The sequence below is a fragment of the Scyliorhinus canicula genome, chromosome 1 (genome assembly GCF_902713615.1).
Source record: "Scyliorhinus canicula chromosome 1, sScyCan1.1, whole genome shotgun sequence".
In the NCBI taxonomy this organism is placed as follows: Eukaryota; Metazoa; Chordata; class Chondrichthyes; order Carcharhiniformes; family Scyliorhinidae; genus Scyliorhinus; species Scyliorhinus canicula.
The window spans coordinates 193,354,788-193,643,145 of record NC_052146.1 but is presented as its reverse complement, the minus strand read 5'-3'; the positions used below and the strand labels follow the sequence as shown (position 1 = coordinate 193,643,145).

General features: G+C 47.1%; 3 protein-coding genes across 11 annotated transcripts in view; 1 reads left to right on the top strand and 2 right to left on the bottom strand.

Moving 5' to 3' along the window:
- ccdc170 (coiled-coil domain containing 170) overlaps nucleotides 1–97,389 on the bottom strand; it is a 141,489-nt gene extending 44,100 nt beyond the window's left edge. The window contains exons 1-12 of the mRNA XM_038819012.1: nucleotides 97,182–97,389; nucleotides 90,079–90,155; nucleotides 71,852–71,879; nucleotides 68,160–68,288; nucleotides 64,774–65,030; nucleotides 60,061–60,205; nucleotides 56,636–56,821; nucleotides 42,715–43,032; nucleotides 10,457–10,657; nucleotides 9,188–9,361; nucleotides 6,187–6,429; nucleotides 4,185–4,421 (exon numbers count right to left, since the gene is read on the bottom strand). Coding sequence (XP_038674940.1) covers nucleotides 4,185–4,421; nucleotides 6,187–6,429; nucleotides 9,188–9,361; nucleotides 10,457–10,657; nucleotides 42,715–43,032; nucleotides 56,636–56,821; nucleotides 60,061–60,205; nucleotides 64,774–65,030; nucleotides 68,160–68,288; nucleotides 71,852–71,879; nucleotides 90,079–90,155; nucleotides 97,182–97,307 — 2,121 coding nt within the window. The 5' untranslated portion in view covers nucleotides 97,308–97,389. The remainder of the gene's footprint in view (nucleotides 1–4,184; nucleotides 4,422–6,186; nucleotides 6,430–9,187; nucleotides 9,362–10,456; nucleotides 10,658–42,714; nucleotides 43,033–56,635; nucleotides 56,822–60,060; nucleotides 60,206–64,773; nucleotides 65,031–68,159; nucleotides 68,289–71,851; nucleotides 71,880–90,078; nucleotides 90,156–97,181) is intronic.
- A 43,104-nt stretch (nucleotides 97,390–140,493) lies between these two features.
- Nucleotides 140,494–186,457, bottom strand: armt1 (acidic residue methyltransferase 1). Of its 4 annotated transcripts, none has more exons than XM_038805425.1 (5): nucleotides 186,284–186,457; nucleotides 148,353–148,458; nucleotides 147,035–147,273; nucleotides 146,409–146,574; nucleotides 140,494–141,717 (listed from the first exon to the last, which is right to left on the bottom strand). In XM_038805425.1, the coding sequence occupies exons 1-5, from the start codon at nucleotides 186,352–186,354 to the stop codon at nucleotides 140,941–140,943; spliced, it is 1,359 nt and encodes a 452-aa protein (XP_038661353.1). In that variant the 5' UTR covers nucleotides 186,355–186,457; the 3' UTR covers nucleotides 140,494–140,940. The 4 variants fall into 4 exon arrangements, with proteins under 4 accessions (XP_038661353.1, XP_038661373.1, XP_038661362.1 ...); XM_038805445.1 differs by having other exon boundaries at nucleotides 186,316–186,359; XM_038805434.1 differs by lacking the exon at nucleotides 186,284–186,457 and adding an exon at nucleotides 186,223–186,245.
- On the top strand, nucleotides 186,336–274,808 carry rmnd1 (required for meiotic nuclear division 1 homolog). 6 transcript variants are annotated; one of them, XM_038805469.1, is made up of 13 exons: nucleotides 186,336–186,536; nucleotides 190,966–191,069; nucleotides 197,382–197,809; nucleotides 218,273–218,381; nucleotides 225,979–226,054; nucleotides 229,753–229,792; nucleotides 230,890–230,990; nucleotides 239,379–239,485; nucleotides 240,666–240,730; nucleotides 242,303–242,379; nucleotides 244,496–244,616; nucleotides 269,905–270,021; nucleotides 273,604–274,808. In XM_038805469.1, the coding sequence occupies exons 3-13, from the start codon at nucleotides 197,399–197,401 to the stop codon at nucleotides 273,634–273,636; spliced, it is 1,257 nt and encodes a 418-aa protein (XP_038661397.1). In that variant the 5' UTR covers nucleotides 186,336–186,536; nucleotides 190,966–191,069; nucleotides 197,382–197,398; the 3' UTR covers nucleotides 273,637–274,808. The 6 variants fall into 6 exon arrangements, with proteins under 6 accessions (XP_038661397.1, XP_038661434.1, XP_038661444.1 ...); XM_038805506.1 differs by having other exon boundaries at nucleotides 269,905–270,069; XM_038805478.1 differs by lacking the exon at nucleotides 186,336–186,536 and adding an exon at nucleotides 186,653–186,785.
- Nucleotides 274,809–288,358: the final 13,550 nt, after the last annotated feature.

Below are 288,358 nucleotides of genomic sequence, written 5' to 3'. Positions count from 1 at the left end.
GCCAGAAGCCGAGTGGGTGTGTGCGGAGGAGGCCTCCTGCATGGGGACCTCCATCCGGGCCCTCGCCATGGCAGCACTCCCATCCCCACCCAAAAAACACTCCACCAGCCCAGTGGTGACAGCCACCCTCCAATCCTGGAACCAACTGCGGCAGCAATTTGGTCTGATCAAAATGTCGGACAAGGCTCCCATCTGCAACAACCATAGGTTCACACCAGCACTGACTGACACCACCTTCAAAAGGTGGAGACAGGACGGGGGGACACTGACAATCAGGGACCTATACACGGACGACAGGATCGCAACACTGGATGAACTGACAGAGAAATTTCGGCTAGCTGGGGGGAACGAGCTGCGGTACCTCCAGCTCAAAAACTTCCTACGAAAGGAGACAAGGACGTACCCACAACTGCCACGACAGACACTACTGGAAGACCTACTGGACGCAAGTATCCTAGAGAAAGGGAACTGTAGTGACATGTATGACCGACTGGTAGACAGGGACGACACCGTACTAGACGCAACAAGAAGGAAATGGGAGGACGACCTGGGGATGGAGATAGGGTGGGGACTCTGGAGCGAAGCACTACATAGGGTCAACTCCACCTCCACGTGCGCAAGGCTCAGCCTGACGCAACTAAAAGTGGTACATAGAGCCCACTTAACAAGAAACCGTATGAGTAGGTTCTTCCCGGAGGTGGAGGACAGATGCGAACGGTGCCAAAGAGGCCCGGCCAACCATGCCCACATGTTCTGGTCTTGCCCCAGGCTTGTGGAGTACTGGACAGCCTTCTTCGAGGCTATGTCCAAAGTGGTGGGGGTGAGGGTGGAGCCATGCCCGATAGTGGCGGTCTTCAGGGTTTCAGACCAGCCAGATCTATTCCTGGGGAGGAGGGCGGACGCCCTTGCCTTTGCCTCCCTGATCGCCCACCGTAGAATCCTGTTTGGCTGGCGGTCAGCAGCACCGCCCAGAGCTGCAGACTGGCTGTCCGACATCTCGGAATCTCTCCAAATGGAGAAAATCAAATTCGCCATCCGAGGGTCGGACGACGGCTTCCACAGAATGTGGGAGCCATTCATGCAATTGTTCCGGGACCTGTTGTGGCCAACGAACAAGAGGAAGAATAGTCGGGTGGCCAAGAATCAGGGGAAAATTGACGGGAATCGGGGGAAGGTAGCCGGGGGGAGGGGGGGGGGGGGCTACAGGGGTTTGATGGCAAGCTAAGGCCCAAAACCAAACTGTAAATAAATGCCAATAAACATGTGCCTCGGCCATATTGGGGAATGTAAAATATGTATGCCGGCTAAAGGGGGGAGGCCACAGTTATTATTACGAAGATGCTTACCTGTAAATATATATGTTAATTTTTGCGTGTTCTTTTTTCTCTCTCTCTAACAATTTGTAATTTGTTCAATATAAAACATGAAAACTGAATTAAAAACATTTATAAAAAAGAGAAATGGCTATCGTCGAGTACTCAGCATCCTCCACCCTCGCAATCAGCGCCCTACTCAAAACGAAAAAATCAATCCGGGAATAGGCCTTATGCACATGGGAGAAGTATGAAAATTCCCTGGCCCTCGGCCTCGCAAACCTCCATGGATCCACCCCTCCCATCTGGTCCATAAACCCCCTCAACACCTTAGCTGCCGCTGGCCTCCTGCCTGTCCTGGATCTGGATCGATCTAGTGTCGGATCCAGCACCGTGTTAAAATCCCCCCCCCATTATCAGGCCCCCTGCCTCCAAATCTGGAATGCGGCCCAACATGCGCCGCATGAAACCCGCATCATCCCAATTCGGGGCGTATACATTGACCAGCACCACCCGCTCCCCCTTGCAGCTTGCCGCTTACCATCACATACCTCCCGCCGCTGTCTGCCACAAGATTCGACGCCTCAAACGACACCCTCTTTCCCACCAGGATCGCCATCCCCTGATTTTTTGCATCCAGCCCCGAACGAAACACCTGGCCTACCCATCCCTTCCTCAATCTAACCTAATCCGCCACCTTCAGGTGCGTCTCCTGAAGCATAGCCACATCCGCCTTCAGCCCCTTCAGGTGCGTAAACACGCGGGCCCGTTTGACCGGCCCATTCAGTCCCCTCATATTCCAGGTTATCAGCTGGATTTCTGCATTTTATTGTTGGCCTATCCTCCCACTTGGCCCGGTCCTGGCAACACCTCCTGGAGAGGCTGATGCAAAAATGCCATTTGAGCCGTGTGAATGTGGTTCTCCCTGTCACACATTACCTTCTGCATACTTAATTCTTCCATGTGAACTTAACTGTGGCCAACCCCACCGTCCCCCCGTGCTCTGTGTCTAATCTGTACAAAAGAAAGAAGATGCACCTATAAATTTCCTTTAACAGCTTCAGGACATCCCAAAGCAATTTACAGCCAATGTAGTATTTGTAAATTCTAGTCACTGTTGTAATGTAAGAAGTGTGGCCAATGTTTGCATAACAGGAGCCCACAAACAGCAATGGAACGTTGACCGAATAATCTGTTGTTTGGGGGATATTGTAGCCATCTAAGATGGCCACCAGCAAAGGACCATGGGAAATATGTCCAACCCAAGACTCAGACAGATACAGAGCCTATATGTATCTGAAACACAGGTAACCAGACCTGATCGAAATCCCCGCTCGTTTGCATTTAATGGCCCATTTTCCCAGGACAATAGAACTCCAATCAAGCAACCGGTACAGTCACAGACTGATCGGCACCACTCCCCTGACTCAGAAAACACATCTGCCAAGATCAATGACCGCTAAGGACCCGCCCAGCCACCAAAGCACCCGCCCCTTTATTGGCTGAAAGCGAAGACAGTGATCAGAGCCCTGCCGAACTATTGGGTCCAAGGTTAAGGACCGCCCCAAAGAGTGCGAAATCTCAGAGTAATAAAAGAGAGCACAGCCATGTGTTCTGTCTCTTTTGGATCCGGCCTGTGCCACCCAATTGTAGCAGGAACAGCCGGCTAAGTTCAAGACCAACGATCACTACCTGACAGATGAGCTCAGCAGAGACAGAGTCGCTTTCTTCGAACCAGCCAAGTGAAATACAGATAAAGGCCTTATCCATTTGCACAGCACCGGTTGCCCTGAAGTTAAGTATACGTTATTGTAGCTGACAGGTGTAGTTTAACTCGTAGTAGATATTGTGTTTGCATGTCGAGATAACTCTTGTGTATGTAAATAAACCATCTTTTGGACTAACCAACTGGTTGTGTGGTCATTTGATCGATATAAGGGAAGGCTTGTGGTTCACCAGCATTATTAATAGAGCAACAATATATGTTGGCCATGACTTCAGAACTCTCCTGCTCTCTTCTTCAAATAGTGCCATAGTATCCTTTCACCCTGAGAGGGCAGATGAAGCATCAGTTCAGCATCTCTTCCAATAGACAACATTGCCACCAATATAGCCCTTCCTCAATACTACACTGTTGGATGCTCAAGTTCATTAGTGTCATTCAGGGAAGGAAATCTGCCGTCCTTGCCTCATCTGGCCTACTTTTGACTCCAGATCACAGCAAGGTGGTTGATTCTTACATGCCCTCTCAAATGATCTAGCAAGCCACCATCACAGACAACTAGAACATAGAACATAGAACATAGAACAGTACAGCACAGAACAGGCCCTTCGGCCCTCAATGTTGTGCCGAGCCATGATCACCCTACTCAAACCCACGTATCCACCCTATACCCGTAACCCAACAACCCCCCCTTAACCTTACTTTTATTAGGACACTATGGGCAATTTAGCATGGCCAATCCACCTAACCTGCACATCTTTGGACTGTGGGAGGAAACCGGAGCACCCGGAGGAAACCCACGCACACAGGGGGAGGACGTGCAGACTCCACACAGACAGTGACCCAGCCGGGAATCGAACCTGGGACCCTGGAGCTGTGAAGCATTTATGCTAACCACCATGCTACCCTGCTGCCCCCAACTAGGAATGGGCAATAAATGCTGGCCCAGCCAGAGAGGCCCAAGTCCCGTAAACTAATTTTTAAAACGTCCCTTAATGGGAGTTCAACCAACAGCCTTCGCATTCAGAGGCAAGAGTGGTACCACTGGCCAACATGCACACCTGCTAATCTTGGAATGGAACATCTCAGTGCTGTCGCAAATGGACGTCGCTCTTCACCTTGAGGAGTTTAATGATGAATACCCCTACCTGTCTCTCCCGTTTGCCCACTTCCTCCAGGGTATGTTTGAGTGTCTTCAGCTCACTGCCCACAGCTTCCAGTATGTTCCGAGCTCGATCTTTCTCCTCCTTTGCCTCGAATTCGGTGAAGTCCAGATCGGACTTTGTGGAGTTTAGCTTTTCTATAGCCGTCTCCTTCAACCTCTCCAGCTTCTTCATGGATTTATTAAGCTCCTCTATCATTTTACTTTGCTCCAGTGTTTTAATCTACAGACATATTGGAGGAGAAGACAGTTCTATCAATTGGAATTGTGCACACCTTATAGAGAATGAACCAACAATAAAGCTTTCAATTAAACAAAGGAAAGTATGTAAGTGTTGGTCTGAAGTCTCAATGTAGAGGGTGATTTGCATCTCAGCATCAACTAACCAACCAACCAAGGTTAACGACATAGTGGTAATGTCCCTGAACCCCAGTAATTCAGAGACGGTTGCTAACATTTTTCAGCCATTCCACCGGCGGCATCTTCCAGACGCGTCATCGGGCGGTCCTCCACAGTGGGTTCCCTGACAGTGAAAGGTGCGAACAACGGGAAAACCCGTTGACGGCAGCGAGACCGGAAGATGATGCTGGTGGTCAATGGCAGGCCACCTCCACTGCAACAAAACATGCTGGGGAGGAGGGCCAAATGATCCCGCCAGTGAGTTCAAATCCCACCATGGCAGCTTGAAAATATAAAACAAGAAGCAGAAAAGTGGCCACGTTGTAAAAATTCAATGAACCGATTCATGAATGTCCTTTAGGACAGGAAACCTGTCATTCTTATCCAGTCTTCCTTTCTGGGACTCCAACATGGTTCGTACAGTTTTTTTAATGTAATTTTTTACAAACATTTAAAAATACAAAAACGTAAATACTCTGGGGAACAGTCTCTCCAACTCACAATTTTACAGTCTGTATCTGTACAAGTTATTCTTTTTTCCCCTTTTCAACTCCACCCCCCCAACGGCGAACAATTCCTCAAACATGGTCACGAACAATCCCCAACATGGTTAGCTCTTAGCTACCTTCTGAAATGGCCAAGCAAGCATGCAGGTGTATCATCACTTTCCCAGGAAAACGAGAGATGGTCAATGAATGTCAGCCTTGCCAATATAGTGCCCATGGCCCGAGATTGAAAAATAAAAAAATACAATTGCTCTCCTTTAAACACCAAAATCGGTCTTGTGGGGCAGTGGGTAGCGTCCCTGTCACTGGGCCAGAAGGTCTGGCTCGAATCCCACCCCAGGACTTGTTGGCCAAGGAAGTTGCGCTCATAACAGGTTGAATGTCAACCTGTAAGTTCTTCCAAACACGCCAATGAATGCCAGTAAGAGCGGGAAAGACTCCTGGCCATCCATGCTTGATGTGGAATGGCGCCCCTCAAACTATAAGCCTCTGGCGACAGACAATCAACCTGTTCCAGGAATTAGTAGCTATGAAAATGGACAAAAGTCTGCCTTAGTGCACCACTAGGTGCGGGAAGACAATTGGAAACACCAAAATCAGGGATACTTTTTGAATTTCTAGTTACCTCTGCCTACTTGATTGATACAATATATGCAAGCAAAATAGGCAATTCGCTAATCCAACACTTCCAGTATGGGTCTGACACAAATGGGTCAATGTAAGGAGTATACGGTGCAGCAATGCTTGCGTAACTTTCTTTCTCACTGGAAGGGAAGATCATGTTCATGTAATGATTGATAACCTCACTTGGTCCTCTCTTCACTGTGAAGAGGAACTTGGCAACTAGTACAGAACCAGGCAGCATCTACCATCCATAATGGAGGGTCAAATACCAGCTTTCAAGATCAGCCAGTCAAACCTAACATTGTTGAATAGCTGGCACCCCTATTCCACTGAACCTCTCTTTTTGCAGGAGCCCTTAAAGCTAAAGGTTGTGAGATAGTAACCTTACATGCAGAATATTAGGACAGAGGGCCAATAGCACATTGGTCAATGGTAAGAGGCTGGGAGTTTTGGAAGTACCTTAAGCTCATGAGTGTCAGAAAGCTTCGCTTTCAGATCTATGCTGGAGGTTTGTGCTTTATGGAGTTCCTTCTCAAGACGTTCCACTTTTTTCTGCAGCTTCCGCACAGTTAAGTGGGCCTCGTCCCTTTCCACCGCCAACGCAGTTTGGGTCTGTTTCTCAACATCCAGTTGGGTGATTTTTTTCCTCAGCAGGTCCATGTGCAGCTCCTTGCTGACCAACTTCTCTTTCTGGGCTTTAAGCTGGGAGAGTTTAAAGAAAAAAGAATTAGTCTCTTTTGTTCTCTCAGATTGAAAGCGATTTGTTCTTTAAAACGCCAGCCCTAGCTCAGTGGCTGCACCCTGGGCCTGGAGTCAAAAGGTTGTGTGTTCAAATCCAGCTCCAGAGACTTAAACACATAATCCAGGCCAATACATTATAATATGGGCAATACGGTAGCACAGTGGTTAGCACTGTTGCTTCACAGCGCCAGGGTCTCAGGTTCGATTCCCGCTGGCGTCACTGTCTTTGTGGAGTATGCACGCTCTCCCCGTGTCTGCGTGGCCTCTGGGTGCTCCGGTTTCCTCCAACATGTCCCGAAAGATTTGCTGTTAGGTGAATTGGCCATTCTGAATTTTCCCTCCTTGTACATGAACATGCGCCGGAATGTGGCGACTAGGGGATTTTCACAGTAACTTCGTTGCAGTGATAATGTAAGCCTACTTGTGACAATAATAAATATTATTATTATTAGTATTACATGGGTGGGAGTGCTGCACTGCCGAAGATGTCATCTCATTTGAATGAGGTGTTAAATCCTCACAGGTGGCTGTAGTACATCCCGTGGCAGTCAGAAAAGGAGAGCAGGTGTTCTACCCAGGGTTCTGGCTAATAATTGTCGCTCGGTCAACATCACCAAAACGGATGATCTGTTCCCGACCCTCTTCCCTGCTTGCGGTGCACCAATTGGTTGCTGGGTTCCCTGCATTACAACAATGTCTGCATTTCAGAAGTACTTCATTGGCTGTAAAGCACTTTGGGATGTGCTGAGGCTTTTTTCTTTAGGCCCGAGTAGAGGGAGCTTTACTTTCCATCGGTCTGTCTCTGTTCCTGACATGGGACTGTTTGGTACTAAAATGGTCTGAACTCCATTCTTTAGCATCAGTATCACTTACCTTGATCAGCACAAACATTTTAGAAAAGGAGAAAAAAAACTCTGAATTAAGTAATTCTGAAAAGTCTGTGAGAAAAAATAAATTTACAAGTCTTACTGAAGCCCGGTGTAAATAAATGTCCATCCAGGGAGCCTCTTGATTACTATTTTTCCCCAAACACAGTTGTCGTGGAGAGATATTGCTTCAGGTTTAGGTGTTAACTCCAAATCAGTTGGACGTAACAGTAACCTGCAATTTCCTGTCCTTGTTAGTGCTGAGATAGACACATACGAGGTGACTTGATGACTGGGAATTGAAACGACTGGATAGCATTTTCAATTTAAAATGTAAGCAGTAACGAGTGTGAAATTATGCCCAGGAAGATCCGTTAGATGAAGATTCTGGGATGGTTGCATGAAGTATTGGCTCCAGTTCATACACAAAGATTAAATGCTCTCCCCACTGGCATGAATGGGGATGGTAGCGTGTTGAAAATGTACTCTCCCCCCTACCACAGGCTCCACCAGCTCATTCAATCTCCTTCTCAAACCCATGCACACACTATCTTGAACTCTACCCAGTCAAATGTTTAGATACTGGATTTACAGTTGTCATTATTGATGGTGGCACAGTGATGAGCACCGCTGCCTCACAGTGCCAGGGACTCGGGTTCGATCCCGGCCTTGGGTGACTGCCTGTATGGAGTTTGCACTTCTCCCAGTGTCTGAGTGGGTTTTCTCTCACAGTCCAAAGATGTGCAGGTTGGGTGGAATGGCCATGCTAAATTGCCCCTTCGTGTCAAAAAGGTTAGGTGGGGTTACGGGGTTGCTGGCCGAGGTGGGGTGCCCTCTCAGAAGGTCGCACAGATTCGATGGGCGAATGGCCTCCTTCTGCACTGTCGGGATTCTATGATTTTTTTAAAACATTTTCAATAAATTTAGAGCATCCAATTATTTTTGTCCAATTAAGGGGCAATTTAGCATGGCCAATCCACCTAGCCTGCACATCTTTTGGGTTGTCGGGGCAAAACCCACGCAAACACGGGGAGAATGTGCAAACTTCACACGGACAGTGACCCAGAGCCGGGATCGAACCTGGGACCTTGGCGCCGTGAGGCAGCAATGCTAACCACTGTGCCACCGTGCTGCACTGTAGGGATTCTATGATGTGAAAGGGTAATGGGCACAGATTGTTATCTTCACTGCCTGGACAGTAATCTCCTGGGATGGATCGTCCAAACTCTCAATAGGAATCAATAAAATAAAAATTATGGGATTCTATGAAGGTGTGTGCATACAGCCTCCAAGATTACTGCCCTAAGGTGAAAATCTATACCATAAACAGCTAGAAAGACTGGTGGATTATTAAAAAATTCATTTACGGGATGTGAGTGTCGACGGCTCAGCCAGCATTTATTGCCCCTCCCTACTTGCCTTTGGGAAGGTGGTGGTGAGCTGCCTTCCTGAACCCCTACAGACCCAGAGGTGTAGGTACACTCACAGTGCTGTTACGGAGGGAGTTCCAGGATTTCAACCCAGCGACAGTGAAGGAACAGTGATATATTTGCCAAGTCAGGATTGTAAGTGACTTGGAGGGGAACCTCCAGGTGGCGGTGATAGGTAGGATCAAGACAGGCAAGCTGGATAGAGCAAGAAAGTTCACGATAAAGTAGATTGCACTTGGGCGATAGACAGGGATTGAATGGTGGGTAAGAGTTGATGAGGGGCGGGAATGTGGATGGGTCATGGCTGCTGAGTTGATTGGCTGTTTCTTGCTCATAGCATACTGGCTTCACTCCACCTTGTACTAGAAAATCAATCAAATTAAATTGACAACGTCAAGAGTTGGATATCGGAGATTATTCTACCTTTCTCTTCAGATTGTATGTAAGAGTCTTGTTCTCAATTATGGCCTCATTCTCCATTTTAAGTAGCTGGTCAGTTCGAGCAAGAATAGCCTCCAGCTGCATATCAAAGCCAATCTCTGCTGTCATTCTCTCCAGCTTCATCTTCTCTGCTACATCCTCCAGGAATTTGAGATACTTCACAGGAAATGAACATTTTAATTACTAAGGTGCATGCATTTGTGTTTGCAAACACAATTTTAACCTTCCAACGAAGATGCAGAAATATTCAGATAAATTGTCCCACATTTAGATCTCACATTGACATCAATTCACATCGCAAATATAAAGTATCTAAAACTTAAACCCAAACATACATCCTCCAATCCAGCTTCAGGTCTGAGCCACTTCACCAAAAGCAATGAGTTCAAGGAACGGACTCTATGAGAGGATGTGGCCTGTTTCATTCCCATATGTTATGGCAGTCCAGGGAAGATGGCGCCCTTAGGAGTGCCAGCCATACCATGAGAGATCCGTCCTTTGACTAGTAATCCGGGGGCTGAATCTCACTTACAAGTATACATGTGAATAATCTACCCAATTCCAATGCATTTACCTGAATTAAAAACGCAATCATTCCAAACAGAGAGGAAACCAAGGACTGTCGGAGATCAGAGAGCATTAGCATCATACTTGGGCCTCAATTTTAATCCTGGCACTGGCGTTCAAATATGCCCAGCCTCAGTGGGTACATTTCTCAAGAGACCTTGACTGAAGCAGGAGTGTTTTAAAATCAGAAAATGCTGGAAAAATCAGCAGGTCTGGCAGCTTCGCTGGAGAGGGAAACAGCACTAATGCGGTGAGTCTGAATAATCCTTCTACAGAACTGTAATTAACTGTGTTTCCTTCTCCACAGATGCTGTCAGACCCGAGTTTATCTAACATTTCCTGCTTTTATTTCAGATTTCCAGCATCTGCAGGATTTTGCTTTCATTTGGGGGAAGTGTTTTATTGTGCTGGGGCTCATGAGCTGGGGCAACGAGCAAGGTGCCTGCAAAGCTGGAGAACTCTGTCGCCTCCAATGTCCTGCTCCTTGGGTTTAAGGAGGAGACAGGGGAACTTTGAAGGATGAGAATGTGTAGCGTGGAAGAAAACCAAAATAAATAATATAGCCCCATTCTGTTCCCTCCCAGTTGATGGGTTAAGTGCCGATAACTTCTCATTCACTGTTATAAAAGCAAGTTTGGTGTTGAAATAATCAGAAAATAAACTTGGTCCAAATGGTCCCCATACTTTCAGTTTGTCCAGGCTCAAACTATCGCAAAGCACGTCTCCAGACAGCAGATTTCCCTCCAAGTGCCGGACTTTCTCCTGGAGCTCGGATAGCCTCTGCTCTGCCTTTGTGGAGCGCTGCAGGGCAGCTTGGTGCAGATCCACCTGCTTCTCCAGTTGCTCCGCCAGTTTGATCACCTTCTCTTCCAGCTGCGACACTGTCTGACAGAGACGTTAGAAACACACAATTAATGACTGCGACCACTTTCTGGTCCCGATGGTCGCAATTGGAACTGATCTTTGCTGTACCGTCATCCATGGTGAGAAATGTGCCAGCGCCAACACTTTACACCTACAGCGAGCTTTCATATGGGTGTGTAAATTAACAAATACAATGGGATTCTCAGGGAGGCGGGGGGGGGGGGGGGGGGGGGGGGGGGGGGGTTAAACTAAACTTACAAAACTCAAGATACAACTGCTGGCCTATTCTAACTGTACACTTTCTCAGCTGTTTTGTATCCCATTTTACCCAATCTTAAAACCATAAGAAATAGGAGTAGACCATTCAGCCCTTAGAGCCTGCTTCTCCATTTAATAAGATCATGGCTGATTTAACACTCAAAAAGTCCACTGTCCTGCCTTCTCTCAGTAACCCTGAATTCCCCGACTGATTAAAAACCTATCGATCTCAGCCTTAAAAGATTTGGTTCCCTATCCTTTGACATCCTCACCCAACAAAATAAATCTATCAACCTCACAGCATGAGTCACTCTGACTCCATTCCTAATGGGCCTTGCTTTAATTTTAATGGGTTCCCCTTGCAATGAATTCCCACACCCTCTTGGCACCCGTCGTATCGAATGCTTTTGTACCACTTTACCTGAATTTGATCACCCCTGAACCCTCTTAGCTGAAGGGGATACATGCCAAGTGGATGCAACCTTTTGTCACAATTTAACCCTTTGAGTCCTGGTATCACATTGGTGAATCTGTACTCCACCCTCTTCCCACACCACCCATGGTCACTGTATCTACTCTGTGTTGCACTGCTTGATGTGATGGCATAGGCAAATATCCATAAAGAGAAAAGGCAGGTTAATGCTTCAGGATTGTCTCCTTCATCAGAACTGAAGGTTGAAAGAAAAACGGCCAAAAGTAGTTCGGCTTGAAAAGCCGAGGAAAGGTGCAAAGTGGAAAACATTTAACTCCCTCCGTGATTGGTGAATTTGTGGATTTTCTCTCCGCCCTCTGCACTATTCCCCCATTTTCCCAGCCTGACTAAAATGCCTTCTTATTGTTCGAACTTCAGTTTCGATGTGGGGTACAGATCCAAAGCATCGACTTGCCGTCCTCCCCTTGCCCAGTGACCTGATGTGCAATGTCCTGGATTTTCTGTTTTAGCTTCGGGTTTGCAGATTCGGCGTTATTTCCTTTTATTTTAATTCTGCTGTGGAATATTTTAGTGGCATTTACGAGCACTTAAGCGCCGTCTGGCTGAAGAGGGGGCCGCGTCCGGCTAACAGCCTGCATCTGGGGCACTCCCACTTCCAAAGCACTGAACAAATAATTCAGCCCTCTCTAAACATTGCATCATTTTCAGAAAATAGTGCTGAGCATGTTTTTATTTCAGCGAGCGTCCCTCACCCTATGCTCCCGCCGCCTCAGTGCCGATCATTGTTACCAGACAATCAATAAAGATTTTTAAGCTAATAAAATATCCAGCACAGGCAAAGACGGTCAAAGGTATAAAAACGTTGACTCAATTCTTTGGTAATCTTTGCGGTTGTGGGCAACATTGGGTTGATTTTAAGAGCCCCACCTATCGAAAGGTTTTATGGATGGGAGATTCAGGATGAGTGTGGGCCTGGATTCTCGACATCCAACCCAGAGGACAACGGGCTGAGTTTGCAGTGTCACTTTGTCAGATCTACAGGGAGACTTGTGCTGTTCAAATGGGTGGATGACAGAAAAGTTGGCCTCTCAAAGGCTGATCATAGCCTGCACACTCATTGCGCATTTGTAAAACATGGCGCATCATGAAGCAAACTGTAACAAGATTTCCCCTTTCATAGATAAACATTGAGCTCCACAGATTGGCACCAGAGATTAGTAATCTCAACGCCTACCCAGAAAAATTAAGACAGTACAATAATACTACTATTCATCAAGGCCTGTAATCAAGGTATCAGTCTTGTGGTTTCTGTCAAATACTGAACTTGTGCAATTCGGTAACGTCCGGCCTATTTACAAGCTCTCTGCTTCATTCGCACCTGTAGACAAGGCAAAGGTGAAGGAAGTTATGTCAACATGCAGCCTTTAAAGAGCAGCAGCATTAGGAATTTAGCTACTTGTAAAGTTAAACAGCCACATCAGGAAACAAAATCATTTTCAAAAAGCAGACTTTGAATACGTGTCAGTATTTCCAAATCCTCCATCCGGGGAAGAAATAGCTGGCAAAAATAGACATAGATGGGCAAGCAGTGAAGAAAAAAGCAATAGTGAGCACTGGTGAGCATTTGAGCCCTTGTTTGTTTATTTGATAATGCCATTTGGTCATTTCAGTTTGGTTACAGTTTCAGCTCTAAGTTGCAGCCAGAATTTATGGCCTGCTGTTGAATGGGGCCGTATAGTGGTAAACGATCAAAGAGTTGTACTGCAGTATAGAGAATGTGAGAGGGGGGGCGGAGCGGTGGCATAGTGGTTAGCACGGCTGCCTACGGAGCTGAGGACCCAGGTTCGATCCTGGCCCCGGGTCACTGTCCGTGTGGAGTTTGTACATTCTCCCCATGTCTGCGTGGATTTCACTCCCACAACCCAAAGATGGGCAGAGTAGGTGGATTGGCCATGCTAAATTGCCCCTTAATTGGAAAAAAAATAATACTCTAAATTTATAGGGAAAAAAAGAATGTGAGCAATTACAATGCCACTTTTCTACTTTCCCCATTCAAAACAATGCAGGAAAACTGTCCATGAGTACAAGGTATGTTTGCGCACTGCCCCTCAGTATAAGGTCTACTGGGCATAGTCATCAGGTGTAATGTAAATTGGGAACCCTCCCCTCCAACACATGGGCAGGAATTAATGAGCCCAATGGGGGTCTCGCCGACTGGTTGGAGAAACACTAGGAAACCCCTACCATTTCCTTGGGGATGTCCTGACAGTTAACATGGGCCTTTCCCGGGATTGAGGCCTGTCAGGGGCAGAAATACTGCCCGCAGAGAGCTCCCTGCTGATTAGAGACCGGCGGGTCCTCAGCTGCATCAGGAGCGATGGCAGCTGCTGGTGGTCCACCCACTAGCAGCCCACGATCAAGAAAGTAGCCCAGGCCAAAGGCGAGTCTGGCACAAAAGTAAAGCGGGAAAGGTGGCCAATCCATAGCTTACAAGGGAAATTAAGAAAGAAGCACACAAATTGGCCAAGAAAAACAACAGGTCTGAGGATTGGGTGCAGTTTAGAATTCAGCAAAGGAGGACCAAGGGATTAATTAAGAAGGGGAAATAGAGTACGAGAGTAAGCTTGCAGGGAACATGAAAACTGACTGTAAAAGCTTCTATATGTACATGAAGAGAAAAAGATCGGTGAAGACAAATGTAGGTCCCTTATTGTCAGAAACAGGGGTATTTATAATGGGGGACAAAGAAATGGCTGAGCAATTAATTACATACTTTGTTTCTGTCTTCACAAATGAGGACACAAATAAGATACCAGAAATGTTAGGGAGGCTGGGTTTGGTGAGAGGGAGGAACTGAAGGAGATCAATATTAGGATAGAAATGGTCGAAAGGAACTTGATGGGATTGAAGGTTGATAAATTCCCTGGGCCTAATAATCTACATCACAGAGTACTTAAAAAAGTAGCTCTAGAAATAGTGGATGCATTGGTGGTCTATAGACTCTCTATGGACTCTCAAACAGTTCCTACTGGTTGGAGGGTAGCTAATGTAACTCCACTATTTAAAGAGGGAGGTAGAGGGAAAACAGGGAATTATAGACCAGAAAACTTGACATCGGTAGTGGGAAAATTGTAGAATCCATTATCAAAGATTTTATAGCAGAGTGGCAGGATCAGACATGGATTTATGAAGGGGAAATCATGCTTGACCAATCTACTGCAATTCTTCAAGGATGTACTAGTAGAGATGGTGAGGGGGAATCAGTGGATGTGGTTTATTTGGACTTTCAGAAGGCTTTTGACAAAATCCCACATAAAAGATTAGCGTGTAAAATTAAAGTGCATGGGATTAGGGATAGTGCATTGAAACGGACAGAAAATTGGTTGACAGATAGGAAACAAAGAGTAGGAATTAACGGTCTTTTTCCAAATGGCAGGCAGTGACTAGTGGGATTCTGCAGGGATTGGTGCTGGGACCCCAGCTAGTCACAATATAAATTGTGGCATGGTAGCACAGTGGTTATCACAGCTCCAGGGTCCCAGGCAGGGCCGGCTCAAGGTACCGGCAACTCGGGCAGTCGCCCGGGGCGCCATGTGCTGGGGGCGCCATCAAGGACTGCGTGACTGGCGTCAGAGACCCGGCGCATGCGCAGTTGGGCCGGTGCCAACCAGCGCATGCGCGGTGGCCGCCCCGCACAAACATGGCGGATGGATCCAGGCTCGCCGGTGGAAGAAAGGAGACCTGCCGACAGAGAGACCGGCCCGCCGATCGGTCGGTCCCGATCATGTACCAGGTCACTCCGGCGCCCCCCCCCCCCCCGGTGAACGGTGCCCCCCCCCCAGTGAACGGAGCCCCCCCCCCCCGAAGGGCGCCGAAGTTCAGCTTGCCCGGGGCGCCAGCAACCCTAGGGCCGTTTCTGGTCCCAGGTTCCATTCTCGACTTGGTTACTGTCTGTGCGGAGTCTGCACGTTCTCCCCGTGCCTGCATGGGTTTCCTCCAGGTGCTCTGGTTTTCTCCCACAGTCCAAAGATGTGCGGGTTTGGTGGATTGGCCGTGCAAAAATTGCTCTTAGGTTAGATAGGGTTGCCTGGTTGCTGGAAAGGGTGGAAGTGCGGGCTTAAGTAGGGTGTTCTTTCCAAGAGCTGGTGCAGACTCGATGGGGCAAATGGCCTCCTTCTGCACTGTAAAATCTATGATTCTATGATATTAATGATTTAGATGAGGGAACAAAATGTAGCATCTCCACATTTGTAGATGACATCAAATTGAGTGGGAAGGTGAGCTGTGAGGAGGACGCAGAGATCCTTCAGTGTGATTTGGACAAGTTGAGTGAGCGGGAAAATGAATGGCAAATGTAGTATGATTTGGATAAACGTGAGGTTATCCACTTTGACAACACAAACATTAAGGCAAACTATTATCTGAATGGCCATAAATTATGAAAGGGGAATGTGTAACGAGATCTGGGTGTCCTCGTACACCAATCGCTGAAAGTAAGCATGCAGGTGCAGCAAGCTGTACCATGTGGTTCATTAATGTCCATTAGGGAAAGACAATCTGCCATCCTTACCTGGTCTGGTCTCCATGTGACTCCAGACCCAGAGCAAAGTGGTTGATTCTTAACTGCCCTCTGAAATGGCTGAGGAAGCGAGTCAGTTCAAGGGCAATTGCGGATGGGCAACAATTATTGGAGTCGGGCATCGGGGTAGGGTGAATGCGTGTCCAGTGTCGGGTCGAGCTTGGTTTGGGGGTGGTGGTGGGGGGGTGGTGCTGGGTGGTTATATGCGGGCGGGCTGTCCCATGAGGGTCTCATTCTGGGTGTTTACAATAGTTACTCTGAAGTTAGAAGTATTTCTTTTCCCTTCTAACTCTTTCAGATTAACTATCAGGGTTAAACTAGCAGAACCATCCGAAGTTAGCAATTTAACTTGCTCCTGTCGGCTGGTTCCCAGCCCAGCGTAATTGTCCCGAGGAAGTTAGTCCTTCTGGACAATTGCCAGGTAAACTCTAGAGTGGGAACTCCCAAGAGGATTCCCCAGTGCATCTTTGGGGTATCTCCCAAATGCGACACTGGGGAACCAGGAAGTTATGGGAATATGTGTTCAACTCCTGGGTTTTGAATCCACCCAGGAGGAGGCTGAGGCAAGCGAAGACCAGGTGGCATTCATGCTAATCATCTGTTTGCTTCAACAAATCCTCTCCCTTCAACCTCCGCTTAATTTTCCTGTTTGCATTTACTCTCAATGATAGTTATTCTCAGATATTCTTACTTCAGTCTCCACCAATCCTTTAATTGTGTAGCTACACCCTTATTGCTCTGCGTGTGTATGCCTTCCATTTGGCCCTGTTCTCCTTCATTTTCAAATGAATCATGCTCCCTCTTTACCCCTCTGGAAAGCTGTCTATTTCCAGTGTCTGTGCATATTCCAGTGCTTGCTATTGTTACTGGTCTCTCTGACTGCTTTATAGCAACACCATGTGGCAACAAAATGATTGGCAGCAAAGACATTGCTTACTGCAAGTGGTAAGACACAGCCAAACATAATTTCTTCACGCCAAAACTGAAAATGGAAAGTCAGCTTCAACTATATTCCCTTGAAGACTGAAAGTTGTGGAGTGATGTCATTGAGCTGTCTAAAATGATATTAGGATAGGTGGAATGAAAGTAGTCCCTTCAATAGGGAAATCCAGAACAAGAGGACCTAAGCTTAACATTCAATTCATTTGGGAGTGATATCAGGAAACATTTCTTCACCCTGTAGCCACCTGGGGTGGCCACTGCCCAACACAAAATGGAAGATTGCAAGGAATGCAGGGAAAATGGACATGTTGTAAAGCAAGCAGCTTGCAAAGCGATTGTATATTGGGACGACTGCAGAAACCAGTTTTGACTTGCAGAAACCAGACAGCACTGTGAAAAGAAACCAGTTAACATACTAATGAGGTGATACCGGGCGATCCCCAGATACAATGGAAACAAGTTAAACACAGATCGATACATTCTATGGAAGGCCAGGCCCTTTGGCGCCAGAGGAGCCCAAAACAATAAGTCCCAAGAACCCCCCCAGTGACCGAGGAACTGCCCCATGATTGGGGGGTTCAAATATAATCGATTGGGAAGAGACCCAATCGATTCCAAGCAGGCAAGGGAGTCCGCCCAAAGGGGCGCGGATCCCCTGGGACCTATAAAAGAAAGGTCCCACACATGGTTCAGTCTCCTGTCTTCTGCTCCAGCCTTCGGACAGCAGCCACCAACAAGTAAGTGCCTCCCAACGACCGCTACCAGAGATAGGCACGCCTGACCCCCTTTTTAATTGATACCAACCTGAAGTCTGCAGACCAGACCAGAGCAAGAGGCCTTGTTCCCTGACCCAGCAGTTCCTTCGAGATAAGTATTAGTTATTTAGCGGTAGGAGTAAGTTTAATCCTTTTAGCGTGTGCATGGGTAGTTATTATAATTGTATTATAATAAACTCAGTTGTTTGAACTTACTAATTGGTGTACGGTTTTATTGCTTTGAACTTCACCTTGAAGCTTGTGGCGGTGTCTTAACGACACCTGACGACTCCAGAGCTTAGAACAGAAACTTAGAGCTTAGAGCCAAACTCCAGAGCTTAGAGCCAAATTCAGCACACTCACCACAGAACGAGCAACAACCCAATGAGTAGGGACAATCTGGAACTCTTTCCCTCACAGGGTGCAGGGTCCCTTTAAATTTCCTTGCCTGGACTGTACTCTATATTTGTACATGGTTACAAGTAGTTAATAAAGACTCACTGTTAACATACAGAAGAGTATAAAAACATAATTAACAGGCACTCAATAACTAACACCATCCTAAAAAGTGCCATAGGATTTTTTGCATCCACCTGAGAGGTCAGACAGGACTTAATATCTCACACAAAACAATGCAGCATTCCTTCAGTACTGCACATCAGACAATGCAGCACTCCCTCAGTACTGCACATCAGAAAATGTAGCTCTCCCTCAGTCCTGCACATCAGAGAATGCAGCACTCCCTCGGCACTGCACATCAAAGAATGCAGCACTCCCTCAGCACTGCACATCAGAGAATGCAGCACCCCCTCAGTACTGCACATCAGAGAATGCAGCACTCCCTCAGTCCTGGACCTCAGAGAATGCAGCAATACCTCAGTACTGCACATCAGAGAATGCAGCACTCCCTCAGTCCTGGACCTCAGAGAATGCAGCAATACCTCAGTACTGCACATCAGAGAATGCAGCACGCCCTCAGTACTGCACATCCGAGAATGCAGCACTCCCTCAGTTCTGCCCATCAGATAATGCAGCACTCCCTCAGTCCTGGACCTCAGAGAATGCAGCACTCCCTCAGTACTGCACATCAGAGAATGCAGCACTCCCTCAGTCCTGGACCTCAGAGAATGCAGCACTCCCTCAGTACTGCACATCAGAGAATGCAGCTCTCCCTCAGTCCTGCACATCAGACAATGCAGTACTCCCGCAGCACTGCACATCAGAGAATGCAGCACTGCACAGTACTGCACATCAGAAAATGCAGCACTGCCTCAGACCTGCACATCAGAGAATGCAGCAATACCTCAGTTCTGCCCATCAGATAATGCAGCACTCCCTCAGTCCTGCACATCAGAGAATGCAGCACTCCCTCAGTCCTGCACATTAGAGAATGCAGCACTCCCTCAGTACTGCACATCAGAGAATGCAGCACTCCCTCAGTACTGCACATCAGAGAATGCAGCACTCCCTCAGTCCTGGACCTCAGAGAATGCAGCACTCCCTCAGTACTGCACATCAGAGAATGCAGCACTCCCTCAGTACTGCACATCAGAGAATGCAGCACTCCCTCAGCACTGCCTATCAGACAATGCAGCACTCCCTCAGTCCTGCACATCAGAGAATGCAGCACTCCCTCAGTCCTGGACCTCAGAGAATGCAGCACTCCCTCAGCACTGCACATCAGAGAATGCAGCTCTCCCTCAGTCCTGCACATCGGAGAATGAAGCACTCCCTCAGCACTGCACATCAGAGAATGCAGCACTGCACAGTACTGCACATCAGACAATGCAGCACTGCCTCAGACCTGCACATCAGAGAATGCAGTAATCCCTCAGTACTGCACATCGGAGAATGCAGCACTCCCTCAGCACTGCACATCAGAGAATGCAGCACTCCCTCAGCACTGCACATCAGAGAATGCAGCACTCCCTCAATTCTGCACATAAGATAATGCAGCACTCCCTCAGTCCTGCACTTCAGAGAATGCAGCACTCCCTCAGTACTGCACATCAGAGAATGCAGCACTCCCTCAGCACTGCCTATCAGACAATGCAGCACTCCCTCAGTACTACACATCAGAGAATGCAGCACTCCCTCAGCACTGCCTATCAGACAATGCAGCACTCCCTCAGTACTGCACATCAGAGAATGCAGCACTCCCTCAGCACTGCACATCGGAGAATGCAGAACACCCTCAGCACTGCACATTAGAGAATACAGCACTCCCTCAGCACTGCCTATCAGACAATGCAGCACTCCCTCAGCACTGCACATCAGACAATGCAGCACTGCCTCAGTCCTGCACATCAGAGAATGCAGCACTCCCTCAGTCCTGGACCTCAGAGAATGCAGCACTCCCTCAGTACTGCACATCAGAGAATGCAGCACTCCCTCAGCACTGCCTATCAGACAATGCAGCACTGCCTCAGTCCTGCACATCAGAGAATGCAGCACTGCCTCAGTCCTGCACATCAGAGAATGCAGCACTCGCTCAGTCCTGGACCTCAGAGAATGCAGCACTCCCTCAGTACTGCACATCGGAGAATGCAGCACTCCCTCAGCACTGCACATCAGAGAATGCAGCACTGCACAGTACTGCACATCAGACAATGCAGCACTGCCTCAGACCTGCACATCAGAGAATGCAGCACTCCCTCAGCACTGCACATCAGAGAATGCAGTAATCCCTCGGCACTGCACATCAGAGAATGCAGCACTGCCTCAGTCCTGCACATCAGAGGATGCAGCACTCCCTCAGTACTGCACATCAGAGAATGTAGCACTCCCTCAGCACTGCCTGTCAGACAATGCAGCACTCCCTCAGCACTGCACATCAGAGAAAGGCAGCACGGTAGCATTGTGGTTAGCATAAATGCTTCACAGCTCCAGGGTCCCAGGTTTGATTCCCGGCTGGGTCACTGTCTGTGTGGAGTCTGCACGTCCTCCCCGTGTGTGCGTGGGTTTCCTCCGGGTGCTCCGGTTTCCTCCCACAGTCCAAATATGTGCGGGTCAGGTGGATTGGCCATGCTAAATTGCCCGTAGTGTCCTAAAAAGTAAGGTTGGGGGGGGGGGGTTTGGGTTACGGGTATAGGTTGGATACGTGGGTTTGAATAGGTTGATCATTGCTCGGCACAACATCGAGGGCCGAAGGGCCTGTGCTGTGCTGTACTGTTCTATGTTAATTCAGCACTCCCTCAGCACTGCACATCAGACATTCCGGCACTCCCTCAGCACTGCACATCAGAGAATGCAGCACTCCCTCAGCACTGCATATCAGAGAATGCAGCACTCCCTCAGCACTGCACATCAGAGAATGCAGCACTCCCTCAGCACTGCACATCAGAGAATGCAGCACTCCCTCAGCACTGCACATCAGAGAATGCAGCACTCGCTCAGTTCTGCCCAACAGAGAATGCAGCACTCCCTCAGCACTGCATATCAGAGAATGCAGCACTCCCTCAGCACTGCACATCAGAGAATGCAGCACTCCCTCAGCACTGCAGATCAGAGAATGCAGTATTCCCTCGGCACTGCAGATCAGAGAATGCAGCACACCCTCAGCACTGCACATCAGAGAATGCAGCACTCCCTCATGCACTGCACATCAGATAATGCAGCACTCCCTCAGCACTGCACATCAGATAATGCAGCATTCCCTCAGCACTGCACACCAGAGAATGCAGCACTCCCTCAGCACTGCACATCAGAGAATGCAGCACTCCCGCAGCACTGCACATCAGAGAATGCAGCACTCCCTCAGCACTGCACATCAGAGAATGCAGCACTCCCTCAGCACTGCACATCAGAGAATGGAGCACACCCTCAGCACTGCAGATCAAAGAATACAGCACTCCCTCGGCACTGCACATCAGATAATGCAGCATTCCCTCAGCACTGCATACCAGAGAATGCAGCACTCCCTCAGCACTGCAGATCAGAGAATGCAGCACTCCCTCAGCACTGCACATCAGAGAATGCAACACTCCCTCAGCACTGCACATCAGATAATGCAGCACTCCCTCAGCACTGCAGATCAGAGAATGCAGCACACCCTCAGCACTGCAGATCAGAGAATGCAGCACTCCCTCAGCACTGCACATCAGAGAATGCAGCACTCCCTCAGCACTGCAGATCAGAGAATGCAGCACTCCCTCAACACTGCAGATCAGAGAATGCAGCACTCCCTCAGCACTGCACATCAGAGAATGCAGCACTCCCTCAGCACTGCACATCAGATAATGCAGCACTCCCTCAGCACTGCAGATCAGAGAATGCAGCACTCCGTCAACACTGCAGATCAGAGAATGCAGCACTCCCTCAGCACTGCACATCAGATAATGCAGCATTCCCTCAGCACTGCACACCAGAGAATGCAGCACTCCCTCAGCACTGCAGATCAGAGAATGCAGCACACCCTCAGCACTGCAGATCAGAGAATGCAGCACTCCCTCAGCACTGCACATCAGAGAATGCAGCACTCCCTCAGCACTGCACATCAGATAATGCAGCACTCCCTCAGCACTGCAGATCAGAGAATGCAGCACTCCCTCAACACTGCAGATCAGAGAATGCAGCACTCCCTCAGCACTGCACATCAGATAATGCAGCATTCCCTCAGCACTGCACACCGGAGAATGCAGCACTCCCTCAGCACTGCACATCAGAGAATGCAGCACTCCCTCAGCACTGCACATCAGAGAATGCAGCACTCCCTAAGCCCTGCACATCAGAGAATGCAGCACTCCCTCAGCACTGCACATCAGAGAATGGAGCACACCCTCAGCACTGCATATCAAAGAATACAGCACTCCCTCGGCACTGCACATCAGATAATGCAGCATTCCCTCAGCACTGCACATCAGATAATGGAGCACTCCCTCAGCACTGCAGATCAGAGAATGCAGCACTCCCTCAACACTGCAGATCAGAGAATGCAGCACTCCCTCAGCACTGCACATCAGATAATGCAGCATTCCCTCAGCACTGCAGATCAGATAATGCAGCATTCCCTCAGCACTGCACACCAGAGAATGCAGCACTCCCTCAGCACTGCACATCAGAGAGTGCAGCACTCCCTCAGCACTGCAGATCAGAGAATGCAGCACTCCCTCAACACTGCAGATCAGAGAATGCAACACTCCCTCAGCACTGCACATCAGAGAATGCAGCACTCCCTCAGCACTGCACATCAGATAATGCAGCACTCCCTCAGCACTGCAGATCAGAGAATGCAGCACTCCCTCAACACTGCAGATCAGAGAATGCAGCACTCCCTCAGCACTGCACATCAGATAATGCAGCATTCCCTCAGCACTGCACACCAGAGAATGCAGCACTCCCTCAGCACTGCAGATCAGAGAATGCAGCACTCCCTCGGCACTGCAGTTCAGAGAATGCAGCACTCCCTCAGCACTGCACATCAGAGAATGCAGCACTCCCTCAGCACTGCACATCAGATAATGCCGCACTCCCTCAGCACTGCAGATCAGAGAATGCAGCACACCCTCAGCACTGCAGATCAGAGAATGCAGCACTCCCTCAGCACTGCACATCAGAGAATGCAGCACTCCCTCAGCACTGCCTATCAGATAATGCAGCATTCCCTCAGCACTGCACATCAGAGAATGCAGCACTCCCTCAGCACTGCACATCAGAGAATGCAGCACTCCCTCAGCACTGCACATCAGAGAATGCAGCACTCCCTCAACACTGCAGATCAGAGAATGCAGCACTCCCTCAGCACTGCACATCAGAGAATGCAGCACACCCTCAGCACTGCAGATCAAAGAATACAGCACTCCCTCAGCACTGCAGATCAGAGAATGCAGCACTCCCTCAGCACTGCACATCAGAGAATGCAGCACTCCCTCAGCACTGCACGCCAGAGAATGCAGCACTCCCTCAGCACTGCACATCAGAGAATGCAGCACTCCCTCAGCACTGCACATCAGAGAATGCAGCACTCCCTCAGCACTGCACATCAGAGAATGCAGCACTCGCTCAGTTCTGCCCAACAGAGAATGCAGCACTCCCTCAGCACTGCATATCAGAGAATGCAGCACTCCCTCAGCACTGCACATCAGAGAATGCAGCACTCCCTCAGCACTGCAGATCAGAGAATGCAGTATTCCCTCGGCACTGCAGATCAGAGAATGCAGCACACCCTCAGCACTGCACATCAGAGAATGCAGCACTCCCTCTGCACTGCACATCAGATAATGCAGCACTCCCTCAGCACTGCACATCAGATAATGCAGCATTCCCTCAGCACTGCACACCAGAGAATGCAGCACTCCCTCAGCACTGCACATCAGAGAATGCAGCACTCCCGCAGCACTGCACATCAGAGAATGCAGCACTCCCTCAGCACTGCACATCAGAGAATGCAGCACTCCCTCAGCACTGCACATCAGAGAATGGAGCACACCCTCAGCACTGCAGATCAAAGAATACAGCACTCCCTCGGCACTGCACATCAGATAATGCAGCATTCCCTCAGCACTGCATACCAGAGAATGCAGCACTCCCTCAGCACTGCAGATCAGAGAATGCAGCACTCCCTCAGCACTGCACATCAGAGAATGCAACACTCCCTCAGCACTGCACATCAGATAATGCAGCACTCCCTCAGCACTGCAGATCAGAGAATGCAGCACACCCTCAGCACTGCAGATCAGAGAATGCAGCACTCCCTCAGCACTGCACATCAGAGAATGCAGCACTCCCTCAGCACTGCAGATCAGAGAATGCAGCACTCCCTCAACACTGCAGATCAGAGAATGCAGCACTCCCTCAGCACTGCACATCAGAGAATGCAGCACTCCCTCAGCACTGCACATCAGATAATGCAGCACTCCCTCAGCACTGCAGATCAGAGAATGCAGCACTCCGTCAACACTGCAGATCAGAGAATGCAGCACTCCCTCAGCACTGCACATCAGATAATGCAGCATTCCCTCAGCACTGCACACCAGAGAATGCAGCACTCCCTCAGCACTGCAGATCAGAGAATGCAGCACACCCTCAGCACTGCAGATCAGAGAATGCAGCACTCCCTCAGCACTGCACATCAGAGAATGCAGCACTCCCTCAGCACTGCACATCAGATAATGCAGCACTCCCTCAGCACTGCAGATCAGAGAATGCAGCACTCCCTCAACACTGCAGATCAGAGAATGCAGCACTCCCTCAGCACTGCACATCAGATAATGCAGCATTCCCTCAGCACTGCACACCGGAGAATGCAGCACTCCCTCAGCACTGCACATCAGAGAATGCAGCACTCCCTCAGCACTGCACATCAGAGAATGCAGCACTCCCTAAGCCCTGCACATCAGAGAATGCAGCACTCCCTCAGCACTGCACATCAGAGAATGGAGCACACCCTCAGCACTGCATATCAAAGAATACAGCACTCCCTCGGCACTGCACATCAGATAATGCAGCATTCCCTCAGCACTGCACATCAGATAATGGAGCACTCCCTCAGCACTGCAGATCAGAGAATGCAGCACTCCCTCAACACTGCAGATCAGAGAATGCAGCACTCCCTCAGCACTGCACATCAGATAATGCAGCATTCCCTCAGCACTGCAGATCAGATAATGCAGCATTCCCTCAGCACTGCACACCAGAGAATGCAGCACTCCCTCAGCACTGCACATCAGAGAGTGCAGCACTCCCTCAGCACTGCAGATCAGAGAATGCAGCACTCCCTCAACACTGCAGATCAGAGAATGCAACACTCCCTCAGCACTGCACATCAGAGAATGCAGCACTCCCTCAGCACTGCACATCAGATAATGCAGCACTCCCTCAGCACTGCAGATCAGAGAATGCAGCACTCCCTCAGCACTGCAGATCAGAGAATGCAGCACTCCCTCAGCACTGCACATCAGATAATGCAGCATTCCCTCAGCACTGCACACCAGAGAATGCAGCACTCCCTCAGCACTGCAGATCAGAGAATGCAGCACTCCCTCAGCACTGCAGATCAGAGAATGCAGCACTCCCTCAGCACTGCACATCAGAGAATGCAGCACTCCCTCAGCACTGCACATCAGATAATGCCGCACTCCCTCAGCACTGCAGATCAGAGAATGCAGCACACCCTCAGCACTGCAGATCAGAGAATGCAGCACTCCCTCAGCACTGCACATCAGAGAATGCAGCACTCCCTCAGCACTGCCCATCAGATAATGCAGCATTCCCTCAGCACTGCACATCAGAGAATGCAGCACTCCCTCAGCACTGCACATCAGAGAATGCAGCACTCCCTCAGCACTGCACATCAGAGAATGCAGCACTCCCTCAACACTGCAGATCAGAGAATGCAGCACTCCCTCAGCACTGCACATCAGAGAATGCAGCACACCCTCAGCACTGCAGATCAAAGAATACAGCACTCCCTCAGCACTGCAGATCAGAGAATGCAGCACTCCCTCAGCACTGCACATCAGAGAATGCAGCACTCCCTCAGCACTGCACGCCAGAGAATGCAGCACTCCCTCAGCACTGCACATCAGAGAATGCAGCACTCCCTCAGCACTGCACATCAGAGAATGCAGCACTCCCTCAGCACTGCACATCGGAGAATGAAGCACACCCTCAGCACTGCACACCAGAGAATGCAGCACTCCCTCAGCACTGCAGATCAGATAATGCAGCACACCCTCAGCACTGCAGATCAAAGAATACAGCACTCCCTCGGCACTGCACATCAGATAATGCAGCATTCCCTCAGCACTGCACACCAGAGAATGCAGCACTCCCTCAGCACTGCATATCAGAGAATGCAGCACTCCCTCAGCACTGCAGATCAGAGAATGCAGCACTCCCTCAGCACTGCAGATCAGAGAATGCAGCACTCCCTCGGCACTGCAGTTCAGAGAATGCAGCACTCCCTCAGCACTGCACATCAGAGAATGCAGCACTCCCTCAGCACTGCACATCAGATAATGCAGCACTCCCTCAGCACTGCAGATCAGAGAATGCAGCACTCCCTCAGCACTGCACATCAGAGAATGCAGCACTCCCTCAGCACTGCCTATCAGACAAATCAGCACTCCCTCAGCACTGCACATCAGAGAATGCAGCACTCCCTCAGCACTGCCTATCAGACAATGCAGCACTCCCTCAGCACTGCACATCAGAGAATGCAGCACTCCCTCAGCACTGCACATCAGATAATGCAGCACTCCCTCAGCACTGCAGATCAGAGAATGCAGCACTCCCTCAACACTGCAGATCAGAGAATGCAGCACTCCCTCAGCACTGCACATCAGATAATGCAGCATTCCCTCAGCACTGCACACCGGAGAATGCAGCACTCCCTCAGCACTGCAGATCAGAGAATGCAGCACTCCCTCAGCACTGCACATCAGAGAATGCAGCACTCCCTCAGCCCTGCACATCAGATAATGCAGCATTCCCTCAGCACTGCAGATCAGATAATGCAGCATTCCCTCAGCACTGCACACCAGAGAATGCAGCACTCCCTCAGCACTGCACATCAGAGAGTGCAGCACTCCCTCAGCACTGCAGATCAGAGAATGCAGCACTCCCTCAACACTGCAGATCAGAGAATGCAGCACTCCCTCAGCACTGCACATCAGAGAATGCAGCACTCCCTCAGCACTGCACATCAGATAATGCAGCACTCCCTCAGCACTGCAGATCAGAGAATGCAGCACTCCCTCAACACTGCAGATCAGAGAATGCAGCACTCCCTCAGCACTGCACATCAGATAATGCAGCATTCCCTCAGCACTGCACACCAGAGAATGCAGCACTCCCTCAGCACTGCAGATCAGAGAATGCAGCACTCCCTCGGCACTGCAGTTCAGAGAATGCAGCACTCCCTCCGCACTGCACATCAGAGAATGCAGCACTCCCTCAGCACTGCACATCAGATAATGCCGCACTCCCTCAGCACTGCAGATCAGAGAATGCAGCACACCCTCAGCACTGCAGATCAGAGAATGCAGCACTCCCTCAGCACTGCACATCAGAGAATGCAGCACTCCCTCAGCACTGCCTATCAGATAATGCAGCATTCCCTCAGCACTGCACATCAGAGAATGCAGCACTCCCTCAGCACTGCACATCAGAGAATGCAGCACTCCCTCAGCACTGCACATCAGAGAATGCAGCACTCCCTCAACACTGCAGATCAGAGAATGCAGTACTCCCTCAGCACTGCACATCAGAGAATGCAGCACACCCTCAGCACTGCAGATCAAAGAATACAGCACTCCCTCAGCACTGCAGATCAGAGAATGCAGCACTCCCTCAGCACTGCACATCAGAGAATGCAGCACTCCCTCAGCACTGCACATCAGAGAATGCAGCACTCCCTCAGCACTGCACATCAGAGAATGCAGCACTCCCTCAGCACTGCACATCAGAGAATGCAGCACTCCCTCAGCACTGCACATCGGAGAATGAAGCACACCCTCAGCACTGCACACCAGAGAATGCAGCACTCCCTCAGCACTGCAGATCAGATAATGCAGCACACCCTCAGCACTGCAGATCAAAGAATACAGCATCCCTCGGCACTGCACATCAGATAATGCAGCATTCCCTCAGCACTGCACACCAGAGAATGCAGCACTCCCTCAGCACTGCATATCAGAGAATGCAGCACTCCCTCAGCACTGCAGATCAGAGAATGCAGCACTCCCTCAGCACTGCAGATCAGAGAATGCAGCACTCCCTCGGCACTGCAGTTCAGAGAATGCAGCACTCCCTCAGCACTGCACATCAGAGAATGCAGCACTCCCTCAGCACTGCACATCAGATAATGCAGCACTCCCTCAGCACTGCAGATCAGAGAATGCAGCACTCCCTCAGCACTGCACATCAGAGAATGCAGCACTCCCTCAGCACTGCCTATCAGACAAATCAGCACTCCCTCAGCACTGCACATCAGAGAATGCAGCACTCCCTCAGCACTGCCTATCAGACAATGCAGCACTCCCTCAGCACTGCACATCAGAGAATGCAGCACTCCCTCAACACTGCAGATCAGAGAATGCAGCACTCCCTCAGCACTGCACATCAGAGAATGCAGCACTCCCTCAGCACTGCACATCAGAGAATGGAGCACACCCTCAGCACTGCAGATCAAAGAATACAGCACTCTCTCGGCACTGCACATCAGATAATGCAGCATTCCCTCAGCACTGCACATCAGATAATGCAGCATTCCCTCAGCACTGCACACCAGAGAATGCAGCACTCCCTCAGCACTGCACACCAGAGTATGCAGCACTACCTCAGTACTGCCCTGTGGAGAGTAACTTGTCTCCAGGCTGCTCAAAGCCTGTCCACCATCTACAAGTCACAAGATGAGCATGTGATGGAATACTCACCACTTGTCTGGATGAATGCATTTCCTGCAACGCCCAATAGACTCAACACCATCGAGGACAAAGCACCTCAACCACCATCATGAACATTCACTCTCTTCACTGGTGATGCATAGTGGCAGCAGTGTGCAGCACCTACAAGATGCACTGCAGCAACTCACCAAGGTTGCTCTGACAGCACTTTGCAAACCCGCAACCTCTGCCATTTAGAAGGACAAGGGCAGTAGATATGCATGGAAATGCCATGACCTGGAAGTTCTCTTCCAAGTCACTCATCATCCTGACTTGGAAATATATCGCACTGCCGTCAGTGCCGCTGGGTCAAAATCCTGGAACTCCCTTCCTAACAGCACATGTTGGTGGCAGCAGTTCAAGAATGGGGTCATCATCAACCTCTCAAGGCAATTAATGATGGGCAATAAATGCTGGCCTAGCCAGCAATGCCCACATCCCACAGTTTATTTTTTAAAAGCTAAATTATAATCTTAGATTTTGTGCTCAGATCCCTGGGATGAGGCTTAATCCCACAACATTCTGACTCAGAGGGCCTAGGGGCCCCAATTGGGCTGGTAGAAGTGGTGGAGGGGCTGCAGGCGATGCAGTTGGGCAAGGCCCTGGGTCTGGACGGGTACCCAGTGGAGTTTTATAAAAGGTTTTCAGGGTGCTGGGGCCTTTGTTGGCAAGGGCGTTTAATGAGGCAAGGGAGCGGGGGGTGCTCCTCCCAATGGTGTCGCAGGCTTAGATCTCATTCTGAAGCGGGAAAAGGATCCGGAACATTGTGGGTCGTACAGGCCGACCTCCCTGTTAAATGTGGCTGCCACGTTATTGGCCAAGGTCATGGCCTTGAGAATAGAGGATTGTGTGCCAGGGGTGATTTGGGATGACCCTAGATGGGGTTCGTTAAGGGGAGGCATATGGTGGTGAATATCAGGAGGTTGCTAAATGTCCTTAATGATGCCCTCCGAGGGACGAGAGGTTGAGGTGGTGGTCGCCGTGGACGCAGAGAAGGCCTTCGATCGGGTGGAGTGGGACTATTTGTGGGACATCCTGGGGAACTTTGGGTTTGGGCAGAGTTTTGTGGACTGGGTCCGTTGCTGTTTCAGGCACTGGGGCGAGTGTGCAGAAAGACAGGATGAGCTTGGATTATTTTAGGCTGCAGCGGGGGACGAGGCAGGGATGTCCATTCTCCCCATTTGCCTTGTCTATAGAGCCGTTGGCGATGGCACTGAGAGCGTCAAAGGATGACAGGGGATAGTACGTTGGTAGAGCGCAGGGTCTCGCTATACGTGGACGACCTGCTTTTGTACATATCGGACCCGCCGGGAAGGATTGGAGGGATCAAGGGGATCCTAGAGGAATTCGGCTGGTTTTTGGGGTATAAATTGATTATGGGTAAAAGCGAGGTCTTTCCGATCCAGGCAAGGGAGCAGGAGAAGCGATTGGGTGAGATGCTGTACAAGGTGGTGGGGGGGAGCATTTGGTATTTGGGTATCCAGGTGGCGCGGGAGTGGGAGCAGCTGCACAAGCTGAATCTGGCTCGGTTGGTGGAGCAGATGAAGGGGGACTTTAGAAGGTGGGATATGTTCCTGTTGTCACTAGTGGGAAGGGTGCAGACGGTGAAGTTGGCGGTACTCCCGAGGTACTTGTTTGTCTTCCAGAGCTTTCCAATTTTTATTCCCAAGGCGTTCTTCAAGAAGGTGAATGCGGTGATTTGAAAAATGAAATGAAAATCGCTTATTGTCACAAGTAGGCTTCAAATGAAGTTACTGTGAAAAGCCCCTAGCCGCCACATTCCAGCGCCTGTTCGGGGAGGCTGGTACGGGAATTGAACCGTGCAGCTGGCCTGCCTTGGTCTGCTTTAAAAGCCAGTGATTTAGCCCAGTGCTAAATCAGCCCCTGATTTCAGGGTTTGTGTGGGTGGGTAAAACCCCGCGGGTGACGAAGGTACTGCTGGAGCGGGCCTCGAAGGGGGTGCGGGGCTGGCCCTTCCTAACTTTATAAATTATTATTGGGCAGCAAATATAGCGATGGTCAGGAAGTGGGTAGTGGGGGAGGGGTTGGTTTGGGAGCGGATGGAGGTGGCCTCATGTAAGGACATGAGTTTGGGGGCACTGTTAACAACGTCTCTGCCGTTTCCGCCGGCTCGGTCCTCCACAAGCGGTAGTAGTGGCAGGGTGTGAGGACAGTGGCAGCAGCACATGGAGCTGGAGGGAGGGTCAGTGTAGACACCAATATGTGGCACCCACTGGTTTGCTTGGGGGGGGGGGGGGGGGGGAGTGCAGTGCTGGACATGGTGTCCCGGGGGAAGCAGCGGGCGGGGATCGAGCAGTTTGGGGATTTGTTTATAGATGGAGGCTTTTCGTTTGTGGAAGAATTGGAGGAGGAGTTTGAACTGCCCGATGGGAATGGGTTTCGTTACCGACTGGTGAAGAACTTTGTGCGAAAGCAGGTTTTGACTTTCCCGCATCGGTGTCAAAAATGGGAGTGGGGGAGGGGAAAGTATCGGAGATTTATAAGGAGCTTATGGAGTGGGAGGTGAAGCGAAGGTGGGGGGAAGAGCTGGGTGGAGAGCTGGATACTGGGTTGAAGCAGGACATCCTGAGGCGAGTCAATGCATCCTCGTCGTGTGCCAGGCTTAGCCTTATATAATACTGTATAAGGTAGTCCACAGGGCACATATGACTGTGGCCTGGATGAGCAGGTTCTCTGAAGGGGTGGAATATAGGTGTGGGCATTGTGCGAGGGGGGTCCTACGAATTATGTCCATATGTTTTGAGCATGTCCAAGGCTTAGGGGATTCTGGCAGGGGTTTGCTAACGTCATATCAGAAGTACTGAAGATAAGGGTGGTTCTGAGGCCAGAGGTGGCGATCTGTGGAGTGTCAGAAGATCCGGGAGTCTAGGGGATGACAGAGGCCGATATTGTGGCCTTTGCCTCCCTGGTAGCCCGGAGACAGATTTTATTGGCGTGGCAGGACTCGGAGCCCCCGAAGTCAGGGGTGTGGGTCAGTGACATGGCTGGATTTCTCGGGCTCGAGAAGATTAAGTTTGCCCTGAGGGGTCGATGCTGTGATTTGCCCAGAGGTGGCAGCCGTTTATTGACTTCTTAGGGAAAAAGGATTGGGGATGTTTAGGTAAGCCATGTTGGATGGGTTTTGTTGTTGGTTGGGTGTGTGTTGTTCATCCTGCTCTTTCGATATCTTGTTAAAATTATAAGTGCTTTAATAAAAATACTTTAAAAAGAAACATTCTGACTCAGAGGCTAGTATGCCATCATCAACCGTTCCTACTACTCCCAATTGCAGTTTGCTATTACAATTTTTTTGGCAGTTTATCAATGGCACAGATTTGAGCCTGTGCTCATCAGACATGGGTTCAGCTGGAACCCAAAGTGGCTTATCTGGCAGAAACATAAAGGGGGGAAAGGCTGAAGAGGTGGTCAGATCCACTGTGTCAACCAGCATCCCCCACCACCATCCTCCACCTCACCCCTGATCTGAATTTAGTCCCCACCTTGAAAGCATGGGGGATGGGGGAGGTGGGGGAGACAAGGGTGGGTAGGGCGAGAGGGGGAGGGGAATGGGACACTCACTGGCCTGGTATTGTACTGCTAAACTGCAGATTCCATTGGAGGTACTCGTTCAAGCGTGACGTACCAAGCTTTCCCTTCAGTAAGATCAAGTTTCCCCGTCAAACAAAGTCTCCTGATAATAACACCATTGTTTGCAGTTTTAATGCAATCACTTCATCTCAGCCCAAACAGGAACCAATTCCTTCAGTCAAATTTGCAATGTTCCAGACATTGTAAGAATTGGTGTTTCTTTTGTCATTCTATCGGCATAAACAAAGAGTGAATTGGTCACAGTAACCTTTGAAACAATTGAGTTAGCATGAAGAGAAGGGTTCATACTTAAAGACATACAAAAATATTTTAGAGATTCTTTTATCATTAAAGTCAGCGCTTAGAGAAAACGGTCTACTGCTCCAGTCTTCATATCTCGAATAGAATATCACTGGAGAGGGGGCAAAAATAATTTCACAGAATCCCTACAATGCAGAAAAAGACCTGAGTCTGCACCGATGCTCTGAAAGAGAAGCCTAGCCAGACCCCCACCCTATCCCCGTAACCCCACCTAACCTGCACATCTTTGGACTGTGGGAGGAAACCGGAGCACTCGGAGGAAACCCACACAGACACGGGGAGAACGTGCAGATTCCACAGTCAGTGAGCCACGGTCGGAATTGAACCCAGGTCCCTGGCGCTGTGATACACCAGTGCTAACCATTGTGCCGCCATGCTGCCTCATAATTTAAAAGGATAATATCAGAATTGAGAGGTTATATCTCGCAGAAAAGAGCGCTTTTCTCTGGGAAAAAGCAGGTTTAGAGGTGGTCTGAAAGTGACCTTTAGAATTATGAAGAGGTATGATACAGTAAATATAATGATGCTTACTATTACAATCCCAGACCAGACACCAACGGTGGCGAGGATACAGGTCTAAAACACCAATAATTTAGTTTATTTGTAAGATTTGGGACTGTGTAGAAAGAATGATTCAATTCAGGAGTGATTGGAAGAAGAAATAGGGCTTGGTTATTTTTAAAACAAAACTTTATTATGAAGACAATATTAAACTTTTTAAGTTCACACAGCCTACAATTTACAACTTAAACACTACTACTCAGAAACAGGAAGGGGGCTGTCACTATGATGGGGATGTACTACAGGCTTCCCAACAGCCCACGGGAAGTTGAAGAACAGGGGCTGGATTCTCCGTTCCGGAGACTAAGTGTTGACGCCGTCGTGAAAATTGTGGAGTTTCACAACAGCAAAAACGGCGGCACTGGTCCACACCTAGCTCCAAAGGGATTAGGACGGGCGTCATGGGAAATGCCACCCTCTGGAAGCGGAACGGCAGCGGATTCGCCGGTTCCGTGATTGCCGCACAGCTGCAGCCGCACTTAAGGGATTCTCCACCTCCCACACACAAGCGTCGCAGCCAACGTGGCTGGAAAGAGAGCAGCGTCGCGCTTCCGCGATGCAGAACTGGAGACCCTCCTTGACTCCGTGGAGGAGCAGCGGCTGGTGCTGTACCCTGGCCCGGGAGGGAGGTTCTCAGGCGCCAGCGTTTGCTGTGCCTGGGCAGAGATGGGAGCCGCCGTCAGCACCGTCAGCAAAGACGCCTGGTCTGGCACCCAGTGCAAAAACAAACTGACCCCTCAGGATGGCCAGGGTGAGTAGTCAGCGCTATGCCCCTGCACTAAACCCCCTACCCCACACACACGTGACCCGGATCCCCCCCACCCCGTAAGGCCAGAAAGTTAGACACCAGTTAAGTTGGTTCAGGAGCAGGGCACAGTTGAGTTATAGGGGTTAGGGCACAGACTGTATATATTTCTCCACAATAAACACCTATTAACACCGTTGAAACCTGCCTCGGTGCTCTGTCGGGTGGGTGTGGGGGTGGGTGGGTGTGGGGGTGGGTGGGGCCCAATGGGTGGACCGAGTAACCCCCCCCTCACCCGACCGTCCCCAGCATCCACTCCCCAGCTATTCGACAGGGCCATGTGATGGACTGGCCAGCTCACATGCAGTGATCGCACAGGTGAAGGTGCTACTGCGGGCATGAGTCAGTCATTGTCTAACGACGTGGAGCATGGAGCTCATCGCAGCGCAGGTTGTCATCATCCTCCATCCCGTGGACCAGACCCGCTGTCACTGCCCACCCAGTGTCTCTAGCTCGTACGGCCGCAGGTATATATAACGGAGGGGTGTGCATACGGTTAGTTTGGTGGTGTGGGAGGCGAGGGTGTTAGGTGGTGTGGGAGATGAGGGGGTGTGGTATGATGGTGTCCGTGCCCCTGGCCAGTCACCCCCCTCCCCCCTAGTCTGTGAAAGATGTCTGGATTAATGTGTCCTGTGCGCGCTGGCCCTGGTGGTTCCATTGTGCGGCCTCCCGTGCCTATCCAGCCCTCATGTCCCATTCATTGTCCCCCTCCCCCTCATTCAACTCGTCTGATGAGGCCTGCCCTTCCTCCTCATCCTTCTCCAGCACACCGCCCCTCTGTTGCGCAATGTTGTGGAGGATGAAGCAGGCCACCAGGATGCGGGCAACCCTCTTGGCCTCGTACTGGAGGGCCCTACCCGGACCGGTCCAGGCACCTGAAACGCATCTTCAGCACCCCGAAGCACTTCTCTATCACACCCCTGGTCGTACAATGGGCATCATTGTATCGGGTCTCCACGTCGGTCTGTGGCCTCCATAAAGGCGTTATCAGCCACGACCACAACGGGTAAGCCCTGTTGCCCAGTAACCAGCCCCGCAGTCTGGCGGGGTGTCCCTCAAACGTGTTGTGGATCACCGATTGCGCCAAGGTGAAAGTGTCGGGTACACTGCCCAGGAATCGGGTGCAGACGTGCAGGATTCACATCTGATGGCCACAGACCTGAATGTTCATCAAGTGGTACCCCTTTCGGTTGGTGAACAGCGGCCTGTTATCCGCCAGTCTTCGCTGGGCGACGTGCGCCCCATCGATGACCCCCTGGACCCAGGGCATCCCGGTGATGGCAGCGAAGCCAGCAGCCCAGGCATCCTGGTTGGTGCCATACCACAGGGTACCGATCCGCTAGGGCATACAGGGCATCGGTAACTGCATGGATGCACTTACTCGCCGATGCCTGTGAGATGCCGGACAAGTCTCCACTGGCGAATGGAACGGCCCCGTCGCGTAAAGGTTCAGCGCCACCATCACCTTGACGCCACCGGGAATGGGTGTCCTCCCCAGTCCCCTGCGGTGCCAGGTGTGCCATCATCTGGCAGATGTGTCGCACTGTCTCCCTGCTCATCCGCAGTCTCCGTCTGCATGCCCGGTCCGGAAGGTCCTCAAAGGACATGCAGTCGCGGTATACGCGTGGCCCCATCTGGTGCCTCCTTGGCACCTCCTCCTCATCCTGTCGGGCGGCGGCCCCTCCAGCCTGAACGGCTGCCACCTGCCCGTCTGCAGCCCGCTCCTCTGCTGCAGCCTCCGCCTCCTCTCTGAGCCGCCCCTGCTCACGCTGCCACACGGCTGTAGGCAGGGCAGCGGCCATGGCCACGGCAGCCAACATGTAATCATGGCGCATGCACCTGTGCCCAACCAGGTGCCATGGGCTACACGGTGGCGGCAGTTGTTACCGCACGCCCCAAGCACGCCATTTTGGGGGGCCAGAGAATGGCAAATCAGCATGAAACAAGCATCAGGCTTGATTTCAGCATCGGAGCTGATTCGCTGGCCGATCGTGTTTCATGATTTTGGCGTCGCCTAACAGAGAATCCAGCCCCAGATATGTAAGCAGATTCTGGATAGATGTAGAAATGATAGGGTTGTTGTAGTGGGAGACTTTAATTTTACTCACATTGACTGAAAACCGCTTAGGGCAAAGGGACTGGATGGTGAGGAATTTTTTACGTGTGTCCAAGGTGGGCAGCACAGTGGCTAGCATTGCTGCCTCACGGCGCCAAGGTCCCGGCTCTGGGTCACTGTCCATGTGGAGTTTGCACATTCTCCCCATGTCTGCGTGGGTTTTGCCCCCACAACCCAAAGATGTGCAGAGTAGGTGGACCCTGCTAAATTACCCCTTAATTGGAAAAAATGAATTGGGTACTCTAAATTAAAGAAAGAAAAAGTGTCCAAGAAGGTTTTTTGGAACAATATGTGGATAGTCCAACTAGAGAGGGGGCCTATATTGGATCTCGTACTGGGGAACGAGCCCAGCCAGCTTTCAGAAACTCATGGAAAAGGACGAGTGTTGTCCCAGATAAGGTGCTAAATTGGGAGAAGGCTAACTACAACCAGATTAGGCAGGATTTGGAGGCTGTTGTTTGGGAGAGGCTGTTTGAGGATAAATCCACATTTGGCATGTGGGAGTCTTATAAGGAGCAGTTGATGGGAGTGCAGGACAGGCATGTGCCGGTAAAAAGGAAGGACAGGAAAGGCAGGATTCGGGAACCATGGATGACAGCTGAAAGAGTCCCCCCCCCGGCGATTCTCTGTGGTCGACCGGCCGAGTTTCTGCCGAGTTCCACCACCGTGGTTCCAACCTGGTTCCACCCGGCGTGAGTTTGGACCCACGGCCGAGGTGGCCATCCTGGTGGGGGGGGATCTGACTCCCGGGGGGGGGGGGGGGGGGGGGGGGCTTCCATGGCGTCCAGGCCCGCAATCGGGGGCTTCCGATCGGCGGACGCCCGCGAACTGGAGGGGGCTACCTTCTTCCGCGCAGGTCTCCTGTAGGTCTCCACCATGTTGCTCGACGCCGGCGAGGAGACGGCTACCACGCGCACGCGCACCGCGGAGATAGCCACCACGCACATGGACAGACCCGCGCCAGCCGTGCACGGCCGCCTTTTGCCGCCGGAGTAGAGAACACTCCGGCGCCGTGCTGGCCCCCTGAGGACCGCTGAATCGCTAGGCCAGGAGGCCCGTTGAGGCCGGCATACACCACTCCAGTGTTTATGCCGGTGTCAACACTTGGCTGAGATTTTGGAGAATCCCGGCCAAGGTCTATGCACATTCAAAAGTGAATGGTCTTATTAGCGACAGGCAGCATAAATTTGTACGAGGGAGGTCATGTCTCACTAATTTAATCAAATTTTTTGAGGAGGTTACAAAAATGATTGATGAGGGAAGGGCTGTGGATGTTGTCTACATCAACTTTAGTAAATCAATTGATAAGGTCCCTCATGGCAGGTTGGGTGCAAAAGATTAGATCACATGGGGTCTGGGGTGAACTCGCTGGATGGATCCAGAACTGGCTTGGCCATAGAAGACAGAGGGTGGCAGTGGAAAGGTGTTTTTCCGAATGGAGGTCTGTAACTAGTGTGTTCAGCAGGGAGCAGTACTGGGACCTCTGCTCTTTGTAATATATATAAATGACTTAGAAGAAAATGTAGCGGGTCTGATTAGTAAGTTTGCGGGTGATACTAAGAATGCAGGAGTTGCGGATAGTGGTCAAGATTGTCAGAGAATACAGCAGGATATAGGTAGGCTGCACAATTGGGCAGAGAAATGGCAGATGGAATTTAACCCGGACAAATGCAAGGTGATGAATTTTGGTAGAAGTTTGGAAAGCTGTGGGTCGTATAGGCCAATCTTCCTGCTAAATGTGGATGAAAAATTGCTGGCAAAGGTCTTGGCCACACGGATAGAGGACTGTGTTCTGGGGGTAATAGGGGAGGACCAGACAGGATTTGTTAAGGGACGACACGTTGCATCCAACATTAGGTGGCTCCTTAACGCAATAATGTTGCCTGCGGAAAGGCGCAAGGCCGAGGTGGTGGTGGCCATGGAAGTATCTGTGGGATGTCCTGGGGTGGTTTGGGTTCGGACAGGGATTTGGGGATTGGGTCCTGTTGCTCTATCAGGCACTGGTGGCAAATGTAAGGACGAATCAGGTGGAACACAGGGCCTCGCTCTATGCGGATGATATAAGAGTTGCTAAACAATCTAATAACAAATTCAGGAGAAACTTCTTCATTCCTAGCTCAGTTCTGGGCACCCCTGCAAACACTGACTCAACCCCCCCTTCCAAAATAATAGGGGGTAAGTTATCCAAATGCAAACAGAGCTATATTGGCAGGAATACTTTCACTGGTATAGAGCTGACAATACCAAAAGAAATAGAGAAACCTGATAATTGAGGGTCAGAAATCAAACAATTGAAACAGTACAATCAGCTTGAAGATTTACGCCTCGCATTTAAGTTACAAAAGTTCCAGTGAAAAGAGGTTCAGGTGGATTATGAGGAAATTATAAGTCCAGAATTATTGATGACTTCTGTTCACCCAACACTCGATTTCTTCAAACCTTCCAACTAATTCACGAAAGACAGGCAATCATTATTCAGTGCTGAACCACCACGATGCACTTAACAAGAAAGGGGGGGGGGGGGGGGGGTGTTATATATAGTGTAGAGCAGGTGATACCCTGACTGAACAGCAATGAAAGAACACTGCTACCTAGTGGCAGAGTGTTTCAGTTGCCTTAAATATTGAATCAGTACTTTGTTCATAGATCTATTTCCCCATTGTGTGAATTGAGGAAAATTCCCACAAGATGGAAACAAGAAAGAAAGAAAAAACTGCATTTAGAAAGTACCTTTCACAAGCTCTGGAGATCTCAAAGTGCTTCACAACCATTATTATTGTGGTGTCTGAACCATGACAGCTCCCCACAAACAGCAAAGAGATAATAACGAAAACTTTTTTTAGTGACATTGATTGAGGGATGCACATTGTCCAAGGCAGGATGAAGTCCCCATCCCTTTGATACAGAACCTTTTCGGTCAACCTGAGAGGGGAGAAAGGGCTTCGGTTTCATGCCTTGTCTGAAAGACGGTACCCACGGCATGCAGCACTCCCTCAGTACTGATCTGGATCGTCGGGATGGATTGTGTGTCTTTGGAAAGAGACTTGAACCCACAGTCTTTTGACCCAGAGTGAGTTAAACCACTCAGCCATAATCCCTCACATGTCCCTGTTCGAGGGAAAGAAGAAAATAACTGCGCTTTTGTAGCAGCTTTTGCAATCTCAGGGCACCCTGTTCCACAGTGTAGCCGCCTGGGGTGGCCACTTCCTGATTCCAAAATGGAGGCCCGCAAAGAATGCAGGGAAAACTGGTCAGGGACAGGGAAACAAGCAGGTGCAAGGTTTCCTGTGTATTAAGACTTGCAAAAACCCAGACAGAACCGAAACCAATAGCCATCTACATATTAATGAGCAATCCCCAGGAACAATTAGAAACATTGAAGCGATCAGGACCAAACCAGACTTCCCGGCGCCAGCAGGAGCCAGGACAAAGGAAGGCCAACGGACACATAGGAACCGCCCAGCGATCAGGGAACAGCTCCAGTATTGGAGAAATTGATTAAAACGATTGGGACTTGGTCCAATTAATTGGGGCCAGGTCCGGGTCCGCCCAAAGGGGCGTGAAACCCCTGGGGGCTATAAAACAGAGCCTCCAAGTTCAATTCGTCCTTCTTGGCAGGTCTTCTTGGCAGGGTCTCTCAGCAGCTCGAAACAACTCTTGACCGTGACTCTCACCAACGAGAGACCAGCCCAGCGGCTGCACCAAACAAGTAAGTCAACGTACGCTACGAGATAGGCGCTCCTAGCTACTAGTCCATACCAGCTTGAAACCTGCAGCCTCAGAACCGAACAAAAGGCCATTGTTCCCTGACCTGGTTGGCCATTTCCAAAGCTAAGTATAGGCCTTTTAGTGTTAGAGATAGTCTAGTAAGTAGAGTTTTATGCATGAGTAGTGATTGACTGTGTGTATAATAAACGTGTTTGATTTGAAACTTACTAACTGGTGTATTGAGTTATTGATCAGCACTTGGCTTTGAACCTCGTGGTGGTATCATAAAGATACCTGGCGACTCTAGAGCAAAGGTGATTAAACAGAGCAAATTAAGTAAAAGCACAATTAGCAACAACACCCAGTGAAGTACTTTTGGAATGTGGTTGCTGTTGTTATATTGGAAATGCAGCAGCCAATATGTGAACAGCAAGATCCAACAAGCAACGTATAAATGACGAGATAATCTGTATTTTAGTCATCTTGATTGAGGGATAAATATTGGCCAGGACATTGGGGAGATGTCCAAGGTGAAATAGTGCTGGGGATCTTCAATGTCCACTGGACTGGAACTGAATGAATGACGGTGTGGAACAGGTACAATCAGCTCGTACCTTTGCTGCTACTCTCAGGTGTCAACTGTCGCTCAGTGACCAGGATGTTCCAGCCCTGCCGTGAGCCAACCAACAGTCCAATGCTTTCGGCAGGACCGGAAGATCCCAGTGAGGAGTGGGGCCGGATAATCCCACCCACTGTGTCAGAAGGCTCTGGATTTAATCCTCAATCTAGATTACAAATTTCAGATTGATGCTTCAATGCAGTACTGAGGGACTGTTGCAACGTTGGAGGTGCCATCTTTCATATGAGATGAAGACGCACATTCCTTCTCAGGTACATGTGGAAAGGTCCCAAAACACAATTCAATGAGTTTCAAGGGAGTTGCCTAATGTGTCCTTCCTTGCATTTATCCCTCAACCATCAATACTAAAACCATTTATTTATAGTCAAGTCATTGATCTGCTCATTGGGCTTTGCTATGTGCAAATTGGCTGCCACACTTGTATTGCAACAGTATCTACACTCCAAGAAGTACTTCCATTGAGTGTCAAGTCCTTCTGGGACATTACGAGGTTGTGAAAGGTGCTGTTTATGTCATATCTTCTTTCCTTACGCGGAGTGTGGAGTTCGACTTTAAAACGGGATGCCAAAATGCTGAGTGTGACCAACTTCAGCTCTCACCCCAGTTTTTTGTTTGGTAGCATTTTATTAACATTAGTAAAATGAGCAATTGTGGATTAAGGACATGGTTAATAGTCACCTGAAGCCACCTGTCTTTTGCCTCAGATACACTAATTATGTTCTACAGTCCCTTCAGGGTTCAGTTGGAGTTACAGGAAACAGGTACTTGATCAACAAGGAACTCGAGAGTTATGGGCGACGGGCAGGAAAATTGAGTTAAGGCCACAATCAGATCAGTTACATCCGGACAAATCTCCATTTTCTTAGAATGCTAAACATTGGCAAAAGGGGCAGAGTTACCTCAGGCATTCACTTAAAGGAACAGAACGTCCCCAGTGGCTGTTTTGGAAGAATCATTGCCATGCAGACATAAATTGCCTGGTTAATTTCATGGTTATCATCCGGCTTGTAATTCCAGACTTTTATTGAATTCAATTTTCACCATCTGTCGATGCGAAATTCAAACCCAAGGAGGTCTCTGGATTGTCGGTCCAGTGGCAACACCACTGAGCCACCACCCCCCACTGGTTATGGTGGAGGCTGACTCTACACCCCACATTTCTTCCACCCAATCTCCAACTGTTTTGGGGGGGGGGGGGGGGGGGTGGCGTTGTGGGAGGGAAGAGGAAAGAGGGAGTCCACCTTTTCCAGTTACCCCTCAAGTCCTGTAAATGATCCAGCAGAAATATGAAGCTCCCCCCCCCCCCCCCCAAATCCATTTGCTCTTTCTGGGTTCATTGTATTCATGGGGAAGTTAAAGCACTTGGTGTTATTGGTCTCTCCACCCGCTTCCTGTGCTTTGTACCCAGGGTTTTGTGCTTCACAGCTATGGTGTACATTCAATTAATGTAAGAAAAAGGAACATTAGGAACAGGAATAGGCCATTTCACCCTTCGTACCTGTTTCATCATTAAGTTGAATTGTAATAATGGCATTGTCACTGGACTAGTAATCCAGTGACCCAGGGTACTGCTCTGAGGACCCAAGTTGAAATCCCACCACAGCAGAAATTTTTTTATTGAAATTTGAATTCAATAAAAATCTGAAATAAAAAATATAATGATGGGCAGAAAGCCATTGCCAATTGTTGTAAAAACCCAGCTGGTTTACTAATGTCCTTTAAGAAAGATATTCTGCCGTCCTTACCTGGTCTGGCCTACATGTGACTCCAGACCCACAGCAATGTGGTCGATTCTCAAAAGGCCGAGCAAGCCACTCAGATCAAGGGCAACAAATGTTAGCCTCGCCAGTGACACCCACAGGAAAGAATAAAGAAAAAAACCCTACCCTATTTCCCAGCGACACAATTTCCTGGCTACGAGGCAAGTTCTACCTCTTCACCTTTCACAATATTTTTCTGACCCCCGTTAACAGGTAGAGATGGCTTACCCTTTTGCTGCTTTCCTCACTAGTGCAAATTTCACAGATCCTTCCTTTGATGGCTTCTTCAATGGGCTGAACTATCACATCTGCTTTGCTGAGCAGAGATGCCAGTTGATGCTTGAATGCCTCCAACTGACCATGAACCGCTTTGGCTTCACACACACTGGTCAGTAAACTCCCATCCAGCTCTCTGGAGCGCTGCTCCCAGCTTCCGGTCTCTAACTTCGAGGCTTCCCAAGCTCTTTGCGTGGAATCCAGCCTGTCATGTAGCATTCTGGTCTCTCTTTCCATGTGGTGTTTAGCATTCAGTGCGTTGTCTAATTCCTGCGAGGTTGTTCAAAAGAAAAAACACTGAAACAAATACACACAAGAAACTTACTAACATTGGCAATCTGACTGGGAAACAGAAACAATCATTGGGAAAGCTTTGAGGATATTTAAGTTATAGGAAGGAGCAGCACCAATATGATGGGCTGCACTTATTGGAGTGCGACCAATGTCCTAGCGAAGAGGATACATGGGGAGGTGACAAAGGCTTTGCTAGTAAGATGGAGGTGGGGATCTACAAGAAATGAAACAAGGCTAAGTATAATTAATACAGGAAAGGAGAGCATTAAACAGACTAAACTAAGAGAGGACATAAACTGCCAAGGGATAAATAGGGTTAGAGAATAGAAGTGTAAAAATATGGGCCGAGATTCTCTGAAAATGGGGCCGGAAAACGGACATGAATCACTCCAGGCTTTTTTCAAAAAGTCATGAGTGATTCTCCGACTTCAAGAGGGATAGCAGGGCCCCGGCGTGCGCCACGCAGCTTCTGCTGCTGATACGGGGCCCTGAACTTCCAGCTGCCAATCCGTGCATGTGCGCGGCGGCCGTTTTCGCTCCAGCCCCCACGCAACATGGTGGAGCCACACAGCGGGCTGGCGCAGAAGATAGCCCCCCCACCGAATTGTGCGCGCCCCCGCCGATCGGTAGCCCCTGATCGCAGGCCTGGCCGTCGTGGAAGCCCCCCCCCCCCACCCCCCACCAGGACGGCCACGAGTCTGAGCTCCCGCCAGGTGAAATCATACGGGAACCATGTCGGCAGAACTCGGTGGGAACTCGGCCCGGTCGACCGTGGAGAATCGCCGAGGGGGCCTCTTTCAACGGCCCCCGACTGTCGCCCCGGCGACCGGAGAATCGCGTCCCGGCGTCAGAGCCGATCGTGGGTCTGAGACCCCATTCTCCGCCCCTGCACCGAGCACGATTTCGGCTCGGAGGCTCAGAGAATACCGGCCATGGTTAATAATAAAGTGAGAGGTGACTTCTGGCAACAGCATGCGAGTGCAAGTTGGGCGAAAGGTGGCTCCCGTCAGGGTCTTTGCTCTTTTTATCCCTTTTTACCCATTTGGGGGGATTTCTGTGTCCAAAACTAGTGGGCTGATCTTGGGAACATTTGCTTGAAGGAATTATGCTGATAGGTTTGACGAAAAAGCCCGTTGGGAAGAAACCAGGTTGGTAGTCTGTCGAAGGAAGAAGGAATCTGAAGGGGGGAAGATAGCTCAGGAGTCATGCCCATTACATTGGACACGCTAGTGGTGGTGATGTCGCAGGAGCTGGAAAAATTTGGGAAGCAGGCGGATAGGGAGATTGAGGGGCAGGTAAAGAAATGAAGAAACCCTTTAGAGCCACTATCGAGGAGGCATTGGGCCCAATCCGAGAGCAGCTGGGTAAGGCCTTGAAGGCAGTGAAAGAGCAAGGCGAGATGTTGAAGGGTGTGGAAGAGGCCTTGTTGCAGCATGTGGGGCGTTCTCCTCGGTGGAAGTGGAGTTGCTGCTTGTGATGGAGAATAACAAGGGCCTGAGGGTAAAACTGGAGGATTTGGAGAACAGATCGAGGCGTTTGAACCTCAGGACGGTAGGACAGCTGGAGGGAGTGGAGGGTTCAAAGCCAACCGAGTACTTCTCAGAGATGTTCTCCCAGCTGGTGGTGGGGGGGGGGGGGGGGGGGGGGGGGTGTTGAGGTGTCCGTCCTTCGACTTGGGCAGTGCAGCAGAAGCCATGGCCAAACGAGCCAACGCGGGCGGTGATTATCCGCTTACATACTTTCCAGAGGAATGAGTGGGTGCTGGTATGGGAAAGCAAGAGCCACAACATTGACTGGGACGGGCATACGATGGGTAGATACCAGGACATTGGGGCCAAGCTGGCATACAGACATGCGGTGTTCAACAAGGTGAAGGTGGTGTTTTACAGCAAAGGAGTGCAGTTCAGGGTGGTGTACCCGGCACGATTGAAAGCAAAAATGGATTGAAAGATTCATTTCTTTGATAGGCTGGAGCTGGCAGAGGCCTTCAACAGAGAGAAGGGACTGGTCTGAGGAGGGCTGATGTGGACTTTGTGAGAGATGGGACTGGGTTGATGATGTTTTATTACAATGTGTTAATGTTTCTTCTTATTATTTTTCTCTTGATGTGGAGATGCCGGCGTTGGGCTGGGTTGGGCACAGTAAGAAGTCTTACAACACCAAGTTAAAGTCCAACAGGTTTGTTTTGAATCACTAGCTTTCGGAGCACAGCTCCTTCTCAGATGAATGCCTGAGGAAGGAGCTGCGCACCGAAAGTTAGTGATGCAAAACAAACCTGTTGGACTTTAATCTGGTGTTGTAAGACTTCTTACTGTTTTTTTCTTGGATGTTGAGGTTGTAAATGGGGTGCTTGACAAGCTATCGGTAAGGGAAGAGGAAGCTAGATAGGATGCCAGGGCTTGGGCACTTGGGCGGGTAAGGCAGGCTATGAGGAATTAGGCTGGTATTTTTGATTGGCTTTGTGGAGGGGGATCCTGGGTGGGGGTCATCCCACCAACAAGCAGGAGTCGCTAGTGAATGGGAGTGAAGTGGGGGGAGTGGCTGCGACTTGATGTGTCAGTAATGGTGAGGCATGATGTGTCAAGTTGTTTGTTTGTTTGGTGAGGGATGTGGGTGGCTGAGGTGGCAGACAGTATGTAAGCCTGGGGAGGGAGGGAGGAGGTACTGGGTGGGGAGTGTATGTGTGTGTGTAGCCCGAGGGGGGGGGGGGGGGGGGGGGGGGGACCAGGGGATTTTCTTTTGGGTGGGGCTGGTGGTCATCTTAAGTGGGGCTGGGGCCCAGGAATTTATATGGAGGAGATGATGTATCACGATGGAAATGGCTGACTTGAGGGTGAGGGGGGCTGAGAGACCCCCAACAAGGTTAGTGACATGAAACATGCGGGGCCGGGGGGGGGGGTGGGGGGGGGGGGGTCAAAAGGGCAAGAGCTTTCTCCCATTTAAAAGGTTTGGGGCTGACGTGGTGTTCTTACAGGAGACTCACATGTGGGTGCGGGACTAGACCAGGATGTAGGAGGCCTAGGCAAGCCAGGTCTTTCATGCAGGCTTTGATAGCAAGGCCCACGTGGTAGCGATATTAATCAACAAAAGGGTCCGTTTCCAGGCAGGGTAGATCTTCGCTGTTGGTTGAAGGCCCATTGGAGGGGAAGGCAGTGGTGTTTGTGAATGTATATGCTCCGAATTGGGACAACGTTAAGTTTATAAGATGGTTGTGGCCAGGCTGCAATACAGGATTTAGATTTTTTTAAATTCATTTACGGGATGTGGGCGTCGCTGGTCAAGCCAGCATTTATTGCCCATCACTAGTTGCCCTTCAGAAGGTGGTGGTGAGTTGCCTTCTTGAACCGTTACAGTCCTTTAGGTGTAGGTACACCCACTGTACTGTGGGGGAGGGAGTTCCAGGATTTTGTCCCAGTGACTGAGAAAGAATGATGATATATTTCCAAGTCAGCTTGGTGAGTGACTTGCAGGGAAACCTCCAGGTGATGGGGTTCCAGGTATCTGCTACTCTTATCCTTCTAGATGGTTGTGGTCCTGGGTTTCAAAGGTGTTGACTAAGAAACCTTACTGAGTTATTGCAGTCTTGTAGATGGTACACACGGCTGCCACTGTTTGGCGGTGGTGGAGGGTTTGAATGTTTGTGGAAGGAGGAGTGTTATGGGCCAGGGTTTAGAGAACCCCAAAGTGTATCATGGAGATCACCTCACCCACGATTTTAAATAGATTGTGGTATGGGGAGCACACAGCCCACTCTACAGGTGTGGTACAGCAGAAATCTAAAAGTATCTTATAAAGCAAAACAATGTTTATTCTATGAACGAAGTCAACCTTTTTAAAACATAAAGTGAACATCTTAGCAACCATCAATTCAAATACAACCCCCAAAGAATACAACACTCCAAGTAATCTTTAAACTTTTGTCATGTGAGAGTACCTTTAAGAAATGGGTGTTTTTTATAGAATAACTGTAGTGGATGTACCTTTAAGAAATGGGTGTTTATTACTGCAGTGATGTCAAGAGTGTGGGTGGAGCTGGGCTGTCTGTCAGCTTTCAGTTTCACTTTGAGAAAAGCTTGGGTGCGTCTGTGTTTTTTTGGTTTCGTTTTAGTGTTGGAGCTGCAGCCAGCCACAGAATGTGTAATGTTGTTCTCTCTGCCATGTAAAGACGATCTCTTGATCATTTGGTGAATTCAGAGTTATAACTGTTCTCAGTAGTGAATTTAAAGCTGATGTGCTTCTGTAAAGGGTTTTAAAAAAAAAGTCTTATGGATGTTAAAACGAAAGTAAGGATTACTTAGTGTTGTATTTTTTGGGGGTTGTATTTGAATTGATGGTTGCTAAGATGTTCCCTGTATGTTTTAAAAAGGTTAACTTGAGTTCATAGAATAAACATTGTTTTGCTTTAAAAAATACTTTTTGATTTCTGCTGTACCACGCTTGTAGAGGCGGCTATGTGCTCCCCATACCACAATCTATTGAAAGTTGTGGGTCAGATCATAGAATTTACAGTGCAGAAGGAGCCCATCGAGTCTGCACCGGCTCCTGGAAAGAGCACCCTACCCAAGCCCACACTTCCACCCTATCCCCATAACCCAGTAACCCCACCCAACACTAAGGGCAATTTTGGACACTAAGGGCAACTTATCATGGCCAATCCACCTACCCTGCACATCTTGGACAGTGGGAGGAAACCGGATCACCCGGAGGAAACCCACGCACACACGGGGAGAACGTGCAGACTCCGCACAGACAGTGACCCAAGATGGGAATCGAACCTGGTACCCTGGAGCTGTGAAGCAATTGTGCTAACCACAATGCTACCGTGCTGTCAGGTGAACTCCACGATACACTTTGGGGTCCTCTAAACGCTGGCCCATAACACTTTCCTTTTAACATCCATAAGACAAAAACCTTTTTTACAGAAGCACGTGCAAGGGTACGTGATGTCTCGGAGCGTGTTTTCCGGGTCCTTAAGGGGGAGGGGAGCAGCCCCAAGTCGCAGTCCACATTGGCACTAACGACATAGGTAGGAAAAAGGACAAGGGTGTCAGGCAGGCCTTTAGGGAGCTAGGATGGAAGCTCAGAGCGAGAACAAACAGAGTTGTTATCTCTGGGTTGTTGCCCGTGCCACGTGATAGTGAGATGAGGAATAGGGAGAGAGAGCAATTAAACACGTGGCTACAGGGATGGTGCAGGCGGGAGGGATTCAGATTTCTGGATAACTGGGGCTCTTTCTGGGGAAGGTGGGACCTCTATAGACAGGATGGTCTACATCTGAACCTGAGGGGCACCAATATCCTGGGGAGGAGATTTGTTAGTGCTCTTTGGGGGGGTTTAAACTAATTCAGCAGGGGCATGGGAACCTGGATTGTAGTTTTGGGGTACGGGAGATTGAGAATATAGAGGTCAGGAGCACAGATTTGACTTCGCAGGAGGGTGCCAGTGTTCAGGTAGGTGGTTTGAAGTGTGTCTACTTGAATGCCAGGAGTATACGAAATAAGGTAGGGGAACTGGTAGCATGGGTTGGTACCTGGGACTTAGATGTTGTGGCCATTTCAGAGACATGGATAGAGCAGGGGCAGTAATGGTTGTTGCAGGTTCCGGGGTTTAGGTGTTTTAGTAAGCTCAGAGAAGGGGGCAAAAGAGGGGGAGGTGTGGCGCTGCTAGTCAAGGACAGTATTACGGCGGCGGAAAGGATGCTAGATGGGGACTCTTCTTCTGAGGTAGTATGGTCTGAGGTTAGAAACAGGAAAGGAGAGGTCACCCTGTTGGGAGTTTTCTACAGGCCACCTAATAGTTCTAGGGATGTAGAGGAAAGGATGGCGAAGATGATTCTGGAAAAGAGCGAAAGTAACAGGGTAGTTGTTATGGGAGACTTTAACTTTCCAAATATTGACTGGAAAAGATATAGTTCGAGTACATTAGATGGGTCGTTCTTTGTACAATGTGTGCAGGAGGGTTTCCTGACACAATATGTTGACAGGCCAACAAGAGGCGAGGCCACATTGGATTTGGTTTTGGGTAATGAACCAGGCCAGGTGTTAGATCTGGAGGTAGGTGAGCACTTTGGAAACAGTGACCACAATTCGGTGACCTTTACATTAGTGATGGAAAGGGATAAGTATACCCTGCAGGGCAAGAGTTATAGCTGGGGGAAGGGCAATTATGATGCCATTAGACATGACTTAGGATGTGTAGGTTGGAGAAGTAGGCTGCAAGGGTTGGGCACACTAGATATGTGGAGCTTGTTCAAGGAACAGCTATTGCATGTTCTTGATAAGTACGTACCAGTCAGGCAGGGAGGAAGGGGTCGAGCGAGGGAACCGTGGTTTACCAAAGAAGTGGAATCTCTTGTTAAGAGGAAGAAGGAGGCCTATGTGAAGATAAGGCGTGAAGTTTCAGTTGGGGCGCTTGATAGTTACAAGGAAGCGAGGAAGGATCTAAAGAGAGAGCTAAGACGAGCAAGGAGGGGACATGAGAAGTCTTTGGAAGGTAGGATCAAGGAAAACCCAAAAGCTTTCTATAGATATGTCAGGAATAAAAGAATGACTAGGGTAAGAGTAGGGCCAGTCAAGGACAGTGGTAGGAAGTTGTGTGTGGAGGCTGAGGAGATAAGCGAGATACTAAATGAATACTTTTCGTCATTATTCACTCAGGAAAAAGATAATATTGTGGAGGAGAATGCTGAGACCCAGGCTATTAGAATAGATGGCATTGAGGTGCGTAGGGAAGAAATGTTGGCAATTCTGGACAAGGTGAAAATAGATAAGTCCCCGGGGCCTGATGGGATTTATCCTAGGATTCTCTGGGAAGCCAGGGAAGAGATTGCTGAGCCTTTGGCTTTGATTTTTATGTCATCATTGGCTACAGGAATAGTGCCAGAGGACTGGAGGATAGCAAATGTGGTCCCTTTGTTCAAGAAGGGGAGTAGAGATAACCCCGGTAACTATAGGCCGGTGAGCCTCACGTCTGTTGTGGGTAAAGTCTTGGAGAGGATTATAAGAGATACGATTTATAATCATCTAGATAGGAATAATATGATTAGGGATAGTCAGCATGGTTTTGTGAAGGGTAGGTCATGCCTCACAAACCTTATCAAGTTCTTTGAGAAGGTGACTGAACAGGTAGACGAGGGTAGAGCAGTTGATGTGGTGTATATGGATTTCAGTAAAGCGTTTGATAAGGTTCCCCACGGTCGTCTATTGCAGAAAATACGGAGGCTGGGGATTGAGGGTGATTTAGAGATGTGGATCAGAAATTGGCTAGTTGAAAGAAGACAGAGGGTGGTGGTTGATGGCAAATGTTCAGAATGGAGTTCAGTTACGAGTGGTGTACCACAAGGATCTGTTCTGGGGCCGTTGCTGTTTGTCATTTTTATAAATGACCTAGAGGAGGGCACAGAAGGTTGGGTGAGTAAATTTGCAGACAACACTAAAGTTGGTGGAGTTGTAGACAGTGTGGAAGGATGTTGCAGGTTACAGAGGGACATAGATAAGCTGCACAGCTGGGCTGAGAGGTGGCAAATGGAGTTTAATGTAGAGAAGTGTGAGGTGATTCATTTTGGAAAGAATAACAGGAATATGGAATATTTGGCTAATGGTAAAATTCTTAGTAGTGTGGATGAGCAGAGGGATCTCGGTGTCCATGTACATAGATCCCTGAAAGTTGCCACCCAGGTTGATAGGGTTGTGAAGAAGGCCTATGGTGTGTTGGCCTTTATTGGTAGAGGGATTGAGTTCCGGAGCCATGAGGTCATGTTGCAGCTGTACAAAACTCTGGTACGGCCGCATTTGGAGTATTGCGTACAGTTCTGGTCGCCTCATTATAGGAAGGACGTGGAAGCTTTGGAACGGGTGCAGAGGAGATTTACCAGGATGTTGCCTGGTATGGAGGGAAAATCTTATGAGGAAAGGCTGATGGACTTGAGGTTGTTTTCGTTAGAGAGAAGAAGGTTAAGAGGTGACTTAATAGAGGCATACAAAATGATCAGAGGGTTAGATAGGGTGGACAGTGAGAGCCTTCTCCACGGATGGAGGTGGCTAGCATGAGGGGACATAGCCTTAAATTGAGGGGTAATAGATATAGGACAGACGTCAGAGGTAGGTTTTTTACGCAAAGAGTGGTGAGGCCGTGGAATGCCCTACCTGCAACAGTAGTGAACTCGCCAACATTGAGGGCATTTAAAAGTTTATTGGATAAGCATATGGATGATAATGGCATAGTGTAGGTTAGATGGCCTTTCGTTTTTGACTTCCCATGTCGGTGCAACATCGTGGGCCGAAGGGCCTGTACTGCGCTGTATCGTTCTATGTTCACGTCAGGTTTAAATTCTCTACTGAGAGCAGTTATCGCTCTGGATTCACCAAATGATCAAGAGATAGTCTTTAGATGGCAGAGAGATCACAATTACACCTTATTTGGCTGGCTTCAGCTCCAACACTAAAACAAAGCGAAAGAACACAGACACACCCAAGCGTTTCCTCAAAGCGAAACTAAAAAGAGCCAGAGCTCAGCTTCGCTCACACTCTGACATCACTGCAGCCACTTGAGCAGACAAACATTTCTTAAAGTGACAATCCCATGACAGGAGCATCAAGCGGGCTGCTTTGTTCTGGATGGTGTCAAGCTTATTGAGTGTTGTTGGAGCTGCACTAATCCAGGCAAGTGGAGATTATTCCATTACACTCCTGGCTTGTGCCATGTAGATGGTGGACAGGCTTTGGGGTCAGGAGGGGAGTTACTCGGCGTAGGATTCCTAGCCTTTGACCTGCCCTGGTAGCTACAGCATTTATGTGACTAGTTCAGTTTCTGATCAATGGCAACTCCCAGGATGTGATTGTGGGGGATTCAGCAATGGCAATGCCATTGAATGTCAAGAGGCAATGGTTAGATCCTCTCTTGTAGGAGATGGCCATTGCCTGGCACTTGTAGGACGCTACTGTAACTTGCCACTTGTCAGCCAAGCCTGGACATCGTCCAGGTCTTGCTGCATTTGAATATGGACTGCTTCATTATCTGAGGAGTCACGAATGGCGCAGAACATTGTGCAGTCATCCGCAAACATCCCCACTTCTGACCTTATGATGGACAGGAGGTCATTGATAAAGCAGCTGAAGATGGTTGGGCCGAGGACACTACCCTGAGGAGCTCCTGCAGTGATGCCTTGGAGCTGAGATGATTAACCTCCAACCACCACAACCATCTTCCTTTGTTTCAGGTGTAATTCCAACCAGCGGAGAGTTTTCCCCTGATTCCCATTGACTTCAGTTTATCTAGGGCTCCTTGATGCCGTACTCGGTCAAATGCTGCCTTGATGTCACTCTCACCTCACCTCTGGCATTCAGCTCGTTTGTCCACGTTTGAACCACGGCTGTAATGAGGTCAGGAGCTGAGTGACCCTGGCGGAATCCAAACTGAGCATCCATGAGCAGGATACTGCTGAGTAAGTGCCGCTTGATACCACTGTTGATACTCCTTCCAGCACTTTGCTGATGATGGAGAGTGGACTGATAGGGCAGTAATTGGCTGGGTTGGATTTGTCCTGTTTCTTGTGTACAGGACACGCCTGGGCAATTTTCCACATTGTCGGGTGATGTTAGTGTTGTAGCTGTACTGTAACTGCTTGGCTAGGGATGTGGCAAGTTCTAGAGCACAAGTCTTCAATACTATTGCTGGAACATTATCAGGATTTGCAGTATCCAGTGCCTTCAGCCGTTTCTTGATATCACGTGTAGTGAATCGTATTGGCTGAAGACCAACCTCTGGAGGACACCAAGATGGATCACCCACTCGGCACTTCTGGCTGAAGATTGTTGTGAATGCCTCAGCCTTGTCTTGTGCACAGATTGCTGGGCTCCTCCATCATTGAGGAACATGAGAATCGCGGGAGCGGCGCTGGGCCCGATCCTCGGGTAAACGCCGATTCCCCGCCCCCGCGCCAAACGTAATTTCGGCGCGGGGCTGCAGAGAATTCAGCCCCATAACTTCACATTTTTCTACATTATATTGCATCTGCCAAGGCTTTGCCCACTCCCCTAATCTGTCTATATCCCTTTGTATCATTCTCACCACTTGCCTTCTACCTATTTTTGTGTCATCCGCAAACTTGGCAATAGTGCATTAATTTCCCTCGTCCAAGTCATTAATATATATTGTCAATAATTGTGACCCCAGCACTGATTCCTGTAGCACGCCACTAATGGCCCTTCCTGTTGATTTCCCATTCATTTTACTTTGTGGTTATCATTTTGATCCATGGATATTTAATGGACATATAACTTTAAGTCGAGCAGAGGAAGCGATGACCTCAAAAGTTGCAGAGTAGTGCACTGTGCTATCAGAGATATCACTGCTGAACAGCACAACGCAGACTTTTTGGCACCCGAGAGATGAGAGGGATTTGGTTCGATTGGCCGTATTTTGCCCGGTGACAAGCAGTTATTGGGTCCTACCCAAGTGGGATGGTTTTCAGAGAAGCAGGAAGTGGCAGTCGGATCCTGGGTGCTCAGAGAAGCTGTGAGTGTCTCTCGCTCTCTTTTTCCAGAAATGTTGCCTACTGCTGATTTCTGAATCTGCAGAAAGGTTCTTGAAACCTGGATGAATCTATGGTGAAAACCATTACAGATTGAAAGCAAAAACCTTGAACTGAAAGCCTAGACTGAAGAAAGGTGTACTGGAAGACAATCATTGAGACAAAGACTCTGACCTTTTTTACTTTCATCATTATTTTTTTACCCCTCTTTTCCCCTTTGTGTTTGTTTGACTGTTGGCTGTGTGTGTATGTGTGTATAGGGTGGAGGTAAGTTAAAGAAGAGTGGGGATTAGGAATTAGATAATAGTTAACCACTTGTATTTGCTGAACATTTAATTATAGTGTGGAGATGCCAGCGTTGGACTGAGGTGGGCACAGTAAAAAGTCTTACAAAACCAGATTAAAGTCCAACAGTTTCTGCTTGGCGATTCTGCGTTGTTGTGCATCCTGAAGGCTGCCTTGGAGAACACTTACCCGAAGATCAGAGGCTGAATGCCCTTGACTGCTGATGTGTTCCCCGACTGGAACACTTCAGGACGCACAATGTCATATCCCAAGCAGAAACTGATAGCCACGTTCCGCATACGTGAGTACGTCCTCAACCAGGACCTTGGATTCATGTCTCATTACATTCACCCCCCACCATCTGGCCTGGGCTTGCAAAATCCTTCCAACTGTCCTGGCTTGAGACAATTCACACCTCTTTAACCTGTGATTATCCCTCTCTCCAGTTGCTCCATCTGGACCTGTAAAGAATTAATTACCTGCAAATACTTGCATTCAAAGTATTGTCTTGCATTCTTGACTTTGTCTATAAATATGGTTGTGGAACCCACCTCTTCACACACCTGATGAAGGAGCTGTGCTCTGGAAGCTAGTGGTTCAAAACAAGCCTGTTGGACATTAACCTGGTGTTGTAAGACCTCTTACTATTTAATTATAGTTATCGTTATTAATAAAAATTAATTGTGTTTAAATTTACAAACCTGGTGACTCAGGTTATTCAGCAACCAAAGACCAGAGACGTTGGGTATTTTCTAAGAATTATTTGTTAGTTTCTATTGTGTTGCGACTCTGGGTCAAGTGGAGCTGGAATTGACCGTGCACTAGCCCAGCGGGTGCTAACACCATCTTCCCCTCTTATCCCTACCTGCTTTCTATTATTTAACCAATCCTCTATCCATGCTAATATACTACCCCGACACCATGGGCTCCTATCTTATTAAGTAGCCTTTTGTGTGGTACGTTATCAAATTTTTTTTTGAAATCCAAGAATATTACATCTACCAATTTCCCTTTATCTATTCTGCCCATTACCACCTCAACGAATTTTAAGAAATTTGTCAGGCATGATTTCTCCTTCATATAGCCATGCTGATTCTGCTTGATTATATTGGGCGGGCGCAATTTAATGAAAAGAAAAAAAGAGTCCCGTTCTGGGAGGGTTTAGTGGGATATTTCCCAGTGCTTGTAGCAACGAGAACGACTCCGGTCGTTCTCCCCGTGTCTGCGAGGGTTTCCTCCGGGTGCTCCGGTTTCCTCCCACAAGTCCCAAAAGACGCGCTGTTAGGTGAATTGGACATTCTGAATTCTCCCACAATGTACCCGAACAGGCGTTGGAGTGGGGCAACCAGGTGATTTTCGCAGTAACTCTATTGCAGTGTTAATGTAAGCCTACTTCTCGGTGGAGAAAGACCCACGAGGCTGCACTTGCCTTCATTTCCTGCACTGAGGAGCTCAATTCAAGGAAGAAATCAAAAGTTGCAACATGGTAAATGGTTTTTCGAACATGATAACTCAGACTTCTCAGCCAATTAATTGGTCAAAAGGCTGTATTTTGCCCAGGAACAGGTGGTGATTGGGTCCTACTCGAGTGGAATGATTTTCAGAGGACCAAGGAGCTTAGTTTGAAAACTGGACATTCAAGGGAAAGGACTTCTCTCTCTTCAATGAAACCACTACAGGATGCAAACAGAGACCTGGAACTGAAAGCTTACTTTGAAGGAAGGGCTGCTTAAAGACAGCCATTTGAATCAAAGACTCCTTTTCTTTTACTTATGATTTTCACCCCTCTTTTCCACTTTGTGTTTGTCTGTCATGTGTGCGTGTGTGTAGCGGGTGGGGAGGGGGGAAGTTAAAGTGGGGATTTAGGAATTAGATAACAGTCAACTAGTTGTATTTATTGCATATTTCATTATTGTACTTGTTATAAATAAAAAGTAATTGTGTTTAAATGTACAAACTTGGTGACTGTAATTATTGGGCAGCCAAGGGCCAAAGACTTTGGGTATTTATCTGAGAATTATTAGTTAATTCAATTGTGTTGCGACTCTGGGTTAAGTGGGGCTGGAATTGACCGCGCACTAGCCCAAGGGGTCTTAACAGAGACAACAATTCTGCATCTTCCTGTAATAAATTAATAAGATCAGAAATCCTCTCCACTGGACACCCCAATCATCCCCATCACTTCTTTTGTTTCATTCGTCAACATCATTTTCTAATTATGATTTTAAAAATCACTGATTTTATGCAGTGGGCTAAACAGCTGGCTTGTAATGCAGAACAAGGCCAGCAGCGCGGGTTTAATTCCTGTACCGGTCTCCCCCAACAGACGCCAGAATGTGGCGACTAGGGGCTTTTCACAGTAACTTCATTGAAGCCTACTCGTGACAATAAGCGATTATTATTATTATTATTATTAATGACTACGTCATTGTCATCTTCTGGGTGTCACGGTAGCATAGTGGTTAGTACTGTTGCATCACAGCATCAGGGTCTCAGGTTCAATTCCTGGCTTGGGTCACTGCCTGTGCGGAGTCTCCACGTTCTCCCAGTGTCTGCGTCGGTTTCCTCCGGGTGCTCCGGTTTCCTCCCACAAGTCCCAAAAGACGCGCTGTTAGGTCAATTGGACATTCTGAATTCTCCCTCAATGTACCCGAACAGGCGTCGGAGTGTGGCAACCAGGTGATTTTCGCAGTAACTCTATTGCAGTGTTAATGTAAGCCTACTTGCGACAATAATAAAGATCATTATTATTATTATTCATACCTTACGGATAGTATCCAATTCCTGCACATAGGATGCAACAGCTTTCTGTTCCCTTCCCAACTCAGAAACAAGTCTCATGATAGTTTCCCGGCTAGCCTTCGATTCCATGTCATGGGTGCTGATGGTCTCCTCCAGGCTTCTAATCTGGAAAGTTTTCCTGTTGTTCTCCTTGTACACCTCTCCCACCTAAGAAAGAAAATGCATCAAGCAGCAGAACCAGGCTTCATGGCAGACGTGAAATCTCACTAAAGTCAGTGATAGTTTTAAGGAACAGAAGGTGCGAGCAGGAAGTTAACTGCAGTGCCTGGGAGCTGCTGAATGGCCTTGCTGGTCCTAACAGTACAGAACTCCATAACCCATGATAGCTTCTCACTGCGTCACACATTGCAATTGTAGGCTTTTGCAGTGATGCCCCCACCCTCAGACTGACTCTGGCCCCGAAATATACCACAAAGTGGTGAGGGAGCAGGGGAGTGCAACTGCGGAGAGAGAAGATCAGAACCACTTAATTCCTACACAGGAACCACCTTAATCAACACCCAAAATACCTTATGCAAATCATCCCGTTGTAAACTAAATCTGAAATTATATCGATAAATTCAAACAAAACCCCACCCTGGTCTTATATATAAATGCCTAAAAATGTTACATTGTGGTGGTTGGGGTTGCGCACAGGACAATGTTAGACTTCAGCACAGTGTTCTTGTCCACACAAACCTAACTTATTAGTGCACGGGTGGGTCAGCCACTTTGGAGGATCTGGGGTGTGTCTCGTGTTGAGAGCAAAAGCGTTTAGCTGGAATCTCCAGGCCAAGGAGAGTCTTGTAGTTGCTGAGTGTTTGTAACTATGCTGTGGTGCATAGACCTACCCCCCCCCCCCCCCCATTTGTTTTTCTTTTATTCATGGGATGTGGGTGTCACTGGTGTTGCCCATCTCTAATTGCCCTTGAACTGAGTGGCTTGCTAGGTCATTTCAGAGAGCTATTCAGAGTCAGAGTCAATCACATTGCTGTGGGTCTGGAGCCACATGGAGGCCAGACCAGATAAGGCTGGCAGATTTCTCTAATGTAAAGGACTTAAGTGAATGAGATGGGTTTTTACACATAAGCTTATTGATAATACCATGACTAAGACTAGCTTTATATTCCAGATTTATGAATTGAATTTAAATTCCACCAGCTGCCGTGGTGGGATTTGAACCCACAGATTACTGGCCCAGTGACATTATCACAACACCACCATCTCTCCCTGTTTCACAGTGAGACCTTTCTTGATGACAAAGTTGTGGCTCATTTGAGTTATTCCCTATTCATCATTATTGCTGTGTAATTTTGTTCAACCGATATAACCTAATAGGACTTGTATAAAGTTAGACCGGTTGTATAAAATAGACCGGTCCTTGTCTATCCAAAGCGGAGAAAAAATGCCCAGAGCCTAAGGTCGGGTCCCCATCTAGAGTACGTCATTCAATTTTAAGCACCGTACATTAGTTTAGAGAAGCTGTAGTGCAGATTCGCTAATAATAATCCTTATTGTCACAAGCAGGCTTACATTAACACTGCAATGAAGTTACTGTGAAAAGCCCCTAGATGCCACATTCCGGCGCCTGTTTGGGCACACAGAGGGAGAATTCAGTATGTCTAATTCACCTAACAGCACGTCTTTTGGGACCCTGGTGCTGTGAAGCAACAGTGCTAACCACTGTGCTACCGTGCCTCCCTCGGTCTTTAAGTCTTAAATTTATGGACAGGTTGCATAACCTTGGATTGTATCCCCTTGAGTTTAGAAGGTTGAAGGGCAATCAAGGTCATTTATCTTCTGCCAAATATATCAAAGCCCTCAATATCTCCTATCTCACGGTTTATCCCATCCAATATTTCATATTCCTCTTCCTTAACCACAATGTCTGCATCCTTTTCCCTCTTTTTTGAAGACAGAAACTAAGTATTCATTCAGAACCATGCCCGTTTTCCACCTCAACACGAATATTAACTTTGTGGTCTTGAATAGAACCCGCCCTTTTCTTAGATATTCTCTTGCATTTTATGTTTTGATAAAACATCTTCACGTTCCAGCCCCAGTCCTGGGCTTGAGCACAACACGCAAGGCTGATGCTCCAGTGCAGTGCTGAGGGAGTGCTGCACTGCAGGAGACACCATTTTGTGGTAAGACATTAAACAGAGGCTGCGCCCACTTGCTCAGGTGGATGTTAAAGATCCCGGGCTTCATTTCGAAGAATAAGAAGGACGTTAACCATGATGATCCAGCCAGTATTATCCTTCAATCAGTATCACCAAATCACATTGGGCGCGATCAAGTGATCACACTGCGTCAAAAAAGTAGTACGCCGCAGCGCAGCGTGGCCGATAGAAGCCGGGAGACTCCGCTCCCAGAAACTACCCGGCTCACAGCGCACTATGCGAGATCTAACGTGATCTCGCAGATGTCGCAATGTAAATCCCACCCTGTGGGCAGAATCACTCTTAGGCAAATCTGCATAATAAAGCAAGAGAGCTAGACACAATTTAATATGCAGTTTCCTGAGATACCCTTCGCATTGGAGACCTTGGCAAGCGCCGTTCTAGTCTCAGGGACCGGACGGAATAGAACATAAAACATTACAGCGCAGTACAGGCCCTTCGGCCTGTACAGGACAATGTTGCGCCGTCCTGTGAAACCCCTCTAAAATCTCTCTACACTATTCCCTTATCGTCCATATGCCTATCCAATGACCATCAGTTGCACGCCCTTTGGGCAGGGCAGTTTGCTGGTGCTTCCCAAGCACCCTGGCACTGCCAAGGTTCCCAGATGGCAGTGTCAGCTGGAAGGGGCACTGTCAGGGTACCAGGTTGGCATTTTTGCACTGTGGCGATCGGGCTGAAGGTGCCCCCTGCGGGTGTTGGGTGGGTGTGTGTGGGGGGGAGCTGTAGTGCGTTACAGCTTGGGGAGGTTCGGGGTCGGGTCGGGGGCTCCAGAGATCAGGATGCCATTCCGCTACACTGAGGAGTTCCGGCAAGTGGAGCTCCTCAGTGCAGATAATGGGATATGTGTGCCCTTGCATTAAGCGTTATCTAGATACATAGAACATAGAACAGTACAGCACAGAACAGGCCCTTCGGCCCTCGATGTTGTGCCGAGCAATGATCACCCTACTCAAACCCACGTGTCCACCCTATACCCGTAACCCAACAACCCCCCACCCTTAACCTTACTTTTAGGACACTACGGGCAATTTAGCATGGCCAATCCACCTAACCCGCACATCTTTGGACTGTGGGAGGAAACCGGAGCACCCGGAGGAAACCCACGCACACACGGGGAGGACGTGCAGACTCCGCACAGACAGTGACCCAGCCGGGAACTGAACCTGGGACCCTGGAGCTGTGAAGCATTTATGCTAACCACCATGCTACCGTGCTGCCTACCTGTGACACCAGCAAATCCAGACGAAGCTCTGCTCCTCTCGAATCTACATTCATGGCATGCGTGAGCTTCTCCAAAAACTCATCATGTTCTTTCATTCTTCTCATGTCTTCCTGCTTGGTCTCATCCCACTCTGTTAGATATTTTCTGTCAAGTAAACATTACACAGGACTTTTGGCATGTTTAGGTTTTTAAATCAAGACTTTGGTGATTTAAATATGTCTAAATACATAGCGCTAATGTTATTTTTAAAAATTAATTTAGAGAACCCAATTCTTTTTTTCCTTCAAATTAAGCCAATTAAGGGGCAATTTAGCGTGATCAATTCACCTATCCTGCACATCTTTGGGTCGTGGGGGTGAAACCCACGCAAACATTTTTCATTTCATTCATTTCATTGTTCAACACGGGGAGAATGTGCAAAATCCACACGGACAGTGACCCGAGGCTGGGATCGAATCCGGGTCCTCAGTGCCATAAGGCAGCAGAGCTAACCACTGTGCCACCATTCCGTCCTACATAAAGCAAATGTTAACTGATAATTTGACTGAATGTGACAAAATGATTACACATCATCTAAACCTCATATATACACATCTTTTTTTCTCTATACATAATAGGTATCTGTGATATATTTTGTTCTAATGGTTCTTATAGAACATAGAAATGGTTAGAGAATCATCACACATCTTACTATCTGTTATTCTCGCCTTGGTTTTCCACTCTTTGTGGCTCAGTCTTTCTCCTTTTGTTTCTATCCCCTCAACTCTTCGCTGGTTTTCATTCTGTCATTTTCTGATTCCCTCTTCAATTTCAGGTCGAAAGTAGTGGATGACGTGGCACGGAAAGGCTGCATTTTCCGGTTGTGAATTATGGGGCTAATCTGGCCCTGGGTCACTCCATTGTCATCTTCGTGCCATCACAGGTTTGCATCACTATCGTTCTTACCGTTCCCCCAGTTCCACTGATTGCCGATTCATTCACATTACTTTCTCTACTTCTTGCCCTTTCAGCTACCTCCTCAAACCCAGTATCCTCCCAACCTATTGCTGCACAGACACTCATCTCACACTTATCTATCTATGCTCCCTCCTTATTTCCACTCATTCCCCCAAAAAGTCGACGGGTCACTTTTACCCCATTCCCAAATCCACTTATCACGGTTTCCATAAAATTTTATCTACTTCCTTAAAAATAAATCACATTAGGATGAGGAAAGATGTTTGGTGTCTGTCTCTTCCACTATCTCACGGGTGTATGTTGTTAACGTTTACATGCCCCATGTGTTGGCAAAGCACAGCCGATATATTCAGAGGCTTTCAGTTTTCTTCCAAATTTGTGTTGTGCCTAATATAAAAACTGAACTAAAATTAGGGTGAGGAAAGACACTGGGCGGAATTCTCCGTTTCAGCGACTAAGTGCCGGCGCCAGTGGAGAATCTGCTGGTGGATCACAGCAGGAAAAATCACTGCGAACCCTTGACAATTCCTGTAGCGATTAGGGGATCGCGCAGAAAATGGCCAGAGCATCGCTGGATCCCGGGCCATGCATGCGTAGGGCTGTCGGCCTGCACTGGTCGTGCCGGAAAACATGGCGCCGGCTGTGCTTGAACTTTCATGGAATGTGGGAATCGCTGGCAAGACCAGCATTTGCAGCCCATCTATAACTGCCTTTAAACGGAGTGACTTGTGAGGCTATTTCAGAGGGCAGTTAAGAGTCAAGAACATTGTTGTGGATCTGGAGTCGCATGTCGGCACGCCCAGGTAAGAATGGCAGGTTTCCTTCCTGAAAGGACATTAATTAACCAATTGTGTTTTTACAACAATTGATGATAGTCACCATCACCGAGACCAGCTTTCTAACCAGATTTATTAACTAAATTCCACCAGCTGCCATGGTGGGATTGGAACCCCTGACCCTGGGGCATTAGCTGGGATGATGGCTCCAGTGACATTACCACTTCGCCAGCATCTCTCTATTGTTCACTACCACATTCTCTCAGGCAACAAGCGACAAGTAAATGTTGTCCACTTGCCATGAATGACTGAAGTAACACCATTCCCCGGAGATTTTAGCAAATTAAAGAACTCTAGAAGGGACCAACACCTGTACAATTGTGGCAATAGACAGGAGGAATCAATCAGCAACTAATCTAGAAGTGTTTGATGATCCCTTTAAATCACACCGATGGGAAGGGGATTTTTTGTGTATTTAGCCATGTGTAGGAGAGAGCTGGACAGCTAAGGTCCAAAACAGCATCAAATCAGTGCGCCACACTGATACGTCATGCTATGCCTCCTCTGCATACTGCCAGTGTACACACATGCTCACACCCTCACTTAAATGGTGTCCTTCACGATTCATAACACAGGTATGCTCGTGTCGCAGACGTCATTTTAGACCTCTCAAAGCACCTTCAAAATGGTCAGTGCGGATTGGAATTTTGTGCCAAAAGTTTTTTCTAAAATATAAAGAACCAGACAACAAAAGATAAAAACAGTATTTTATATTTCTGCCCATTTAATTTTAAGAAGCCCAAAGCAAAATTCTCTGTTCTAAGCTACCATCAGGCAAGATGCCACACCGTCAACAGGGGCTCTGAAAATTTGTAATTTCATTGGACATCGAAGCGATGACAGTTGTGGTGTTAGTCTGAAATCCAGAATATGCCAGGATACCAATGGGTGACTTTATTATTTGTAGTTCTAACACAGGCCCTGGCACAGAGATTGGGGGATGCAAGTTCTGGGACAGCTATGGGTGCCGTGAAGCTCAGGCTGAATGCTAACAGTTTGGGTCACACAAAATCTGAAGCACTCAATTGGGGTCACAACGTTTGGGAAGCACTTTACTAATAGAAGGACTCAGAAGATAAACGTTGAATGAATGTTTCTATAGGTATGTCAGGAATAAAAGAATGACTAGGGTAAGAGTAGGGCCAGTCAAGGACAGTGGTGGGAAGTTGTGTGTGGAGGCTGAGGAGATAAGCGAGGTACTAAATGAATACTTTTCGTCAGTATTCACTCAGGAAAAAGATAATATTGTGGAGGAGAATGCTGAGACCCAGGCTATTAGAATAGATGGCATTGAGGTGCGTAGGGAAGAAGTGTTGGCAATTCTGGACAAGGTGAAAATAGATAAGTCCCCGGGGCCGGATGGGATTTATCCTAGGATTCTCTGGGAAGCCAGGGAAGAGATTGCTGAGCCTTTGGCTTTGATTTTTAGGTCATCGTTGGCTACAGGAATAGTGCCAGAGGACTGGAGGATAGCAAATGTGGTCCCTTTGTTCAAGAAGGGGAGTAGAGATAACCCCGGTAATTATAGGCCGGTGAGCCTAACGTCTGTGGTGGGTAAAGTCTTGGAGAGGATTATAAAAGATACGATTTATAATCACCTCGATAGGAATAATATGATTAGGGACAGTCAGCATGGTTTTGTGAAGGGTAGGTCATGCCTCACAAACCTTATCGAGTTCTTTGAGAAGGTGACTGAACAGGTTGACGAGGGTAGAGCAGTTGATGTGGTGTATATGGATTTCAGTAAAGCGTTTGATAAGGTTCCCCACGGTCGGCTATTGCAGAAAATACGGAGGCTGGGGATTGAGGGTGATTTAGAGATGTGGATCAGAAATTGGCTAGTTGAAAGAAGACAGAGAGTGGTAGTTGATGGGAAATGTTCAGAATGGAGTTCAGTTACGAGTGGCGTACCACAAGGATCTGTTCTGGGGCCGTTGCTGTTTGTCATTTTTATAAATGACCTAGAGGAGGGCGCGGAAGGATGGGTGAGTAAATTTGCTGATGACACTAAAGTCGGTGGAGTTGTAGACAGTGCGGAAGGATGTTGCAGGTTACAGAGGGACATAGATAAGCTGCAGAGCTGGGCTGAGAGGTGGCAAATGGAGTTTAATGTGGAGAAGTGTGAGGTGATTCACTTTGGAAAGAATAACAGGAATGCGGAATATTTGGCTAATGGTGAAATTCTTGGTAGTGTGGATGAGCAGAGGGATCTCGGTGTCCATGTACATAGATCCCTGAAAGTTGCCACCCAGGTTGATAGGGTTGTGAAGAAGGCCTATGGTGTGTTGGCCTTTATTGGTAGAGGGATTGAGTTCCGGAGCCATGAGGTCATGTTGCAGTTGTACAAAACTCTAGTACGGCCGCATTTGGAGTATTGCGTACAGTTCTGGTCGCCTCATTATAGGAAGGACGTGGAAGCTTTGGAACGGGTGCAGAGGAGATTTACCAGGATGTTGCCTGGTATGGAGGGAAAATCTTATGAGGAAAGGCTGATGGACTTGAGGTTGTTTTCGTTAGAGAGAAGAAGGTTAAGAGGTGACTTAATAGAGGCATACAAAATGATCAGAGGGTTAGATAGGGTGGACAGCGAGAGACTTCTCCCGCGGATGGAGGTGGCTAGCACGAGGGGACATAGCCTTAAATTGAGGGGTAATAGATATAGGACAGAGGTCAGAGGTGGGTTTTTTACGCAAAGAGTGGTGAGGCCGTGGAATGCCCTACCTGCAACAGTAGTGAACTCGCCAACATTGGGGGCATTTAAAAGTTTATTGGATAAGCATATGGATGATAAGGGCATAGTGTAGGTTAGATGGCCTTTAGATTTTTTCCATGTCGGTGCAACATCGAGGGCCGAAGGGCCTGTACTGCGCTGTATCGTTCTATGTTCTATGTTCTATGTTCTATGAGGAAGAGGCCTACCTGAGTTTTCTCTCTAATTCTGTATTCCTCTGTTCGAGTTCCCTGTTCTCATTTTGCAAAACCTGCAGAGTTACTTCTGCCTCAGTCTTTGACGTAAGCAGAGTTCCAGACTTCTCCTCAGATTCCAGAATCCTTTCTCGCAAGCAGCCGATGAAAGATTGCTGCCTTGTGTTGTCCACCTTGTAGCTTTCAACTTCCACCTTTAGCTCCTGGAGATAGCCCTCTTGGGAGGCAAGTCTCATACAAACATCTGTAAGCTGTCAGGAAGATTTGTCAGCAATCTGACACATTTGTACAGTAAGTAATGACCTTATCTGTTGATAATGGGCTGGATTCTCCGGTCTCCCAGCCGACTGTCGGCGGCGCGGGTGCGCTGGCAGCGGGATTCTAAACTCCCGCTTTGTCAATGGGATTACCCATTGAAGCCACCCCACATTGCCAGGAAACCTGCAGGTGGGGGTGTGCTGCCAGCGGGAAAAGAGAATGCCAACAGCCGGAGAATTCCAGCAAATCCAACCAATGTCAAGTAATGAATACCATATTACTACAGCCAAGACCAAGTTCAAATCAGTTTGTTCTCTCAATCCATTAACGTACAGTTAGAAAATCATGTCAAATTAATTTTGGCAGTCGTACCTTCCAGATTATTACTCACTAGTACAGCAGCATTGCTTTGCACAGCTTAAGGAATGAACTTGCATTTACATAGAATCTTTCACAACCACAGAACTTTCCAAAGCGGTTTACAGCCAAGGAAGTATTTTTGAAGTGTAGTAACTGTTGTCATGTAAGAGTGCGTCAGCTAATTTTCACACAGCAAACCCCACAAACAACAATGTGATAATGACCAAATCATATTCCTTAATAAAAGCAAATTACTGCGGATGCTGGAATATGAAACAAAATAGAAAACGCTGGAAAATCCCAGCAGGTCTGGCAGCATCTGTAGGGAAAGAAAAGAGCTATCGTTTCGAGTCCAGTGACTCTTTGTCAAAGCGAACAGAGAAAGTGGGAATTATTTATACTGTGGAGTGAGAATGAAAGATGAGTACCTCTGCACAGCAGCATGCTTTAATATTTTATCATTTAAATAATAATCCCGTTTGCTGTTATTCCTACCAAAATGGATAACCTCACATTTGTCAACATTGTATTCCATCTGCCAAACCCTAGCCCATTCACTTAAACTATCCAAATCCCTCTGCAGACTTCCAGTATCCTCTGCACTTTTCGCTTTACCACTCATCTGAGTGTCATCTGCAAACTTGGACACATTGCCCTTGGTCCCCAACTCCAAATCATCTATGTGAATTGTGAACAATTGTGGGCCCAACACGGATCCCTGAGGGACACCACTAGCTACTGATTGCCAACCAGAGAAACACCCATTAATCCCTACTCTTTGCTTTCTATTAATTAACCAATCCTCTATCCATGCTACTACTTTACCCTTAACGCCATGCATCTTTATCTTATGCAGCAACATTTTGTGTGGCATCTTGTCCAAAGCTTTCTGGAAATCCAGATATACCACATCCATCGGCTCCCCGTTATCTACTGCACTGGTAATGTCCTCAAAAAATTCCACTAAATTAGTTAGGCATGACCTGCCCTTTATGAATCCATGCGGCGTCTGTCCAATGGGACAATTTCCATCCAGATGCCTCGCTATTTCTTTTTTGATGATAGATTCCAGCATCTTCCCTACTACTGAAGTTAAGCTCACTGGCCTATAATTACCCACTTTCTGCCGACCTCCTTTTTTTTGACAAGTTGAACCTAGTGCTGCCCCTCTATCCTGCTCCACACCGCCTCTCCCCCATTAGTTTAAATCTCATCCTATCTTCAGTTCTCTCTAAGTTTGACAAAGTCATCCAAACTCGAAACGTTCACTCCATTCTCACTCCACAGATGTTGTCAGATCTGCTGAGATTGTCCAGCATTTTCTGATTTTGCTGCAAAACATTTAATTGGCCGTGAAGCAATTTAGAATGTCCAGACCTTGTGAAAGACACTATATCAATGCAAGTTCATTTACATTACATTCGTGAGACTGCACCTTGAATGGTGCAATCATCAGCAAGACTCATGAAAATAGCGTAGCCCATAAGTAACGTGGAAAAGTTTGATAAGGCTGACCCCTGGTGCCATGAGGAAAGGTTTAAAATACTTGCAGCCTTGAGCACAAGTGCAGGAGGGCTCCAGAGGGACAGTTACAATATTAAGTGGAAGCAAAATGGTTAAACCATGACTACAGGACCAGGGAGACACAGGTCTACACTGGAAAAAGGGTAGTCCAGGGCTGATATGTCAGGAAACACTTCTGCGCACAGGGAGAGAGGAAAAACTCCTGCAAGGGTCATGAGTCGGGGAGTGAGGGCACAAAATGCAGGTCACATACAAAAGATAGTGAGATGCTGTGATGAGGAACTACAGGGGTGGGATTCTCCGAACCTCCGAGCCAAAATCGCGATTGGCGCGGGGGCGAAGACTGGGCGTCAAGCCCGGAATCCGATCCGACACCGCTCCCACGATTCTCCGCCCCAAATCGGGCACATGCGGGATACACGCCACAACCCGTGGATACGCACCACGGTTTGGGGGCCATTGACAGAGGCCTCCAAGGTGATTTGCCAACGTAACCTGTCCGAGTTCCCGACGGCGTGGTTCTATCTGCCCTGGTGGGGGGCGCGGGGGGGATCCTTCACCGGCGGGGGGGGGGGGGGCTTCACAGACAGCCAGGCTATCAGTCGGGGGCCACCGATCCGCGGGCGCACGCATGCGCCCTTGGGGGGGCCTATCTTTTCGGTGCCGGTCCGCGGTGTGGGTCTGCCACATCGTGCAGGGTGGCCGTGCGCATGTGCAGACCCCCGACCGGAAGTGCAGGGCCCTGTATCGGCAGCCGGAGCTGTGAGGACTACTCCGCGGCCCTGCTAGCCCCCTCCAGGTAGGAAAATCACTCTGGACTTTCTTCAAGAAACTTCCGCATTTTGCCGTTGGAGAGGGACATAGCCCCATTATTGGAGAATCCCACCCACGGTTTCTGTTGAGTGCTGATGGAATGGGTCCAATAACCTCCACCTAATGTAGTTCTAAAGTCCTCCCAAAAATACCTGAACAAAATTAAATTCAGAAGAAACCATCCTCAGGCAATTGACCATAATTTATTCACCATTTCTTTCTCCATTTACATATTCCATTAATGCTGACAGAGGATAAAGAAGAACCTGCATGCAGTTGTGTAACTGAATAAACAAAATGGATCTAAGCAGGTGAAGGCCTGCGATTTAATCAGTAAACTTTACACCTTTCTGAGCGTTAAAACAATCTCGCCCTTCCTGCCATCTGAAAGCAGGCCTCTTCCTGCCTCAGGATTTTCAGATTACCTCAGCCTGACTGCTTTTGTATTTGACCTGCAGTGCAGCCAGTTCACTGCGAGCCGACTCAGATGCAACCCGATGATGATTCAGTTGTTCACGCAGGACCGGAATTTCCACCATTGGTTCAAAGGTTCCCTGGAGGATCAAAAACAACTGCGTGAGCTTCCCTTGCTCCACACAATATGCACTAACAGATGAATACCCAATGTCACTGAACAGTTCAGTCACTAATTACGGTGAATTGGATGTAATTCCAAAATTCTGTTTGCCATTTTAAACCCAATCACCCTCCACTTCCCAGCCTCCTTGCAGGCCACGCTTTTAAGCCAAAAATCAAACCATGCCTCACACCGTTTCCTGATGGCTTCTGTTTTGGGTGACCAGGCCTCCCAGTTTTGCCAAGACAATCCTGGTTTTTCGCTAGGCCTCCCAGTGTCCCGACAGTTTTCTTTCAATTTGCTCAAATATTTCAATCCCCCGCCCTCCCCCCCCCACCCTTCAAATGCCCCGCTCCTTTAACCGGCCCCTCGGGCTCCCTCTGCTGTCGTTAAAACCCCCCTCCCCAAAAAGCAATCTCGTGCTGCACCTTAGGAATCGGAATGCCAACCTTTAAGCGGCTGTGCCAGGACACACTCCCGCAGGTGCGGAATCTTTCTCACCGGCACCCAGACCTGGGAAGGAATCAGCCCTCTGGGTGACAAAGGAAGACTGACGGCCGTGTCTGCCAACCACAACCCCACACTTGGTGAGGTAGCCGCACTTCGTCCATCAGTAAACCACCAACCAATGCTGAGGAAGGTGGCAGGCTGGTGAGTTCAGTTGGGCCCTGCCATGTCCAAGTGAGCATCTTGGCGAAACACCATTTGTGGGTTCTGGGTGCAAACAAATTCTCCTACACTCGAGGTGCATCCTAGAGTTTAAAATGAACATTGCTGGAACCCAGAGCTTTTAAATGCACATCGGTCTTAACATTGTGCGTTATACTGTAAAGTCAGATTGGGATAGAGGATTCCGACTGGAAACAGTTGTGACAAACAAAAGCTCGATTCAGTTTTTTTTTTAAACAAAAAGAGGCAGAAATGTATAATTGAAGCAAAATTCAGTGGTTTGTTCCTGCTGTCTTTACTTATTGGATGTCTTAATGGGGTTGCCAACTCGAGTTGGACATATTCCAGTAAATGCCGCCACATGGCCACCTACCTTCAACTGCCCCAACCCCAACACTCCTGTCATCGGCTGCCCAGCCTGTCAATCATTACAGAGCCCACCGTGTCAAGACTTTTCAATCTGTCCCAGTTTTGACTTTTCAAAATCTGGCCACCCTATCTCTTCCAGGGTGGGAAAATGGCTCCCAGACTCCTTTTGGGCACCATTCCTCGGGCCAGAATACAATACCCTACTTTGGACCCCAACTGTACAGGATGGATCCCAGAGGCCTCAAGAGCTGGAAGATGTTCTCACCAACATCCTGAACGGCACCATGTAGATACATGGCCTACTGCTGAAGTGAGCACCCAGAGGTGGAGCGCCCCACCTTTGTTTTTCTTTTTGTTTTTAAATAAAGATTTAGAGTATCCAATTCATTTTTTCCAATTAAAAGGCAATTTAGCGTGGCCAATCCACCTATCCTGCACATCTTTGGGTTGTGGGGGCAAAACCCACGCAGACACAGGGAGAACGTGCAAACTCCACACGGACAGTGACCCAGATGCGGGATCGAACCTGGGACCTCGGCGCCATGAGGCAGCAGTGCTAACCACTGCACCACAATTCAGTCCATGTAGCACCCCACATGATAAGCACATACAGCTCAACACTAAGTGGTGAATAAGTCACAAACTGCTGAACAGTCAGTAAATATTATTCAAAAAATATTTAGGCTGGGCAATTTGCAGTTTTGGTGCTGCTGACAGAGCTTTGCATAGCATAACTATCTGAAAATTTAGCACAGTCTGATCTTAGAGACAAAAGAAAGGATTTGTTTTTTAGCTTTTATTCATCTAACTGTGTCTCTGGGGAAATTACTAATGGAGGGTTTGTTCTCCAAGGCAGAACAAGCACTCAGATCTACTACAGGTAATAGGAACATTGTAACATAGGTTGGTGACGGTGCGGCAGAAATGGGAAGAGGATTTGGGAAGCGCGGTGCGGGGCTGGATTTGGGAGGAATCGATGCATATGGTTAATGCATCCTCGTCATGTGCTAGGCTCAGTCTTGTACAGCTTAAGGCTGTTCATAGAGCACATAAGACACCGGTTGGGCTGAGCCGTTTCTTCCCGGAAGTGGCTGATCAATGTACGCGATGTGCTGGTTCCCCTGCGAACCACGTTCACATGTTCTGGTCCTGTCCAAAATGAGTGGTATTTTGGAAGGATGTTACGGATGTATTGCCTCGGGTGGTGAAGGTAATGGTCGAGCCTTCCCCATGGGTGTCTGAGGATCCTGGTGTCATGGTGCGAAAGGGAGCCGATGTCGTGGCTTTTGCAGTGACCTGGGATTGGGTTCGAACCCGGGTTCTCAGTGCTGTGAGGCAGCAGTGCTAACCACTGCGCCGCAGTGCCGCACTGATATTACCAGATTGTTTAACGAATGTTATGACCCCTGTTGATGTTACCACTGGTCAAATCAGATTATTATTATAAAGTTAAAAGACAACGCTGCAGGAAGCAGATGTAAAGCAATGTAGCTTATAAGAAGCGAGAGATCCTCGGAGATAGCCGAAAGTCAGTAACTCCTTAATGCAGGCCTATGAAGCAATGGTGTTCTCTTCATATAGTTGAATACTGGGAAAGAGTGCATGGAAGGCGAAGCTTGAATGCATGTGACGATTGAGGGAGAGGAGCATCGAAAGGAAAGGTTGAAACCCTGGAGGTTGATCCTTGATGAAGACATCTGAGAGAAGGTGTCGTTTGGGAAGAGATTCCAAGGTGGGTTCTTCGAAAGCAGAGATTGGACACCCTCGTGTGGAAGATAGAATTCCAGTGAGGCCAGTTGGTTCACAGTGTGCCAAAAGTCTGGGGGGATTGATGAGAAACCCATCAAAGTTCTTTGGGAGGCATAATGCCACTTGGTTTCAGAGCATGGAGTGTCTTACCACAGGTCACCTATTGGTTTATATGGGCTGTATACCTACTGAGAACATTAGAGTATGAGAGAGATTTTGTAACTTGTACAAACCTGTACATATCTGTATAGTGGGGGGTGAAGGAGTAGTGTATTACAGTTCATCTTTTCTCATTTAATAAATATTTTATTCTTTTGTTAAAAGTAGATCAAGAGAGTACATCTCTGCGACTCTTCAGTAGCCACCTTCTCTGTTTCTAAACTAAAAATGAAAGTTGGGGTCCATCCTGGGATCTGATTTGACCAGTGGTAACATCAGCAGGGATCATAACATTCGTTAAACAATCTGCTAATATCGGTGCGGCACGGCGGCGCAGTGGTTAGCACTGCTGCCTCACGGCGCTGAGAACCCGGGTTCAAACCCAGTCCCAGGTCACTGTCCATGTGGAATTTGCACATCCTCCCTGTGTCTGCCTGAGTTTCACCCCCCACAACCCAAAGATGTGCAGGTTAAGTGGATTAGCGACACTAAATTGCCCCTTAATTGGAAAAAAGAATAATTGGGTACTCTAAATTTATTTCAAAAAACAATCGGCTAATATCATCAATTGCAATTTTCAACCAAAATACTCACCTTTTGAGCTTCCAATCTGCTCCAACTCCTGCAGTGAGAGAAGGAAAAATGCATACATGAATACACAATAACTATTGGGTACAGTGCCTGATTATTGGACTGACATTAACATTGCAGATTAAAATGAACACTGCTCACTACAAAACTATTTCTTTTCAAAAAGACTTCATAAATGAATGCATAGAAATATATCAGTTGGAAATGTTACAAAATCTTGAAGATACTAGGCACAAATGAACGGCCACGCTGTACCCGAGAAGCAGTGCGCCACAGCGCAGCGTGTCCCATAGAAGCATGCCGACCTCGTGCCCGGGATCTGCCTGGTTCACAATGCCTCGCGAGATCGATCGTGATCTTGTGAGGTGTTGCGATGTAAATCCCGTCTTTTGTGGGCAAGATCACTTTTAAGCAAATCCGCATATTACAGCAAGACAGCTAGTCTCACTTTAATATGCAGTTTGCTGAAGTACGCGAGGCATTCAGATCTATCCTCTTCGCCTCGGGTGAGCGCCATTTTGTACTGGCCTCCAAAATGGGGACCAAATGGAACGACAGTTGTGGGGGTCTCCCAGGAGATTGATGGTACACAGGTACATGCCCTTTGGGCAGGGTGGTATCCTGGCACTGCTGGTGTCACCTGCCACCCTGGCAGTGCCATCTGGATGTCAGCCTGGCACTGCCACGGTGCCCAGGTGGCACTGCCAGCTGGCAAGGTCACTGCCAGGGTGCCAAGCTGGCATTTTTTGAACGGTGGTGATCAGGTTGTGGGTGCATGAGGGCCAGCGACCCTCACATAGTGCTTGGGAGGGGGATCGGGGATCACTTTGGGGGCTCCAGAGGTCAGGGCGCCATTTAAAAATGTCAGCCCGATCTCTCATTACACTAAGGAGTTCCGGCAAGCGGAGCTCCTCGATGCACCAAACTGAGCTAGGTGCGGCCTCAGCCACACGTTCCCCGCTAAGGCCCCCTATCTAACCAGTGTGCCGTTTTATAGCATTGTGTTTCTCAGCGCTGCGAGCGCCAGAAAACACACAGCTAAACATGCTTGCTATGGGATTTTGTTCCAATTTAGTTAAATCCCACCCACTACCTAAAACAAAAATGGAACATACCAAACATATGAAAATGCATACAAAATAGAAGCAGAAGTAGGCCTCTTGAGCCTACTCCGCCATTTATCAAGATCACGACTGATCTGTTTGTATTTCGAGTTCCACATTCCCATCTTCCCACAATAACCCTTGATTTCCTTGCCCAACAAGAATCTATCTGCCTCTGCCTTAAAAATATTCAGTGATCCCGTCTCCACCACCTTCCAAGGCTCTATCATGGACTCGCATCAGTTGATTATGGGGGGAGCGGGGGGTTTATTTCCTGAGGGAGTGTGGGGTGGAGGGGAGGGGAGTCATGGGGGGGGTTGGCGGTTGGGAAGCCTTCGGAGGGGTTGCCATGCTAGCTGGGAGGGGGGGGGGGGGGGCTAGTTAACATGAGCGCAGTGGGGGGTGGTCAAGTCCACCCTTGCCTTCAGCCCCTTTGGGTCTACTGCATCAGCCCCATCTCAGCCACCGAGGCCAGCTGCTCCTTGTGCTCCCCCACCACCTCCTCCACTTTCTGAATCGCCTGGTCCTGGGACTTCAGCCTCTGCCCCACATGATTAGTCCCTGCTTTGAGCGGTTCTACCTCCTTGACTAGGTTCTCCCTTCTCTGCTGGCTGAACTTCACATTTAAGAAGTCCACCAGCTGCTCTGTAGACCACTGGACGGGAAGAACAGGCCCTTTGCCCTCCGCCATCTTGTCCTGTGGCGCACAAAGATTCTCTTGCTCCACAAGCTCCCTTCTACTCAACCCACTCCTAGTCCGTGGATCCATCCGCCAGCCGCAACCGGGGAGTCACACTTTCTCCTGGCAATCCACCTTCAGCGGGAGCTACCAAATGTGCGACCGCTCACTCCATGGCAGCCACTGGAAGACCAGATTGGTACCACTGGCTGTGCCAAGATGATGTAGGTAACAAGTGGTGCTTCTCACTTATCATATCATTTTGGGACACTGAGTTCAGTTTAGAGATAGTCCGGAATATCAGAATTTATTTATTGAGTTCAGTAAGTTCTGTAAGTATTAGGAAACAGGTTCACTGAAAATTCTTTGCTATTTAGTCATGTTTTGCATATAAAATTAACAAATTTGTTTTTATTCATTCTAGGGACAAGGGCATCACTCGTGCCATCCACCATTTATTGTCCATCCCCAGCTGCCCCCGAGAAAGATGAGTGGTGGTGAACCGCCTTCTGGAACTGCTGCAGTCCACATGGTGAAGATAATCCCACATTTGGAGTCCCATGATCTTGAACGAGCAACTGTGAAGGGACAATACATATCCAAGTCAGGATGCGGTAAGGCATGAAAGGAAGCTTTGAGGTGTTGGTGTTCTCATGCACATGCTGCTCTTGTTGTTTTAGGTGTTGGAGGTTGCGGATTTGTGCATCCCCCCCAACCTCCACGTCCCACACCCAACATCATCAACTGGCCTTGTCTCACTAGATTGCCAAACAGACCACCTTCAAGAGAAATACACATGCAGGACATGTTATGGAGATCCTGTGGCGCAGTGGGTAGCGTCCCTATCTCTGAGCCAGAAGCTCCAGGTTTGAGTCCCACCCCAGGACTTGATGACCAAGGAAGGTGTGTTCATAACCCGCCCAAAACAGGTTTTGCAGCAACCTGCACAATCCTTCCAAACCTGCTCATGGTTGGTGGTAAGAACATGAGAAACTCCTGGTCGTAGAATCAAAGAATCCTTACAGTGCAGAAGGAGGCCATTCGCCCATTGTGTCTGCACTGGCCCCCTGAAAGATCAGTCCACCCAAGCCCACTTGCCTACCCCATCCTAATCACCCCCTAACCTAACCCACACTAAGGGCCAATTTAGCATGGCCAGTCCAGCTAACCTGCACATTTTTGGACTGTGGGAGGAAACCGGAGCACCCGGAAGAAACCCACGCAGACACGGGGAGAATGTACAAACTCCTCACAGAGAGTCACCTGAGGCCGGAATTGAGCCCGGGTCCCTGGCACTGTGAGGCAGCAGTGCTAACCACTGTACCGTTGTGCTGCCCACGCTTGATGTTGAGTGGTGTCCCTCAAGCGATAGCCCCTGGTAACAGACTAGAAACCTGTTCCAGGAATTACTAGCTATGGAAACAGCCAAACGTCTGCCTTAGTGCACCACTTGGTGTGGGAAGAGAAGGAAGAAAAACATGTTATAGACCTCAGGTCACACTATCACAAGAGTAGCTATTCAGCAGTCAAGGTAAACCCCTGTTCATAGGAAATTTGAGGAACACCTACAAAAATGATCCGTGATGTTGAATTCAATGGTGCAGACCTGACGTTTGTAGCCATTCCAGTGTGATTTATTTTTGTTATCTGCTGTAGTTTTTATTCCTTTAAACCAAATATTAATATGGATATTCATTCCCATGGATGTAGAATGTTACTCAATTGATCCCAGTTACTGGTCCAACATATCACTACCAAGATTGACTACAGCTTTGGAAGGTAGGGTATCACGCTGGGCCCCCCGACCTAAAAATATTTACTTTAATATACCATAGAGAAAAAAACCCAAATATTTAATCAGACGCTCGAAAGCCAATGTAACAAGCAAATAAAAGCTGCACATCACACGCAGCTCCCATAAGTATTCAGCTTGTAACACGCACATGATCAATTACATTGCATTTAGTGTCAGATTGGATCATTCCTGCCTGTAAGACAAGGATTTAGTTCGAGCTCTGCTCCAGACGTAAGCACGCTTCAGTATAATGCTGTGGGAGTGCTGTATTTCAGATTGAATGTTAAACTGAGATCCAATCTGCAAAAGATCCAGTGATGTGATCTGAATAAGAGGAGGGAGGTTGGCCTCGGTTTCGGCCACCAAAAGCGGATTAACTGGCCATTCATTACAGGCGCTGTTTGTGGGACTTCGCTTTGTGCAGTTGGTTGCTGTTTATTTACATAGCAACAGGGGGAGCTTTTCAAAAGTAACTGGAACAACAACAACCTGCTTTTCTACAGCTCCACATTCCAATCTATGAAACGTTTTGAGATATGGTGCTATAAAAATGCAGAACCTTTCTCCACGTTTCATGTAGATTGGAGATAAAGTAATCTTTGAAATACGCTCGCTGTTCTATTGTGACGTTATGAATGTCCAACGTGATATCCTTGCTCCAATTTATGGGTCATGGAATCCTTACAGTGCAGAAGGAAGCCATTTGGCCCATTGCGACTACACCAACCCCCCCAAAAGAGCACTCTATCTAGGTCCACTCCCCCGCCCACCCCACACTACTCCCGTAACCTAAACTGCACATCCCTCGTCACTGAGGGATAATTTAGCGTGGCCAATCCACCTAACCTGCACATCTTTGGGTCATACACCTAATAAAATGGTTCCTGCAAGATATATTTCTGAATTCGTTTTTGATCTGCAGAAAGAGTTTTCAGCCACCGGAAAGAAGGTCAGCCAGCAGTGAACACGCATAATGAAGTCCAGCCTGCAACCATAACACACTGGGGGTGGGCTAAACTAGCTGAGAGTGGGACCTCTACCCCTCAGTGGGAGGAGATCCTGCCCTCTGGAGCTGCCGGCCAGTCTGATCAGTCGGCAGCTCCAGTAGTCCTGACAGTGCTCAGTAACGGGCACTTCCGGGACTGCAGATGGGCACCGGGTGCTTTTTCAATGAGGCTTCCTTCCTGCATTTTTCCATCGAGGTCACAAAAAAAAATCGGCCTGCCCACTCCTGCCAGGCAGTGGATTATCCCAGTCAATAGGTTTGCTAACAAGCCTAATTGACCATTAATTATTCATTTAGATGTCCAAAGGTGTGCAGGTTAGGTGGATGGGCCATGATAAATTGTTCTTGGTGTCCAAAGGTTGGGCGGGGGATTGGGCCTAGGTAGGGTGCTCTTTTGGAGTGTTGGTGCAGACTTGATGGGCTGAATGGCTTCCTTCTGCACTGTCGGGACTCTCTATGATTTAAATATGGTGGGTGGAGGTCGCCGATTGCAGCACCCTGCCACCTCGTGTGTTTGTTGTGTCAGCTCTAGTCTGGGCAGGAAGGCAGTGGGACAGCCACTCAATATATATATTACGTGCCCCTCCCCCCGCAACACTCCTCAAAACATGCCCAGCGAGGGGCAGGGAGTAAAATACAGCCCAAGGAATGGCCAAGCCAACTATGACTGCCAATCCTGTGTTAATGTTCAAACCATTCTGCATTAGTCAAAAGTGCAAAACCTTAACAGACAAAAATGTCCCAATGCAATTCTTAGATGTATAATTAGACAAATATGGATGACAAGCCAAATAAGCAGGTATTAAGAGGGGGGAAACCAAGTCCAAGAGGTGGGTTTTAAGTAATGTATACCATGGTTTTATGACATAAGTTCCTTCTTGGTATTACGGGTCAGGGGTTAGAGAACCCCAAAGTGTATCATGGAGTTCACCTGACTGTTAACTTTTAAATAGATTTTGGTTATGGGGAGCACAAGGGCCCACTTTACAGGTGTGATGCAACAGAGAACTAAGAGTACTTTTAAACAAAAAAAAATGTTTATTATATGAATCCAGTTAACAATTTTAAACACACACAGTAAACATCTTTGCGACTATCAACTCAAATACTCCCCCAAAGAATACAATACTCTATAAGTAACCCTTAATCTTTCCTTGCAACATCCATAAGACAAATACCCTCTTTAACACAGACATCAGGTTTAAATTCTCTGCTGAGAGCAGTTATCACTTTTAAATTAGCAAGTGATTTGAAGACATTCCTTTCATGCAGAAAGAAATCAGAATTACACCTGGTTTTGCTGGATGCAGCTCCCAATCTGCAAAACTAAACTAAACACATCCTGTAGCTGACAGCCCAAAGTGAAAGTAAAGCAGACAGACAGCCCAGCTCCACCCACACTCTGACATCACTGCAGCTATTTGATAAACATCCATTTCTTAAAGGTACATCCACTACAGCTATTTGATAAACACCCATTTCTTAAAGGTACTCTTACGTGACATTGGTCAAAATGTCTTAACAAATGTAAACAACCCCCGAGCCAAACTACTGAGAATTCCTCGGATGCGGAGCTCCTGTTTACCAACATGGAGTACACATAGTCATTAATACACTTGCTTGACTCTGGCAGCACTGGGCTGAGAATGGCAACAGCAAAAGATTAGGAAACCCCAGCTGGAATATAGCCAGGTAAATCCACACAGGCAGTCAACACGGGGGACAATGACATGAGGATTGGACGACCAACAAGATAAGCCAAGACCCTGCCTGCCCTCTCAGGTGGATATATAAGATACCATGTCATGGGCTGGGCTGTTTAGCACACTGGGCTAAATCGCTGGCTTTTAAAGCAGACCAAGGCAGGCCAGCAGCACGGTTTGATTCCCGTACCAGCCTCCCCGGACAGACGCTGGAATGTGGCGACTAGGGGCTTTTCACAGTAACTTCATTGAAGCCTACTCGTGACAATAAGCGATTTTCAATTTTTCAATTATTCGGAAAGGAGTAGGGGAGTTATGCACAGCTCCCTGGTCAATAGTTATCCCTCAAGTTATCTGGTCATTATCAGATTGCCCTTTGTGGGATTTAGCTTTGCACAATTTGGCTGTATTTAATACTTTAAGGCAGTGACTACACTGCAAAAGTACTTCTTTTTTAATGTATTTCATTCCAAACATACTCAAAAACATAAATAATCTGGGAAACACTACCCATCTCACAATTTTACAGTCTGTACAGGTTTTTCCTCTTTTTCACCCCATTCCCCCCACCCCCCTACGACAAACAACTCCTCGAATATGGCCACGAACAATCTCCATCGTGCGTCAAAGCCCTCGCTGAACCCCTCAATTCAAACTTAATCTTCTCCAACTGGAGGAAATCGTACAGGTTCCCTAGCCAGGCCACGTGCCCCGGCGTTGTTATCGACCGCCATTCCAGCACAATTCTTCGCCGGGCAACCAGAGAGGCAAAGGCCACAATGTCGGCCTTCCTCCCCTCCATCAGCTCCAGCATTTTCGATATCCTAAAAATCGCCACCATCGGGTCCAGCCTGACCTCCTCCCCCACAATCTCTGATAACATCCCATACATTCCCGCCCAGTATTGCTCTAACTTCTCACAGCCCCAGAACATATGCTCGTGATTTGCAGGTCCTCGCCCACACTTCTCACACTCGTCTGCCACCTCCTGGAAGAAACCACTCATCCTCACCCGAGTCATGTGGACCCTGTGTACCACCTTAAACTGTATCAAACTCATCCTCACATACGAGGAGGTTGAATTCACCCTGCGTAGTGCCTAACTCCACAACCTATCTGCCCTCCCCAACTCCTCCTCACATTTCTCCTTGATCCTCACCATCTGTGCTCCCCCCTGCTCCCTCAGCCACCTTTATATGTCCCCAATCCTACCCTGCCCTTCCACGTCTGGAAACAGCAGCCATTCCAATAGAGGATATTCCGGCAGCCGGGAAAACCTTTCCACACACTCCGTGCAAAGTCCCTTCCTTGTAAATACCTAAAATCACTTCCCTTCGGGGGCTCTACCTTCTCCCACAGCTCTTCCAGACTTGCAAACCTCTTCTCCAAATATAAATCCCTTGCCCTCAGCAGCCCCACTTCTCTCCACCTCTTGTACATACCATCAGTCTCCCTCTGTTTGAACACGTGGGTCTCCTACAGCGGTGTTAACACCGACATCCCCTCCATCCTAAAGTGTCTCCTCAGCTGGTTCCACACCCTAATTGTGGACTGTGAAATTGGGATCTCCGTATATCTCCTCAGTGCCGGCCGGAGCGTCGCCGTCACCACGGCCGTCAGGCTGGACCCCCTGCAAAACCCTTCCTCCATCCTAACCCATTCCAACACCTCGCCTTCCCATCATCGTCTCACTTTCTCCACATTCGCTGCCCAATTGTAGTGCAGCAGGTTCGGTTACGCCAAACCCCCCCCCCCCCCCCCCCCCCCCCCCCCAACTTCTGCCTCTGCAGCAGGGCCCTCTTCCCCCTTCGCATCTTCCCCTCCCTTCACAAAATAACTGCTTCTGAAAAAAGGCCTTCGGAATAAAAATTAGGAGCGTCTGGAATATAAATAGGGACCATGGCAGGACATTCATTTTCACCACTTGGACCCTCCCCGCCAGGTTCAAGTGCAGTGTATCCCACCTCCTAAAGTCCCTTTTTTCTTAATTTAGCGTACCTAATTCATTTTTTCCAATTAAGGGTCAATTTTAGTGTGGCCAATTCACCTAACCTGCACATCTTTGGGTTGTGGGGGCGAAACCCACACAAACACGGGGAGAATGTGCAAACTCCACACAGTGACCCAGGGCCGGGATCGAACCTGGGAACTCAGTGCCGTGAGGCAGCAGTGCTAACCACTGCGCCACTGTGCTGCCCCCTAAAGTCCTCCTTTATCTCTTCCACCAAATTTGTTAAGTTCCATTTATACAATGTCGCCCACTCTCCCATCACCTGGATCCCCAGATACCTAAACCTATCCCTGGCTACCCTAAATGGCAACCTCCCCTAAATTTGCCCCCCGACCCGACTTATTGACCGGGAACACCTCCTTTTCCCCACATTCAACTTATAGCCCGAGAAAGCCCCAAACCTCTCTAATAGGCTCATAATCCTCCACATACTCACCAGTGGGTCCGACACATATAACAGCAGGTCGTCCGCATACAGCGATGCCCGGTGCTCCCTACTCCCCCTCCTAATCCCCAGCCACTCTGCTGACCCCCTCAGGGCCATTGCCAAGGGCTCTATCGTCAGCACAAACAGCAGCAGCAGCATACACCCCTGCCTCATTCCCCTATGCAACCTGAATCTCCATGAGCTCATCTCATTGGTCCGTATACTCGCCACCAGGGCCACGTATAGCAGACGCAACAATGCCACAAACATTGACCCAAACCTTCCCAGGACCTCGAACAGGTACCGCCACTCCACCCGATCAAAAGCCTTCTCCGTGCCCACAGACACCACCACCTCCGATGCCCATCTTCTCGACGGGAGTCATGATTACATTCAAAAATCCCCCTACATTATTCGAGAGTTTCTTGCCCTTCATGAAGCCTGTTTGATCTTCTGCAACCAGTCCCAGAGTACATCCTTCCATCCTTCCCACCACTAATTTAGCCAACACTTTCACATCCGTATTCAGCAGTGATATGGGCCTGCACAACCCACGTTCTAACAGGTCCTTCCCTTTGTTTGGTATTAGTGTAATCAATGCCTGACTGCAAAAGTACTTCAATGGTTGTAAAGCGATTTGGCACATCCTGGGGTTGTGAGAGACCCGATATAAATACAAATCTTTCTTTTTCTGCTGAAACTGTTTGGATGATCTTCTTTCCTCCAGTGGAAACTGACCTCTTAAACCCCTCTCTGAGGTCTCCTTCACCCCTACCTGCACAACAAATGCAGAGAGCTCATGGATTTCATTGTAATTAAAATTGACACCATCCATTTACCTGCCTCTACCGCACCAAACTTCCTCCAAGGCTCCCTCATACCCTATCCCTGAATTTGCATTGTTCTCTAATTTCCATTCAATGACCCTCATGCTTTCACCGAGCTCACCTTGTCCATGATACCCAACTCCTGCACCTTCAACCCTATTCCCACTGGCCACCCAATATCCCTTCCTGGTCCCCATGATAGCCCATACTGGTAACTTGCTTCGGGTGACCTCTTGCCCTCCTTCAAATCTGCGATCTTCATCCCTCTCCTCAAAAGACCAACACTAAACTCTCTGTCCTTGAAAACTACCATGCCATTCCCAACCTCTCTTTCTTCTCCTAAGTTTCTGCTCATCCTATTTCCTCCAAAATCTGTGTCCATCCTTCCTGGAACTCCAATGTTTGATTCTCTCAAATCAGGTTACTGGCCCTGGCAAAGCACTGAAACGGCCCTCGTGAAATGTGACAGCGACAAAGATAAACCACCCTGTGACACAGTTGGCCACACCATCCTGCTTCAATGCCTCTCCATTGGGACTGCATTAACCTACATCAATTCTTAACTATCCAACAGTAGCCAAAGAATCATCACCTGTAATAGCTTCTCTCTCTGTTCCTGCACTATCACCTCTGCTTTCCCCCCAGAGATCAATCGTCGGCCCCTTCCTATTTCACATCTACACACTGCCCCTCAGTGACATCATCTGAAAGCACAGCGTTGATTTGGACATGCGAGCTAATAACACCCAGCTCCAACTCACCACCACCATCTCTCGACCACTCCGCTGTCTGTAAATTGTCAGACTGCACATCTGACATCCTGGATTAGATGAGCAGAAATGTCCTCAACTAGATATTAGGAAACAGGGCAGGGAAGTTGGTGGTGGTTCCGGATCTGATTAATTCTATGAGAGATTGTACAGGTCAGATCCACCTGGGGGAGACTGGGAGATGCAGGAATTTCTAGATAGGCTGGAGTACCCGAGGTGAGGGGACGAGGACAGGGATACATTAGAAGGGGCAATAATGGAGCAGGAGATAAAGGATGCGATTGGGAGGATGCAGTCGGGGAAGGTGGCAGGGCCGAATGGGTTTCCGATGGAATATTATAAAAAATTCAAGGATAAGCTGGTACCCCTGATGGTGGGGATGTTTGAGGAGGTGATAGGGAAGTGGGGTGTCACCATAAACTTTGGGGCAGGCATCGATTTCCCTGTTGCTAAAAAAAGATAAGGATCTGAAGGAGTGTAGGTCGTATAGTCCCATATCACTTTTAAACATGGACGCAAGGGCATTGGTGAAGGTACTGGTGGGTAGGCTGGAGGAGTGCCTCCCGAAGATGATAGGTGAAGATCAGACGTGGTTTATGACAGGGAGGCAGCTCTTTTGAACATTAGGAGGGTATTGAACGTGGTTATGGCACCGGCGGAGGGGAAGATAAACAGAGGTGGTTGTGGCATTGGACACTGAAAAAGCGTTTGACCGAGTACAATGGGGGTACTTGATGGCAGTTCTGGAGCGGTTTGGGATTGGACCAAGATTTGTGGATTGGGTAAGTACAAGGAGCCGAGGGCGAGTGTCCGCACAAATAGCATCAGCTCGGGAGACTTTTCTCTCCACCGTGAGACTAGGCAGGGATGTCCTATGCCCCCCCCCCCCCCCCCCCCCCCACTCGCGATTGAGCTATTGGCCATCGATTTATGGTATGGAATGGAATAGTGCGGCGGGGGGGGGATAGAGCATAGGGTGTCCTTATATGCCGATGACTTGCTGTTATACGTGTTGGAACCGAGTGTGTCGATAGGGGGAATATTGGAGCTACTTCGAGTGTTTGGGTCTTTCTCGGGTACAAATTAAATCTGGACAACAGTGAGTATTTTGTGGTGTCTCGGCCGGGGGTGGGGGCAGGGGTGGGGGCTGCCATTCCGTAAGGCAGGGATTCACTTTAGGTACCTGGGGGTGCAGGTTGCTTGAGATTGGGGGGCCTCCGCAGGTACAACATTTCTAGTTTGGTGGGGCGAGTGAAAGCTGATCTGGCAAGATGGGATGGTCTCCTTCGGTCACTGGCGGGTCGGGTACAGGCGGCTAAAATGAACCTGTTGCCGTGATTTCTGTTTATTTTCCAACGTCTGCTGATTTTCCTGCCAAAGGCTTTTTTTAGAGAGATTGAAGGAATTATTATCTCGTTCATATGGGGAGGGAAGGTGGCCAGAGTGAGGAAGGTGCTGCTACAGAGGGGAAGGCAGACAGGGGGTTTGGGTCTCCCGAACCTGATGTATTGTTACTGGGCGGCGAATGTGGAGAAGGTGCGGAGCTGGGTCAGAGAGGTTGATCCCCAGTGGGTCAGAATGGAGGAGAATTTGTGCAGGGGGTCGGGATTGAAAGCACGAGCAACAGCGCCGCTCCCGATGGCCCCGGGAAAATACTCGGAGTCCGGTAATAATAGCTTCATTGAGAATTTGGAGGCAGTTTCGCCAACACTTTGGGTTGGGGGCAGGGCCAAGGGAAATGCCGATTCGGGGGAACCACAGATTTGAGCCAGGGAAGTGGGATGGAAATGTTCAGAAATGGGAAGAGAAAGGGATTAAGACACTAAAAGATTTGTTTCTTAGGGGTCAGTTTGCAGGATTGAAGGAGCTGAAAGCGAAGTATGGGCTGGAGCAGAGAGAAATGTTTAGATACATGCAGGTTCGGGACTTTGCCAGGAAGGAGATACAGAGCTTCCCGGTGGAGCCGGCCTCCACATTGCTGGAGGAGGTGCTGACAACAGGGGGACTGGAGAAGAGGGTAGTGTCAGCGGTTTACGGAATATTTTGGGAGAGTAGAAGGCACCATTGGAAGGGATCAAAGCAAATTGGGAGGAAGGGTTGGGAGAGGGTATGGATGAGGGGTTCTGGTGTGAGGTGCTCTGGAGAGTGAATGCCTCCACCTCGTGCGCGAGGTTGGGGCTGATACAGCTGAAGGTGGTATATAGAGCAAACCTCACAAGGGCGAGGATGAACCGGCTCGTTGAGGGGGTAGAAGATGTGTGTGAACATTGCAGGGGGGCCCCGCAAACCAAGTTCATATGCTTTGGTCCAGTCCAAAGCTGGAGGATTACTGGAAGGAATGTTTTAGGGTAATCTCTAAAGTGGTGCACGTGAAACTGGACCCGGGCCCTCGGGAGGCCATATTCGGGGCTGTTGGACCAGCCAGAGATGGAAATGGGTGCGGAGGCAGATGTTGTAGCCTTCGCCTCATTGATTGCCTGAAGGCGGATTCTGTTGGGATGGAACACGCCCTGTGCCCTGGCATGGCGGGGGGACCTGTTGGAATTCTTCACTCTTGAAAAGGTTAAGTTTGAACTGAGGGGAAGGATGGAGGGGTTCCACAATTCATGGGCGTTATTCATTATGCATTTTTGAGAATTAGATTACATCGAACATTAAGGGGGAGGGGGACTGTATGTGTTAATGGTGACTATGGGTGATTCCTGCTTCCTTTTTGTTATTTGTTTATGTTAACATGCGGGCAGTTGTTTGGGGGTTGGTGGGAGGATGGGATTGTTGTTGTTGACATGGGGATTGACATTATATTCGTTACTGCTTATTGTTTATTGTTGGTGGGTGTAAATTTGGGAGAAAATGTGAAAAAGGAGCAGAATAAAAATATTTTTAAAAAACTAGATATTAGGAAAACTGAAGCCAATTGTTCCCGCTGTTTCTGAGCCATTGAATCCAACCCTCGCTCTTGGAGGCTGAACCAGACTCTCTGGAACCTTTGTGTTGTATCCGATTTTGAGATAGGCTTCCAATCACATATCCACACCATCACCAAGACCACCTCTTTCCATCTCTGTAACATCACCCGACTCTGCTCCTGCTTTAACTCATCTGTACTGAAACCCTCATTCATGTCTTTGGCACTTCTAGACTTTTGTTAAATTTAGAGTATCCAATTCATTTTTTCCAATTAAGCGGCAATTTAGCGTGGCCCATCCACCGACCCTGCACAACTTTGGATTGTGGGGGCGAAACCCACACCAACACGGGGGGAATGTGCAAACTCCACACGGACAGTGACCCAGAGCCGGGATCGCACCTGGGACCTCAGCGCCATGAGGAAGCAGTGCTAACCACTGCGCCACCGTGCTGCCCCTAAATCGACCGCGGCAGGACTCAAATCTACAATCTTCTGATGTCGTCACTAGAATCACCAAAGTTAGACGCATTATCAATGAGGCCATGCGGCCACGGTCACTTCTAGACTTGACTATTACTTTGCAATCCTGGCTGGCCTCCCATATTCTACAATCTGTAAATCTGATACTATCTAAAACTCTGCTACCCATGTCCTAACTCACAGCAAGTCCCCATTCATCTTTGCTCCTGTGTTCACTGGCCTACAATAGTTCCTAGTTAAGAAATGCCTTTAATTCTGTGCATTTTACAAAAAGGTTGTACAGCTCGGAACCTCCGGAGGACTATTCGGACCTGGTTAATTTTTTGAAGGGGTTGGAGTGTCCAGGGATGGATGAGGAGGACCAGGAGGGATTGGAGAAACCTCTGGAGGCAGAGGAAGTCAAGAAGGCAATTGGGAACATGCAGACCCAGAAGGCACTGGGGCTGGATGGGTTTTATAAAAGGATCGGAGACAGGCTAGTCCCGCTGCTGGTGAAGTGTTTGAGGATGTGATGGCTCGGCGAGTGCTCCCAGAAACGATGTGTCAGGCCTCCATTTCACTCCTTCTGAAGAACGATAGGGACCCGGTGAAATGTGGGTCGTACTGACCAATCCCGTTGTTGAACGTGGGCGCAAAGATTTTAGCGAAAGTGTTGCCGCTCAGGTTGGAGGGATGTCTTCCACAGGTCATCGGGGAAGGTCAGACGGGATTTGTGACGGGTAGGTGATTATCTTCCAATGTGCAGTGCCTGTTAAACATGGTGTTGTCTCAGTCAGAGGGGGATGGGCAGGAAGTGACTGTGGTGCTGGATGCAGAGAAGGCCTTTGTTCGGGTGGAATGGAGGTATTTGTTCCCGGCGCTGGAGCGATTTGGGATAGGGCTGAAGTTTGTGTTGTGGGTTAAGTTGTTGTACCAGGAGCCAAAGGCTGGTGTCCGGACAAATAATGTAAGCTTTGGCTACTTCCGACTGCAAAGGAGAACGAGGCAGCGGTGCCCTATGACCCCTCTCCTATTCGCATTGGCAACTGAGTCTTTGGCCATTGCCTTGAGGGGCTCGTATACGTGGAGGGGGATAATGAGGGTGGGGAGGAGCATAGGGTGTCTCTGTCTGCTGCAACCTGTTGCAGTGCATCATGGATTGGGTCCCAATGATGGGGGACAATATGGGGATACTAAAGCAGTCCGGAGATTTTCCCGGGTATCAACTGAATTGGGACAAAAATGAATGTTTTGCGGTCCCCCCCGCCGGGGAGGGGAACTCATTTGGGGGGTGCTGCTGTTCAAGCTGACAAACTCACATTTCAGGTACTCAGGTGAACAGGTGGCAAGGGATTGGGTGCAGCTTCGGAGGCTAAATTTTACAAGCTTAGTGAGCAGGGTGAAGGCAGACCTACAGAGACGGGATACCCACTGCCGTTAGCTGGGTGAGTGAAATCGGTGGAAGATGAATATCTTACCACAGTTCTTGTTCCTGTTTCAATTCCTGCCGGTGTTTCTACCAAAGGTGTTCTTTGTAGGGGTGGAAAGCATGATTTTGTTGTAAAGCAAGGAGAGGGTCGAGGATGATACCGATCAGGGACAACCATCTGTTTGACCTGGCTATGAATGGACACCAGGTTTAGGGGATGGGAGGATAAGGGGGTGGCAGTAATGGGAATGTGTTCCTCGAGGGGCGGTTTGCGAGTTTGGGGAGATAGTACAGCAGTACGGGCATGTGCAGTCAGGAGCATTCAGGTACTTGCAAGCCCAGAATTTTGCGAGGAAGGTTTTTTCGGGTCCCCCCCCCCCCCCACCACCCCACCCCACCACCCCCCACCCCACCACCCCCCCCCCCCACCCCACCACCCCACCACCCCACCCCACCCCACCCCCCCCACCCCCCCACCCCACCACCCCACCCCCCACCCCCCCCCCACCCCGCGTCATTAGTGGAAAAGGTACTGTCACTGACCGGGTTGGAGGAGGGTAAAACTTCGGGTACCTATGGGAAGCTGCTGGGGGAGGTCGGGGCCTCGCTGGAGGGGATTAAGGTGAAATATGAGGAGGAGCTAGGGGGTGAAGTGGAGGAGGGGGTGTGATGTGAGGCCTTTAGCAGGGCAAATGCCACGTCAGTGTGCGAGGCTCGGGCTCAGACAACTGAAGGTGGCGCATTGGGCATACGTAATGAGGGCAAGGATGAGTCAGGTGTTTGAGGGGATAGAAGATAAGTGCGAGAAGTGAAATGAAATGAAAATCGCTTATTGTCACAAGCAGGCTTCACATTAAGTTACTGTGAAAAGCCCCTAGTCGCCACATTCCGGCGCCTGTTCAGGGAGGCTGTTACGGAAAGTGTGGGAGGGGCCCAGCGAACCATGTACATATGTTCTGGGCACGACCTCAACTGGCAAAACCTTTGGGGCTCTTTCTTCAACATCATGTCGCTGATCTTAGGCAGCGAGTTGGAACCGGGTCCCCTATATTTGTATATAAAGTTTTAAATGTTCAATAAAAATATTTACAAAAATTTTTCTTTTAGAATTCTATGCCCATTTTAAAATCCCTCCATGGCCTTGTCCTTTCCCACCTGTGCAATAATTTCGGGCTCCGAACCCTCAGAGGTATCTTTCTTCCTCCAAGCCTAACTTCTTTAGGATCACCGATTTTAATTGCTCCACCATTGGCAGAACTTTTTAAAAATTCTTTCATAGACCTTGGGCATCACTGGCTGTGCCAGCATTTTTATTGCCCATCCCCAATTGCCCTTGCGAAGGTGCTGGTGAGCTGCCTTCTTGAACCTCTGCAGTCCATGTAGTATAGGTACACCCACAGTGTTGTTAAGGAGGGAATTCCAGGGTTTTGACACAGCAACAATGGAACGAAGGATGATGAGTGGCTCGGAGGGGAACTTGCAGGTGGTGATGTTCCCAGGTATCTGTGGCCCTAGTCCTTCTAGATTGTGGGGTCATGGATTTGGAGGGTACCTTCAGCTGACTAGATGCTGAGGTCCGGAATTCCATCCCTGAACCCCTCTGTCTCTCTCTCTACCTGTTTCGTCCTTTAGGATGCTCCTTAAATAGGGGCGGCACGTGGCGCAGTGGTTAGCATTGCTGCCTCACGGCGCTGAGGACCTGGGTTCGAATCCCAGCCCTGGGTCACTGTTCGTGTGGAGTTTGCACATTCTCCCCGTGTCTGCGTGGGTTTCACCTCCACGACCCAAAGATGTGCAGTTTAGGTGGATTGGCCACACAAAATTTTCCCCTTAATTGGGAAAAAAATAATTGGGTCTCTAAATTTATTTTTAAAAAGATGCCCCTTAAAACCTCTTTAACCTCTTTTAGTCACCTGCCGTAATTTTTCCTTATGCACTCAGTGTCAAATTTTATTTGATAAGCTCCTCTTTACTAGTTAACGGTATTGTATAAATACAACCGATTGCTAGTGTAGAATAGGCGGTCAATTAGGCGGGTCCTGGTGGTGTAGCCATTCCAAAATGGACACTTGCAGAGAATGAAGGGAAAAATGGACAATGCTGAGAAAGCAAGCAGGTGCAAGGTTTGTCTGTTGTTTGGAGTTTGAAGCTCCCAGACAAGACCGATACTGCAAAACCATTACCATACTAATGAGCTATCTCTGGGGACAAAAGAGAAACATTTAGGTAAACGATACTAAAGCAGACACCCCGGCACCAGAAGAGACTAGAACAAAGCAGGCCAACGGCCACCTAGGACCCGCCCAGCAATCAGGGCAGTCACCCCTTTATTGGAGGAAATCGATACCAATGATCAGGATACGGTCCAATTAATTGGGACCAAGGTCAAGAACCGCCCAAATGTGCGCGAAGCCCTCTTTGGGTATAAGAGGAAGCCCCCAAGGGAGAATCGTTCTTCTTGGCCTTGGCTCTCAGCGACGAGAGACCTGCCTAGCAGCTGCACCAGAACAAGTAAGTCCAAAGTCAACGCACGCTACGAGATAGACGCTCCTAGCTACTATTCGCAACCCCAGCAGCCTCAGAACCGGACAACGGCCATTGTTCCTCTGACTGAGTGGGCGCTCGAAGCTAAGTATAGGCTTTAGTAGTAGTGATAGTTTAGTTGGTAGAGTTTGTGCATGAGTATAATTGACTGTGTGTGTAAATAAATGAGCATTGATTTTGAACTTACTAACTGGTGTATCGAGTCTTTGATCAGTATTCGGTTTTGAACCTCGTGGCGGTATCGAAAGATACCTGGCGACTCTTGAGCAAATGTAATTAGAATTAAGGAAGGCGACCGTATTAACCGCCATAAACATAGCCAATTAAGGAGAGAACACAACGAGCAACATTAGTATGGGAATCGGTGATTGCACTATGTTTCTTGTTCTTTGTACATTGTTTTTATACTGTTGTTGTTTGTAATGCCTAAAATACCTCATTAAAATTGTTTATTAAAAAAAAATACAAATGATTGCTGCTACTTCTTTTTCTTCAACGATACGTTGCCTCAGTACATACAAGCACTCACATAGACTCTTAATGTGCTCTCAGTACTATGCTCTTACCTTCCAGTAGTCAGGGTGGCAATTAATTCTTCCTTCTCGGCCAGTTGACGCTTCATTGTATTGAGTTGTTCTTGAAGCTGGAAGATTAATCTGGTATTAATAAAGGTAGGCAAGGGCCCCTTTCACATTTCAGTAACCAATTCCTCCATCATGACCAGAAGATTCAGAGCTGTGACTTGAGGTCAAATCTGTTGAGATGCTTTGATCTCAATAACTGTGATTGTACATGCGAACTAAATTTGACTTATGAGCAATAGTAACTGTTCTGCTAATCACAATGTGAGGAATGGTCACACTGCACTTGAAAGAAACCGAGACATGAGCAATCCTGCTTCAGCTGCAATAGCACCAGAATATCTCTTGTTCATATTGAAATGAAATAAAAAGCTGGTAATGACATACTAGTTTGGGGGCCGAGATTAAAGTGCAATTATTCTAAATATTTAATTCCCTCTAAATTGTGTTCGGATACATCTTGCATCTTTTAAGTTTATTTTGCCCAGGAACATTATTCCTCTCACCAATTCAGTGATGAGAATCCTCCTTCTAAATCGAGCAGACTATTCAAATAGAATGTCACTCAACTGCATATATTGAGAGAAAAGTGTTGAGGATTAAATCTGCTCAGTCAGGAGAACTAATTAATGTTCCAGAGCCAACAACACATACTGAAAATTAATCAAGCAAGATTAAGCATCAACATTCATTCTAACAGCAAGCCAAAACATGTTCTCCTTAAAATTATACTCCATATTTCCTGGGGAAATCACTCTACCCTTTAGAATAGAACAGTACAGCACAGAACAGGCCCTTCGGCCCTCGATGTTGTGCCGAGCAATGATCACCCTACTCAAACCCACATATCCACCCTATACCCGTAACCCAACAACCCCCCCCCCCCCCCCTTAACCTTACTTTTTAGGACACTACGGGCAATTTAGCATGGCCAATCCACCTAACCTTTCTTTAACTATTATTTAATGTAGTTATAAAATACTGTTTCACTTTATCTTTCTTCATGTCTCCCTTTAGCCTTCTCACACCAATGGCAGGTGATAAGAGCGAGAGAGATTCCTGGCCAGCCATGACATGGAAAGAACGTTGGAGCCTCTACCATCGCTATCCATAGCTTCAGACTACAACATGTATGTAAAATGTGTATGTTTCCACAGCAACCTGGACCTCCTGAGTGAGCAGTAACCTACCATCACCTTACTCTTTGTTCGCTGCCTACTATCCAAGTCAATAGGTTGCCTGCAGTTGAACACACTCTCATTTTTGTTCAGTTTTTTAGTTGTAATAATGTTGAATGCCTTCGGAAAGTCCATATGACATTTCTAGGCACACTGGTATCTATTATGTTTGCTACTTCTTCAGAATATGTAGCAAGGTTTGTTAAACATGACTTAACCATCACAAATGGCTCTTACTGATAAGCTCATATTTGTCCAAATGTTCAGTCCATTCCCAAGAACAGTAACTTCTCCACAATTGACAAATTTTCTAGTTTATCTTTTCTGCCCTTCTTAAATAATAGATTAACGTTGATAGCTCTCCAATCCAAGCAAAAGATCCTCAATTGAGAGAATTTTGGAAGATCATGATGACTGCATCAGCAATTGGCTCCCATTCTTCTTTTAATGCCCTAGGGTGGGAGGGATGTAAAACAAGCAAATTCACCATCATTTGTTTTACACTAGCGCACAAATTCAAGATCTATTCTATAATATCTCAACATTCCCCTTTGAATTGAACAATTAAATCCCTTTTTTTTAACATTCTTTTTCAATCATATGTAACATAGTTATGAACTTTTCATCAAATTTATCTATAAATCTCTTCCTCTATCTCATGCCCACAATGTTAATTGGCACTATAACCCCAATAGGAGTGGTGGCATAGTGGTATTGTCACTGGACTAATAATCCAGGGCAAGATCGAGGTGCCAGGCAAATGGTGAAATTTAAATTCAGTAAGAGTCATAAATGCCCATCTAGTTCACCAATGCCCTTTAACAAAAGGCATCACGTGTGGGCATCACGGTAGCATGGTGGTTAGCATAAATGCTTCACAGCTCCAGGGTCCCAGGTTCGATTCCCGGCTGGGTCACTGTCTGTGCGGAGTCTGCACATCCTCCCCGTGTCTGCGTGGGTTTCCTCCGGGTGCTCCGGTTTCCTCCCACAGTCCAAAGATGTGCGGGTTAGGTGGATTGGCCAGGCTAAATTGCCCTTAGTATCCTAAAAAATAAGGTTAATGGGGGTTGTTGGGTTACTGGGATAGGTATACGTGGGCTTGAGTAGGGTGATCATTGCTCGGCACAACATCGAGGGCCGAAGGGCCTGTTCTGTGCTGTACTGTTCTAATTCTAAAAAAAAATCTGAGCGGCACAGTGGCGCAGTGGTTAGCACTGCTGCTTCACGGCGCCGAGGTCCCAGGTTCGATCCCGACCCTGGGTCACTGTCCGTGTGGAGTTTGCACATTCTCCCCGTGTTTGTGTGGGTTTCGCCCCCACAACCGAAAGATGTGCAGTTTAGGTGGATTGGTCACGCTAAATCGCCCCTTAATTGGGCAAAAATAATTGGGTACTCTAAATTTCAAAAAAAAAGGAAATCTGCCATCCTCACCTGCTCTGACCTCCATGGCTGGAATTCTCCAGCTGTTCATTGGAGAGGCATTCTCTGGTCTTGCCGGCAGCACATCCCACCTGCAGGTTTCCTGACCATGTGGAGTGGTTTCAGAAGGATTTCCCATTGACAGCGGTGGGAGCAGAGAATCCCACTGCCAGCAAATGGCCTGCCACCTTCCACCACTGAGAAACACGTGGCTGGGAGGCCGGAGAATCCTACTCATGGGGCTTGTTTAGCACAGTGGGCTAAATAGCTGACTTGTAAGGCAACAGCGCGGGTTCAATTCCCGTACTGGCCTCCCCGAACAGGCGCTGGAATGGGGCAACTAGGGGCTTTTCACAGTAACTTAATTGAAGTGACAATAAGCGATTATTATTATTATGTGACTCCAGATCCACAGAAATGTGGTTAACTCTTAAATAGAGGGAAATTAAGAGTAGGCAATAAATGCTGGCCCAGGCAGTCACACCCACATCCTCTGAATGATTTTTTTTAAATGTTCCCTTTTGTTTCTTAATACAGATCCAAACAGATCCAGCATCTCTGGTGAAAGGCCACAGACCGGAACTCTGTTTCTCTCTTCACAGATGCTGTCAGACCTGCTGTTTTAGCTTAAATTTCCAGCAATATTTTGCGTTTGCAAAGAAATTCAGCATTTTGCATAATTCCCTGACATGTTCTGGATTTGCAGTGGAGGCTCCGATTAACAATGTCAGCCCTTTTGCTCTCTTTTGTCCAATAAATCTGAACAACTACCCTTCTTACATCACCTTTCCAGTATCCAACCCCACTCCAATCCAGTACAGGTCTCCGCTAACCTAAAACTGCTCCCAATATCCCAGGTATCTCAATCCTCTCCACCTACAGGGCAACTCCCCAGCCACACATGTAATAACTCCACGGAGGCAGCAGTCCCTTCATCAGAATCCCTTTTATTAACAAAACCAACAGCAGTACAACCAGGTGCATTCAGCTTGCTGTCTACACTGGGAGTGCAGAGGATCAGACACTCCCTGTTATATACAAAGAAGAGGTTCCCTGATTGGGCCACTAATCAGGGAACTGGTATTCCAATTGGCCAATCTCAAAGGCCTGGTTTAAGTCATTACACACAGTTAACATCCTGGGCGGAATTCTCCGAAATATAGGCAGAGTTTCAGTGCCGTCGTGAACGTCGTCGCGTTTCACGACGGCGCGAAACGGGCGCGGGCACTACCAATTCTGGCCCCCACAGGGGCCCAGAATGGCGCTGGAGTGGTTCACGCCGCTCCAGCCTCCCTTCCCGGTGCCAATTGGGCACCGCGCCAACCTGCGCTTGCGCAGTGGCGCTGCACCATCTCGCGCATGCATGGGGGACTTCCTCAACTCACCAGCCCCGACGCAACATGGCCCCCCCCCGGTGAAGGAGCCCCCCCCCCCCCCCACCAACATGCCTCCCCCCGACCCTGCGCAGAGTTCCCACCGGATGTGAGCAGATGTGGACGCCGCCGGCGGGACTCTGCCATTTCCACGCGGCCGCTCGGCCCATCAAGGCCGGAGAATCGCGACCCGGTCGCAGAGAGCGGCCCGCGACGGGCGCCGTGCCAAACGCACCGGCGCAAATGGCGCCGATTCTCCGCTCCTCGGAGAATCATGTGCTGGCGTCGGGGCGGTGTGGCGCGGCGATTCTCCAGCCCGGGGCTTGGAGAATCCCGCCCCTATATTCCCAACCTTACACTGGCCTATACACGGGACCAATCCCTTGGCTTCTATCATTCAATCCTGCCCTTTTTCTCTATTTCCTCATTGCTAAAATGTCTCCAGTTCTATTCTTTCCTTATGCCAATGGTTCCAACATGAACCATGTGAGGCTTCGAGTCTGTTACATCATATTGACTGATTACCATTTAACTGCTGGATTTCTTTGCATTGAAGAAATCCAAGGTCCCTTGTGCTCCTTTTCTCCTTCTTGGATGTGGATACCACTGCCAAGGTCAGCATATATTACCCATCCCTGAAAATGTGATGGTGGACCTTCTCAAGCTGTTTGGAACAACAAGATGGCTTGGTTAAAGAGGACAGTTTACAATCAGCCCCGCTTGTGTGGCACTGAGGTCAGATATAGGTCAGACCAGGCAAGGACAGCAGAATGCCTTAGCTACACCCAAAAAAGTATTCAATATACAAAACACTTTTGGCAAAGAGTGTCCTCGACCCAGTGTTGAAAACTGGCATTCCCGAGGTTCAGGACTACTTGCTGATGGATGAACTAAAACTTGGGGCAACTGCAGCAGGGGTGCAAAGGGGACAGGTTTCTGTCTGAGGCCTTTCAGCCACAGCACACCAAGGGGCTAGAAAATTCATAGAGCCCTTGAGCTTTATCCCTGAGCATTGAATGTATTTTGTGAATGACAACAATATTGAGATTGCGTTGAGGCACCCGAGAGGGGAGCATGTGGCATGAAGGAAATGTGCCTGACATGAAATGTATAGGGTAAATAATTAGGAGAGATTGGACACGATCATTTTGGACTTTGTATGAGTGGGGAAGGGGCCAAGGGTCGGGAGGACCCTGCCATAGACACAGGGGGGGGGGGGGGGGGGGGGGGGGTGGCGTTGCCGAACCTGCTTCAGCATTACTGGGCGGCGAATGTGGATAAGGTGCGGCGATGATGGGAAGGAGAAGGGGTAGAGTGGGTTAGGATGGATCTTGTAAGGGGTCTAGTTTGAGGTTGTACAGACTGTATAGTTGATTGCTGTGAAGTATGTTTCCTGGGGTGTTTATTTGCTGTAACCTGTTTTGATACATGTTTGTAATAAAATATATATTTTTTTAAAGTAAATAATTAGGAGAATTACAACTGTACAGAGGCACATAGGAGTAGAATATACTGTATGGAGGCACACCGGATTTTATGGCACTTCCTGTAATATTCAAGTTGAAATGTTTTGCAATGTACTTTTACAGATTTTGTGAACATTAAGTACATTTTTGAGGGAAAAGACACTTTTGGGCATCCTGAGGCTGTAAAAGGTGCTAAATCAATATCAGTTGTCTCTCTGCCTGCTCAAGTGGATGTGGCACCAATTTGAACAGTGGAGTTAGAGTCAGAATTTCACAGCACAGCAAGAGATCCTTTGGCCCATCGTGTCTGTGCTGGCCATCAAGCTCCTATCTACCCTAATCCCATTTCCAAGCACTTGGTCTATAGGCCTGTATACTGTGACATTTAAAATGCTCATCTAAATACTTCTTAAATGTTATGAGGGTCTCCGTCTCTACCATCCTTTCAGGCAGCAAGTTCCAGATTCTCACCACCCTCTAGGTGAAAAGGTTTTTCCTCAAATCCCCTCAAAATCTCCTGCACTTACCTTAAAGTAAGGGGCAAAGAACCCTCCTATCCACCCCATCTATGCCCTTCGTAATTGTATACACTTCAATCAAATCCTCCCTCATCCTTGTCTGCTCTAAGGAAACTGACCCCAGCCTATCCAGCCTCTCTTCATAGCCCAGGCAACATCCTGGTGAATCTCCTCTGCACCCTCTCTAGTGCAGTCACTTCCTTCCTATATTGTGGTGATCAGATCTGCACACACTACTCAGATGTGGCTTAATGAGCGTTTTATACAGCTGCCATCATAACATCCCTGCCTTCATATCCTATACCTCAGCTAATAAAGGCATGAATCCCATATGCCAAGTATCCCAATTGCCCCCAAGTTATCCCTCAATCAACATCACAAATAGTATTATCACTGTGCTGTTGTGGGAGTTTGCAGTGTGCAAATTGGCTGCCAGTTTTTCCTACATTACAACAGTCTATCCACTTCAGAAGCACTTCATCGTCTGCAAAGGTTTAGTCAGGAAATGTGCACAAGTCTTTATTTCTCAAGGATATTAGTCAACATAGTTACAGGATAATTGGACAGCTTCATGGTCATTCATGGTGGGACCTGAACTCAAGTTCACGACGGCTCAGTGGTTAGCAATGCACAGCTCCAGGGACTAAGGTTCAATTCCGGCCTCGGATGAATGTCTATGTGGAGTTTACACTTTCTCCCGTGTCTGCGTGGGTTTCCTCCCACAGTCCAAAGATGTGCAGGTTTGGTGGATTGGCCATGCTAAATTGTCCCTCAGTGTCCAAAAGATTAAGTGGGGATTCTGGGTTACGGGGAAGGGGCGTGGGCTTGAGTAGGGTGCTCTTTCCAGGGGTTGGTGCAGGCTCGATGGGCTGAGTGGCCTCCTTTTGCACTGTAAATTCCATGATAAATTCTATGAAGTTCTCTGGATTGGTTGTCCATAAAAAGTTCCACGGGGCCTAATTGCCACACCAGTTTCTTCTCCCCCAGTCATTAAGAAGTGGGTTGGTGTCCCAGACATAAAGTCACTATCCTCATTTCCCAAGCGGAATGCCCCTCCCCTCCCCGCCTCACCCTGAAGTCCTAGGCTGTAGCCCCAGGGAAGGAGATTGAATGAAGGTCGCTTGGCTCACTCACCTCGGGCACTCGGTGGGCGGCTGCAGGGGAGCTCACCCGTCCCAGCGAGCGCAGCGCCCGGTTACTGTTGACATCGATCAGCTCCGGGACTGGGGATCCCGAGTCCATCCCCCTGCAGCTGGACATTGGGTGGGATACGCCAACAACAACTCCCTCCCCACAGCGGCAACTCGGTAACTGCGGGGCTGAAAGCTGCCTCCACTCTCAATCCCGCCCAGCTCCACTGTTACCAGGGGTTCCCGGGGCAACGGTTTGCAACAGCAACTGGGGGCGGTGCAATGGCACGATGGACATGCAGAGTGACCAGTCCCACAGATTGGATTGGGAGGGACTCGCTGGCGACCTGAAGTCAGTGGAGAGAATGCTGCAGAATATACAGGAGACCATTTGGCCTGTCGGATACATGCTAGCCCTTTTAAAGCAATATAGAGACAATCGGTCGATATCTGTAAAAGTCCTTGTTCAAATTTGGAGGGTTACCAACGATATGTTTGGGAGCTTGCTGTGCGCAAATTGGCTGGTGCATCACAATGATTATGCTTCAAAGGTACTTCTTGAAAAAGTGCATTGGTTTGTCATGAGGTTGTGAATTGAAATGCTTACATATTTAAACACGTCTTTCTGCCAACCACTGTAGTTGCACACTTGTTTATTCAATGTTGCTGATGCTCTAAATGTCATCTGAATCCTAGCATACCATCAGCAGATCTTTAGATTGGGCACTAAAATCGCAGCGGGAACCCATTTGACGCCAAATCGCAATTCTCCGTCACCTCAACAGTGGCGTCAATGTGTACCAGAACACACGTACAGTAAACACCATTTGCATGTCATTAGCGGGCCCGACCCGGTATTCTCCAGAGCTCCAGGGTTTTCCACCTACGATGGGCCGAGTGCCCGACGGCGCGGTTCACTTGTGCTTTAAAAAAACCGTGAAACCGGAGTGGTGGCTGATGAAGGAGAGAGAGGAGGTAGGACACAGAGAGGAGCGACTGGGCTGCCAGGCCGGACACTGGCAGGGCTGGCTGGAGTGGTGTGTGTGTGGTGGTGGTGGTGTGTGGGGGGAGGGGTGGAAGGCCAAGTGGCCCAGGTGACCCCCCATGGGACTGGAGCGCCATTACCGCGGCCATCTTGCTGTGCACCCACTGACCACCCACTTTGGCCCCTGGTTGTGCACAGTAACACTGGCCTTATGGGCGCCCCCCCTCTCCAATGCCACGCCCCCCCCCCCACCCTGCCACCACCCACCGGCAGCCTACCCAGGTCAACACCTATAGTAGCCCCTACAGGGCTGTGGTGCACACGCCTGGCAAGGGCAATGCCAGCTGATGGTACCCCTGGCATCAGGGATGGACGCCAGAGCCAGAGGCCCCCATGGTGCTGACCACTGTAAATGAAGGCATGGTGGCCCCAGTTGGCACTATGGGCTCTGGCCCGCATGTACCCCCCCCCCCCCCCCCTGCAGTGCTAATTGGAGCCACCATGTAGTACGGTAGTATGGTGGACCTGGTTGGGCACGGGGGTACAGATTATGCTAACACCTCGGCCTTTCACCCCCTGCAGAAATGGATATTGAAATTCAACCAGCAATGGTGGTCTTCCTGCTGGTTGCTGCAGCCCTGAGGGATGCCCTACGGCTGTACGAGCTGGCGCTGCTCGAGGAGGAGGAGGAAGCTGCAGCAGCAGAGCTACCGCAGTGGGGCGTACAGAAGAGGGGCAGACAGCAGCAGAGTGTAACACAGAGGAACAGGTGACAGACACCCCGTTTGGATAGCTGGCTGCCCAACAGTCTGAGGAGGAGGAGGTGCCAAGGAGGCACCACCTGAGGCCTCGTGTGAACAGACATCGCATGTCATTTGAGGACCTGCCATACTGGGCATGCCATCGAAGACTCCAGCTGAACAGCGAGATAGTGCAACATATCTGCCAGATGATGGCACACCTGGCACTGCGGGGGTATGGGGAGGACACCTGCTCCCGGTGGCCGTTAAGGTGACGGTCGGATTGAACCGTTACGCAATGGGGTCCTACCAGACGCCGAGTGGGGACCTGTCTGGAATTTCACAGACCTCGGTGCACAGGTGCATCTGCGTCATCACGGAGGCCCTATATGCCCAGGCAGCTCAATAAACTCACTTCAATGTGGACCGAGCCCACCAGGATGCCTGGGCAGCGGGGTTCGCCACCATCGTCAGATGCCCCTGGTCTAGGGGGTTATCGATGGGATGCAAGTCCCTCTACGAGCCCCTGCAGATGACAGGCCACTTTACACAAACCAAAAGGGGTTCCACTCGATGAACAAACAGCTGATATGTGGCCATCAGCTGCGTATCATTCACGGCTGCGCCCGATACCTGGGCAGTGTGCACAATATCTTCATCCTGACATACTCGATGATCCCTGACATGTTCAAGACCCCCCCCCCCCCCCCCCACCCCAGCTGGAGGGGGTTGGGTCTTGGGCGACAGGGGTTATCCACTGCGGTCGTGGCTGATGATAGCTATCCGCAGGCCACAGACCAACGGCGAGACCCGCTACAATGACGCCCATGCAGTGACCAGGGGCGTGATCGAGCGGTGCTTTGGCCTCCTGAAGATGCAGTTCAGGTTCTCGAGGGGTCTCCAGGATGATGTTGAGAGGGTCGCCCGCATCATCCTACACAATATCGCGCAGCAGAGGAGCAATGTGCTGGAGGAGAAGGATGAGGGGGAAGGACAGGCCTCGTCCAACAAGGAGGATGCAGGGGAGGGAGAGGATGGGAAGGACTTGGGACCCAGGCAGGCACGGGAGGCCGCAGAACGAATGCACCAGGGACAACGCGCATTCGACACTCTGAACGCCTCCAGATTCACCGACCGCGGGGGGGGAGCGGGGGACGACATGTTGAGGGAGCGGACTGGCCAGGGGCATGGACACTTTATCCCACCCCCACAGGCCCTCACTCCCACCACCTGCAACCTCCTCCATGATACATACCTGTCACTCTATGGGGTGAAGACCCTGGGTTGGCAGTAACAGCAGGTCTAGTCCTTGGGATGGAAGATTGATTGATATTTATTGTCACATGTACCGAAGTACAATGAAAAGTATTTTTATGCGGCCATGGGAACATACACAGTAGATAATTAGTAGACAAAAGAATAATCAACAGAGTACATTGACAAATGGTACTGTGGTGATATGCATCACTGCAAATACACAAGGGGTTAATGTAAATACACTAAGACTAAGTAAACACTAGAGGGAGCACCAGAGACGTCATGACATGCAGACATACAGCTAATGAACACATAGAATAGGACACGACCAATGGGCAGTCAAGGCACCCAGAGGTGACACTACCACAAGGGGTCAACCCATATAAAGGGACAGGACACACATGCTCTTCCTCTTTCCACAGGTGACACAGGGGCAGATCAGAAGCATCACACCCACCACGTGGCTTAGAGCAGACTGGTTAGTTAGACTGAGTTACTATAGCAAGATTAGCAGGAGAGTCGAACTCAAGTAGAAGAATTGTTAACTGTTCAATAAATGTGTTAAATCTATCTCCAAGTCTGAACCTTCGTTTGTCAGAGCATACATCAAGGAAGCAGCTTATGCTACATGAAGATGCATAACACAACATGGTACCAGTAGTGCCTGTTGAATCTATATAGTTCAACTCAAGATCTGTGACTACCAACAACAGCACCCAGGCAAGATGTTTGAGATTCCGGTTCCTCAGCAGCTCAAGTACCACGGCAATCTCAGTGCCAACTGGTGTGAATTCAAACAGAGATTTGAGATTTACATGGTGGCATCCGACCTAGATGGCGTGGCGGATGCAGAGAAAATAAAGCTTCTGCTCACCATTGCGGGTGCAAGTGCAGCAGAAATCTTCAAGACATTCAAATAGTCAAAAGGGCAAGACAAGAGTGACTTCCAGACAGTCCTGGACAAGTTTGAAGAATACTGCGAGGAAAACACAAGAGAGAACGGTAAAAGAGGCGCCAATACTCACCACGAGGCGAAGGTAGGTCTGCAAATGCAGAAAACGGCAGTTTTGATTGGCAGCCATCTTGAGGAAGGAGCCGTACATGCGCAGTTCCCCAGAAGACGAGAACGAGAAGCCGCGCATGTGCAGTTGCGCAAAGAGCGCACAGTAAAGGAAAAGCGATCTGCGCATGCGCAATCCATTCCTATGCTCTACGTCACCAGCGCCATGATGTAAGAGGCCGTGGACCATGCCCACTTAAAGGGGAAATGTCCCAAAATAGTGGAAAAAATTTAAAGCCGGAAAACACAATTCTTTCAACTGGAACGACAGCACAATGCCTGAACTTCGACCAATAGCTTAAAGTGACCTCCACAGAACCCTGCAATAAGCAGTTGGCACCGCCCAAAGAAATGATTTGGTCCTTGAAGACGACGACTCAGACGTTGATTTCTTCTTTGGACATCGCGAGCACAATGACAGCTCCGACACAGAAAGTGATGATATGGTCCTTGAAGACTACGACTCAGACGATGATTTCATCATTGGACGTGGCAACCTCAGTACCAAATCCGAAACGCAGCGAGATGTGTTGTACAGTGAAGACCCCGACACAGACATGGACGAGTTCTTCAGACGTGAGGATCCTCAGCTCGGCACTGACAACATCCTAACCCAGAAGTACAGGATTCTGCTGCGGCCTGACACCAAGAGACAGAGAGCGGTACAGGGCCCACAGAGAGCGGCCTGACACCAAGAGACAGAGAGCGGTACAGGGCCCACAGAGAGCGGCCTGACACCAAGAGACAGAGAGCGGTACAGGGCCCACAGAGAGCGGCCTGACACCAAGAGACAGAGAGCGGTACAAGCCTACAGAGAGCAGCCTGACGCCAAGAGACAGAGAGAGGTACAGGGCCCACAGAGAGCGGCCTGACACCAAGAGACAGAGAGAGGCCCAAGCCCACAGAGAGCGGCCTGACACCAAGAGACATAGAGAGGTCCAAGGCCACAGAGAGCGGCCTGACACCAAGAGACAGAGAGCGGTACAGGGCCCACAGAGAGCGGCCTGACACCAAGAGACAGAGAGCGGTACAGGGCCCACAGAGAGCGGCCTGACACCAAGAGACAGAGAGCGGTACAAGCCTACAGAGAGCAGCCTGACGCCAAGAGACAGAGAGAGGTACAGGGCCCACAGAGAGTGGCCTGACACCAAGAGACATAGAGAGGTCCAAGGCCACAGAGAGCGGCCTGACACCAAGAGACAGAGAGCGGTACAGGGCCCACAGAGAGCGGCCTGACACCAAGAGACAGAGAGCGGTACAGGGCCCACAGAGAGCGGCCTGACACCAAGAGACAGAGAGCGGTACAGGGCCCACAGAGAGCGGCCTGACACCAAGAGACAGAGAGCGGTACAGGGCCCACAGAGAGCGGCCTGACACCAAGAGACAGAGAGCGGTACAGGGCCCACAGAGAGCGGCCTGACACCAAGAGACAGAGAGCGGTACAGGGCCCACAGAGAGCGGCCTGACACCAAGAGACAGAGAGCGGTACAAGCCTACAGAGAGCAGCCTGACGCCAAGAGACAGAGAGAGGTACAGGGCCCACAGAGAGTGGCCTGACACCAAGAGACATAGAGAGGTACAGGGCCCACATAGAGCGGCCTGACGCCAAGAGACAGAGAGCGGTACAGGGCCCACAGAGAGCGGCCTGACACCAAGAGACAGAGAGCGGTACAAGACCACAGAGAGCGGCCTGACGCCAAGAGACAGAGAGCGGTACAAGACCACAGAGAGCGGCCTGACGCCAAGAGACAGAGAGAGGTACAAGCCCACATAGAGCGGCCTGACGCCAAGAGACAGAGAGAGGTACAAGCCTACAGAGAGCGGCCTGATGCCAAGAGACAGAGAGAGATACAAGACCACAGAGAGCGGCCTGACGCCAAGAGACAGAGAGCGGTACAGGGCCCACAGAGAGCGGCCTGACACCAAGAGACAGAGAGCGGTACAAGACCACAGAGAGCGGCCTGACGCCAAGAGACAGAGAGCGGTACAAGACCACAGAGAGCGGCCTGACGCCAAGAGACAGAGAGAGGTACAAGCCCACATAGAGCGGCCTGACGCCAAGAGACAGAGAGAGGTACAAGCCTACAGAGAGCGGCCTGATGCCAAGAGACAGAGAGAGATACAAGACCACAGAGAGCGGCCTGACGCCAAGAGACAGAGAGAGGTACAAGCGCACAGAGAGCGGCCTGACGCCAAGAGACAGAGAGCGGCCTGACACCAAGAGACATAGAGAGGTCCAAGACCACAGAGAGCGGCCTGACGCCACACCACTGGTCCACGCACCACAAAGAGTCCCTGACTCCACACAGAGAGTGGTCCACGCACCACGAAGACTCCACACAGAAAGCGAAGACAGACTCCACAGCGAGACCACTGCATGTCTCCACACAGAGAACACGGAAAGAGTCCACAGCGAGACCAGTGCACGCCTCCATTGATAGCGCACAGATCGACTCCACAGCGAGACCACTGCACTACTTCACACAGGGAATGATGCCAGACTCCACAGAGAGAGCGGTACAAGCCTCTACAGTGAGCTCGTTGACAGACTCCATGATGGAAGCAACGCAAGACCCCAGAGCGCAGTCCTTGCATGAACAAGACCATGAAGGTCTAGCAACCTTATCTGAGCAACCAGCAGCAGACGATGCAAGTCTGCCACGCTCAAGTGCGCAGCAAGACGACTATGACAGTCTACCACGCTCACGTGAACGACAAAAAGACTATGACAGTCTACTCAGATTATTTGAGCCACCAGAAGAAGACTGACAGTCTACCCAGCTCATCTAACCGACAAGAAGATACTGAAGGTCTACCCACTGTATGTGCGACAAGTGACATAGGCTTCACAATTCCCATATACGATGTGCGACTGTGAGACTGACAGACCTCAGCTAGTATGTACAGAGGCACTCGACGATCAAATTGATCATTATTAGCGACTCCAGTGACACCACGTTAATTCAAACTTGAGCCTCTCCACAAGAAAATGCATTCCTGAACGTTTTGACTCTGGACGGGAGCATCAAGACACCTCAGATGATTCAAGTGACACCTCAGATGATTCAAGTGAACCTGCAATGACTCCGGATGGGGAATGTCAAGAAACCAAAGCTGATTCAGGTGAACCAAAAAGGGTTCCAGACAGGGAGCATCGACAAGCCAAGGATGATTCAAGTGAACCGGACATGACTCCAGATGGGGAGCACCGAGGAATTAGAGACGGCACGCTCAATGAAACAGCAGGTGCCACAAAGGACACTGGCACAAGTAACTTTGTGAAGGACTCACATTATCCACTCAGTGTGGTCATTGATGCAACAAAGCAACAACAAAACCTACAAACATAACAACATAGACAACAACAAGAAGCGTACCAAAGGCACCAATGTCAACAACCAGCATGACAAAAACAACAACACTGGAACAACGACTGGTACAACATGCTACAACTCTGCAAATGCAGGACAATGTAACAGCACAGCTCCTATCACTGGCAAGAGTACAGCCATACCATGCCATGACAGCAAATCTCACCGATCCAAGTTTGCTCCCCTGCAAACCAGCAAACCAGCTTTCAAGGCAGATCAGTTTGCTCCACTACGAACAAGCAAACCGACTTTCAAGGCAGATGACATACTGCATCAATATCGCAATCGCAAAAAACAATCCAGGCCGGACAACACAGATGACATACTGCATCGCTACCACAAGCATAGATAAAAAGAGTCCACATCAGACAACAAAGTGATTTGACCATTTGCACTCCTGATGACTTCTTGGTTCCTTAAGCACAGGGACACTGCCGGCGCTCACAAGGAAATGACAACATCAACATTTCAATAACTAAACAAGAAAGCCACTCAACCATATTAATTCATGAACTTTGGACTTGTACATATTATTTGGTATTGTATAATCATCACTGTCATCAAAACCTGTACATGTCATCACTTATCTCTACCTATTTTGTTCAATTTTCTTTAACACTGTACAGAAAATATGTAACACGAAAAAGGGGGGATGTGGTGATGTGCATCACTGTAAATATACAAGGGGTTAATGTAAATACACTAAGACTAAATAAACACTAAAGGGAACACCAGAGACATCATGACCTGCAGACATACAACTAATGAACACATAGAATAGGACACGACCAATGGGCAGTCAAGACACCCAGAGGTGACACTACCACAAGGGGGCATAACACATCCCATATAAAAGGACAGGACACACATGCTCTTCCTCTTTCCACAGGCGACACAGGGGCAGATCAGAAGCATCACACCCACCGCATGGATTAGAACAGACTGGTTAGTTAGACTGAGTTACTATAGCAAGATTAGCAGGAGAGTCGAACTCAAGTAGGAGAATTGTTAACTGTTCAATAAATGTGTTAAACCTATCTCCAAGTCTGAACCTTCCTTTGTCAGAGCATACATCAAGGAAGCAACTTCTGCTACATGAAGAAGCATAACACAACAGGTACATCAACAAATAGTGATTTGTTACAGTGCGGAACAAGGGCGAAACAAAGCAAATACATGAGCAAGAGCAGCATAGGGCATCGTGAATAGTGTTCTTACAGGGAACAGATCAATCCAAGAGAGTCATTGAGGAGTATTGTAGCTGTGGGAAAGAAGCTGTTCCCATGTCTGGATGTGCGAGTCTTCAGACTTCTGTACCTTCTGCCTGGTGGAAGGGTCTGGCAGAAGGCAAAGCCTGGGTGGGAGGGATCTCTGATAAGGGTTGATTTAGCTCACAGGGGCTGGTTTAGCTCAGGGGCTGGTTTAGCTCACAAGGCTAAATCGCTGGCTTTTAAAGCAGACCAAGAAGGCCAGCAGCACGGTTCGATTCCCATACCAGCCTCCCCGGACAGGCGCCGGAATGTGGCGACTAGGGGCTTTTCACGGTAACTTCATTGAAGCCTACTCGTGACAATAAGCGATTTTCATTTTCATTTTAATGCTGTCTGCCTTCCTGAGGCAGCAGGAGGTGTAGACAGAATCAATGGGAGGGTGACAAGCTTGTGTGATGCGTTGGGCTGAGCTCACCACAGTCTGCAGTTTCCTGCGATCTTGGACTGAGCAGTTGCCATACCAGGCTGTGATGCAGCCGGTTAGGATGCTCTCTATCCCACATCTGTAGAGGTTTGAGAGAGTCGATGCAGACATGCCAAATTTCTTTAGCTTCTGTAGGAAGTAAAGACGTGGTTGGACTTTTGTAACTGTTGCATCAACGTGAGTGGACCAGACGGACTGTTGGTGATGGTGACCCCCCAGGAACTTAAAGCTGTCGACCATCTCCACTTCGGAGCCATTGATGCAGATGGGGGAAGGATCATTCTAGGCTTCCTGAAATCAATGATCAGTTCCTTGGTCTTTCCGACTTTTAGAGAGACATTGCTTTCGGTACATCATGCAACCAAGTGATTTATCTCCCTCCTGTAGTCTGATTCATCGTTGCTTGCGATACATCCCACCACAGTCATATCATCCGCAAACTTATAGATTGAATTGGAGATGAATCTTGCCACACAGTCGTGTGTGTGTATAGGAAGTACATTACATGACTGGCCACACAGCCTTGCAGGGCTACAGTGTTGAGGACTATTATGGACTATTATGGCTGTTGCCTATCCTGACAGATTGCGGTCTGTTGGTGAGGAAGTCGAGGATCCAGCTGCACAGGGAGAGGTCAAGTCCAAGGTTGTAGAGTTTGGTTATTAGATTTGTTGGGATAATGGTGTTGAAGGCGGAGCTGTAATCTATGAACAGCAGTTTTACATCAGTGTCCTTGTTGTTGAGGTGTTCGAGTGTTGATTGTAGGACCAGAGAAATAGCATCTGCTGTGCGATAGGCGAACTGCAGTGGATCAAGACCGTCTGGGAGGCTGGCGTAGATCCGTCTCATGACGAGCCGCCCGCAGCATTTTATGATAACAGATGTCAGGGCCACCGGTCGGTAGTCGTTGAGGCAGGCTACCTTGTTCTTTTTTGGTAGTGTTATTATGATGGTCTTCTTGAAGCAGGTGGGGACCTCAGAGCGGAGGAGTCAGGTGTTGAAGATATCTGCGAATACACTGGCCAGCTGGTCTGCGCAGGCTCTGAGTGCTCGCCCAGGGACTCTGCCGGGGCCCATTGCTTTTCGTGGATGATGATGACAACTCTGCAATGAGCTTTGGTGGTCCACGTCAGTTAACAACGTCTGACTCTTGCCCACAGTGGCACTTTCCACCATCCACCTGGGTATTCCCGGAATCGCTTATTGTCACGAGTAGGCTTGAATGAAGTTACTGTGAAAAGCCCCTAGTCGCCACATTCCGGCGCCTGTCCGGGGAGGCTGGTACAGGAAGCGAGCTGGCCATTCCATCACACGGACGCACAGGCCATCCAAAGGGTCCGCCAATTCCCCTCCAATGTCCGCCCACTTCCCCTCCCCCTCCTCCCGGCCAGCCCAGACCAGCCCACCCCTCAGACCCATCAGACAGAGCACTGAGGCAGGTTGTGATGGAGGCAACAGGTGTTTACTGTGAACGAATATTTACAGATTTGTGCCATAGCCCCAATAAATAAACAGTGCCGTGCTCCCATACCAACCTAACGAGTGTCTAATTTCCTGCCTTTATGGGCCCAAATGCTACGCCTAGGTGGTTGCCCAGACGGTCCAGCAGGAGTGGAGTCGACCTGCTGTGATTCCCGTCCTGTACTTGGGTCCACGTTGGCAGGCGTTCTCTGGGGTGACCGGGCCTGGATGGGCCCGGCTGCTGCTTGGGTGGCATGGTACTGCCCTGTTCTACCCACTGCCCGCCAGATGGGCCAGGGACAAGAGGAGTGGAGTGGGGGTGGCGAGGAGTCCGGGGGGAGTCCAAGGTGGTGCGGTGTTCTGGCACCTCCCCTTTGGGAGTAACTGGCACGAGCCCCACCACCTCTGCCTCCCTTGGGATGCCCAATGGCCCCCGGGCTACTTCATAGGACGGAGGTGCGAGCGGAGCTATCCCCTGAGGCTCCCTGCCACCTGCCAGTCCTGGAGGCCTGCTCTGGGTCTGCCAGCTCGTGGCTATGGAGCACAGGGAGTGGACCATCTCCGTCTGGGACTGTGCCACCACCTTCTGGGTTTGTGTCACATCTGCCGGTGACTGCGCCACAGTGTCCTTCTGGGACTAGGTCACCTCCCTCTGTATCTGCGTCACATCAGCCAGTGCCTGGGCAATGTCACCGACGTTCCTAGCCGTGTCCTGCAGTGACTGGGCCATGCTCAGCAGCGCTGCTGCAATTTCCAGGTTGCCCTTGGACACGGTCACCTGTGAGGTGGCAACCCTGTCCCGAGCCTCGGCCAGCCCCTGCACAGACTGCCCCAGGCCTTGGACACGTTGATCCATAGCCAAAACCGTCGCCCCCAATGCCTCCACCACAGATGCCACCCACGCGTTGTGGCCTGGGTGGCACGCATTGTTGGCACCACCTCCTGTTGCTGCAAGTGGTTGGACTCTCTGTGTCTGCGTGGGTTTCCTCCGGGTGCTCCGGTTTACTCCCACCATCCAAAGATATGCAGGTTAGGTGGATTGGCCATGATAAATCGCCCTTAGTGTCCAAAAAAGGTTGGGTGGGTCTACTGAGTTACAGGGTTATGGGGATAGGATGGAGGCATGGGCTTAAGGAGGGTGCTCTTTTCAAGAGCCGGTGCAGACTCGATGGGCCAATTGACCTCCTTCTGCACTGTAAATTCTATGATTCTATGACTCCTCCAACTGCGCCTGCAGATACTGGATGCTCACCGACAACCCCTCATGCAGTCCCTGGCTCTGCGACTACACCTCCACAATCGATGGGACTCTCTGTTCCAGAAACCTGTGATCCAGCAGGTCGGCAGCTAGTTCTTTGGGTTGGCCTGCCCTCCGACCCCTCGGGTGTTCCTACCCTTGCCTGCTGTACCGGATCAGCTGTGTGCTGAGCACCAGAGAGTGTCCCAGGACCCTCTTCACTATCCAAAGATGTGCAGGTTAGGTGGATTGGCCATGATAAATTGCCCCTAGTGTCCAAAATTGCCCTCAGTGTTGGGTGGGGTTACTGGGTTATTGGGATAGGGTGGAGGTGTTGACCTTGGGTAGGGTGCTCTTTCCAAGAGCAGGTGCAGACTCGATGGGCCGAATGGCCTCCTTCTGCACTGTAAATTCTATGATCATGCCCAACTGAGGTGAGTGTGTCTGGGATGTGGAGGGTGTTGGAGAAGCTGTGACAGGAAGTCAGTGTCATCCTCCCACTCGAGCCCCAGGGTGTGCTGTGTTTCGGGCGGACGGCAGCCATCCGAGCTGCGTTGGTGCCTGGCTCACAGGGGGGCTTCAGCTGTGGTATTGGCTGGGGGTGGGGGACGCCTCATGGACCCCAGCAGGTCCTGTAAGACGCAAGACAAATTGGATGATTAGACCGCGAGGTTGGGGCAGGGGGGGGGGATGGCGGGGGGGGGAGGGTGATGTTGGGGGGGGCGGTGATGTGGGGGGTGAGGGTGGTGTGGGGGTGGTGTGGAGGTGAGGGTGGTGGTGGGGGGGGTGGTTTGGCACACGTGTCATGTGCAACCGCCACTCAGCAGGGTCTCACTTCCTCGCCTGTAGCCCAACTCCACCTCGGTGACCTACCGTTCCTCTGGGCCGGGTGTGTGGGGAGTGAAGTGTGAATCGATAGTTCTACTTGGCGCCGGTGTTAGCCCCTTAATAGTAGCAGAATCAGCCCAGTTGCGGCACCAGATTTGCTGTCATGAAATTCCACAAATTCTGCATTGGTGTCAACATTTAGTCTCAGAAACGGAGAATCCAGCCCAGGAGCTTTATGATGCAGTAGAGATTTGGAGGAGAGTGGGAACAGAACCCAAGGTGAAAGAACAATTCCAAAGTACTTGTTAGTTTAAACACTCTGGGTTGTCCAGAAGTTGGAGAAGCTACTATATAAATTCAAATACATTCTTATCAGATAGCCCAAACTCTACATGGTAGATTCCTGAATGGTTCATTTAATTCTCTGTTCAAATTGCATAAAATTAGTGTGTATATTGATTGAGGAAGATTAGGAGGGATTAATAATCTTTCCTCAGCTCTATTGGAAGGTTGATCAGGCCTGTTTTCCCATGTACCAGCAGAATAGAGTCGGTAATCTACCCCAAATGTTTTGTGTTCACCAAGGTAATTTTACCGGCCAGGGCTGGTCGACAGAATTAGTCCTTCTCGATAAATTTAATACTATGAACATAGTTTAGTTGTGTACATGATACTCAATGTGAAATTTTATACATGATACAAATAGCACTCAAGAAATCGTAAACGTGTCATGACTCAATTTGGAAAATGAGTAACAAAGAGAACCATGGGTGCGATCTGACAAGTGGAGTTCCTCAATACAGGATGAGATCGGTGTGGTGAATGTATTCACCATAATGTATACATGGGCAGCACGGTAGCATGGTGGTTAGCATAAATGCTTCACAGCTCCAGGGTCCCAGGTTCGATTCCCGACTGGGTCACTGTCTGTGCGGAGTCTGCACGTCCTCCCCGTGTGTGCGTGGGTTTCCTCCGGGTGCTCCGGTTTCCTCCCAGAGTCCAAAGATGTGCGGGTTAGGTGGATTGGCCAGGCTAAATTGCCCGTAGTGTCCTAAAAAGTAAGGTTAAGGGTGGGGGGTTGTTGAGTTACGGGTATAGGGTGGATACGTGGGTTTGAGTAGGGTGATCATTGCTCGGCACAACATCGAGGGCCGAAGGGCCTGTTCTGTGCTGTACTGTTCTATGTTCTATGATACTGTACCCTGTGACCTATGGCCTGGAAGTAGTGATATGAACTCCTTCTAGGTAATGGACTGTAACCCCGGTATGGCTCCGCTTCTGGCTCCACCCTCACCGGGACTATATATAGACCGGCCACCTGTGGGCGGCATTCATTGTACAACTGACTCTGGCTAGGCAAGTTCATAACTAATAAAGCCTACTGTTCACTCGCTCTCTCTGCCTCTCAGTGAATTGAAGGTATATCAATTTATTAGTCATAGACAGCACTATGGAAGCTGCTCTAAAGCCAGACAGGCTCAAACTCAACGCCTGCGCATCCGAAGCCAAGGAAATATTCGAACATTGGCTCCGATGCTTCGAGGCCTACCTCGACTCCTCCTCAATGCCTCCCACAGAGACTCTCAAGCTGCGACTACTCCACGCCCGGGTGAGACACCGAATCTCAGTAATGATCGAGAAAGCGGCCACGTACGAAGCAGCAGTCACAACTCTCAAGGCACACTTCATGAAGCCCGTAAATGAGGTGTTTGCCAGATACCTCCTCGCTACTCGCTGTCAACACGCTGGAGAATTGCTGGACGAGTATCTGGAAACCCTGGCCCTACTCGCGAGGAACTGCAGCTATCGAGATGTGATGGTGGAGGAACACATGAACTCACAGATCCAGGACACCTACGTGGCGGGGATCCGCTCGAACTATATCAGACAGCGTCTGCTGGAAAAAGGGACCTCCGACCTGCGAGAGGTGGCCTACCAGAACCTCAGTGCGTTCCCCGCGGTCCTGGCAAACCCCTCGTGGACACCCTCGTCGCGTCCCCCGTCGGACCTGACTACATCACAGGCCTGTGCCGCGCGTCTGCCAGCCCAGCCTGGGGAATCGCAGTGCTACTTCTGTGGCCAGGGTCAACACCCCCGGCAGCGCTGCCCAGCCCGCACAGCAACATGTAGTGATTGTGGGAAATAGGGGCAGTTCGCTAGAGTCTGTCTGGGCCATTTTAAGGCCCAGAAATCGAAAACGCACCAGGCCCGTCCCATGGACTCGCAGTCCCACAGACCCCGCAATGCGGATGCATACCTGCCCGGAACGCCCCCGTCAGATACGTCATCGGCATCGTGCAACTCGTGGAGGCCGCCACCTTGGTCGCCGGCCCCAACACTGACCGACACGTGCGGCTCATGAGGGCTGCCACCTTGGTTTCCGGCCCCGGCACCGACCAACACGTGCGACAGATGAGGGTGGCCATCTTGGTCGCCATCTTCACCCCAGCCCGACACGTGCGACTCATGGGGGCCGCCATTTTGTGACTCCACCGACCACACAGACTACCCGCAGCTGGGCGCAGTCACCCTCGACCAGTCGCAGCCCAAACAGCTGAAGAACTCCATGATGGTCATCAGGGTCAACGGGCACGAGACCCCATGTCTTTCCGACTCTGGGAGCACGGAGAGCTTTGTCCACCCTGTCACGGTAAGGCGCTGCTCCCTCCACACCTACCCAGCCTCCCAAACAATCTCCCTTGCCTCCAGGTCCCATTCGGTTCAGATCCGGGGGGAACTGTATCGCCAATCTCGCGATGCAGGGCACAGAATACGCTCCTTTTAAGCTCTACGTGCCCCCCCTCCCCGGCTCGGATTGGACTTTCAATGTAACCACCGAAGCCTGACCCTACAGTTCGGCGGAGCCTTGCCCAACCCCCCCTTCACGGTGTGCAGCCTTGCGACCCTCAAGGTCTCCCCCCTTCACTCTTTGCGAAGGTCACCCCTAACTAAGCGGAGATGGTCAACCAGATTGTGTGTTCTCAACGGTCGATCTGAAGTCGGCCTACCACCAGCTCCCAATCCGCCCGGAAGAGCAGCCACTACACTGCTTTTGAAGCAGCCGGCCGGCTCTTCCACTTCCTCAGAGTCCCCTTCGGCGTCACTAACGGAGTCTCGGTCTTTCAGAGAACGATGGACCGAATGGTGGACCAGTACAGTTTGCGGGTTACATACCCGTACTTGGACAATGTGACCATCTGTGGCCATGACCAGCAGGACCATGACGCCAACCTCCAGAGGTTCTTCCAGGCCGTCCAATCCCTCAATCTCACATACAACAAAGAAAAATGTGTCTTCCGTACTACCCGACTAGCCATTCTCGGCTATGTCGTAGAGAACGGAGTCCTATGGCCCGACCCCGACCGTATGCGCACCCTCATGGAACTTCCCCCTCCCCACAGCCTCAAGGCCCTAAAACGATGCCTGGGGCTGTTCTCCTACTACGCCCAGTGGGTCCGTCCCCAACTACGCGGACAAAGCTCGCCCACTTATTCAAACAACCATTTTTCCCTGACGGATGAGGCCTGCGCAGCCTTCAGCCACATCAAGGCCGATATCACCAAGGCCGCAATGCACACGGTGGGTGAGTCCATCCCTTTTCAGGTAGAGAGCAATGCGTCAGACGTCGCACTGGCCGCCACACTCAACCAGGCAGGCAGGCCAGTGGCATTCTTCTCTAGGACCCTCCACGCCTCCAAACTCGACACCCCTCGGTCGAGAAGGAAGCAGAAGCCATAGTGGAAGCCGTGCGGCACTGGAGGCACTACCTAGCCGGTAGGAGGTTCACCCTCGTCACCGACAAACGATCGGTCGCCTTCATATTTGACAACGCACAACGGGACAAAATAAAAAATGACAAAATCTTGAGGTGGGGATCGAACTCTCCACCTACAATTACGATATCAAGTATCATCCTGGGAAGCTCAACGAGCCCCCAGATGCCCTGTCCCGCGGCACATGCGCCAGCGCGCAAGATGACCAACTCCCGGCGATCCACAATGACCTCTGCCACCCGGGGGTCACCCGGCTTACCCACTTCATTAAGACCCGCAATCTGCCCTTCTCCACCGAGGAGGTCAAAGCAATGACCGGGGATTGCCAAGTCTGCGTGGAGTGCAAACCGCACTTCTACCGGCCAGACAAGGCTAACCTGGTTTGAGCGCCTAAGCTTTGACTTCAAAGGTCCCCTCCCCTCCACCAACCGGAATATATACTTCCTCACCGTCTTCGATGAGTACTCCCGCGTCCCCTTCGCTGTCCCCTGCCCCGACATGACCTCAGCCACCGTAATAAAGATGCTGCACATCATCTGCACACTGTTCGGTTTCCCTGCCTACGTCCGCAGCGACCGGGGCACATCGTTCATGAGCGATGAGCTACGTCAGAACCTGCTCAACAAAGGCATCGCCTCGAGCAGGACTACAAGCTATAACCCGCAGGGAAATGGGCAGGTGGAGAGGGAGAACGCGACGGTATGGAAGGCCGTCCTTCTGGCCCTCAGGTCTAGAAGTCTCCCGATCCCCTGCTGGCAGGAGGTCCTCCCCAACGTCCTCCACTCCATCAGATCGCTCCTCTGCACGGCCACGAACGAGACCCTTCACGATCGTTTGTTTATCTTCCCCAGGAAGTCCATCTCCGGGGTCTCGCTTCCATCTTGGCTGAAAACTCCGGGACCAGTCCTTCTCCGGGAGCCAGGAGACCGACCCCCTGGTCGAGAGAGTCCAGCTGCTACATGCCAACCCCCATACGTTTACATCGTGCACCAGGATGGACGGCAAGATACGGTATCCCGACGGGTCCTGGCGCCAGCTGGTTCCCCTGCCAACGTGTCCCCCCTGCCTATTTGCCCCCCTCCCCGCTGCCTGCCACCACCCACAGCACCCCGTACGCTCCCCTGGGTCTTCTGTATTGCCCCGCGCCGACACTGCCGCCACCCATCACCCCCCTGCCTACCCCCGCACCCCAACCGTCCCCGACAACCTGACTGAGGCTCAATCTCCAGACGCCCCTGGGGGTCACCACCTGTGACAACTGTGCCTGTCGCACCGCCAGAGCTGCGGAGGTCAAAGAGAACAATCCAGCCTCCAGATAGACTAAATATGTAATGACCCCACGTCACCCCCGCTGGACTTGATTTTTTTAACAGGGGTTGAATGTGGTGAATGTATTCACCATAATGCATGCATGATACTGTAACCTGTGATCTATGACCTGGAAGTGGTGATATGAACTGCTTCCAGGTACTGTACTGCAACCCCGGTATGGCTCCGCCTCTGGCTCTGCCCTCACCGGGGCCATATACAGACCTGTCGCCAATGGGTGGCATTCATCTGTATAACTGACTCTGGCGAGGCAAGTTCATGACTAATAAAGCCTGCTGTTCACTCGCTCTCTCTGCCTCTCAGTGAATTGAAGGTATATCAATCGGGGTGCTATTTTTAAATGGTGCCCCAATCCCGGACTCCTCCCCCAAAATCCCAACTACTCTCACCGGGGGCTGCTTGAGCCCCCCGCACCCCACCTCATAGGGGCAGGGTACCCCCAGGCCCGATCCCCAGCATGAACAAAATGCCACTTGGGCACCTTGGCACTGGCACCCTGGCAGTGCCCTTGCCAGCCTGATCGTGCCACCTGGACATCCTTGCAGTGCTGGACTGGCTCCTGGCTGGCACTGTGAGGGTGCCCAGGTGGCACTGCCAGGGTGACAGCCTGCCAGTGGCATGGCTGGATGGCATCAGCAGTGCCAGGACAGCACCCTGCCCAGAGGCCAACCACCCAGGGCCCTACAATCTCATGGGAGACCACGCCAAGTGCCGTTCTGCCTGGTCCCTGTTTGTCGTGATCTGGGGTCCCCTCAGCGAGGCCAGGAGATCTACGGGGCCGGTTAGATCTGGCGCCAGCAGAGTTGAGCGAGCTGTCTCACTTAGCTCTGCAGATCTGGGTCCCGCCCATTGTGTGCAGGATCAAGATTGCTAAGTCTCGTGAGATCTTGTTAGATCTCGCGAGGCATAATGATCATCGGCAATCCCGGGATCCGCGGGATCTACCGGCAGCATCCCGTCCCAATTCTGGCGAGACACGGCTGGTAAATAGCTCCGCATAAATAAACTAACAAACAAAAATTAATGGAAATTTAACACATTAAATTAATATGCGCCAATCAGTGAAGCACTCCAATACCCCCCTGTGGAAGGCCACGGAAGATCTACCTTTTTAATCTCAGATTCCGCCCACTTTTCCATGTAGTAATTCTACAGCCACCTTTCCTATTAGCTTGAAGATAGGTCTTGCAGTCTGACGATGTTGAGTTGTATGTAGTTTCACAGATACATTCATCACATTTAAACTAACCAAATCAGTATTAATTTCACTCATCTATTGAGTTTTTCTTTAGTTTAAGGTTATTTGAGAAAATGCTAAAGGACGAATGTCAAAAGCTATATTTATTCTTCAAAAACAAAGATGCTGCATGCCTGTGTAGGTTAGAAAGATGATAAACATGTGATGGACTATACAAATTACGTATATAGATTAAATTCGAGAATTGTGACGAATGTATGAAATTGTTATATATTATATCTTGTGGCAGTAATGTTATTAAAAACCCTGGTTTAAATATGTATAGGCAGTGCGTTTACTAAAGCTGTAATTAAGGTGTTGTAACAGGTGAGGTAACCATAGTTTCTAACCATTTACTTGTTTACATATAAATGGCTAATGGGATAATGTTTTGATTGCTGGAGATTCCCTGGGGTGTAGATACTTTGAGGGAGTATCATTTAGTCCTAGCTAAGCAGGTCATGTGACATCTTAGTGGGATGCAGAGGATGTAGTTAATGGGAGAAGTCAGGTCTGTCTGTAGTTTTTCAGTCTGCTAGAAGATTTTAAGTTGAAAGCAGGCTGCCATAGGATTTGAGTCTGACAAGAAAGAAGGATTTTCAGGTTGTTTCTGAAAGTATCTCTCTCCAATGGTCTACATAGATAAGCAAGTAACCCTGATTGTTAACTGTATTTAAAACGCACTTTTAAAAGTGAGATTTGAACTGAAGGTGGGTTGCTTAATTGTATTTTAGTAGCAGGTGTAAATAGTAAGTTCAAGATTTTCCTTTTATTTAAGAACTGTTTAACTGTCAATTGTAAAGCTATTTCTTTGATGTTAATCACAGAATTTACAGCCCATCGAATCTGCACCGGCCCTTGGAAAGAGCACCCCACCTAAGCCCATACCTCCACCCTATCCCCACACCTCCACCCTATCCCTGTAACCCCGCCTAACCTTTTCGTTTTGGACACTAAGGGCAATTTAGCATAGCCAATCCCAATCCACCTAACCTGCACATCTTTGGATTCTGGGAGGAAACCGGAGCACCCGGAGGAAACCCACGCAGACACGGGGAGAACATGCAGATTCTACACAGACAGTGACCCAAGCCGGGAATCAAACCAGGGACCGTGAAGCAACTGTGCTAACCACTGTGCTACCATGCTGCCCAAACGTGGTCAATTCTGTGCTTAAATTATGTCAAAATTAACATAAAAGATACCTATTGGTCAGTCATCATTCCTGGGCTGAAGTATTCTTTCTTCAATATAACAAATTGAAATTTGTTTGGGATTTCTTGACCGGTATCCCAACAAAGGTTAGGGTCTCATCCGGGGTCCGAACAGAATATATAAAATAACAGCTTGGAAGAGGTTGGAATGCTGAGAAACTACTGAGAGCTTATGAAGCAAACCAAACCTTTATGAGCGATCCTCAGAAATTACTGATAAAAATGTAAATGTGAATCAATCAAATCGTGTCCATTAGTCACTGAAATTTATGTGTCCAACTTGAATTTTTCAAAATAAAAACAAAGAATGATTAAATTTAGTCATCAAATGGTCTTTCTGTCTTTCGCATATATCACCACGCTCCACACTTTTTTACCTGAAGATCCCAGTTTCTTCAAAAAACTTGGGCACAGACGTCATGGGATAAATCTTTTTCTCAAGTGGAAGTTGAGCAGTAAAGGCTTCAACTTAACTTCAATGTTGTGTTGTTCTCTGCTTTGCTTTCCTGGATGGCTTGGATGTGTAGTGTTGAACAAAGAACAACAAGCGTTGTAAACAAACAAAACTAATTTATTAACACTACTAAATAAGATTAGTATGCATTCCTAAAGTATAAGGTTACTATATTAAACAATGCTATCTCTAATTACAGACCTCTCAAATGCACAACAGATGTCTCCTGTGGCTAACCATCTTCTACTCTACTCTCCTGGACTCTCCCAGAAATCTAAGAGTCAGTGCAATTTATAGTACTGTCCCTTTGCTCCCTCTAGTGGATAGTTTTAACATAACATTAACTCTTCACATGCTGTACATTTGTATAATGTCACAAATGTCAGGGTCGTTCAGATTTTTAAAGAAATTCCATCTCTATGGGCAGTCCAACTTTACAAGATGGTGGGTGAGTGGAGGAGGACAATCACTGCGGTCGGCCTTGGGCACCAGCTGCAGTGATAGCAACCATCTGCCTCCAGGACAACTGGAAAGAAGCTCACCATTTTAAAAAAAAATCACAATGCTGAGAGTGCAATCGATTACCCCACAATCACTTGCAATCCCTTGGAAAACTTTAAAATTTGAAGCAGCACCCATCCCATAACGATGCTGGACCCTCGGCACTCCCAACGACCACAGTACCCAGTGCTGCTATGGCCCACTGATGGGAAATTAGTCTTTCCTGTCCTGACCCTTAGGCGAGCAGTTTCAGTCTGAGCTAATCTACAAGTTATTGCATTGAAAGCGTAACAGCAAACATTTTATTATGGGCAAGTAAGTATGTGTGCACTATAGACACATCCACAATGCAGCATCAGGCCAATTAGTTTATGCTAAATATGTCAAATTTATTTTATGTTACACAGTATTTGGAGTATTTAACAGGTACCTTTGGGAACAAATTTCACTGCTCTGTCCATTTATTTAACAGTTTTTATATGGTAGAACATCCCAAGGTGCTTCATGGAAGCATTATCAGTCAACTTTGACACCAAGCCACTTAAAAAAATATTAGTACAGGTTAGCAAAAACTTGGTGAGAAAGGTAAGTTTTAATGAATGTCTTAAAGGAGGAGAGAGAAAGTTGAGAGGTTTAGGGGAGAAATTCTCTTGAAGGAAAAGCCAGCAAAGGAAGGGCAATGGGAATTGGAAATGGCCAAGAGGTCAGAATATTCAGAACATCGAGCTCTTTTTTTCTCATCCACGATTCAAATCCGGGTCCTCAGCGCTGCAGTCCCAGTGCTAACCACTGCATCATATGCCGCCCTCTAATCCCCTTATTAATCAAGAACATATCTGTAATAATCCACAGGAGACAGGAGTCCCGTCACCACACCAATATTTATTGCCAATAACTATATACAAGAGCAGCTCCAACAGTGCTGCTAGCATTCCAGTCAATTTAAGACTGGCTCACAAAGCCTACACAGGTGCTTATATGGGCCCCCTCAATGAGCTATCATTGAGGGAGCTCATACTCCAATTGGCCAACCAATAATGCTAATTGGAGGTCATTACACTATCTCTCCGTCTTAAAGACACTCAGTGATTTGTCCTCCACAGCCTTCTGCAGCAAAGAAGTCCACAGATTCACCACCCTCTAGCTGAAGAAATTCCTCCTCATCTCTGTTTTAAATAATAATAATAATGGCTTATTGTCACAAGTAGGCTTCAATTAAGTTACTGTGAAAAGCCCCTAGTCGCCACATTCCGGTGCCTGTTCGGGGAGGCTGGTACGGGAATTGAATCCGTGCTGCTGGCATTGTTCTGCATTGCAAGCCAGCTATTTAGCCCACTGTGCTAAACCAGCCCTAGTAAAGGATGTCCCTTCAGTCTGAGGCTGTGTCCTCTGGTTCTAGTTTTTTCTACTAGCGGAAACATCCTCTCTACGTCCACCCTATCCAGGCCTCACAGTATCCTGTAAGTTTCAGTAAGATCCCCCCTCTAACTTTCTAAACTTCAATGAGTATGTGATGAATGTATATTGCTTAATTCACACTGTACAGCATTGTGTCCTTGTGGGCTCTGTCTGTGAGCCGTTGCGCGGCTCTGCCCACAGGGGGAGATGAGGAGCTTGTACAGGGCTCCACCCTTGACTCCACTCTTAGCTCTGCCCATGGCCCCTCCCACTACCGGAAGTATAAAGTGCTGCGATCTTGTGAGTCTGCCCTCAGTACTTCTGGTCGCAGGCAGGCTCAGTTGTAAGTCTATTAAAGCCACAGTTTACTTCCTCTCGTGTCTCGAGTGAATTGCTGGTCACATCAGAGTACAGACCCAGATCCTCAACCGCTCTTCACATGACATGCTCTTCATTCCAGGGATCATTCTTCTGAACCTCCTCTTTACCCTTTCCAAGGCCAGTGTCGAAGTAATGCAAGGCTGACACAGGAGCTCTTTGATCGAGTTTTATTGACATGTGCACATGGAGGGCAAAGCCAGTGGGATGCACTGGTATTACTTTAAATAAATCTAGTAAGCAGAAACATTTATAGCTTGATTAACCAATAGAATTTGTAGTTGCATTCTAATCCTTCATTTGCATGCCACATACACCAATAATATCACAGTTAAGCTTTCATAGAATTTACAGTGCAGAAGGAGGCCATTCAGCCCATCGAGTCTGCACCAGCTCTTGGAAAGAGCACCCTACCCAAGCCCATACCTCCACCCTATCCGCATAACCCCAGTAACCCCACCGAACACACTAAGGGCAATTTGGACACTAAGGGCTATTTAGCAATGGCCAATCCACCTAACCTGCACATCTTTGGACTGTGGGAGGAAACCGGAGCACCGGAGGAAACCCACGCACACACGGGGAGAACGTGCAAACTCCACACAGACAGTGACTCAAGCCGTGAATCGAACCTGGGACCCTGGAGCTGTGAAGCATTTGTGCTAAACACTATGCTACCGTGCTGCCCTTTCATTTTAGACCAATGAAAGGACAGTAACTAGCCAGTAGAAAACAGGGCAAATGGACCAATAGAAACACTAGCACTTTTAATCCTTCTTTTACATAGTTATCTTCCCTCCCTGACTTGGAGGTTAGGTAGTTTACAGAAAAGCGCACCCTCGTTACGGCTACTTCCATCATTCTGTCTCCACAGACTTACGTCATTCATTAAGAACCAGTTTGTTATGGATGCCATTCTAACTTATGTCCTTCATTTCTCCAGGATATTATGAATTTCATACTAACTCATGACCCTTGCTCAGAAACGGTGTATCATGAATTCCACACTTTCCCCCTTTTGTCCTTCAAGGGGATAACTTAGGATCTTACTCAAGCTCTATCGTCCCTAGCTGTCGGGCTTCCTTGTCCGTAAGGTTGTGATCATTGAGGAGGAGAGGGAGCTGGGCTGCTGGGCCGTTAGCTGGGGCTTTAAGTGTCCTTAATCGGCAGCCAGAGCGAACGCAACAAAGGAGGATCCGTATGATTATGCAGAGAAGGATGAGAAGGGCAAGGCCTATCCCGAGATACCTGAGTAGGGTCTTGAGAAATCCCCCAAACCACCCACCAATATCAGGGAGCCATTCCCACCAATCAAAAGGCTTTTCTTGAGCCACAGAATGGAGAAGGCAAACTTGCTCCTGTATGTCGCTCACATCTGTCTCGATTCTTTGGTCCTCATTGACATAAAAGCAGCAGGATTTGTTACTGGCTGCACAGACGCCCCCCTTGTGCTGCCAATAGGAAATCAAGAGTATCACCTGAGAGAGGGACTGAATTTCTGACTGCAATCCCTGGATGGCATCCATGGTTCTGTTCTCAATGATTTCCATAGTGGGAGAGATGTTAATGATAGCCCTTTCTAATTCCGAGACTCCCAGATTTGGGATAAGGGCCCGTACAAAGTGGTGAAACCCGGTATTACGGGTAACCAGTGGATTCAAGATTGATCTTTTAGGATGCCCCGGAGGTCCAAAGTGGGGTTATGGAGGGAGTGAATGGCAAGGTGTTTGACCCCAAAGGCCTCGGGAATAATATTGCCAATGGTGCAGGTCGCTGTCTAATCAATGGGAAGTGTCTTGTGGGTACTATTCCCACAAAGTCAGTAGGAACCATTGCGAACAAGGGTCGGGTACCAAAAGGTATGGTTCTGGCGGTGTTTCTATGTTTACAGGTCCCAAACCTACCCCTGACATAACCATTAGAGGCGCAGATATTGTGAAGTTGCCCAGGGTCAGATTATATGCCCGCTGACAGTCACACCCATTCTGGTTAGTATATGTGAGATTGACCTCAGAGAAAAGGGCCTGGGGAAGGCATGTCGACTCATTCCTTTTGCATTCCCAAAAGGATGTCATTGGACCTGGCTGGTTGTAGAAGCGGAATTGAGCTTCCCGGTAATCAAAATGAGCAAGATAGACACAGGAACCTAATGATAAATTACCCACCCCAGGACTACCGTGGGTAGAATTCCTTCTAATGCGTAGCTAGGCTGACCCTTTAACAACCACAGAAGTGGGCTGCCGCCTGCAAGTGGGCACACGATGGATAAGTGCCTCTGTAACATCTTGGGACCATGCAGAATCCAAGGGGATGGCCAAAAATCTCATCTCCAAGGAGGAAGGGTTAGTGGGAAAATGAGTACAAATCCAACAATTGGTTCGGTTGCTCTGTGAGGAAATGGCCTGCATCTTTTGGGCCTCAGAATTATCAATCCATGCCCCCACAAGGGCCACGCAGAAGAAAGTCAGTATTAGAGTCCACATCTCGATGGTCCAGTCAAGGTTCAGGTTCAGGCACTTTCATCGTGGTAGGTGCTTGCTTGGCGTGTGTGGCATGGATCCATAAAGGTCGTCCCTCAACTTTCACGGCAGTGTGGGTGGTCAGCAGCACCTGATGAAGGCCTTCCCAATGAGGTTCCAGGCAGTGTTTCCTCCGGAAGACCTTCACGAGGACGAAATATCTTGGTAGGTACTGGTGGTACCCTTCAGCTCCTCAGCAACCTGAGAATGCAAACTTTAAAGATAAGTAGTCAATGCTATGCAGTAACCCAGCATTCCCTCACCATGGAGTGGATGTCCATCTGTTTAACAGTGAAGGGTGGGAAAACAGGGAGGCGCATGGGACGTCCCATCACTATTTCATATGGTGAAAGGGAAGTGGTACGGTTGGGATGGGAGTGCATGGACATGAGGGCTAAAGGCATGGCCTCAGGCCACTTGAGACCTGTTTGTTCACACAACTTTACAACTTGCTCTTTAGTATCCCATTCTGCCTCTCCACTCACCCGTAGACTGGGGGTGGTAAGGACAGGAAAGGTGGTGTTTACATTGTAATGCTTTCAGCAATTCTCTTACCACCTTTCCCGTAAAATGGGGACCATTGTCACTGGATATGATTTCAGGGATCGCAAACCTAGGTACATAGTCACGTAACAGTAGCTTGGCTACAGTTACAGTATCATTCTTTCTAGTTCGGTATGCTTCTACCCATCGTGAAAATAAGCACACAACAACAAGCACATAGCTATATCCCATACACTTGGGCATTTGTGAAAAGTCCATTTGTAAATACACAAAAGGGCCTCACGGCTGTGGACCCGCCACTACAGTCACTGGGGGTGTCTTTCCAGGGTTATGGCATTGGCAGAGCAGGCACTGGGCAGCAACCTTTCCTGCTATGGTAGAGAATCCTGGCACAAACCATACCTGCTGTGCCATCCTTATCATCTCCCCTTTGCCCTCATGAGTGCTTGTACCACGTATCCTGTTCAGAATGCGATGCAGTGGACTGTAAATGAATAACATGAAATAAATCAACAGTAGAATTAACAGACGGAGCAGGGGTGGCAGCCTGTTAGAGGGAAAGCAAAATGGAGCTGACCATCCTGCTAATAAATAGCCAATACCCCTTCCCTCCATTCAAACTTAATTTTGAGTTCTCCTGTTGGAGGCGAGAAACCATAGGGCCAAGAACCTTGGCCTGTGAACCACGAGTCACAGAAAGGGTGACATGTGGGGCTACATATGGCGGTGCTTGAAAAGGATGCAGCAGAGGGCGGGTAGGGTAACAGAGGCGGCAAAGCACTCAGGGCCAACACAAAGGGAGGTGATGGCAAGAACGTAACCTCACCCAAGTGGGCAGATACCTCTTGGTCATACTGAAGATAGGAGCCATCTGCCGAGTAATGGGCTGTGCAGTGGAGATGGTCATGCCAGTTTTCGAGGGAGTGACAGCAGTCGCCTAGGGTCTCTTGAACCACTCATCAGCCAGTAGATGAAGGAATATATTTTGCAGGCAGGACAAAAGGTTGACTTTTCCAAAGTTTCACCATCACACATAGGGTTGAAAGAAGTGTTCAATGATCTGTAGTAAAGAGCAGACTATTGGACAAGTTGACTTGGGAACTTTGAGGTGGACACCTTCGGTGGAATAAACGAGTATTACACCCTAGTCTGCAGAGGAGGTCACGTCCTAGGAGATTGTTAGTAACATCAGAGCTGAGGAGGAATTGGTGTTCACCAGATTGTCCTGTGAGGGAGAATGGAACCTTTTGATGTTTGTGCAACCAGGATACTGGATTTTAGCTGCTTTTTTGGTTGTCCTCTGCTCGCTTTAAAGTTTTCCCAATCCTCTGGCTTTCTTCTAATCCTCGTCACTTTGTACTCTTTTTCTTTTGCTTTTATGCTGTCCTTGACTTTCCTCATCAACCATGGATGCCTTGTCCTCCCCTTAGCATGTTTCCTCCTCCTTGGGATGAATTTCTGTTGTGCCTCCCGAATAACCCCAAAAACTCCTGCCATTGCTGTTCCACTATCTTCCCTGCTCGGCTCCCTTTCCAATCAACCCTGGCCAGCTCCTCCCCCATGTCTTTGTAGTTACCCTTATTTAATTGTGATACCGTTACATCTGATTCCAGCTTCTCCCTCTCAAACTGCAGGGTAAATTCTATCATATTATGGCCACTTCACCTTAAGATCCCTAATCAAGTCTGCCTCATTACACATCACAAAATCAGAATTGCCTGTTCCCTAGTAGGTTCTGTCACAAGCTGCTCCAAAAATCTATCTCTTAGACATTCCACAAATTCCTTTCCTTGGGATCCACTATCAACCTGATTTTCCCAGTCCACCTGCATATTGAAGTCCCCTATGATTATTGTAATATTGCCTTTCTTTAATGCCGTTTCTATCTCCTGATTTATTTTCTGCCCCACATCCTGACCGTGCGCCGGCATGGAGACAACTGGCGTGTGCACGCACCAGCGCAGAGATGGCCATCGCGCGCATGTGTGGACTCGCGCCGGCCATGCAGGACCGCCTTTCGACGCTGGAGCAGTGCACAGCACTCCTGTGCTGTCCTGGCCCCCTGAGGACCACTGAATTGCTGGGCCAGGAGGCCCGTTGACGCCGATGTACACCACTCCGGTGTTTATGCTGGCGTCGACACTTGGTTGGGATGTCGGAGAATCCCGGCCTATTTTCCTGGATGATCCACGTATCTCTTGATGAAAATGTAGAAATCTATTTATCACAGTCTTGAGCGTACACAACAACTGAACCACCACAAACCTCTGAGGCAGTGAATTCCAAAGATTCATCACCTTCTGACTCCTCATCTCAGTCCGAAATGGCCTTCTCCTTATTCTAAGACTGTGTATTTAGGTTCCACACATGCACAGCCAAGGGAAACATCCTTCCTGCACCCACCCTATCATGCCCTGTAAGAATTTTGTATGTTTGAATGAGATCACCTCTCCTTTTTCTAACCTCCAGTGAATAAAGGCCCAGTCCATTTAATCGCTCCATAGAACAATTCCTCCATCTCAGGAATTAATTTAATAGACCTTTGTTGTACTCCCTCTATGGCGGGTATATCTATCCTCAAGTAAGGAGACTAAACTGCACATAGTACACCTGGCAGGGTCTTGCCAAGGCTCTATATGTTTGCAGTAGTGCAACTTTACTCCCATACTCAACCCTCTAGTAATAAAGGCCATCATATCATTTGCCTTCTTAATTGCTTGCTGTACCTGCATGTTAGCTTTCAGTGACTCACGGACAAAGACACACAAGCCCCTTTGAAGTTCAATGCTTCCCAGTCTTTCGCCATTGAATAAATACTCTGTATTTGTTTTTCCGACCAAAATGGATAATCTCACGTTTCTCCACATTGTATTCCATGTCACGTGCCACATTTTTGCCCACTCGATTAGCCTCCCCAAATTCTCTTGAAATGTTTTTGTGTCCCCCTCACAACTCACACTTCCACCTAGTTTTACGCCATCAGCAAATTTGAAAATATTACATTTAATCTGCGCATCCAATTGTCTGATGTAGATTGCGGGTAGCTGGCACCCAAGTACTGATCCATGCCGCACCCCACTAGACATAGCCTGTCAACCTGAAATGACCCATTTATTCCTACTCTATTTACTGTTCATTAACCAGTTCGCAATCCATGCAAGTAAGTTACCCCCAATCCCATGTGATCTTCTTTTGTTTGCTAACCTCTTTGGAAATGACATCGGCATAAAGTTGGCTTGCTCCTCGCTGACAACCCTTTAATGAGGGCCAAGGTGGTCTTCCGCCCTCATTGGGGCAGAGGTGCTGCCCTCTGGTGCATCCACACTGTTCGATTGGCCAGCAGATCCATCAGTCCCGGTATCTGCCAGGACTGCAGCTGAAGACAGGAGCCGAAGGCCAAGGACCCCTGAGCAGGTAAACCATGGTCTTGGGCTGGGTGGGTTTGAATGGATTAGGGACTGGCACAGTGGGGGTGGGGGGAGAGGATAGGTTTAAGAGAGGGAGTGGGTAGGAAGAGGGGGGTTCAGTCTTAGAGGGGCTGAACTGTGCTCAGCAAAGGGCAGCCCCCGAAGATTGACCCCCCCTTCCTTCCCGCCGCTTAACAATTTGAGGTTAAAAATTAGGCCTGCTCTTGCCCAGCAGCCCATGTCAAACATATTATAGCATGGACCTTGCATTATTAGGATCGACAGGCTTTATAACAAGCATAATTGACCATTAAATAAGGGTAGCACAGTGGCACAGTGGTTAGCACAGCTGCCGGACGACGCCAAGGTCCCAGGTTTGATCCCGACTCTGGGTCACTGTCCGTGTGTAGTTTGCACATTCTCCCCATGTTTGTGTGGGTTTCATCCACACAACCCAAAAGATGTGTACGGTAGGTGGATTGGCCACGCTAAATAGCTCCATAGTTGGAAAAAATGAATCGTGTACTCAAAATTTTTTTTTTTTAAATTGTGCATAAAATGGTAATTTAAATATGGCAGGCGGGCTGTTGATTTCAACACCAGGCTACCCTTCTGTATTAGAACAAAGAACAATGAACAATACAGCACATGAACAGGCTCTTCAGCCCTCCAAGCTTATACCGGTCATGATACGAACCTTTGCCAAAACCCTCAGTACTTCCTTGTGCCGTATCCCTCTATATCCAGCCTATCCAAGTGTTTGTCAAGGTGCCTTTTGAATGCTGTTAATGTATCTGCTTCCACAACCTCCCCAGGCAACGCGTTCCAGGCACTCACCACCTTCTGTGTCAAAGACCTGCCTCGCACATCCCCTCTAAACTTTTCCCCACAGACCTTAAACCTATGCCCCCTGATGACTGACCCCTCCACCCCGGGAAAGAGTTCCTGCCCATCCACTCTATCCATGCCCATCACAATCTTGTAGACCTCTATCAGGTCACCCCTCAACCTCTGTCTTTCTAATGTTATGGGCCAGGGCTTAGAAACTCCAAAGTATATTATGAAGTCCACCTGACCTACGACCTTTATGTTGGATGTGACTAGAATGAGCACAAAAACCTCCCCTTCAGGTGTGATTCAACAGTCTACCTTGACACATTAATGAAAAGAAGCTTTATATAAAGAACTTAGTTAACGTTTATATAAACATACAGCAATAATCTTTTATCAATTATAAACATAAAGACACCCCACGGTTACAGTAATGTATGTATAACATTTAATGAATCCCCCCTTAACTGTTCCAATTCAAAAACAAAACCCCATAAACCAAAAATCCCTTTCAAGAGCGTGGCCCAGCTCTCTGCATTCTCACTTGATTGAGACTGGCTTTTCCTGAGATTCTGACCCCGTCTCACCGGCAGATTTAAATCCTTCCATAAAGCAAACTATATCTTTTAAGTTACCAAAGCAGCCGGTAGCTATAATCAATGTTTATTTCTGGAACAACTCTTTAAAATTAAAATAGAGAGAGACAGTCCAAAATACTTATTTTCTCTGTCTGTTATCCACAGCAGTCAAAACTGAATGCCAAAGTAAAACAAACCTCACAGCCACAGCTCAGCTCCACCCACAAAATGACATCACTGAAGCCATGTGATAAGACAAAAACCTTTCTTAAAGGGACACTCCCTAGGCACTAATGAAAACAGCCCGAGTCTATTCAGCCTCTCCACATAGCTAACACCCTCCAGACCAGACAACATCCTGGTAAACCTCCTCTGCACCCTCTCCAGAGACTCTACATCCTTCTGGTAGTTTGGCGACCAGAATTGTGCGCAATATTCCAAGTCCGGCCAAGGTTCTATACAACTGTACCATGACTTGCCAGTTTTTATACTCGATGCCCCGTCCAATGAAGGCAAGTATTCTGTATGCTTTCTTGACTATCATGTCCACTTGTGTTGCCACCTTCAAAGATCTGTGAACCTGCACGCCCAGATCTCTCTGACTTTCTATATTCCAAGACTTTTGCCATTTACGGTATATTTCCCCTCTATGTTAGACCTACCAAAATGCATTACCTCATATTTGTCTGGATTAAACTCCATTTGCCACTTCTCTGCCCAAGTCTCCAACCTATGACCTGCTGTATCCTCTGACAATCCTCAACACTAGCTGCCGCTCCAACAACCTTGGTGTCATCTGCGAACTTACTAATCAGACTGGCTACATTTTCCTCCAAATTGTTTATGTACACTACAAATAGAGGCCCCAGCACAGATCCCTGTGGAACACTAGTCACACCTTCCATTCAGAAAAACACCCTTCTTCTGCTACCCTTTGCCTTCTGTGACTGAGCCAGTTCTATATCCATTTTACCACCTCACCTCTGATCCCGTGTGACTTCACCTTTTGTACCAGTCTGCCATTAGGAACCTTGTCAAAGGCTTTACTAAAGTCCATGAAAACAACGTCCACTGCCCTTCTCTCGTCAATCATCTTTGTTACCTCCTCAAAAATCTCGATCAAGTTAGTGAGGCAATACCCCTCCTTCACAAAACCATGCTGTCTGTTGCTAATGAGTCCATTTGTTTCCAAATGGGTATAAATCCTGTCCTTGATAATTCTCTCTAATAAGTTACCTACTACTGACATGAAGCTCACCGGCCTGGTTTCCTGGATTACCCCTACTACCTTTCTCAACAGCGATACCGCATTAGGTAGCATGGCAGCACAATAGGCAGCATGGTAGCACAGTGGGTAGCACTGTGGCTTCACAGCATCAGGGTCCAAGGTTCGATTCCCTGTTGGGTCACTGTCTGTGCGGAGTCTGCACGTTCTCCCTGTGTCTGTGTGGGTTTCCTCCAGGTGCTCCGGTTTCCTCCCACAGTCCATAGACTTGCAGGTTAGGTGGATTGGGTTACGGGGATAGGGTGGAAGTGAGGGCTTAAGAGCGCCTGTGCAGACTCGATGGGCCGAATGGCCTTCTTCTGCACTGTATGTTCTATTAGCTATTCTCCAGTCCTCTGGGATTTCACATGTAGCCAATGAGGATACAAAGATGTCAGTCAAGGTCCCAGCAATTTCCTCCCTTGCTTCCCTCAGTATTCTGGGGTAAATCCCATGCAGCCCAGGAGATTTGTCTACCTTGATGTCTTTTAAAACACCCAATACTTCCTCCTTTTCAATGTCAACATGACCCAGACTGTCCACACACCCTACCCAAGAATCATCTTCCACAAAGTCCTTTTTTTGGTGACATTATTGCAAAGTACTCATTTAGTACCTCGCCCATTTTCTCTGGCTCAACACATAGATTCCACCCACTTTCGGTTTGTGGAGAGCGGCCTGTCATCTGCAGGTGCTCCTAGGTGGCCATGCATCATGTTGATCACCCCGTGGACCCGGAGCATCCCGTCGAAGCCAGTGAATACCACCGCGCGGGCATCCTGTGGGCTGGGTTCACATTGAAATTCATATATTGAGCAACCTGGACATGTAGGCCTCCGTGGCGGCGTGAATGCATTTATGCAGAGGTCTGTGAGATTCCAGACGGGACCCCACTCGGTGCCTGGAAGGACCCCGTGGCGTAGACGTTTAGGATGACCGTCACCTTGACAGCCACCGGGAGCGGGTGTCCTCTCCCATTTCCCATCAATGCTAGGTGCGCCATGATCTGGCAAATATGTCACTCTGTCCCCCTGCTCAGTTGGAGCCGTCGATGGCATGCCCGGTCTGGCAGGTCCTCGAATGATAGGCACTGCCAGTACACACAATGTCTCATCAAGCACCTCCTTTGCAACTCCTCCTCCTCGGCCTGTTGCGCGGCCGGCTCTCCAGCCTGGCAGCTGCCTCCTGTTCCATTGAGGCATGCTCCACTGCTGCATTCCTCCTCCTTGAGCAGCTCCAGCTTGTACAGCCACAGGGCATCTCCCAGGGCTATGGCGACTAGCAGAAAGGCCACCATTGCTGGTTGAATTCCAATATCCATTGACTGCAGTGCTGAGTGGCCAACATGTTAGCATGGTGCTTGCCCCCGTGCCCAACCAGGTACAAAGGGCAACATGATGGTCCCAGTTTGCACTGCGGGCTCTGCCCCAACATGTTCTCCCCCCAACCTCTGCAGCCCTGGCCCTTTTGGTGGCCAGTATATGGGGGCCTCTGGCCCTGGTGCCCATCCCTGCTGCCAGGGGTTCCGTTGGCTGGCGCTGCCTTTCTCAAAGTGAAATATAACATGCTTCCAGGAGTGGAAAGCTTTAAATTCTAATGTACCACGTAATAACATGGTACCAGGTATGTCTACTGTCGCCAACTAATTTAGTTTAGTGAGGATCTAGTAAAAAACTAAGATGCAATTCGAATTTTGAAAAACAGACCTGTTACTGTGAGACATCGACGAATCCAGGACTAATGGACAAAGCTCACGCTCCACGATGATTCCAGGTGAATGGTAATCGTAATGCTAACTGCCGAATGTTTAAACAAGAGTTTCAACTCTATCTCTCATCCTCTAATATAGAAACTACCAAAGATGAGCGTAAAAATTGCCTTATTATTACTAATGGCTGGGCAACATGCCACAGATGTATGTAACATGTTCCATTTTGAGAATGATGCTGAAAAAACAAACTTTGAACTGGTAGTTAACAAATGTGATCATTATTGTGGAAGTGATGAAGAGTTCATAAAAAGACCTCAAAAGCAACAAAAAATGCTGTCTCAAGATTCGATTAAAATGTGCAATGCAAGGAAACAATTTAAAATTGATGTGCGGAAACGTTAAATCGTCAAAGTGAAAATGTTTTTCCTTCCGTTAAAGCTATGGCGCAGTTGAAAATTAATCACGCTCAAAAAGAGGAATGAGCACACCCAGAAAAAATGCGTGATTCCAATTCTGACTGTTCTGCACATGTGCGGGACAAGTACGCACATGCACACTTCTAAAAAAGACGCAAACTGGCAGAATACCGCTCTGCGCACGCGCAAGAAGCCGCGCATGCGCAGTTGAAAAAAGCGTATGCGGTGGGAAGAACGACTTGCGCATGCGCAATTGAAGATTACGCATGACAGAGCATTTTGGACATGCCCACTTAAAGGGAAACTGCCAGAAAATTTAAAAAGACAGTTTTAAAGGCACAAAACACAAGTTTTTTTTAACCTTGTAAGGCAGAACAATGACTGAATTTCAACAAACAGGTGAAGAAAACATTTATAGCACCATTAAACAAAATGTTGGCAGCATGCAACACAAAAATAAAATCAACAAATCCAAAACTAAAGAAGCCGAATGCTACATTTAAAGTATATTACTCAGACATGGCTGAGATATTCGGATATGATGATCACAGTATTAGCAACATGGTTGAAAAGCTAAATACCACTCTACTAATGGTAGATGAATCAGCAGATAGTGATACATTGGATGACAGTAACCTGTCAAATGAACAAGAAGAGAAAAACGCCACAGAGAGAGCACTGAAAGACTCCAGGGAGAGAGCAATGAAAGACTCCACAGAGAGAGCACTGAAGGACTCCACAGAGAGAGCACTGAAAGACTCCACAGAGAGATCACTGTAAGACTCCACAGAGAGAGCACTGTCTGACTCCAGAATGGAAGTAATGAAAGACCCAGAGAGAAACCAATGCAAGAAGAAGACTATGAAGGTCTCACTAGCTTATTTGATCAACAAGAAGAAGACTATGAATGTCTACCCATTGTATTTGCGAATAGTGACAAAGTAATCACAAGTAGCATACAATATGTGCAGCACCACAGCAAAACTTGGGCAGCACGGTAGCCTTGTGGATAGCACAACTGCTTTACAGCTCCAGGGTCCCAGGTTCGATTCCAGCTTGGGTCACTGTCTGTGTGGAGTCTGTACATCCTCCCCGTGTGTGCGTGGGTTTCCTCCGGGTGCTCCGGTTTCCTCCCACAGTCCAAAGATGTGCAGGTTAGGTGGATTGGCCATGATAAATTGCCCTTAGTATCCAAAATTGGACTTAGTGTTGGGTGGGGTTACTGGGTTATGGGGATAAGGTGGAGGTGTTGACCTTGGGTAGGGTGCTCTTTCCAAGAGCTGGTGCAGACTCGATGGGCCGAATGTACACAATGGTACAACTGTGAAACTGAAGGACAACTTAACAGCACAGTCCAAAACAATGCCAGAAACATGGATATTGTTCAGAATAAACAAATGTCATGCCAACGAATTTCATGAATTCGTATTAGCTCCAAGACAAAAAAGCAAACCAGTTTTTAAGGCAAATGACATACAAAATCAACACCACAAGCACAGAAAGAAGACCTGGTCAGACAACAAAAGTGGTTCAACCAGTCGAAAACCTGATGATGACTTGTTGGTACTTCAACACACCACGAGTGAAGACTAAGGACAGTCTCAATTTGTGAATCGACCTGTTGAACTTTCTCATTATTGATTTTTCACTAAATGTTAAAGTCATCTTCATATCATGTATTTTACAAATATTATCCATTCTTTTTTCTTTGTAAACAGAAAAGAAATGTCTAAAAAAAGGCAATGTAATGATATGAAAACGGACAAGCCAGTGAAGAGTTAATTATTACATCTCAGTGTAATTCAAACACGAGAGGGCACCACTAGTTCCCAGAATAAATATCATACCTCGGGGAATGCTGGGTAGTTAGCAAAGGAGAGACTGATCACAGCACAAGGAGTATTTTAGATTAGAGACACCTATCCTCTACTCCTTCAACAAACCTCATCCTGGCCACAGTCATATGTGCCACCTCGAACTGAATAAGGCAAAGCCTAGCATACAAGAGGACCCTCTTCAGAGCCTCCTCCAACACACAAGCCCCCCACCCAACCGCCAACTCTTCCTCCCACTTACGCTTCACTACCCCTATCTGGGATCCCTCCCAATCCATCAACTCCTTATACATTTCTGGCACTTTACCCCAGGCATTTTCAAAGTGGGGTTTGTGACTCGCGGGCTGCCAGTTTCACCCATTCTTTCTCTTTTTAGGCTGTCCCTTGGGTTTGATGATGCTCTTTTGGAGGGTCAATGCAGACTCAGTGGGTCAAGTAGCCTCCTTTTACACTGTAGGGATTCTATTAATCTAATGCTGATGAGTCCAATGCGCGATCTGCAGACACTGCCACATGTGGGCAGATGGTGCTTGAAGGGTGTTTGAAAGTTTGTATGCTCCTTCCAATGCCTCAACTTCACCTCTGTGTGCCAGATGAAGTCTCTTGATGTCTTTGATGCCTTCCTGAGCAACGCTTCTCCATTTTGTTCAGTCACAAACCAGGGACTCCTGTGAATCAGCAACGATGTTTAGATCTTTTCAGGGATGCTTTGAGGATATCCCTAAAGGAATATTCTCCTGGGAGTCTCCTGTCATGACTGATTTCTGAGTAGAACAGATGTCTCAGGAGTCTAGTCAGACATACGAATGACACATGGAGCCCAAAGGAGCTGGAACTCTTGAGGTTGATGATATTACAGTTGCATGGATAAAGGGCATGAAACAGATTTGGAATAAATGGGTTGTTTAAAATTGGCAGGCTGGTCCAATCGAGTGCCGCAAGGATTAGTGCAACAGTTTTAACTATTTGTAATTTAATACATTTATACAAATGACTTTAAGTGAATCATAAAAGCCATAAAAGCACTACAATGCAGGAGGCCATTTAGCACCAACCATCTGAAAGAGCACCCTACCTAGGCCCACGACCACACCCTACCTAGGCCCACGACCACACCCTACCTAGGCCCACGACCACACCCTACCTAGGCCCACGACCACACCCTACCTAGGCCCACGACCACACCCTACCTAGGCCCACGACCACATCCTACCTAGGCCCACGACCACACCCTACCTCGGCCCATGACCACACCCTACCTAGGCCCACGACCACACTCTACCTAGGCCCATGACCACACCCTACCTAGGCCCACGACCACACCCTATCTAGGCCCACGACCACACCCTACCCTTGTAACTGCATCTGACCGTTGGATACTAAGGAGCAATTCAGCATGGCGAATCCACCTAACCCGAACATCTTTGAACTGTGGGAGGAAATCGGTGCACCCGGAGGAAACCCACGCAGACACAGGGAGAATGTGCAAACTCCACAGTCACCCAAGGTCAGAATCACAGAAAAATACAGTACAGAAAAGGCCCTTTGAGTCTGCACCGCCACATGAAAGGCACCTAATCTGCCAATCCTAATCCCATTTGTCAACACCTGGCCCATAGCCTTGAATGTTAAGACGTGCCAGCTGCTCATCCAAGTACTTTTTAAAGGATGTGAGGCAACCTGCCTCTACCACCCTCCCAGGCAGCACGTTCTAGGCTGTCACCACCCTCTGGGTAAAAATGTTTTTCCTCAAATACCCCCCTGAACCTCCCGCCCCTCACCTTGAACTTGTGACCCCTCCTAAATGGCCCTTCAACTCCACCCTGTCTATGCCTCTCATAATCTTGTACACCTCAATCAGGTCGATCCTCAGTCTTCTTTGCTCCAGGGAAAACAATTTAAATGTTCCAACATCATGATGAAAAGCCTCTGCACCGACTCCAGTGCAATCACACCCTTCCTATAATATGGCGATCAGAACTGCACACAGTAATCCAGCTGTGGCCTCACCAACATTCTATATAACTCCAACATGACTTCCTTGTTTTGCAATCTATGCCATGATTGATAAAGGCAAGTGTACCATATGCCAATCGAACCCGGGTGCCTGGCAGTACTAACCACTGTATCACCCATGTAAAGAGATCAAGTATAATGCATCAAAGTTGACCGATGGCACACACTCGAGCATCCCACACACACTCATGCACCCCATGCACATACTACACAGTCACACACCCCATACTCATGCACCCCATACACTTAGGTATACCACACACACACCCACCCCGCACACACTCATGTACCTCACAGTCATGTACGCCACACGTACACACACACACACATTCATTGTGCACTCATCCCACACACACACCATACTCACAAATCCCCCACACACTTCCCATCTCACACATTCACTTACGTACATCATGCACATCCCACACACACCCCACATACTTGAGCAACCCAAACTCACCTCACACACTCACGAACCCTATACACTCATGCACCGCACACTCACACATCACATGCACCATATACAGGCTGACGCGCCTCCCACGCACATACACATGCACCCCGCACACACATACAAAATGCACTCCACACACACAAACACCCCTTACACATTCACCCCACAGACAACACATATACACATACTCTTGACCCCACACACACAGCACATGTACTCACAACACCCCCCCCCCACACGCTCCACATACACGCACCACACATTCAAGCACACCATACATTTATACACCATATGCACCCCACTCAGAAACCCCACACTCGTGCACCTCAAATGCATCTCATACCTCACAAACCCCACACTCATGCTCCCCATAAACATGCACCCCATACACCCATCCCACATTTCAAACATGCACTCCACACACACTCACCCAACCCACACTCCACACAAATACGCATCACACACACACAACCCACACACGCACACACCCCAGACACACACTCATCCTCCCACACATACTCACGCACCCCATACATGCACACTCACACATACTCAGGCGCCCACACAGGCACCCCACACTCACGCAAGCCGCACACACCCTCCTCATACTCGCGCACCTCATCTACACACACTCACCCCCCCACACCCACTAGCCTCACACACAAACCCCACATACTTGGTTCACACCGACACACACACTCTCAATCACCCACCTTCACGGCAGCACGGTGGCGCAATGGGTTAGCCCTGCGGTCTCACGCCGTTGAGGTCCCAGGTTCGATCCCGGCTCTGGGTCACTGTCCGTGTGGAGTTTGCACATTCTCCCCGTGTTTGCGTGGGTTTCGCCTCCACAACCCAAAGATGTGCAGGGTAGATGGATTGGCCATGCTAAATTGCCCCTTAATTGGAAAAAATGAATTGGGTACTCTAAATTTATATTTTTAAAAAATCACCTTCACTCAATCAGCTGGGACGTGGGAAGAGTGGAAGATGGGTCTGGATTGAGGCCTGAGGATTAGTGGGAACCAGGAGCTAGCGAAAAGCAGCCTGAACCAGGGGAAGGAGTGATGATACTCAGTTGCCGTTGTTCATTGTTGCTCCATTCAGAGTCAGCTCCTTTGCCATGTTTGTTGCTGATAGGCTCACAATTGAGCCTATCAATGACAGGAGAGAAACAATTCTGATTGGAGCCGTCCCCTGCAGAAATCTTCAAACTCACTGACATTTCAACCATCGTTCTGCAGGCCGCAATGAGGAGTCTCACGGGCCGCAATGAGGGGCTTCACGGGCTGCAATGAGGGCCGTAACGAGGGCTCCACGGGCCGCAATAAGGAGCGCCGTGGGCTGCAATGAGGGGCTCCACAGGCCACAATAAGGAGCTCCGCAGGCCGCAACGAGGGGCTCCGTGAGCCGCAGTGAGGGGCTCCGTGGGCTGCAATATAGTGCTTCTCGGGCCACAATGAGGACCCCCAGGTGCCGCAGTGAGGGGCTCCGTGAGCCGCAGTGAGGAGCTCCGCAGGCCGCAATGAGGGGCTCTACGAGCCACAATGAGGAGTTCTGCGGGCCGCAATGAGGGGCTCGATGAGCCGCAATGAGGGGCTCTGTGAGCCGCAATGAGGACCCCCCCAGGGCCCTAATGAGGGACTCCACGGGCCACAGTGAGGGGCTCCACAGGTCACAATGAGGGGCTCCACGGCCGCAATAAGAAGCGCCGTGGGCCGCAATGAGGGGCTCCACAGGCCAAGAAGGAGCTCTGCGGGCCGCAATGAAGGGCTCTGTGGGCCGCAATGAGGGGCTCTGCCTTCCGCAGTGAGTGGCTCCGTGGGCCGCAATAAGGGGCTTCACAGGCCGCAAGGTAGACCCCCAGGTGCCGCAATGAGGGGCTTCGTGGGCCGCAATGAGGGGCTCTGTGTACTGCAATGAGGGCTTCACAGACCCCAGTGATGGGCTTCACGGACTGCAATGAGGGGCTTCACGGGCCACAATGAGGACCCCCAGGTGCCGCAATGAGGGGCTCCGTGGACCAGAATGAGGGGCTCCGCGGAAGCAATGAGGAGCTCAACAGGCCACAATGACGGGCTCCGTGAGCCATAATGAAGACCCCCCAGGGGCCCTAATGTGGGGCTCCACGAGCTACAATGAGGGGCTCCGTGAGCCGCAATGAGGATTTCCACTGGCCAGTGAGGGGCTCTGTGGGCCGCAATAAGGTGTGCCGCGGGCTGCAATGAGGGGCTTCACGGGCCACAATGAGGATCCCCAGGTGCCGCAATGAGGGGTTCCGTGGGCCGCAATGAGGGGCTCCAATGAGGGGTGCCATGAGCCCCAATGAGGGGCTCCGCGGGCCGCAATGAGGGGCTCCACGGGCCGCAATGAGGGGCTCCACGGGCCGCAATGAGGGGATCCACGGGCCGCAATGAGGGGATCCACGGGCTGCAATGAGGGGCTCCACGGGCCGCAATGAGGGGCTCCACGGGCCGCAATGAGGGGCTCCAATGAGAGGCGCCATGAGCCCCAATGAGGGGCTCCGCAGGCCGCAATGAGGGGCTCCACGGGCCACAATGAGGGGCTCCATGGGCCGCAATGAGGGGCTCCACGGGCCACAATGAGGGGATCCACGGGCCGCAATGAGGGGATCCACAGGCCGCAATAAGGAGCGCCGTGGGCCCAATGAGTGCTTTGCGTGGCGCAGTGAGGGGCTACGTGGCCCACAATGCAGACAAGACTGATGTGGAGTATTGGTTTCCATATCCAAGGAAGATTATATTTCCTTTCGGGAAGTACAAATAAGCTTAATTAGATAAAGGCGGAGCAGGCTTGATGGACCATTTGACCTACACCTACTGCTGTTTCTTGTTCTTAGATTCTAATATCACAGAATGGGCAGGTGGAAAAATGGGTAAAAAAAGAGGGAGAATGACAGAGAGTGAACAAAGAGGAAACATGGATTTTAGGAGGGAAGGGTTTCACCAGGCATTGCACCAAGATTCAAATGAACATCAGGGAAGCTGAAATCCATGCCAGAGATGGCTAGATCCTTGCAGACAGTTTTCCATAGACTCCCCACAGTGCAGGGGCCATTCAGCCCATCGAGTCTGCATCAACCCTACGAAAGAGCACTCTGCCTAGGCCCACTCCCCCCACCCTATCCCGCAACCATGCGCTTTGAGCATGACCAAATCAACTAGCCTGCACATCTTTGGACTGTGGGAGGAAACCGGAGCACCTGGAGGAAACCCACCCACACAGAGAGAATGTACAAACTCACACAGACAGAATCGAACCTGGGTCTCTGGCGTTGAGGCAGAAGTGCTAACCACTGTGCCACCACGCTGCTTTCTTTCAGGTCCATGGCAAGTGCTGTCACTGCTGCTGTCCAATAATTCAGTCCAATAATCTGACTGTTCAGTGAACAGGGTAGACTAAGGGATTTATATTAAGAATCAAGTTTAGCCTCAATGTCCTAGCACTTGACAGCAGTGAGCAAAAAAACTGGTAGTAACAGAAGACTGTTAGAAAACTATGGACATGTATAATTTATATATTAAAATATGAACACTTGAAAATTATAATTCAGGGGAAGTGGCACAAAACAAATAAAAAGGAAAGCTTTCCTTTGTAAAGAGCATTAATGTATTGATTACATTAAGCCTCAGATGATGTCAGAGTCTGTTTTTAGAATCAAGTCTGCCATATTTTACACAGCAGCTATACAGGCTGGGTTGGCCAGGTCACACAGCATGAAGGAACAATCAGGCTGGCAGCATCAGTTTTCAACAATGGCACTGGAATGATATTGAAGACTGTCCACGTAAAGCAGTCAATCCTTTTAACGGTGAAGTCTGAAAGTTATTCAGAACTGGATTTTTTTGTGTGTATTATGTAATAGATTTATTTTTTGGGGTGGCTGGGAAACTAACAAGTCTGCCACAGTTCTTTTGTTTAAATCAGCAATTTCTATCTGACAGCATTGCTGAGGAGGGAAGACCAAGATTAATTCCATTTCAAACTAGTTTTGTAAATTAGTCAGCAAATAGTTTTACAAGTGTTAGATCTGTGACATCACACATCTTGCAGTATCTTTAAGACATCAGTTCACCTTGTGTCATTGTGTAGTTGATTGCTTCAGTGAATTTGCTGTGTTATTGTGATGGGTGAACCACTATCTTGTTTACATAGATATGTGGATAAACACACAACCCATGAACAAAATGATTCTCAGACCTTCCACTTCCCATAAGCAGTGTCACAGAGAGTAAGTTACCATAACCCATCTGGTAGGTAACTTACATGATTAAATCGGGCATCCATTTTAAACACTGCCTGACATTACCTTCCATTGAACTTAGTGAAAAGCAAAATTAAAGAATGTAAAATGAATAGCTGATCAGATCATACTAGTTTCCCACAGGTTAACCCTACTCTATCGTCCGGTACAACACTACTTGTTATGTATTCTTCATTGTTAAACGTCCTCTGTTAAAATAGGCATAATATGGTGATACATCTTTTGCAGTCATTTAACAGTTCACATAGGGAAAAAGCCAATTTACTTTTCACTCAATTCTATTTAAATAATTGCTTGTTGGTTACCACCGGATCTGTTAAATGTTCACAATTTTTTTTAAATCGAAGGCATTATGCTGCCCATGGCGGAAGCAGATACGAAAGCGGTGCTTAAGAGGCATCTTGATGAATACATGACTAGGATGGGAAGAGAGGGATAAGGACCCTGGAGGTGCAGACGGTTTTAGTTTAGACAGGCATCATGATTGGCACAAGCACGGAGGGCATCATCCTGATGCAAATTAACTTAATCATCGGAATTTGTAGTTTTTAGAAAATAAGACATGTAACAGTGGAAATCATTGCTTTTAGTTTGTTTACTGTATTAAATTTACGTGTAACTAACGAAGAGCCTGTTCCTGTGCTGTACTGTTTTTTGTTCTCTATGCCATGTCAATTCCAGCAACCATTTTAATTTTGAATGAACACATACTTCACAAGAAACTGGTAATTGACATCAATGTGTTCTGTTGTTAATCTTACATTGACAACGTTAGGGTAGCATTTCAGTTTTATATAAAGACATTTTGTTTTCTGCAGATTGTCCAGGTAGATCCTGCTATTTTCAACAAACATTCCTGCAACCCCCCACCTCAAAAAATGTAATTATAAAAATCTTAGGCTCTAATTTTCTTAAGATCAGTATGTATTCTGTAAACAATAAAGAAGCATGCTAACTGTTACCAAGCAGCTCCATGATCAGCCAGACAGATTTGCTGATATACCATGCAGGTAGATTTGTAAACATTATGTTTGGTAGGAGTTACTGAACTGAATAATAGCAAAACGTCCACTAATCATCCATTCAGCATCAGAGGCTGCCAGTTGCTCGCCTTGTTCAGGCTTTAAGCCAACTTGAATATCAGCTTTCAGTGTTCTCAAGCTACAAAGTGGCGCAGGTTGAAACCCGCGTAGAGCAGTGTCAAAGGAAACTGTATAGCTCCATTTTCTGTCTCCTGTTAGTTTCCTATAATTCAGGTCTCCCTTAAAAAAGATCAAATTTGCCTTCTGCAATTCGGCATACAGATCATGTGCTACCAGAGGCATGTCACAAAACTCGTGAGGGAGGGTCCAGAAAAGATGATCGTGATAAATCCAAACACCTTGCTTCATATTCTTTTCCCACATTACACCACATCTGGACATCTGCACGTGATTGGCTGCCTGCATCTGCTTTAGTGTCCAATCAAAATCTTTCTTGGTTGTATCAGAAACAAACCAAGGTATGCTTTTGCCATGAAAGTGAATCACATCAGCTAGTCCAGAGGCAAGGAGAAAATCTGCTAGTATCAAGTCTGTCACCAGCTCAAATCCAGAATTGTCAAGGACAATATCTATTCGGGTGCATGTTGTTTCTGAAGTTTTGTTTTTCTTTCTATTAATGAGGACCTCCCAAACAGATTCAGAATCATCCACCAGTATGAAATGCTTCAAAGATTCCAGAGAAATTAATGGATTAAGCTTCTGAGAGTTTTCCTGGCCACCAGAAATGGAAAGGTCACATCTGTTTCCCCACAATGCAACCTAGGTTTAAAAAAAAAATCATAAGTTATCAACATTATCTTCTCACAGCACAGGAAATTAAAATGTTGACAAAAGTGTCCAAAATAACTCCAGGAACCTTACTTCTTCCTGCACAAGATTATGAGAACAAACAGAAATGAAAGTGAAATACATTAGCTTTGAAGTGCCCCTTGATTTCATATTGGGTAACAGCAAAAGCAGTTGACAACGTATGACATAAAATCTGCATCCATTTCTTAAAAAACTTGAATACTGCAGTGAGAAAATGTTAAGAAAAATCCATTTTTAACAGTGCACATCATGGTACCTCAGAAATATGGAAACAGTGACCTGTAAATCACTGCATCACAAATGGACATTCCACTCAGCCCAAACCTTTTGAAAAAAAAAATATTGATATTATAATTGAACTTTGGACACCATAAAAGGTTGCAAGTTGAAACTTTGGCCTCTCCCCTAACATTCCTAAGTGACACAAGAACCACAGAAAGATGTTCAAACCGTATTTGATGGGTTACATATGGTTAAAAGCTCCTTGAAACTCAAGTACATTATTAGTCATTTGTGTCTGGAGTTTTTTTATTCACTTGTATGTCTATTTGAATATTCTGGCCTGGGAATTTGCAAAGTGATGCGTTCAATATTGTTCAATAAATCCCAATTCAGAACACCAAAAATCTGTTTGCAACAGCAACTTACAATAAACATAAATAAATGGGACATTGAGTTAAATATCAAGGCTCCATTCAATACATTGATGCAGGCCATGAAGGTAAACTGTCTCAGAGTATTACATTATTTTGATAACTACCTGTACAACTTTGAATTATGTTTGCAATAATATCTTATTCATGCAGTCTCTTTTAAGAAAATACATCTTTATTGCAAATGTGTGATGAACAATGTATATTTTTAAAGCTGTATTTATATATATATATGGTGGCTTCAGTTTCATGGAGATGGTTTATGAGCTTTGGTACCTAGAAGTCTAGATGGACCTGTGGCTGAAAGGTCAGTCTTTCCATTTTAATGTTGTTTTACAATTCCATAAGTTAAAGAGGTGGGTAAAAAAAAGTTAGTAGTTTTGTGATTTTGGGAAAAACATGAGTAGAAAAAACTAGGCTGTTCCCTATTGACATTGGTCAAGTGACACGGAAAAAGGCAAGGATGAATTTAGTGTGAGGGAGGGAAGACAGGTGTTACAGCTCTCTGTTAAGAAATATCATAAGGCCATTGAGAGACTGAATTTAGGGAACTCATGTGTTTGCTTTGCAGATGAAGCCACAGTGAGATTAGAATGTAGTTTTGGGTGTCTCAGGGAGAGATACAAGTTGGGTGAAAAGCATCAAGTTAACGCATAAGAATTCACCAGAAGAAAACCATTGGCAACTGTGCCAGTCTCCAGCGAGAAGCCTGTTGATGAGGATTGTGGTAATTCTTCACTGGTTTATGTGTCTGTAACGGAACAATATGATTTGATTCATTTTCTTGTGTTGGTTGTGAGATCTTTCCAAGCATTTTGTTTGGAGTAACATACTTAATTTTTTTATGTTTCATTTTAAAAATTCTTTATGTTAGAAATTTATCAGCATATTCCTGTGAGTTAGTTCAGTATATGCCACCACAGTTTCTGAAAAAAAATAAAGTTAGGATCTATCAAGCCAGGTTTCACTCTAGGATCTGGCTTGTCCAGTGTTAACATCAGTTGGTATTGTAACACATGGAAGTTAAAGAGTAAAGCATCTGCGCTGATTTTCCAAGTGGTTTCCGAAATTACAAAAGGTGATACATTTCAGTGGTGAGGATAAATAATCTATCCACTGTTAACTGTTTTAAACAATTGGCATTTAGCATTTTTGCGGTAATTTTGAGTTATCTAACAATTTGAAATTCAGCTAGAGACATCAGCGATGGAAAGAATTGGTTGAAGGTCAATCTGCACTCATTTTATGAGTGACTGCAGTGATGAATGTAAGAATTTCAGGTAAATTGTATTATACGTATTTGGTGCAGTAAAGTTTAAAGCCTGGGTTAGTGTGTGTATGACTGCTCCGGTCATGTTTTTAAAAGAATCCAGGTTTGAAAGGTTGGGAGCCATGGGTGCAATTATGCAATTGAGGCTTTGTAAAAAAACTTGGGCTGATGCAGTTTTGTTTGGATGGGGGGGGGGGGGGGGGGGGGGGGTGTGTGTGTGTGTGTGTGTGTGTTCCCGGTGGAGTTAATTAGATTTAAGCTTAGTATGATGATGTAAGTTACTGGGTGGAGCTATGATATCAGGCATTTTACAGGAAAGCAGAGTTTCATTTGAGGTTTAAATGGAGCTGTGAGCAGAATTCAGTTAAAGATATGTCAGTAGCTAGATGAACAGATTCTTTCCAAGCAGTTCAGAAGTGTGTGTGACCGGAAACAAGCTGGAGTAATGTCTGGAGGTTTTTCTTTTAAGCAGTGTTAAAAGATCTCTCTTCCACAAAGAACATCTCTGTAAAGCAGGTATTCCTGAGTGCTAACTGTACCATGGGCGGCACGGTAGCATAGTGGTTAGCACTGTGACTTCACAGCACCAGGTACCTGGGTTCAATTCCTGGCGGAGTCTGCACGTTCTTTTAGTGTCTACGTGGCTTTCCTCCGGGTGCTCCGATTTCCTCCCACAAGACCTGAAAGACGTGCTGGTTAGATAATTTGGACATTCTGAATTCTCCCTCAGTGCACCCGAATAGGCGCTGGAATGTGGCGAACAGGGGATTTTCACAGTAACTTCATTGCAGTGTTAATGTAAGTCTATTTGTGACACTAAGATCGTTATTATTATTTAACAGTGTATTGAGAGGTGGCATTTTTTTTTGTTACTTGAGTGTGAATAAAGATAGAAGTTAAGGGTTACCGTACCACTGCATTGATTAGCATTGTTTGAGGGGTAATTGTAAGTTATTTTCTTCTGTGATGTTAAAGATATTTTGTGTTAGTAATAAGGTTTGTTTCAATATACCATATCTCTAATTTTCGTGAAATCACTCCTCCAACGAGGTATCCTTTCCTCACAGTCTGACAAAATTAAAATAAAATGTTGGGGTTTCTGTCCTGTATCCTGGCCACTGTTGGGGTCTGGTTAGGGATCATAATATTGCAACTGTCTCATGCAATACAATACAGATTGTTTTAATCTCAAATCCAAACTAAAAAGGCACCAGATCCTTTGGTGTAAAGCATTTTTCTTGTTGAAACCTAGTGTATCCTATCTATTTTCACTCTACTGATTTATTTTTTTGATCTGCGTGTAGCACACCAAGCAGATAACTTGAGCATGGAGATAGGGGAAGTCTGACTAATCCCTCCTAACTAAGTGATCAATGATAGCTTATTAATCATAAGATTATCACACACCATGAAAATGGCTGTAAATGCTTGAGGGCGGCACGGTGGTGCAGTGGTTAGTACTGCTGCCTACAGCGCTGAGGACCCAGGCCACTGTCTGTGTGGAGTTGCACATTCTCCCCCATGTCTGCATGGGTTTCACAGCCACAGCACAAAGATGTGCAGGCTAGTTGGATTGGCCACATTAAATTGTTCTTTACTTGGAAAAAAATAATTGGGTATTCTAAATTTATTTTGTAAATGACTGCAAATAGATGTACACAGATACATACAATCTTTTTAAGCAGTAATATAAATATGCATCTACAATGGTTCCCTTCACCTCAAGAAAACTACAGGAATGACTCCAAGTGTACAAAGATGAGAGATTCTGTGGTTACTGTCATGCATCTGCAACAACATTAATCATAATTCTACACTCATGGGGTAGCACATGGCACAGTGGTTAGCACTGCTGCCTACGGCACTGAGGACCCGGGTTTGAATCTCGGCCCTGGATCACTGTCCGTGTGGAGTTTGCACATTCACCCGTGTCTGCTAGGTTTCACCCCCACAACTCAAAAGATGTGCAGGTTAGGTGGATTGACCATGCTAAATTGCTCCTTAATTTGAAAACAATAATTGAGACTTAAAATTTAAAGAAAGAAAGAAAAAATGAAGAAGAAAAAAATAATTTTACACTCATATCATGGATTCCCCAAACAGCTATTTCTGAGGGCACAATTGTGTTTTAGGACGTATTTTGTGACGTTTTCCTTGGTGTTAGTGAGGCTTTGTTTATGTGAACTGTGTATTAAAATGAAACCCAGAAGTTGATACCAACAAGCTAACTACTGGATACTGAATGAAAATAAGAAAATACTCACTTACCTTTCTTTTAGAGTACCCAATTATTTTTCCCAACTAAGGGGTAATTTGGCGTGGCCAATCCACCTATCTTGCACTTTTTTGGGGTTGTGGGGGTGAAACCCACGCAGACATGGGGAGAATGTGCAAACACACGGACAGTGACTCGGGGCCGGGATCGAACCCGGGTCCTCAGCGGCTTGAGGCAGCAGTGCTAACCACTGCCCCACCATGTCACCCTAGTACCATTTGTATTGCTTAAAATGCTTTCCCTTTAAAAGAAAATGTTTTAAACTTCTAAACAGTTTTTGTGTGGCACCAAACAACAATGTACGGGGCAGGAGCTCCAAGTTAACGATGGGTCAATTATTGTACTGTGAAATCTGATATTAGCACTTTATCACAGCTACATGCAACCTTAATAGTAACTACACAAATATAAGCGAGTATGCACTTATTCATTTAAGGCCTACCTGTGTCAGCAGCAGAAACTCAGCTTTGAGTTGAGTATCCTTAAAATATTTTATTTTATTTTTCATTTCTAGAAAATAGGTGCAGATAGTAACGATAGCCTGCTGTGACGTGAAGAAACTTTGGGTCTTTGCTTCATTGAATACATCAAAATCACACATGGGAGGACTGCAACACAGTGAACAGAAAACTAAATTAAGTTACAAAATTAAAATCCTAAATTTCAGTGTTAACATCATCGATTCTAGCTGTTATCTTGCAAGATTGTTCAGACAAAAATAAAAGCTTACATTTATTTACATACACCATTGATAAAGGAAACCCTCCCAAGGTGCTTCACAATTGGACAAAGGTTTGGCACCTTATACATCCTCAGGATAACCCAAAGATTTTCACAACTAAGGAAACACAGGGATACATACCAGAACTTGCAAATGCCACAAAACTGTTGTATTGTTTAAGAGAATGAGACAGCTTCAGAAGGATATAAGCATATCGGTAGCTTGGGTAGATTGATGGACAAAATTTAATGAATAGAAAAGTGATACGTTTACAGAAGAAGAGTATGTAAAAAGTTATACACATTTTTTTAAGTGTTCATTTTTTTTTTACTAATTGCTTCACTCACTTGAGCTCCAGTGATTCCTGAATCCGACGGTACATATAACACTCCATGTACAGCCAGGGGGATTTAAACCAGCTGGGTTCTTCAGTATCCGGTCCAGCCTGTAGGTGTTCCAGGTATTCATTCCATTGGCAAGCATCCGGTAATCCATCTGTAAGAGGCAGTACCGGCTTGTCAGTTTGCAGCTCATTTCGTAACTTAGACAAGAGGGAGATGGCTCTTTTTTCTGCCTCAACACCTTCCTAGAAAAACACGCAAAATCATCACAAATTAACATGTTATCTTTGTGAAATACATTACAAAATAAAAGTCTAACATTTTTATGTGGTAATTTTAAAACTTTGGAACAATTTATAATCTTTTTAATTATTTCTTGCAAAACCTGATCACTCTACCCAAATAAGCTGATAAATTATTGCAGTGTATGGATCCCACTGCTTTAGGTAATATATTACAAATTAATCACACAATACAATACGAAAGCGGCATTTGATCCATCAGGTCTGTACTGGTTGTTTTTGCTCAATGAACATCTTACTGTCCTATTGGCTTCCGACAATCTTAATGTAAAGCGAGTGTTTAGGAATTTATTGCAAGGGGACTAGAGTATAAAAGTAGGGAAATATTGCTACAACCATACAGAGCCTTAGTGAGATCACATCTGGAGTACTGTGTACAGTTTAAATTCATAGCACTGGTCTCCTTACTGAAGGAAGAATAAAATTGCATTAGAAGCAGTTCAGAGAGGTTTTACTCATCTGATTCCTGGGATAAAGGGGTAATTTTATGAAGAAATGTTGAGCAAGTTAGGTCTATAACTACTGGAATGTAAAAGAATGAGAAGTGATCCTACTGGAACTTATAAGATCCCGTCCAGGGGTACTTGACAGAATGGCTGCTCAGAGGATGTTTCCCCTTCAGGGGAAGTCTAGAATTAGGGGACACAGCTTAAAAATGAGGGGTCTCCCATTTAAGACTGAGATGAGGAGAATATTTCTCCCTCAAGAGGGTGCTTAGTCTGTGGGATTTGCTTCCCCAGAGAGCAGTGGAGTCTGGGTCATTGAATATGTTCAAGGCTGAGTTAGACAGATTTTTGATCAATAATGGAGTCAAGAGTTATGGGGTGGGGGAACACAAAAAAATGGGGTTGAGGCCAGAATCAGATCAGCCATGATCTTATTAAATGGAGGAGCAAGCAGGATGAGCCGAATGGCCTACTACAGCTCTTAATTATTGTGTATTCATTCTGGAAAATTTGCACTGTACCCCTTCCAACGCCATTTTATGTCAAACCTTTTCGTAAAATTATATTTCAACTCACCTGTCCATATTTCTCAAGAAATATCTCCATATTCCGATGCAGTGCATCCACAGCCTTAGTCAGTATCTGTGGCAGTCTGTCTTTAACAGTAAAGTACGCAAAAGACCTACAAAGAAAAATGGACATCAGACAAGATACACAGCTCCAGAATGCAAGAGGCTAGTACAGGTTTTTCATATTGTACAATGTTGGGATTACAGAGATATTTCCTGCAATTTAAAAAAAATAAATTTAAGAGTACTCAATTAATTTTTTCCAATTAAGGGGCAATTTTGCGTGGCCAATCCACCTAGCTTGCACATCTTTGTGGGGCCGAAACCCACACAAACAAGAGAGAATGTGCAAACTCCACACGGACAGTGATGCAGAGCCAGGATCGAACCTGGGACCTCAGTGCCGTGAGGCAGCACTGCTAACCATTATGTCACCGTGCTGCCCTTTTTCCTGCAATTTTAACATAACTGGCAGATCTCTCAAATAACTGATATGTTGTTTTACTGGCAAATGCAGTGGACCTTGGAAAGGCCTGTGATGGGAAAGTGCAGACAAGGAACAGAATCAAGTGCAGACACGGAATAAAGTCAATACTATATTCCACACCATTGTGCCAACTGATCCATGCTGCTGTTCAACATGATGTTCAAGCTAAGGGTGGCTTGTGATTGTAAAAACAAAAGCATTGAACAAATTTTGATTTTGCAAATTTCTACTATATATGTGGACCTGTGTTACAGTTCAACCCTGAATGAAGTGGTGAAGCTTTTCTCTGTCTGCTGGTTATGCCTGATTGCCTGATTAAACACAGGGAACCCATCAGAGATGCCACAGGATAACTGATGTGAAAAATAATGAAGTAGACATGTGATGTAGAGCTGCCTAGATGGAACATTCAACTCAGGCACCCTCAGTTGGAAGCAAAAGATCCCTCAACAATCCTCAAAGAGCAGTGGAGACCTGATCAACATGACTAAAACAGATTATCTGGTCATTATCACAAAGTTGTTTGTGGGACCTTGCTGAGAACATATTAGCTGCTTTTCCTACAAAGTAACTCCACTTCAAAAAGTCCAACATTGGCTAGAAAGTGCTGAGGAGTTATATAAATTTAAGTATTTTACATGTATTCAAGTACTCCTTTCAGCATTATTGTTCCTCGTGATCGGACGTTCATTTGAATTCCAGGGCAACAGCCTGAGTACATTGCAGAAATGTTTCAGACCAGTGAAAGAGCTGAGTGAAATGGTCGATGAAACCTGCTCATATTGGAATGCCAGCTTCTCTCAGATGGTGTTATTCATGCCTCAGATTTAGAAGCTTGCCCCACTGCAGAATTTATGCATAGGCTAAGTTTTTTTTTAATAAACATTTTATTGAGGTATTTTTGGTATTACAACAACAACAAAATAAACAATGTACATGAATCTATAAACATAGTGCAAAAGCCATCTCCCTCCCTTACAGGTCCCACCTTTATTAACCCCCTACTCTAAGCTAAACTAACCCCCCCCCCGCTGAATATTAATTTTCCGCAAAGAAGTCGACGAACGGTTGCCACTTCCGGGCGAACTCTAACAATGACCCTCTCATGGCGAACTTGATTTTCTCCAAACAGAGAAAGCTAGCCATGTCCGATAGCCAGGTCTCCAACTTCGGGAGCTTTGAATCTCTACAAACTAATAGTATCTGTCCCCGGGCTACCAGGGAAGCAAAGGGCAGAACGTCTGCCTCTTTCTCCTCCTGAATTCCCGGATCTTCCGACACCCCGAAAAATGCCACCTCTGGACTCGGTGTCACCCTTGTTTTTAACACCGTGGGCATGACATCTGCAAACCCCTGCCAAAATCCCCTAAGCTTCGGACATGTCCAGAACATGTGGACATGGCTCGCTGGGCCTCCCACACATTTTGGACACCTGTCTTCCAACCCAAAAATCTGCTCATCCGGGCCGCCTGTCACGTGAGCCCGATGAACGACCTGCCACATATTGTGGACGCGTTGACTCTATTCAATGCATCCGCCCATAGACCATCCTCTATCTCTCCTCCCAGCTCCTCCTCCCACTTGCGTTTCAGCTCCTCGGTCTGAGTCTCCTCTGACCCCATAAGTTCCTTGTAAATGTCAGAAACGCTCCCCTCTCCTACCCACCCTCTGGAAACTACCCTGTCCTGAATCCCCCTTGGTGGTAGGAGGGGGAAGGTTGACACCTGTCTACGTAGGAAGTCCCGCATCTGCAGGTACCTGAATTTGTTTCCCCTCGCCAACCCAAACTTCTCCTCCATACTCGAAAAGCTCCCCTCTATAAGGATATCCCCCATCCTCTCAATCCCTGCTCTCTGCCATTTCCGAAACCCCCCATCCATACTTCCCGGGGCAAACCGGTGATTATTACAGATTGGGGACCAGAGCGATGCTCCATCTGCTCCCACATGCCTTCTCCATTGCCTCCAGACTCTCACGGCTGCCCCCACCGCGGGTCTGGTGGAGTACCGTGCCGGCGGGAATGGCAGAGGCGCAGTTACCAACGCCCCAGACGGGTGCCATTGCATGAAGCCGCCTCCAAACGCTCCCATGCCGACCCTCCCCCCACCACCCACTTCCTGATCATGGCTATATTTGCCGCCCACTAATAGTTACTACAATTTGGCAGTGCCAGCTGCCCTCTCCCTGACTCCGCTCAAGCATTACCTTCCTTACTCGCAGGTGCTTGCCCTCCAAACAAAGCCAGTGATCACTTCGTTGATCTGTTTAAAAAAGGACCACGGAATAAAAATGGGGAGACACTGAAATACAAACAGGAATCGCGGGAGGACCGTCATCTTCACCATCTGCACCCTCCCAGCCAGTGACAATGGAAGCACGTCCCATCTCCAAAAATAGTCCTTAATTTGGTCTACTGGTTGGACCTTTGGGGAAAACTCGAAGTGCTGACTTATAATTTCTTCGACAAATTGGTGCAGTCGTGCAGTTTCCCTAATTTAATGGGAAGTGAATCCCGAAACAAATCTCTAAACAGGACTCTCTCAGCTGAAAGAGAGAGATCCATAGCGCGACCCCTGCTGAAAGGGGGGGGGGGGGGGGTCTGCGGCTCGGCAGCGTTAATTACTGGCCAGTGACTCATGCTTGGAGAGATAGCTTAATTAATAAATTAATGATAGCTGCATGAGGAGAACAAAGGTGCCTTTGAGACCAAAAAATAAATAAACAATCAACAGGCTTCGGGATTAGTAGCGCCCTGCAGTATTTGTAAATGATTTCCGCGGTCGTTGGTATTGTTATATATATGTTCTAAAGTATTTTGCAGAAGGAACGATGAGCAATGAACTCGACACCCCCTCACAGGTCGTCCCGAAGCCTCGGTAAAGACATCCGGAGCAAGAAAGAAGCTGAACTCCTTAAAGAGGACAGATAAGGGAGTCAAAATGAGGGAGCCAAAATGAGTAAGAAAATGAAAACAAACAATCATAAAGCAACGGAATGAGGTAGGAAAACCTATGTGTCCCCTATAGGAATCGAATGAAGCGGACCACCTTTCGGAAAAAAAAACAGGGGAGTAAAAATAAATAGAAGATTAAGGTAAAAGCGTAACAGGTGGGTTCCTGTCAAAAAGGGAATTCAGATTTTCTGTAGCCGTGAGATTTTCTGGACCCTACCAAGTGCTGCTAACAACCCAAACAGCCATTAAAGTAAAGGAAAATCCAGATTGGAGCCACGCAACTCGGTGTAAACGACATCATACGGAACTTTTAAGAGTACCAGCAAAACGCTGACCTGAAGAGAATGACGGCGTCGATGTTTTTATATATTATCATATTAATCCAACATCGTGCCGAGGGTAAACTGAACACTAACACCTTGATATACATGTCTCACTCATACGCAGAGAGGGTAAATAAATTCAGTTGTTGGGTTTGTACACAAATTCCCAGATGCTCGGGGGAGGGCATCCCTGTGCGACCTATCCCATTCACCAGTAAAGAGATAGCAGAATGGGCCTAAGAAGAAATAGTACAGGACATGGTGAAGATACACAGAATATATTAGATGGGAGATTAGCTGGATACGATATGAATAAGTCTGAGGAATGGTGGGGACCTAGGTTTAATGTAACACGTCAACCGCCCAATTATACTGGAGTCCCAAAAGGAAGTATATGCTTTAAGAATCATAAAACATATGGGACCTACCCAGTAGGCACGAGTTAGTGCGACCAGACCTTGGATTGGCAACCACCAGAATATTGGGAAGGCTCCTGCTATTTGGGATACGTAGTCCCTTATGTGCATCATGTTCAGCAATTGCAGGACCATCCTCATCACAGGACGACACAAAGTATTATGATATGGGCACAAATGCTTGGAATAATGATACCACCATTAGGAATAGCCACTAATGCATACGAACTACGAGACATCCTTGAGCAGGTAGCTAATGGCACTGCAGAAGCTGTTAACCAGATAGAAACTGAGATAGTTGCTATAAGAACAGTTGCCCTGCAGAATAGGATGGCCCTTGATCTCTTGTTAGCTGAAAAGGGAGATACTTGTGCCCGATTGGCTGCTGCATATACATCCCTGATAACTCAGAGAAAATTGATAACCTGGTGGCTCACATTCGCAGAGAGGTAGCACGATTGCTTGCGGATGGGGGATGGGACTTTGGCTTTGGGTGGTTGGGAACATTAGGACAGAGGATTGTGATTTGGATTATAATCATCGTTGTAATCCTGATTGTCGTATGGTTACTATTTAAATGTTGCTTGGGATGTTGTCAGGGCATGGGGCGAGTATGTTAGCTTTGCCTCTGTGGTCCCCGCAACTTAACAATCAGGTGCCTATCATACGTCCATTCCATTTACATTATAGCCCACACTTTGCTGCTGAGGACACTGTAATGTACTAACAATGTGTTGTTCATAAGATCAACAAGGAGGGAATTGTAGAAGGGACTTTAGTTGGTGGATTAGTTGCCTCAATACTCTATATTCATTTTAACCAGCTTCATGGAAATAGGCACTTGGCAAAGCATGATGGATATTTAGCCTTATTTCAGTCAAGAGTTCTGTATGAAATAGTCAGAAGGTCATACAATGTAAACAAACAGCTGCACATTGTTTTGCTGACAGCATACAATTATTATTTTTCTTTGTCAAGGAACCCAAGGCCTGTTATTAAAATCTAACTCCATCCTGCTTGGTTTTCTGTCTCTTGCTAATCTAAAGAATGCTTTCTGTCCTAGATATTGCTTACTGTATCATATAAATTGCCTGCCTTTACCTCTGTAAAGCAGGGACAATTGGAATGACTGGTCTCTCCAACCCCCCCCAACGAACTTCGTGTTTAATTAAAGGACCTTTGGCGAAAACCCGAAGTGCTGACTTATAATATCTTCGACATAGGGCCAGATTTCATTTATGCAGCCGGTCCCATTCCCGCAACACTTGGATGCCTAGATACTTAAAGCTTCCCCCTACTAATCTAAACGGCAGCTCCCCCAATCGCCTCTCCTGTCCCCTCATCTGAACCACAAACATCTCACTTTTCCCCATATTTAGCTTATACCCCGAAAGCCGGCCAAATTCCCCTAGAATCCTCATGATTTATTTCATTCCCTCCAATGGGTCCGATACAGAAGCAGGTCATCTGCGTAAAGCGAGACTCTGTGTTCCACTCCCCCCGGACCAGCCCTTTCCAGCCCCTTGAAGCTCTCAGAGCAATTGACAGCGGCTCTATAGTTAGCGCGAACAGTGGGGAGAGGGGGCATCCCTGTCTCGTCCCCCGGTACAGTCTAAAATAGTCCTATGTTGTCCTATTTGTCCGTACGCTTGCCACAGGAGCCTGATACAGCAACCTGACCCAGTCAATAAAGCCGCCCCCAAATCCGAACCGTCCCAGTACCTCCCACAGATATTCCCATTCTACCCAATCAAAAAACTTCTCTGCGTCCATTGCGACCACTACCTCCACCTCCCTACCTTCCGGGGGCATCATGATCACGTTTAATAGCTTTCTTATAATGGACACCAACTGCCTACCCTTAACAAACCCTGTCTGGTCCTCCCCAATAACGTCCAGAACATAATCCTCAATCCTGGAGGACAAAATTTTGGCCAGCAGTTTGGCGTCCACATTCAACAATGATGTCAGCCTGTAGGACCCAGCTCTGGGTTCTTGTCCCGCTTCACGATCATCGAAATCGTGGCCTGTGACATCGTCGAGGGCGGCACCCCTCTCTCCCTTGCCTCATTGAACATCCTCATCAACAACGGCCCCAATATCCCAGAGAACATTTTATAGAACTCCACTGGGTACCCGTCTGGCCCCGGGGCTTTACCCGACTGCATGGCCTTCAGAACCTCCACTATCTCTTCCAACCCGATCGGGGGCCCCCAGCCCTTCTACCAGCTCCCCGTCCAAGTTTGGGAAATTCAGTCCCCCTCCTAAGAAGTGCCTCATCCCCTCCGACCCAGGTGGGGGTTCCGACCCATACGGCCTACTGTAAAAATCCCTAAATGCCTTATTCACCCCTGTTGAATCTCCAACCAGGTTCCCATCTCCATCATTTACCTTCCCTAACTCCCTGGATGCCTCCCTCTCTCTAAGCTGCTGTGCAAGCATTTACTGGCCTTCTCTCCATGCTCATGAATCGCCCCCCTCACCTTTCTCAGCTGCTCCACCACCCTCCCAGTGGTTAACAAGCCGAAGTCCGCCCTGCCTCTGGGGTATCCACATACCTCCTGTCGATCCGTAGTATTTCCTTTACCAGTCGGTCCGTCTCTGCCCTGTCCACCTTCTCCCTATGGGCTCGTATTGAGATCAGCTCCCCTCTAACCACCGCCTTCAGTGTTTCCCAGACCACCACTGCTGAAATTTCCCACATGTCATTGATCTGCAGGTAGTTCTGAATGCATTTCCTCAGCCGCTCGCAAACCCCTTCGTCAGCTAAAAGTCCCACATCTAGCCTACAGTGCGGGCGCTGGTTACTGTCTTTACTAACCTGCAGGTCAACCCAGTGCGGGGCATGGTCTGAGATTGTGATCGCTGTGTACCCAGTGTCCACCACCCCCGTCAGTAAAGCCCTGATCAGAATAAAGAAACTGATCCGGGAGTACACTTTATGCATGTGTGAGTAGAAGGAGAACTCCTTCATCCTCGGCTGCCCAAATCTCCATGGGTCCACCACCCCCACATCTGTTCCATGAACCCTTTTAGTTCCCTTGCCATTGCTGGCACCCTGCCCGTCTTTGAGCTTGACTGGTCTAAGCCAGGGTCAATAACTGTGTTAAAGTCCCCTCCCATGACCAACTTGTGCGAGTCTAGGTCCGGTATCTTCCCCAGCATCCTCTTTATAAACTCCACATCATCCCAATTTGGCGCATACACATGTACTAATACCACCTGCACCCCCTCCAGTTTCCCACTGACCATAATGTACCAGCCTCCCATGCCCCAGACTATTCTACCCGCCTCAAATACCACCCGCTTATTGATCAGGATCGCGACACCTCTAGTCTTTGAATCTAGTCCCGAGTGAAAGACCTGACTGACCCAGCCGTTCCTCAATCTAATCTGGTCAGTTTCTCTAAGGTGTGTCTCCTGCAACATTACCACGTCCCGCCTTCAGTCCCCTCAGATACGCGAACATGCGTGCCCTCTTGACCGGCCCATTAAGCCCTCGTACATTCCATGTGATCAGCCTAGTTGGGGGCTCATTGCTCCCCCCACCCTTTGCCGATCAGCCATCCCCTTTTTTGGGCCAGCCTCCAGCCCGTGCTCCACGCCTCCACCGGCCCGCCCCCAGGAAGCCTCCGCCCCACAACCTCCTCTCTGTCCCTTAGCACAAGTCCCTCCCTCGCGAATGTTCTGTGAGCTCTGTCCACCTCCAAGGGTCGGGAGAATGACCCATCCCCCAGCAGATTCTCAAACATGTCCGCGATGTATGCCCCAGCGTCCACTCCTTTGGACCCCTCTGGGAACCCAACGATTCTCAAGTTCTGCCGACAGGACCTATTCTCTAGGTCCTCCACCTTCTCCAGGACCTTCTTCTGCTAGTCTCTCATCAAATGGGCAGCATGGTAGCATGGTGGTTAGCATAAATGCTTCACAGCTCCAGGGTCCCAGGTTCGATTCCCGGCTGGGTCACTGTCTGTGTGGAGTCTGCACGTCCTCCCCGTGTGTGCGTGGGTTTCCTCCGGGTGCTCCGGTTTCCTCCCACAGTCCAAAGATGTGCGGGTTAGGTGGATTGGCCATGATAAATTGCCCGTAGTGTCCTAATAGTAAGGTTAAGGGGGGGGGGGAGTTGTTGGGTTACGGGTATAGGGTGGATACGTGGGTTTGAGTAGGGTGATCATGGCTCGGCACAACATCGAGGGCCGAAGGGCCTGTTCTGTGCTGTACTGTTCTATGTTCTATCATCCCCACCTCCAACTCCACCGCAGTTTGATGTTCCTCCTGCTCAGCCAGCGCCTTCTCTACCTTCTGGATCGCCCGATCTTGGGCATCCAATCTAAGCTCCAGCCGCTCAATTGATTCTTTTATCAGGTCCAAGCAGTCTCGTTTCTGCTTAGCAAAGCCTTCCTGAATAACTTGCATCAGTTGCTCTGTTGACCACTGGGTCGACAAGCCAGAGATCCGGTCCTCCGCCATGCTATCGCCCACTGCAGCTTCAGCCCAAGCCTTCTCTGTCTTTCTGTTTCTGCCTTTACGAGCACTTCTAGTCCTCCTTCCATGCACCGATGTGGGAATTCAGTACACAATTGCCTCTGTCATCAATTTTTCAATTCAAGTCCGGTAGAAAATCGGGGGAAAAGGTCCAAAAGTCCGACCCGAGTGGGAGCCACCAAATATGCGACTTACTCCTTCATAGCCACCAACGGAAGTCATGCATAGGCTAAGTTGACTCATTTATGTAGAACTGAGGAAGTGCTGCATTGTTGGTGGTGTTGTCTTTGATAGGAAATGCTAAATTAAGACCCCAATTCAGTAAGATATAAATGATCCCATCATACCACTGGAATAACAGAGTTCTCACAGTACTCTGGTGAACATTGACCATGTCATTGGCCCCAATATCTTTTCCTACGGTTGGATGTCAAACTTTGTTCCATAACACTCATTGTGAAGCACTTGGGACATTTACCAACATTGGGCACTACATAAATACAAGTTGTTATATTGTTGTTGCAGCTACTCTCTTCGTTTGGATACACTTTCCAATAAGTATTGCTAAATTGACATAGTACACACGTTACCCACAAGGGAAATATTTTAATTCAGAAGCAATAACACAAATTTCTCATAACCATGTTGTATCTTTCAAACACGAGAACACTTATGAAATCATGGGTTTCCAAATCCCACAATTATTGAACTTTCATGATTAATATAACAACAATAAGACATGTAAAAATGCCAAGGGTAACAGTTTAAGTGCTAAAGATTAGGGCTGCATTTGCACATAGTCAAAGGGTAGAAAATATATCCTTAATGCCTAGTTGTTTTTGTTTGGAAAATGATGGCAATGAATTTCTAAAATGGCTCAGAGGCTTCAAGGTATCAAGAGACTGCTGCTGAGAACATGCCAGTTTTTTTTGTCTTTGCATCAATTTTAAAAGAGTAATTATTCAAAGTACAGTCTTGGGAAAGGAGTTGCCAAAAAGCTGTTGCATTTGTAAGATGGCCAGTCTGGAAAATGGCAGGATGCAATGTGCCGACTAAACTCCATTTTACTGCAGACAGATGGTTGGATCTACCGTATGAGAGCATAACCCCAGAGAGTAACCTCTACTACGGTGAACACATTCCTGCAAATTCCACCTGCAAATCCGTTTTCCTTCAAAAATTATTGTTTCTCTTCCTTTATTCTTTTTCTTTCTTCAGATTATTTTAAAGGAGTCTTCACATAGTTGGCAGCAAAACAATGTTTGCAATTTTAATAAAGTGCCATAAAAATGACAATTTATTTTTTAATAATTTAAGAATGAATATCAGCACTTAGTATCATACAGTTGCAACTATTTCCAGGTTATCTGAGTGAAAGGAACCACAAGAGTACATTCCCATCGACCTATAACCTCATCTCATAGCCCAAAAATCATGTGATACAAAACAATCACTTCAAAGTTCCCCACTATAACTGATCTAGAGTGAAAGAAATGAGCAATGGGATGTTGCATATTCATCGATGCTAATCAGGGCTTCTGGTGACGGGGATGAGCTGAGTAGTCGCACATCAGGTGGCTCTCCTCCCTCGAACCCGAAAATAGGCTCTTTTACTCAAAATTGCCTGCTAAAACAGGAAACAAAGCATCCCCACACTCTAACAACAATACAAAATAGGATTCTGACCAACAACAACTCCAGAGACCTTAAACAGACAAGAAATGGAAAAAGCTGGTAGAAGCAAGTGACCGAGCCGGCAGACTTGCAAAGCGACGAAGCACTGGACACGCCAGATTGAAAAGGACCGGCACACAAAGCCCCCCCTACCAGAGGACAGATGGAGGATGTTCCTCTCCAGGGAATTAAGAGAACATAGGGAGGAGACAAAGACTGATATCCAGGCTGCAGTCAGGGTGGTGGTCGCGGAGGTTTCTGGCGATCATGCAGGTGTCCCTGGATAAGGCAGAGAGGTGACTGGACGTCCAGGGGAACACCATCATAGAATTAGAAAAAGCCTCAACAGACCAGAGCGACCGGATCGTCGCCCTGGAGACGGAAATAAAAAGGTTAGTCGTGACGCAGGGGAGTCTAAAGGGGTACATGGAGGACCAGGAGAACCGGTCATAGCTCCAGAATTTAAGAATACTGGGCCTGCAAGAAGGGATTGAAGGCAGAGGTCTCACGGACTTTGTGGCCCTTTTGCTGGAACATCTGGTAAGAAGAGACAGCTTCCCCAACTTGCCAGAAAGAGACAGAGCCTACCAGTCACTCCATCCAAGCCCCAGGCTGGAGAGCAGCCGTGGGCAATATTCGCTAAAATGCATCAATACCAAGATCGAGAAAGAATCTTGCACTGGGCAAGGCAGACAAGAAATTGCAACTGGGAAGGTCACCGGATCAGGATCAACCAGGACATTGGGGCTGAGCTGGCCAAATGCCGGGCAGAGTTCAACAGGGCAAATGCAGCCCTGTACAAAAACAAGGTAAAATTTGGGATACTCTACCGGGTCAAATTTCAGGGCAGGGAGCACTTCTTCACTACCCCTGCGGACGTGGGCAAAATTGACCTGGAGAATAAGCTGGAAAAACAGAAGCAGGACAGCGGTGAAAAGATCAACCAAAGAGACTTTATTTAACCAACCTGAAAGACACTTTGCGGGGGACTGCATTCCCTCGCTTTGAGGACGTGAGCTAAAGCATAGGAAGGAAGGGTTGAGGGCAGCCTAACGCAGCTAAAGGTGAGAACGGCAGGAAGGGAGAACAGTTAGTGGCCAAAGGGTAGGGGAGTGGGGCCACCACAGTAACAGGAAAGCTAGCACCAGGAGGACTGAGCGAGAGGGGAGGGCAGCGGCGCATCTCCCGCAGGGCAGAGAGCACCTGGCAACGGGGTGGGTTTGCAACACTAATGGGGGAGCTAGGGCAGGAAACGAGAGAAAGGGAACATTGGGGGGGGGGGGGGGGGGGCATACGTGGCAACTTGGAACACAAAGGCACCACAAACATCATCTTTGGAGGGCCCCTAAACAAAGGGAAACCCTGGAGTGCACGGGCTCATCCACATGGCGTACACACAGTTGGTGGCCATGTTGGGTGGCCCCTGGACAAAGGGAAACCCCGGAGCGCGGATAGTCGCCTGGAACGTCAGGGGACGTAACAGCCCAGTGAAAAGATCTAGAATCTTCGGCCACCTGAAAAGTATGAAAGCTGACATAGTCTTCCTCCAAGAGACACACCTGAGACAGAAGAACCGACTGCGGGTAAGAAAGGGCTGGGTGGGACAGACCTGCCATTCCTGATACAGGACAAGGGCCAGGGGGGTAGCCATACTGTTAAATAAGAGGACAATGTTTACCACAAAGAGGGTGGTTATGGACCCAGGGGGACGGTACATCATGGTCAGCAGTATCCTGGACAGGGCATCGGTAACCCTGGTGAACATGTACGCTCCCAATGGGACAACACAGAGTTTATAAAAAAGACGATGGCGGAAATCCACAATGTAAACACGCACCAACTTTTCATGGGGGGGACTTGTACAGGACCCACGGACAGACAGGTCAAACCCAAACAGGGAAGACCTCTAATATGGTGAAAGAACTCAGCATATTCATGGAGCAGATGGGGGAAGTGGACCCATGCCATTTCACCCACCCATGGTTCTCCTTCTTCTCCCAGGTACATAATGTATACACACGGATTGACTTCTTTGTAGTGGGGAAATCGGTGCTTCCGGGGCTAGTAAGAGAAGAATACTCTGTGATTGTGATCTCCGACTACGCTGCACATTATGTAGATGTGAAGTTGGAGATGGTCTGTGCCCAATGCAACCCATGGAGGTTGGACTACAAGTGGACTTTGACTTGCTCTCCACGAGGAAAGCAATGCATCAACACCGCCAGGATCCTGTACGAGCACAGAGACGAGGCCAGCCGCAGCCACAAGGGAAATAGCAGAGGTCAGAGACAAGAGACAAATTAGTAGCGGAGCCGAAAAAGGTCAACAAAGCATTCAAGGTCTTCTACTGGGGGCTGTACACCTCCGAGCCCCCCCGCAGGGGACTTGAGGATGTAACGGTTCCTCATAGCAGTAGTAGAGGAGTTTAGGAAATGGGGTCGAGGGGGCAACACTGTGGCGCAGTGGTTAGCACTGCTGCCTCACGGCGCCGATGTCCCAGGTTCGATCCCAGCTCTGGGTCACTGTCCGTGCAGAGTTTGCACATTCTCCCCGTGTTTGTGTGGGTTTCGCCCCCACAACCCAAAGATGTGCAGGGTAGGTGAATTGGCCATGCAAAGTTGCTTACTTAATTGGAAAACATGAATTGGAAAAAAAAAAAAAAAGTTTTTTAAGAAGGGGAAAAAAAGGATATGGGGACGAAAGCACCATTAGAACCGGGAGATGTCATGGTGAGCAAAAGCTCCACGCAGGCAGGGAAGGCGCCAGGACAAGACGGATTCCCTGCGGACTTCTACAAAACATTTGCGACAGCACTGGCCCTGCACTTGCGGGAGATGTTCACAGACTCGCTGGCGAGCGGCACCCTGCCGCCTACACTAGCACAAACTTCAATCTCGCTGATACCCAAGAAAGACAAAGACCCAACAGAATGTGGGTCCTACAGACCCATTCTGTTGCTAAACGTAGACACGAAAATACTGGCCAAGATCTTAGCCAAGCAACTAGAGGACTGCATACCAGAGGTGGTAGCAGAGGACCAGACAAGCTTTGTCAAGGGTAGACAGCTAACAGTGAACATTAGGCGCCTGTTGAACGTGATACTGACCCTACACAGGGAGAGAACACCATAAAAGGCCGTCGACAGAGTCGAATGGAAGAATCTCATAGAGGTACTGGAGCAGTTTGGGCTTGGAACAGGGTTCACCGCCCTGGTGGAACTCCTGTACAGCATTTCCATGGCGAACACCACTAGCTCTAAGTACTTCCAGCTGTACAGAGGCACAAGGCAGGGTGCGCCCGCTGCTGTTGCCCTCTGTCCCCGCTGCTATTGCCCTCACGATCGAACAACCAGTGATCGCGCTCAGGGCAGCAAAGAATTTGAAGGGGATCTGGAGAAGAGACAGAGATAACAGAGTCTCACTCTATGTGGGTGGCCTGCTCCTCTAATCTTGGAACTGCAAAGCAGAATGGAGGGAATCATGGCGCTCTTGAAATAGTTTGGAGCTGGGACTTTCGGTGACAGCCATGGAGTGAGTGGTTGCTCACAGGCAGCTCCTGCTCGAAGGTGTTGATTTGAACTCTTTTTTCCCCATAAGCAGGGGCATTTTGACAGGAAAGTATAGCTGAAGGTGTGGAGGAGAAGTTTCCCCCATGAGTGGTGCGTCTGCTGGTTATCAGACCTGGCAGCAGAAAGTAAAAGACCTGGCCAATCAACTGGAAGAGACCTATGGCACAACAACAATTGGAAAGATGGCAGAGGGGGAAAGATTGTCGCAAGTGGGAAAACCCCAGATGGAGCAGCTGATGCCGTTCATCAGAGAGGAGATCCACCAACAGAGGAAGGAGAAGCAGGAAGATTGGTCAAAGGCCATCGAGGGAGCGGTAGCACCCTTGAAAGGATCGATGGAGAGAGTGGAGAAGTGCCTGCAGGCACAGGAGTCACAGATCCGGGAGATGGAGAAGGTGATGTCTGACCATAATGATCGAGTGGTGGCATTGGAGGCGGAAGTGGTGCTCCTAGGGACCTTTGCAAGTCACTATGAACAAAGGTAGAAAAGCAGGAGAATAGATCCAGAAGGCAGAACCTGTGTATTGTTGGCCTGCCTGAAGGTGCGGAAGGCATGAGTGCCAGGAGATACATGTCAAAGATGCTGGTGGCAGAGGGGGTGCTGGACAACACCCCGGAGGTCGATAGGGTGCACAGGTCCCTGAAGCAGAAGCGGGAGAGCCGCCATGGGCGGTGATTGTGAGGCTCTGTACGTTTGTGGAGAAGGAAAAGATCTTGCGGTGGGCCAGAGAAAAGCGGAACTATGAATGGAAGCAGAACAGAGTCCTAATTTATCAGGACACTGGAGCGGGGCTGGGGAAAAGGCACACCGGGTTCAACAGGCCAAAGTGGTTCTATACCGAAGGCAGATACGGTTTGGGGTAGTGTACCCTGCGAAACTGTGGGCGACCTTTGAAGGCCAGGCATACTATTTCGAAACCCCAGAGGAGGCCAATGATTTTATTACAAACCATAAACTGGGGTAAGAACTGAACATTGATGGGAGACGGTGGAGTTGAAACAACAGAGTTCAGACGATGCAGGTAGTGTGGGGCTGGAGGGTAGGGTTCTTCTCGGGTGGGGTGATTTTGTTGTTGTGATTGTTTAAGGGGCAATAAGTTTGTATGGGGACACCTCCTCATGTGCAAAGATGAGCCTGATGCAGTTTAAGGTGGTGCACAGGGTGCATATTACTCAGGTGAGAATGAGTGGGTTATTTCAGGGAGCAGCAGATGAGTGCGAGAGGTGTGGGCGGGGGCCAGCGAATCACGCGCACATGTTTTGGGGTTGCAAAAAATTGGGAAGATTCTGGGCAGGAGCGTTTGCGGTCTTAGCCAGGATAGTGGAAGAAGAGTTGGACCCGGACCCAGACCCTTTGGTGCCGATTATTGTGGTCTCAGAGAAGCCCGAGCTTATGGAGAGGAGGAAGCCTTCGCCTCTCTGATTGCACTGCGGCGAACTTTGCTGGAGTGGCGGTCGGCATAGCCACTGGGGGTAGCGTCTTGGTTGGGTGATCTGTACAACTTCCTGCGATTAGAGAAAATAAAATTTGAGTTAAGGGGCTCTTCAGGAGGGGTTTGAGGAAAGGTAGGGGATGTTTGTGACTGTGTTTGAGGGGCTGTTCGTCGCAGGGGAAGGGGGGGTGAAAAAAGGGAAAAATCTGTATAGTTGATTGTAGGGAAGTATGTTTCCCGGGTGTTTGCTCGCTGCAATTTGTTTTGATACACGTTTGTAATAGAATTGATTTTTAAAAAAGTTTGTAAGGGGACAACTGCCGCCCCTCCTGCCGCTTGCAGTGGTTTTTCTTTTTTGGAGAATGTGACTGTGGTTTTGGATGTGTCTTTGTTTCTGTGAGGGGGGTGGGATCCACAGGGAGCTGTTTGCACAGACCAAGGAGGAGAGGGTGGAGGCAGGGATAGGAGGAGCCTTTGGGCAGGAGCTGCCATACTTGCAGGTAATGCTGGTGAATGGACGTGATGTCGGGGTTGGCTAAGTTTGGGGGCGGGGGGGGGGTTGGGGAAGTGGGAGGAGAGGGGTAAGAATGGGTCAGGATGGAGGAGGAATCCTGTAGGGGGTTCAGCCTGAGGGTCATGGTGACGGTGCAACAGAGGAGGTACACGGAGAGCCAGGTGGGAACCATGAGTTTAAGCCGGAGGAGACGGATGGCATGTATAGGAGGTGGAAAGAGGTGGGGCTGGTGAGGGCGAGGGACCTAGGGTGAGGGATCTATATCTGGAGCAGAAGTTTGGAAGATCTGCAGGATGGTGGAGCTTCCAAAATGAAGCAAATTCCAGTATATGCAATGCGCGAAAGGAATGGAGGATTCCCAAGCTGCTGGAGTACACCCTACTGGAACGGTTGCTGCACCTGGATGAGGAAGTGGAGGGTAGGATTGGGGGTACACAGGGGTGGCTGGGGGAACAGGGGAGAGCGCAGGTGGTAAGGATTAATAATCATTTTTATTAGTGTCACAATAGGCTTACTTTAACACTGCAATTAGGTTACTGTGAAAATCCTCCAGTTGCCACACTACAGCGCCTGTTCGGGTACACCAAGGGAGAATTCAGGATGTTTAATTCATCTAACAAGCTCGTCTTTTGGGACTTGTGGGAGGAAACCGGAACACCGGGAAGAAACTCACGCAGACACAGGGAAAACATGCAGACTCTGCAGACAGTGGCCCAAGCCAGGAATCGAACCTGGGTCCCTGGTGCTGTGAAGCAACAGTGCTAACCACTGTGCTACCATTAAGGAGACATGGGAGGAGCTGGCAATGGAGATAGGATGGGGAGTGTGGAGTGAGGCGATACGCAGGGTGAATTCGACCTCCTCGTGCACGAGGATGAGTTTGATTCAGTTTAAGGTGATGCATTGGGTGCATATGACTGGAGCAAGGATGAATGGGTTCTTCCGAGGGATGGCAGACAAGTGTGAGAAGTGCGGGCGAGGACCAGCAAATCACACACCTATGTTCTGGGACTATGAGAAGTTGGAGAAATATTGGGCGAGGGTGTTTGGGACGCCATCAGAGATTTTGGGGTAGAGGCCGGGCCGGACCAATTGGTGGCGATTTTTGGGGTGTTGGAAATGGCGGAGCTGATGGAGGGGAGGAACGCTAACGTATGGCCTTTACCTCTCTTGTTGCCCGGTGACGAATTCTGCTGGGATGGAGGACAACGCCGCCAGATGTGGCGGCCTGGCTGGGGGACCTTTTACGATCTTTTCTAGCTGGAAAAGATTAAGTTTGGATTGAGGAGATCAGCAGAGGGCTTTGAGACACGGTTGGGACTGTTCATGACAATGTTTGAGGATTTGTTCGTCGCTGGGGGAGCGAGGGGGGATGAAAAGGGGTAAAATCTGAACTGTGGAGAAAGTTCTTTGATATATTTAAGCATTTGTACTTTTTAGTATGTTTGAAATAAAATAGATATTAAAAAAAGGGAAGAGTTTGGAGTCTTTTCAGGCTAGGGGGAGGGGCAGAGCTGGAGGGGATCCTAGGATCGTCAAAAATGTCCTACAGAATGAGAAGCATGGGGGGGCCCAGCCCTCCCAAACCTGCAACATTATCACTGGGCAGCAACAGCGGAAAGGGTAAAGGAGCCGGAAGCCGGCTGGGTGAGAATGGAGGAGGGCTCCTGCATGGAGACATCCCTCTGGGCCCTGGCCACAGCAGCCCTACCAGCCCCACCGACCAAGCACTCAATGAGCACAGTGGTGATAGCCACACTCCAGTCGTGGAACCAACTACGACAACACTTCGGTTTAACCGAAATGTCCATTAAGGCGCTCATCTGCAACAACCACAGTTTTGCACCAGCCAAAATGGACGCCACCTTCAAAAGGCAGAGATAGGATGAGGGAACATTGACTGTTAGGGACTTCTACACAGACAACAGACTGACAACACTAGAGGAACTAACTGAGAAGTTTCAGCTGACAGGGGAATCTGGTTAAGATATATTCAGGTCAAAATCTTCTTACGCAGGGAAACTACTGCAACAATCGCTATTGGAGGACCTACAGGACGCTGACATCGTCGGGAGGGGAAACTGCGGCGGCCTGTATGGACTGGGAAAGGCACACGCACCACAGGATGAGACAAGGGAAAGTGGGAGGAAGACCTAGGGTTTGAATAGGGTGGGGACTCTGTTGCGAAGCACTGCACAGGGACAACACCAACTCCACATGCGTAAGGCTAAACCTAATACAGTTGAAAGTGGTACACAGAGTTCACTTAACCAGAACCTGAATGAGTAGGCTTTTCCCATAGGTGGAGGACAAATGTGAATGGTACCAAGTAGACCTGGCCAACCACTCCCACATGTTCTAGTCTTGCCCCAGACTTGTAGGATAGGGGCAAGATAGCCTTCTGGATAGCCTTCTCCAAGGCAATGTCCAAGGTGGTGGGAATGAGGGTACATGCCTGAGAGCGGCAGTCTTCAGGGTATCAGAACAGCCAGATCTCTTTATGGGGAAGAGGGCCGATTCACTTGCCTTTGCCTCCCTAATCGGCATCAAACGATCCTGCTTGGCTGGCGATCAGCAGCACCACCCAAAGCTGGGGTGGCTGGAGGAAACCTGTCAGAATTTCTCCAAATGGATAAAATTAAATTCGCCATCCAGGGAAAGCCACAGTAGAACCACGGACACAAACAAAAAGAAAGGGGGGTTGGGGGAGTGGGAGTGGATTGAACAGGGTGAAAGGAGGGGAGGGGAATAAAGAGGCATGGAGTCCAACCACCCCCAACAGAGAACAATATGTGCAGCGCCATGCCGCCCCAACAGGAATACGTTAGGAGACCCAACGAATGAAGAAGGCAAGCCAGGCGATAAGAAGGGAAGGGGAATCAGAAGGAAGGGAGGGAGAGGGGAGCAGGGGATCCAGCTAAAACTAAGCGCCTGCTGAAAAACAAGAAATTGTAATTGATGGATATAATGAAAGACAACCGGTGTATATAATGAAAGTTAACTGATGTAGATAATGAAAGATAACCGATGTATAGATTTTGCGTATGTTCACACTCATCTTTGCTCTACATAATAAGAAAAACCCTTAATAAAAACATTTTAAAAAACAATGCTAATCATGAACCTAAGGCTTTTACAAATTAAAGCATGTTAGGCGAATTAAGGCATTATGATCAGACATAACTATGATAAAGGCAGTATCTACTGATTTGACACTGGAATCACTGGGTAAGTCACAGATCTGCTATAGGCCAATGCAAGCTCCAGCAACCCTGAGTGCGTACTAGCAGTTAGCAGCGACTGTATAAAAAGGGACAAATCTCAGGAGACACTGGCTGGGACTGCTTCAAAGTCAGAGACATATCTGTCAAGTTTCACTGCTAGGATTCTGTACAGTCAAACGTTTATACTTTGATTTGATTTATTGTCACATGTATTAGTATACAGTGTTTTTTGCATGCTATACAGACAACGCATACCGTACATAGGGAAGGAAGGAGAGACTACAGAATGTAATGTTACAGTCATAGCTAGGGTGTAGAGAAAAGATCAACTTAATACGAGGTAGGTCCGTCCAAAAATCTGATGGCAGCAGGGAAGAAGCTGTTCTTTTAGAATCTCATGATTCACCTCAAAATTTCAATTGCAGGAATAATGAAATCACAGCCGAGCAGTTTCTAAAAAGATAAAACCATGGAAGAATTTGGTTGGGGGGGGCACACAATCAGGTGAGCTGGTGGCTGGTGGGAACTCTGCCATATTCCCGCCTCCACTCTGATTCCTCCATGGCCCTTTCCACCTCGCTAACTGAGGTGCTGAAGGAGGAAAATAATGACCAAGTAAACGCCTCTTCCAGCCGCCTTGCTATTAACCCAACAGTGGGAAGGTCTGTTGCCACTAGACAGCATGACATACAAATCTGCGTGGGTTGCGTGCTGTCTCGCAGGAAGGTTCCTCGTTTAAAAGCATTCAGTGCATGATCGAGGGATCCAGCATTGAGAAGTGGGGGAAGTGAGCTGCTGAGAGCAAGCCCCCTGCTTTTGCTGCTAACCCTTCAACATCACCTCCTTGTGAAACCTGCATCCTCCCAAACCCCTTCCGCCATCACTTAACTCTGGCCTGGGTCACTCTGTGATCTTGGGCCTCCGATGGATGTCATTCCGGCAGCAGCCACCACCAGTTCCCCCTATGGCGCTGCTGGGCAAGTGGTTGAAGTAACAGTGGGGGAGTATTTTGCAGACAGCGATCATAACTTGGTTAGATTCAAGAATGTTATGGAAAAGGACAAGAATGGACATGAAATCAAAGTTCTAAATGGTGCTTGGGGGGGGGGGGGGGGGTGGTTTTAAATAAGATCAGATACGATTAGGCCACATTGGACTGGGAGCAGACATTTTTAGGTAAATCTGTGACAGAACAGTGAGACGCACTCAAGAAGGAAATAGGGAGAATGCAGGGCCCACATGTTCCAATAAAGAAAATGGGTGGGACCAACAAATCCAGTGAACCCTGGATCTCGGGGGATATACAGCATTGGATAAAGAGAAAAAGGGAGGCTTATAGTAGATTTTGAGGGCTCAAAACAGCAGAAGCCCTGGAAGCGTATAGAATGTGCAAGAAGGAACTTAAAAAGGAAATTAGGAGAGCAAATAGGGAACATGAAAGGATACTGGCAGGTAAAATGAAGGAAAATCCCAAGTTGTTTTACAAGTACATTAAGGGTGAAAGGATAACTAGGGAAAGAGTAGAACACATTAAGGTTCACGGTAGGTGTCTAAATGAATACTTTGTGTCAGTGTTCAGTAGTGGGAATGACGATAATGGTATAGAAATCAGGAAGGACTGTGATAAAATTCAAGAAATTAACGTAGATGGAGAGGGGCCTTTGAGTGGTTTGGCAGGCTTAAACATATGTAAATCTCCAGGTATGGATGAAATGTATCTCAGGCTGCGGAGTGAAGCAAGGGAGGAAATAGCAGGGGCGCTGGCAAGATTTTCAATTTCTCTCTGGCCACAGGAGAGGTGCCGGAGGACTGGAGGACAGCAAATGTGGTACCATTATTAAAGAAGGGAGGAAGGGAACAGGAAGCTACAGGCCAGTCAGTCTAATCTCATTGGCAGGGAAACTATTGGAAGCAATTCTGAGAGACAGATTAATCTGCATTTGGAGAGGCTGAGATTAATCAAGAACAGTCAGCATGGATTTGTTAAGAGGTCATGTCTGACCAACTTGATTGAATTTTTCGAAGAGGTGACCAGGTGTGTAGAAGAGCATTTAATGTAGTCTACGTGGACTTCAGCAAGGCTTTTAAAAATGGTTCCACATGGAAGACTAATAGTGAAGGTGAGAGCCCATGGGATCCAAGGAAATTTGGCAACTTGGATCCAGAATTGGCAGAGTAGCAGAGGGTGATGGTAGAGGGTTGCTTTTCTGACTGTAAACCTGTGTCCAGTGGGCTCCCACAGGGATCAGTGTGGGAGTCCTTGCTGTTTATGATTTAGAAAAATGATTTCAACTGGAATGTAGGAGGGTTGATCAGTAAGTTTGCAGATGATCACACTGAAGCTTTGGGGGCAATTTCGATAGCACTTCAAGTTGAGGGCAGATTCGAGAGTAATGCCGATAAGAGGGAATCATGAGTTTGAGCCAGGGAGGATAGATGCAAGGTTCCGTGGATGGGAGGAGAAAGGGGAAACAAAAATGAAGGATCCGTTTCTGGAGGGGCAATTCACAAGTTTGGAGGAGCTGGGGGTGAAGTATGGATTCCAGCATGAGGACTTCAGGTATATGCATGTGTGGAATTTTGCAAGGAAGGTCTTCCCGAGCTTTCCGGTGGTACCTTCCTCCTCGTTGTTGGAGGAGGTGCTGTCAGTGGGGGCTCTGGAGAGTGAGGTTGTTTCAGCGATCCACAACAGAATTATGGAGGAGGACAAGGAGTCCATAGTAGGGATTAAGGCCAAATGGGAGAAAGAGTTGGGGATGGGGCTGGAAGAACGTTTATGGTTTGAAGTGCTGTGAAGGGTCAATGCCTCGACCTTGTGTGCAGGGTTGGTGTTGATTCAGTCAAAAGCGATGTCGAGGGCACACTTAATGAAGGCAAGGATGAGCCGTCTGTTTGAGGGAGCGGACGATAGTTGCGAGCGGTGGGTATTGGGGGGGGTCCTGCCTAATGTTGGAGAAATATTGGGGGTTATTTTTCAGCACCATGTCCGAGGTTCTGTATGTGGATTTGGAGCTGGGTTCCCTGAGGCCATATTCGGGGTGTCAGACCTGCCGGAGCTGCAGACAGGAGCGGGGGCATACATTTTAGCCTTTGCTTCGTTGATTGCTCGCAGGCAAGTTCGGTTAGGGTGGAGGTCAGCTTCTCCACCCCCGTGCCTCGGTTTGGGTGGAATCTAATGGAGTTCCTATATTTGGAGGTGAAATTTGCCCTAAGGTGGACAGAAGAGGGGTTTCAACAGAGATGGGGTCTGTTTGTCTTACATTTTGGGGATCTAGTTGCCATCAAGGGGTGGGGTGGTTGCCGTTTGGTGGGGCTGGGTTGGGTATTGTTGTAAAAATGTTGAAAATTGTGGTTGCGGTGATGCAGAGCTAAGCCGCACGTTCGGTGGCTCCCGCTATTTTCGGTCTTTTGGGCTCTTTTAAGGGTCCGTAGCGGCGCTGGTTGGACTTTTCCCGGTGAGGGAACACATCTGCTGCACTTATCTGCCGGTGGATGGACTGGACCAGGAGCAGGGCGGTCAGAAAATTGACTTTGGAGCAAAGAAAGGTGCGAGGCAGGAAGAACAAGATGGTGGCGGGCGGAACCGGCAGCGTGGCAGCAGTGGGTGCAGGAGCAGCAGGAGCTGCTTCAGAGAGCTGAAAGCTGAGCTGCTGGAACCGCTTAGGGCCTCACTGGATAAGCTCATGGCGACTCAGACAGCTCAGGGTGCAGAGATCCGCGAGTTACGGCAAAAGGCCTCGGAGAACGAGGATGAAATCCTAGGGCTGGCAGTGAAGGTGGAATCACACGAGGCGTTCCACAAAAAATGGCAAGCGAGGATGGAGGACATGGAGAACCGCTCGCGGCGGAAGAACTTGCGGACCCTGGGCCTCCCGGAGGGGCTGGAGGGATCGGACCTGGGGGCCTATGTGGCCTTGATGCTGAACTCGCTAATGGGTGTGGGGTCCTTCCAAAGGTCCTTGGTGCTGGAGGGTGCCCATCGAGTGTTGCTGAGAAAGCCCAGACCGAACGAGCCGCCAAGGGCGGTGCTGGTCCATTTTCACCACTTCGTCGACCGAGAATGTGTGCTGAGATGTGCGAAAAAGGAGGAGCAGCAGGTGGGGGAACACAGATATCCGGAGTTATCAGGATTGGAGCGTGGAGGTGGCGAAGAGAAGGGCTGGTTTTAACCGGTCAAAGGCAGTGCTGCACAACAAAGGGGTGAAGTTCGGCCTGCTACAGCCGGCACGCCTTTGGGTCACTTATAAAGATCGGCAGCTCTATTTTGACTCCCCGGAAGATGCCTGGGCCTTCGTCCAGGCAGAGAAGCTGGACTCGAACTGAGGATTGAGGGAGGGTTGGAGACTGATGTACATTTTCCGGAGGCTCTGTTCTCCCTTGTACTTCTTTGTTGGTCCTTTTTTGTTTTTTCTCTTTTTTGGGGCTTTTCTATGATCTATTTCTGTGCCTTTCTCACTGGTGGAGAGTTGGGGAGATGTTTTGCAGGCCCGTTGGGACACGTGCCCTTTTCTTTCCCACATTTTGGGTCGGGGACTGGAAGCGCGGGCTTTCTTCCCGCGCTAGAGGCGGAATGGGAGGGGCCTGCACCAGGTGGGGGGAGTGGCGGTTGTGTCACACCGGGGGGTCGTTGGGGTGGCGGGAGCAGCCGGGGTCAGCAGGAGTCGGCTGACTTACGGACGTACGACGAGAGGGGCAACGCAGCTTGGGAGGGGGGGGGGGGGGTTTGCTGCTGGAAGGGCCGAAGGGGAACAGATGGTGATGGGGGGGTCGGGTTGGGGCTCTGCCACCGTGGGGAACGGGCCGTGGGGGTACTGCGGGCTCATGGTGGGCCGAGGGAGAGTTATGGCTGATCGGCGCAGAGGGAGGGGGAGGAGCCCCCCGATTCGGCTGGTCACATGGAATGTAAGGTGGCTGAATGGGCCGGTCCAGCGGGCCCAGGTGATGGCGCATTTGAAGGGGCTGGGGCGGATGTGGCTATGCTCCAGGAAACGCACCTTAGGGTGGCGGATCAGGTTAGGCTGAGAAGAGGGTGGGTTAGACAAGTGTTCCATTCGGGGTTAGATGCGAGGAACCGGGTGTGGCGATTTTGGTGGGAAAGAGCTTGTCGTTTGTGGCGTCGAGCGTGGTGGCGGACAGCTTTGGCAGATACATAATGGTGAGCGGTAGACTCCAAGGGGAGCGGCTGGTGCTGGGTAATGTGTATGCCCCAAATTGGGATGATGCAGGCTTCATGCGGCGCATGCTGAGCCAGATTCCAGACCTTGAGACGGGGGGCTTGATATTGGGAGGAGATTTTAATACAGTGCTGGACACAGCCCTGGATCGTTCTAGGTCCAGGACCGGTAAGAGGCCGGCGGCGGCCACGGTGCTGAGGGGGTTCATGGACCAGATGGGAGGGATGGACCCTTGGAGGTTTATGAGGCGGGAGGTAGGGAGTTGTTGTTTTTCTCCCATGTCCATGAGGCTTACTCCCGGATCAACTTTTTTGTCTTCAGCAGGGCGCTGATTCCGAGGGTGGTAGGGGCAGAGTATTCGGCGATAACCATATCAGACCACGCTCCGCATTGGGTGGACCTGGAGCTGAGGGAGGGGGAAGGATCAACGCCCGCTGTGGAGGTTAGAGGTGGGGCTGCTGTCGGATGAGGAGGTATGTGGTGTATAGAGGGGTATTTGGAAACTAATGACAATCGGGAGGTGCAGGTGGGGGTGGTCTGGGAGGCGTTGAAGGCAGTGGTTATAAGGGAGCTGATTTCTATTAGGGCACACAGGGAGAGGGGGGAGAAAAAGGAGAGGGAGAGGTTTGTGGAAGAAATGGTAAGGGTGGACAGGAGGTACGCGGAGGTCCCGGAAGAAGGGCTTTTGAGGAAGCGTCGTAGTCTCCAAGCGGAGTTTGACATATTAACCACCCGGAAAGCGGAGGCGCAGTGGAGGAGGGCGCAGGGGGCGGTATTTGAGTACGGGGGGAAGGCAAGTCGGATGCTGGCCCACCAGCTCCAGAAGCGGGAGGCGGCGACGGAGATAGGGGGAGTTAGAGATGTAGGAGGGAGTCTGGTGCGGAGTGCAAGGGGCATCAACGGAGTGTTCAGGACCTTTTATGAGGAGTTGTACCGGTCAGTGCCCCCTGGGGAGGAGGGTGGGATGGACCGCTTTTTGGACAAGCTGGCGTTCCCGAGAGTGGGGGAGGAGCGGGCGGAGGGTCTGGGGGCCCCAATCGAGTTGGAGGAGCTGATCAAGGCGATGGGGAGTATGCAGTCAGATAAGGCACCGGGGCCTGACGAGTTCCCGGTGGAATTTTACAAGAAGTTTTCAGACCTGTTGGGCCCGCTGTTAGTGAGGACCCTGAATGAGGCAAGGGAGGGGGGGGGGGGCCTTGCCCCCGACGATGTCCAGAGCATTAATTTCATTGATTTTGAAGCGGGATAAGGACCCCCTCCAGTGTTGATCTTACAGGCCGCTCTCACTCCTCAATGTGGACGCAAAGCTGCTGGCCAAGATATTGGCCAGGAGGGTGGAGGATGTGGTCCCACAGGTCATTCACGAGGACCAAACGGGTTTTGTGAAGGGGAGGCAGCTGAATGTCAATGTGCGGAGGCTTCTTAACATCATAATGATGTCGGCGATGGACGGGGAGGCGGAGATAGTGGCATCGATGGATGCAGAAAAAGCTTTTGACAGGGTGGAGTGGAGCTACCCGTGGGAGGTGTTGAAGAGATTTGGGTTTGGTGAGGGATTCATTAGGTGGGTGAGGCTGTTGTATAATGCTCCGGTGGCGAGCATGGTGATGAATGGGAGGAGGTCGGAGGACTTTCGGTTGTCCTGGGGGACAAGGCAGGGGTGCCCCTTGTTTCCCCTGCTGTTCGCGTTGGCGATCGAACCCTTGGCCATGGCACTGAGGGAATCGAGGAACTGGAGGGGGATTGTACGGGGGGAGGAGGAGCACTGGCTGTCGCTGTACGCGGACGATTTACTGCTGTACATTGCAGATCCGGCAGGGGGGATGCCAGATGCGATGAGGATCCTGGGGGAGTTTGGAGACTTCTCTGGCTATAAGCTCAATGTGGGGAAGAGTGAGCTGTTTGTGGTGCATATGGGGGACCAGGAGAAAGAGATAGGGGAGCTCCCGCTGAAAAGGGTAAAGAGGAGCTTCAGATACCTGGGAGTCCAGATAGCCTGGAGCTGGGGGGCCCTGCATAGGTTAAACTTCACAAGGCTGGTGGAGCAGATGGAGGAGGAGTTCAGGAGGTGGGATGTGTTGCCACTCTCCCTAGCGGGCAGGGTCCAGTCGGTTAAGATGACAGTGCTCCCGAGGTTTTTGTTTCTCTTCCAGTGTTTACCCATTATGATTCCGAAGGCTTTCTTTAGGAGGGTTAACAGGAGCATTACGGGGTTTGTGTGGGCGCAGAAGACCCCGAGGGTGAGGAGGGTATTCTTGGAGCGAGGCAGGGAGGTGGGTGGATTGGCGCTGCCCAACCTGCGTGGGTATTACTGGGCTGCGAACGTGGCAATGATTTGTAGGTGGGTGATGGACAGGGAGGGATCCGCATGGAAGAGGATGGAGGCGGCGTCCTGTGTGGACACGAGTTTAGAGGCGCTGGTGACGGCGCCGTTGCCGCTCCGCCCGGCAAGGTACTCTTCGAGTCCAGTAGTGGTGGCTACCCTCAAAATCTGGGGGCAGTGGAGGCGGCATAGGGGGAAAGTAAAGGCCTCGGTTTGGTCCCCGATACGGGGGGTCCACCGGTTTGTACCAGGGAGGATAGATGGAGGGTTTCTGAGTTGGCACAGGGCAGGTATCAGGCGGATGGGGGACCTCTTCCTAGACGGGAAGTTTGCGACCTTAGAGGAGTTGGAGGGGAAGTGGGGTCTACCCCCAAGGAATTCCTTTAGGTACATGCAGATTAGGGCGTTTGTTAGGCGGCAGGTGGCGGAGTTTCCGCTATTGCCGCCAAGAGGGGGTTCAGGATAGGGTGCTCTCGGGGACGTGGGTCGGTGAGGGTAGGATCTCTGCAATTTATCAGGTGATGCAGGAGGGGGAGGAGGCGTTAAAAAAAGTGTTGAAATAGAGTGGGGCTGTTTTCCTTGGTACAGCGGGGAGAGAGAGAGAGAGAGAGAGAGAGAGACTGATTAACTGATTGGCTCACAATTCGGTAGACCTTTCTCAAAGGCAACACCGGTCCCTTGCCAGCTCTCCAGCTAGCGACTGAGACCCCCATCTCATCATACAATGTCGCCCCTAGAGCAGGTGTCCCATGCGGTCATCTCCCTGCAAAACAGATATACCGCTTTGGATACTGTTGAGGGAGATGGCTCACCAGGGGAAGGCAGCAGCAGCCAGGTTCATGGCACCGTGGCTGGCTCTGCTGCACATCAGGGCAGGAAGAAAATTGGCAGGGCTATAGTGATAGGGGACTTGATCGTAAGGGGAATAGACAGGCGGTTCTGTGGGCGCAATCGAGACTCCAGGATGGTATGTTGCCTCCCTGGTGCAAGGGTCAAGGATGTCTCGGAGCGGCTGCAGGACATTCTGGGGGGGGAGGGTGAACAGCCAGCTGTCGTGGTGCACATAGGCACCAACGATATAGGTAAAAAACGGGATGAGGTCCTACAAGCGGAATTCAGGGAGTTAGGAGTTAAACTAAAAAGTAGGACCTCAAAGGTAGTAATCTCAGGATTGCTACCAGTGCCACAAGCTAGTCAGAGTAGGAATGTCAGGATAGATAGGATGAATGTGTGGCTCGAGAGATGGTGCAAGAGGGAGGGATTCAAATTCCTGGGGCATGGGGACCGGTTCTGGGGGAGGTGGGACCAGTACAAACCGGACGGTCTGCACCTGGGCAGGACTGGAACCGATGTCCTAGGGGGGATGTTTTCTAGAGCTGTTGGGGAGGGTTTAAACTAATGTGGCAGGGGGATGGGAACCGATGCAGGAAGTTGGAAGGTAGTAAAACAGGGACAGAAGCAAAAGGAAGTAAGGGGAAAAGTGCAAGGCAGAGAAGACATAGTCAAAAATCTAAAAGGGCGACAGTGCAAGGTACAGTGACTGAGGGGAGCTCAGTGAATAGGCCCAGTAATAACAAAAGGAATAAAACTGGAGATGTTAAGATTCAAAACAGAGGTAAAAAAACCAACATAAGTGTACTTTACCTGAATGCTCGTAGTATTCGGAATAAAGTAAATGAGTTGATGGCACAAATCATCGTAAATGACTATGATTTAGTGGCCATTACTGAAACATGGTTAAAGGATGGTCACGACTGGGAGTTAAATATCCGAGGGTATCAAACTATTCGGAAGGACAGAGTGGATGGTAAGGGAGGTGGTGTTGCTCTGTTATTTAAGGATGACATCCGGGCAATAGTAAGGGATGACATCGGTGCTATGGAGGATAAGGTTGAATCCATTTGGGTGGAAATCAGGAATAGTAAGGCGAAAAAGTCACTGATAGGAGTAGTCTATCGGCCACCAAATAGTAACGATATGGTGGGGCAGGCAATAAACAAAGAAATAACTGATGCATGTAGAAATGGTACAGCAGTTATCATGGGGGATTTTAATCTACATGTCGATTGGTTTAACCAGGTCGGTCAAGGCAACCTTGAGGAGGAGTTTATAGAATGTATCCGCGATAGTTTCCTAGAACAGTATATAATGGAACCTACGAGGGAACAAGCGGTCCTAGATCTTGTCCTGTGTAATGAGACAGGATTGATTCATGATCTCATAGTTAGGGATCCTCTCGGAAGGAGCGATCACAATATGGTGGAATTTAAAATACAGATGGAGGGTGAGAAAGTAAAATCAAATACTAGTGTTTTGTGTTTAAACAAAGGAGACTACAAGGGGATGAGAGAAGAACTAGCTAAGGTAGACTGGGAGTTAAGACTTTATGGTGGAACAGTTGAGGAACAGTGGAGAACCTTCCAAGCGATTTTTCACAGTGCTCAGCAAAGGTTTATACCAACAAAAAGGAAGGACGGAAGAAAGAGGGAAAATCGACCGTGGATATCTAAGGAAATAAGGGAGAGTATCAAATTGAAGGAAAAAGCATATAAAGTGGCAAAGATTGCTGGGAGATTAGAGGACTGGGAAATCTTTAGGGGGCAACAGAAAGCTACTAAAAAAGCTATAAAGAAGAGTAAGATAGAGTATGAGAGTAAACTTGCTCAGAATATAAAAACAGACAGTAAAAGTTTTTACAAATATATAAGACAAAAAAGAGTGGCTAAGGTAAATATTGGTCCTTTAGAGGATGAGAAGGGAGTTTTAATAATGGGAAATGAGGAAATGGCTGAGGAACTGAACAGGTTTTTTGGGTCGGTCTTCACAGTGGAAGACACAAATAACATGCCAGCGACTGATAGAAATGAGGCTATGACAGGTGAGGACCTTGAGAGGATTGTTATCACTAAGGAGGGAGTGATGGGCAAGCTAATAGGGCTAAAGGTAGACAAGTCTCCTGGCCCTGATGGAATGCATCCCAGAGTGCTAAAAGAGATGGCTAGGGAAATTGCAGATGCACTAGTGATAATTTACCGAAATTCACTAGACTCTGGGGTGGTCCCGGTGGATTGGAAATTAGCAAACGTGACGCCACTGTTTAAAAAAGGAGGTAGGCAGAAAGCAGGAAATTATAGGCCAGTGAGCTTAACTTCGGTAGTAGGGAAGATGCTGGAATCTATCATCAAGGAAGAAATTGCGAGGCATCTGGATAGAAATTGTCCCATTGGGCAGACACAGCATGGGTTCGTAAAGGGCAGGTCATGCCTAACTAATTTAGTGGAATTTTTTGAGGACATTACCAGTGCAGTAGATAACGGGGAGCCGATGGATGTGGTATATCTGGATTTCCAGAAAGCCTTTGACAAGGTGCCACACAAAAGGTTGCTGCATAAGATAAAGATGCATGGCATTAAGGGTAAAGTAGTAGCATGGATAGAGGATTGGTTAATTAATAGAAAGCAAAGAGTTGGGATAAATGGGTGTTTCTCTGGTTGGCAATCAGTAGCTAGTGGTGTCCCTCAGGGATCCGTGTTGGGCCCACAATTGTTCATAATTTACATAGATGATTTGGAGTTGGGGACCAAGGGCAATGTGTCCAAGTTTGCGGATGACACTAAGATGAGTGGTAAAGCGAAAAGTGCAGAGGATACTGGAAGTCTGCAGAGGGATTTGGATAGGTTAAGTGAATGGGCTAGGGTCTGGCAGATGGAATACAATGTTGACAAATGTGAGGTTATCCATTTTGGTAGGAATAACAGCAAACGGGATTATTATTTAAACGATAAAATATTAAAGCATGCCGCTGTTCAGAGAGACTTGGGTGTGCTAGTGCATGAGTCACAGAAGGTTGGTTTACAAGTGCAACAGGTGATTAAGAAGGCAAATGGAATTTTGTCCTTCATTGCTAGAGGGATGCAGTTTAAGACTAGGGAGTTATGTTACAATTGTATAAGGTGTTAGTGCGGCCACACCTGGAGTATTGTGTTCAGTTTTGGTCTCCTTACTTGAGAAAGGACGTACTGGCGCTGGAGGGTGTGCAGAGGAGATTCACTAGGTTAATCCCAGAGCTGAAGGGGTTGGATTATGAGGAGAGGTTGAGTAGACTGGGACTGTACTCGTTGGAATTTAGAAGGATGAGGGGGGATCTTATAGAAACATTTAAAATTATGAAGGGAATAGATAGGATAGATGCGGGCAGGTTGTTTCCACTGGCGGGTGACAGCAGAACTAGGAGACATAGCCTCAAACTAAGGGGAAATAGATTTAGGACTGAGTTTAGGAGGAACTTCTTCACCCAAAGGGTTGTGAATCTATGGAATTCCTTGCCCAGTGAAGCAGTTGAGGCTCCTTCATTACATGTTTTTAAGGTAAAGATAGATAGTTTTTTGAAGAATAAAGGCATTAAGGGTTATGGTGTTCGGGCCGGAAAGTGGAGCTGAGTCCACAAAAGATCAGCCATGATCTAATTGAATGGCGGAGCAGGCTCGAGGGGCCAGATGGCCTACTCCTGCTCCTAGTTCTTATGTTCTTATATTTAAAGATTGTTAAAGCTCCACTTTATCCATTATTACAATACTCCAGGAATTACATTCAAGAAATCTTTCAGTTATTCATTTTACAAGCACATAACATAATCTGCAATGAAACACCTTCCAGTATTATGAAAATATAGCACCTACGTATTGACTTTTCTCCCTCCCAAGTAAATGTTACCCCCCAGCCCCCTTTAGAGAAAATCCTTCATCAAAGTGTTTTGACTTTCAGTAATAACATTGTTAATCTAGCCATATCTGAATAACATGTAGGGATTTTCATGCTACATTTAGTTTTAAAGAAGGATATTGTGATAAGTAGAATTAATTTTCTACTTCAACATCTGTACACCTTCAACACTGAAAATGATTTAACCCAAGTATATTGCTTTGAAGTTGAATGGAAATCGAATTGTTCAAGCCAAGATGGGATGAAGCTTTGAGATGATAGTGTTCTTATGCATTCAACAATACCAATGTCTCGGATTGTCGTGGGGAAGTGGATCAGCTGTGTATTGAAGATAGCTGTTGCCTAGCACTAGTGTGACATGTTACATGTCACTGTAGCAGCCAAATCCCAAATGTTGCCCAGGTCTTGCTGATTACGGTTTCATTCACTGAGGAATTGTGAGTTTAGCTGAGTGTCATGTAGCCATGAGGAAAAAGCCTGACTTCCAGCCTTACAATGGAGGGAATGTCACTGTTGAAGCAGTTTAAGATAGTTGAGCCTCAGGTGCAGCCTTGAGCAACTCCTGCAGTGGTGTACTGATGTTTAGAATGGCTTCCAATGACACACATGTTCCTTTCTGCTATGTATGAACCTGACTACTGGAGAGCTTCCCCATTAACATCAGTTTGATTGGAGTTTCTTGGTACCATGCTTCGTCAAATGCTGCCTTGATGTCAGGTGAAGTAATAGGGTGTGACCCAGACACAAACCATGTTTGGCTAAAGGTTGTAATAAGGCCAGGAGTGGAGTGATCCAGGTGGAACACAAACTCAGCAGGCAGTTAATAGTGAAAAAGTGCCACTTGATATAATTGTTGATGAATCCTTTCACCACATTATGAGGTGAACATAGAACACACAGTGCAGGAGGCCATTTGGCCCATCGGGTCTGCACTGTTCCACTTAAGCCCTCACTTCCACCCTATCCCCATAAACCAATAACCCCTCCTAAACTTTTTGGACACTAAGGGCAAATTAGAATGGCCAATCCACCTAACCTGCAGTCTTTGGACTATGGGAGGAAACCCACACAGACACAGGGAGAACATGTAGACTCCGCACAGACAGTGACCCAGCGGGGAATCGAACCTGGGACCTTGCGCTGTGAAGCCACAGTGCTGCCCCAAAGTGGTAAGTGGCCTGGTTGGATTTGTCCTGCTTCTTGCAAAATGAATACATGGACAATTTTCCACACTGTTGGTTAGATGACAGTGTTATAGTTGTACTTGAACAGGTTAGCTAGGGGTACAGCTAGTTATGGAACACAGATCTTCAGCTCAAATGCTGTTATAAGCCCATAGTCTTTCCTGTATCTAGTACATACAGTTGTTTATTTATATCAAATGGATTGAACTAAAGACAGGCATCTGTGATAGTTGGGACCTCAGGAGAGGCAGAAATGGTTCTTCCTCAGACCAATACTGACTGAACATGGTTGCAAATGCTTCAGCCTCAATTTTGCACACAAGTGTTGTGATTTATCATCTTGGAGGATGGTTATGTTAATGACTCTCCTTGTCATGTCAATTTTTTTAATCTACATTGTGGCAGGACTACAGAGTTTGATCTGGTCCATTGGTATGTGTGATAATTTGGCTGCCTGTGGCATATTGCTATCACTGTTTAGCATGCATATATGCTGTGCTGCAACTTTCATTCACTAGTTTGGGATATTTTCAGGTACATCTATGTTACTCTCTACACACAAAACATAGAATCCTGACAGACAGAAGGCGGCCATCCGGTCTATCGGGGCTGCATTGACCCCCCTAAAGAGCACTCTACTAGGCCCACTCCCTCGCCTTATCCCTGTAACGCATTGATCATGGCCAACCCACCTAACCTTCATATCTTTGAACTGTGGGAGGAAACCAGATCATCCAGAGGCAACCCTCACAGAGATGGGGAGAACATGCAAACTCCACACAGACAGTCACAAGGCCAGAATTGAACCCAGGTCCCTGATGCTGTGAGGCGGCAGTTCTAACTGCCTTTGTGGAGTCTGCACGTTCTCCATGTCTGCGTGGGTTTCTTCCGGGTGCTCCAGTTTCCTCCCACAAGTCCCGAAAGACGTGTTGTTGGGTAATTTGGACATTCTGAATTCTCCTTCTGTGTACCCGAACAGCCGCCGGAATGTGGTGACTGGGGGCTTTTCACAGTAACTTCATTGCAGTGTTAATATAAGTCTACTTGTGACAATAAAGATTATAATTAATTAAAAACTACAGTGCCACCGTGCATGTACATGTTCTTCTATACGTCTTATTGAATCAGGGCTGTTCACCTGGCTTGATTGCGATAGAGGAATTAGGGATATACCAGCCTATAAAGTTAGCAATTGTACATCATTCTGCTGCTTCTAGGCAGCATGGTGGCATAGTGGTTAGCACATCTGCCTCACGGCGCCGAGGTCCAAGGTTCGATCCCGGCTCTGGGTCGCTGTCTGTGTGGAGTTTGCACATTCTCCCCGTATTCGTGTGTTTTGCCCCCACAACCAAAAGATGTGCAGGTAGGTGGATTGGCCAAGCTAAATTGCCCCTTAATTGGAAAAAAATAATTGGATACTCAAAATTTTAAAATAAAAAATTCTGCTGCTGCTGATGGTCCAGAGCACCTCATGGATTTCCTGTTTTGAACTGCTGAATCTTGTCTTAATATATATCCCATTCAGCATAGTGATAATGCCATATGACACAATGGAAGATGTCCTCACTGTGGTACCACAATCTTGCTACGTGGAATAAATGAATAGTCTATAAACCACTCGAGCATCCTAAGGTCATGAAAAGCACTACATTAATGGAAATCCTTTTCTTCATAGAGTGGTCCAGTCACAACAAGCAGGGGAAACACAAATTCTACCGGGGAGTACAGTATCTCAGTAAAAGCAAAATACTGCAGCTGCTTTGAAATAAAAACATAAAATGCTGTTAAAACTGAGGTCTGGCACCATATGTGGGAAGAGAACCAAGCCAGTCACACACTAATTCAAAACGTTAACTTTGTTTCTCTCTGGGGCACGTTGGTGCAGTGTTTAGCACTGCTGCCTCATGACGCTGAGGACCCGGGTTCAATCCCGGCCCAGGTCACTGTCTGCATGGAATTTGCACAATCTCCCCCTGTTTGCGTGGGTCTCACTCCCCACAACCCAAAGATGTGCAGGTTAGGTGGATTGGCCACGCTAAATTACCCCTTAATTGGAAAAAAAATTATTGGGTACTCTAAATTTTTTTAAAAACTGTTTCTCTCTCCAATGTTGGAAAAACTCAGCAGGTCTGGCAGTATCCGTGGCGAGAGTAACAGAGTTAACATTTTGAATCCCTGTGTGACTGGCGAGTTCCGGTTTCTCTCCCCACAGATCCTGCCAGACCTGCTGAGTTTTTCCAGCATTTTCAGTTTTCATTATAGTATCGAAGTAGCTTGGTTTGAGGGTTCTTGCACATGATTGCTCTGGGTGCTGGAAGGGGTACTTCACAGACCCGCACCCAACACAGAGGGCGCAATTCTCCAGAAAGATTTCTAAGGGTTGTAGCGAGCAGGAATTATCATAGAATTTACAGTGCAGAAGGAGGCCATTCGGCCCATCGGGTCTGCACCGGCTCTTGGAAAGAGCACCCAACCCAAGGTCAACACCTCCACCCTATCCTCATAACCCAGTAACCCCACCCAACATTAAGGGCAATTTTGGACACTAAGGGCAATTTATCATGGCCAATCCCCCTAACCTGCACATCTTTGGACTGTGGGAGGAAACCGGAACACCCGGAGGAAACCCACGCACACACGGGGAGGATGTGCAGACTCCGCAGAGACAGTGACCCAAGCTGGAATCGAACCTGGGACCCTGGAGCTGTGAAGCATTTGTGCTATCCACAATGCTACCGTGCTGCCTAGCGCTCGGCCCAACGAAGCTGGCAACACTATGCAATGTTAATTGGTCTACTTAACGAGGCCTCACGGGCTTCTCGCCGCAAATGCAGGCTCACCCACGTATTCACCAGCACCGCGCTCGCCAGCCCCCAACTAACAAGGTCGAGAAGCACTTAACCTGCACTTGCTCAGCCCACCACAGTCAGCTCGCAACAATGGCTTTGGGGACTCTGACCTGGGGAGGCTGCTACACGCAGTGGAGGTCAGGAGGGATGTCCTCTTCCCTCGAGGGCCCAGGAGAATCAGCCATAGGGCAGCTAGTGCTGCCTGGGACGAGGTGGCGGCAGCTGTGAGCGTTGGGAGTGTGACCAGGAGGACTGGCCTCCAACGCGGGATGGTCAATGACCTAAACCGGGCAGCACGAGTGAGTAGACACCAATATCCCCCCCACCCTCACAAAACCTTTCTGCCCCATAGGAGTGTCTACCCCCTCCCCTTCAACCCATCAACCTTTACTCCACACCTTCCCCCTTCAAACCCCCCACACGTGTGGCTAATGATGCCCTCCCTGTGTGTTCTCAGGAAAAGGCCTGGACTGGTGGTGGCGTGCTGGACATATTGAGTGTGCCCTGGAGATGACTGGCGTGGACGAGGACTGAGGGTTCACCAACGTGGAGGCTGGTGGACGCTACAGAGGTGAGGAATCACCGGGCTGCAGCCGGATGACCTGTCAAACGTGAATTATTGCGTTACTGACTGACCCATCCCTTCTACTGAACACATGTCCATTCTCCTGCAGGTCCTCCAGCCAACGGTGCCAGCCCATCCCGGGTGACATCCACTCCAGTCTCCCAGGAGAACACCTCGGAGGAGAGCTCTGAGGATGCCACCATAATAGTCACGGCACAACTATCTTCCACATCCTCCACTAGCACAGATATGCACACCTCGTTGGGAAATGTTAGTGATCAGGCTTCTGAGACACAATCTGGTGGGCACCACACTGCTGCTGATGTAGATCAGGTGGAGGCATGATTGGATTGGATTTGTTTATTGTCACGTGTACCAAGGTACAGTGAAAATTATTTTTCTGCGACCAGCTCAAACAGATCATTAAGTACATGAAAAGAAAAGAAAATACATAATAGGGCAACACAAGGTACACAATGTAAATACATAGACACCGGCATCGGGGGAAGCATAAAGGAGTGTAGCATTAATCAGGTCAGTCCGGATTAAGGAACCCCCAGGCGAGATAGCAGTCGGAGGGCTTCTGGATCCCAAGACCCATCTGGGTCCCAGCCTGATGCTAAGCCTCTGAAACAAGGTTACCCAGAGCTGATGAAGACGTTAGAGAATGCCCAGGACATTCGTAGGGAGATGTCAGCGACACTCCAGCACGTCCACAGCCTATTGGAGGAGTCCCAGAGGCTATGGGACATGGGGATGTCGCCAGCAATGCATGGCACCGACGCCTACGCGGCTAGGGTGGCGACCATAGTGGACAGCCCGGCGCACGACGTCAGCATCACTAGTGAAGGTGTCCAAGGCATCGCCCAGTCGGTGACAGCCTTGGTTGCTGGTCTCGACAGAATGTCCGCTTCGCTGGGAGATGTGACCCAGTACCAGGCTGACCTTGATGATGTTCTGCAGGACATGTCCTGCTCCCAGATGGGAATGGCCGAAGCGCTGCAGAGGTTGTCCTAGTCATAAGTGGGCATTACCCAGAATCTGTAGAGCGTGGCCTAGTCACTGAGGAGCATCAATGAGGTCGCGACATGATGGTGCGGACCATGGGGAACCGCCATGGCTGGCAGAGCCAGATGATGCAGGGGCAGTGGGGCTCGAACCAGCTGTCCCTCCGTCCCAAGGTGAACCCCAGGGCCGTATGGGCAACCCAGACCTATCCCATGGAATGTAGATGGTGACCATTAGCTTCCGGGTTCCACCCCTCTAATGTGGCCAGGTCTCGGGACAGGATGGCACGGCTGTGAATGTGACGGCAACAAGTGAGCCGGGGCCCTTTGGCCCGAGAGGACGCCTGGCAGGAGCATCGAAGGCCACAAGGTAAGCAACTGGCTGCCTCCACCTCAGATGTGGTGGGTAGGTCTCAGGACAAGGCGCCACAGCTGTGAATGTGACGCTGTAAAGTGAGCCAGCGCCAGTGTGACCGCTGCTGGGGAGGCCGATGAATAACAGGAGGCTGTTGGATATGGGGTGGCTCTCGTTAATTGTTTGGAAATTGGGCTTTAAGTAGTGATAATTGGTTTCTCGTTGCACTACAGTGAGATCCCAATTTCGCCAGCGGGAGCAGGCCGGTTGCATCGCAAACCGCCGCGGTTCTCGTTTCTGGCCTCTCTCGCTATTCACCGTCCTACGAACAGAACGAGGCCGGAGAATTGCTACCAAAGGTTTATGCAAACTGGGTGAATATGCTGGAGGATTTATGCTCCTTATTCACCAGACTCTAGGAGATTTGAATGGAAATCGGAGTAAAGCTTCGTCCTTGCACAAAGTGAGGGGAATGCGACTACACCAACATCGGATGAAGCCAAGAACAATCCCCCGGTGGGGGTGAACTCTGTTAACTTCCGCGTGTTTTTTTTATCTTAACATTTTTTTTGATTGTTATCTGTTTAAATGGAAGTTTTACAGTCCTGCTTTCCGATTTACCATCAGCGCGCTCAGTGAAACAACCTGTTGCGCGTTCAGTCAGTCCCTTTTAACTACACACCCCGTGTACTTTGCCGAAAGCGAATCGGGTACCTCCACCCCCAGAGTCTTCATTGTCGGCATCGCCGCCATCTTGTCCCGCAGCGTCCAAGAGGGGGAGGAGGTAGCGACAGGAAGTGACGCCGAATGATATTGCGCACGTGCTCGGGACCAACGGTCGGTGAGTGTTGCAGTGGGGATGTGTGTGAGAGAGAAGGAGAGCTGTGGGACGGAGCGTGTCGCTCGGGGCTGTGAGGAAGAGTCCAACTACAGAGGTGCGTGAAGGAGGACGAGCGCCGGTCGATCAATTGGGGGGACTTTTATGAGCGAGCGCGGTTACCCAGGAATCTGTGGCAATTGGAGCCGCCGGAACCTGTCAACTTGCAACCACTGCACATGCGCGGCTGCTCACCTGTCTACCCCGGGTGCAGGTGGCAGCGCCTCTCACCTGCGGCGGCGGCGGGTAGTGGAGTCTGTTACACCCAGGCTGGCACACCTGTGCATTGTTGGGAAAGTGCTGCACTGTGAGTCTTTTGGAGGGGGGTGGTATTACTCGGGCTCTGTCCGCCGTCTCTTCATCCCCTCTGGAAACGAGTATTCAATGAAATAATTCTGCTTCGCTGACCACCCTTCATGCCTCTTCAGTCATCACCAATAACACAGATTATTTGGGCCTCTACCTAACAGTTGTTCGCGGTCCTTGCTGTGGACAAATTGACTGCTGCATGTAAGCGTCGACACTTCAAAAAGTTTTGCATATTGGCAGCAAAGTGCTTTGGGGTGACTTTGAGTTTATGAAAGACGCTACGTCAATGCATTTTTTATCGCCAATAGTTGTCAAAAGTGTACATCTATCAATCCTGTGATAGCTTGAGTAGGGGTTCACAAAAGTATGTTGGAATTGTTTTGCAAAACTTTAATCTAAAATCAATTTTTCATTTTAGATCCGTCCCAATCACAAAATGGATCCCAAATCCAATGAATATTAATTTGGTGAACCTTTGTTGCACCTCCTCTAAGTCAGCTTGGTAAAGAGATCAAAAGGGGTAGCACGATTGCTTCACAGCTCCAGAGCCCAGCTTGGGTCACTGTCTACGGAGTTTGAACGTTCTCCCTGTGTCTGTCTGGGTTTGCTCCGGTTTCTTCCCACAGTCCAAAGATGTGCAGGTTAGGTGGATTGGACATGCTAAATTACCCCTTAATGTCCAAAAAGGTTAGGTGGGGATAGGGTGGAGGCTTAAATGGAGTGCTCTTTACAAGGGCTGGTGCAGACTCGATGGGCCGAATAGCCTCCTTCTGCACTGTTGATTCTATGAAAACTACATGCCACTTCAGGTGTGGTCCTACCAAAGCCCTGTATAATTGCAACAAAACTTTCTTACTCATACTCTAACTCCTTGCAATAAAGGTTAAAATACCATTTGCCCTCTGAATTGCTTACTGTACTTGCTCAAGGACACCTAAATCCCTCTGAAATACCAACAAGAGAATGGCCTTTTTTAGACTTGCTGTGTAATGAAACAAGGTTAATTTAGTAACAAAGGATCCTGTGGAGAGCTATTAGAATGACACAATTCAATTTCACGTTCAAGTGATGTGGTTAAGATCAAAGCCAGTGTCTTAAATGTAAACAAGGCCAATTACAGAGATGTGAGGATGAATTACCCAAAATAGATTAATAAATTAGATTTTAAAATATGACAGTAGATAAGCAAATATTAAAAAATATAATTTATAATTCTCAATGAATATCTATTCACTTGAGATATAAAAAGTGCATTGAAAAGTGATCCAAACAACAGAGAAGTTGCAGGTAGGATTAGATTAAAAGAAAAGACTTACAGTATTGCCAAAAAGAGTAGTAACCCTGGAGATTGGGAAGATTTTAAAAATTGGCAAAGGATGACTCGAGACATTGCTAGAGGCACTAAATAGAGTTCGAGAGTAAACTAGCAAGAAATATAAAAAATGATTAAAACAGCTTTTGCTAGTGTGCTAAAACGATTAGGGAAATGTGGGTCTCTTGGAGACCAAGCCAGAGCAAATGCCATTGAGTGTATGCTGATGGAATTAGCATGGTCAGGACCTCGGAATTGAATACTTTATCCTGCCAAGAGATGTCAATGATATGTCAGAGACAGTGAAGGTGGAAACTGTTCAGCCCTTCTGCAGTGCAAATGTGGTGTCATCACCGAAGATGCAGGCTTGTTAGAATCACAGTTTGATGTTCTCAGTCAGGTTACTGTTGTTCCAGGCTTTTAGTCGGCTTGGACATAAAAGTTGCAACTTTTGCAATGTTAGTGTTGATTTTGCTATCACATGTCCAATTGCTGGTGATTCTGGAGCCTAGGTATGTGAAGCTATCAACAACTGCTGATCACTGCACCGGGCCCACATGTCCGGGTCTAGGATGAGTAGGTTCTTTGGGGGCGAAGACAGGTGTGTCAGGTGTTCGGGGAGTCCAGCGAACCATGCTCATATGTTCTGGGCATGCCCGGCACTGGAGGAGTTCTGGAAGGGGGTGGCGAGGACGGTGTCGAGGGTGGTAGGATCCAGGGTCAAGCCAGGCTGGGGACTCGCGATCTTTGGGGTTGGGGTGGAGCCGGGAGTGCAGGAGGCGAAAGAGGCCGGTGTTCTGGCCTTTGCGTCCCTCGTAGCCCGGTCGAGGATCTTGATACAGTGGAAGGATGCGAGACCCCCAAGCGTGGAGACCTGGATCAATGACATGGCGGGATTTATTAAGCTGGAGAAGATCAAATTTGCCCTGAGAGGATCCGTACAAGGGTTCTTTCGGCGGTGGCAACCGTTCCTCGACTTTCTGGTTCAGCAATAGGGTACTGGGTCAGCAGCAGCAGCAACCCGGGGCGGGGGGGGGGGGGGGGGGGGGGGGGCGTTGACTATGTTTATTTGATTTTAATTTTTAAGTTTTCTTGTTGTTTACTGGGTGTGTGGGGGGGGGGGGGGGCGAGATACATGCGTTGCTACGGTCTTGGGGGGTGTTACAGTTATTATGGTGTTTTATTGTTGCTTTTCATTGTTGTTATATTTTCTGTAAAAAATTTCAATAAAAATTATTTTTTTTTAAAAACAACTGCTGATCACATTGTCGCTGCTGACAGATGACATTATGGCAACATCCTGAACTATAACATTTGTGCCCCTGATGCTGGTGGTCAAACTAAACTCTTTACAGGCTCCTGCCCACCCCCCCCCAAAAAAAAACACCCACGCAGGGCACCCTGGTCTGATAATCACTGTGCAAAAAATGCCAGCTTCGCACCTTGGCAGTGCCACCTGGACACTGGCAATGCCAGGCTGGCACCCAGATGGCACAGCCAGGATGCCCAGGTGGCACCAAAAGTGAGCAGTGCCCAGGGTACCACCCTTCCCAAAGGACATGCACCTGGGAGCCTCCAATCCCCTTGGAGACCTCTATGAATGAGCGGGATTTAAATGTCAACATCTTGCAAGATCACGTTAGATCTAGCGAGGCATTTTGAGCTGGGTTGATCCCAGGAGCAAGATCTCCCAGTTTCAATTAGCCACGCTGCGCCGAGCTGCTTTTCGAGCGCAGCGTGGCAGTAGAACCGCCACAGTGTGCGTTCATGTGGCTTCTAGCAAGCATAAGTTCTAGCGAGCCCAACTGACAATCATAAATTGATTTTCAGTGTAATTCTTAGCATAGTCAGGGTTGTTTTATCCTGCTAAACAGCCCTGATTGTGCTCAGAATTACACTGAAAGCCAAATTAAGATTGTCAGCAGGGCAGTTAACTGTTCCAAGCTGCATTTTCCATGGCAGTGCCTCCAGCAGAGTTCACTCTCTTCTCGAGCAGTATAAATTCCCCTTTTACAGTTTGTAATTTCTTGCGAACTGACCCAATGAGTGCAAGATGAAAAGCTTTGATAGCCTGTCTTTTTTTAAGCAATATTCACGAATGCAGGTGTTGTTGGCCTTTGTTAATGACCTCAATGAACCTCTGCTAATCTCTTCTATGCCTCTTAATACAAATTTTCTCTTTGTCCAGTTGTATGCGCAATTCAGGTGTTCCTCCAGAACCATGCCATTATTCCTATCTCCCTCGCCCATTTCTCTCCTGTTTCTGTCACTTGGTCATTGTTACCTTTAATTTTTCTCCCTCGATGACTTTACCCCTCCTTCAATCTAAACCAGCATTCGAGATGGCGCATTAGCATTCTGAGAACCTATGGTATAGGACACATTTTAAATTTATGTGAGCTTACTTTGCTTTACAAATCCAATGTTTAACAGTAATTCTCTTTCTTTTCAAATCTTTTTTTGTGCATAGTCCAAAACTTCCTAAAACATGGCATGCCATGATAAATTGCACCTAGTGTCCAAAAAGGTTGAAGTTATGGGGTTTCGGGGAAAGAGTGGAGGCGTGGGCTTAGGTGGGGTGCTCTTTCCAAGGGCCGGTGCAGACTTGATGGGCCGAATGGCCTCCTTCTGCACTGTAAATTCTATGACAACATCTGAAATATTAGAATATGACATTTTTAAATTTCCAGGGAGCTTCTCATTCCCGTCAACTTGTAGAACAGGATGCTGTGTCACTTAGATGACTGCAATCAATGTTACACTAGTCAGTTGATAAGAAGTGAACTTAAAATGGGGGCCCAGATTCACCTTGCTGCTGTTATGGCTTTTGCACTTAACTGTCTATTCTTTTGTTTCCTTTTGACAGTGACTATACATTGTTTTTAAAACTCCTTCCAATGGCCTTGCCAAGAACTGAGAGAACTCACTGCCAGTAGCTCCAATCCTTGGAATTTAGACTATGGTTATTTGGTAGGTATAGCCACCCATGTTCTGTAATACTATATAAAACTTTCGATTTAATTAGCTTTAAGGAAAGAAAGTTAGAGGGTTCTATTTCAATAGAAAGGGTAGATACTACAATACTTCGCCTCTATTACTTAACATAAAATACTAGTACCAGTGTCTGGTGATAGAAACATCACTGTCCCATCCTCCTTGTCTGTTTATCCTCTAATATTTCCCCATAACTTAATATGACTATAGTTCCAACATATCAATTTTATTCAACATGTACGAGTTCAGAAGCAATGCAAGAGGGGTGAGGATGAAGAATCTGAAAACAGGAGGAGAGGGAAGGGGTCCGAGAGTTTGAAAGCAGCAGGAGAGGGGAGAGGTCCGAGAGTTTGTAAACAGTAGGAGAGGACGGAAGTCTGAGAGTTTGAAAGCAGCAGAAGAGTGGGTGGTACAAGTTTGAAAGCAGCAGGAAACAAGAGCGTTCCTGGAGCTTGAAAGCAGCAGGAGAGGGGGGAGGTACTAGGCATCAAAAGCAGCTGTCTTTTAGCCAACTGCATTGTGTAAGAAATAGTGAAATGTGATGCCACAGGGTAACAGACTTGTTGGGCTGAATGGCCTCCTTTTGCACTGTAGGGATTCACTGTAGGGAGAAGGGGTATGGTAGCACAGTGGTTAGCACTATTTCTTCACAGCGCCAGGGTCCTAGGTTCGATTCCGGCTTGGGTCACTGACTGTGTGGAGTCTGCAAGTTCTCCCATAGTCTGTGTGGGTTTCCTCCGGGTGCTCCGGTTTTCTTCCACAAGTCCCTAAAGATGTTGTGTAATTGGACATTCTGAATTCTCCCTCGGTGTACCCAAACAGGCGCCGAAATGTGGCGACTAGGGGCTTTTCACAGTAACTTCATTGCAGTGTTAAGGTTACTTGTGACAATAAAGATTATTATTATTATATGATTCTATTCTATGGTTGGTGAGTATTTTGCTATTTTACTCATTTGTCTTTCAAAACGCAGGTAATAATATAATTAGGAATTGTAAGGCTTTATTAGTAAATTAGACTGGGAGCAGTAAAGCTCATTGAAAGTAGTAGGGTGTATAAATTATTAGTTAATTAGAAAAAATTAAATCAATTAACACTTATTGTGTTGAGGCTACAAGATGTGGGAGCTTCTGGATGTCTCTGTGTCCAGGGCAAACATCTGTAGCAAGTGTCTGCAGGAGGAACTTTGGCTCCGATTCATTAAGCTCGAGACTGACCTGCGGATACTGCGATGCATCAGGGAGGGAAAATTACTTGGACGCTTTATTCCAGGAGGCAGACACACCCTTTAGGTTAGGGACTTCTGATTTGTTGGCTGCGAGTGGGTGCCAACAATATAGTTAGAACTAGGAAAGAGGTTCTGCTGAGGAAGTACGAGTAGCTAAGGGCTAAATTAAAAAGCAGAACCTCAAAGGTAATAATCTCAATATTATTACGTGAGCCACAAGCAAATTAGCATAGGGAAATCAGATTTGAGTTAAGTGCTTGGCTCAAAGATTGATGTGGAAGAAACGGGTTTCAAATTCATGGCATCACTACTGGGGAAAGTGGGAGCTCTACCGTTGGGACAGTCTTCACCTCAACTGTGCTGGGACCAGTGTTCTTGTGAGTCATGTAGATGGCATGATCGGGAGGTCTTCCCTTAAACTAAATAATGAGGGCAAGGGATCAAGTTTCGGAAGACATGATAACTTAAATAAAGAAGACAAAGCAAAAGAGTAAATGGTAACAATAAGAAATAGTGATCATATCATGGCAGGAAGGGACAGAATGCACAAAACTAAGTGTGTGCCAGCAAGTATGGTGGAAAAAATTACAAAGGCAGAGCTAAATGCTTGATCTGAATGCATGTTGCATTCATAACAAAATAGATGAATTGGCACCCATTTAGAAATAAATATGTGGTCTGATAGCCTTTGGAGACCTGAACATTGAAGGATATATGAAATTTAGGAAGGCCAGAAAGCTAGGAAAGGTCGTGGGGTATCTTTATTAATAAAGAATGACATTGGTACAATGGAGAGAGATTATGCAGTTCTGGAGATCATGATATAGAATCAGTGTGGGTAGTGATGAGACATAGTAAAAGTAATAAAACATTTGTGGACATGGTTTATTGCGGCCACACTGTGGGACTGGGTTTACAGGAAAAAATAATGGATGTTTGTGAAAAAGGTATAATGATAATCATGGGTGATTTTAATCTGCATGTAGATTGGACAGATCCGATTGGCAAAGGTAGCGTGGTAATTTTATAGAGTATCTTCAGGGCAGTTTCTCCGAGCAGGACATTGTAGAACCAACCTGAGAGCAGGCTATGTAAGATCTCATAATGTGCAATGAGACTGGATTAATTAGTGACCTCATAGTGGCAACACGATTGAAATTTCACATATAGTTTGAGGGAGAGAAGAGTGGACCTAAGACTGGTGTTTTAAACTTGAATAAGGACAAATAGGAGGGCATGAAAAAAAACTAGAATCAGGACAAAGAGGAGGGCAAAGCTAGCTGAAGGGAACTGGAAATATTTAAGGTAAGAGATGGATCAGTAGAGATGTAGTGGCAGATATTTCAGGAGATATTTCAGAATACTCAGAAAAGTTACATTACAGTAAGAAAGAATACTCTTAAGGGAAGGATGTACCATCCATGGCTGGCTAAGGTGAGTCTGGGGAATTTAAATGAAAAATAAGCAAATCGCAAATGAATTGAACAGCTGTTTTGCAACTGTCTTCGCTGTAATGCAGAGGAAATAACATCCCAGAAATAATCGTGAATGAGAAGTTGAAGGGGACGGGGGGAACTAAAAACAATTACAATCATCTGGGAATGAGTACTGAGGAAATTATTAGAACTAAAGGGTATGTTGCTCGTTTTACTAAGTGTGCTTTACACTTAGCTTGCTCTGTTTAATCACCTTGCTGTAGAGTTACCAGGGGTTCAAGTTCAAGTGCTGATCAGTAACTCAATACACCAGTTAGTAAGGTTCAAATCAAAACACATTTATTATATATACACAGTCAATCTCTACTCATGCATAAAATACTATTCACTAGGCTATTTCTAACACTAACAGGCCAATACTTAGCTTTGGAAAAGGGACCCACTAGGTCAGGGGAACAATTGGCGCCTCGTTCGATCCTGAGTCTGCAGGCTTCCAGCTGGTATGGACTAATGGTTAGGAGCACCTATCTCGTAGCGTGCGTTGACTGGACACTTGGTTGGTGCAGCTGCTGAGCAAGTCTCTCCGAGTTGAGAGTCACGGTCAAGAGTTCTTTGAGAGCTGCCAAGAAACTGTTAGGCCGGTCTCTCCTCGCTGAGAGCCAAGTGCCAAGAAGAACAAATTGAACTTGGGGACTCTACTTTATCGTCCCCAGGGGCTTCGTGCCCTTTTGGGCGGACCCATACTTGGTTCCAAGTGATTGGACTGAGTTCTGATCACTTGGATCGATTTCTTCAATACTGGAGCTGTTCCCTGATCGCTGGGCGGTTCCTAAGTGTCCGTTGGCCTTCCTTTGTCTTGGCTCCCGCTGGCGCCGAGGAGTCTGGCTTGGCCTCAATTATCTTAACTGTTTCAATTGTTCCCGGGGATCGCTCATCAATATGTAGATGGTCGTCAGTTTCAGTGCTGTCTGGGTTCTAATATACAGGAGATTTTGCACCTGCTTGTTTTTCTGTCCTTGGCTGAATTTCCCTGCATTCTTAGCGAATCTCCATTTTAAAGTCAGGAAGTGGCCAACCCAGGTGGCTACAGGTGACAAGATCCCAGGTCCTGATGGACTTCATCCAGGGGTCTTGAAAGAAGTGGATGCTGGGAAAGTAAATTTTCTAGAATTCCCTATGTTCGGATTGGAAAATAGAAAATGCGACTCCTCTATTCAAGAAAGGAGGGAGACAAAAAACTTAACATTTGTTATAGGGAAAATGCTGGAATCTATTATTAAGATAGTTATAGCAGGGCACTTTGAAGTTCTCAATGCAGCCAGGCAGAGCCAATGTGGTTTTATGAAAGGGAAATCATGTTTGACTAATTTGTTGGAGTTTTTTGAAGAAGTAATAAGCAGCATAGATAAAGTGGAACCTGTGAGTGTGCTGAATTGAGGTTTCCAGAAGTCATTTGACAAGATGCCACATCAAAGATTACTACACAAAAAAGAGCTCGGGATGTAAGGGGTAACATTTTAACATGGATAAAGGATTGGAAATAGTCGGCATGAATAAGTCATTTTTCAGTTGGCAAGATGGGTGACGAGTGGAATGCGACTAAGGTCAGTGCTGAGGCCTCAACAATTTACAATTTATATCAATGACTTGGATAATGGAATCTAATGTATCGTAGCTAAATTTGCTGATGACTAAAATAGGTGGGAACGTAAGTTGTGAAGAGGACTTTAAAGAATCTGCAAACGGATAAAAATAGGTTAAGTGAGTGGGTAAAAAATTGGCAGCTGGAGTATGATGTGGGACAATGTGAAATTTTCCACTTTGGCAGGAAGAATAGAAAAGCAATATATTATTTAAATGAAGAGAGATAGCAGAGCTCTGGTACAGAGGGATCTGTATATCCTTTTACATGAATCACAAAAAGTTAGTATAGCAAATGATTAGGAAGGCAAAAATAAATGTTGGCATTTGTTACAGAGGGAATGGAATATCAAAATAGGGATGTGTTGCTACAGTTGTATAGGATGTTGGTGAGACCATGTCTGGAGAACTACACAGTTTTGGTCTCCTTTATTGAAGAAAGCATAAGTGGGTTAGAGGCAGTTCAAAGAAGGTTCACTCGACTGATATCTGGGATGATGGGGTTTTCTTTGAAGAACAGGTTTGGATATCCTATTGAAACACACAGAATCCTAAGAGGACTTGACAGGATAGATGCTGAAACAAGGTTTTCCCTTGTGGGAGAAACTAGAGTAAGGGAACATAATGTAAAAATACGGGTCTCCCATTTAAGACTTAGCTAAGGAGAAGTTTTTCTCTCGGAGAGTCATGAATCTTTGGAACTCTCTTCCTATAGAGTGGTTGAGGGGGGTCATTAAATATTTTCAGACAGGTAGATAGATTCTTGACTAGCAAGGGAGTGAAAGGTTATCAGTGGAGTTGAGACCACAATCAGATCAGCCATGATCTTATTGAATGGCAGGACAAGCTTGAGGAGCTGAATGGCCTACCCCTGCTCTGAATCTGTATGTTTGTATCCATGTTCCCAATTTCAGTTGTACTATTGTGTAAAAATATCTTGTTCAGCCATCCAGATGCAGACCCAGTAGCTTGAGCACTGTTATGACGCTCCGTTAAGAAGTGACCTGGATAGGGCAGCATGGTAGCGCAGAGGTTAGCACTGGGACTACGGCGATGAGGACCCGGTTTCGAATCCTGGCCCTGGGTCACTGTCCATGTGGACTTTGCACGTTCTCCCCGTGTCTGCGTGGATTTCACCCCCACAACCAAAAGGATGTGCAGGTTAGGTGGATTGGAAAAATAAATAATTGGGTACGTTAAATTTTAAAAAAAGAAGTGACCTGGTGTACACTGCAGAAATATTTTACACTTGAGAAAGGCTGTTGGCTTTCAGTTTTCACGGGGAAAATGGTGAGAATGCTGCAAATTCATGATAACATTTGGATTTAATTACGGTAATTTATTTTGTTGGCATAAACCAGTGCACTGAGAATAAGGATTGTATTTATAATATCAGGATTTTATTTTGCCCAACCTGCAAGAAGGTAACTATCCAAATCAAATATATTTGGATGATATGGCTAGGTACACTTTGATATAATGATGCAGAGAAAGGCAGACAGTTAATCATCCTATGAGGCCTTATTTAAATGTAATACATTTGGTGATTACTCAGCAGTTCAGAGGAATTTATTGATTTGTATCAGTAAAAAATGTCTATTTAATTTGTGACTTGTCTCCTACTTTAAAGAGGATTTTACTTTTTTAAAAAAAAATATTTTGATTGGTGTTTTCCAGTTTCTGCAGAGTAACCACCGGTCATGTGTATCCGGTATTTACAAACTAGTTTGTGTCTTATTTACAACGATTTTTACATGATGCCTCCCTCCCCTTCCCTCACTGGTAGTTTAGTTCTCCTCTTAGTGTTGCTATCTGCCCCAGGTGCCCCGTATTGAGCTCTATTTCTTTCTGCTGGGGCTTTTAGTTTTTATTGACAGATAAAGGATGAGAGCTTGTGGGATGGAAGTGATCAGAAACAGCAACACTGGTTCCATTGTGATGAAAACAAGTTCTCCAAATTAATCTGTATTTTTCTCTCTTTAGATTGACTGTCTAAAGCCATGGCTGTTAGATTGCTCCGAGCCTTGGTGCAATCTCCATTCTTGATGGAAAGAACTTTCTGTTTGAGATCCCCTCTGGGAAGTATTCAGCAGCCCAGGATTAGACCCCACAGCTTTTATCAGAGAAATGCCCTGTGCAGTCCATGGAAGCGCCTAGATGGAAAACTATCTGGCCATCAGCTGGCACCATGCTATCTAAAATGGAAATGGACAGTTTGTGTGCAAATGGTGCATAACCAGTCTCTACGTTATATACAGTCTGCAAACGTAAAGAAACTGTTTTATTCCACTGCAACAGGCAGCAATAAAATGATTCCCCAACAGAAAGTACTGTCCGCCAAAAGACCTCTTAAAGGGCCTCGGACCAAACAGCCATCAAGGACCAAACAGCCAGCACTTGCCGATCTACAGGTAAACAAAATATTTTCGGTTTTCTTGTTAACAGACTTTTATCTCTCATATCCATAAAGATAAACCCTATAACCCAATAGGTAGTATCATTCATGCGCAAGAGCAATAAGCTTGATTTCTGATGGTGGCTACTAACTGATATGTGCACAGTTTAGTGAGTTCACCAGTACTTGACTGAGCCACAAGATGGAGCATTTCTCAAAAATGGATAGATTTCAATTTGGGGAATGGATAAAGAACTACAAGCCAGCACTGCTTTGCAAGCAGCAGTTGCTATTAAGATGGTGAGCAATCATGCAATTTGGTTGACTCTTTAGTGCAGAGACATCCATAGTCCATACTGTTTTGGTCTTGTATTTGAAGGAGGACCTGATGACAAGAAACAAGATTTGGGGACCTAAAGGTGGGGGAAAATATGCTAAAAATAACCAGTGAGAAGCTGGTGAATTTCAGTTCACAAGCTGAGGCCAGGATAAAAATAATTGATTTTTGAACAAGAACAACAACCTGTTCAACAGATTTGGATGCCAGCAGAAAGCTGCTCGGGGATTTTCTAATTGGATGGGCCTGTAGTTCATGGTGCAAAAATAGCTTCCTTAGTCCTTAACGAGACATTTTAAAATTGTTTTGAACTTGGCTGCTGTGATGAATGTAGGATTTTCAGGTATATTGCATTATAGTTATTTGGAGTTAAACACCTGAATTAGTATTTGACTGTTGCAGTCATGTTTTAAAATAATCCTAATTGTAAAGGTTTTGGGAGCCAGGAGTGCAATTAAACCATCTTAAAACGATTGGGCTAATGCAATTTTGTTTAGAATGAGGGGCTTCCCTGTGGAGTTAATTGGATTTCTGCTTGGTAAGGTGACATTGTTACTGGGTGGAGCTACGGTATTAGGCATATTGCAGGAAACGTAGGTCAGTTTTGAGTTAGTTGAAGCTGTGAACAGAAGTCAAGCAGTTTGCTCTCTGCAGTTAGGTAGACATATTAGCATCTTTCAAAGCAGTTCAGACTTGTCTGATTAGAAGGTGAGCAGAAACAGCTTCTGAAGAAATACAGCCAGAGTTTCTGCATGGGGTTCTGACAGGAGTCCGAGCTTTTTTTTAAAACAGTGGCACAAGATCTCTCTTAAAGAACATTTCTGTACAGTAGGTATTCCTATGTGCTAATGATAGTTAAAGTGGATTGAGAGCTGAGATGGTATTTCTTGTTTGAGTGAGAATAAAGATAGCAGTTAAGGGTATTGTATTCACTTTATTGAGTAGCATTGTTTAAGGGTAATTGTAAGCTATTTTCTGGTGTGATGTTAACTGTGTTATTAATAAAGTTTCCTTTAAAATACGATATCCTTCTTTATTTGTGCAATCACTCCTGGAGTGAGATGTCCTTTCCTCACAATCTTATAAAATTAAAATTAAATATTGGGGTTTCTGTCGAGTATCCTAGCCATTGCCGGGGTCTCATCTGGGATTGTAATACTGCAATCCCAGAGCAGCATTTGTTTCCCAGAGCGTGGAAAATTGACCACGGAAATGGGCAGGTTTGACCAGAAGTTCAGGTGGGTATTTAAACCCATTTGTATCAAATCTCAATTATTGTAGCTACTGTGTCAATTCTCCTGGCAAAAGTTTGTTGGAGAGTGCTTGTGAAGATTTGAAATTGGTAACATCAGGATGGAGACTATCGTGGATGTGTTTGACAGTACATCAGAAGTATAAGACCATTACTACGTATGGCAGCGCTGTGGTGGGATCAGTACATGCACGAGGGAGGGAGCCAGGTTGCAGGAGCTGCTCCTATGTCACAGGGTTTACAGAGGCTCAGCTTCCTTGATCTCTTGAAACTTCTGCAAGCTGAGGGCTTTACATCAGGGGAGTAGCAGACTTCATCCTGCTACAGATAGACCAGCTCCCTGGTGGCCATGTATTACCAGGGGGTGTGCAAATCCATCTCCGCTATGTCCAACCACACCTGTAAAACATCAGAATTAAGAGTAGGTCATTCAGCCCTTTGAACCTATTCCACTGACCTATTTAAACTCAACTTGCCTGTACAATCCTCATATCCTTTAATTCCCTTAGTTCCCAACAATCTATCAATCTCTGTCTTGAATATTGAATCATTGAGCAACCAAAGTTCTCTGGGATACCTAATTCCAAAGATCCACAATCCTTTTGAGTGAAGAAATTTCTCCTTATCTCAGACCTAATTGACCAACCTCTGATTCTGAGCCTGTGGCCCCTTGTTCTAAAATCCTCAGTCCGAGGAAACATCCTCCCAGCATCTACACTGTAAAGCCTCTTAAGAATTTTAGTTTTTTTTAGATGACCTCTCATTCTCCTAAATTTATAGGCCTAGGACTGTATACCGAGTCTGCTCAATCTCTCTAGATACAGACCTTCTTCGTAACAGCAGCACGTTTCTTAACTCATTGCTAGGGATAAGCAAGACTATCCTCTTTCTAAATGCAGCCAGTCAAAATTCCAGTGAGGTACCTTTAAATCTGGGTGATGCTCTTGCTCTATATGTTACATCCATTTGGAACATCTCCAATTTTAAGTTGTGCACTGACCCATTAGATGCAGCTAAAATGACACTATGCAAGAACATATATTCATTGCACAACTTGGAATTTGCACAACCCAGAAGAATAATTGGTACAGTTGAGTCAAAATTGCAGATTCCAGCTTGCTTTGTTGACATCTGGATTTTTCCCATGCAATTCCACCCACCTGTGTGGAAGCCGCTTTCATGTTAATATTGTAGCCATGGTTACAACCAAAATGGGAAAGATCAGTGTTCTCAGAAATGTTCATTCACAATTTCTACTTTCTGATTTTGATTTGTTTACTTTATTTCAGAGCAGTTTGATAAAACAAAAATCAAATTCCAGGCACTTTTGAATGAATATATTTTGATTCTTTAAATAGAAAGCCTAAAAAGAAAAGTGTCTAATTTTCCGAACAGAAAGATTGTGCTGTATTGGGTTGGTTGGGTGGGTTGATCGATGATGGATCAATCAGTGCAGCTGGTGTCCTGAATCGTGGCCCAGGTGCAGAAAATGGCTTTCTTTGAGGAGGGAAAAAGCCTGAAGGCTGATCTGCAATGAAGATTTAGGCCTTGTTCAGGTGAAAAGGGCTTGCATATCAAGTCCCGATTACATTTTAAAAAAACTTAATTGGACAGATCTACCCAGAAGCATTTTTAAAATCACAACTCATTCCCCTCTTGCATGCATCTACAACCTCTGCGTCTCATTATACATTCCAATTCATTGTGGAATCTAATCTTTTTTCCCTCTAGAGGTCTGTGTTAACTAAAGGAGTTGTACCTCAATACTTTTCCACTTGTGATATTGATTCCGGTCATTTGTTGGAAATATTGCAATAATGTTGTAGACTTTTAACTTCCAGTGGGAATTCCAATAAACCCATCTTTGGATCATTATCAGGAGCAATGAGTTATTCATAATATTTAGTGGGCAGGGATAGTGGTGCTATATGTGTAGAATGGTATTCTGAGTCGCAGTGAAACTGCCAACCCTCAGTGAATAGGCCAATTTTAAAAATGCATGGAATCTGTGGAAGAGCTTTATTTGAATTGATACATTTATACACTGCTGGACTTGACCAAATTGCCTGCCGATTGAATGGCAGTTGTGTACTTAGTCCTTTTTTGAGATCTTTTGCATTTTATCAATTACACCACCAGATCTCCTGTGATTTAACTCAGTGAGATCCAGCATTACACTATTATAATGAACGGAGCATTGTAGATGTGGCACAGTACATCATACAAAAGTTGATCTATGTATTGGACAGAGAAAAAACTTCCTATAACTATCTTTCTGCTTTTTTTGTATTGCTATTTGTCTCTCCCACACACATTTCCATTCACATTTTCACTATCTTTCCCTCTGCAGTAAAATAAAACCCTTGAAAATAGCTACATAAAATTTGTTCAAAGCTTGTTTCTAAACATTTTTGCAAATCAAAGCCACACGTTGTTTTTGCCTGAGGAAAGAGATACTTCCAGTTGGACTGCCTATTGCACTAGTACATGTTGGGAGATTTCTACACACTTGCATATGCTCAAACTGGCATACTGAGAAGTGTAGGCACAAATGTAATTGGTGTTCCCTTCATTGATGTCTATTCCGTTCAGTTCACATCTTTGGCAAAAGTATCCATTGCAAGCTCTGAATTTTGACAGTCTGAGGCTATGTTAAATATTAATGAAAGTATGCTAGAAAATATTGTAGTTAACCTTCCAGGACACAAAAAAATCAGCTTATATTTGCTATAGTAGAAACTTTATTTTGAGTATTTCATATCTGTATTGGTAAACAAGAATATTTTGAGCAATTTTGATTCTGATTGTTTAGTCAGTTACTTTTAAAATTAGGGTGTTATTCAAAGCTAACCAATATATACACAGTATTAATGGAATAAATGAAAGAGCTTTGGTTGAATTAATACTTTGTAAACTACTGAGGATAATAAGTGTGTATTTGAGGAAATTAAAGACTGCTTAACACCCCAAAGGTTGATGTCCTACTGAATTCATAAAATCTTACTACAATTGGTAAACATTAGAAATAAAATATAGTTTTTACTGGGTTGAATTTAATGTTTGTGTACCTGAAAGGGTTACACCTGTTGTTAGATTCATGCTGGACAATGATGTTTGTATATGGCAGGGTTGGTTAAGTTCCAACTGTGTTTCTATTGTGCTTAGAGAGGGCTACAGCATGAAGAATAAATAAAAAGCAGAAGCATATGGGTGTTGCTTAGCAACTGGAGCCATGTAAGAGAAAAGCTTTTAAGATTTGTTTATCTAATTCGTGGGCAGTTGAAGAAGGGTAGTGAGAGAGAAAGCAACTCTCACAGCTCTGCTAGAAACAGTTGGTTTAAAATGCTAGAGGGGAACATCTCTCCCCGCTTGGCTGGAAGAGAAGCCATACCACGAGTGATGGTTAAGAAACCAAGTACAGGGATCTGAAGAGGTAGTTAAGGAAACTGGAGAAATTAAAAGAAGTTTCCAAGAAGTCTGAGGTTAAAGGTACTAGAACAGAGCACTGTTCAGTAAAGACAGACAGAGTTGAGAAGAAGGCTGAGAACCAGGAAGATATCTGGTGTGATTTTCCATGTGTGAGATTTGACTACAGCATTTGGAACATGAGTTAAAATAACTATGGAAACCAGTGGCTAGATCTCTGAATTTGTGTAAAAGTAGTTAAGCCCAAAAAAATCCGAAAGGGGTTGGGGTAAAATTGTAGACTGAATTCGCTGTTAAAAGGGGAGCGGAAGCTTATTTAAAAGTGCAATTTTGAAAACCTGATCTGGATTTCGGAATGCAAATCGCTAAGGGAAAGCATAATTGCGAGAGAAGATTTTAAAATGTATTTTTGGGAGTGGAAACTTGTGACACAATTATCTGGGGGGGATTCTGAGGCGGCATCCACAAATATTCCCTTGGGGTTCATGTGGAGAGTGTATTTGACCACAGTCGTCTTGTATGCTTAAAAGGGACTTTGTTTTAATGAGACCATTATAGATCAAGATGTACTATGTAATCAGTGTTAATCATAACATCTGTGTGTAATTGTTCAGCTAAAGGGAGGGGGGGGGAGGAGGAGGAGAAGTATGGGCAAATCGTCTCGTCGTTTTTTATGTTTACTGTTTTTTTTTCTTGTTAAAACTAATTAGCGGTTCTGTGTCCTCTATGTTTTATTAAAAAGTAAAATTAAGGTCTTTTGAGCCAGCGTTCCATCCTGAAATCTTCCCGTCCAGTTATAACATCAACTGGGATTGTAACACAGCACAGATGGACAACATTTGGCACCTCATGCCTGTGTTAGATCATTGAAAGAGGTATCCAGTTAGTTCCACTCACCACTCCATAGGGGCCTCACGGTAGCATGGTGGTTACCATCAATGCTTCACAGCTCCAGGGTCCCAGGTTCGATTCCCGGCTGGGTCACTGTCTGTGTGGAGTCTGCACGTCCTCCCCGTGTGTGCGTGGGTTTCCTCCGGGTGCTCCGGTTTCCTCCCACAGTCCAAAGATGTGCGGGTTAGGTGGATTGGCCATGCTAAATTGCCCGTAGTGTAAGGTTAATGGGGGGGATTGTTGGGTTACGGGTATACGGGTTACGTGGGTTTAAGTAGGGTGATCATTGCTCGGCACAACATCGAGGGCCGAAGGGCCTGTTCTGTGCTGTACTGTTCTATGTTCTCTTTCCTCATAAACCTGCAAATTTCTCCCTCTAATTCCCTTTGGAAAGTTACTATTGAATCCGTTTCCACCACTCTTCAGGCAGTGTGTTCCAGATCATTATAATTCATTGTAATTTTAAAAAGGTCATGTCATCTTTGGCGGTTACTTTTAAATGTGTTTTCTGGTTACCCACTATTCTGCAAGTGGAACCGGTTCTCCCTATTCTATCTGAAGACATCATGATTTCAAATGTAGGGAGAGAAAAGAGCTAATGTTTTGAGTTCAGAACCGGACCCAAAATGTTAGTTCTTTTCTCTCCCGACAGATGCTACCAGACCTGCTGAGATTTTCCAGCATTTTCTCTGGAAGGTTGTTCAGTGCCACGGCCTCGTCAGTGTCCGGAGTGCTCAGCCGTTTCTTGATATAATGTGGAGTGATTCTAATTGGCTGAAGACTGACATATGAAATGATGCAGACCTCCAGATGCAATGGTTCCAGATGTTTGTACCTTGTTTTTTTGCAATGACATGCTGGGCTCTGCCCTCATTGAAGATAAGGATGTTCATAGAGCCTCCTCCCATTAATTGTTTGATTGTCCACCACCATTCATGACTGGATGTGGATTGCTGATTATGGGTTTGCTCAGCTCTATCTATAGCAAGCTGCTTCCCTTATTTGGCATTAGTGGCTAAAACTGTTGGTGTATATGACAGATCGTGAGAGTGCACTGTGGCTCTCTATTAAAACTTCCAAGTGTGGTGTTGTAGGCTTGTTGCAGCTGTTTCTTCACCATATTGCTACACTTTTGAACTTTTGAAAGAAAATGTCTTATCTCCACCATACGTAATGGCATTTTCATTTCCCAGTTGTTATTTTTGTGTTGCAGTTAAAAATGAGCGTTGGATTATGGTCATTCATTCATGTGTTTTCGACTTGAGACCACTTGAAAATGGGTGGAGGAACCCAAAACTCATACTGCGAAATGCAATATCCCAATTAGTTTAGACTGAATTAAATCAATATTTAAACGTCGATTTGCCATCTCCCCTATGCTGCATCATTTTATGCTAGTCTGAAACCCTGTACTACACACTTTCTTCACCAAAGGGACAGACAGACCCTGTATTCCTGATCTCTGGCAAGTGTCCATTGGAGATCATGTGCAGAGGATGGCATTAGTTGAAACTCCCTAAATATGCTTAATGTTTTACTTTCTCAAGGGAGTACGGTGCTCCAGGCATATCTGGAATTAAAAGTTTAATGAAAGCCATGAAACCATTGATGATTGTCGTTAAAAATCCATCCGGATTGCTAATGTCCTTTAGGGAAGGAAATCTGCCATCCTCGCCTAGTCTGGCCCACATGTGACTCCAGATCCACAGCCATGTGATTCACTCTTAAATGGCCTAGCAAGCCACTCAGTTCACGGGCAAATAAGAATGGGCAACAAATGCTGGCCCAACCAGCAGAGCCCACCTCCCATGAATTAATTCAAAAAATGACACCCAGCCGAAATCAGAAACAACTGAAGTGATTGTGGGAGGGAATGCCTGATGAAATGATAGTCTGCGTTCATTGCAGATAATCCAAACATACAAAAATAAAGCACTAGTTTAATTTGTTCCAGCTTTTGCTTTCTTCAATATAGAATTGAGTAAAGGAAAAACTACCCTGTTTAGTGAACTGATTTAATAAACAAGGGAAATTGTAAGCGCTTATGTGCAAAACCTTTACAGTGACTGATGTTTGAAATATTGGGAAAAAAACCTCTATTTATTTACATGCCATTGATTCCACAAGTGCATGAACATCTGGGTACGATCCACTGAATTAACAGTTATTTTATAAGCTTGTTACAGGCTCTTTTAGATAAAACATGGGGAATCCCCACAGTAATAGAAAACTACTAGATTTATGATGCTTGAATGTTAGCAGATGTAACTCTTGAAATAGCATTTGAAGTCCTCACATTTGTTATTATAATTGAAGCTGAACTATAAAAACTTTACAACTGAGCAAATTAAACGACACAAAAGATTACACACTTGTTCCATGATAAACATATTTAAAGCCATAAATCCATTTGTGTACATCACTTATTAAATACTCGCATGGTTGAATTAAACCCTTGCTCCTTGGATTTTTCTCAACTTGGATTTTTAATAGAATTTTTGCCCAGCTGTTTCACAGTTGCCATGGGAATTTTGTATACACACAGAACTATTATTCAGCATTTCCTCTCAAACACACAACTGTTTTCTTTAGATCAAAAAGTTTAGCCTTTAATTTTGTAAATATGCTGAACTTTATATAATTCCAGTCTAATTTCCTTTTTCCTTAATTATTCTTATGAGTGGCACCGACAAGATTGTATTTATGGCCTTCTCCTTGAGTTGCTGCAATCAAGTGATGTCCCTATAATAGTGTTAAAAAGTAACCTGTGATTATCACTCTCTCCAGTTGCATGTCTGGACCTGTAAAGACTTGATTACCTGCAAAGACTCTGATTCAATGTATCATCTTGCATAGTTGACTTTATCTATATATGTGTTTGTGGAACTCGCCTCTTCACTCACCTGATGAAGGAGCTGCGCTCCACAAGCTAGTGGTTCCAAATAAACCTGTTGGACTCTAACCTGATGTTGTAAGACGTCTTACTGTGTTAAAAAGGGAACTCCAGGATATTAATACAAATAATAATGAAGTAAATTGAGGGACTGGGAGGCAGAAGAAGTCATTTATTGCAGAGTAATTAGTCTCTACTCAGCTATGGGCTGGTTTGTAATGCAAAACAAGGCCAGCAGCGCGGGTTCAATTCCTGTACCAGTTTACCCGAACAGGCGCCGGAATATGGCGACGAGGGGCTTTTCACAGTAACTTATTACTTGTGACAATAAAAGATTATTATTATTATTGTAGCATGGTGTTGATATGCCCGATGGTGGCTGGGTTTTAGTGGTGGGAATCAGATGTTGGTGGTGCTGATGCAGACTGGGAAAGATAGTTGGTTTCAAATGGTCATTTCCTGGCACCTGTGTGATAAGTATCTGCCAATTCAAGTTTGAATTTTGTCCATGCCCTCTAGTAGAATCGTAAGGATTGCTGCATTATTGTAAAAATTGTAAAGAGAAGTAAATATTGATATCATTAGCAAGTAGCCATGGAAGAATCCATAAAATCCCTACAGTGCAGACGGAGGTCATTCGGCTCATCGAGTGTGCACCAACCCTCCGAAAGTGCACCCTACCTAGTGCCACTTCCCCACCCTAGCCCCGTAGCCCTACCTAATCTGCGCATCTTTGAACTGGGAGGAAACCGGAGCACCCGGAAGAAACCCACGCAGATAGTCACCCAAAACTGGAATCTAACCCGGGTGCCTGATGTTGTGAGGCAGCAGTGCTACCCTCTGTGCCACAGTGCTGTTCCTTGACCTTGTATAAAGAGGTTCATTGGCGAAATAGCTGAAAATAGTTGAGGTTAGGATTCTGCCTTTGTAAACTCCACCAGTCATGTTCTAGGGCTACATTGCTGAGAACCATAATCATCCTCCTTCATGCCAATCATTGCTCCAGCTCCTGGAGATTTTTCCACTGGCCTTGAATTTTGTTAGGGGCTCTATTGCCACTTGATTGAATGATGCCTTGGTGCCAAGGGCAATTACTCTTTTTGAGTCTAAACATGGACAATAGAGCTGAACCCAAAAGGAGAGGTGAGAGTGACTGTCGTTGATATCAAGGCAGCATTTGATCAAGTTAAGCATCAAGGAGCCCTAGCAAAACTGAGGAAATGGGAATCGGTGAAAACTCCCCACTGGTTGGTGTCATATTTAGCACAAAGAAAGATGATTGTGGTTGTTTGTAGTCAATTTTCTCAGCTCCAGCACACCACTACATGAATTGCTCAGGGTAGTACCCTCAGCCCAACCACCTTCAGCTGCTTCATCCATAACCGTCTCTCCATCTTAAGGTCAGAATTGGGATGTTTGCTGTAGATTGCACAATACTCAACCCCGTTCACAATTTCTCAGATATTGAAGTAGTGCATGTTCATATGCAGCATGACTTGGACAACATTCAGGCTTGGGCTGTCAAGTGGCAGGTAACATTTGCAACACACAAATGCAAGTAATTTTGGCCTTTTGGCTAAGATGAGCGTGAAGTCAGTAATGCCTGGATCTGGTATGCGTCTTGTGAGGACCATGAATTGGATTCAATTTGAATTGTTTTATGGAGCAGGCAAGGAGCTGGATTAGGGATTTGTCCCTGTCCACACTCTCTGGTTTTGTAATTCTGATAAAGGAATAAAAAACAAACAAATGCAAGGCAGTGACCATCCTGAACAAGAGTTAATCTAGCAATCTCCCCATGACGTTCAATGACATTACCATCACTGAATCCCCCTCCATCGACATCCTGGGTGGTTTACATTGACCAGAAACTGGGCAGCATGGAGGTGCAGTGGTTAGCACTGGTTTGATACCGGCCCTGGGTCACTGTCCGTGTGGAGTTTGCACATTCTTCCCATGTTTTCGTGGGTCACACTCTCACAACCCAAAAATATGCAGGATAGGTGGATTGGCCACACTAAATTGCCCCTTAATTGGAAAAATGAATTGGGTACTCTTTTTTTAAAAAAAAAAAAAAAAAATTTTTAAGACATTGCCCAGAAACTGAACTGAACCAGTTAAAAGCAGGTCAGAGATGTGAGTTCCCTGGTGAGTAACTTGCCTCCTGATTTCCCAAAGTCCGTCCAACATCATCATGACGCAAGTCAGGAGTATGATGGAATACCTTCCATTTGCTTTGATGTGAGCAACTCCAACAACATTCAAGAAATCAACACGACCCAGGACAAAAGCAGCTCACTTCATTGGTGTCCCACCTACCACCTTAAATATTCACTCCCTCCGCCATTGATACATATTGGCAGCACTGCAGCAACTCACCAAGGTCCCTTCAACAACACCTTCTAAACCCGTAATCGCCACCTCCCAGAAGGACGAGCAGTAGTTGCATGGGAACACTCACTACTGCAAATTCCCCTCCAAGCCACACAGCAAATTGACTTGGAGCTATATTGCCATTCCTTCACTGTCATTAGGTCAAAGTCCTGGAGCTCCCTTCCTAACAGCGCTGTGGGTGTACTTGCACAGACCTTTGAGGAAGGATAATGATGAAGGATGAGTCTGAAGACTTCCTATCCCCACTAGTCCCAGATTCCAGATTGTTACTGGTATAAGATCTAAAAGCAAGAAAGCAACAAGGAAAAGATTGAACAGCGAGAGAGGAAAAGCGAGAGGAGGGGGAATAGAGGAAAAGCAAAACGATATAGGATTGAAAGATGGATAAATAACACTGGCATGAAATAGCAACTGGTCCAACCAGCCTGTCTCGGATAGTTGTTTAATGAAGTGATGAGGATTGATGATGGTAATGTAATCGGTATTGTATATATGGACGTTCAAAAGGCATTTGATAAAGTATCACATAACCTTTGGTGGCAAAATTGAGGCCCAGGAGATTAAAGGAGCATTGGATACAAAATTGGCCAAGGGACATAAAGTAGAGTCATGGTGAACGATTGTTTTTCAGATTGGAGAGCATACGGTGGTGCCTCCCTAGTGCCGGTAATAGGACCACTGCTGTTTCTAATGTATATGAATGATTTGGACCTGGGTATATCAGGCACAATTTGAAGTTTTCTCACAACGCAAACTCGGAAATGTAATAAACAATGAGGAGTATAGTAATAGAGGGCCTAGGACAACTCATCGCCGCCGACTCATCGCCAGCCCAACTCATCGCCAGCCCAACTAAAAATTGAAATTCATGGAGTGCTCAATAAAACTTGGTGGATATTAAAAACATCTTTATTCAAAATCAAAGTCTCAAAAATTAATGGAGGTGAAAAGACTTATTTTATGTTATGAGAAATACCGCGTAAATATTCAATAGGAATCCTTTCATTAAAATTTTGGACTATCCTTAGAATGCGGTTATCAGTATCTAGGTATCTTTTTAATTTTGCTGGTGGTGCACTGTCAGCTATAAGCAATTCCAAATACCAATTTTGTCCTTTTTGAACTTTTCTGAGTGCATTAATGAATTTCCATATTGTAGGATGTTCCATCCCTAATTCCATTTGTAGTCTTCTGTTTGCTGCTTCTGCGTGGTTGTTGGTTTTATCTTCATGATTTAAAGTTCGAACATACAAATTTCACATTTCCATTGGGAAGAGTGGGGCACGTCTGCTATTTCCGCGTCTGTTTAACTGACCTATATAATTGTTTTCGAGCCAATTCAGGATTGGCATATGCTCTGTAGATAATTCGTCAACTAAGGCATCATTATAGGAATCTATATGTTCGAAAGAGCCAGTATCATCTTGACTTGTAACGAAAACTTGCTGTCGTTATTATAACGAGAAGTTAGACCCGAAGCCGCAATGTGCTTCTGCATATTTTGACTAAGGTGAAAGAAGCACCCTTTTAATTCTACGTTTGGAAATATTTCTTTGATTGGTAATTGAGTAATTTGTGGATCTAGTTAGTCGGTAATTACTTGTTATGTATGAAGAGGCGTTTTTGTTTTTATTATTATTTTGGGTTGGTGATGAGTCGGCGGCGACGAGTCAGCGGCGATGAGTTGTCCCATTCCCGTAACAGACCCCAGAAGGATGTTGCTGACTGGTGAAATGGACAGGCACATGGGAGATGAAATTTTAATGCAGACAAGTGTGAAGTGATGCATTTTGGTTGGAAGAATGAGGAGAGGCAGTATAAACCACAATTTTAAAGAGATTGCATGTACAAAGATGTGCATAAATCACATTAACGTGACAAGTTTTAACGGCTGTTAACATATATGGGATCTATGACTTCATAAACAGAGGCAGCATAGAGCACAAAAGAAAGCATGTTTTGCTAAATCTTTTTTAAATTACTGGTTAGATCCTATAGATAGAGTTCTGAGTTCACTTCTAGGCATCACATTTAGGAAGCATGTCAGCCAAGAGAGGGTGTAGAGGAGATTTACTAGAATGATCCCAGGGATATGGGATTTGAATTGTGTTGAAAGCTCTTCGGTTAAAGAAGATTTAATGAGTATTTTAAAAATCATAAAGTTTTTAATACAGTAAAAAAAGAGAAACTGAATCTGGTGGCTGAAGGTTGGTAACCAGAGAACAGATTTCAGGACATTGGCAAAAGAGTCAGAGGCGAGCTGAAAAGAGGTTTTTTATTCAGGGATTTGCTACAATCTGGAAAGCACCACTTGAAAGGATGGAGGAAGTAGATTCAATAATAGCTTTCCAAATACAATTGGATAAATATTTAAGGGAGTAATTTTTGTTTCCCCAAAAGCCATTTGTACATCTGAAACAGCTCTGGCCAAAGTGTTGGTTTTCATTTCCTCATACTTAGCTGTGCTGATTAATTTTTGGATGGATTTCAGGAATGCCAGAGAATTACAAGTAGATACTACTTGCCTTCGTTTTAGAAACTCAACAGAAGTTGCTCCAAAACAAAATCACAATTTATTTGATGTCAAGAAATTTTTCTGTCGTTTTCGACCAGGGCCTGCATCCTGAGAAGCAAAATTTTGGACGCATTATTTTGGGAATGAAACAACAGATTTTGTAATAGGTAGGCAGACTATTCGCGAGTAGAACTAAAACTCAGTTGATGAGGCATTTGATTATATCACAGAATAAATTTTTGAATGTTCTGGGCTAGTATCTGTGAGCCAGTTCACTCAACATTATTACTATTTCAGCCTTCCCCTCAATTCTCGTAACGGCTGAGGTTATTCATGAAGGCCCTGCTTTCTCAACCTTGCCCCTCGCCTGGGCTGTGGCGATCCTCAAACCACCAGGGCGTCACCGTGATTAGCACTTCTGCCTCATGGCACTGAGGTCCCAGGTTCGAGCCTGGCTCTGTGACCCTGTCCATGTGGAGTTTGCACATTCTCCCCGAGTTTGCGTGGATCTCACCCCCACAACACAATAGGAGATCCAATGGTTAGGGGAATAGATAGGAGATTCTGTGGTCACGATCGGGACTCCCGGAATGTATGTTGCCTCCTGGGTGCCAGGGCCAGGGATGTCTCGGATCGTGTCTTCAGGGTCCTGAAGGGGGAGGGAGAGCAGCCAGAAGTCGTGGTGCACATTGGTACCAATGACGTAGGTAGGAAAAGGGGTGTGGAGGTAATAAACAAGTTTAGGGAGTTAGGCTAGAAGTTAAAAGCCAGGACAGACAAAGTTGTCATCTCTGGTTTGTTGCCGGTGCCACGTGATAGCAAGGATAGGAATAGGGAGAGAGTTGAACACGTGGCTGCAGGAATGGTGTAGGAGGGAGGGCTTCGGGTATTTGGATAATTGGAGCGCATTCTGGGTAGGTGGGACCTGTACAAGCAGGACGGGTTGCATCTGAACCAGAGGGGCACCAATATCCTGGGAGGGAGATTTTCTAGTAGTCTTTGGGAGGGTTTAAACTAATTTGGCTGGGGAATGGGAACTGGAGTTGTAGTCCAGCAACTAAGGTAGCCGATATTCAGGACGCCAAAGCGTGTAGTGAGGCAGTGGGGAAGGGAACACTGACAAAGGAGAGTACTTGCAGGCATGGAGATGGGTTGAAGTGTGTATATTTCAACGCAAGGAGCATCAGAAATAAGGTGGGTGAACTTAAGGCATGGATCGGTACTTGGGACTACGATGTGGTGGCCATCACGGAAACTTGGATAGAGGAGGGACAAAAATGGTTGCTGGAGGTCCCTGGTTATAGATGTTTCAATAAGATTAGGGAGGGTGGTAAAAGAGATGGGGGGGGGGGGGGGGCGGTGGCATTGTTAATTAGAGATAGTATAACAGCTGCAGAAAGGCAGTTTGAGGAGGATCTGCCTACTGAGGTAGTATGGGTTGAAGTCAGAAATAGGAAAGGAGCAGTCACCTTGTTGGGAGTTTTCTTTGGCCCCCCCAATAGCAGCAGAGATGTGGAGGAACAGATTTTGGAAAGGTGCAGAAGTCACAGGGTATTGTCATGGGTGACTTCAACTTCCCAAACATTGAGTGGAAAATCTTTAGATCAAATAGTTTGGATGGGGTGGTGTTTGTGCAGTGTGTCCAGGAAGCTTTTCTAACACAGTATGTAGATTGTCCGACCAGAGGGGAGGCCATTTTGGATTTGGTACTTGGTAATGAACCAGGGCAAGTGATAGATTTGTTAGTGGGGGAGCATTTTGGAGATAGTGACCACAATTCTTTGACTTTCACTTTAGTAATGGAGAGGGATAGGTGCGTGCAACAGGGCAAGGTTTACAATTGGGGGAAGGGTAAATATGATGCTGTCAGACAAGAATTGAAGCGCATCAGTTGGGAACATAGGCTGTCAAGGAAGGACAACAAGTGAAATGTGGAACTTATTCAAGGAACAGATACTATGTGTCCTTGATATGTATGTCCCTTTCAGGCAGGGAAGAGATGGTCGAGTGAGGGAACCATGGTTGACAAGAGAGGTTGAATGTCTTGTTAAGAGGAAGAAGGAGACTTGTGTAAGGCTGAGAAAACAAGGTTCAGACAGGGCGTTGGAGGGATACAAGATAGCTAGGAGGGAACTGAAGAAATGTATTAGGAGAGCTAAGAGAGGGCATGAAAAATCTTTGGCGGGTAGGATCAAGGAAAACCCCAAGGCCTTTTACACGTGAGAAATATGAGAATGACTAGAGCGAGGGTTGGTCCGATCAAGGACAGTAGCGGGCGATTGTGTATTGAGTCTGAAGAGATAGGCGAGGTCTTGAACAAGTACTTTTCTTCAGTATTTACAAATGAGAGGGGCCATATTATTGGAGAGGACAGTGTGAAACAGACATGTAAGCTCGAGGAGATACTTGTTAGGAAGGAAGATGTGTTGGGCAGTTTGGAAAACTTGAGGATAGACAAGTCCCCCGGGCCTGACGGTATATATCCAAGGATTCTATGGGAAGCAAGAGATGAAATTGCAGAGCCGTTGGCAATTATCTTTTTGTCCTCACTGTCAACAGGGGTGGTACCAGGAGATTGGAGAGTGGTGAATGTCGTGACCCTGTTCAAAATAGGGAATAGGGATAACCTTGGGAATTACAGGCCAGTTAGTCTTACTTCAGTGGTAGGCAAAGTAATGGAAAAGGTATTGAGGGATAGGATTTCTGAGCTTCTGGAAAGACACTGCTTGATTAGGGATAGTCAGCACGGATTTGTGAGAGGTAGGTCTTGCCTTACAAGTCTTATTCAATTATTTGAGGAAGGTGACCAAGCATGTGGATGAAGGTAAAGCAGTGGATGTAGTGTACATGGATTTTAGTAAGGCATTTGATAAGGTTCCCCATGGTAGGCTTATGCAGAAAGTAAGGAGGCATGGATAGTGGGAAATTTGGCCAGTTGGATAACGAACTGGCTAACCGATAGAAGTCAGAGTGGTGGTGGATGGCAAATATTCAGCCTGGAGCCCAGTTACCAGTGGCATACTGCAGGGATCAGTTCTGGGTCCTCTGCTGTTTGTGATTTTCATTAATGACTTGGATGAGAGAGTTGAAGGGTGGGTCAGTAAATTTGCAGACACTACGAAGATTGGTGGAGTTGTGGATAGTGAGGAGGGCTGTTGTCGGCTGCAAAGAGACATAGATAGGATGCAGAGCTGGGCTGAGAAGTGGCAGATGGAGTTTAACCCTGAAAAGTGTGAGGTTTTCGATTTTGGAAGGACAAATATGAATGCGGAATACAGGGTTAACGGTAGGGTTCTTGGCAATGTGGAGGAGCAGAGAGATCTTGGGGTCTATGTTCATAGATCTTTGAAAGTTGCCACTCAAGTGGAAATAGCCTGTGAAGAAGGCCTATCGTGTGCTGGCGTTCATTAGCAGAGGGATTGAATTTAAGAACCGTGAGGTGATGATGCAGCTGTACAAAACCTTGGTATGGCCACATTTGGAGTACTTTGTGCAGTTCTGGTTGCCTCATTTTAGGAAGTATGTGGAAGCTTTGGAAAAGGTGCAAAGGAGATTTGCCAGGATGTTGCCTGGAATGAAGGGTAGGTTTTACGAGGAAAGGTTGAGGGTGCTGGGCCTTTTCTCATCAGAACGAAGAAAGGTGAGGGGCGACTTGATAGAGATTTATAAGATGATCAGGGGAATAGATAGAGTAGACAGTCAGAGACTTTTTCCCTGGGTGGAACAAACCATTACAAGGGGACTTAAACTTAAGGTGAATGGTGGAAGATATAGGGGGGAATGTCAGAGGTAGGTTCTTTACCCAGAGAGTAGTGGGGGCATGGAATGCACTGCCAGTGGAAGTAGTTGAGTCGGAAACATTAGGGACCTTCAACCGGCTATTGGATAGGTACATGGATTAAGGTAGAATGATGAAGTGTAGATTAATTTGTTCTTAAGGGCAGCACGGTAGCATTGTGGATAGCACAATAGCTTCACATCTCCAGGGTCCCAGGTTCGATTCCGGCTTGGGTCACTGTCTGTGCGGAGTCTGCACATCCTCCCCGTGTGTACGTGGGTTTACTCTGGGTGCTCCGGTTTCCTCCTACAGTCCAAAGATGTGCAGGTTAGGTGGATTGGCCATGATAAATTGCCCTTAGTGTCCAAAATTGCCCTTAGTGTTGGGTGGGGTTACTGGGTTATGGGGATAGGGTGGAGGTGTTGACCTTGGGTTGGGTGCTGTTTCCAAGAGTTGGTGCAGACTCGATGGGCCGAATGGCCTCCTGCACTGTAGATTCCATGATAAGCTATGATTAATCTAGGACAAAGGTTCGGCACAACATCGTGGGCCAAAGGGCCTGTTCTGTGCTGTATTTTTCTATGCTCTATGTGCAGGTTAGGTGAATTGGCTATGCTAAATTGCCCCTAATTGGGGAAAAAAATGGGCACTCTAAATTTCTTTTAAAAGTCACCACCAGTCAGCTCTCCCCGTGTTTGCATGGATCTCACCCCCACAACCCAAAGATGTGCAGGCTAGGTGGATTTACCATGCTAAATTGCCCCTTAATTGGGAAAAAAAAAGGGTACTCTAAATTTTAAAGAAGTAACCACCAGTCAGCTCTCTCCCTCAAAGGGGAAAGCAGCCTTTTGTCATCTGAAACTATGGCAATGTTATCTTTTTTAACCTCTTTTTACTACATTAAAAGTCTTAAAGAAGTTATGTTTATCTTCTCTCCTGACATGTCTGAAAATTACTTGGCTAAATCTTAGGATTATCATGGATAACTTGTATTCTGAAAATGAAGAACTCTACTGGTACCAAAATTGCAGTTTCCCCTCTTGTAACAAGATTTCCTATTTTCATCACTTTGGTGTTTTTGGTGCCAAAATGCACTCATTTGTCAACCATTTCCTTTACCATGTTGCTCTCTCCAGCACTTAACAATTGTTGCCACATTAGTGGGATGTTGTGGTTACAAAAAATTTCGTAACCTGAGATTTTTGCTGCTTAACAATGGACTGTTCAGACTGGAATTGTGACAGTCCTGGTTTCAAGTAACCATGACCATTGGTCAAATTCTGATTTTGGTGCCGTAATTGAAAAGTAATATCCTTATCGCTATTGATGAGTGTGGAATTCCAGTTCTTATATTTTTTAACAAATTTGTATATTCAATGAAAAACGCTTGTTTCGATACCTGATAATTCACAAAATGAACTGTGAGCATGGAAATAAAGCATGCTTTGTCTCGTATGTCCTCTGTAAGTAACCTCTTGCTCTTGATGCTGATGAGCTTGTCATTGACTGTGTGCAGTGACTGAACATATGATAATATTGGAATAAATTATCTACTTCGATGGGGAAATTATTTTAAATAGAAAATGTTATTTTAATGTATCTCATAAATAAGTAGTAAGGCTCTGGTACAGTGATGGTGCGTTACTGCAACTACTCTTACATTTAGTTTCATTGGTCCATCTTGCTGAAGCCCATCGTTTGTTTAATGGAGTCAATAGTATCTCTCCTTGTTACTTCCTCTGTTAAGTTCCCCCCTTTCTGTTTTTCTTATTCTAATTTTCTCTCTCATTCTCTATGCTTTTCTTTCTGCTACTTATCTCCTGAACTGCAAGATTTCACAATTGCCTGAGTAAGAATATTAGATACTTAATTGATACACAAATACAAGCCTTGCTGATATTATATTTGTAATTCTGTTTACCAGACACATTTACAAAACCTTCTTTGACACAAAAATAACTTTGTGTCACGAATTATGTTATAACATATTGTTTTGCTTTGTTTATAGTGGTGGATTTGCAGTATTTGATTAAGATGCACCTTTGTTTTGCTTATTCTTCCCTCCCAAAATCTTGTTGTCTTTCTCAATTAATTACACACAACTTTTTTTTTTGCTTCCCCTTGCTTCTCACAATGGATTTGTAACTCATGCACAGCTGTCATTTGCCCAGGATCTTTTTAGCCTGCATATATCACTGTCCTATTCTGCGCTGGCTAATTCTATTTGCAATGTCCGAGGTCGGTATCCAAATGCTGGATGAATTCCCATCAGTCCTGTACAGACATTAGTTGCCCCTGGCGATGCAAAAAAAAATGAGCCCAAGTGAATTTTTAATTATACAATTTAGTATATTTTTTAATGTTTTTACTTATCTATTTTTGAAATGTTACCTTCTTTCCCATCCATATGTTGTTTAAAGGCAGTGTGAGAACTCCAGGGAATTCTCCAATCAGGCTGTTGTGAGTGGAGAATTTAATCTATTTCACAGTCCAGAGGAGAAGACATCGAGATAAGTCAGACATGGGAAATTGTCCAGCCCAACAGGGGATCAGCCTTTTGTACCTTCGTTTTCAGCCTTGATTCATTCGGCAAGAGGAGTAAAGATATTGACTGTTCATGTTCCTTAAAATGGCTCCAAAACGTAGTTAAGTCCTGTGGAGCTCTATCTTCTCACAGTTGGTTCTTTGAAGAGAGAATTAGGATGCAAATTTGAGGAAAATCAGGAATAAAAAAAAATTAAAATTATGCAGCAAATTATCATGATGGGTGTTTGCAGAAAATATTCACCGTCCAACTCTCATTTTTTCGAGCATATACAAGGCCAGGCCCTAATTTTCTTCTAGGAGTGGTATGGTGGGGGGGACCAGCAGCTTTTGAAACCAATCCAATTTTTCATATAACTTGGAGTCAAACTACATTAGTATGCTATCAGTGCTTTTTTGGACTATGCATATTATCAAACTGTTTATCTCTTGTGTACCTGCTTTGATAGGATCTGATGAAGTGTACAGCCTTCGCAACAGCAGATGAGTATCATCTCGAGAATCTTTGCCATGATCTGATGTTAAGTGGTTATCATGAAATTACAGACCTGCCCAGAGGTATGTGTAGCTATTGAGATTTTTTAATATTGCCATACACGAACCATACACAATAAAACCCCACAGAAGAGATTTCATTACACTGTATAGATTTGGCCCTGTATGACTGAAGGGTATGTCAAGCAGCTTAAAGCCAGAATTTTCTGTGTCAAATTGCGGCGAGTTGTATTTTTTCCTCGCCCTTGTGCTGCAGATAATTTTCATAGAATTTACAGTGCAGAAGGAGGCCATTCGGCCCATTGAGTCTGCACCAGCTCTTGGAAAGAGCACGCTACCCAAGGACACACCTCCACCCTATCCCCATAACCCAGTAACCCCACCCAACACTAAGGGCAATTTTGGACGCTAAGGGCAATTGAGCATGGCCAATCCACCTAACCTGCACATCTTTGGACTGTGGGAGGAAACCGGAGCACCCGGAGGAAACCCACGCACACACTGGGAGAACATGCAGACTCCGCACAGACAGTGACCCAAGCCGGGAATCAAACCTTGGACCCTGGAACTGTGAAGCAATTGTGCTAACCGCTATGCTACCGTGCTGCCCAAATTTTGTACAGCAAATTTCTAGAAGTATGATTTAATAACGGTGCATTAGGATGGCCTCTGGGTCCTTGGGGAATGAGGGGACCAGTAGTCGATTTCCTTAATTTTGTTTATTCATTCATTCAAAAGATGTGGGCGTCACTGGTTAGGCCAGTGTTTATTGCCCATCCGTAATTGTTCTTGAGAAGGTGATGGTGAGCTGCCTTCTTGAACCCCTGCAGTCCATGGGATGTCAATACACCCAAAGTGCTGTTAGGGAGAGAGTTCCAGAAATTTGACCCAGCGAAAAGGAACGGTGATATATTTCCAAGTCAGGATAGTGAATGGCTTAGAGGGGAGTTTGCAGATGATGTTCCTAGGTATCTGCTGTCTTGCCCTTCTAGGTGTTAGAGGGTGTGGGTTTGGAAGGTGCTGTCTATAGAACCTTGGTGAGTTGCTGCAGTGCTTCTTATAGATGGTACACACAGCTGCTACTGGGTGTCAGTGGTGGAGAGCAGTGAATGTTTGTGGATGCGATGCTATTCAAGTGGAATGCATTGGCCTGGATGGTGTCAAGCTTCGAGTGTTGTTGGAGCTGCACTCATCCAGGCAAGGAGAGAGTAATATGATTTAAGGATGAAGAAAGAAACAAAGGGATAATGGGAAAGAAAATCTGATAAATGGTGTGAATTTTAACCCCCAAGAATGGCGGGAATTAATTTTTTTAATCCATAAGAGCTGAGCACAACCTGGCTCCAGAATGCTCACTTTCTAGCTTAACGAAGATGCATTTTGGTGCTGCTGTGAAACCTACACATGAAGTTTTGGATTTCATTCTTGCAGGTGAGTGGGTGCCACCGTGCACCATTAACACCCTTAGGAGATATTAACGAGGTATTTTTAAATTGTTTTTAACTTTTGGCCCTAATTTGGCTTGTGCAGCATAGATTTCCCAGGGCAGGAGAACAGAGGTGAGTTTGAGCAGAAGTTCAGGTGGGCATCCTGGACCTAGCAATACTGGCAGCAGCACCCTCACCACCTTCATTTTTTCACTTCCTGATCCTTCCAGGGTGCTACCAATGATATATCCATGATATCCCAGTGGGCTGCATAAAAATGCATAAGTCAGGACACCAACAGATTGTGTGCCAGGGCAGGGCGGTGCTGTGGTTAGCACTGCTGCCTCATGGCACCGAGGGCCTGGGTTCGATCCCGGCCACGGTTCACTGTCCGTGTATGGTTTGCACATTTTCCCCATATCTGCGTGGATCTCACCCCCACAACACACAGATGTGCAGGGTATGTAGATTGGCCACGTTAAATTGCCCCTTGGGGGAAAAAAAGAGAATTGGGTACTCTAAATTTATTTTTTAAAAGATTGTATGCCAGGGCCATCAATTATGTAAATATCCCCTATAATGGCTTTAGCCAGATTGAACACAGATTCATAATTGGCTCTCTGGCTCCCTTTTGAAAGCCGTGATTGTATCTGCCTCCATCACACTCGGGTAGTACATTAGAAATCCTGATCAGTCATGCCAGTGAGGTGCCATGATGATGTGCATCTTGCAAATGTTAACATTGCTACACAGCTTCTTGGCTACTTCCAACCAGGCTTTTTTGGTGAGAATATCAAGGCTTTTCCTTCCTTGCTGAGGAAAAACATGGCATGTTTCTGACTACACCCAGCTGTCATTCTACCAATTTGTCGCTGAATCTAGCTGCTGCAAGGGCAGCACAGTTAGCCCTGTTGTCTCGCGCGCCGAGGTCCCAGGTTCGATCCCTGCTCTGGGTCACTGTCCGTGTGGAATTTTCACATTCTCCCCGTGTTTGTGTGGGTTTCACCCCCACAAGCCAAAGATGTGCAGGCTAGGTGGATTGGCCACACTAAGTTGCCCCTTAATTGGAAAAAATGAATTGGGTACTCTAAGTTTTTTTTTAAAGAATCTGGGTCAATTCTACCATCCTTCCAAAACATTGACAATTTCTATTTGTGCACTGTCCCCTTAAATATAACTGGATTGTGTCAAATGAATGCTGTTAAGAACGCTGCTAATGTTACCTGTGAGAGTGTCAATCAACTCTGTGGTGTATTTTTGTTTGGAATAATGCGAAGAACCATGTACAACCCAGTGAGGAACCAGACCCGTCGCTGTGCAACAATTGATCAAGAATATTATTTTATTTTTATTTTATTTTTTTTTAAAAATACATTTAGAGTAACCAATTATATTTTTTGCAATTTAGTGTGATCAATCCACCTAACCTGCACATCTTTTGGTTGTGGGAGTGACACCAACGCAGACACAGACAGAATGTGCAAATTCCACACGGGACAGAGGGCCGGGATCTAACCTGGGTCCTCGGCGCGTGAGGCAGCAGTGCTAAACATTGTGCCACTCCCTATAAAGAATATTTATTAAAGTAAAACAAAAAAGATTGCAAAAGACAAATATACACTATGGCACTTTTAACTAAACACCGTTTTATCTGATATTACCTCTTGTTCTTTTTAAATGTTTTTAATTAAGGGTTTTTCATATTATACAGAGCACAGATAAGTGTAAATACACCCAAAAAAACACCAGAAATGTACATTGGTTGCCTTTCGTTATTTACAACTGTTACAGTATCTTGTTTTTCGTTTTCCAGTAGGCGTTTAGTTCTAGTTGGATCCCCTGCTTCCCTCTACCCCTTTCTTCCTGAGCCCCCTCCCCTTCTAGCCGCCTGGCCCTCTTCTTCTCTCATCATTTCTGTTATCCTATTCTGTTGGTTGGCGTGATGCTGTGTATCTTGTTATGTGTTGAACATGGTTGGGCTCCATGCCTCTTTATTCCCCACCCCTCCTCTCTTTGTTTGTGCCTATTATTTTACCATGGCTTCCCCCTCCTTTCCTCTGGCTTATTGGCTGTTGGCTACAAACAGGTCTTGGAACAACTGGGTGAATGGCTTCTACGTTTTGTGGAAGCCCTTTTCCGACACCCGGGTGGCAAATTTAATTTTCTCCATCTGGAGAAATTTGATAGATCGGACAGCTAGTCTGCAGCTTTGTGTGGTGCTGCTGATCGTCAGCCAAGCAGGATTTTCCGGCAGGCGATTAGGCAGGCAAAGGCAAGGGCGTCGGCCCTCCTCCCCATAAAGAGATCTGGCTGTTGTGATACCCCGAAGACTGCCATTCTCGGGCATGGCTCTACCCTCATCCCCACTACCTTGAACATTGCCTCGAAGAAGGCTGTCCAGTACCCGACAAGTCTGGTGCAAGTCCAGAACATGTGGGTGTGGTTGGCCAGGTCTCCTTGGCACTGTTCGCATTTGACCTCCACCTCCAGGAAGAACCTGATCGCTCGGGTTCTGGTTAAGTGAGCTCTGTGTACCACTTTCGGCTGCATTCGGCTTAGCCGTGCGCATGTGAAGGTGCAATTGACTCTGCAGTACTTCGCTCCAGAGTCCCCACCCAATATCAAACCATAGGTCTTCCACCCACCTTTCCCTTGTCTCGTCCAGTGATGTGTGTGCCCTTCCCAGCAGTTGCCCATACAGGTTGCCGCAGTTCCCCCTCCCTAAGATGTCCGTGCCCAGTAGGTCCTCCAATCGTGATTGCTGTGGTGATCGTGGGTATGTCCTTGTTTCCCTTCACAAGACGATTTTAACCTGCATATGTCTTAGTTTGTTTCCCTCTGTCAGCTGGAGCTTCTCTGTTAGTTCCTCTAGTGATGTCAGTCTGTTGTCCGAGTAGAAGTCCTAATTGTCAACTTTTCTTCTCTCCTGAGTGCCAGAGTAAGGTCCCCGTGCAGGAGTCCCTCCTCCACTCTCACCCATTCATCTTCCGGCTCCTTTATCCACCCCTTTACCTTTTCCTCAGTTGCTGCCCAGTGATAATGTTGCAGGTTTGGGAGGGCTAGGCCCCCCATGGATTGCATTCTCTGCAGGTCCTTTTGGGGGGAATCCTAGGATTCCTCCCCCTAAAACAAATGCCATGGTCAGTTTTTCTACTAAGTTGAAGAAGTCTTTGGGGATGTAGATCGGTATAGATCTGAAGAGGAATCTGGGCAGTACATTCATCTTGATCGTCTGCACTCTCCCTGCCAGGTAGAGTGTGTCCCATCTCTGCAGATCCCTTTTAACTTCCTCCACCAAGCTGGTCAGGTTCCACTTGTGGCTCTGTGTCTAGTCGTGGGCGATTTGAATCCCCAGGTAGTGGAATTTGTGGCGGGCTTGTTTGAATGGCAGCCCCACCAGCTCTGCCCCTCCTCCTTGTGGGTTCACTGGGAAGGTTTCACTTTTGCCCAGGTTGAGTTTGTAGCCTGAGAAGGCTCTAAACTCTTCTAAGAGCGCCGTGATTCCTTCCATGCTGCTTTGCGGGCCCAAGATGTAGAGGAGTAGGTCATCCACATGAGTGAGACTCTGTGCTCTCTGTCACCTCTCCAGATCCCCTTCTAATTCTTTACCGCCCTGAGCACGATCGCTAGGGCGAACAGCAGCGGGGACAGTGGACACCTTTGCCTTGTGACTCTGTGCAGCTGGAAGTACTTGGAGCTGGTGGTATTCGTCCGTACACTTGGCGTGGAAGCGCTGTACAGGGGTTTCACCCAGGAAGTGAACCCTGTTCCAAGCCCGAACTGCTCCAGTACCTCTGAGTACTTCGATTCTACTTTGTCAAAGGCTTTTTCTGCGTCCAGGAAAATGAATACCTCTGGTGTTTTCTCCCTGGATAGGGTCATTACTACGTTGTGCAGTCGCCTGATGTTTGATATTAGCTCTCTACCTTTGACAAAGAACAACGAAAAGTACAGCACAGGAACAGGCCCTTCGGCCCTCCAAGCCTGTGCCGAAAGCAGCCCGTTTGGTCCTCTGATGCCATCTCTGGTATGCAGTCCTCCAGTCTCCTGGCTAGGATCTTGGTCAGTATTTTCATGTCTATATTTAGCAGTGAAATGGGTCTTTTGGAATCACATAATGTTGGGGCTTTGTGTTTCTTAGGCATTAGCAAGATTGAGGCTTGTGCTAGTGTAGGCGGCAGGGTACCCCTCGCCAGCGAGTCTATGAACATCTCCTGCAAGTGCTGTCACAAATGTTTCATAGCATCCTGCTGGGAATCCATCTGTTCCAAGAGCCTTCATCGATGTTACCTCTTGTTCCCAAGATATCCCCACATTCCCTGAACTCATTGAGAAACTCCCTTTTCCCAAGCAATATCCAATACAGTTAATAGTTACCACACAATACCACTTGGGTGTCCAAGCCTGGGAAATGACTCTTCCTGGTTCAGTTAAGGTATGAAATAGTGTCAATTTTGAGGACAGTATCTGTAATCTGCCATGGCTCTAAATGTTAACTAGAATAGGCGTCCGTGGCTTGGATCACGTCTGTTTGGCTGTTAGATACAGAACCGGCCTCCTTCCCAATGAGGGTGCTAACAGTTATACTGTTCAATACCTTTGATATTCACCCCTGTGGATTATGCTGTCTACCTCGCTCAAATTCCTTGCATTTAGATGTTGCCATTTGTCAAGCCTCACTCATCTCTGATACACAATTTTCTGATATGACCATTCACACCTTAATGTCTCTGGACTCCTGCTATTCTTGTTACAGGGCAAATTATATCTCGTTATTCCTATAAGTGCCTGCTAGTGTTGTTACTTTTCTGATTTATTTTCATCTCATTTTCACTGTTAATCTTATTAATTTTATACATTCTTGACACTACATAATATGACCACTGCACAGCTCGAAGGCAATGAAATTTGGAATTCTAAATTACATGTTGCAATTGATGTGATATTTCTAATTCTGACCTGGTTATTTGACTTCTGTATTTCACCCATTCAATTTGCCTCCTTCCCCAATTCACAAAAACCACCTTCATATTAATATTGTGCAGATACTTGTTTCCTCGGTGCATGGGAACCTGGGGATGAGAGAAATACTATGCTTGATAGATATCCTGTTGCTTCCCTGGGGGTTGAGCTGCGTTTTGGTTTTAGGTTGATATTGATTGAACTATTGTCTTCTCCTCTTCATTGGTGGTTGCTTGGCATGCATCAGGGTAATATTGAGCTGAGTTGGTTCCTGATCCTATGTTACCCTGTGGGTTAGTTCTGGGAGCTCTAGCCTTACCATCCTTTTTCTTCTGCCTTTCTTGGGAGGCTCTGAAGGTTTGATTTGAACCTGCCCGTCCTCTCTGCATATTAGTATGGAATGATTTTGGTTCCGTACTGGACCTTAGTTTGGGATTAAGTTGTATGGTGTGGTATATATGTAACTCCCTTGGAACTGGGGCTTTCACATATTTTCTTGAATTTTGCAATAGTGGATATGAAGAATCCATGCTTGTTCCATACATGGGTGCTGATGGGTCTGGTATCCGAGGAGAAGAGACTTTGGTGGATTGTTGGTACCCTTGGTGCTTCTGGAGATGGGGACATGTACGTCGATGCGCATCGAACATGGCGCAGAAAATTTATCTTGATTTCTCATTGTAATTGCGGGCTGATGCAGTCTGGCAAGGCATGCACCATTTTTGCCATGGTTTTCATGGCCTCATCCTGTTTCTCCTTTGGTTTCTGGTGGGCTAGTTATGTCTAATAATTGTATCAAGCTAGTTATGATGATCTCTCTCTGTACTCGTGTACTGAGCTGTTTTATTTCTCTTGATCCTTGCTTATGGCGATGTATTTTTTTATTGCATTATTCTTTCAAATGTAAAACCTTAATAAATATACTTTAAAATATTTTACCGATCTCAATACTGGATGACTGCATATTTCCCTATTTACTCAAGTATCCAAGTGGCGGTTGATAAAGCAAGTAATGCTCATACAATTAGGATGAGTTTGAATGTTTATTGATCCTGCAAATCAGACATTATACAAATTTTCTGTAATGTCCATTTCTTGTTCACCCTCCATTCTTAGACTAATAACAGAAATTAAAGTGCTTTCATTTTCTGTTGTTTTACCTCCGCATAAAGAATGCTACAAATTGAACTGTATTACTTTTTTGTTTTGAACTAGCATAGGATTAAATACATTACAAATCTTTTTACTCGTTCCTCAATGATTTTCCCCAGATGCCTCAAACGTCTTGGTAATTGGAACTGACATGTTGGCCAAGCCAAATGATTATGGATTAATTTTCTTATTCAGGTTGGTTTGCATATCATCTTTGCACCTACTACTCACCTGTAAAATGTGTAATGTTTGGGCATTTTTGGTGTATCTTGTGTTCTCCCAATTCAAGGATATGAATCATACACTAATGCAACTGATCATATTTTTGTTAAATTGACCCCCATTAAACAGGTGCAGCTTTAAAAAAAAACAGGTGCAGCTTATGCAAAAGATTTTTGAAATCATTTTCCGTTATTCTAATAGTCAAAGTTGTTTTATTAAACTCCAACTTTACTGAAGTAATAAATTAATACCCCAGCAATCCCTGACCATCGAAGCTGAGGCTGATCCAATACTCTCCAGACACAGACAATCTAACCCAATCACGTACCTGGAAATTAGATCATTAACCTATGCGAAGTCCTACTGCGATCTGATGCTCAAAGTCCCAGTGCACTTCAGACTTCTCTATTTGAGTGCAGGGTGTTAACATTGTCGAATAAGGCACACAAAAATAGGCACACCCGCATTTCTAAGTCTTCATCTCTTGCCATTGTGTCCTGGGTAAGCAACTCCTGTCTTTGAGAACCAACAAAATGGGTATTTTATTCATTTCCAATTAATTATTTTGTTAATTACCGAATATCTCACATTGGATTCCTGGCAATAATGCTGCTTGGGGGAGAGAGGAATGCATCTGCTTTCCTTGGCGAGCTGATGAGGAAGTCTTTGTCTGATTCCTGCCAGTGCAGAGCTGTCAGTTTTCATTACTGTCTTGGGAGGATCATACTACAGCAAGTGAGAACAGATATTTTGGCTTTGTGAATCTCCAAACTTCAGGACCTCCAAAAAAAATAAAGCTAATCCTTAAAGAAGCATTTATTTGTATTTCTGGCTTTTTTAACATTGAAAGAATAATATATTCATCGCTGTCTCTGCTTGTATGCAACTGCAGATTTGATGCAGAACAATTTAAATTTCAATGGCTGAACAAAACCATTGGAGATCACTGTCCAATTTTAAAAGTCTAGTCTACACTTCTAGAATTAATTTATCAAATTCCCTTCTCATCCACTTCTCTTTCGCACCTCACAAATTCTGGTTAACACAATACTTTGTGGACTAAGCTTTCCCTTGGACGGAGGTCAGCAATCTCATTCCACCTGTGCTCTCCAACTCCCCTGACATCCTGTTCCCCAATGCTCCAAGACCCTCATCCTCTCTACCTCATCCACCTTGCCTGAAAAACCTTCTCCAGCCCAATGTCTCAACTTGCACATTCTTGCTGTGAGCCAGGCTTACTCATTTCCCTCTGCTCCGCCATTTCATTGCTACTTCACAAAACCACTCCAGTTTGTTATTGCTCCATCTCACTTTAACAACCTACCTCTTGACCATGCATATGGTTCCCTACCGTTAATCTTTCTCATCTCACCAGTCAATTGCTGTGCCTTTTGGTAAATTGAGATATTCCCCAACATAAACCGTTTTATGAAATGCAAATTGGTGAGCAATTAATGTTTTCCTATTGTGAGTCCATCTTGCTTGTATTTGAATATTTCAGTGCACTGGGATCGTATGGGTGCCTTAAAATATTTTCTGGGAAGAATAATTTGAAGAAATGTCTCTACACATTATTAAGCGATATTGCTAGTTGAGTAACTGCCTGGTATATGTAGCTTCCTTCTGGGAGAAATCTCAGAATATATCTGTTGCATGACTGCTGCTTAGGCAATCTTAAAGAGAGGTGTTCATTGATCGTATACATGGAAATCTGCTATGTGGAATATCAGCCTTTTGGTTAAGATCAAGCCCGCGATCTGGTGTAATGCCTGTTCTTGTCCGTTTGGATCTAGTATATCTCTTTTGTGGGAACCATGAATTTGATTTAATTTGAATTGATTTTTGGAGCAAGCAAAGAAATGGACTCGGAACTTGCCCCGTCCACTCTCTGCATTGGCTCTGTAACTCTGAGAAAGGAATTTTTTAATTGGGTATCCTCCATACATTTACCAATCACTGTTTAAACTTAATCATTAGTGGTAGATTTGTCCTGACAGCTCAGGTCTCTGCCGACCTCCTATTTATGGGTTCTCTGGGTTTGTCTTCAGAGCGGTATAGAGTTTATTTATTCTTTTAAAGTGATATATCCATCACCTACTGCTTGCCCACTTGGGCTTTGCAAGGACACTTTTATTAATATATTATTAGTCTCCTGTCAGCTTCGATTTGGATTGAACTGCCATTCTGCTGCACACAAGTCCTTGGTATAACATCACTCTGCATTCCAATCTTACAGCATCTCTGTAGGACATATCCCTAGAATGTTGTGAAGTACAGTCTAGCTGCAGAATTGTGTGGAGGATATATCATTTTGAATAATAAAGAGCCTTTTTACGAAAACATGCGTTGCTTCCAGCTATGGTTTAGTTTGGTGGGTAAGTCATTGCAGGTGACCATAAGTCAGGAGGCACAGTTAAGTTGTGTGGGTGAAAGATGGAAGTTATAAAAAGGACATAGACCAAGTGAGTAAAGAAAACTATGATGGACTGGTGTATAATGTCAGCCCATCAACTCTATATACCGACCCTCTAAAAGAGTACCCTACCTAGGCGCACACCCTCGCCCTATTCCCGTAACCGCACCTAACCTTTGGACACTTGAGGGGAAATTTAGCATGGCCAATCCACCTGACCTGCACATCTTTGGACTGTGGGAGGAAAACTAGAGCACCATGTAGACACTGCGGGGGGGAAAATGTGCAAACTCCACACAGACAGTCACTCAAGTCCAGAATTAACCTTGGGCTGTGAGGCAGCAGTGCTAACAACTGTGCCACCGTGCAGATTAATTCTAATATTTAGAAGTGATTTAGGGTCTATGTACACATCACTTAAAGCTAATGCACAGGTATGAAAAGGATAATGGGATGTTAACTTTGCCTCTGAGCAATTAGAATGCAAAAGTGTGATAGTAACTCTTCAGTGGCACAAGCCTTGATCAGACTTAATCTGTATACTGCATTCAGTTTGTGCACCCGAACCTCTGCAGTGATAGAGACTTTCCAAGGGCTGCAATGCAGACTGGGTTAAAGGATTAAATTATACGGATAGGTAGCATAAATCCTGGTTATATTTCCTTGAGTTTAAAGGATTAAGGGATAACGGGTAATTTAATTATGGTATTTAAAATGTTTAAGAGATTTGATAGAATAGATATAAGGAAAGTATTTCCTCTGGAGAAGAAATCTAGAACAAGATAACATAATAAAATTCGAAAAAGGCCTTTCAGTAGAGAAATCCAGAAACGTTTTTGGACATGGTGTTAGGAACCTGGAATTCTTTTCCATAGATGACAATTAGGGATCAATTGAAATCTTCAGGAAGGGGTGGGGGGAGGTGGAGTCCATTAACCTTCAATGGGACCAGATGATCCCTGCAGTGGGTTGAACCAGAAAATCCCACCCATGTTATAATGCACTAACAGAACTTATTTCACCAAATGCTGCATTTGGTAGCGAACTTATCATTCGAGGTATTAAATGTATCAATAACTGTTAATCGTTTGAGAAAAATTTATTATCTTTTGCATTTTCTATCTGTGATCCAGTCATAGAGCTCTTAAGGCTGTGCAATTATATTCTATCCAGTTATTATCTGGCTGTTAAAAGACAACAGATGGTCCTCTCCATGACCTTCTGCAACACTAACAATCTTTATTTCTTGCACACACAGGGAGGGCTCTGTTGTCTTTTGGAATGTGGAAGATAAAGCGGTAAGTTGAATCACACTGCATGTATCTAGGGTGTAGTTTAATTTTTCTATGCCCCGTTTTAACTGTGTGTTTACCTCAACCCTCTTATGTGACTATGTTGGTATGAAACATTCTCCACCATGAAAACCAATGGCACCTGCTTCCCACTGGTGGCACACACTCCTCATTCTGGCAACATATGTGGCCTCATATTCTGGTATTCTGTCTACTGGAGTACCTTCTAGTTCTGATTGTGCCAGTCATTGGGAATAACTGCCAATTTTTATCACATCATTCTGCAAAACTTGGGGACTTGCTGCTCAATAATATGCAATGAATTCTTTTAATACACACCAGTAATCAACAATAGATTCTTGTCACTTTCTATCAGCATTATTCAGTATTCCCTATTCAATTCATGGGTATGTTATTGCATTAATAGTGCAGTGGAAGTTAATTTATTTACAAGGTTTTTAATTAATGCACATCTAAATTTCACTGAAAAATGGCTTCTGCGTTCTTGAAGTAAATAAAGCTAATAGAAGTTTAACTAAACAATTTCAACACAGATTGAAATGTTAAAAATCCTTCTGTCCTGTACACCAGGTATGTGTATAGAGGTAAAAATGAATTCATTTAGGTGGCACGTGGTGCAGTGGTTGGCCTCACGGTGCCAAGGACCCGGGTTCCATCCTGGCCCTGATTCATTGTCTGTTTGGAGTTTGCACATTCTCCCCTTGTCTGGGTGGATCTCACCCCCACAACCCAAAGATGTGCAGAGTAGGTTGAATGGCCGCACTAAATTGACCCTTCATTGGGGGGGAAAAAAAAAAGAATTGGGTACTCTAAATTATTTTTAAATGAACTTTTAAAATGAATTGAGTGACAAAGATTATATCCAATGCATTTCTGATGCAATAGCTCTAAACAGACCTAAAATGTTTGATTGCCTAACTTGAATGTGGATAATAAGTCATTGGGTAAGTGTTAACATTAAAATTAATGTAAAAATCTCAATTCCAGTGTGCTATTCAGATCGAAGTCTTTAGAGTTTGTATTTCATTGTGTTTTTTTTATAAGCTGGTGCACTTTTATGAAAATTAATCCTCTGCTTTTAGGTGAAACGTGTTATGCAAATCTTGGAGCCACATGAGATCCAGCCATATGAAGTTGCTTTGGTTCATTGGGAAAATGAGGAAGTTAACTATCGGATTGCAGAGTAAGGGTACTCTATTGTTTTACTGGATTAGAATGTTTTCAATGTTTGGTTAAAACCCAAAAGCCTAGAAAATAAATACTTGTATAAAACCATTTTAATGCGTTAATTCATATCATTTAGTCAACATGTAAATAATCTACATATACATTGGACCAGTGTTTTTCAAACTTTTTTTCCTGGGACCCACTTTCGCCAACCGGCCGACCTTCGGGACCCATGCCAGCCTACCGTCACAACCCACATCAGCAGACCTTTAATCCAAGAGGGGAGCCTACTTGTTCCTCACCATCTCACTCCAATCAGGTTCACAAGAGGAGAGGGCAATGCACATATCAGTGCAGACTTCAGCCAGTTCTTTTGTGCCATCTTCATCCTTGTGAGAAGAAAATCCAGCCTCTCACATGTAGGCCGCCGTGAAGGGCAATAGCAACAAAATGCTTGTTTTATTCAGCACTGGATACTCCTGAGAGATGTAACTCCAGAATGCTGACAGCTTCATGGTTTTTTGCTGTGTTTTTAATGTGCTGTCGCAGGTCAGGTACAATTGTCTTTTATTTTGAGTCAGCTGTAACTTAATAGTCTGGAGTCTCAACCTCAAAATGAATTTTTCACCAACACCAATTTCAAAATCTGAAACTTCACTCATTTACCAATACTTACCTGCATATAACACACATGGGCTTTGCATAATTATTTGCATTGGCACAATTGACAAAACCATACCTCAAGAAATCATCTTTATATGGCTTGGTTCCAGAGTTAAGGTTCTTTATAGGCTGGTTCTAATAATAATCTTTATTGTCACAAGTAGGCTTAAATTAACACTGCAATGAAGTTACTGTGAAAAGCCCCTAGTCGCCATATTCCGGCGCCTGTTCGGGTACATGGATTGACCACGCTAAATTGTCCCTTAATTGAAAAAAAAAATGAATTGGGTACTTTAAAAAAATTTTTAGAGTGAAAGAAATTAGGCTGTGTGAAGTCTTCCGACAAGAAGTGGTAGCAATAAGCAGGTCACGTACATTTGACGCCAAATCACGGAGATGAGCTTTTTCCATTTTCTAGATGAATTGTTTTCTTACAAAAAAGAGATCGCCAGAGACACACAGAGGCAAAGTAGAAGATCTCACATCTGAATCTGCTGGGGAGAGCTGCGCAGGAGAGTTCAGGGCAGGTCACAGCAGTCCTAGTTTTGTACAGAGCTCCAGGGTCTCTGGTTAGGTGACAGTACGGTCACAGCCCCACGGTCCCAGGTTCGATTCCCGGCTTGGGTCACTGTCTGTGTGGAGTCTGCACTTTCTCCCCTTGTCTGTGTAAGTTTCCTCCCACATGTTCAAAGATGTGCGGGTTAGGTGGGTTGCCCATGCTAAATTGCTCTTTAGTATCAAAAAAAAAGGTTAAGTGGAGGTTACTGGGTTACAGGGATAGGATAGAGACGTGGGCTTGAGTAGGGTGCAGACTCGATGGGCCGAATGGTCTTCTGCAGTGTAAATTCTATAAGTACCGGAAAGACATGCTGTTAGGTGAATTGGACATTCTGAATTCTCCCTCTGTACCCAAACAGGCACCGAAGTATGGTGACTAGGGGTTTTGCACAGTAACTTCAATGCAATGTTAATGTAAGCCTACTTGTAACAATAATAAAGATTATTATTGGTGACAAAATGAGGCTAATTTAAATAAGCTTGCGCCAGATTCTCCCCGTCACTCGGGGACTAATGGCCTCCCCATCAAGGCTGTGATCAGGTGCTGTTTAGGACTTGTCCACACAAACATGGACCAGTCGTTGTCTCCCAAGCCATTGGAGGCCCACGGGTGGTTGGGCCTTGGGCAGGGTGGTATCCTGGCCCTTAGGCATTTTGGCACTCGGGCACATTAGCACTGCCACCCCAGCAATGCCACCGGGACACTGCAAGGTTGGCAGATGCACTGGCAGTGCCAAGGTGCCCGTGTGCTAGGTTGCCCCTGCCTGGGGTTAGGCCCAGAGTGCCTTTCCCTTTAGAGGTGGATTGGCACCCCAACCACGAGTAGTTCTCCTGCACTGGTGAGCTGAGTTCGTCCATGCAGGAAATGACTAAAGTGTGGCCTCGAAGGGGTGTTCTTTGCCAAGGTCCAAAAAAGGCAAATTGATAGCGGGGTATTTTTTGGCACTGCAGCCACCGAGGGACACCCTGCTAAACGTGCCCAAAAGCTGACTGTTTTTGTTCCCCGTTGAATCGCACCCTAGATTTGCACAAAGATAAATGATACTTTCACTCTCAATGGCTGCTGAACATGTGGGAAATCCCACCCTTCAAATAGGCAGAGTGCCCATCACTGGAAACCTGTTCATCAGACACATGACATTGGGAGGGCTTTCCAGCCACCCAATCAAATTCTGCTCTGAGAAAAAAATGACCCTACCATCTATTTTAGAACCGGAAATTGTATTGTTCATGTACTGTCACAGAGCGTTGGCTTTGGCAAGGTGAGGTGACCCCAACCAGGTTTCACAGGCTTCTGAGTCATCATTTCTTGGACGAGAGATGGGCAACAACTGGCATAGCCAACGACACTCCTATCCCATGACAGAATTTTAAAAAGAAACTTGGTAGCCGACACTGGCTGGGATTTTGAGCCCAAGTTTGCTGACACGCTCATTTTCTAATTGGCGTAATGAGGTTCCTGCCCAGAAAGATCGGGAACCAATTTAAATAAATTATAATGATATTAAAGGGCTTCAAAGATGGGACCGCAAGCAGAACAGAACATGCTCTGCTCAAATGATCCATTTGCAGGGGTTTCCTCTCCACTCTGAGGACCCTTTGAATTTGAACTTGTATGTTGACCTCTAACTTGCCTCAGCAGGGCCTACCTCTCCTAGTAGGGCTGTTGAAGCTCTGGAGTAGCCCACCATTTTTAACAAGGGAGCAGGGGCATTTGTGGCTAATAAGGAGGCTGCCTCCGAGAAAACTAATGCCGGTCTTATTAGGGTCCTGAGGTCTGCAGGAAAATCCAGTCCATTGTTTTAATTTATCAGAAATGTTAGTGTGTTGTACTAAAATTAACTTCCTTTTCACATAAGAGTATGGAAAGCTGCAAGAGGGTGATTGGGTGCTTAACGTTTCCTGCTTTGGTCATTGTGTGAATTTTTATGATTTCCTGCAGCAGCTACTGTGTGGATGACAGCACAAGATCTATGAATAGGCCATATCTGATTTTTTTTTTCAAATCCTGTTATAAACAAACAGCATTTATGAATGCAGCTTGGATATCTTGACTGTTATGGCCACACCTTACTCTTGGTGATTTCAGCTTAAATTTAGGAATATGTTGTTGCAGGATATTACTAATGAGCCTCAGACAAGTAATGCAAACAGTTAAATCTTTATGAAGAAATATAGCACTTTTACTGAATTCACTGGGCAAGGCTTTTGCACCACAGGGTGACACAAATTAAGTCAGTGATACAGATGGCAAAGCCACCCATGAGCAGTCTTTCATTCCCTTGGGTCAAAATTAAACTACCGACTGTTTTACTGGAGCAGCATGACGCAGTTTCACTTTAGACCGAGGAGCATGATTTGCTGTTTTTTGTACTTTGTTCCCATTTTTGGGTTTACATTTCTGGCCTGCTAGTAGATTACATTTCTGGCATGCTAATCAGATAGGGGCAGCACGGTAGCATGGTGGTTAGCGTCAATGCTTCACAGCTCCAGGGTCCCAGGTTTGGTTCCCGGCTGGGTCACTGTCTGTGCGGAGTCTGCACGTCCTCCCCGTGTGTGCGTGGGTTTCCTCCGGGTGCTCCGGTTTCCTCCCACAGTCCAAAGATTTGCGGGTTAGGTGGATTGGCCATGCTAAGTTGCCCGTAGTGTCCTAAAAAGTAAAGTTAAGGGGGGGGGGTTGTTGGGTTACGGGTATAGGGTGAACACGTGGGTTTGAGTAGGGTGATCATTGCTCGGCACAACATCGAGGGCCGAAGGGCCTGTTCTGTGCTGTACTGTTCTATGTTCTATTTGCAGATCAAGTTGCTTGAGATATCCTTCATTTGAAAGGTCCTCTGTGGGGAGCAAGTGAAGCTTTAATTTTTTGCACTCAGACAAACTAGCCTAACCCCAAGTGAGCAGGCAACCTTCTTTTTTTTTAATGAACAATTTTATTGAGGTAGTCTTTGGCTTTGTAAACAGTTACAGACATCAACAGAAAGCAAAAAAAGCAAAAATATGCAAACATCCACGTACATTCAATACTTCAGTCGTAACCTACTGCACAAGCCCACTCCTCTCCCACCGGTACTCCCCGCAGATTGGATTTGTTTATTGTCACGTGTACTGAGGTACAGTGAAAAGTATTTTTCTGCAAGCAGCTCAACAGATCTCAACAGACCATTCAGTACGGAAGAAAAGGGAATTAAACAAAATTCTAGAAAATACATGAGAATACATAATAGGGCAACACAAGATATACAATGTAACTACATAAGCATTGGCATCGGTTGAAGCATACAGGGTGTAGTGTTAATGAGGTCAGTTAATAAGAGGGTCATTTAGGAGTCTGGTGACAGTGGGGAAGAAGCTGTTTTTGAGTCTGTTCGTGCGTGTCCTTAGACTTCTGTATTTCCTGCCTGATGGAAGAAGTTGAAAAAGTGAGTAAGCCAGGTGGGAGGGATCCTTGATTATGCTGCCCGCTTTCCCCCGGCAGCGGGAGGTGTAGATGGAGTCCATGGATGGGAGGCAGGTTTGTGTGATAGACTGGGCGGTATTCACGACTCTCTGAAGTTCCTTGCGGTCCTGGGCCGAGCAGTTGCCATTTCAGGCTGTGATGCAGCCCGATAGGATGCTTTCTATAGTGCATCTGTAAAAGTTGGTAAGAGTTAATGTGGACATGCCGAATTTCCTTAGTTTCCTGAGGAAGTATTGGCGCTGTTGTGCTTTCTTGGTGATAGCGTCAACGTGAGTGGACCAGGACAGATTTTTGGTGATGTGCTCCCCTAGGAATTTGAAACTGCTAACCATCTCCACCTCGGCCCCGTTGATGCTGACAGGGGTGTGTACAGTACTTTGCTTCCTGAAGTCGATGACCAACTCTTTAGTTTTGCTGGCATTGAGGGAGAGATTGTTGTCGTTACACCACTCCACTAGGTTCTCTATCTCCCTCCTGTATTCAGACTCATCGTTATTCGAGATCCGGCCCACTATGGTCGTATCGTCAGCAAACTTGTAGATGGAGTTGGAACCAAGTTTTGCCACGCAGTCGTGTGTGTACAGGGAGTAGAGTAGGGGGCCAAGTACGCAGCCTTGCGGGGCACTGGTATTGAGGACTACTGTGGAGGAGGTGTTGGTGTTCATTCTTACTGATTGTGGTCTGTTGGTCAGAAAGTCAAGGATCCAGTTGCAGACTGGAGAGCCAAGTCCTAGGTTTTGGAGCTTTGATATGAGCTTGGCTGAGATTATGGTGTTTATCCCTCCTACTCTACTTTACTCTATCCCCCCCTGCTGACGCTCACTCTCCCGCAAAGAAGTCAAATGGTTGCCACCTTCGGGTGAACCCCTGTACAGATCCCCTCAGGGCGAACTTAATTTTTTCCATACCCAGGAAACTCGACATGTCCACAAGCCACAACTCAGTCTTCGGGGGCTTTGAGTCCCTCCATGCCAATAGTATTCGTCGCCGGGCTATCAGGCAAGCAAAGGCCGAAACATCAGCCACTTTCTCACCTTGCACTCCCAGGTCTTCCGAAACCCCAAAAATTGCCAACCCTGGACCCATCGCCACCCTTGTTTTTAGCACCCGGGACATGATGCCCGCAAATCCCTCCCAGTACCCCCTAAGCTTAGGGCATGCCCAAAACATGTGAACATGGTTCGCTGGTTCTCCTGCGCACCTAACGCATTTGTCCTCTATCCCAAAGAATTTGCTTATCCGAGCCACCGTCATGTGGGCCCGGGGAACGACCTTAAATTGAATCAGGCCGAGCCTGGCACATGTTGCGGTCGAATTTACCCTACTCAGGGCCTCTGCCCACAGCCTGTCCTCCATTTCCCCGTCTAGCTCCTCCTCCCATTTGAGTTTCAGCTCCTCCGTCTGGGACCCTTCCTCCCTCATGAGCACCCTATAAATATCAGAGACTCTGCCCGCCCCTTCTTCTCCCCCTAGAGACTATTCTGTCTTGGATCCCCATTGGCGGGAGGCGTGGGAAGGATGGGACCTGTCTCAGGACAAAGTCCCGCAACTGTAGGTACCTAAAATCATTTCCCCTTACCAGACCAAATTTCTCCTCCAAGCTCCTTAAACTCGCAAAGCTCCCTTCCAGGAACATATCGCCCACCCTCCACACCCCCGCCCGCCGCCATGCTCGCAACCCCCCATCCATACTCCCGGGGGCAAACCGATAGCAGGCAACCTTCTTGTCTAGAAGTTGAGATGAGCCTTTTATTAGTCAAAGTTGCAGTCACTTTGCACAGCAGCCACTTCCTTTCTCTCTATTCCCCTGCCATTCCACCCCTCCCCCAGGGCCGGCCCAAGGTACCGGCAACTCGGGCAGTCGCCCGGGGCGCCATGTGCTAGGGGGCGCCAAAGACTCTGGTCCCGCGCATGCGCAGTTGGGCCGGTGCCAACCAGCGCATGCGCGGTGGCTGCCCTCCCCAAGGGCGGCCCCCACTCCGTCCGCCCCCGCCTGCCCCTCGGCCCCGCCCGCCGCCTCGGCCCGACCCGCTCTCCTCCCCCCCCCCCCCCGCCGGCTTGGCCCCCCCCCCCCCCCCCCGCCGCCTCGCCCCCCCCCCCCCCCCCCCCCCCCCCCCCCCGGAAGGGCGCTGAAGTTCAGCTTGCCAGGGGCGCCAGCAACCCTAGGGCCGGCGCTGCCCTCCCCCCATCAAGAACATGGATTTAAGACCAAAGCTTCATCGTGGTTCACCCCACCTTTTATCCTCCCAACAATAACTACTTCTTCCAACTTTCCATCAGTGGAGGTTTAGAGAGTGCCACTGTGAGATATGTTACTGATGAAGGAACATCATAGATGCTTGGAGTACATCCATGGATTAAAATGAACATCATGGATTAAATATGCAAACTGTTACAATTCCAATGACTCTTTCCTACATTCTGTATCTTATCCATTTTAATTATTTAGGAAGATTAATACAGTATAGATGATTTTCTGAACGTGCAGGAATTGACAGAACAATATTTTTGCAGTTTAGTTCACAGTCAATCCTCCGAATGACTTCCACCTAAATGATCATCAGAACTAGAATTTTAGGAGAACTAAAAGTTCTTCTGGGCGAATCGGATTCTGGGATTACTGTCACATCTGCTACAGAGCAAAAATACATAAACCAGGCAAAGCAAAAGCATCTGTGAAATTGAGCTAAACACAGGAGAGTGCAATCTCTCCAATCGAAGATATTCCACCGAGATTCTGCCAGAAAATGGTACCTTGCATTGTAATGCAGAAAGCATACTTTGGTGCTTTGAGATATGTCACTTTTGAATTTTATATAGTGTTAAAAATCAATATTGATCAAAAAACCATAAGAGAACAACTAAAGCCTTCACTACATGTTCATTTGCAGACAATTTTGGGATTAATTTCCTTACTCCAGATAATGCAGAAATAGAACTGACCCTTTTTAGACAAATCTATGTCCAGTAGCTGTGGTCACTGCAGCATTACTGGCTGCAACTCTCGTAATTGCATTGTTTCAAACACATATTTTGATTCCCAAGCAGAAATTAATGTTGTATTGTGTGCAAGTAAGGTTTTGTTTTGGGCATTTGCGAATGGAATTGAGAACAGATTTTTTTTTTTTTTATTAATGTAAGGTACAGTTTCCAATGCCATTTGTCTCTGCTGACTGCATACTAACAGAATTGGGAAACTCCTTTACAGAGGGTTGTTACACAATTGGTTTGTTTGCGCCACGGAGAAGCCTCCATATCAAAGGGGCTTTTATGTGATCATTCAGCAGTTCCAGAAACTGTTGTTCACCTGATGTGTATTTTATTATTTAAAAAATTTATTTTAAGTTTAGAGTACCCAATTATTCCAATTAAGGGGCAATTTAGCATGGCCAATCCACCTACTCTGCACATCTTTGTGTTGTGGGGTGAGACCCAAGCAGACACGTGGAGAATGTGCAAACCCCACACGGACAGTGACCTGGGGCCGGGATCAAACCCGGATCCTCAGCGGTGTCAGGCAGCAGTGTTAACCACGATGCCACCCTTTCTAATATGTATTTTAATTGGAAGATAACGCAGGAATGGTTCATTTCATTGTTGTACTTGTGGTTCCTTAATGGTGCATGTAAGATCAATTTAGGCAAATATAGGGATATTGGCAAGAGTTTGCAAAATGAGCAGGGGTATGGTGTCATCTCCACCACATAACTTATTTCTTTCCCACAGAGGGCATTCAAAGCTACATCGAGGAGAGATTTCATTGAACTCTGACCTGGAACCAGATGAATCTATTTTGGAGAAGTTTGCATTTTCAAATGCACTTTCCCTGTCAGGTGAACAAGAGAAAGATGTGGATAATCTCTGATCCTATACATTTTTCTCATTACACCCTGGAGATTATTATGAATAAAGTAATCATAGAATGTTTCAACTGGTCCTAGACATTTTTGTCATTATATCCTGGAGATTATTGTGAATAAAGTAATCCTGTTTCAATGCAGTAGGGGCAGCATGGTGGCGCAGTGGGTTAGCACTGTGGCCTCACGACGCCGAGGTCCCATGTTCGATCCCGGCTCTGGGTCACTGTCCGTGTGGAGTTTGCACATTCTCCCCGTCTTTGCGTGGGTTTTGCCCCCACAACCCAAAAATGTGCAAGCTTGGTGGATTGGCCACGTTAAATTGCCCCTTCATTAGAAAAAATGAATTGGATACTCTTTTTAAAAAAAATTTTTTTTTTCAAGTTTCAATGTAATCCGTGATGTTCCTGAATATACATAATCCAATCCATTTTCAAGTTAATATGCCATTGAGCCATCTGTATCAGTGATCATCTTCAGGTGTACTTTTTTGTATAATCTCTCAAGATTCTGCTGCCTTAGAAAATAACTTTCATTTTTAATGTGTATTTTGATTTTTAAGTATATATATAATATACTATAGAGAGATGTTTCAACCCAGAGCAGCTGGACCCTTTGCATTTGGCCTAAATCTTAACGGTATTGCCCGCCGTGTGAATCATCATAGGCGGGACAGTAAATATGACGGACAAGCCCATGGGTGGTACTGGGAAATACGCCCTTTTGTCTCAATAGCAAAGGGGTGTTTATGCAGCTAACTGTGGGTTGGTAACAATGTCGCTTTTAGTAGGCTGAAAATGGGGAATGGGGGTGTGTGGTTGGTTTCCTTCCCCAAAAGATATTTTGAATCACTCAAATTCTATTTACAATCTGGCAATTTTGTTGTCCGTTTCTGGGGCCAATTCACAAATTTCCATATTTGCCGAATTTGGTTTAACATACTGCCATTTTGTAGTCTTAAAAGTACACCTGCCTGCTTTAACAGTAGAAGAACACATTGCACATGATATGGTTTGATGCTGATACAGAATGACAAAATCCAGTATAGCATTAGCAATCCATAGGACGCCGACTGACAGTAGCTTTATTTGTAAATTGCTGAAATCTTTGGTTTGTTTTGAAAGTTTGTAACCGCTTCATCTTATCTTGGTTGCAGTAAAGCTTGCCATCTGGGAGGTGTCATTGGATAACTTTGTTGAATCCATTCAGTCCATTCCTGAGGTCAGTAATGTATCATTTTTCTACTGTAGATTGATAAATAGACTGCATGTCGAACCTAGGACCTCAACTTTAAATAAACATATAGACAGTAATTAATAGAGATATTATCTAACTCCCCACCCTTCTCCATTAAAGTAATTATATTAGTCACTACTGTTGCTTGAAAGATTGAATGTTAGGTTTTGAGAAAATTTATGAAAATTGACTCCGTATAAAAAATTTTTTACTTTATCATGGTAATTCACAGCCTCCTCAGTAATTCAGTGGGAGAGTGCATTGTTGTGTAACACAGGGAGCAGGAGGTTCCCAGCTTTAATTCTTGGTCAATGCTGAGTGAGCTGGTCTCAAGTGAAGAGATGGTGGGAGTGTTACATTTGGCCTTGGTGTGATGGCTGATAAGGTTAGAATTAAAGTATTGAAGGCGTACCTGCAACAGATGGCCTGCAGCTGTTCAAGAAGGCAGCTCACTACCACCTTCTCATTGGCAATTAGGGTTGAGCAACAAATACCAGCAACACTCATCCCATGAAAGGATAGAAAAAATATAGATTTGGTTTGTACAATTGAATGAGATTAAGAAACCACTGTTAGAGCAGAAGGGGATACCATGAGTCAGTTCAGCAAAGACTGGAAATTAGTTGGAGCAGCATACAAGCTCAGAGTGCGAGTCATCAGGTATAGGCAGTGTAATGAGGACTGAAGCATGGAAGGTGAGGGGATGGGTCAGAGAAGAAGATTTCACCTATTTAGGTGTGCCGGGAGGGTGGGGGTATTTTAACATGCTGAATGAGCAAAGCACCCTTGCATCATACAACATGAGGATGGAGCAAAATTCCACTCAGCATCTAAATTCTACCACGTGCCATCTTTAGAAATTACTTATGCATACATTACATGTATCAAAGAGGAAATCAGAAATTACATAAAAATGAATGTTCAACAAAATTAACATCCTATTCACCTCCCTCTGCGTAAATTTAGAGAAGCATGTCGGCCCAAGACCTTAACCTGAGAAGGGTTGTTTTCCTGAAAATTAGGAATTTCCCTTGTTGAATTAGACCATAAGGCCATAAGATATAGGAGCAAAATTAAGCCATTTAACCCATCGAGTCAGCAACGCCATTCAATCATGGCTAATATGTTTCCGTCCCCATTCTCCTGCCTCTCCCAATTCTGTTTGGTTCACCTCTGGCTCATTTCCAGTACCGTCTGAAAGGCAGATCAAATCATTGCAGTTATTATAAGAAAGGGACTGGCTTAAGGTACATCATGCCTCAGCTCCAAACTTCTTGCATGGTTGGATGACCAACCTCTAAACTCTAGGTCTAAATAACTCCTGAGTGCCATTCAATAAGTTGTTACAGTTAAATACAACCCAATTTCATCCAACATGCCAAATCAACATGGATTCAAGATTTTTTACCAAAATCTAAAATATATATATATATATATATATTATATATATTTTATATATGTATATTTGTATAAGATTGATTCTGTCTGATAGGCAGATTTAAGCCATATAATGTTCACATAGCTTCACAGCATTTTGCCTTTTACTCCACTCTCCAGATGCTGAAAGCAGGAAAACAAGTGAAACTTTCACGATCTGAAGTCATGCAGAAAATTGGTGAATTGTTTGCTTTGAGGTAAACAATGTAAAGCAGAAATTTCTAGTTTATTTCCAAAGTGCTGTCAATAAATGCATTAGAGTTCCATCTATCATTCTTTATATCTAATTAATTTTGTGACAACTAAAAGAGAGCATTACAAATATACTAAATGTTCTACAGAGAGGTCTTGTGGCGCAGTCCCACTTCAAGACTTGATGGCCACGGAAGGTGCGGGGCCAAACAGGTTGATTATCAGCCTGTGAATCCTTCCAATAACCATGGTGGCAGCAGGAAGAGCGGACGAGTTTCCTGGGCAGCTATGCCACAGAAGCCAGCAGCAAACAACTGCAGCACTTCTCCACACAATTATGGACCAATCCAATAGTCAATGGTTGCCAACATCTTAGAGCAATGTTTTTCAAACCCCGCTGCATCCTTTGAAAAAAAATCAAGAGGTTTGTCCTTGAACTTGCCATGCCTTGGAAGTTTTGAGGATTTTAAATTCTCATTTGCCAGTACTTCCCTGCATGTAACACACATGGGCCTGGATCCTAATTTGCATTGGCCCCAATTAACAAAGCCATACCCCAAGAAATCATCCTTATACTGCATTGTTCTTGATTTCAGCATTTTCTTAGTATGCTGTTCACTTGAATCCCTGGAGCTCTGTACACAGCTCTCACTAGCACTGCTGTGTCCTGCCGTCGACTCTCCTGAGCATTTTTTCCAGCAGATTCTGTTGTGAGATCCTGGCCTGTTTGTGTCTCCCGGCCTCTCTTCCCTTAAAGCAAAACAACCAATCTTAATTTCTTCACAGTCCTGTTGCCTTGCTTGCTCGCAGCTAGAAAATGGAGGAATCTCTCCTCTCTAATTTTGCACCAAAAGCATGGTTGCACAGGCAGCGTGACATCAGTGAACATGCCAGGGGGTGATCTCTCTGCCGTCACTTCTGGCGCAAAGCCTGCATCATTCGTATTTAAAAGTCGATCTGCGGCCAGCATTCTCAACTTAAAGGCCAGTCGCAGACATTGCCCGTTTCTCCTGTGATCGGGAACACCATGACTGATCTTTCCATGACTCTCCTGGCACCTGCCCATGATCCACCCGCTGGTTGCGACCCACAGTTTGAAAACCCCTATCTTAGAGAATGGTACTTGAAGAGGAGGAGGAAATGTTCTGTAGCTAATTGTAGGACAGCAAGGTGGAACAGTGGTTAGCACTGCTGCCTCACAGCGCCAATGGTTTGATTCCGATCTCGGTGATTGTGTGGAGATTGTACATTCTCCCTGCGTCTGCGTGGGTTTCCTCTGGATGCTCCCGTTTCCTCCAAAGATGTGCAGGTTAGGTGGATTGGACATGCTAAATTGCCCCTTAGGGTATGGTTGTCAGAATAGTTGTCAGTTGGACCTATGTAGGGTGGTCTTTCGAAGGGTCGGTGTAGACTCGATGGACCGAATGGTCTCCCTCTGCACTAAGGATTCTATTAGAACCAGACTTATCCACAGAAACATATAGTGGTCACATTCATCTGGCATCCCCAAATTTTATCGCCCTCTGTGGCTTTAAGCTACCACAGCTTTCTCTTTCCTCCCTAAAGATGCTCCTTAAAACCTACTTCTTTGGCAATGCTTCTTGGGTGGTGAGCTTACCTCTGTTGTATCTTTGTATTTACTATTAGGAATCCATGTTTCCAGAGTATAATTACAGGGAAGTAAATTTATGAGAGAAATCCACTAGTTTGGACTTTAAAACAAATTATCTACGAAACAGCTCGAGAGATAACACTGAGACATTCTATTATCATGAGGAATATTTTCAGAAGCTTGGCAAGATTAAAGTTTTAAGGATGATGGGAATCCAAAATAGAGTTATCTGTATGGCAACTACCTGAAATCCATATGCCGAAACATAAATACAAGTGGTAGAATTGATTTTGTACTTTTAGGTAAAAAAAAGTATAATCTTGGGTAAACTTTTGAATAATTAACTTTTTCATACTGGAGAAACATTCTTATCTCATATTTTTCTTTACATGTTTTCTACATATTCTCTTTGCAAATGTAACTGTTCTGAATTGTTTCATAAATAATATAAGAAATCAGCAGTTCACACTCTAATTGCCTGGTGTTACCCAAACTTTGTTCTCTTTCAGACACCGTATAAATTTGAGTTCAGATCTCCTGATGACTCCTGACTTTTATTGGGACAGAGAGAACCTAGAACAGCTATATGATAAAACCTGCCAATTTCTGAACATTAACCGACGAGTAAAGGTATGTGTTCTGAGAAATTGTAACTAGCTAAAATCTACCTTGTGTAGAAAGAATAGATCCAACTCTGTACTGTCAGTGGGACGCTGCACAAGTAGGTTTTGATGAAAGGAGATGTGGAAATTGCTCCACAAGTTATGGTTATTGCTACAACTTTTACAAAAATGCATATCCTATTCTCAGTACCAGTCATTCAAAGGTACAAATACCCAAAAATTACTGGGTTCCATTCCATTATAGAAATTTAATAATAGTTCTCGGCGTATGATGTTTGTGCTAGGTGGACCCTGAGGAAAATCTGGCCATGGTCCAGGGAGGTTGAGTTTGCCATTTAAATTGTATTGAGGCTTTTGTGATTAGAGAAGGGCTAGGTCATCATATGTGTATTATTTAACGCCTGCATCTCAATGAGCATAATTGTGGAAGAAATCAACCCAGACTAATGTATTACCATACCTTTGGTGTAAAATGTACTAGATGCTGTGGTATGAAGAGGCAAGAGTTCAGCTCCTTTTCCACCAACACACCTTTAATGGTTCAAACTCACTCTGCACAGAACTCTACAGATCATCACAAGCGCCAGAGTCCACCTGAAGCCCCTTTACATATCAGTGTCAATCATTGAACACTTAACATAAATGAGACAATCATTGAACACTTAACATAAATGAGACAACTAATTGCAATGTCTCTTAACCCATTACTTAACGTTTGGCTTCAGCTCAAGGTTTTACTAAACAAAATGAAGAATTCTTACCGCAGTCTCATTAAAGGATTGCAATTATCAATTTAAAAGCAATCTTCATTATTAATTTTACCTTGCCTTGTCCATCAGCATGGGCACCTAGCTTACAGTTTTGTTTCCCCCTAAGTAGCAGTGACAATTTGTATTGTAAGAATCTCTCTTCATATTTTTGCATTTATGTTCCTTCTGTGTTGCTGAATTCTTCAACTGATCATTTGCATTATAGTAATTTTATAAACAAAATATTTCCCTGTTTTTATTTCATGTGCTATTCGCACATGTTCTAATGCCAAAAATTGTTTTTTTAAAAGAAAATTAGAGTGGTGCAGTGGCTATCACTGCTGCCTATGGCACTGAGGATCCGGGTTCGATCCCAGCCCTGGGTCAGTGTCCGTGTAGAGATTGCACATTCTCCCCGGGTCTGCGTGGGTCTCATCCCCACAATAAAGATGTGCAGGCTAGGTGGATTGGCCACACTAAAATTCCCCCTTAATTGGAAAAAAATAATTGGGTACTCTAAATTTATTTTAGAAAAAGGAAAAAATTACCAAAACCCCACGATCCCTTTAAGTGCTCCTATGCGTATGGAGTTACCCTTTCACCAATTCCAGCTGGGTGACTAGAGCGCAAGGTAGGATCCAAATAGGACAAAATTTGCTGGACTCATTACCATCTATCTTCCCTCTGCTCTTTCACAGCCTTGGCATGGTTAAGTCTTTACTTCACAATGTAAAACAAGCACTTATTGAGAATGGCTCACTCTGCACCATCTATGACCTCAAAAAATGTGATTACTTTAATCAGCGCACCATGATGTGCTTTTACCAGGAATGAAAGCGAAACTACTGTATTGCTATTCATTTTCTAAAGCTAGCAGTAATGTTTCAGGCACTACTTGTCTTGACTGAGAATTTGCATTCTTGGAGAATTTCTATTCTATGTTTGGAATCCTGCCCCTTCAAACCAGGAACTAAACGCAGACTTGTCTATCATATGGATGGGTTAGAAGCAGATCAAAACTTCCCTTACTATGTGTCAACTGGTTGCTTTAACCCTGACCTCAGAAGAACACTTTTACTGCAGCTGTGCATTATTTTTATTTCTTACACCAGTTATCCTTGTCACCTCTGAGTTGCCGATTAGTGCCAAGTTAAGCACCGTTCTGTGCGCCAGAATCACATCATCTTAAAAAGGTGATTCCAGGTCAGATCCTTTCAGGCAGCAGATAGAGGAGGCTTTCATTCCGTATATTTGTGCTGGATTTAAACATTGGAGCCAGAGGTGAAAGGACCGACAACTGAATTATTGTGCCGCTCATCCAACAAAACTGACATTTCTATTTATATTCCACGCTCTAATGGCAGGGCACAGTGCTGAATTCCTAGGAGTAATTACAATGGAACAACCTGGTTGAAGTGCTTGGATCATGTTATAAACTATAAGGGTGATAACATTTGCAATCAGTTGAATCCCAAATCACACCATGTTTAATATTTTACATCGTATGCAGTTTTAATTGTAAGAGGTATTTCATGGAAGCCCATTGTTTTATAAACAATGCCAATCATATTGAATGGCAATTACAATATTAATTTGCTCTGTTATTGGTGCGTGGTAATTATTACATAATTTACTACGTTAGTGGAGAATAAACTTGCATTCAAAGTGGGGATGCAGGAGCTGAAAACATGATGTTAATTGAAATGAAAGTAAAATACTCTGGATGATGGGAATCAGAAATAAGAACAAAATGTTGGAAATAATAGTTAATATTTTAGTGATTTTTCATCAGAATTGGAAAAGGTTGGAGATTTAACAGCTTTTAAGCAAGTATAGAGTCGGGGGAAAGGAGACAAAAGAGTGAGTGGAGGGGAGAAAGATCTGTGAATTAGTGGAGGGCAGGAGTAATTGAATGCAAAGTGGGATTGTTGGAACCAACAATTCTACGGACACGTGCTTGTAGGATTAGAATAGCGGTTTTAATATACTTGCAACAGAGCCAGCCTGTTAGCCGTTGAACTTTCGGTGAACTGGCTGGCTGACCCTGTGGCACTGATCTTTATACAGCAGCTCCCGGTGGAGGAGTCCTGGGCGGAGCCAAGGGAGGAGCCCCGTACAACTCTCAAGCATTCCCAGGGCTACTCCCCCTGGAGGTCAGATAGTGCAACTGCACTTACAATATAGACACGTATATACAGGTTATAATCCGGTGTGAATCACATTCACCACAGGGATGGTGGTGCAGAGTACTGGGACAAGCAAAGAAACAAACAATGGGTCCAGAGGAGGTGTAAATAGAAACAGCTGCTGTCTTAGAAAATGGAGCAGTGGTTGTAATCAAAGTGTGCTGAGCTCAAAGCTGAGGCTGGATGATTATGAATTGTAGGTGAAGGACAAGCTTGTGTGAGCCTCATTGGAACAGCATAGAGGACATAGGGAGATGGGCAATTAAAGTGGCAAGGGGCCAGAAGTTCAGAATTACACTTGTGGACTGAATGGAGATGTTCAGGAAAACAATCACCCGATCTGCATTTGGTCATCTCAATGTAGAGGGGACAGAACTGTGAGCACCAGGTATAGTATCCTAAGTTGGGAGAAATAGAAGTCAATTGCTATTTCACCTGGAAGGAGTGTTTAGGGCTCTGTACACCAGGACAAAGGAAATAAAAGGGCAAATGTTACATCTCCTGGATTTGTATGGGAAGGTGAGAGAAAAGCGGGTGTTGGGAGTGATTGGAGAGTGGACCAGGGTATTCTAGAGAAAACACCGGCCATAGATTTTTCCTTGTTCTTTCCTGCCTTTCACATATATTTTCCCTGGCTGTGCACTTGCTTCAAAACTATTAAGTTCCTAACTTGCATTTCTAATGAAAGGCCATTGGCCTCAAACGTTAACTCTGTTTCTTTCCCCATAGACGTTACCTGAATTGTTGAATATTGCTGTTTATATTTTATGATATTAACTAAAGTCATTTGAACTGAAGGAAGTGGTGGATGGCTTGACCACAGAATTAACCAATGGACATTCTTTATTAATTTTGCAAATCATGGATTTTTTAAACCTAAAAATAATTTTTAGAACTAAATATAGATTACCTCATTTTGTGCCAAATAGTTGATGGAATCATTCAGCTGCTTAGGGTTCTATTTATAAAATGATGATGCTGATAACGTGGGAAAGCGATCATACCACTGCTGCGAGGAGAAAAATGAGTAATCATAGAAAGGATAAAACAGATTACTTTTCTAAATGAAAAAAGGTGAGGAACAGTGAAGATCCAAAGATGGTACCACAGTGGTTAGCATTGTTGCTTCACAGCGCCAGGGACCCGGGTTCGATTCCCGGCTTGGGTCACTGTCTGTGCGGAGATTTTTATAATAGTCTTTATTAGTGTCACAAGTAGGCTTACGTTAACACTGCAATGAAGTTACTGTGAAAATTCCCTAATCGCCACACTCTGGCACCTGTTCGGATACTCTGAGGGAGAATTCACAATGCCCAACTCGCCTAACAGCACGTCATTTGGGACTTGTGGGTAGAAACCGGAGCACATGGAGGAAACCCACACAGACACTGGGACAATGTGCACATTTTCCGGTTTCCTCCCATAAGCGGACTTCATGAAGGGGAATGGACTGGCAGGGGAAGGAGGACCTTTGAGGAGAACTGAACTATGCTGTGAAAAACTTTGGGTTTTTTTTTGTTGTTTGGGTTTCTTTTGTTTTCTTTTTCCATTTTTTCGGTCCTGTTTGGGGTTAGGCCGGTTTACAGTGCTTTGTTAAGGGATGAGGGATGGGTCTCTGTGTTCAGACCTTGGGAGGGATTCTTTGTTTGTTTCAACTTTTTGCCTTTGTTTTGACTTTGCACTAATAATAATAATCGCTTATTGTCACAAATAGGCTTCAATGAAGTTACCGTGAAAGCCCCTAGTCGCCACATTCCGGCGCCTGTTCAGGGAGGCTGGTACATGAATTGAACCCGCGCTGCTGCCTTGTTCTGCATTACAAGCCAGCTATTTAGCCCAGTGTGCTAAACCAGCGCGCAGGGGGAGAGGAATCAGTGGGACGTAGAATTTTAGGCGGCATGGGCGGGGGCTGCTAGGCTAGCTGGATGGGCTAGTTCAGGGAAGCAAAGTGGGGGGTAAGGTGAAGATCGATGTGGGAGGGGGAGTGGGGTGGTTGGGCGGGGGGGGGGCTTATACTGCTGATGGGGAGGAGACTTATACTGCTGATGGGGAGGAGACTTTGAAAGTGGAGGAGGAGGGTTTTTTAAAAAATAATTTTTATTGGAATTTTTTACAGAAAATATAACAACAAACAATGAAAAGCAACAATATAACCCCATAATAACTGTAACACCCACAAGATCGTGTCAACGCATGTATCGCACCCCCACCCCCCCAAACCCAGTAAACAACAAGAAAACTTAAAAATAAATTAAAATTAAATAAACAAACATAGTCATCGTTCCCCCTCTTTCCCCCCCTCCCCCCCGGGTTGTTGCTGCTGCTGACCCCGTACCCTATCGTTGAGCCAGAAAGTCGAGGAAAGGTTGCCACCGCCTAAAGAACCCTTGTACCGACCCGCTCAGGGCGAATTTGACCTTCTCTAGCTTAATGAAACCCGCCATGTCATTGATCCAGGCCTCCACGCTTGGGGGCCTCGCATCCTTCCACTGCAGCAAGATCCTCAGCCAGGCTACTAGGGACGCAAAGGCCAGCACACCGGCCTCTTTCGCCTCCTGCACTCCCGGCTCCACCCCAACCCCAAAAATCGCGAGTCCCCAGCCTGGCTTGACCCTGGGTCCTACTACCCTCGACACTGTCCTCGCCACCCCCTTCCAGAACTCCTCCAGTGCCGGGCATGTCCAGAACATATGGGCATGGTTCGCTGAACTCCCCAAACACCTGACACACCTGTCTTCGCCCCCAAAGAACTTACTCATCCTAGACCCTGACATGTGGGCCCGGTGCAGCACCTTGAATTGGATGAGGCTAAGCCGTGCACATGAGGAAGAAGAGTTAACCCTCTCCAGGGCATCAGCCCATGTCCCATCCTCAATCTGTTCTCCCAGTTCCCCCTCCCACTTAGCTTTCAGCTCCTCTACTGACGCGTCCTCCACCTCCTGCATTACCTTGTAGATATCAGATACCTTCCCCTCCCCAACCCAGACCCCCGAAAGCACCCTGTCACTCACCCCCCTCGCGGGAAGTGAAGGGAATCCCTCCACCTGCCGCCTAGCAAACGTCTTTACCTGCAGATGCCTGAACATGTTTCCCGGGGGGAGCCCAAATTTCTCCTCCAACTCCCCCAGGCTCGCAAACCTTCCATCAATGAACAGGTCCCTCAGCTGTCTGGTGCCCGCTCTGTGCCAACCCTGGAACCCCCCATTAATGTTCCCTGGGACGAACCGATGGTTCCCCCTTGACGGAGCCTCCATCGAGCCCCCCAGTTCTCCCCTATGTCGCCTCCACTGCCCCCAAATCTGGAGGGTAGCCGCCACCACCGGACTCGTGCTACACCTCGTAGGAGGGAGCGGCCACAGCGCCGTTACCAGGGCCCCCAGGCTTGTATCTCCACAGGACGCCCTCTCCATCCGTTTCCATGCTGCCCCCTCCCCCTCCATCACCCACTTGCGCACCATCGACACATTGGCCGCCCAGTAATACCCTGAGAGATTGGGTAATGCCAGCCCCCCACCATCTCTACCCCGCTCCAAGAAGACCCTCTTCACCCTCGGGGTCCCATGCGCCCAAACAAAGCTCATGATGCTACTAGTCACCCTTCTAAAAAAGGCCCTAGGGATAAAGATGGGCAAACACTGAAAGAGGAACAAGAACCTCGGGAGAACCGTCATTTTGACGGACTGCACTCTACCCGCCAGCGAAAGCGGCACCATGTCCCACCTTTTAAATTCCTCCTCCATCTGCTCCACCAGCCTGGTAAAATTAAGCTCATGGAGAGTCCCCCAACTCCTGGCCACCTGCACCCCCAGGTATCTGAAACTCTTCACTGCCCTCTTAAACGGGAGCCTTCCAATTCCCCCCTCCTGATCACCCGGGTGTACTACAAATGCCTCACTCTTGCCTAAATTTAACTTGTAGCCCGAGAAGCTCCCAAACTCCGCCAACAGCTCCATCACCCCCAGCATTCCCCCTTCTGGGTCCGCCACATACAACAGCAGGTCGTCCGCATACAGCGATACCCATGTTCCTCCCCACCCCGCACCAGACCCCTCCACCTCCCTGACTCCCTCAACGTCATAGCCAGAGGTTCAATCGCCAATGCAAAGAGCAAGGGGGACAGGGGGCACCCCTGCCTGGTCCCACGGTAGAGCCTGAAGTACTCCGATCTCCTTCCATTGGTAACTACACTCGCCATCGGAGCTGCGTAGAGCAACCTCACCCATTTGATGAACCCCTCCCCGAATCCGAACCGCTCCAGCACCTCCCACAGGTACCCCCACTCAACTCTATCAAACGCTTTCTCTGCATCCAGTGCCACCACTATCTCCGCCTCCCCCTCCACTGCCGGCATCATAATAAAATTTAGCAATCTCCGCACATTAGTGTTGAGCTGCCTTGACAAATCCTGTCTGATCCTCGTGTATCGCCCCTGGCACACAGTCCTCTATCCTGGTGGCCAGGATCTTTGCCAGCAACTTAGCGTCAACATTGAGGAGCGAGATAGGCCTGTATGATCCACACTGCAAGGGGTCCTTATCCCACTTTAGAATCAGAGAGATCAGCGCCCGCGACATCGTCGGGGGCAAAGCCCCCCCCTCCCATGCCTCATTGAAGGCTCGCACCAACAGGGGGCTCACCAGATCCGCATACTTTTTATAAAATTCCACCGGGAACCCATCCGGCCCCGGCGCCTTACTTGACTGCATTTGACCAATGCCCCTGACTAGCTCCTGCAACTCTATCGGCGCCCCCAGCCCCTCCACCAGCTCCTCTTGAACCTTTGGGAAACATAGCCTGTTCATGAAGCTCTCCATTCCCCCCCCCCAATCGGTGGCTCCGACCGGTACAGTTCCTCGTAGAAGTCCCTAAAGACCCCGTTTACCACTGCCCCCTTCTGCACCACATTCCCACCCTTATCCATCACTCCACCAATTTCCCTAACCGCATCTCGCCTACGGAGCTGATTCGCCAACATCCTGCTCGCCTTCTCCCCACACTCCTATACCGCGCCCTGCGCCCTCCTCCACTGTGTCTCCGCCTTTCTGGTGGTCAACAAGTCGAACTTGGCCTGCAAATTACGCCGTTCCCCCAGCAACCCCTCCTCCGGTGCCTCCGCGTACCTCCTATCCACATCCAGGAGCTCCCCCAGCAGTGTCTCCTCCTTCCTCTCCCTCCTTTCCCTATGGGCCCGGATGGAAATCAGCTCCCCCCGGATCACTGCTTTCAGAGCCTCCCAGACCATCCCCACCCGGACCTCCCCCGTGTCGTTGGTATCAAGATACCCCTCAATACTTCCCCGGACCCTCCTACACACCTCCTCATCAGCCAGCATCCCCACATCCAGGTGCCATAGCGGGCGCTGGTCCCGCGCCTCCCCCATCTCCAGATCAACCCAGTGCGGAGCATGGTCTGAAATTGCTATGGCCGAATACTCGGCATGCTGCACCTTCGGGATCAATCCCCTGCTCAGGACGAAAAAATCTATTCGGGAATAAACCCTATGGACATGAGAGAAAAAGGAATACTCCCGCGCCCTCGGCCTCCCAAACCTCCAGAGATCCACCCCTCCCATCTGGTCCATAAACCCCCTCAGCACTTTGGCCGCCGCCGGTCTCCTACCCGTCCTTGAACTGGACCGGTCCAGTGGGGATCCAGCACTGTGTTAAAGTCTCCCCCCATGATCAGGCCCCCTGCCTCCAGGTCCGGAATGCGGCCCAACATGCGCCTCATGAAGCCAGCATCATCCCAATTCGGGGCATATAGATTAACCAGCACCACCTTCTCTCCTTGCAGCCTACCCTTCACCATAATATATCTGCCCTCCTTGTCCGACACCACCTCAGACGCCTCGAACGCCACCCTCTTCCCCACCAGAATCGCCACCCCCGGTTCTTCGTATCTAATCCTGAGTGAAAAACCTGCCCCACCCATCCCTTCCTCAGACGAACCTGGTCCGCCACCTTCAAGTGGGTCTCCTGGAGCATAGCCACGTCTGCCTTCAGCCCCTTCAGATGAGAAAATACCCTAGTTCTCTTAACCGGCCCATTCAGCCCCCTCACGTTCCAGGTGATCAGCCGGATCAGAGGGCAACCCGCCCCCCCTCCCCCGCCGGCTAGCCATAGCTCATCAACTGCTCGCCCCAGGCCACCGCTCCCCGCCCGACCCTTTCGCCATGGCGATAACGCCTCTCCTCTACCCCTCCGGCCCACACCAGCTCCTTCCTGGCCATTCCAGCAGCAAACCGTTATCTCTACCCCCCCCCCCCCCCCCCAAGGCTAGGACCCCTCCTAGCCGCGACGCACCCTCCATGGTACCTCCGTGAGTCAGCTGACTTCTGCTGACCCCGGCAACTCCCGCCAAAACCCATCCCCTCCCGACATGGGGTCATCCCCCTCTTGCCACACCTCCTTGGCACCACTTCAGCGCGGGAAAAACCAGTAGAGGTCACGCCCCCAGCTCCACCCCCCCCCTGCCCCGCAGCGCGGGAAACCAGAGGAAAGCCCGTGCTTTCACACTGCCACACCCCACCCTTCTGACGCAGCTCCCCAAAATCCAGTTTCACCCCAACCCCCAGCCCCGTACAGAAGAGAAAATAAAAAACACAAACCCCCAACATTCCCCACATAACCCAAAACCATACCCAACAGACCCACCCGGAAACAGAGCAAAAAATCAGCATGTCAAAATTACAAAACAGCAACAGCAAAAACAGCAACGACCATAGTGTGCCCCCAGACCCTAGTTTGAGTCCAGCTTCTCCACCTGTACAAAGGCCCACGCCTCCTCCGGGGACTCGAAGTAATGGTGCCGGTCCTTGTATGTCACCCACAGGCGCGCAGGCTGCAGCATTCCAAATTTGACCTGCCTGGCATGCAGCACCGCCTTCGTCCGGTTGAACCCGGCCCGCCGCTTAGCCACCTCCGCACTCCAGTCCTGGTAGATCCTCACTACCGAATTCTCCCACTTGCTGCTCCTCTCTTTCTTGGCCCAGCGCAGCACACACTGCCGGTCGCTGAACCGATGGAACCGCACCAGCACCGCCTGCGGGGGCTCAGTTGTCTTGGGCCTCCTGGCCAGCACTCTGTGGGCTCCCTCAAGCTCCAGGGGCAAATGGAAGGACCCCGCTCCCATCAACGAGCTCAACATCGTGGTCACATAAGACGGAAGATCCGGCCCCTCCGCCAGGCACAGGATCCTCAAATTCTTTCGCCTCGTGCGAATGTCCAGCTCCTCCAAGCGGTCTTGCCACTTTTTGTGAAGTGCCTCGTGCAACTCCACTTTCCCCACGAGGACCACGGCCTCCTCCTCCCGCTCAGCAACTCCCGAATGGCCACCTCCTGGGCCACCTGGGTCTCAAGCAGCCTGTTGGTAGTCGCATTCAGGGAGTCCAGCAACTCAGCCTTCAGCTCCGCAAAACAGCGCAGAAGAGCAGCTTGCTGCTCCTGCGCCCACTTCCACCAGTCCTCGGGTGTTCCGCCGGCCGTCATTTTGTCCTTCTTCCCCCGCTTTTCTTGGGCAGCTGCTGCAGCCTTTTCCTTTGCCCCACTCTGGGTGAGCACCATAAATTTCGGGGAATGCTTCTCCTTCAGTTAAAAGTGCAGTGTGGAGCTTAGTGTCTGATTGGTTGAAGCTGCCCCCACCCTAATTGCTGAGAGGCAGTTGTCTGTCAATCACCTGAGGCCTGTTTAGGGGCACATTGTATTATTCTCTTTGAAGTTAAGGTTTTTTTTTTGAGTCATCGGTTAGCTGAGGTCTGTATAAAAGACAGACAGAGAGCGCACACAGTAAGCGAGCACTTTTCCAGGAGACACATCCGGAGTGAGACTCATACAGAGTGGGAGATTTAAACTTGGTAATTTGGTGCAGTGAGGTAATTCGGTGCAGAGTGTGAGGAGGTGCTTTTTAACCCTGGTAAGTGACTGGTAAGTAGTTTCTCTTTTTCTTTTCATTGTCTAATTTATTTATTTTTATTTTGAAATTCTAGTTGTTTAAGTTTACCAAGGGTTTAAGACATGGCAGGAGATCCCAGACCCGTGTCATGCTCCTCGTGTGCGATGTGGGAGCTCAGGGACACGTCCACTGTCCCTGGCTCCTTCACGTGCAAGAAGTGTGTTCAGTTGCAGCTCTTGTTAGACCGCTTGACGGCTCTGGAGCTGCGGATGGACTCACTTTGGAGCATCCGCGATGCTGAGGAGGTCGTGGATAGCACGTTTAGCGAGTTGGTCACACCGCAGGTGAAGGTTACTGAGGGAGATAGAAAATGGGTGACCAAAAGAAAGAGCAAGAGTAGGAAGGCAGTGCAGGTGTCCCCTGCGGTCATCTCCCTGCAAAACAGATATACCGCTTTGGATACTGTTGAGGGAGATGGCTCACCAGGGGAAGGCAGCAGCAACCAGGTTCATGGCACCGTAGCTGGCTCTGCTGCACAGCAGGGCAGGAAGAAAAATGGCAGGGCTATAGTGATAGGGGACTCGATCGTAAGGGGAATAGACAGGCGGTTCTGTGGACGCAATCGAGACTCCAGGATGGTATGTTGCCTCCCTGGTGCAAGGGTCAAGGATGTCTCGGAGCGGCTGCAGGACATTCTGGGGGGGGAGGGTGAACAGCCAGCTGTCGTGGTGCACATAGGCACCAACGATATAGGTAAAAAAATGGGATGAGGTCCTACAAGCGGAATTCAGGGAGTTAGGAGTTAAACTAAAAAGTAGGACCTCAAAGGTAGTAATCTCAGGATTGCTACCAGTGCCACGAGCTAGTCAGAGTAGGAATGTCAGGATAGATAGGATGAATGCGTGGCTCGAAAGATGGTGCAAGAGGGAGGGATTTAAATTCCTGGGGCATTGGGACCGGTTCTGGGGGAGGTGGGACCAGTACAAACCGGACGGTCTGCACTTGGGCAGGACTGGAACCGGTGTCCTAGGGGGGGTGTTTTCTAGAGCTGTTGGGGAGGGTTTAAACTAATGTGGCAGGGGGATGGGAACCAATGCTGGAAGGTAGTAAAACAGGGACAGAAACAAAAGGAAGTAAGGGGAAAAGTGCAAGGCAGAGAAGACATAGTCAGAAATCCATAAGGGCGACAGTACAAGGTACAGTGACTGAGGGGAGCACAGTGAATAAGCCCAGTAATAACAAAAGGAATAAAACTGGAGATGTTAAGATTCAAAACAGAGGTAAAAAAACCAACATAAGTGTACTTTACCTGAATGCTCGTAGTATTCGGAATAAAGTAAATGAGTTGGTGGCACAAATCATCGTAAATGACTATGATTTAGTGGCCATTACTGAAACATGGTTAAAGGATGGTCACGACTGGGAGTTAAATATCCGAGGGTATCAAACTATTCGGAAGGACAGAGTGGATGGTAAGGGAGGTGGTGTTGCTCTGTTATTTAAGGATGACATCCGGGCAATAGTAAGGGATGACATCGGTGCTATGGAGGATAAGGTTGAATCCATTTGGGTGGAAATCAGGAATAGTAAGGCGAAAAAGTCACTGATAGGAGTAGTCTATCGGCCACCAAATAGTAACGAGATGGTGGGGCAGGCAATAAACAAAGAAATAACTGATGCATGTAGAAATGGTACAGCAGTTATCATGGGGGATTTTAATCTACATGTCGATTGGTTTAACCAGGTCGGTCAAGACAACCGTGAGGAGGAGTTTATAGAATGTATCCGCGATAGTTTCCTAGAACAGTATGTAATGGAACCTACGAGGGAACAAGCGGTCCTAGATCTTGTCCTGTGTAATGAGACAGGATTGATTCATGATCTCATAGTTAGGGATCCTCTCGGAAGGAGCGATCACAATATGGTGGAATTTAAAATACAGATGGAGGGTGAGAAAGTAAAATCAAATACTAGTGTTTTGTGTTTAAACAAAGGAGATTACAAGGGGATGAGAGAAGAACTAGCTAAGGTAGACTGGGAGCTAAGACTTTATGGTGGAACAGTTGAGGAACAGTGGAGAACCTTCCAAGCGATTTTTCACAGTGCTCAGCAAAGGTTTATACCAACAAAAAGGAAGGACGGAAGAAAGAGGGAAAATCGACCGTGGATATCTAAGGAAATAAGGGAGAGTATCAAATTGAAGGAAAAAGCATATAAAGTGGCAAAGATTGCTGGGAGATTAGAGGACTGGGAAATCTTTAGGGGGCAACAGAAAGCTACTAAAAAAGCTATAAAGAAGAGTAAGATAGAGTATGAGAGTAAACTTGCTCAGAATATAAAAACAGACAGTAAAAGTTTTTACAAATATATAAGACAAAAAAGAGTGGCTAAGGTAAATATTGGTCCTTTAGAGGATGAGAAGGGAGTTTTAATAATGGGAAATGAGGAAATGGCTGAGGAACTGAACAGGTTTTTTGGGTCGGTCTTCACAGTGGAAGACACAAATAACATGCCAGCGACTGATAGAAATGAGGCTATGACAGGTGAGGACCTTGAGAGGATTGTTATCACTAAGGAGGGAGTGATGGGCAAGCTAATGGGGCTAAAGGTAGACAAGTCTCCTGGCCCTGATGGAATGCATCCCAGAGTGCTAAAAGAGATGGCTAGGGAAATTGCAGATGCACTAGTGATAATTTACCAAAATTCACTAGACTCTGGGGTGGTCCCGGTGGATTGGAAATTAGCAAACGTGACGCCACTGTTTAAAAAAGGAGGTAGGCAGAAAGCAGGAAATTATAGGCCAGTGAGTTTAACTTCGGTAATAGGGAAGATGCTGGAATCTATCATCAAGGAAGAAATTGCGAGGCATCTGGATAGAAATTGTCCCATTGGGCAGACGCAGCATGGGTTCGTTAAAGGCAGGACATGCCTAACTAATTAAGTGGAATTTTTTGAGGACATTACCAGTGCAGTAGATAACGGGGAGCCGATGGATGTGGTATATCTGGATTTCCAGAAAGCCTTTGACAAGGTGCCACACAAAAGGTTGCTGCATAAGATAAAGATGCATGGCATTAAGGGTAAAGTAGTAGCATGGATAGAGGATTGGTTAATTAATAGAAAGCAAAGAGTTGGGATAAATGGGTGTTTCTCTGGTTGGCAATCAGTAGCTAGTGGTGTCCCTCAGGGATCCGTGTTGGGCCCACAATTGTTCACAATTTACATTGATGATTTGGAGTTGGGGACCAAGGGCAATGTGTCCAAGTTTGCAGATGACACTAAGATGAGTGGTAAAGCGAAAAGTGCAGAGGATACTGGAAGTCTGCAGAGGGATTTGGATAGGTTAAGTGAATGGGCTAGGGTCTGGCAGATGGAATACAATGTTGACAAATGTGAGGTTATCCATTTTGGTAGGAATAACAGCAAACGGGATTATTATTTAAACGATAAAATGTTAAAGCATGCCGCTGTTCAGAGAGACTTGGGTGTGCTAGTGCATGAGTCACAGAAGGTTGGTTTACAAGTGCAACAGGTGATTAAGAAGGCAAATGGAATTTTGTCCTTCATTACTAGAGGGATGGAGTTTAAGACTAGGGAGGTTATGTTGCAATTGTATAAGGTGTTAGTGCGGCCACACCTGGAGTATTGTGTTCAGTTTTGGTCTCCTTACTTGAGAAAGGATGTACTGGCGCTGGAGGGTGTGCAGAGGAGATTCACTAGGTTAATCCCAGAGCTGAAGGGGTTGGATTATGAGGAGAGGTTGAGTAGACTGGGACTGTACTCGTTGGAATTTAGAAGGATGAGGGGGGATCTTATAGAAACATTTAAAATTATGAAGGGAATAGATAGGATAGATGCGGGCAGGTTGTTTCCACTGGCGGGTGACAGCAGAACTAGGGGGCATAGCCTCAAAATAAGGGGAAGTAGATTTAGGACTGAGTTTAGGAGGAACTTCTTCACCCAAAGGGTTGTGAATCTATGGAATTCCTTGCCCAGTGAAGCAGTTGAGGCTCCTTCATTACATGTTTTTAAAGTAAAGATAGATAGTTTTTTGAAGAATAAAGGGATTAAGGGTTATGGTGTTCGGGCCGGAAAGTGGAGCTGAGTCCACAAAAGATCAGCCATGATCTAATTGAATGGCGGAGCAGGCTCGAGGGGCCAGATGGCCTACTCCTGCTCCTAGTTCTTATGTTCTTATGTTCAAACACCTTCCCCCACCGGGATTTGTCGAAACAGCGCCGTTTGGGGCCCTCAAATAGGCCCGAAAGTCCTTTAGTAGCGGGAGCTGCCAAACGTGCGGCTTAGCTCCGCATAGCCGCAACTGGAAGTCTCGTGGAGGAGGAGGGTTGATGACAGTAGTAGCAGACTGGCCTAGGAGAGGTTATGGTTGATTGGCAGGGGACTGAATGGGCCAGTCAGAAGGTCCCTTGTGTTCGTGCACTTGAGGCAACTGAAGGCGGACGTGGCTATTTTGCAGGAGACGCATCTGCAGGTGGCGGATCAGATTGGGTTAAGGAAGGGATGGGTTGGACAGGTGTTCCATTCAGGGTTAGACTTTAAAACGAGGGGGGTGCCTATCTTGGTTAATAAGCAGGTGGCATTCAAGGTGGGGAATATAGAAGCGGACCCAGAAGCTAGGTATATTATGGTTAGTGGGAAGCTGGAAGGAATGGCCGTGGTATTGGTAAATATATATGCACCGCACTAGGATGACGTTGGGTTTGTTAGACGGATACTGGGGAAAATCCGGACCTAGATTCACATCGAAATTACGGGGGCAGATTTCAATACAGTCCTGGATCCAAGGCTGGACCGGACGAGTTATCAGTCTCGGAAGGTATCAGCTATGGCAAAGGAGCTTCGGGGGTGCGTGGGGGGAGGTCGATCCGTGGAGATTTAAGAGACCGAAGAGTTTTCGTTCTACTCCCATGTGCATAAGGTGTATTCCCGGATAGACTTTTTGTGATGGATAAGACGCTGCTGGCCGAGGTGTTAGATGCTGAATATTCAGCGATAGTGGTGTCAGACCACGCCCCGCTTGGATGGACTTGCAAGTCAGCAATGGAAAGGCACAGCGCCCACAATGGAGGTTGGATGTGGGGCTGCTAGCGGAGAAGGAGGTGTGTGAGCGGGTGAGGTAGGCCATTCAGGAATATACAAGGATCAATGACACGGGTGAGGTTTCGGCAGGGGTGGTTTGGGAGGCACTGGTGGCAGTTATTAGGGGGTGAATTCATCTCAATTCGGGCTCATAAGGAGAAGGCTGAGCAGACTGAGTTGGACAGGTTGGTAGGCGAAATTTTACAGGAGGTACACGGAGTCTCCGGAAGACGGGCTTTTGAAGGAGCGTCAGAGACTGCAGCTGGAATTTGGGCTCCTGTCCACAGGTAAGCCGGAGGCACAACTAAGGAGGGTAATGGGGCTGGTGTATGAATATTGGGAAAAAGCCAGCAGGATGCTGGCGCATCAGCTGAGGAAACAGGAGGCGGCGAGAGAGATTGGGAAAGTAAGAGATACAGGGGGGAAGGTGGTTTTGGATCCAGCGGGGCTGAATGATGTATTTCGGAAATTTTACAGTAGGTTGTATAAATCGGAACCCCCAGCTGGGGAAGAGGGTATGAAGCGATTTCTGGGGGGGGGGGGCTGGAGTTTCAGAGGATAGATGAGGAGTTGGTGGGGGGTTTGGGAGCCCCAATTGGGCTGAGGGAGGTTATAGACGGATTGGGGGCGATGCAATTGGGTAAGGCCCTGGGACATGACAGATACCCGATTGAGTTTTATAAAAAGTTTTCCGAGCTGTTGGGGCCGCTTTTGGTAAAGGCTTTTAATGAGTCCAAGGAGCTGGAAGTGCTCCCCCCCCCCCCCCCCCCCCCCCCCCCCCCCCCAACGTTATCACGGGTATCGATTTCCTTTATTTTGAAGTGGCATAAGGATCCGGAGAGATGTGGGTCGTATCGGCCAATTTCCCTGCTAAATGTAGATGCAAAATTGCTGGCAAAGATCTTGGCCACACGTATAGTGCATTCTGTCCTGGGGTAATTGGGGAGGACCAGACGGGGTTTGTTAAGGGACGACACCTGACATCCAACATTAGGCGGCTCCTAAATGTGATGATGATGCCTGCGGAGGGGCGTGAGGTTGAGGTGGTGGTGGCCATGGATGCAGAAAAGGCCTTTGATCGGGTGGAGTGGAAGTATTTGTGGGATGTCCTGGGAAGGTTTGGGCAGGGATTTGTGGATTGGTTCCGGTTGCTATAATCAGGCACCGGTGACGAATGTAAGGACAAACCGGTTTCGATCTTAATATTTTAGTCTGTGTCCAGGGATGAGACAGGGGTGTCCACTCTCCCCACTACTGTTTGCCCTGGCCCTAGAGCCCTTGGCAATGGCACTGAGAGCATTGAACATTTAGCAGGGGGTGGAAATAATGGGGAATTGCAGGAATTATGGGGATATGGGAGAATTTGGTCGGTTCTCAGGTTACAAACTGAATATGGGCAAGAGTGAGGTTTTTGCAATCCAGGCAAGGGGGCAGGAGGGGATACTGAGGGAGATGTTGTTCAAAGTGATGAGAGGGAGTTTTGGTTACCTGGGGATTCAAGTGGTAAGGGACTGGGGTCAGCTTCATAAACTAAATTTGGGCAGATTGATTGAGCAAATGAAAGGGGACTTCCTTAGGTGGGACGTGTTCCTGCTGTCATTGGTGGGGAGGGTACAGACTGTGAAAATGACGGTCCTCTTGAGATTGCTGTTTGTGTTTCAGTGTCTTCCAATCTACATCCCCAAGGTATTTTTCGGAAGATGAATGCGGCAATCTCTGATTTTATATGGGTCGAGAAAGCCCCGAGAGTGAAGAAGGTCCTTCTTGAGTGTGGGTGCGAAGGAAGGGGGGGGGGGGGGGGGGGGGGGGGGGGGGGGCTTGGCCCTTCCGAACTTTATTAATTACTACTGGGTGGCTAATATATCGATGCTTAGGAAATGGGTAGTGAAAAGATTTTTGGTTTTATTTAAAATAAATTTAGATTATCCAATTATTGGGGCAATTTAGTGTGGCCAATCCACCTACTCTGCACATTTTTGGATTGTGGGAGCGAAACCCATGCAGACACGGGGAGAATGTGGGTAGTGAAAAGTTGATGGGAGAGGGAACGTTTACTCGATCCTTGGAGGTAGATAGAGCGCATAGAGCACTTGCAAGGAAGCCGCGAGCGAACGAACCGGCGAGGGCGATGGTGGTGCGGATGCACCGGTTCCTGGACAAGGAACGGATTTTGCGGTGGACCAAGCAGATACGGAGCTACAAGTGGGAGAACTGGGAGTTATGCATCTACGAGGGCCTCGGCGCGGAACTGGCAAAAAGGCGAGCTGGATTTAATAGGGCAAAATCGGCCATCTTCGAGAAGCGGGTGAAGTTCGGGATGTTATATCCAGCGCGTCTGTGGGTCACTTTTGAGGGCCAGGAACTTTACTTTGCATTGCCGGACGAAGCAATTAACTTTATCAGAACAAAAGGTGGGCCGACGTCAAAGGACACAAAACCTTGGCGGAGGGCATCGCAGGGTCGATCTGGTTTAAAGTTATTTATGTGATGTTCTGGATATGCAGTGCTCTCTGCAACAAGGGATTATTCTTGTTTTTTGCCCCTTCCTTTTTCTTTGTTTTTCGTTGTGATAAGATGTTTGAGCAGGTGCTCAGAAATGTAACTTAACTCTATTCTAGTGGGTGATGGGTGGAGGTATTTTTTCTACTGTTCGTTTACTGGGGACTGTAATGCTCTGAATATGTATGTCCGAGCGTGGGGGGGAACAATAGGGAGTTAGAATGTCTGGCGCCATGGGTAGGACCTACTAGGTGAGCTAGTTCACGGAAGCGCAATGGGGGGTGAGCAGGTGATAAGCTTGTTATGGGGGGTTGGGTGCTGCTAGGAGGAGGGGAGGGGAGCTGCTCTGCTGACAGGAGAGGAACTGTTGCTAGGGGACAAAAGGGAGGTCGAGGACGGCAGATGCCCAAGGGCGAGCCCGAGGAGGTGAGGGACGTGAGCTGGAGGCTGGCCTAATAAGGGTGATGGCTGATCTGCAGGGGGACGCGGGAAGCCCCCAGACTAGGCTGATCACTTGGAACGTCCGAGGGGTAAATGGGCGGTTAAGAGGGCTCGCGTGTTCGCGCATCTGAGGGGGTTGAAGGCAGACATGGCAATGTTACAAGAGTTGCACCTGATGTTATAGACCAGGCTAGACTGAGGAAGGGGTGGGTCGGCCAAGTATTTCAAACCGAGTTGGACTGTTAAGACCGGGGGGGTGGTCATGATCCTGATCAACAAACAGGTGGCATTTGAGGCAGGGAGAATTGTGACAGACGCGGGAAGCAGGTACATCATGGTGAGTGGGAAGCTTGAGGGGATGCGGGTGGTACTCGTGAAAATATATGCACCAAATTGGGATGAAGTGGAATTTATGAGGTGGGTATTAGGTGAGATCCCAGACCTAGGGTCACATAAGCTGATCATGGGGGGAGATTTTAATACGGTCATTGACCCAGGGTTGGACTGGTCAAAATCTAGGACAGGGAGGATGCCAGCCGTAGGGAAGGAACTAAAGGGCATCATGGAGCAGATGATGTGGGGGGGGGGGGGGGGGGGGTTTGATCCATGGAGGTTTGGACGGCCAAGAGTGAAGGAGTTTTCTTTTTTCTCCCATGTTCATAAAGTATATTCTCAGATCGACTTTTATATCCTGAGCATGACGATACTGGCGGGGGTGGTTGATGCCGAGTATTCGGCGATCGCTGTGTCGGACCATGCCCCACATTGGATGGATTTACGGGTGAGTAAGGAAAGGACAGCGCCCGCTATGGAGGTTGGATGTGAGACTATTAGCAGATGAGGGGGTGTGCGGGCGGATGAGCAAGTCCATCCAGAACTATTTGGAAATGAATGGCACGGGGGAAGTCTTGGCAGCAACGGTGTGGGAAGCACTGAAGGCAGTGGTTAGGGAGAAGTTAATCTCGATACGGGCCCGTAGAGAAAAGATGTAACACGCAGAGATGGGTAGGATGGTTGGGGAGATACTCCAGGTGGATAGGAGATAATCGGAGGCCCCAGAGGTGGGGTTCCTGAAGGAATGGCGGAGGCTACAGTTGGAGTTTGGGCTTTCTCTACAGGAAGGGCGGTGGAGCAATTGAGGAAGGCGAGGGGGGCGGTGTATGAGTATGAGAAATCCAGTAGGATTCTAGCACATCAGCTGAGGAAAAGGGAGGCAGCCAGGGAGATAGAGAGAGTAAAGGACAGAAGTGGGAATGCGGTCTTGGACCCAGTAGGGGTGAATGGGGTGTTTAAGGAGTTTTATAGCAAGCTATATGAGTCGGAACCCCCGGCTGGGTTGGAGGGGGATGAGGTAGTACCTGGGTCAGTTGAAGTTCCCGAAGATGAAAGATGGACTGGTGGAAGGGTTGGGCCCCAATTGAAATTGAAGAAATAATGGAGGGGCTGGAGGGCATGCAGTCGGGTAAGGCCCCGGGACCGAACAGCTACCCAGTGGAATTTTACAAGACGCTCTCGGCAATGTTGGGCCCGCTGCTGGTGAGGGAATTTAATGAGGCAAGGGAGCGGGGTGTCCTTCCCCCAACAATGTCGCAGACCTCGATCTCATTGATTCTGAAGTGGGAGGAGGACCCTGAGCTATGCGGGTCATACAGGCCAATCTTTCTATTGAATGTGTACGCCAAACTGCTGGCTAAAATATTGGTCACAAGGACAGAGGACTCTGTTCCGGAGGTGATAAGGGAAGACCAGACGGGGTTTGTGAAGGGCAGACAACTTGCGGCCAATGTTAGAAGGCTCCTAAACGTTATCATGATGCTCTCGGGTGGTTGGGGGGAGGGGGGGATAATGATGATGATGGAGTGGAATTATTTGTGGGAGGTGTTAGGAAGGTTCGTGTTTTGACTGGGTGTTGGTATCTTTATTAATAACCACAAGCTGCGAGTATGTTTCTTGTATTGATCAACCAGCATGTTAGTTCAAAAGACAGTTTATTATTAAACACAAGACTTATCTCTATGTGCTACGCATTAAACTACACCTATCAACTAAGATGACCTTTACTTAACTTCTGGCTGACAGGCTCCATGCAGGTAGATAAGGCCTTTATCTGAATCCCCACATGTGTTGGCTGGAAATCGTCCAGTTCGTCTTGGCTGCGGCCCAACTGTCTCGGGTAACGATCGCGGGTCATGAACTTGGCTGGTCGTTATGCTGCAGGTGCTGTGTACTTTCTGTGTCCCAACTTGACCACAATTCCCATTATCCTTTGCGGGTGGCCATTTTAGATGGCCACAGGGGCTTCATTGATTGGGTGTGGCTGCTGTATCAGGCACCAGTAGCAAGTGTGCGCACGAATCGATTGGTGTCAGGCTATTTTAAGCTGCACCGAGGGACGAGGCAAGGGTGTCCCTCTCCCTGCTGTTGTTTGCTCTGACCATAGAGCAATTGGCGATGGCATTAAGAGCTTCTAGGAATTGGAAAGGGCTGGTCCGGCGTGGAACACCGGGTCTCACTTTATGCGGACGACCTGCTCCTGTATATTTCTGACCCGTTGGGGAGGATGGGGGAGATTATACGGATCTTAGGGAATTTGATCGGTTTTCTGGGGTATAAATTGAATTGGGGAAAAGTGAGATGTTCGCGATCCAGTCGAGGGGGCAGAGAAGGGGACTGGGAGAGCTGCCTTGGGAAGGAGCTTTCACTATATGGGAATCCAGGTTGGATGGGAATGGGAGACATTGCACAAGCTAAATCTGACCCGGCTAGTAGAGCAAATGAAGGAGGACTTTAGGAGATGGGACATGCTCCCGCTGTCACTGGTGGGGAGGGTACAGTCTGTGAAAATGACGGTCCTCCCCAGATTTCTGTTTATTTTTCAGTGCCTCCCTATCTTTATCCAGAGGGCCTTTTTTAAATTGGTAAATAGGGTGATTTGGGGCTTTGTATGGGCGGTAAAACCCCGCGAGAGAAGCAAGTGTTGCTGGAGCATAGTGGGGGGAGGGTGGGTGGGTTGGCACTGCCGAACTTTTGTAACTACTACTGGGCGGCAAATATAGCCATGATTAGGTGGTTTGGGGGGGGGGGGGGGGGGGGGGGTCGGTGTGAGAGCACGTAGAGGCGGCATCATGCAAGAACACAAGTCTGGTGGCACTGGTAACGGCACCTCTATCGTTCTCACCTGCCCAATGCTCCACAAGCTCGGTGGTGGTGGCGGCATTGAGTCTGGGGGCAGTGGAGGAAATATGGGAGCACGATCTGGGCCCTGATTTACAATAACCATCGGTTCATACCGGGAAGGCTGGATGGAGTGTTTGGGAGATGGAAGAGAGCAGGGATCAAGAGGATGGGAGATTTATTTATAGATGGGAGCCTCCACTGTTTGAAGGATTTGGAGGAGAAATTTGAATTGCCAGCAGGGAATGGGTTTGGGTATCTGCAGGTACGGGATTTTTTAGAGAAGGCAGGCTCCGACCTTTCCACTTCTGCCACCACGGTGGATACAGGAGGCAGGGGGTTTCGGCTATTTTTTCTTTGGGGGTGTGAGGAACGTGTCAGGGATGGAAATGCTTTATAACTATGTTTATGTTGTTATTGTTATTATAAAAACTATAAATACCCTAATAAAATGTTTTTGTTTTAAAATAGGAAATGGGTAGTGGGGGAGGGATCGGTGTGGGAGCGAATGGAGGTGGCATCTTGCAAGGGCATGAGTCTGAAGGCTTTGTTAACGGCACCTCTGCCGTTCTCGCCGGCTCGGTACTCCATAAGCCCAGTGGTAGTGGCAGCCCTGAGAGTGTGAGGGCAATGGAGGCAGCATGAGACTGGAGGGGGCGTCGGTGTGGTCACCGATCTGTGATAATCACCGGTTCACTCCAGGGGTCTGGACGAGGGTTTCAGGAGGTGGCAGCGGGCAGGAATTGAGAGATTTGGGGATCTCTTCATTGAGGAGAGTTTCCCGAGCTTGGAGGAGCTGGAGGAGGAGTTTGAGTTGTCCGGTGGAACGGGTTCCAGTACCTGCAGGTACGGGAATTTGTCCGGAGGCAGGTCCTGAGCTACCCTCGCCTCCACTAAGGGGGCTACAGGATAAGGTGATGTCAAAAGCAGGGGTTCGGAAGGGGAGGGTCTCGGAAATATATAAGGAACTGATGGAGTGGGAAGGGGTTCCAATTGGGGAGGTGAAAAGGAAGTGGGAGGAAGAGCTGGGCGGGGAGGTGGAAGTCAGGTTATGGGAGAAGACCCTGAGGAGAGTCGATGCATCCTCGTCGTTAGCCTGATCCAGTTCAAGGTGGTCAAAAGGGCTCATATGACTGTGTGGCCCGGATGAGTAAGCCTTTTGAGGAGGTGGAGGCAGGTGTGGGGGATGACCTGCGAATCATGTGTATATATATATATATATATATATATATATATATATAATGTTTTGGGCGTGTCCGAAGCCGAGGGGATTTTGTAGAGATTCTCAGATATCATGTCAGAGGTCCTGGGAGGGAGGGTGACTCCGAGTCCAGAGATGGCAATATTTGGAGTGTCGGAAAATCCGGGAGCCCGGGCAGGAAAGAGAGAGGCTGACGTTTTGCCTTTGACTCCCTGGTGACCGGAGATGGATTTTGCTGGGATGGAGGGACCCTGAGCCTCCAAAGTCGGGGGTTTGGATCAGGGTTTCTTAGGTTAGAGAAAATTAAGTTCGCCTTAGGGGATTTATTACAGGGGTTTGCTCGGAGGTGGCAGCCGTTCATCTACTTCAAGGAGAATTGACCATTGGGGGGGGGGGGGGGGGGGGGGGGGCATGGAAGTGACGAATAAGGGCAGGGAATCTAATGTAGGGGTAGTTAGGGTTTAGGGCTGGGGGAGATGGGTATGTTTTTGTGTATGTTGGATCTCTGTTGTTTAACATGTTAAAATTATAAATGCCTCAATAAAATATTTTCTAAAAAAAACAATCTTTATTGTCACAAGTAGGCTTACATTAACACTACAATGAAGTTACTATGAAAAGCCCCTAGTCGCCACATTCCGGAGCCTGTTCGGGTACATAGAGGGAGAATTCAGAATGTCCAAATTACCTAAAAGCACTTCTTTCGGGACTTGTGGAAGGAAACCGGAGCACTCTGAGAAAGCCCACGCAGACACAGGGAGAACATGCAAACTTTGCACAGACAGTGACTCAAGATGGGAATCGAACCTGGGATCCTGGTGCTGTGAAGCAACAGTGCTACCCACTGTGGTACCATGTGGGGGCATAGTCTAAATGTTAGAGGTCGACCTTTCAGGAGTGAAGTCCAGAAGCAATTCTTCATACAGGGTAGTAGAAGATTTGAACTTCTTTAAATGGAAATTGATGCTAGAGCAATAGTTAATTTCAAATCTGAGATTGTTCATTTTTTTTTTTGTTAATGAGATGTGGGCATCACTGGCAAGACCGGCATTTACTGCACATCCCTAATTGCCCTTAACTGAATAGGTAGCCTAACCATTTCATAGGGCAGTTAAGAGTTAAGCACATCATTATGGACCTGGAGCCACAAATAGACCAGACAGGGTAAGGACAGCAGGTTTCTTAAAGGATATTGGTGAACAAGATGGGCTTTTACAACAATCTGTTAGTTTCAAGATTACTACTAATAATACTGACCTTTTATACAAGATCTGTTTAGTAACTGAACTTAAGTTCGTCAGTTGTCATGGTGGAATTTGAGCCTCTGCATTATTATTCTAGGAACATAGCCTCTATTCTATTGTTCTGTTAAATTAACCAATGATATTAAGGAATATGGAAGAAAGATATGTAAATGGAATTAGATCACCGATTAGCCATGATCTCATTGAATGGTGGAACAAATTCAAGAATCTTATGTTCGTCGTTTTGATTGATCAGGGACAGCTTGATATATAATCATTTGCTGGATTTGATTTTGGTTTCTTCACTACTTCCTTTGTATTTGTGCATAATAAAGGGAACAGTCTAGCTTTTTTCACGGTGAGATGCTGGGCCTGCGACTTCCAGTGTTCTGTATAATACATAGTTTAGAATGGTAAATATTACAAGGCTCTACATTAACACAGAAAACAAATTGGAAAGCAGTCAATGGCAGGCATAGAATAGGCAATTCAAGATGCTTCTGTTTTTCCAATGATTAATTTTAATGATAGCGGTATATCAACAACGTTAAAAATTAGTTATCCTGATTCCTATGAGCAATTATGCAATCTATACTCTTGTTGAACTGGGAAGCTACCTTTACAAAATGTCGATATATTTATCTGCATGAGAGTCTATTTATATGTAACTGTATACAAAATGAGTTGCAGAAGCAAGATACATGAAATAGTGCATGCCTGGTGGTATTCATACTGTGATGAATTATAATTATAGTGAACCTTGTACAGATTAATTATGCCATTCAGAATTTAACTTTTTTGAATCCTGTAGGTGATTAATGAAAAGTTGCAGCATTGTACAGAACTAACAGACTTGATGAGAAATCATCTAAGTGAGAAACATGGACTACGCCTCGAGTGGATGATTGTGATCCTGATTTCTATTGAAGTAGGCCACACAACTGCTTGAACTGGTCTTGTTATTGCATTGTTCAGGGTACAGAATATAGTCTCTTCCAGATTTCTACACAACAGCAAACTATGTAAACAGCCTAAAATTAACTATTCATTAGAGATCTTACACTAGTACTTATAACTCTTACATTTATAATTTCTGCTTTATTTTACACTTTTTAGGTGAGCGTGACTTTGAAGAGTGAACAACTTTCACCCTTGGGTCCCTGATTGCACCAAGCATTCCCTTGTTGACTGTTTGGCTTGTGCTAGAATGTTTCTTTCACTCTGGCCCTACAATGAGTCTTTGCACCAAAACGAAGAGTACTCTGTAATGTACCAGTTTGGTTTTTCTGTTGCCCACACCAGCTGTCCTCCAAGCTCCGCCAAGTATGAGTTTCAGGCGTGCCAAATTCAAAGCAGACCTACCAAAATAGATTGAGCTGGGCCAAACCCATTTCACATTTTGTAACAGTCAATTTTGACTTCACTACAATTAACATTCAGCATTAGAAAAACCAGCAAGTGAGAGGGGTTTTCATTCAATCAGTTTGGGCTGAATTTTAAACCTGATGGAAGAGTGCTATAATAGCTGATTCACAGTGATGCAGTGGTTAGCACTGCTTCCTCACAGCACAGAGGACCTGGGATCGATTCCTGGCCCCAGGTCACTGTCCTTGTGGAGTTTGCACATTCCCCACGTGTCTGTATGGGTCTCATTCCCACAACCCAAAGATATGGCAGGTAGGAGGATGTTGGCAATGCTAAATTGCCCCTTAATTAGAAAAGTTTAAAAAAATAACTGATTCACATCTTGTCACAGTTTTTGCTGGAAAACTGTACCATTGTGTACCTTCATGTTACAAACTTAACAATAATGATACCTTATGCTAAAAGCTATAATCTGCCCTTTAAGCAGTAGACAAACATTGAGATTTGATGTTTTTTATTTTAAATGTCTATACACTCGAGGCTCTTTTGTAATCTATTTTTTTTTTGCAGCATTGAAAGTCCTTTGTAATGTTGCTTAGTTTCAAAACCATCATTGGCAAAAAAAAGTATCAAAAAAATGAAGTACTTAAACTAAGAAATGCACACACTCCTAGCACATTTCCTTCTTTGTTCTTTTTGTAAATTTAGAGCACCCAATTCATTTTTTTCCCAACTAAGGGGCAATTTAGTGTGGCCAATCTACCTACCCTGCACATCTTTTGGGTTGTGGGGGTGAAACCCACACAGACACAGGGAGAATGTGCAAACACCACACGGATAGTGGCCCGGGGCTGGGATCGAATCCGGGTCCTCGGTGCCATGAGACAGCAGTACTAACCACTGTGCCGCCGCCGCCCCCCCGCCCCCCGGGCAAATTTCTTAACTAAAATTCTGTGGGGGAGAAAAATGGGCTTCAAGCAGTCATGGTAAAGCTACAGCAAAATCATAAATCTTTTTTTTAATCCCGGGAAAATGGCATGATTCTGCAAAATACACAGTCTCGCTCATCTGGATTGCAGATTACAGAATTGGGCAAGGGAAGTTGGTGAGCTCTCAATTTCCCACGTATTAAAATTAATGGCTTTATCTTTTTCTTGAAAGAAGCATTTTAAATCTAAGCTATATTATATTCCACGATTTCAGCATCATGTAGCGTAACCGTTTATATTTTTTTAAAAACATAAGGAGTAATTCACGATCCCAGCAGGGAAGCCATGTTCACAGGGAAGAGAATTGGAGTCTACAATATTCTTTTGACCCCTGTGAGCGTGACTTTGTGGAAGAATGGGAAATCGCTCCTCTAATCTAGTAGGGATATTTTAATGTCTGAAATTTATTGAATCTAGGATAAGAGGAAATTTGTGTTTCTCCACTGTACTTTGCAGAGTTTTATGGGGCAGACCACTTTGGATTGAAATGCTCTTTTCTAGTCCTGTGCCTATGATTCTATTTATGAATTTGACAACATCTTGATTGTGTTGAGGGTCAACATGCTAATTTAAAAAATCTGTTCATATTGTTATAAATATACAGCAAAGTATACCAATATTTTTTTCATGGTAGTTCATTAATTTACATAATCTCAGTAATGCTTAACGGTATTCAATACAATTTAATTGGGGGCAGGAGTATGCTAACTACGACACTAAAGACAGATTCATTCACAACAATATAATTTTCAAACAAATTATTCAAATTATTCCAGCATTCAAACTTGTGATTAACAGCAACGAGTAAATGAAAGGCTTGAGTATTTTCAGTTAAGAATTAGTCAGTGAAAATATTATTTACCCTCATGGGCAGTTAACTTACTAATTTATTTTCCATTAGAATTAATTTTGCAGTTTCAAGTGTCTCTCAATAGATCATATTTAGATGTTTCTATTAAAATGATGTAGTGATTGAAATTAAATGCAAGGACGGAGGAAAAAGAATTCGAACAAATTGTAGCTTTACGGTTCCTTTTAACTTCCAATTTTCAATTGACACTAATGTTTTTATCCAGGAACAGTAGTAAACCATTTGGCCCATCAAACATAACCACAATTTTGTCAGATGTGGAAATTTATCTTTTGTATCTCAATTCACCATCTTTCTCCACTGGGGAGTCAAGTATTCCCAAAGGATATGGCTTGGAGATAAAGGAGATTTTAAAAATTGTAGCTCTTATTCTCTGACTCACAGTCCCTCTACGCTTGGCTCCCCATTGGGAGAGTCGCTATCCATATGCATCTTTCTTTGTGAAAATTGGTCACTGTCTTTTAAACATCCAAATTTTCTTCTATGACCTGACTCAGCCACACTCCTTTCTGATCTCGAGAAACAGGTAAGAAGAAACTCGCGGCTGGATTCTCCATTACCCTTGCCCTCTGTTTCTTGGCGGCATACCATTCGTTGGTGGAGGATTCTTTACTCCCGCCGCTTGTCAATGGAATTTCCCATTGAAGCCACCCCATGCTGTCGGGAAGCCCGCAGGTGGGGGTGTGCTGCCGGTGGGATCAGAATCCCAATGGCTGAGAAGTCCAGCCTTGGACTGTGTCGAGAAGAGGTAACAGGCAGTCCCTAGTGTTGTGAGGAAGGGCCGGAAAACCTTTACAGCCGTGGCTTCATTTCTAATGTGCTTCATTGGTTGTAAAGCATTTTGAAACGTCCTGAGGGTGTGACGTTCTTATACCTTGCATTAAGGCAATAGAGAGGAAACGTGTGGTTCAAGATATTAAAAAGTAGAGGTGAATTGAAAACCTAATTCTAAACTATGACGAGAGCACATGGCAAAAGCTAGTGAAGAACAAAATTAAGAATGATATTGCAAAATTCATCACACAAAGGGAACCAGGCACATAGTCTGATTTTCTGAATAGGGTAATGGGGGCAGAAACCTTGGAAATATTTTAAAGAAAACAACTGGGATCTTTTAGGAGGACAGTAGGGACTTTCTGAATAATGAGTTAAGATAGGTCAAATGGCTTTTCTTATCCATTATCTACCTTTGAGAAAAATAGCACAAGCAATGTGATTTACAGGATGTAATATTTTGCAGTAGTCAAGGCAATTAATAATCTACCTTTTTTTTTCTTATATACAGGTTTTATTTGAACTTGCACGTGTTATTTTTTAAATCAGATTGGAGGTAGTTGGAAGACACTGGCCAACAATCGTATCTTCAGGTGGGGCATTTCCTCCAAAAGGCTTAAGTAACACCTGATCTCCAGATCATTGTGAAATGTCTCAAGTTTTGGACAGTTTAATTCCTATCCAAAATATTCTGTTTATTCACAGAAGCGCATTGCATCCATAATTGGTTTTACCTCACAATTACTCATGTCTTTGCTTTTTCGCAGAATATGTATGTATAATGGAAAATGAGCAAAGCTACTTTAATTATCAGTTTCTTTTAAACATATGGGAATCAAGACTGAATAAATCTGAACTTGTAGCAATTTCTTACAGATGATGTTTGAGACTAGTATGCAATGGAACAAGGACAGTTTTCAGGTGTGTGGTGCCTGTGGAAGCAGGATAACTAATATTTTCTAGTGCATTCCCTGGGATAGCTGGGTACATCACATGGGTTGTTACTTTAGAGCTTGGGAATTGTATACTAGTCACCACTACACCCTAGGTGCTATTTGTATCATTTGACAAGTATTTGAATGCTGTTCAGACCATTATGTTCGAAAATCATTAGGGAGCAAATTCTGAATCAACTTTAATTATTTATTGGAACAGAAAATAATACTTTTTTATAATATGACTTTAAATCATTTTTAAAAACAAAAAGAAATTTACACCTACTTCCTCTTCAGCAAATGAGAAATGTAACAAACTATACACATAGGAAATCTGATCACTTTTTTTATATATAGTACTTCCCACATCAGTTTTGCTATCAAAACTAATATCACACGTTTAATCGTCAAGGTTATTTGCCCGAATAGATTTCTCCCCATGCTGAAGACTCTACAGACTTCTTGTTAACTTTGATACCTCAAGACCAATGAGTATAGTTTCTGCTCGATACTTGCAAATCACAAGCCACAATACTGCCTGAGGGGCTGAAACATCCTTTATAAGAGGCTCAATACTTTCTTATATCAGATACCAGTGCTATGTATTATGGGGAGAACTGGAATCTACTGTCTACTCTTAATTTGAACTACCAAATTATTCCGTTTTTGTCAAGCAAAGCAAATGACTTGGAATTAGAGAAATGTATGATTTATTACACAGCTATCCTGAAACACAATTCATTGCAGATAACAATGGTAATAAATACATAACATAGCCATATTGCATCTGGAGAGTTGTATTTTAATCTTGTATGAGCATCAATGCTTCGTGGTCATGATCATGGCCACAAGACAAACTGTCAGTAGATTCTTCAGTGATGCTGAAGAGGAGTTTAATCAAAAAGCCATCAAAAAAACACTACTGTTCACTAGCTACTGAGGCAGCAGAGTCATTGATTTTGCTCTGCTTTTTGGAAGAGCAAGAAAGTATTCTCTGTGTTGGGGTTGTTGGTGTATCTTGCCCAATTATTTGGGTAATGAATCCAAGCTATCGGGCAGCACAGTGGTTAGCACTGCTGCCTGACAGTGCCGAGGACCCAGGTTCGATCTCGGCTCTGGGTCATTGTCCATGTGGAGTTTGCACAAAAGATGCGCAGGGTAGGTGGATTGACCACACTAAATTGCCCCTTAATTAGAAAAAAAAGAACTGGGTTCTCTGAATAATTAAAATTTAAACTGAAATCAGAGATAGCACTGGTTCTCACGTTATCAGATTGGTAATTAATATTTGAACATCACTTTCCACTCTTTACATTCTTCTATTTATTTCTTAAAGTATACCACCATTGCCAATAATGCTATACACTTCCCAAAAATGTACATAAAGCTGTATAATGCTATAATGTGTAAGGAGTCGTTGATCAGCTACACTTTCTTGCATTGAGAATTCAATGGTTCGTTTGGTTTGACTGTGGCAGTTCACAGTCCATTCCAGATGGAATATTTGTCCACATTGACTAGAACAATTATGTGCAAGCCGTTTATTCCATGTCGGCAGTTGTGAACCAATGAGCTTAATTCCTGCTATCAAAGGAAAAGGAATCATGGTGGCTGTTGGATCAAGATGAAGATATCACCGAGCATGAGCAGGATCTTTCGTGTGCCCCTGCAGCATATTTCACCCCGCCTCTGTTAATAGGGTTTCCTGTTATTTGCAACCCTGTCGCTGGGGAACCAGGAATGGGGGGATCACCATCGGCAGGACCATATGATCCCACCGGCGGGAGCACCTGAAAAATCCCACACCGGATCTCTGCTCTGTTGACCATTAACATGTAGTGTAATATGTTAATGTAGTTATTCTGGAACTGGCATAATTTAACTTGTGAAGTTTTTTTGTTTGCAAAATTAACTAGATTAGGTAAACTATTTTGTAAAAAAAATAATTGGTTCTGCAAGCACTTTAAATCTGCTATTGTGGGGTGGCATGGTGGTGCAGTGGTTAGCACTGCTGCCTCACAGCGCCGAGGACTCGTGTTCGAACTGGCCCTGAGTCACTGTCCGTGTGGAGTTTGGACATTCTCCCCGTGTCTGCATAGGTTTCACTCCCACAACCCAAAGATGTGCAGGGTAGGTGGATTGGCCACACTAAATTGCCCCTTAATTGGGAAAAAAAGGAATTGGGTACTTTAAGTCTTTTTTTAAAAATGAAATCTGCTATTGTCATTCTCAACAATCTTTCTTTTTTTTTTTTTTTTTTTTTTTTTTTTTTTAAATTTTTTTTATTGGAATTTTTTGCAGAAAATATAACAAAAAGTATAGCAAAAAGCAGTAATATGCAACTAACAGCCCCATAACACCCACAATTCCCCCCATACCGTAACATCACATGTATCACATTCCCCCCCCCCCCCCCCCCCAAACAAGAGAACTTAACCATAAATTAAAATTAGATAAATCAAATTTAAATAAAATAAGCTAACATAATCAACGCCCCCCCCCCCCCCCCCCCCCCCCCGGGTTGCTGCTGCTACTGTCCCAGTACCCTATCGTTGAGCCAGAAAGTCGAGGAAAGGTTGCCACCGTTTAAAGAACCCTTGCACCGATCCTCTCAGGGCGAATTTAACCTTCTCAAGCTTAATAAAGCCCGCCATGTCATTGATCCAGGTCTCCACGCTTGGGGGCCTCGCGTCCTTCCACTGTAGCAAAATCCTTCGCCGGGCTACTAGGGACGCAAAGGCCAGCACACCGGCCTCTTTCGCCTCCTGCACTCCCGGCTCTACCCCAACCCCAAAGATCGCGAGTCCCCATCCTGGCTTGACCCTGGATCCCACCACCCTTGACACCGTCCTCGCCACCCCCTTCCAGAACTCCTCCAATGCCGGGCATGCCCAGAACATATGGGCATGGTTCGCTGGACTCCCCGAGCACCTGGCACACCTATCTTCACCCCCAAAGAACCTATTCATCCTCGTCCCAGTCATGTGGGCCCTATGCAGCACCTTGAATTGGATGAGGCTAAGCCGCGCACACGAGGAGGAAGAATTTACCCTCTCCAGGGCATCAGCCCATGTCCCGTCTTCGATCTGTTCCCCCAGTTCCCCCTCCCACTTCGTTTTCAGCTCCTCTACTGACGCCTCTTCCTTCTCCTGCATAAGCTTGTAGATATCGGATATCTTCCCCTCCCCGACCCAGACCCCCGAGAGCACCCTGTCACTCACCCCCTTCGCGGGGAGCGCAGGGAATCCCTCCACCTGCCGTCTAGCAAATGCCTTTACCTGCAGATATCTAAACATGTTTCCCGGCGGGAGCCCAAATTTCTCTTCCAACTCCCCCAGGCTCGCAAACCTTCCGTCGATAAACAGGTCCTTCAGCTGTCTAATGCCCGCTCTATACCATCCCCGAAATCCCCCATCCATGTTCCCCGGGACGAACCTATGGTTCCCCCTTAACGGAGCCTCCATCGAGCCCCCCACTTCTCCCCTATGTCGCCTCCACTGCCCCCAAATCTTGAGGGTAGCCGCCACCACCGGACTCGTGGTATACCTCGTGGGAGGGAGCGGCCACGGCGCCGTTACCAGGGCCCCCAGGCTTGTATCCCCACAGGACGCTCTCTCCATCCGTTTCCATGCTGCCCCCTCCCCCTCCATCACCCACTTACGCACCATCGACACGTTGGCCGCCCAGTAATACCCCGAGAGGTTGGGCAACGCCAGCCCCCCCCCATCCCTACTCCGCTCCAAGAAGACCCTCTTCACCCTTGGGGTGCCATGCGCCCAAACAAATCCCATGATGCTGCTGGTCACTCTTTTAAAAAAGGCCCTAGGGATAAAGATGGGCAAGCACTGGAAGAGGAACAAGAACCTCGGGAGAACCGTCATTTTGACGGATTGCACTCTGCCCGCCAGCGATAGCGGCACCATGTCCCACCTTTTAAATTCCTCCTCCATCTGTTCCACTAGTCTGGTGAAGTTAAGCTTATGAAGAGCCCCCCAACTCCTGGCCACCTGCACCCCCAGGTACCTGAAACTCTTCACTGCCCTCCTGAAGGGGAGCCTCCCAATTCCCTCCTCCTGATCTCCCGGGTGCACTACAAATACCTCGCTCTTTCCTAAGTTCAGCTTATAGCCCGAGAAGCCCCCAAATTCCGCTAACAGTTCCATCACCCCCGGCATTCCCCCCTCTGGGTCCGCCACATATAACAGCAGGTCGTCTGCATACAGCGATACCCGGTGCTCCTCCCCCCCCCGCACCAGACCCCTCCACTTCCCTGACTCCCTCAACGCCATGGCCAGCGGTTCAATCGCCAGTGCAAAGAGCAGGGGGGACAGGGGACACCCCTGCCTGGTCCCACGATAAAGCCTAAAATACTCCGATCTCCTTCCATTTGTGACTACACTCGCCATCGGCGCCGCGTAAAGCAGCCTCACCCATTTGATGAATCCCTCCCCAAATCCAAACCTCTCCAGCACCTCCCATAGGTACCCCCATTCAACTCTATCAAACGCCTTCTCTGCATCCAGCGCCACCACTATCTCCGCCTCCCCCTCCACTGCCGGCATCATGATAACATTGAGCAGTCTCCGCACATTCGTGTTGAGCTGCCGCCCCTTGACAAACCCTGTCTGATCTTCATGAATTACCTCTGGCACACAATCCTCTATCCTGGTAGCCAGGATCTTCGCCAGCAACTTAGCGTCTACGTTAAGGAGTGAAATAGGCCTATATGATCCGCACTGCAAGGGGTCCTTATCCCGTTTTAGGATCAAAGAGATCAGTGCCCGCGACATCGTCGGGGGCAAAGCCCCCCCCTCCCACGCCTCATTGAAAGTTCGCACCAGCAGGGGACCCACCAGGTCCGCATATTTTTTGTAAAATTCTGCCGGGAACCCGTCCGGCCCCGGGGCCTTACCTGACTGCATTTGCCCGATCCCCCTGACTAGCTCCTCCAACTCTATCGGCGCCCCCAGCCCCTCAACCAGCCTCTCTTGAACCCTTGGGAAACATAGCCTGTTCATGAAGCTCTCCATCCCCTCTCTCCCCCTCGGAGGTTCCGACCGGTACAATCCCTCGTAAAAGTCCCTAAAGACCCCGTTTACTTCTGTCCCCTTCTGCACTACATTTCCACCCCCATCCTTCACTCCCCCAATTTCCCTAGCCGCATCTCGCCTACGGAGCTGATGCGCCAACATCCTGCTCGCCTTCTCTCCATACTCATATACCGCACCCTGCGCCCTCCTCCACTGTGTCTCCGCCTTTCTGGTGGTCAGCAAGTCAAAATTGGCCTGCAACCTGCACCGTTCTCCCAGCAACCCTTCCTCCGGTGCCTCCGCATATCTCCTGTCCACCTCCAGAAGCTCTCCCACCAGTCTCTCCCTCTCCTTCCTCTCCTTCCTTTCCCTGTGGGCCCGGATGGAGATCAGCTCCCCCCGGATCACTGCTTTCAGAGCCTCCCAGACCATCCCCACCTGGACCTCCCCCGTATCATTGGTAACCAGATACCCCTCAATGCTTCTCCGAACCCTCTTACAAACCTCCTCCTCCGCCAGCATCCCCACATCCAGGCGCCAGAGCGGGCGCTGGTCCCGCGCCTCCCCCATCTCCAGATCAATCCAGTGCGGGGCATGGTCCGAAATCGCTATGGCCGAATACTCGGCATCCTGCACCCTCGGGATCAACCCCCTGCTCAGGACAAAAAAGTCTATCCGGGAATAAACCCTATGGACGTGAGAGAAAAAGGAATACTCCCGCGCTCTCGGTCTCCCAAACCTCCAGGGATCCACCCCTCCCATCTGGTCCATGTATCCCCTCAGCACTTTGGCCGCCGCCGGTCTCCTACCCGTCCTTGAACTGGACCGGTCCAGTGTGGGATCCAGCACTGTGTTAAAATCTCCCCCCATGATCAGGCCCCCTGCCTCCAGGTCCGGGACGCGGCCCAACAAGCGCCTCATGAAGCCAGCATCATCCCAATTCGGGGCATATACGTTCACCAGCACCACCTTCTCTCCCTGCAGCCTACCCCTCACCATGATATATCTGCCCTCCTTGTCCGACACCACCTCAGCCGCCTCAAACGCCACCCTCTTCCCCACTAGAATCGCCACCCCCCGGTTCTTTGCGTCCAATCCTGAATGATAAACCTGCCCCACCCACCCCTTCCTCAGACGGACCTGGTCCGCCACCTTCAGGTGGGTCTCCTGGAGCATAGCCACGTCCGCCTTCAACCCCCTTAGATGGGAGACCACCCTGGTTCTCTTAACCGGCCCGTTCAGCCCCCTCACGTTCCAGGTAATCAGCCGGATCAGAGGGCAACCCGCCCCCCTCCCCTGCCGACTAGCCATAGCTTGGCAGATGTTCGCCCCAGGCCAGCATACCCCGCTCGACCCGTTCCCCATGGCGATAGCGCCTCTCCTCTTCCCCCCCGGCCCTCATCGGCTCCTTCCTAGTCGTTCCAGCAGCAACCCGGTATCCCCCCCCACCCCCCTCCCCCCCCCAGGCTAGGACCCCTCCTAGCCGCGACGCACCCTCCATGGTACTTCCGTGAGTCAGCTGACTTCTGCTGACCCCGGCAGCTCCCGCCAAAACCTATCCCCTCCCGGCTTGGGGTCATCCCCCTCTTGCCACACCTCCTTGGCATTATTGCAGCGCGGGAAAAAAGACCCGTAGAGGCCCTTCCCCCATCGCAAGCTCCACCCCCCTGCCCCGCAGCGCGGGAAACCAGAGGAAAGCCCGCGCTTTCACAATGCCACACCCCATCCTTCTGACGCAGTTCCCCAAAATCCAGTTTCCCCTCAATCCCCAGCCCCGTACAGAAGAGAACATATAGAACACAAACCCCCAACACTCCCCACCTACCCCACAACCATACCCAACAGACAAACCCACCCGTAAACAGAGCAAAAAGAAAACCAGCATACATAACACACATTTCGAAGTTGAAAAAGTTGAAACAGTTGGAACAAAACAGCCACAGCGGAAACAACGCCGGCCAAAGTATGTTCCCAGGCCCTAGTTCAAGTCCAGCTTCTCCGCCTGTACAAAGGCCCACGCCTCCTCCGGGAACTCGAAGTAATGGTGCCGGTCCTTGTATGTCACCCACAGGCGCGCAGGCTGCAGCATTCCAAACCTGACCTGCTTAGCATGAAGCACCGCCTTCGTCCGGTTGAACCTGGCCCGCCGCTTAGCCACTTCCGCACTCCAGTCCTGGTAGATCCTCACTACCGAATTCTCCCATTTACTGCTCCTCTCTTTCTTGGCCCAGCGCAGCACACACTCCCGGTCACTGAATCGGTGGAACCGCACCAGCACCGCCCTCGGGGGCTCATCTGCCTTGGGCCTCCTGGCCATCACTCTGTGCGCTCCCTCGAGCTCCAGGGGCAAATGGAAGGACCCTGCTCCCATCAACGAGCTCAACAACGTGGTCACATACGCCGGGAGATCCGACCCCTCCAGCCCCTCCGCCAGGCCCAGGATCCTCAGATTCTTTCGCCTCGTGCGAACGTCCAGCTCCTCCAAGCGGTCCTGCCACTTTTTATGAAGTGCCTCGTGCAACTCCACTTTCCCAACGAGGACCACGGCCTCCTCCTCTCTTTCAACGGCCTGCCGCTGCAACTCCCGAATAGACTCCTCCTGTGCCGCCTGGGTCCCAAGCAGCTTGGTCGCAGTTGCATTCATGGAGTCCAGCAGCTCAGCCTTCAGCTCAGCAAAACAACGTAGGAGCGAGGCCTGTTGCTCCTGCGCCCACTTCCACCAGTCCTCGGGTGTTGCGCCGGCCGCCATTTTGTTTTTCTTCCCACGTTTTTTTTGGGGCGTTTCTGCAGCCTTTTTCACCATATAGTGTGGGGCAAGTTCTTCCAGGCACCTTCCCCCACCGGGATATGTAGCAACAGCACTGTTTGGGGCCCTCAAAACGGCCCAAAAGCCCTTAAATAGCGGGAGCGCCGGCCGCCATTTTGTTTTTTTTCACCCGTTTTTTGGGGGGCGTTACTGCAGCCTTTTTCACCAGATAATGTGGGGCAAGTTCTTCCAGGCACCTTCCCCCACTAGGATGTGTAGAAACAGCGCCGTTTGGGGCCCTCAAAACGGCCCAAAAGTCCCTAAATAGCAGGAGTGCCGGCCGCCATTTTGTTTTTCTTCCCCCGTTTTTTTGGGGGAGTTACTGCAGCCTTTTTCTTCTTCCCATTCCAGGTGAGCACCATATAGTGTGGGGCAAGTTCTTCCAGGCACCTTCCCCCACCGGGATGCGTAGAAACAGCTCCGTTTGGGGCCCTCGAAACGGCCCAAAAGTCCCTAAATAGCAGGAGCTGCCGAATGTGTGGCTTAGCTCCGCATAGCCGCAACTGGAAGTCCCTCAACAATCTTTCTGAACGTCAGGTTGAAAATAATTTACTTTTTACCAGTCAGTATCAAAATGGATGATCTTGAATGTTTAGCCATGGTTAGACTGCCTACCATCTTAGTTTTCACGATCATCAGTTTGTTGGATCCCTATGACATGAAAAGAAATCCAAAGCTTTATTATTTTGCCACTTTAAAAAAAATTTGACTTTATGCTGAACCAAAGGAATATGGCTGCTCACAAGTCACATAACCATAGGATTGGCCCTTGTTCTGGAAAACTGCAAAATAAAGGAATTCTCCCGTCAACCTGTGGAATCTCGCACCTGATTATACAGAAACTTTGCGATCGACAAATGAAGAGGAAGTGCAGACAAACTGGCTGCCAAATCTGAACCATCGCAAAAGAAAGAGATTGAAACTCGCAATACTGAAGTTACAAAAAGTCTTGTTTCTATTCCTCCTTACTGTGTGTGTATGTGTAGTGGAGTGGGAAGCAGCGAACACCTCTCCCCTTGGTTTTGAATGTGAAATAAACTAATCTTCTGAGTTAATCATATTGCGAGTTATTTGTAAATTGGTGTCTCAATCCAAGGATTTGGGAAAACACGCCTCAGCATTTTTAAATAATTCAAAATACCTTGACAGTTGATTAGAGGAAAGAAGTGCAGATACCTGTCTCTCCTGTGTGAAACAAGTACCGTATATACTCGCGTATCATGCGATCTCGCGTATCATGCGACCCCTAAATTTTCGTCCCCAAAACATGATTTTATGCTATATCTCATGTATCATGCGAGTCACTTTTTTGGAAATTAATGCCCAAACTAAAACTTCCAAATGGTATCATTGTCTGTGGATTCTGCAGAGTGGATTCTGTTGTGAAAGCTGTTCGCGAATCGAACAGCTTTCCAGCTGGCTTTACTAGCGTCGTTCTACCACTTGACGTTTCCATTCATAAAAACGGCAAGTAAAACACACGTGAATTCTGTATCGGAAAAAGACGGCCATTGAATAAACTACCCATATGATCAGGAATACTACTCTTCAGATTTTGACCACAGCATTCTGATGGGAAGATGTTCAGCCACTTGACGTTTCCATTCATGTTTTTATGAATGGAAACGTCAAGTGGCTGAACATCTTCCCATCAGAAAAACAGCAAGTAAAACACCCGCGAATTTTGTATCTCGCGTATCATGCGACCCCCCAAATTTAGGTCTTCAAAAGTCGCATGATACGCGAGTATATACGGTATATGATCCCTTAGATCTATAGTTTACTCTTTAGTCAAAGATTGCAATCTTGCTACGATAGAATTTCAAAACAAAGATTATACAATTCATTGTCTGCAGACCCCGCTATCTATCCTCACCACCAAATTGCAATTGCAGACCCAAAAAATTGAAAGTTAATGTTGAACTCACCAGAATGAAATACCATGCTGTTAAATTCTGTTTTTTGCCAGCTTGAATCTCGTCAGTTTTTAATGAATAGCTGTGTTAGACAAGGTACCTCCATCATGCCCTGGATATGATGTCTTGCCTAAGGTACCAACATAGAGAAAAGCAAGTAGATGCTTGTGACCAGCAAGTGTTCACTTGTCAGCATTATTCATGGATCAAATGAACATAATGTACCGTACATCCTCAATTTATCAATTCAGTTGAAGTTAGCACCAAGCCTAAATGTTAAGTAGAAACTTCTTCTGGACTCCAGAAGCTAAATGCTGGCTTTTGCACATTTCTGGTCCACATCACCTGTCAGATTTGTTTCTTTGTACCCAAATCTAATGAACAAAATTGTAATTTTGATGCAAGAGAGGACAAAACTTCAGCTGTTGCACTCTAACTCCAACCAACCAATATTCCTTACCATTGAGGCTAACTCATCCTGCATTATTGGAGTTTAGAAAGATGGGGAGGGATCTTTTTGAAGCTTGCAGATCACTGAGAGGCCTAGACAGAGTGGACATGGAGAGGATATTTCTACCAATAGGAAAAACTAGAACCAGAGGCACAGCCTCCAACTGAATGGACGATCCTTTAAAACAGAGATATGGAGGAATTTCTTAAGCCAGAGGGTGGTGAATCTGTGGAACTCTTTGCCGCAGAAAGCTGTGGAAACCAAATCACTGAGTGTCTTTAAGACAGAAATAGATAGGGTCTTGAATAATAGGGGGTTATGGGGAGAAGGCAGGAGAATGGGGGGATCCGGGGTTATGGGGAGATGGCAGGAGAATGGGAATGAGAAACATACATGCCATGATTGAATGGCAGAGCAGACCTGATGGGCTGAATGGTCTAATTCTGCTTCTATATCTTATGGTCTTGTATGAAAATGAGAAAAATACAGGTCAGTTAATTTACATACAACTTGAATGTTGGATGCTGTGCTGTTACTTGTTTGTTATGTAATGCTGAAGCCTGTGGCTGGGTTGAAATCAAAGTGCTACTCTGCCAGTTGTTGCTGATGGACCACTGTATTGAAGAAGCTGATTGTGCTGACTTGTGGGAACTTTCAAATTACTATTGAAATAAGGTTCAAATTGATGACTAGTTGAAGTTTATTGCTTTGAATATTTAGAAAATTGTCTTAGGAAATTAGTCATGAAATTTAGTACTATGCTGTAGTGAATCGAATATTGCACATTATCTTCTTGCCCTTTAGTCTTTTTTTTATTAGTGTCATAAGTCAGCTTACATTAACACTACAGTGAAGTTTCTGTGAAAATCCCCTAGTCGCCACACTAAGGCACCTATTCTGATACACTGAGGAGGAATTCAGAATGTCCAATTCATCTAACAAGCACGTCTTTCGGGACTTGTGGGAGGAAACCAGAGCACCCAAAGGAAACCCATGCAGACAAGGGGAGAATGTGCAGACTCCGCACAGACAGTGACGCAAGCTGGGAATCAAACCCAGGTCCCTGGTGCAGTGGAGCAACTGTGCTAACTACTGTGCTACCATGCTGCCCATTAAAATGCCATCGGCAGGATTCCCGTTCCTGAGAAGTGTTGGCGCCAGTTCAGGATTCATGAACTTCTATGACAGCAAAACTGGTGCTACACCTGGACCGATTCAGTGACTGTTGAAGGGAGTGAAGTTCTAATATGCTGCTGCACCTTGTCAGCTTCTTGAGCGTCAATCCTGACCTCGGCGAAACCGACACCATTTTCCATTTGAATCGATCGTGTTTCACGTTGCGCTGGTGCTAGCCCTTCAACAGTCACTGAATCGGTCCAGGTGTAGCACCAGTTCTGCTGTGTATCAGAATAGGTGATTCTGATAGTTGCCTTTGCCATAGGATGGAGCTCCTGAGACCAGAAAGTAAGGCATTAGAAAATCTGAACACCACAGACACATGGATGAGGATTTTTGTGGCATTCAAGTAGGGTAGCGACAAAGATGATTGAGATTTGAAGCTTGATTCAGCATCGTTCTGGACCCTGAATTTCCGTGCAATCATATTGAGCTTGGCACGGGGACGGATAAGGAGATGGGACCAGGGGCAAGACCATGGGGCTTATAGTTCAGTTGAACATATGATATAATGGACAGTGGCTGGAATTTTGTGTCCATATTTACTGCAGGTGCAAATAGCTACCAGGGCGCAAACTCCCACGAGAGTTAGAAAACTAGAATCTTGCCAGTGAGATCTCATTTTCAGATTCTCCCCGCAGATAATAATCATAATCTTTATTAGTGTCACCAGTAGGTTTACATTAACACTGCAGTGAAGTTATTGTGAAAATCCCCTAGTTGCCACACTACGGCACCTGTTTGGGAACACTGAGGGAGAATTCAGAATGTGTAATTCACCCAACAGACACGTCTTTCGGGACTTGTGGGAGGAAACTGGAGCACCCGGAAGAAACCCACGCAGACACGGGGAGAACGTACAGACTCCACACAGACAGTGGCCCAAGCCAGGAATCGAACCCAGGTCCCTGGTGCTGTGAAGCAACAGTGCTTACCACTGTAGATGAGGTCAGGAAAGGGGGGCGTCTCCCCTTGTGCGTGTGGGCAGGGTTCTCTGCATACATGAGGGAGAGCTACTTGTTTTCTATCAGAAGTCGGGGCACTCTTTAAAATGTATAGCCCCAACTCTGGATCCCCAGCATTGCCGGCTTTTTCTGGCCCCATCCAACCAGTTTGTATGCATAGGCTACATCTGCAGATTTATTTTGCACAGCATGCTGCAAAATGTGGCGAGGCAAGACAACTGTGCAGCCAGCGAGCTGCATGCCAGTTTTCTTGCCTCAGCTGCCAAAAAAGGGAAAATCCTGACAATATCTTGTCAATAATATATATATTTTTTGTTCATGGGAGGTGGGCATCGCTAGCTGGGCTGGCATTTATTGCCCATCCCTGAGGGCATTTAAGAGTCAACCACATTGCTGTGGGTCTGGAGTCACATGTAGGCCTGACCAAGTAAGGGTGCCAGATTTCCTTCCCTAAAAGATATTGGTTAACCAGATGGATTTTTACAATTGACATTGACTTCATGATTGTCACTAAACTTTTTTTAAAATTGAATTCTAATTCCACCATCTGCCCTGGTGGGATTCAAAACCAGGTCCCCAGCACATTACCCTGGGTCTCTAGATTACTAGTCCAATACCACTACACCACCACCTACACAAAGTAGTTCTGATGTGCGTGATTTGATATCTGACAACATGCAACAATTACGGAATCAAAGTTGGCAGTGAGTGATAAATCTGGATGTCATTGACATACATTTGAAAACTGATCCATGGGTTACAAATAACATTGGATAGACGCAGAATAGAAGGGTGGCAATTTTGTATGAGTACTGAAGAATTGCACAATTGTGTTCTTCCCTGTTAACTCCAGCCTGAGTTTGTTGATGCTTTTAAAATCTAAATGACCTAGTAGGGTAAATGCAGAGAGAAGCGAATAAGACATTAAGAGTAACTCCCTGTTCCTATATGGTGCAATCCAGTGACCTGAGCATCAATGCAAATAATGCAGGATATCTGGTTTAAAGAATCACCTTGTGTCCAAAGGCTAGGGAGTAAGAGCAAGTATCCGCAAGCCTGTTCAGACAACAATACAAAGACAGTTATGCTGTAGTGTGTGATAAGCCCGTAACTGCTAAAATCAGCAACTCAAGCCACCTGCCCCCTGGACCACTTGCTTGCTTCTTCCAATTTCTGTGAACTCCCAAAACAAACAAAAAAATCTATATCAAAACAAAGAGCTTAATTTCTCGAATTTCTTCCGGGATTCTGCCTGTTGTCCATTGGAACTTTGGTGGAGATCCAATTAAATGGTCCAGCTGGGGATTTTGCCAAACTTGGAGTTGATAATCGGGAGAACCACTGCCCCATATCTATCACAGAGTATATGACAACTCCAATGTCTTTTGCAGCTATGTTTCCAATGAGAGAGGTCCGTTACACAGTGAGTGTATCACAAATGAATGTTCCGACAGCTGATATTAAAATCATGGGCTCCAACCCCAAAAAACAGTTCAGCACAAGAACAGACCTTTTGGCCCTCCAAGCCTGCGCTGATCATGATGCATGTCTAAAATAAAATCTTCGTCACTTCAGGGGTTGGTATTCCTTATTCCCATCCTATTCATGTAGTTGTCAAGATGCCTCTTAAATGTCCCTATTGTCGGGGCAGCATGCAAGAAACAATACTTTTCACTGTATACTAATACATGTGACAATAATAAATCAAATCAAATGTATTAGACCTTCTAAATTGCACTACCTCATATTTGACAAAATTTCTCCACGCAAGTCTCCAAACAATCTATATCCTGCTGTATCCTCTGACAATCCTCATCACTATCCGCAACTCTACCAATCTTTGTGTCGTCCACAAACTTACTAATCAGAACAGTTACATTTTCCTCCAAATCATTTAAATACACTACAAACAGTAAAGGTCCCAGCACTGATCCCTGCGGAACACTACTACTGTAGTCACGACCCTCCGTTCAGAAAAGCACCCTTC

Excerpts from the sequence above, each read along its gene's own strand:
- armt1 (XM_038805425.1), bottom strand. The coding sequence starts at position 186,354 with ATGGCGGCGATGCCGACAATGAAGACTCTGGGGGTGGAGGTACCCGAT. Across the intron at positions 148,459-186,283 it reads CTTTCGGCAAAGTACACGGG|GTCTTTTGCGTACTTTACTG; the intron begins GTGTGTAGTTAA and ends TTTTCTTTGTAG. Across the intron at positions 141,718-146,408 it reads AGTTTCTGCTGCTGACACAG|GTTGCATTGTGGGGAAACAG; the intron begins GTAGGCCTTAAA and ends TTTTAAACCTAG.
- rmnd1 (XM_038805469.1), top strand. The coding sequence starts at position 197,399 with ATGGCTGTTAGATTGCTCCGAGCCTTGGTGCAATCTCCATTCTTGATG. Across the intron at positions 242,380-244,495 it reads GGTGAATTGTTTGCTTTGAG|ACACCGTATAAATTTGAGTT; the intron begins GTAAACAATGTA and ends GTTCTCTTTCAG. Across the intron at positions 244,617-269,904 it reads ACATTAACCGACGAGTAAAG|GTGATTAATGAAAAGTTGCA; the intron begins GTATGTGTTCTG and ends TGAATCCTGTAG.